This window comes from Schistocerca serialis, chromosome 9 (assembly GCF_023864345.2).
Source record: "Schistocerca serialis cubense isolate TAMUIC-IGC-003099 chromosome 9, iqSchSeri2.2, whole genome shotgun sequence".
Taxonomy (NCBI): Eukaryota; Metazoa; Arthropoda; class Insecta; order Orthoptera; family Acrididae; genus Schistocerca; species Schistocerca serialis.
The window spans coordinates 479,903,774-480,141,562 of record NC_064646.1 but is presented as its reverse complement, the minus strand read 5'-3'; the positions used below and the strand labels follow the sequence as shown (position 1 = coordinate 480,141,562).

General features: G+C 40.4%; 2 protein-coding genes across 4 annotated transcripts; one reads left to right on the top strand and one right to left on the bottom strand.

Moving 5' to 3' along the window:
• Nucleotides 1-31,273: 31,273 nt before the first annotated feature.
• Nucleotides 31,274-62,273, bottom strand: LOC126418958 (eukaryotic translation initiation factor 4E-like). Its single transcript, XM_050086002.1, has 5 exons — nt 62,161-62,273; nt 61,787-61,956; nt 61,526-61,703; nt 41,116-41,255; nt 31,274-32,001 (listed from the first exon to the last, which is right to left on the bottom strand). Exons 1-5 carry the CDS (start codon nt 62,188-62,190, stop codon nt 31,887-31,889), a joined length of 633 nt encoding a protein of 210 aa, XP_049941959.1. The 5' UTR covers nt 62,191-62,273; the 3' UTR covers nt 31,274-31,886.
• A 15,407-nt stretch (nt 62,274-77,680) lies between these two features.
• LOC126418440 (uncharacterized) lies at nt 77,681-215,421 on the top strand. 3 transcript variants are annotated; one of them, XM_050085199.1, is made up of 10 exons: nt 77,681-78,007; nt 78,148-78,414; nt 107,845-108,162; nt 140,625-140,866; nt 159,367-159,519; nt 171,408-171,518; nt 175,442-175,601; nt 175,769-175,831; nt 190,060-190,290; nt 215,103-215,421. In XM_050085199.1, exons 1-10 carry the CDS (start codon nt 77,924-77,926, stop codon nt 215,172-215,174), a joined length of 1,701 nt encoding a protein of 566 aa, XP_049941156.1. In that variant the 5' UTR covers nt 77,681-77,923; the 3' UTR covers nt 215,175-215,421. The 3 variants fall into 3 exon arrangements, with proteins under 3 accessions (XP_049941156.1, XP_049941158.1, XP_049941157.1); XM_050085201.1 differs by lacking the exon at nt 215,103-215,421 and adding an exon at nt 206,350-207,568; XM_050085200.1 differs by lacking the exon at nt 215,103-215,421 and adding an exon at nt 196,392-197,779.
• The last annotated feature ends 22,368 nt before the right edge of the window (nt 215,422-237,789 follow it).

Below are 237,789 nucleotides of genomic sequence, written 5' to 3'. Positions count from 1 at the left end.
GAACACAGTCCAGGATGGATATATTGATTCTGCGTAACTGACTTACACAACTATACGCTAACAGCAAAAGTAACAAGGAAAAATGTTAATTCATACAGGGATCTTTTTTGAACTTAAGAGAAATTTATTGTAGGAAAATAAAAAATACGTTAAAAAAATTTTATTTCGCGGAACAATGAAGCACTCTAGTAACTTGTAATTGGCAACACTGTATCTGTCAGTCTCTTGGGTAATTACATCATTGGGTGTTTTTTAAATGAGAGAAAGCTAACTCTGTGCATGGTGATTTTTTGCAGTGGCCACTGACAAGCAAGAGAGCAATGTGAATTTTTGCATGAAAGCGAGGAAAACCTTAATGGAAACATTTGAACTTTTAAAGGAATCTCATGTAATCCCAATTGAAAAAAAAGGACCACTGTAGACGAAATGGCAGAGAAATCGGACCATGTGGCAATAGCATCATAAAAACCACACCAGGACGTGATGTCAGAGAGACTAAGTGGGCCATTGATTCACTAAATGCAAGATATCAATGCTCACTCTGTATTCACCTAAGCCCCACATGCTAAGGATTGCTTGCTTTACAACACACATTATGGACCTAATTGACTACTCAAATTGCAGTGACAGCATATGTATGCCAATAAATATGCGGCACAGGGGGTTATAAATCGTCTAAGAATGTGCTTATAAGGGCTCACTATCTACCATTCAGTCTAACTAAAAATGGAAGACTGATTTTGCCAACAAGTTTTATTTATTTATTTTTTTTTTATTTCTAAAGCCACTCAGGTTGATCTTTTGAAACTTGATATTATAACTTTGTATGTTTTGGAACAAAAATTAAAACCAGAAAATTATCTTCTGTGAGCATATGGAATAACATTCAAAGAGACTGCTCTCACGTCTGTTGCTCATGACGTAATGCATAGAAGAGTGTTAAGCTCAAGGTGCAGCGTTCAAAGCTGTGCGTTTTCCCTTTTTTTCTATGTACAAATTTACTAGGAAGAAAAAGACGGCAATATTTCAATGTTTTCCCAAATTATGAAATTGAGTGAGAGAGAAATAAAATAGCTGCCCTTGCTGCATATCGACTTGTTTATCCAAATTATGAAACTAAGTGAGAGAGAAATGAAATAGCTGCCTTTGCTGCATATCAACTTCACTATAATTCCATAGCTGTCAACTATTATGGATTGTCGATAATTATTACGGATTTATCACATTCATTACATAGTTACAGAGAGGTACTGAAAAATTATGGAAATGGACATTATCGAATTCATGTTTTTAAAAAAATTGGAAAAGATACTGTTTGTTTTCTGCCAGTCATATGCTACTAAAATGCTTTATAGATTGTAATGTTTTCTTTGCAGTGTATGTAGTAAACACGTCTATGAATGATTTTGACATACAAGTCTAGAGTGACAGCCATCTAGCGGTGGAACTAAGAAAATTGGTAGACACATCATCCGCCCCCGGAAGTTGTAACCATCTGTGATTCTTTACATGTGTACTTGGCAATGGTAATGTGCGCATGCGTCCAGTACATAATTCCGTAAAAGAACAAAAATTATGTAATTAACAAAAAATTATGTAAAAACAATTAATAAATAGGAACCCTGAGCTCTCTTACATGTTTAATTTGAATGGGTGACTATAAAAAATCAGACAGTCCCTTTCGAATTTTATGTAGTAGTTCCAGTGATCTGGGTATTTCCGTCTAGTGTGCAGGCACAGAAACGCATCAGGACTGTACTGCGTGAATTGTGTATGAACTGTGTATAGACCGCTGATATTTTTGGTAATTGTTACAGTGTGTTCAGTGCTAATATTCATCCATTTAGAATTCAAAAACACTGTGTTTGCTGCTAAGGAAAGTTTTAGTTGTTTTTAAAAATTCAAGGAATTAGACTTCTTTTTCCTTCAGCAACTGTTAACAATGTCTTTAAGGAAAAGCATGACAAAAATGATAATGAACAATTAAACAGTGTGAAAAAATTTTGGAAATAGTATAGTAAAGAATGGCTAATCCAAATAAATCAGGCCAAAATGTGTTTTATGCAGTGTGTTCACGAAACGTTTCTATAAAGTATGTTGGTCTTGATGATTGCTGCTGTCGTCATGTTCTGCCTAAATAAAACACATGTAGACCTAACAGATCTGAAGACTTCATATTTATCATCATTATTTGGAATAAAACCTTATGGGGAAGACTGTCACCAATGCACAAATGGTTTTTAGTTCATTTATTGTTGAACATGACCTGCCATTTTGTGTGCAATCGTGCTTCACAGCTGTTCAAAAAATGTTTCCTGATTTTCAGATTGTTAAAAAATACAGTTGTGGAAGAACTAAAACAACTGCAGTTCTACAGTCTTTATCATCTAGAACACAGAATGATGTAGTAGAAAACTTAAAAGAATCACCTTTTCTCTCGCAGCTTATGATAGCACAGACATTAAAGATGTGAAACTATATCCAAATGTTGTTACATACTTTGATGTTAAACAGGGAAAGATGTGCACCACAATACTAACCTTGCTGGAATCAAGTTTAAATAATGGTGAAGGAATTTTTAATCTCTTGAGTGTGGACTGCTAAGAAAAGGAATTCCCTAGAAAAATTGCATTTCATTTGCATGTGTAATGCAAATAAAGTGGTAGGACATATAAAAGGAGTTGTTGCTTTTTTGAAGAAAGGTCAACCACACATAATAATTCAATCTTGTTCCTGCCACTTGCTTCATTTAGCTGCACAAAAGGTTGTAAAAACGTACAGTATTTTGACACTGAAGAATTAGTAATGGACATTTTCTACTTTCTCCTACAGAGTTCAAAAAGACAGTCTACTTAGTCAAAATATATATGGGACTAAAACCCATAAAATACCAAAGTATGTTTGTACAACTCCAATCAGTAGGAAGAATAATTGAGCAGTGGGAACCTCGTGTAAAGTTTTACAATGAGGAAGCTCCAAAAAATTTAAACAACTCTCTTTTATCTAGAGTGTGCCCTATTCTAAATGATCCAGTAACTAAGATATATCTTCTTTTCTTGCATAACACCATTTTGTTATTTAGCAGAGCAAATGTATTCCTTCCAAAAGAAGAGCCAGTAATTCACAGACTTTGTAGCATGCAAAAAAACTTATTTACACATTTGATTGTGAGATTTATCAATCCTTCTGCAGTACCTACTTCTGGTAGTCTGCTGGAATTGAATTTCAAAAAACTAAATATCACAGAGGGGATGAAGATACTGTCACTCGTGTAGGCACTAAAAGCTTCATTTGTCCGCTATAGTCGCTACTACTGGTGTTTAGCAACTTTATGGCATAGTTATCAATTATTTGTTCAAATTCAAGCAAGTTCCTTAAGAACTAGTTCACAAATTTTTATTCAGGGACTAGCACAGGCACACAAAGCGAACATAAACTCAAGACAAAATTGTTCATGTCGTAGTGGGATTCGAACCCACAACCCCTGAGGAAGCATCTCTGTCTTGGCCTATGTGGCTTCATTTACTTCCTCCCTAGACATTAGCATAAGAGTGGCAAGCAGAAATAAAATCACAGTCAGTCAGTTTCTGTGGCTCACTGGCAGTGTTAAGTTCGAGATAGTCATTGCTCTGATTGAAGAAGACAAGTTTTTGATTAAGAGATCCTGTCAGGGTGTATGGTGTGCCATCCACTACTGTAAAGAGATGGTGGAAGAATTATCTTGAAAGAGGCATTACCAACAGGTTTCCTGGTGCAGGCAAGAAGAGACTGGATGCACAGCAGGACGACACAGAGCTTGTTACTAAGAGCCAATTGCTTCCCTTCCTAGGTGTGAAGCAGTTGTGGTGAGGGAAGATGGACTGCACGCCTGAAGATCCACCATAAAACAGGGACTCGGTCAGGAAAATGTGTTATACCAGCTGGCATTCACAGACCTCCATCTGAAGGCGGCATGGGAAAACATAATTTTTCATGGGTGAGAAGGTGTTTCCCATGAGCAATAATGGTCCAAGAATGGCTTAATGGCCACAAGGGACAAGATATTGTGGAGAATGTGTAGCAATGACAAGAAATGGGCAGCTTTCAGTTTCCCACCCAAAACAGTAATAAACACTAATGTATAGTATTAATAACGCCTTCAAGATAGCTCTTCAGCACATTTAATGTGAGCAGGTATTAGTGTTCACCAGGTCTCTTTTAACTGAAAAACTTAGTTAAACAACTAATCCAAAACCAGAATGAGCAGTAACATGAAAATTAGCAACCTCTCAAGTGACATTGTCATGGACATACACGAAAAAGTCATTGGGAAATTGAAAACATGAAACAGAAACTTTCTTTGCTTAACCCCCACCTGATATAGAAATATGAGCAAAACACAAAAGTCATCAAACATAATTTTATTTTCCCACTTAAAAGACCCTAATAACAAAAATCAGCTCCCATAGCTAGTTATTTGCTATACCAGTCTCCACTTAACTCCGAACTAGAATACAGGAATGTCATCAAAACTGTGAGAAAAAAATCTCAAGACCAATATTCAAAGCAAGAAACATTCAACAGCCAAAGGAAATCAAGCACATCACTTCTCACAGAAATAATGTAGTCCATTCTCCTTTTAAGAAGCTGCCAACCGCTAGTGATTTTCACGATGTGCTGCCTTCGGTTAACAACACCACCTTCTATGTCTCTACTTTCCCCTTCTCTGCTTTCAACTACAAGACTGCCAACTAACAGTTGCTACTGGGAGCTGTTGCTGTAGTGTCTCGCACCTCTACACTCAATCAAAACACGCTTGGGCACAGAGACATAACACATATTTATTTTTCTGTCACCAAGTCATCATCCACTCACTCTCACTGACTGAAAATTGAGCAGAAGAACAAGAAAAAAAAAATGCTCTCAGTGCTCTAATATTTTGTCCAGATCCCCCATCAACCATAATACATCCTGGCACGGAATCAATGAAGCACTGGACGTAACTGCCAGAAGAGGCAACTTCTTTCCAGACTTCAAGTATGCAGTCCCAAAGGGTGTTAGTTATAACTGGTTGGTTTTGTGGCCATTTCTTTTGACAGTGTTCGTGCTACCTCCGCCCACATAGCAGCAGCTTGTGGTGGCCAATCCATAATGTTAACGTCCATGTTGGACAGCTGCTGCTGAATGAATGCTGACTTATGCACAGGCGAATGGTCTTCCTGTAGCATGAATTCTCCTCTACTATATACCATTCACACTGAAGGCAGCATCCCAGTCTTCAATATGTGGATGTGCTGCCTGCTGTTAAGGGTTCCCTCAATTCTATCAAGCATTCCTGCTCCTCTCACAGAAATCCAATCCCTGCAGGAAACCGATAGCAGACCACTTCTTGCAATCGCTACATATTCTTCGCAATGTCTTGTGCCTTGCGATTGGTGAACTATTCTTGAGCCATCATTGCTCGTGGAAAACACCTTCTCATCTATGAAAACTATGTTTTCTCATATTGCATTCAGATGAAGCCCTGCAAACACTTCACTGTGTTCCTGTTTTACAGCAGATCTTCGTGCATGCTGTCCAACTTCCCACACTCCTCAGTGAACTGTGTCACAGGAACTGGAGAGGTTGGTCTCTCGCCACAATTGCTTCATGGTTAGGAAGGGAAGCTGTCAGCTCTTACACACACACACACTCGTGTGTCCTCCTGCTGTGTGCCCAGTCTCTTCAGTACCTGAGCCAGGAATTATGCTGGTAGTGCCTCTTTCAATGTAATTCTTCCGCTATGTCTTTGCAGTGTTGGATGGCATGCCATACATTCTGCTGGCATATCTAACCGTAAACTTGCCTTTTTTGCAGCAACAACTCTGTATCGAACACAACTGACTGTCTGCAATGTTGTTTCTGCTTTCCACTCTTATGCTGATGTCTAGGGAGGAAGTAAACATGCTGCTATCAAAAGAAGCAGTAGTGGTGACAGACTTGCCACTTTCAGTGTTCCAATACACCTGCGTGGCTGCAGCCCATGGAGGCCACATAGGCCACTTTTTCAGAGATTGAAGGTTCAAATCCCACCATTGACATGGACAATTTTGTCTTGAGTTCATGTTCATCTATGCGTGTTTGTGTTGGACCCTGAATAAAAATTTTTGAACTAGTTGTTAAGGGACTTTTTAAAACACATGTGTCCAACATAATTTTCCTAAGCAAAAGGAAAAAGAATCAAGTGTACTGGAAATACCTACAGTAGACATATATGTAATGTATGTCAGGCTGCTGTTGTTGGTTTGTAGTGAATATCACGCGTTTATAGGATCCAGAGATCGAGTCTAGGAATAGACTTGACATTCTGAGGTTCCATCCATCACACAGATCGATATTCAACTGACAGTTCCCAATACACAGGCATCTTCAATACCCATAGTCATCCTTGTGAATTTGTGTGAATTATATTGTAAACCCTGTGAAGAAATTGGAGACTTTTTTGCCAATGAAAACTAAACTTGGTACTAACATGTAAGAGGAATCCATTCCTAATTATGATTTTCCTGGAATTAATGTGCAACATAGTCACAACAAGAGTACCTCCAGTGCAAGTGTGAGCTGGATCTTATCACTAGAAAAACTAGTGCAAGCAAAATTAATTTCACGAGATGATCAATCTTGTTCCTTGTTCCAAAGAAAGATGAAACCTGGCATCCCTGTGGAGATATAGAGCTTTAAATGTTGTTACAGTGCCAAACAGCTCTCCAACACCATATTTACAAGATTTCAACTGTCAACTCTCCAACAGAAAGATAACATCTAAAATTGACTTTATACAAGCTTATCAACACATTACTGTTGCGCCAGAAGATGTGCCTAAAACACCTGTTGTCACACCATTTGGAATTTTTGAATGTTGATGCCATTTAGTCTAAGCAATGCAACACAGAATTATAGCGATTTATTCATAGCATCTTGAATGATTTGCCTTTTGTGTATTACTATTTAGGTGATATTTTTATTGCTTCAGCATCAGATGAAGAACATATAACGCCTCTGCAACAGCTTCTTCAATGGCTAGATATATATCATCATAACATTAATGTGGAAAAATGTATTTTTCGAGAAAAAAGATGTATCATTCTTGGGTTAGCATATGGCACATCAAGGAATTTCACCATTAGATGAGAAAGTGAAAATAATCTGTGACTTCCGTCATCCTAAAACAGTAGTAAAAGAATGTTGTTCTTTAGGAAGGTAAATTTCTGAATATGTATGCTACCCCATACTGCACAAATCCAACAGCCTTTGTCATCTTGTGCAGATATAACAAGAGGGAGATTAGTCACCATTACATGGACTGGTGAAGTGGATAAATTATTCAGGAAGTTAACTAGCTCAGCTTGCTCATCCCTCAATAGATTTTTCCTGTAGTTTTGATAGCTGATGCTTCGGTCTATGCTATAGGTGCTTCTTTATACCAGCTGCTAGAAGGAATATCTGAACCATGTGCATTTTTCCCCAGATCTCTCAATAACACAATTATAGTACCTACAACCGTGAATTGTTGGTAGCATATTTGGCAGTAAAACATTTTCATTATCTTTTGGCAGGCATAGAATTCACAGTATTCATGGACTACAAGCCACTAACATTTGCCTTTAAACAGCACCCAGAGAAAGAAAAAACCCATGCAATTGCGGCATCTGTAATTTCTGTCGGTACATCACAGATTTCAGTATCTTCCCGGAGGATAGAACATTCCTGCTGATACATGTTAAAGAGTTGCTAACATCATGTTACCAGCCAGCATTTCAGATAAAGATATTGCAAAGACACACAATGCGAGGTCCCAGAACTGGCCAAAGTGAAGAATTCAGACTCTGGTTCCTTAGTGTTTGTAACAATACTGTTATCTGATGGATCAGAGAGCCTTTGTGACAATTGTAAAGGTAAACACAGGTCATATGTTCCTCCGTCTTGTTGACAAGTCTTCCATGCACTATGGGACTCGGTTCACCATGGCATCAAAGCTCAATAGACTTGTTTTGACAGCCTTCGTTTGGCCTTCACTGAAACAAGACATAAAGCTGTTGGTAAAAAAATGTTTGCTATAAACAAGGAAAAATTTCAAAATATATAACCAATGCTTGTGGAGCTTTCTGTTAAGTTGACGTTGCTTCTCGCATACACATACTGAAGTAGGGAACCATTACCTTGCTCTCAAGGATTCACGTCCTTCTTAACAATGATCGACAGGTTTACACATTGGCCAGAGGACACCTCTGCAGAAAATGTAGCAAGCATTTCATTATCAAGTACTGCCCGTTTTTGAATCCCAAAACTTGTCACCACCAACAGATGATGGCTGTCTTAAGTGTCAAGCGTTCACTCGCCTAACAAAGACCCTAGGTATACACCACATTAATACCACTGCTTATCATCCAGCATCGAAAGGCATCACAGTGTCAAGCCAGTATTAAGAGCATTACTTTCAAATGACTGGGTTGACACCAACAATTTTAATGGGACCCCATACTTACATAATTTTACAATGTAACACTGCCAGTGCAGAAATGACTTAGGGCAATATAACTAGGCTTCCAGTCAATTCCTTTGATCCTACAATACAGTGTGACATTCCAACATTAAGTTTCAACTTGAAGCAGCACACGGTGTCACTTAAACCAGTTAATGTTCGACATCATGCCACAACATCTGTCTTCATCTGCCTGAACTAGTGACCCTTTCACATGTATTTGTAAGAAACGATGTACGGAGAAACTCTCTAGAACCTACCTACGATGGACCATATCTAGTACATTCACGCTCTAAAAACACTTTGTTACTGAAACATCTCATTGTCCAGCGACAGACTCAAGCCAGTCTTCCTGCTGAAGAATATGGATTCCTGATGGCCCATGTAAGCTCCATGTAAACAACCAGTTCCAGTCACCCAAACTCCAGTGTGTCATCAGCCAACCCAATGATCTACATGTTCTGGATGTACAATGCCCTTCCCAAAAAAATACTTCACTTGTGAGGCAGTAATATGGAGCTGTAAGGGACATCATAAAATGTAAACTCTGTAATAAAACCTAAAGACACATTGGAGTAAGTAATCTTTTGTTTAGCTGTTTATTGTTTCCACTGCAACTGATATTAAAAGAAGATATACGTGTGCATTCATGGTAGCTTCTTTTGTGTGATGCAGAATAAATAATTTTCATTAGAACCCACAATGTCAGCAATAAGAGGGCTAAAGGTAGGGTCATAACTATTATAACCCACGAATACAATTTCCTCCCCCGTGCAAACATCATGGAACATGTACAGAGTGAAACAAAGCCAAGGACATAGCAAATATTTTGTCAAAAAAGTGTGTGTGTGTGGGGGGGGGTGTCCGATCTGTTTAAAGAGACGACATTTATTCTGAAAACACCTTTACTTATTTATTTTTTAATTTTATGTATATAATTTTCTCTTTTGAGGGCTTCATACAAACTGTATTTGGTCTATAAAATTAAGCAAGAAAAGCTTTTCTTAAAATAGTGTAAATATACTCTAAGAGTATGTAAGAAATACTTAAATGCACAGTTAAAACTCTCTTTATGTGGCAATGTGATACCTTTATTGCCAAACAAATTATAATTCTAATGTAATGTTTTGTCTCATTGGTATTAAAACACAGGACAGTCTCCTAATATAAGGTTCACTATTACTTCCCGGAATCCCATGAGCAGTGTGCTAACAGGTGTGGCTACCCTTGCATGTTGGATAAAATTTCAGTCATTTTAAACAGATCAATACCATTTGTGACATCTCATTGCAAAACCTCAGGGATTTTTCACATCCGTTTGAATATTTTGAACTTATAGGAGGTAAATTCATTTACATTGCGTATTCTAATTTTTATACTTAGTGTGACATATTTTAAACTTTAATCCTGCATATTAATCATATTTTGCTGCCTTTAGTGCATAATATTATACTATGTGCACAGCAGTGCATGTCCTCTATTTTGCTCAGTGAAATGTGGAATTTCCATAATGAATGATAAACCCCTTTTTTCGACAATGATTTCAGTGTTCTCAATAAGCGGAGATATAATCTTGTTTCTTTGTTGTGCTGTATTTTGGCAAACAACTAATCTTCCTTCACCCTCCAATGTTATTTTATACTTTTTTCCTTTCAGTCTCAATTTGAGCCAAGGAAGTGATCAGGAAACAATGAACGTCAATGATTATTACCGACAGGGTTGTTGGAATAAACAGATGTTCAACTGAGAAGCTAGAACAATTTTTGGTGTTGAAAATGCAAAGAATCTGGAATTGCATTTACACGTTCTCAAATTTCCTGAGTTATGTATTCTTGCGATGGAGAAAGATCATTTTCTGCAGATAAATGCATCAGCCTAAATGAGGAGAATTTGGATTATTATTTACGAGCAGAGAAATGCCCCTATCAAAGCACAAAAACAATGCAAATATGCTCCCTTAAAAAAAAAAAAAAACAACTGACTGAAAGAGGGGTACCAGCTGCCTCTTTCTACCTTCCTCAGCGTCTTTAAAATTTTACCAAACATTTTGGCATGCAAACATACACTATTTTTAACGTGCAACTCCCTCTCACTCCCACAAGCTCCTCTAACTGTAACTCGCCCACACTCACTAGTCCATCGCTCAACTATCGCTCACACCCATCCACTCTCACTACCTATCGTCACTCATTCATTCATTCATTCAGCCCAATACATTGTCAGCATCTCTCCGTGCCTCTCTCACTGCCACTGTCTCCCTCTTGCTTTCTCTTACTGCTGTCATCTCATTTATTCCTTCCCACTGCCACTGTCCCTTCTTACTGTCATTATCTCTCTCTTCCTCATTGTCATTTTCATGGACTCTCTCATTACAATTGTACCTCATCCATTACCAGTTTCTACGTCTCTCTATTCCGCTCCCACTGGCATTGCCTCGTTCACTCTTTTTCCAGCACTGTTATGTCACTGAGAACTATGTTCCACTCCACTGTGTGTGTGTGTGTGTGTGTGTGTGTGTGTGTGTGTGTGTGTGTGTGTGTGTGTGTCTTTTTCTCACACTGACATCATCTCCTTCGCTCTTTCTATACCACATACAACCACTGTCCACTGTCATCCAGTATTTATTACTTATCCATCTCTCTCCCCTTGCGACTGTCTCCTCTACTCTCAGAATAAAAAATGTGAATGTGTTCGAATACCAAACTTTTTGGAAGAATTTTAAAGGTGCTGAGGAAGGCAGAACGAGGCAGCTGGTGCCCCAACTTTTCAGTCAGAACATATTCGCCTTTTCTGTGCTCTGTAGGAAAATTTTTCAGCTGGTTTCCTTCTTTTCCCTGCTACAGCAGGGCATGTCGCTCATATGAAAAGAACTGTGTTGGTCGGCAAAATTTTGATAGTTTACTTACGTGAAATTGAAATAACAACTAATTTTACAACTCAGACCAGATTTTTTTATGTGCACAAAAATTTAATATGTGCTTCAATACTACAACATGACATTCCCAAAACCATCTTATGATAATAGACACACTTTACAGCATATTTCTTCATGCTATGTTACTTTATAAACAACATTTCACCCCACACCAGATTTTATGTATGCCTTTTATGTCTAAAAGTATGGTAACTTTGAATTCCTGTATCTTGGAAACCAATAAATATATCAACAAAATTGTCAAGCTTGCTTGAGGTCAGGATCTTCTGAATGTATCCTAAAAATTCCAGCCATTTGCTGTGCACAGCCACCTTCAAATCCAGCACTCACTTTTGCTATTAAAATGGTAAAAGCCCTTTTTTGTTGTTTTTTTTAAGAAACTGCACATGAACTAATGGTGCCTCCCTAAGCCCCTTAAGGCCCAATGTAGACCACATAAAATGCAAAAAGAATGCAATGTGCCCTAGTTGCCTAAGTAGGTGTAAGTGTGTAATATCCTTATTTTGTCCCCGTACTGTAAGATAGTGACACTAAGACAATCCTTCTGTTGGGTATGCAAATGGTCTGTAGTCCAACATTTCACCTCACACCAGATTTTATGTATGTCTTTTATGTCTACAAGTATGGTAACTTTGAATTCCTGTATCTTGGAAACTAATAAAGATATCTACAAAATTGTCAAACTTGCTTGAGGTCAGGATAGTTCCTGTGAATTATTATGGGTAGAGGTTATACTCAACAGCCATACCAAAATAATAATTGTCTCCTTCTACCGACTCCTGACTCAGGTGATATAATAGCTGAACAGCTCAAAGAAAACTTGAATCTCATTACAAATAAGCACCCCACTTATACAGTTATAATTGGTGGAGATTTCAATCTGCCCTCGATTTCAGGGCACCCTAGGAGGAGTGAATGGACGACGCACCCTTGCCCCCACCGTCCCTGCTCGCCGTCCATATGGACATGGACCCACCATTGCCATCGCCATCTCCATCTTCCCAGGACACGCCCTCAGGTCTGGACGTGTGCCCTGGCAGCAGTATTCTAGAGGATATTCCTGTTTCCTTGCAAGCCAGATGGCGGGGTACAGTCAGCAGTATGCCACCCTCCACAGTCACGGCTCCCGGCTCACTCTACTTCCAGCGCCCTGCCTCCCCTCCTGTTGTCATTTGCATGAGGATGCCGACAATGGTGTGGCATTTCAGGGAGGAACAATGTGCTGGCGGAAGCTGTCGGTTGGCAAAGATGAAGCACGAAGATCAATAGTATGCGCTGGATGAAGCGCACCTGTCATGAGAGAGGCCAGAGAGACACCGACAAACAACACACCGCCAATGCCCTCTTGACAGCATGTGTTTAGGCTGCCAATGCTGACTGGAGGGCCTCACTAACTGAAATTCTAGTTTGGTGTCTGTCAGTCCACTCACAGAGCAGGTGTAGTTAACGCAGGCTATGACAGTACATAGTGTGAGATTTGTGAGTATAGCAAATTACCAATATTGTCTGCAAGAGGACTATTACTGATGAGCTTGTACCATGAACACGGACTCTATTCAAGTTAAGTAGCAGCTTCATGTAAATAAAGAACCGTATTAATTCACATGTGCATTTGTGTTGTAGAAAGAGGGTACTGGTCACCCATAACAACATCCTCTCTCTTGTTTCCTACAGTACAAAACTATACACAATTAAACTCTACCACCTTCAGTGTCTCATTTCCTAATATAGCGTCCTCAATCACCTGATTTAATTTACGTACACGGCATTATCCTTGGTTCACTTTCGTTAATATCTTGTAACCTCTTTTGAAGACACTAGCCATTCCACTCCACTTATCTTGTCTCCTCTGAAAGAACTACAATGTCATCAGTGAACACAATTTTTTTTTTTTTTTCCGTGAAGTTAATTTTCCTTTCCAAATTTCTCCTTGGTTGCCTTTACTGGTTGCTCAGTGTACAGATTGAATAACATCAGGGGTACGCTACAACCCTGCCTCACTTCATTCTTAACTACTGCTTCTGTTTCATGTCCTAAATAAACTCTGAAATACAGAAGAAATGCCTGAAGATATGAAAAAGGCACCAATATACAGAGAAGGCCAAACGACCAATTACAGCAACTACAGAGGTATTCCCCTTCTTAGCACACTTAATACCAGTAAGATATTCTCCAGCTGGGTGCTGGAAAATTGTGGCGGATTTAAGATAAACTTTACTCAAGGTAGTTGACATTAAACAAAATATTTCCTATGACACAGTTGAGTGAAAAATACTTTGAATATGACACGAGCCTGTATATCCCATTCATCGACTTTAAAAAGGCATATGAAAATATAACCACACTGACCTCCACAAGATTATGAGTGAATCTGACATACTTCGAGAACTTGAATAGTTTGATACAAATATGTACCCATGCACTGTAGTGGTAGTGCTGTATGAAGCAGAGGTAACCAAGAATTTTGAAGTGAAATACAGACTGAGACAGGGTGATGCACTTCCATTCAATCCATTTCTTGAATGTGTCATCATAAAAGATGAATATACCACGGTGGTTCGATGTGGTACTGAGTGGCCTTCATAATTGATGAGCCTATGCAGTCAACATTTATCACAACAGTCACAGCATACACACAGTTGCTGATAAAAGGCCTACCTGCAGTTTTTCTTCTTTAGGACCAGCAGCATAACATATTCCTGATAACGACATGCTTATAAGTAAGCTTTATTCACGACAGACTGTTTCGTCTTTATCGCCATTTTCAAGTACCTTCAATTACAATTTTAGTGAGAATATGTATGATTGTGAATGTCATTTATATTAAAGTAGGTAGGTATGCTGTTCTCAGGTGTAGACTGATTTGACGTCCACATTATGTAGTTGGTGGACTGTCTTGTAACTGTCACTGTTTTAATAAGATGGTACGTGATATCAATATGTTGAAAGTGAAATGTTAATTACAATGTGACAGTAGTTTGACTGTTCCACTCTTATGATGATAGATGTTTACAAAGATTGTGCAGGTTACATCGAAAAGAAACAGTATATCAGGAACTCTATGTAGCACATCTAAAGTTAAGGAACAGTGTAACGCCTTTAACTTTTGATTATATTGCATGTTTTGTACATAGATATATACATGGAACACAAGGAGACATATTCAACATACCCATAACAGGAAATTCACAAAACTTCTCTAGACATCCCGCATCACATATGACAACCTACACACGAATATGAATATGATTTTTAGTTTTACCCACATTTAGAAAATTTCACAAATATAGAATTTACAGATAACACAACAAATCTCCTTACAAAAGGTCTGAAATAAAACATAGCCCCAACACTACAGGAAAATTCTGTAAAGCACTTTATAGCTACTGCTGAAGTTGCAATAGATTTTGCGAATCTCTCATACAGAAGACAAAATGAAATAACAGTCAATGTAACAAACATAGACAAGAAATTACGCAGCCAGAATGCATACAAATACCAACCCAAGACAGAACAGAAAATTTTGAATAACATAAACCATAAACTGCTATTGAGTAATGCTGTAGCATTAAAAGTTGATGAAGGGAATAATATGGTCATACTTAACAAAAACGACTATGTAGATGAGGTCATATCATTCTTTGAATATAACAATAACTTGCAACCCTAGCAACAGATTTGCAGCTAAAATAAAGAAAGCCACTAAAAATAGTAATACCATTTTCACTGAACATGGAAAAAAAACCATGCACGGTAATGAATTCAACTACACTAAAATTATGAGCCCGACCAAAGGCACATAAACTGACGGTTCCGATTCAGCCTGTGATTAAGTGTATAAATAGCCCATCATATTTGATAAGATAAAACTAAATACACTAATAACAAAACTTTATACTTTCAACAAAAAATACAGATCAAAAATTCAGGTAATCTGGCAAGATATACAGAAGACACAAATCCCACCTAATGGTAAATTTATTTCATTTGATGTCACTAATCTATAAAGCAATGTGCCAGTACAGAAAAGTATCCAAATAATAAAATTTAACTTGTTACAACATCAGAAAAATCCATAACTGGAACACCTGATATTATAACTCTTTAGAAAATAGCACTATCACAAAGTTATTTTGAATTTAACAACAAAATTTATACCCAAGCAGATGGAGTAGCCATGGGTAATAGTGTAGTACACACATTAGCCGATATTTTCATAAATTCTCTGGAAGGGAAATCCTTTAACTCAGATTGGCCTACTCTCGACCAAATTGTATACTATTTTAGGTATGTAGATGATAGCCTCATGTTGGTGGATGTCAGCCACACAGATATTGAAAATATCCATCAAAAACTCAACCAATTACATCCCAAAATGAAATCCACTGTGGAAATAGAGAAAGACAATACCATTAACTAATTAGACCTCACAATTAGCAAAAATAATAATCGCCACACATTTGATACGTATAGAAAGACTACCACTTCTGACAATATTATAAACGTCAATTACTGTAATTCGATGGTTCACAAACTAGCATTTTTCCACTCATGGATTAATAGATTAAGCAACATACCATTAGAAAAACCAGAAATTCAAAAAGAACTTGACACACTTCATTATATAGCCTATACAAATGATTTTGACCACAACAGAATCACAAAATTATACTACAAAAATAAAATACCAAAACAGAACACAACACAGTGAGATATGCCTACCTCAAGAAACGTCACTGACACAGAAAATAAGATACGTACTAGCAGTCTACCTTGGTAGAATGTCCAACAGATTTAATGCACTTTTTAAAGTCACAAATATTGAACTTGCCTTTTGAATCAATAACAATCTTTCCATAAAATTATGTTCCACCACTACTAGAACATCAAAATATGATAACCCAGGGATATATAAAATCACTTGTAACAGCTGTAATAGCTCTTACACTGGCCGAACAGGAAGAAATTTTAACACGAGGCATAAAGAACATATTACACAGAACAAGTATAATCAGTCGAGCTTCTTTCTACACTTGAAAAATCAAAATCACACTGCCGATACGATCAAAAATGCACTCCAGATTCTGCACAGAATATCAAAAAGTTTTGCAATGAACATTCTTGAAGAATTAGAAATCCGTATGTACACGAGAAATTATCAACATGAAATATTAAACAAACATACAGAATTTAGACAGAAGTACTACCTCATAAACTTTATTGAACTTTTAGAACACAATTAAAATTGATAAATTAGTAGCAACATATGCTACAACCAAAGACAATCGTAACAAATTTTAATTAGTAAAATAATGTCACTGTTCATTTGCACAATCTTTGTAAACATATATAGTCATAAGAGTGGAACTGTCCAACTACTGTCACATTGTAATTAACATTTCATTTTCAACATAATATACCATTTTATTAAAAGTGACAATTATAAGATAGTCCCCTAATGATGTAATATTGATGTCACGTCGATCTAGATGTGAGAACAATACACCTGCTTTAATATAAATGACATTCACATTTGTACATGTTCTCACTAAAATTGTAATTTCAGGTACCTGAAAATGGCAATCAAGCTGAAACAGTCTGCCATAAATCACTTATTATAAGTAGCTATTTGGTGATCATCTCTAATAACCATGTCATCATCAGACCTACTTGCACTTTTGGAAGTCATGACATCACAGCAACAATGGCAAATGTACCTGTAACATGATGGGTCATTGATTCATGGCACCAAATAAGAATCCCAGTATCTGAACAACACATTCCCTCAATGGAGGATTTGCTGTGGCGTACTAATTAAATGGCCTGCCAGGTCTCCTGAACTAACCCCTTAGAATTCTCTTTATAGGGCTGGTTAAAGGGGGATGTGTACACTATGAAGAACTTGTCAGTTGCATCACCAAAGCTGGATGAAAGCCCGCCGAAATGAAGTTCAATGTGCAACACAAACACACCCTGCAATGCATTGACAAGTGCAGTGAGGTGGGTGGAGGCTTTTTGAACACCTCTTGTAGGTCGGATCAGTCATCTGCCCCACCATAGGACCTACACAGCATTTCAGTAAGCAATATTCACACTTGTCTTTAAAATCATTCATGGATCCGCAACATTCGAAAATCGGACACATGTTCATGGGACCTTTTTGTTTATTTTCAATCGTAGAATCAACTCACAAATTATATGACATTCCTCCTGACACATCCTGTATATAAAACAATAATATACATCACAAAAGATAGTGCAGAATGTATTACAAATGCTAGTGTACACGCTCACAGCACACGGAGGAAAAATGATATATGAAGCATATGCCACTGGCTGTCAATGCTTGAAAAAGAACCTCACTATTCAGGTATCAAATTATTAGAAAGCGTGCCTAAAACCCTGCATGACAGAGTAGATGACACTAACTTTTCAAAGAACCTTAAAGACTAGTTGATGGAAAAGAAATTTTACAGTGTTGAACAGTACTTATCACATTATATTCGTATATATTGTTACTTCTAGTCAATGATGTTAGAACATAATAAAAGTGGTTAGGAAGTACATGACAATGAATGTTTTCCGTTTTTGACGTGTCCCATATTACATGTACTTTTGCTGTTCACCATGTAACCCTACACGATCAAATAAAATTCAATTCAGTTCAACACATCAATGTGCATTTAGTCTTAACTGCATAGGAAAGTAACTGATCTTTCCAAAAAACATTTCAACAGCATGAAAAATGATTCAGAATATCTTGAATTTTGGTTCCACCAAACTGGAGGTCACAAAAATAATGCAGTTAAAAACTAAATAACCAGAAATAATACAAAAAAACATTAAATAACCAGGAAATTGTCAAAATAAGCCATATTGAACTTTCAGTCATGCTACATATTGAAATTCCAGTGCATGACAATACCATAGCGTGCCACTAGAAGAGCCAAAACAAAATGGTGAAACCCACTAATAAAGCGGAGTACAATAGGGTAACACATTTGAAGGGAAATAATGCTGCAATAACACAGGCCCATGGTGGTGGATATACATTCAACAACATCTTTGCCTCTGCACATCCGCCTCGACTGACATCTCTGCCAAAACTCTGTGTCTTTGAATATGTCTGCTTTTTTGTGTGTGTGTGTGTGGGGGGGGGGGGGGGGGGCGCGCTTGCGCGCCCGCTCTTGTAGACCCGTCCTTTTTTCCCCCTAAGGTAACTCTTTCCGCTCCCGGGATTGGGATGACTCCTTACCCTCTCCCTACAACCCACATCCTTTCGTCTTTCCCTCTCCTTCCCTCTTTCCTGACAAAGCAACCATTGGTTGCAAAAGCTAGAATTTTGTGTGTATGTTTGTTTGTGTGTCTATCGACCTGCCAGCGCTTTCATTTGGTAAGTCACATCATCTTTGTTTTTTTATATATATATTACAAATGATTGAAGCGATTTCATAAATTCACTGTAGCTCCATTCATTGACATATGGTCACAACACACTACAGATATGTAGAAACACTCATAAACTTTTGTTCGGCTGAAGCCGCACTTCAGGTTTCTGCCGCCAGTGCGCTCGAGAGCGCAGTGAGACAAAATGGCGACAGGAGCCGAGAAAGCGTATGTCGTGCTTCAAATGCACTCAGATCAGTCAGTCATAACAGTTCAACGACACTTCAGGACGAAGTTCAACAAAGATCCACCAACTGCTAACTCCATTCGGCAATGGTATGCGCAGTTTAAAGCTTCTGGATGCCTCTGTAAGGGGAAATCAACGGGTCGGCCTGCAGTGAGCGAATAAACGGTTGAACGCGTGTGGGCAAGTTTCACGCGTAGACCGCGGAAGTCGACGAATAAAGCAAGCAGGGAGCTAAACGTACCACAGCCGACGGTTTGGAAAATCTTACGGAAAAGGCTAAAGCAGAAGCCTTGCCGTTTACAATTGCTATAAGCCCTGACACCCGATGACAAAGTCAAACGCTTTGAATTTTCAGTGCGGTTGCAACAGCTCATGGAAGAGGATGCGTTCAGTGCAAAACTTGTTTTCAGTAATGAAGCAACATTTTTTCTTAATGGTGAAGTGAACAGACACAATGTGCGAATCTGGGCGGTAGAGAATCGTCACGCATTCTTGCAGCAAATTCGCAATTCACCAAAAGTTAACGTGTTTTGTGCAATCTCACGGTTTAAAGTTTACGGCCCCTTTTTCTTCTGCCAAAAAAACGTTATAGGACACGTGTATCTGGACATGCTGGAAAATTGGCTCATGCCACAACTGGAGACCGACAGCGCCGACTTCATCTTTCAACATGATGGTGCTCCACCGCACTTCCATCATGATGTTCGGCATTTCTTAAACAGGAGATTGGAAAACCAATGGATCGGTCGTGGTGGAGATCATGATCAGCTCTCCCGACTTAACCCCATGTGATTTCTTTCTGTGGGGTTATGTGAAAGATTCAGTGTTTAAACCACCTCTACCAAGAAACGTGCCAGAACTGCGAGCTCGCATCAACGTCAACGATGCTTTCGAGCTCATTGATGGGGACATGCTGCGCCGAGAGTGGGAGGAACTTGATTATCGGCTTGATGTCTGCCGAATCACTAAAGGGGCACATACCAAACATTTGTGAATGCCTAAAAAAACTTTTTGAGTTTTAGTATATGTGTGCAAAGCATTGTGAAAATATCTCAAATAATAAAGTTATTGTAGAGCTGTGAAATCGCTTCAATCATTTGTAATAACCCTGTATATATATAAAACAAAGATAATGAGACTTACCAAACAAAAGCGCTGGCAGGTCGATAGACACACAAACAAACACAAACATACACACAAAATTCTAGCTTTTGCAACCAACGGTTGCTTCGTCAGGAAAGAGGAAAGGAGAGGGAAAGACGAAAGGATGTGGGTTTTAAGGGAGAGGGAAAGGAGTCATTCCAATCCCGGGAGCGGAAAGACTTACCTTATGGGGGAAAAAGGACGGGTATACACTCGCACACACACGCATATCCATCCGCACATACACAGAGACAAGCAGACATTTGCAAAGGCAAAGAGTTTGGGCAGAGATGTCAGTCGAGGCGGAAGTAAAGAGGCAAAGATGTTGTTGAAAGACAGGTGAGGTGTGAGCGGCGGCAACTTGAAATTAGCGGAGGTTGAGGCCTGGCGGATAATGAGAAGAGAGGATATACTGAAGGGCAAGTTCCCATCTCCGGAGTTCTGACAGGTTGGTGTTAGTGGGAAGTATCCAGATAACCCGGACGGTGTAACACTGTGCCAAGATGTGCTGGCCGTGCACCAAGGCATGTTTAGCCACAGGGTGATCCTCATTACCAACAAACACTGTCTGCCTGTGTCCATTCATGCGAATGGACAGTTTTTTGCTGGTCATTCCCAAATAGAAAGCTTCACAGTGTAGACAGGTCAGTTGGTAAATCACGTGGGTGCTTTCACACGTGGCTCTGCCTTTGATCATGTACACCTTCCGGGTTACAAGACTGGAGTAGGTGGTGGTGGGAGGGTGCATGGGACAGGTTTTACACCGGGGGCTGTTACAAGGGTAGGAGCCAGAGGGTAGGGAAGGTGGTTTGGGGATTTCATAAGGATGAACTAAGAGGTTACGAAGGTTAGGTGGACGGCGGAAAGACACTCTTGGTGGAGTGGGGAGGATTTCATGAAGGATGGATCTCATTTCAGGGCAGGATTTGAGGAAGTCGTATCCCTGCTGGAGAGCCACATTCAGAGTCTGATCCAGTACCGGAAAGTATCCTGTCACAAGTGGGTCACTTTTGTGGTTCTTCTGTGGGAGGTTCTGGGTTTGAGGGGATGAGGAAGTGGCTCTGGTTATTTGCTTCTGTACCAGGTCGGGAGGGTAGTTGCGGGATGCGAAAGCTGTTTTCAGGTTGTTGGTGTAATGGTTCAGGGATTCCGGACTGGAGCAGATTCGTTTGCCACGAAGACCTAGGCTGTAGGGAAGGGACCGTTTGATGTGGAATGGGTGGCAGCTGTCATAATGGAGGTACTGTTGCTTGTTGGTGGGTTTTATGTGGACGGACGTGTGAAGCTGGCCATTGGACAGATGGAAGTCAACGTCAAGGAAAGTGGCTTGGGATTTGGAGTAGGACCAGGTGAATCTGATGGAACCAAAGGAGTTGAGGTTGGAGAGGAAATTCTGGAGTTCTTCTTCACTGTGAGTCCAGATCATGAAGATGTCATCAATAAATCTGTACCAAACTTTGGGTTGGCAGGCCTGGATGACCAAGAAGGCTTCCTCTAAGCGACCCATGAATAGGGTGGCGTACGAGGGGGCCATCCTGGTACCCATGGCTGTTCCCTTTAATTGTTGGTATGTCTGGCCTTCAAAAGTGAAGAAGTTGTGGGTCAGGATGAAGCTGGCTAAGGTAATGAGGAAAGAGGTTTTAGGTAGGGTGGCAGGTGATCGGCGTGAAAGGAAGTGCTCCATCGCAGTGAGGCCCTGGACATGCGGAATATTTGTGTATAAAGAAGTGGCATCAATGGTTACAATGGTGTTGATCTACGTAGGCAGAAATACGTTCTGTGGGGGCTTGGTAACCAGCTACAATGGGACGGCCGGGATGATTGGGTTTGTGAATTTTAGGAAGAAGGTAGAAGGTAGGGGTGCGGGGTGTCGGAGGGGTCAGGAGGTTGATGGAGTCAGGTGAAAGGTTTTGTAGGGGGCCTAAGGTTCTGAGGATTCCTTGAAGCTCCTCCTGGACATCAGGAATGGGATTACCTTGGCAAACTTTGTATGTGGTGTTGTCTGAAAGCTGACGCAGTCCCTCAGCCACATACTTCCGACGATCAAGTACCACGGTCGTGGAACCCTTGCCCGCCGGAAGAATGACGATGGAACGGTCAGCCTTCAGATCACGGATAGCTTGGGCATCAGCAGTGGTGATGTTGGGAGTAGGATTAAGGTTTTTTAAGAAGGATTGAGAGGCAAGGCTGGAAGTCAGAAATTCCTGGAAGGTTTGGAGAGGGTGATTTTGAGGAAGAGGAGGTGGGTCCCGCTGTGACGGAGGACGGAACTGTTCCAGGCAGTTGGATAGTGTCTTGAGGAGTTGGATCATTAGGAGTACGAGTAGGATCATTTTTCTTCATGGCAAAGTGATATTTCCAGCAGAGAGTACGAGTGTAGGACAGTAAATCTTTGATGAGGGCTGTTTGGTTGAATCTGGGAGTGGGGCTGAAGGTGAGACCTTTGGATAGGACAGAGGTTTCGGATTGGGAGAGAGGTTTGGAGGAAAGGTTAACTACTGAATTAGGGTGTTGTGGTTCCAGATTGTGTTGATTGGAATTTTGAGGTTTTGGAGGGAGTGGAGCTGGAAGTGGGAGATTGAGTAAATGGGAGAGACTGGGTCTGTGTGCAATGAGAGGAGGTTGAGGTTTGCTGGAAAGGTTGTGAAGGGTGAGTGAGTTGCCTTTCCGGGGGTGGGAAACCAGGAGATTGGATAGTTTTTTAAGGTGGAGGGTGGCATGCTGTTCTAATTTGCAGTTGGCCTGTAGGAGGATGCTCTGAACAGCCGAAGTGGATGTGAGAGAGGAAAGATTGAGGACTTTTATTAAGGATAGGAGTTGACGGGTGCGTTCATTGGCTGAGTTGATGTGTAGGTGAAGGATTAGGTGGGTGAGGGCAATGGATTTTTCAGTTTGGAACTGGTATAGGGACTGATGGAAAGAACGGTTGCAGCCAGAGATGGGAACTTTAAGTGTGAGGCCTTTGGGGGTAATGCCAAATGTCAGACAAGCCTGGGAAAATAAAATATGGGAGTGTAATCTGGCTAGGGTGAAGGCATGTTTGCGGAGGGAATGTAAATAAAACTTAATGGGGTCGTTGTGGGGGTGTTGTGAGGGTGACATGGTATTAGAAGGTGGAAAGTGTAACACGAGGCTGAAATGAAAATGAAAATAAAAATATATGGGGAGAGATAAAGGTGAACTAGAAAGCAACTAGAGATCTGGTGTGAAAAAAGGCGAAAAAGTATTGGTTAAAGCTGGGCTATGTTGATCCTGTGGTGAACTTGAGTTAGTAGACGACGTGCATAAAGGTTAGGTGGTTGTGTTGCCGCCAAAACACGTTAAAGGGTGGAGAAACTCGGGAAAATTTCGAAAAAACTACGTGTAAATGTATTAAAAGGAGTGGTTTTGTGGTGGCAGATTATGAAAATGAGGTTAATAATTGTCTGACGAAGAAATAATGACGAACGCCTGGAATCCTTACCCAGTCTGTTACCCCCGGAAACCATCCTTGTAACCATTGATGCCACTTCTTTATACACAAATATTCCACACGTCCAGGGCCTCACTGCGATGGAGCACTTCCTTTCATTCTGATCACCTGCCACCCTACCTAAAACCTCTTTCCTCATTACCTTAGCCAGCTTCATCCTGACCCACAACTTCTTCACTTTTGAAGGCCAGACATACCAACAATTAGAGGGAACAGCCATGGGTACCAGGATGGCCCCCTCGTACGCCACCCTATTCATGGGTCGCTTAGAGGAAGCCTACTTGGTCACCCAGGCCTGCCAACCCAAAGTTTGGTACAGATTTATTGATGACATCTTCATGATCTGGACTCACAGTGAAGAAGAACTCCAGAATTTCCTCTCCAGCCTCAACTCCTTTGGTTCCATCAGATTCACCTGGTCCTACTCCAAATCCCAAGCCACTTTCCTTGACGTTGACCTCCATCTGTCCAATGGCCAGCTTCACACGTCCGTCCACATCAAACCCACCAACAAGCAACAGTACCTCCATTATGACAGCTGCCACCCATTCCATATCAAACGGTCCCTTCCCTACAACCTAGGTCTTCATGGCAAACGAATCTGCTCCAGTCCGGAATCCCTGAACCATTACACCAACAACCTGAAAACAGCTTTCGAATCCCGCAACTACCCTCCCGACCTGGTACAGAAGCAAATAACCAGAGCCACTTCCTCATCCCCTCAAACCCAGAACCTCCCACAGAAGAACCACAAAAGTGACCCACTTGTGACAGGATACTTTCCAGGACTGGATCAGACTCTGAATGTGGCTCTCCAGCAGGGATACGATTCCTCAAATCCTGCCCTGAAATGCGATCCATCCTTCATGAAATCCTCCCCACTCCACCAAGAGTGTCTTTCCGCCGTCCACCTAACCTTCGTAACCTCTTAGTTCATCCCTATGAAATCCCCAAACCACTTTCCCTACCCTCTGGCTCCTACCCTTGTAACTGCCCCCGGTGTAAAACCTGTCCCATGCACCCTCCCACCACCACCTGCTCCAGTCCTGTAACCCGGAAGGTGTACACGACCAAAGGCAGAGCCACGTGTGAAAGCACCCACGTGATTTACCAACTGACCTGCCTACACTGTGAAGCTTTCTATGTGGGAATGACCAGCAAAAAACTGTCCATTCGCATGAATGGACACAGGCAGACAGTGTTTGTTGGTAATGAGGATCACCCTGTGGCTAAACATGCCTTGGTGCACGGCCAGCACATCTTGGCACAGTGCTAGACCGTCCGGGTTATCTGGATACTTCCCACTAACACCAACCTGTCAGAACTCCGGAGATGGGAACTTGCCCTTCAGTATATCCTCTCTTCTCGTTATCCGCCAGACCTCAACCTCCGCTAATTTCAAGTTGCCGCCGCTCACACCTCACCTGTCTTTCAACAACATCTTTGCCTCTTTACTTCCGCCTCGACTGACATCTCTGCCCAAACTCTTTGCCTTTACAAATGTCTGCCTGTGTCTGTGCATATGCGAATGGATATGCGTGTGTGTGCGAGTGTGTACCTGTCCTTTTTTCCCCCTAAGTTAAGTCTTTCCGCTCCCGGGATTGGAATGACTCCTTACCCTCTCCCTTAAAACCCACATCCTTTCATCTTTCCCTCTCCTTCCCTCTTTCCTGATGAAGCAACAGTTTGTTGCGAAAGCTTGAATTTTGTGTGTATGTTTGTGTGTCTATCGACCTGCCAGCGCTTTTGTTCGGTAAGTCACCTCATCTTTGTTTTTATATATAATTTTTCGCACGTGGAAAATATATATATATATACAAGCAGACATATTAAAAGGGTATATATATATATATTATATATTCAGAAACCAAAGTAGATAGTCTTTATAGATTCCAATGCATTGAGTATAAAAATTTTAATTGCAGTCTCCTCGCTCAGGGTTACAAGTATGTTAGGACTTAACATTTCTCATATATTGCTACTATAATTGACACGATACATATATTAATTGAACTTCCATAGTTTATTCAGGCTGTTTCTTTGCCTTCTTGTGAGTGGTATCTGCAGCATCTATCTGAAATCAGCCGATATAGCTATAGTCCACTCTCCTGTGTCCCATTGTTCCATGGGAGAAATGTCGCGGTGGTACCACTTACCATGCTCATCACTGAATGCACCATAATTCTCTGAAAACACTTCAAGGTGGGAGTAAGGAAAGTGAATCTTCAGGGTCACATTGCAGCCAATGACCTTAAATGAATGAATGAGTTCGTCTACAAGGTCCTTGTAATTTTCAGCTCTCCTATTAACAGAAGGACAATGTTGTGATGTTGAAAACAATGCCACACATGCAGCTGATCAGTAGTTAGAGTGGATTCCAGGTGGTTCCCCTAACAACTGGCACATCTGTGGACCAATGAACATCCCATTTCAGATTAACTCTGTGCCGAGTTACGGAACGCATAAATATTGAAACGCTGCTTCATTCCTGGGTACAGCCCCAACAAAATCTGTCATGAGACCCTACTTAACGTGCAATGGTGGGAGAACAATTTTATTTGGATTCACTGATAGTTCTCGGCAATAGTTTTTGACCCAGGAACCAGAGCTGTTCGTGTGTGTAGTGGTTCTGTCTTGCACGACCATGTCACTCACACGGGTAGCAGCAGGGGTACTTCTGAGTAACCCCCTTGCAAACCTACCAGCATCACATTGACTTTGATATCTCCACATTCACCCATTTATACCTACTGTAATTAATACAGTTTACAGTGGAGTACAGCATGTGTGACAGGGATAGATGGCCCTTCATTACTACTGTGTAACGGTACCACCCTCAGTCTTTTTTTGAGCCTTCTATAAAACGTCACCATTTGTCTGGTTCATATGTATTGAACAGGTCTTCCAAAAAACTATGAATGTTACTACAGAATCTGTTGTCCCCTTTTGTACTGAAATGACACTCAAGTTTTTTGGCTTCACATTTTGGAAGATCTAAATCCCTAACAGATCACAGAATTCAACTGTGAGATTTTGTGTCATTCTCCAGATGATGATGATGATGATGTTGGTGTAAATGCAGTGTCAGTTTACCTGGCAGGTGATTCTTTTTCAACTGTATGGATCAGTTCAGCATCATTGCTATTGCTGCTTGATGGTGGTACATGTTGGGGAACAGCAACTGTCAATTCTTCACCATAAGCTACATTGACTCCTTTCCCTTTCAACAATTGTGTTGAAAAATCAAACTTATCTCAATTCTAATACTAAATTTTAAAAAAATAACAAAATTCCAAAACATTTTCTTTAGCATTGTTTGAATCTTTGTGCACCAACAGAACACATAAATTTCATTATTTTTAAATAAAAAATATTAAACAATGTTCTCTTGAGCTCTTATAAACTCAAAACAAAAATGAAATATTTGTTACGATAAAAAAAGGGAGGTACCACAGAAAACTAGCAATCTGATGCACAGTTTGCAGTTCACACCAAATAGCAGGCACACCAAACTCCATAGTGTAAAGCAGTGTTGCCAAAGTGTACTGGAAGTGTTGACCCCACTCATGACAGAGGAATCCCTGTCACAATGTAGGTCTCATAATGCCCCACAACTGTGATTGTGAAATGTAAAACACCCTGTTTACTTGTAACCCTCAGCTACGACAGGGTTGCCGCAAGTTTCCCCAAGTGAAATTCCCTCATATTTCCCTGATTTTCAGATGAGTTTTAGCATTTTTCCCCGAGAAATTTTGAGATATCAAGGGTATTTTGAGATATCAAGGGTAAGTCCAGACTTAAGTTGATGATCTGTCTTTGCAGCTACGGTACAAGAAACGATGGTGAAAATGAGGAAATGTCTAAAAATGCTTGCAAGCAGATGGCATTTCCTAATGTGAGCAAAAACCGTCAGTACTAACATCAACATTTTTTATAATGAACTGTTTTTAGATGGAGAAAGGAAGCGAAATGGTATGTGTCTTTCATTAAGACCACTGATGTTATTTTATTTCAACAAAACAGAAACACATTTGTTGACAAAAATACATGTTTCATTGTAGCTGCAAGACAGATTTAAAATACCTTCACTGATTTCAAAAATAGCCTCACAAAAAAGTAGCTCACTTAAAAGGAGTGTATAAGGTGAGGAAGAATTGTATAAACCAACACTGTAGGTGACCATTAATAAAATGTTGGTTCTATTATGTTCGTTATTGTCGGTTATTACTCACTGTGTTATATCTATTACTTTACACGTATTTTTGATTTTTCTTTTGAGAAATATATGAGAACATATAGTATAAATCACTAGTGACTGACACAATTTTCTTCTAATCATCCATACTCTCCAACATATAAACTAGTTTTGAAATGCCAAAATGTACTAGAACAAATAAAATGTCTATAAAATGCCACACTGTACAACATACTTGAGGTGAGAGAGTCACAATTCCTGAAACCCATTGCCCATGGCCTCTGGCCTGCTGAGGAGCACTGCCATCCAGGGTCCATGGATAAACCGTGAAATCTGCTGCATTACACCACACACAAACAGACCCAGCCTGCAGGCAGATTGGTGAGACTAGATCTGATGGGTAGGGCTGCATGTTAGTGGGAACCGAATGGATTCAGATTGGTAGGCCTGATCCATAAACATACCCACAGAAACTGCCTACGGTTTTGGCCCACTGTGGAAAGTCACTTGTGTGGCCAACTATTCTCGAGCCACAGGCAACATGTTGTTGAAATGAGACCACGGTGATCAATCCACGCAAGAGATAATTTGTTCAAATACTCTGAGAATCAATAATAATGAGGCTAGGTAGCTACTTACCATAAATGTGATTGCTGAGTTGCAGACAGGCACATAAAAAAGACGATCACACTCCCACAACTACATTTTCAGCCATAGCTTTTGTCATAAAATGAGAGCGCACACACGCACACACACGCGCGCGCACACACACACACACACACACACACACACACACACACACACACACACACACACACACACACACACACACACACACAGTCAGTCAGACAGACAACTCGTGCACACATGACTGCCGTCTCTGACCGCTACATCTACAGTCTTTGAGAATCAGATCCAAACAAACCACTCCTCATGCCGCTCTGCCTCTCGTCGGTAGCTGCTAGGCAAGCGGCAAGAAGTGTTGGCAGCACTGACTGCAGGTTGAGGGGAATGGTAGGAAGGAGAGAAGGAGCAGTAATGAGGGAGAAGGGAAGCGGAGCATGTACTCGGCTGCATCCAGCAAGAGATGATGTTCGACACCTCAGTAAACAAACCATTTCATCTACTGAGACAAAAACAAGATTTTTTCAGTGTTTTTTTCTCAAATCCTTTGATGTGTTTGAAATTCCCTGATTACCAGAATCTGTGGCAACCCTGCAGAACACAATGTTAATCTCAATATTTGTGTTGAGTGCATCTAAATCAATCAAGTACAGCTACTTTTGTTTCTGTAAAAACTATATAGTGACAACTGTGGACCAGTGTAATCTATGTTGAGTTGGTGGAATTGCACAGCAACAATATACCACCATATGACAGAGTATTTAGATGACACAGACACTTCCAGTGTGGTCAAACAAGTCCGTAAGAAGAAAAGTGAAGCATTAGCCAACCTCCTCATGACGAAACGGGAATCACAAGAAAAGTGGAGGCACCAGTATTCAAAGATCAGTATATAGCAATTGAGATGATAGTGGAAAGAGTGAAAATCAGTTTTCAGCATGTAGCACGGCATTCTGAATACGCAGACATTTTGCAGCTGTGTCGAGCCAATATAGACGACTTCTTCAGTATAAGTGGGAAATGCAGAGTGTTTCCTGGGACTGCCGTCATGTGACAGTGACAGATTATGCTGATAAGGAGCAATCTGTCACAGGAGTATTCGGTCAGGAAATGGTGACCCGTCAGAGGTTGACGACAATGACCACAAAGTGGCTGGGGTCACCACTTAACAAATGCCAATGGCTAAAACGGCAATGACCAATATGCAACCTAGCTAAAATGATGTCCTCGTGACAAGAGGGCCAAAATGAGGGTGGCCGAGCTGCTGAGAGAAGTTCAATTCCCCAGAGCTTGTTCCTGTAAAGTAAAAACCGGTGGTGGCGATGCCAAAGTGACGCCACTTGCTGACAGACAACAACAAGGAGATCATCCGAAGGGATGGAAGAGCAAGTGAACTGAGGTAGGAGGGCTGCAGACTTGGTAGCTGCGTCAGCAGCTTCACTTCACATCAGAACAAAGAGACCAGGAACCCACATGAACACCACATTGGCTCCTTCAACAGCAAGCAAATAGAAGCAAATGGACCCGCTGAACTGAGAGATGGATTGTGTACAACATACAAGACGCTCTGAAGGTCACAGAGAGAATCAAAGCATATGACACAATCAAAAAGCCTGTATTGCCGGATGTACTGGGTGGCCTGATAAGAGTGCGAGAGATCTACTGTAAATACTGAGCAGTGTTCTGGAATCAGACACCAAAAATGGTCGGTCTTAGGGCCATCAGTGTACAAGAAGGTGCTGTCACTCAGTTGTGAGCGAAGGTTGAGAAACTTACTGCGCAGATTGAACCCAAATTGTTTTCTTTGGAAGCAAATGAAGTACAAGAAGAACACAGGGTGCCGGACAAAGCCAAGGTGGTGAAGGGTTCACACCCATCAGGACCATGACAGGTAGCATGACGTGAAGCTGCTGAAGCAGGAGCCGAAAGCAAACTCCACGATGTAACAGAGAAGAGGGACATGCCTCATACTGGCAGTCAAGGGAGTCATCGAAATAGGAGACTTAGCATGTGCGACTAGGCATGACAGACAAACAGCATTTGTATCTGCTGAGGAGAACATCACACTGGTATGACCGGTAGTTTGACAAATTCGCACAGAGACTCTCAACCGGGCTATTGTAAAAGGCGGCAGTGGCCAAACAGATTCCACAATAATGGATTGTATTAAGATGGTGTAATGTGGACAGATGTGCAGAAAAACAAACAAAACACCCATAGTCTACTTTTAAACAGACAAAAGTTTGGAACAAATGGGGGCAGATGGTCTGACCCGCTCCCCAGGAAATACCGTTTAGAATGCGTAGGACACCGAGATACTGGAAAAAGCATGCAGTCACATAAGAGACATGTGGGAGGACCAAGAAAGTTTTCTATCAAGCATGAGCCCCAGAAATTTCGTAGCTTCGGTGAATAGAAGAGCAACAGGCCTAAGACAGCGGAAGGAACTGATGGCGTCGCCAGAAATTCAAACAAATGGTTTCATCAGTGGAAAAGCAAAAGCCATTGTTGATAATCCACAAGTATTGACAGAGTGCAAACTTTAACTAGGGAAGGAAATCTGTATGCCCATTTCAAATAAACCATTCCAGCTTTTCCCTTACGGAAATTAGTGAAACCACAGCAAACCCAATTTTGGATGGCTGAACAGCGATTTGATCCCTGGTCTTCCCAAATGAGTCCAGTGTGTCAATCACTGCACCATTTCATACAGTGGGAACGCAAGAAGCAGAGTATTTCAGGAAAAGGCAATTAGAGAGCAAAACTTCATGAAAAATGTAAAGTGAATTTATTATATTTATAAACATGTTAAAATCAAGCACACTGTTCACAGAGATTTCTTTATAACAAAGGATATTTCTTAACTACAAATAATCTCGTCCACAAACCTTTATATTTCATTTAAACTTCAAAGAAACAAAGTTTATTTTAATTAACACATGACACTCTACGTGGCACGATTAGAAATATATGTATTAAAATCACTTTTACATTTCACATATCTTGTTTTGTTGATAATTACAAATTTCATGTATAAATTTCAGCTTTGTAACTATGTACAATTTTTCCATAGAAAAATGAAAAATCCTTTACAACTGGGTTGAAAAATCAAATGTATCTCAATTCTAATTCGAAATTTAGGAAATGACAAAATTCCAAAACAGTTTCTTCAGCATTGATCGAATCTTCGTGAGCCACCAGAACACACAAATTTTGTTATTTTAAATAAATAAAATTAAACAATGTTCTCTTATAAACTCACCACAAAATCAAATATTAGCTAGAATAAACAAAAAAAAAACCTCAGGCTGCACATGTTCTATTTTCAGCTGTCACAGTCTTGTGTATTCTCACATTTTTGAAAAAACTAAATATGAGAAGATGTTATACAGAATATGTGATCTTTGTTGCTGATCCAGATTTTGCCATTGTATCTTTGTGACTCTGGTAGCTTATTGTAATATTTCGACCAATCTTCAGCCTCTCTTTGAGTTTATGCCTGCAAATAAAAAGTTTTTTTTTTTTTTTTAAGTTGTCTGCACACACAATGTAGCTGTCACCAAATGTATTCAAAGTCTTCAAATTTGGTTTTTGTGCATAAGGCAGACATCCAAGAACTGGAAATGTTAATAGTATGGAACAAATAACAGTTTTCCAAGCATGAATCTATGTTTAGCATGTTTCACAATAGTATATTAGATACAACTGTACACATTTAAGCACTGGACACCTCATTCAATCTATTTTCCCTCGAAGACACTCTATGTGGCACAATTAGAAATACCTAGGCTGCGACCTCCTGGACTTGTGTCACAGGGTTAAGAACTGTACAAGGTCCCCTAAATGGGTCAAGTGTGCATGACACATCAGCAGCTGCTAGTCAGGTAGCTGAGAGTGTGACTGAGACAGACGGGCAGAGAGAGAGAGAGAGAGAGAGAGAGAGAGAGGGAGGGAGAGGGGGGGGGAAGAGGGAGTGTGTATGTGTATGTATATGTGTGTGTGTGTGTGTGTGTGTGTGTGTGTGTGTGTGGGCGCGCGCATGGGGCACACTAGGGGTTTTTTTTTTTTTAAGATTACGCGACTATCCATCCAATCCAGATGACAGCTATAGGAAACCCAGAAGTATAAGTGTAAGACAGAAAGAAATGCATCCCACAATATCAAAATCCTTATGGTGAATTTCCGAAGCATTTGCAATGAAGTGACAAGAGTGTGAAGCGTTCCTGAAAAGTGGTGAAGCTGGCATAATATTAGGTACAGAAAGCTGCTTGAAACCTGAAATTGATATCAGTGAGATTTCTGGGGAAAATTTAAGTATATTTCAAAACGATGGGCAAATGGGAAATGGTAGTTGCATATTTGTCACAGTAGGTAAGAAAATCAAATCCACTGAGATAGAAATCAAAGCTGCATGAGAGATTGATTGAGCCAGACTCAGTTCAAGAATGGGTATAAAATGATAACTGGTGCCTTCTAACGCCCATACGATTCCTCTCCTGATGTAATTGAAAACTTTAGAGAAAACTTCAGTTCATTTTATGTAAGTTCCCTTGTCACACTGTAATCATCGGTGGAGACTGTTATCATCCAACAATCAATTGGGAAAATCATAGTTCCATTAGTGGTGGACACGATAAAACATCCTGTGAAGCATTACTGAATGTCTTCTCTGAAAAGCACCTAGATTGGATAGTTCGGAATTCCATTCATAATGGAATTATATTGGGCTAATGGCAACAAACAGATCTGACCTCTTTGAGGATGTTGAAACTGGTATCAGTGGCCGTGATGTGTGTATGGCAACAATGATTACCAAAAATGAAACCAGATAGAAAATCAGTAGTGTCATATCTCAATGAGGAACTTGAAACTTTCATCGCAAGGTAGCAGCATCTTGAGGAATTATGGCTCAAGTTTAAAAGAAGAAGTGACTATGCACTGGATACATATGTACCCAGTACAACAGTTCATAATGGGAGGGACCCTCCATGGTCTACAGTCACTGTAAAGAAACTTCTAAAGAGACTGAGATCACTGCGTAATAGATGTAAAACAAAGTATAGGGCTATAGATATACAGATGCTGAATGAAACCATTTGGTTGCTAAGAGAGCAATGTGCACAGACTGCAATGCCTACTGTAGAAGAATACTGTCAAATGCTCTTTCATAAAACACAAAGAAATTCTGGTCATATGTAAAAGCTGTTCATGGCACCAAAGTTAGTGTGCAGCCCCTAACAAATGAGACAGGAACTGAAACTGAGGCTAGCAAAGTAAAAGCTGAAACGCTTAACTACGAATTTAACTTCTTGCTTGCACATGTGTTTTAGACTTGTCAATACGCTGCTCTCAACATATGCACTGATACAATATCATGCCGAAAACCATAACATTGGCTTTATATGCATTGTAGGATGGCTGACTGGTACGCAGTGACTTCTTCCTGAAGGGCAGAGAACTCCCTGGATGAAAGCTGACACTTGTATGCACTTGCAGCACTTGTTTCAAATTCAGAAATCCCAAGCATGCACACATGTAAAGCATTCAGATCAGTTCAGAGAGGACAAAGATTCATGGGCACTATTGTCTATGGTCGCGCTTAATTCTATAAAACAGAACTAAAAAACTGATGTGAGATTTTCTTTGTTCCTCCCTCCCTCGGACTTCATCAGACTTTATTGAGATTTTGCCAGACCACCCCCTCCCACCCATTCCGAGCTCACGTAATTAATGGATGGGCCCCTTATGCACCTTTTTTTATAATCTTTCCAGTTATAATGCTCTGGAACAGTGTTCTAGGAAACAGCAACCTAATTAGTGTTATAATTATGTAGTAAACAGAGTTGTGGTCGCATGTAAGTTGTTACTTTTTATTTGTTGGTGACTGGTTTCAGCCTACTACAGAGATCATCATCAGACCTACATTTCTTGGTAGTAGTAGGAATCCCTGACATGGAGCAGGTCCAGCCACACCGGTACTGAGACCACTGCAGGGTCTGCTCCACGTCAGGGATTCTTACCACCACCAAGAAATGTAGTAGACCGAAACCAGTCACCAACAAATAAAAAGTAATAACTTACAGGCGACCACAACTCTGTTTACAACATAATTATTTTCTGTTATAGATGAACCATGAGTAGGGTTGCCAACTTTTTTATTTTTAGGGACAAACAGCTTATGTTATTTGAAGGAGGGATGAATAAAAGTATATTTCTAAAAATGAAGTATTTTCATAATTTATCTACTTAAATGGAATTTTTCTTACTTGTGGCATTAAATATGGGTTTTTGGTTGGTTTTAAAATGTCAATAATTGATGTCTTAATAATTTTGTTTTAAGCATCTATTGTCACTTGTCAGAAGTACTTTGTTACCAGAAATATTTCTTGTAATTCATTAATTTTCTTTGAAAATCTTTGATTAACTATTGTTCCACAATATGACTAATCTTTGCAGATACTGTCTATTACATTGATTTTACCCTTAAGGATCACTTTTTACCTGGTTATATAAAAAGCAAATGTTGGAATGAAAATAACAGTGACACAGGCGATACCAGAGTGCAGTCAACAATCATGATTTAACAAAGAAAAACGATTGAATGTTTCTGCTCAGAGCTTAAATGTTCCAGGCTGCATCGACTATTTGCATTTGGTTGGTCCAACGGACTGGTTTCACTCAAAAGAATAAATGAATAGTTCAACTGATTTATAAAGCTATGAATCTACTGTTTTCATATGACTGACTATTTGGCAGACTTCCATTTGAAGGCATGTTGCATAGCCAGGGCCCATTGTCGGATAGAAGCTCACTAGCTTTGACACAGAGGTTAGGGGTAGGGCTCATTTTGTAAGCTGCTGTTGCCAGTCTGATGTCTGCATGGTGTACTACATCCAACACCCTTTGGTATGACAGTCTTTCTGAACCATAAATGGTACACCCACAGCATAAGTAGGACCATATAAGTGCTATATAAAACTGTTTTAGGTTAAATCAGTGCAATTACAACACTGTTTTGGCTCATTAAAAATGTGACTCATATGATTCAAATGAACACATACCTTTTTATCTGTTGAAAACTTGAAACCATCTTTTGTGCCCAACCTCCTATACTCTGGAAGCATCAACTGTTAATAGACAAGCTGTCCATGCAAGACAGGAGGAGAAGCAGTAAAGAAAGAAAGAAAGAAGTCTATTAAATGTGCCAGTTTGCTGTTTACAAGACTGGAAAGGAAGTAACATTTAAAAGGCTCCCTTCATTTTCATCTACATACAAACTCCACAAGCCATCATACGGACATGGCAGAGGGTACCTTGTATCACTACTAGTCAAGACTTTTCCTGTTCCACTTGCATATGTCCTTTGAGCAACAACGATCTATTGCGTAACAACGATTGAGAGCATGACTTCTATATGGTAATGGAATGTTTCCTCAGCAAGACAAGATTTCAACAACATTGGCAAGCTTTTACAAAAACGCCAGAGATATGAAGCTGGCTGAATGTTGTACTTCCACATCGTATCATATGACTTTCCAATATCAAAGAACACCCCTACAGGCTGTTGTGTATAAAGGGAAACTTCCCGTAGAACTGCCCCTAGAACTGTCAGGTTGTCCAGGTCAAAACAATACTTCTTAAACTCAAATAGAAAGCAGCTATTGGATTTCTTGCTCTCTAACAACCATGCTAGAAGGCAATATACCAACTGTAAAACATGATCTTTCACGACCAGAGATATCACAATTAATAAAACATTCCAGGCCATTATGCTGCAGTTGGATGGATTTCACATTATAAATTCACATCCTAGCTCATTACTGATTTCAGGAAAATTCCATTTATGCATACCCTTGGACAGTGATGTGACGTTATACGCTTTGAATACTCAAGCACAACTCACTGTAATTGGCTCCCATCATCCATTGTTGCTATCAACCCGTGAGGGAAGACTAGTACACACTTTCTTCAGCATTGAATCCAATTGCCATTCAATTTCATGCCCTCCTCCTTCCTTTCAAGAGCTTCTAGTCTCTTCTTGTATAAACTATTTATTGTCCATGTTTCACTTCCATACATGGCTACACTCCATATAAATACTTTCAGAAAGAACTTCCTGACACTTAAATCTATACCCGACATTAACAAATTTCTCTTCTTCATAAATGATATTCTTGCCATTGACAGTCTGCATTTTATATTCTCTCTACTTTGACCATCATTAGTTATTTTGCTGCCCAAATAACAATAGCAAATAGCATCTACTACTATAAGTGTCTCATTTCCTAATCTAATTCCCTCAGCATCACCTGATTTAATTTGACTACATTCCATTATCCTCATTTTGCTTTTGTTGATTTTCATCTTATGTCCTCCTTTCAGGATACTGTCCATTCCGTTCAACTGCTCTTCCACGTCCTTTGCTCTGTGTGCCAAAATTGCAACGTCATCAGCAAATCTCAAAGTTTTTATTTCTTCTCCCTGGACGTGAACTCCTACTCCAAATTTTTCTTTTGTTTCCTTTACTGCTTGCTCAATATACAGATTGAATAACATCGAGAATAGCCTACAACCCTGTCTCACTCCCTTCTCAACCACTGCTTCCCTTTCGTGCCCCTTGACTCTTGTTAACTGCCCTCTGGTTTATGTACAAATTGTAAGTTGCCTTTTCCTCCCTGTATTTTACCCCTGCCACCTTTAGAATTCGAAAGAAAGTATTTCAGTCAATATCGTCTTCATGCAACATGATATCTCTCATCTCATCTTCATCTCCATCCTCTTCCGTTTCAATAATACTGCGCACAAGTACATCGCCCTTGTATAGACCCTCTATATAATCCTTCCATCTTTCTGCTTCCCTTCTTTGTTCAGGACTGGTTTTCCATCTGATCTTTTGATATTCATACAGGTGGTTCTCTTTCCTCCAAAGGACTCTTATTTTCCTGTAGGCGGCATCTATCTTATGCATCGCAATGTATGCTTCTACATCCTTACACTTGTCCTCTAGCCATTCCTGCTTAGCCATTTTGCATTTCTTGCCAATCTCATTTTTCAGGTTATGTATTCCCTTTCGCCTGCTTCATTCATTGCGTTCTTATATTATCTCCTTTCATTGATTAAATTCAAATCTCTTGTGTTACCCACGGATTTCTACTAGCCTTTGTCTTTTTGCCTACTTGGTCCTCTGCTGCCTTCACTATTTCATCTCTCAAAGTTAACCATTCTTCTTCTATATTCCTTTCTCCTGGTCTTGTATATCGTTCCCTAATACTTTCCCTGAAACCCTCTACAACCTCTGGTTCTTTCAGTTTATCCAGGTCCCATCTCCTTAAAATCCTGCCTTTTGCAGTTTCTTCAGTTTTAATCTGCAGTTCGTAACCAATAAATTGTGGTCGGAGTACACATCTGCCCCTGGAAATTTATTACAATCTAAAATCTGTTTCCTAAATCTCCGTCTAACCACTATGTAATCAATCTGAAACCTTCCAGTGTCTCCAGGTCTCTTCCACGTATACAACCTTCTTTCATGATTCTTAAACCAAGTGTTAGCTATGATTAAGTTATGCTCTGTGCAAAATTCTATCAGGCAGATTCCTCTTTCATTCCTTCCCCCCCCCCCAGGCCATATTCACCTACTATTTTTCCTTCTCTTCCTTTTTGTACCATCAAACTTTAGCCATGTTTCCATTTTTTTTACTCATTATTAAACCTGCTCCTGCATTAGCCCTATTTGATTTTGTATTTATATCCCTGTATTCACCGGATGTCCTGGTCCTCCTACCACAGAACTTCATTAACTCCCACTACATCTAACTTTAACCTATCCAATTCCCTTTTTAAATTTTTTAGCTTACCTGCCCAATTAAGGGATCTGACATTCCATGCACCGATCTGTAGAATGCCAGTTTTATTTCTCCTGACGACGACATCCTCCTGATTAGTCCCCGTCCAAAGATCCGAATGGGGGGATTATTTTACCTCCGGAATATTTTACCCAAGAGAATGACATCATCATTTAACAATACGGTAGAGCTGCATGCCCTTGGGAAAAATTACAGATGTAGTTTCCCCTTGCTTTCAGCCATTCGCGGTACCAGCATGGCAAGGCAGTTTTGGTTGATGTTTCAAGACCATATAAGTCAATCATCCAGACTGTTGTCCCTATAACAGATACCCCTTGGTTGTGGTTTACTTACGGTATGATTGGCTATATCGCTGAATCGCTGGGGTACTCAAGCCTCCCCACCATAAGCAAGGTGGAGAAGGATTTTTTTTTGGGGGAGGGGGGGGGGGGGGTGTGTAAATGGTATCTGGCCACAAATCCAAAGATGCACTGTTCAATTCTCAATTGATCCTACAATTTCTTTGTCATTTTGTCATTTATCACTCCTTTCATCTCAATAAATGATTTCTGTACATGAAAAATGTCAGGCTGCTCTGGGGTTTGGAGTCTACTTCGAAAAGACTGTAATATTGTCAAATAAAAAAGATTTGAGACCATGGTTGTTATGTAATACGATCTGCTGATAGTGTACAGCAGCAAACAACCGCCAATTGGTTTTGGTTTATTTTATGAAAAGTATCATTACCAGTTTCAAATTGGTATAATTCATCTCAGACACCTTGCATGCTTTTGTCAAAATGCATCTCACAATATTTTCACTTTGCAACTGAGTGTGTGCTGATCTGCCAGGAAGTTTCACATGTTATGTTGGGTTACAAGAGAGTTGCCCAAGAATAAACAATAATTCCCTGTGACAAAACTGTAATAACAAAGGATGCGCAAAAACTTGTGTTAGAATTTGAAGTTACATGAAATATCTGCTGGGAAGATTTGTTTTCACATATTTTCTCCAATGAATCATATTCCTGTAGTCATGTATATATGATTCAGTGGAAAAAGAACTATAAAAAACGTTTGTGCCAGGTGGATATTTCACCTGTAAACAAACGTGTTTTGATGAAATATGCATGCTGTCTTAAGATGAATTTTATCAATACAGAAGTGGTGGTGATACTTTTTCAATACGGTAAACCAGAATTAATTTGTGGACAGCTGCTGCTGTAAGCCACCACCAATTTGTATCTTCTATAACTGGTTGGATAAGTGAGCTGAAACGCCAGAAATGGCAACGAGCATGCTACCATCAATAGGACCATTCCTCAAAACACAATGTTGCAGTGAAGCCAACCTTCAGGTTGAGGGAAGGCTTAACATAACCTCACCTATTTTCCTTTGTATCTGAAATCTAAGTATCTGATTACATCATATTAATATACAATGGCAACCAAAATTCCTTTTGAAAACAAAAGATGACCAAATAATATCAGATTTAATGAAACAATCATAATATGCAATCACAACCTACAACTGAAGTCAATGATATGACAGTGTCCACATCAAAGTATTTCCCAATTTCAGTCTGTTCATTCAACTTCGAAGTAGAATTATGCACAAAACATAATAAGCAGCATGCAGACTGAATGGGACACAGCATTCACCTCTCAATTTTCAATTACAACTAGCACGCAGCTTCATACCTTCACAAAGTTCACTCACTACTAACTCCTACGATATACAGAGTGATTCACAAAGATATGCAAATATTTTAATTTGTTATTCTGCAAGTAAAACTAAAGAAAAAAGTTCATATAAACATATGTTTCGTTACAGAGTTACGGCTAACAAAAGACTTTGCCTGAAATGTAGCAACTTCGCTAATATTTGAAGCCACTGCAAAACTGTATGAGGTTAAAGTAAAGCACGATTTACATTTATTTTGTTGTTATCGGTCTGGTGACTCTAATAAAACATGTCCCAGACGTTTATCTGCAGTAGTTTTCCTGAACATCGAGAGAAGCAAAGAAGTAATTTCGTAAAATTTTTAATTTCTTAAGTACTTGGCCCAATTTGTTTTCTAAATTCCAGACAATTGTACAAAATTTTCAACAGAAGATGTAGAGAATTTAATTTTGGAAAAATGATGGTATTAACATTAACTGTAACTGTATGAATGTGTCAGATAATCTGCTTTTATTAGTACCACAGTACACATGAATTCATGTTAAACCTGAAGAAACAAAGCTCAGTGTTAAGGAGGTTGTACAGTGAACATACAATTTCACAATACATTTACAATAAATGTTCAAAAATGTCTCAACAGAATTCTATGTATTTAGCTGCATGTGTATGAACAGATTTCGTTGCTCGTTTCAGTTTCACAGGGTTGTACTTAATTTCATCTATTGCAGTCATAATGCGAGCAAGTAATCCCTCACGTGTATTGACTTTGACCTCATAAACTATGTCTTTCATCCATCCCCATACACAAAAATCCATGGAAATCGTGCTTTACTTTAGCCTCGTACAGCTTTGCGATGGCTTCATATCAGTGAAGTTGCTAAATTTCAGGCAAAATCTTTTATTAGCAGTAACTCTGTAACCAAACATTTGCAGACATGTTTTTATTAACTTTTTTCGTTAGTTTTACTGGCAGAAAAACATATTAAAATACTTGCATATCTTCGTGAATCATGCTGAATAATGATATACATTAAAAATTTCTGAGATTTAAAAAGTATGTTTAAGGAATCAAAATTTTGATAAACCTACCCTATTTTCATAATACTTTGTTCGTTTGAAGCATCAGATGTCCAAAGGCCAATCTTGTCTCCTTTTGCCCTTATATTGACAACAGCTCCACAGACCTGACTGCTGTATTCATCAAATGCTTCACCAATCAGACACAGTAACTATAAACAAAAATACAAAAATGTATGTCTTCTTAAAACTGAATTAGTATATTAATAAGAAGCATACAAAATCTAAAAAGCATTAAACTTCCATATGGCACATATATAAGCTACAACACCCTATGGGTTAATTACTGTTCAATATTATTTAAAAATCTTTTGTACATACATCTCAGTTCCATGTAATAACAATACACATTTTAGGCTTCAATTAGAAAGCTAGGACTATAATAATAAGTATGGAAATAAATCCACAGAAACTTCAGCCAATTTAAGTAATGCATGCCCCCCCCCCCCCACCCCTCCCACACACACACACACACCTGTTGTGTTTGTTCATGAGAGATTTCTTTACTTTTCTGTTTTTCAACTTGCAATACATCCTCCACATATAGAGGGAGCTAGAGGACAAAAAATTACCCCCAAATTTCAGGTATGTATTTTACTCTTCATTGATACAAAAACGTCCAGTGTTTAAATTAAAATTCCTGCTTGTCTTCAAAACGGTCATATATTTGATGCCGGAAGCTTGCCAACATTGTCTCCCTTCTGCTACACCATTCAAATCCAGAACACCGTCTAGTCTGTGATGCGTCACTACAGTCTGCAGTCCCAGTTAACTTGAACTGAAAGTGGTTTGTGTTATCACTAACAGTACAATAGTTTTGTTAGTAGGTGGTTTCATAATGGAAAAAAATAAAAGGCTATAAATTGAAAGTAATAGCATATGCAGAATAACATTGAAACGGAGCTGCTGAGCATCATTTCGGCCCTCCACCAACAGGGGGAAAAAAAAATAATAATAATTAAAAAAAAATAATTCGCCATAGGTAGGCTAATAAAGAAGAATGAGGAAGACTAAATATGCAAATAGAGAACAGAATGTAAAATGGCCAAACTAGAAGATATTGTATTGAAATTGTTCAAGGACACCATTACAATGGCACTGGAATTTTAAAAAGAGTTCACATGGCTCCGAGCACTATGGGACTTAACATCTGAGGTCAAGAACTGCTTAAACTTAACTAACCCAAGGACATCACACACATCCATGCCCAAGGCAGGATTCGAACCTGCGACTGTAGTGGTCACGCAGTTCCAGGCCGAAGCGCCTAGAACTGCTCGGCCACACCGGCTGGCACTGGAATTCAACAATAATTCAAATACGCACTTGTAAGCTAGCACTATAGTGGAACTTAACAGACTTTAAGGGTGGAGCTGGTTGGTACTACTTATTTATGAAGTGTCATGAACATATCATGCGAACCACAGCCAAAAAAATCTCAGAAAATGCTACAAGAGTATGAAGAAAAAATACTATCTTTCCACTGCTTTATTATTCAACATCGAAAGAAAACCAGTGTGGAACTAAGCTAAATTGCGAATATGGGCAAAACTACTTTGACATTTGATGGGCTGAGTAACAGAACTGTTGCCATGAAAGGTTCCACAACTAACTATATAAACAAGTGGACAAGGAAAAAAAATACACTACACTGTTGTCCTATAATGTTACACGGATGATACAAAACTTAATCCAATCCTCATTTTCATGTGCAAAACAATGATAAAACCTTCTGCAATACTGTCAGGTGTTGTCGTTCACGTACATGACGAAGAATGGATGAATGAGGCTGGTGCGAAATTATGGATTAACAGAGTGTGTGAGACAAGGAAAGGTGCTTTACTGAAGAAGAGTTCTCTTCTTGTGCTAGATCAGTTTAGCAGTCATTTCAAAAAATCTGTGAAAGAGAAATTGTGACAAGGAAACACAGAGCCTGCTGTTATTCCAACTTCTTCATGTCTCAATAATTACACCATTTAATGTGTATACAAGAGAGGAATGGAACAAATGGATGATGGATGAAACCCAACACAAATTCACACCGAAAAGAGCTTTAAGGTGACCTACAATCAAACAAGTGTGTCTGTGGATAAAAGAGTCACGGTCTAGAGTGAGAGAAGACATTATTTTTAAACCTTTCAAGAAGTGCTGACAGCAAACTTCGCAAAGCAATAAACACACTGTGAGACTGTTGTTCGTATGCCCAATTGTTCCTCATTACGAATTTCTGTGCACAACGTGCTGTTTTACTCAGTGATGAGTTACCCCAGAATATAACGACATAAGAAATCAGTAAACGAAAATAGGAAAACAACTAAATTTTTAGACTTTTTCATCTTCAAAATGCGATATTTATATTGCAACAGCTTAGACTTTTAAAAAAATTAATGTGTGACTTCCAGTTCATGTTCTTATCAATACAAACACCTAAGAAAAGCAAACAATGAAAAATCCATGTTGGAATATCAACAATTATGGAAACCATAGCTCATTACTCACCATGCAGATGACATGTTGAGTATAGACAGGCACAATGAAAAAACTGTTACACATTAAGCTTTCGGCCAAAACCTTCATCAGGCAAAATACACACACACACACACACACACACACACACACACGTGCACCTGCCTGCCACCTTTGGCTGTTCAGGCTGGATAAACAAACCTGTTGGACAGCCTTTGTCACCCACATGGTAATCTCCTAACGTCAACCTTTTTATAGGCCATCTAGAGGAAACCTTCCTAGCCTCCCCAAATCTCTTGTCTGGTTCAGGTTCATTGATACCAATGTCAAGATCTGGACTCAGAGTTAGACTTACACGCTTCCACAACATCACCTACTTCTCTCCCATCCACTTCTACTACACCTAATCCAATGTAGCAACTTCCTGGACGCTGCCAACATGAGTGGGCTTCTGAACAATCTGTTCTACTTCATTACTCACAATAGCAGATAGAAGCGTGAAGCGCAGAAGCACATAACAGAAAACAGCATTCAAACCAGCTATCAAGCATTAGTTCTTTATCTGACAAGCGCGCACGCACAAGCACAAATGTGCATGCATACTCTCACACATGTGGCCACAACAAGAATGATGGCTACAGAACCATATGTTTGGGTGTCTATGTGGTTGTGTGTATGAATGTGTATAATTCTGACGAAATAAATTTCGGGTGAACAACCTGGTATGAGTGTGCATAGGACACAATATTTCGGCAATCGACCATGTTGCCATCATCAGGTGTGCTGATGTACTGACCGGCGGTGGGCCGGCGCCATTTATACAGGACAATCCCCCCTCCATCTCCTCCGTCAGGTGCTTCCTACGAGTCGGTGCAGTCCGCGCGGTACAGGTACAGCGACTGTTCTCCCGCCGCCTGGGTGCTGCGTTTCTATCAGAAAAATAGCTAGTGCTAGAAACCTATTGTGAATGCTGTTTTCTGTTACGTGTTTCTGTGCTCCACGTGTCAATCTGCTATAGGTGAGTGACTGCCTTTTCCTTGTTTTACATACTGCTCCTTTCAGAAATTTCCATTACTGCTCTAGGTAATGCTCAGAGAAGAGACATCATAATGTTTTGCAGCTAATACTTTCATGCCCACCACTTAAAACAATAGTGAACTTAGATTTTCTCTCAACTTTTTCATTACATCAGGAGGCGAGTCTGGTGGTTGATGGAAGAATCCAATTATAAGCAATCTTGCATACAGTTTCAATGTCAAGGGATTTGAGTTTATCTAATGTGACAAATAAACCACATCTACTTCCCACTAGCCTATCCTTTTAATATACACATACAAGGGGAACTAGCCATAGGTCACTCTCTGGTACAGTGAACACTTGGCAGAGTGAAAGAAGGGTGACAAAGACATTCCTGTTACAGCTAGGTGCCAGCACTCAATATCTTCCAAGAAAATAGCAGTCAAAGTCTTGATGAGTCTTCTTCAATTCAATCACGTGGAATAAAACCAAATGAGTTAGCAAGGCTCTGGCTAATAGCACAGTTTTGAAATTTTGTGCCACAAGTTCAAATTCAATCTTATGTTGTTGTTTTTGCTGTTTTCCCTGCACCCCCAACACCCATTTCATTTGTTGTCACAAAAGTTATGTGACATCAAGATTTTTTGTAGCTCCATGAAAGATAATTAGAAGGCCATACAGTCCAGAATAGGTATGCCTATCATGCAAAATTGCCGTGAGCACTGAGGCAATAATCCCACCGACGCACCAAGCTGAAGATACCCATTTGGCAGAACACTGTGTCCTGCTGCATGAAGAAGTCTGTAACTGTCTGCTGCACATCCTGATCCGATAGGAACTTTCAAGCCTTCAAGCTCTGTTTTAAGGGACCAAAGGCATGATAATTGCATGGGGAGAAATCAGGACTATAGGGCAGGAGCCCAAGTGTCTCCCACACGAGTTGGCTTAACTTCTGCATAATAACATTACAATGTAGGGACATACATTATCATGAAGCAGTAGCACCCCTTATCACACCATGCCACAATGGTGCTTTCGACAGACATTTTGTCGAATTCACATTCTTCAATGAATGTCTATCAGTGTTTGCCCTTCAGCAGCTACAAAAAGAAAAAGAGGAAGTAGGTCCTGTTTCGATGTATGTGGTAAAAATGTCGCCACAGTTCACGCTTCCGCATTTACCACAAACACAGTGGAAAGACAGAATGCCATACTAATCTCTCTCAGTGCTTATATGCCTGCAGCGCAATTGTGCAATGTTGCATGGAACACTGCAGTAATGCCTTGAAACAAACTTTTTGATTGGCCCTTATACAATGAATTATAGACAAAATAAAAGCATTTCACATCCTATTAAAAACTGGATTTTATCATCACAACTGACATAATGTGTTCACGCATATCCAAGAAATTAGTGGCAAATTCAGTCTTTTGATTCCAGCAAGATGTAAACCAATTAATGGAAGGGCATCAGGATGTGTACACATCACGCACAAAATCTGGAAAACTTACAAAGGAAACAAGTTGTTAGTTTTTGGAGAAATTTTTGCAATGCTGCATTAAAACGGAGCCATTTCTGTACATTAGTGGCTCTTAGGATGAGCAAAGCAATCCTTCCCTACACAATGGGCTGTTTGTTGGTGAAATCCATCACATTATGTAAATCCGACAGGTAAAGAATTACATCATTCACCAGTCGCTCCAGCTTTTGACAAAATGCTTCAATACACATGTTTTGCCACAAAAGTATTGTCTGATTGCAAGATAATTAACTATGTCAATGAGGTTGTTTTCCTAATGACTAGAAAATATGACTGGGGCATATGTGGCACGGTAGTCTAAATTTTCATGCTTCGAAGTTTCTATGAATGCATCAGTGCTCTTGAAGTGTAACAGTAAATACCAACGCAGAAACTGAAAAACTAGAAATTGTGTGTGTTTAATTTTCAGTTATGTTAATTAGGTAATGTTATATAAGATTTGTGACGATAAAGGGTGTATACATGAATCCAAAAAACAATTCCTGGATTTCACGGTTAAAAATACTCTCTTTCCTGAGTGAAAATACGTAACACCCCAGGTCAAAGTAATTTTTTTTTCTTTATTAAGAGTCAACACATTTTCCCTTGGAGCTGTAGAACTTATACTTCTCTATCCTTTGAATGGTAAAGGTTTTATACACTGGCGGAGAACTTCCCGGCTCTTCAGGAAAAAAAATCCAGTGAAAAGCAACGCATTTTGGAAAAATATTTGATGTGCGGCAATATCACCAATGCGTATTTTCATAGTACAAATGTCTAAATATGAGCTTCACGAAATACGCCATGACATCTGAAGCATTGACAACGAGGTTGTGATGCACTTTTGTCAACCAACCCTAGTTCATATTGTGTGATTTCACTAGTCAATGACAGCAGATATTCAGAGCACAGGACACATGATGTAATCAGCCAACAAGAACATCAATGTTAAGCACAAACACACAAATAGAAGTTAAATGGTTTAAATTAATGTATATAAAGTACAGCTATAAGAAGAGCTAAGTTTTCACTTATAATACTTGTTGTCAAAAATTTTTTGCTCTTTTTTTCTCAGTGTATGGTTAGGCAGAATCCTGAGAGCATGCTTAAATTGCAGTGGGAGAATATTTCTGACAGGCACGATTATAAATTTCACTGCTATGCATCTAACATTTCGTAGGTTACATGGCCGACTACATGTTCTATCAAGCACTTCAATTTTTCCAAAGAAAAGCCAATTACATGTGAAATTGCTCAAGAACTCGCCTAGCACTTTCTTTTAAAGATAATTATAGATTTTGCCACTGACACTGCATAATCTGTAATCTATGGAACGATTAAAATAAATATGAAAAACTAACCTTGAAGTTTGGTCTTCTTTAGCATACTTTACACTTTAAAATATAACAAACACAAACATACGAGTAAACTTTTAAATAATGGCACAAATGGCTGGTCTTCTAGGCCTGAAATTTTCCTAACTGGCTGGTCCTCAAAGCGTTCAATTTTGAATCAGAGTCAAACACAACTTGATTTAAGAAATTCATTGCACATTCTCACACTAACGCAATTCATCTTGTGCAAAGGAAATTTACTTTGAAAGTAAAGCTTCTCAAACCACCATTTGAAATATTTTTCCGTAACCTGTTAAAAATATAAACAATTGTGATGTCACATGCATCTAAAGCTGTTTATTGTTACTAAATACTGTTAGTGGTGTTACTAAACACTGTTAGTAAATTGTCATAGTGTCTATAGCAAGATCCCCGAATAACTCTCCGAAAGAAACAGTAGTAATGCCAATACTGTATTAGGTACCGAATGCTGGTTGAAACCAGACATAAATAGCCGTGAAATTTTGAACTCAGATTGGACAATGTTTAGGATGGCTAGGAGGTGTGTTCATTGCAGTTAAAAGCTGTTTAAACACAGTTGAGATCGATACTGGGTCGGACTGTGAAATAGTCTCGAAAAAGCTGTCAATCAGACAAGAAGTGACCATGGTATTAGGATGTTTTTATAGACCACCACCATCCACAACAAATGTCGCAGAACATTTCAGGGAAAGTCTTGAGTACATAGGAAATAAATATTCAAATTATCCATTAGTTATAGGTAGAGACTTTAATCTGACATCCATTGACTGTGAAAATTACATTTTTATCACAGGGGGTAGAAGCAAAGACTCATGTGAAGTTATTCTAGGAGCACTCTCAACATACAACCTTGAGCAATTCGTTAGAAAAGCAGCTCGAGATGGTTACATATTAGATATCTTAGTGACTGACAGACCTGATCTTTTTAAGGAAGTTGATCTAGAAGAAGGTATTAGCGGCCATAATGTCGCTATAACTGCTATGTCAGTGGAAGTTGGGAAAAAAAGCGAAGAGTTTTCTTGTTTGGGAAAGCAAATAAAAGTGTCATTAATGAATATCTTCTCATAGTCAGCTCCAAGCATTCACCACGGGACGCAAAGATACTGAGCATCTTTGGTTGGAATTTAAAAGTACTGTCCACCACGTGCTAGAGAAATATGTGCCTAGCAAAAATATAGGGGAGGGAAAGGATACACCTTGGTTCAACAAACATATTAGGACGTTGCTGAGAAGGCAGAGAATTTTGCAGTCCTTTTAAACATAGTCACTTCCCCACTGACAAACAGAAATTATGTGAAATGAAAGCAGCTGTCAAAAGGTCAATGAGAGATTCTTTTAATGAATTAAAAAGCAATATTTTATCTCCAGATTCTAAAAATAACCCCAAAAACTTTTGGTCGTATGTAAAAATCTATTAATGCTACAAATAATGCAATACCTTCGCTTGCTGACAGTATGGATAATGTAACGGATGATGATCAACAGAAGGCCGAAATTCTAAACCTAGCTTCCAAAAACTCGTTTATGGTAGGGGACTGCAGCACCATTGCCCCTTTAAATTATCGAACAAACGCAAGGATTCCTGACACAGTGTTTAGTGTATCTGGGATAGTAAAACAGTTAAGGTCCTTAGAAGCCAGGATAGCATCTGGCCCCGTAAGATTTTATGTTGACTGCACTACAAATATAGCAACATTCTTATCCACCATCTATCACAGATCATTGGAACACCAGAAAGTTCCATGGGACTGGCAGAAGGCCCAGGTCATAGCAGTCTATAAAAAGGGTAGAAAATCGGATGCACAAAATTACCGGCCAATTTCACGGACATCAATTTGTTGTAGAATCATGGAACATATTTTGTGTTCAGACATAATGACCTTTCTAAACTATGAGAACCTCATCTGCAGAAACCAGCACTGTTTTAGGAAACAGCGGTCATGCGAGGCACAGTTGGCCCTCTTTGTGCACGGTATACAACAGGTTCTAGATACTGGCTCCCAGGTTGATACCATATTCCTCGACTTTCGAAAGGCGTTCAACTCAGTTCCGCACTGTTGCACACTTACCTTCTATCTGATGACATATGAGGTGGGATATAAAGTTTTCTAGCAGGCAGAGAGCAGTATGTCATCCTGAATGGGGAGACTTCAACAGAAACAAGCGTAACATCAGGTGTACTCCAGAGCAGCGTAATACATCTGCTGCTTTTTACGATTTACATAAACAACCCGGTTGACGGTATTGACTGCAGTATTAGACTTTTTGCCGATGATGCTGTGGTCTACAAGAAAGTAGTATCACATGAAAGTTGTAAACAAATTAATGAAGATTTGCAGAAAATAAATGTGTGGTGTAATGACTGGCAGTTATCTCTCAATATTAGTACGTGTAACCTACAGCATGTAACAAAGCGAAAATCCCCATTAATGTACGAGTACAATGCCCAGTCTTTGGAAGCGGTAACATCCGTCAAGTATCTGGGTGTGACTTCGAAATGATCTCAAATGGAATGATCAGATTACAAAAGTAACAGGTAAGGCGAACTCTAGATTGTGGTTTATTGGTACAATCCTAAAACAATGCAGTCCTTCAACAAAGGACATTGCTTACAATACTTTAGTTTGTCCAGTTTTAAGAGTATCGTTCGTCTGTATGGGACCCTTATCAGTTGGGTCTGATTCAAGAGACTATGAAGGCCCAATGAAGAGCGGCAAGATTCACGACTAGGACGTTTAGCCATCGCAAGAGCGTTACAAATCTCGTAGATAGTTTGAAGTGGAACACACTTGCAGATAGACAACGTGCTAAACGGAAGGGGCTGCTCACTAAACTCCAAAATCCGATCTTCGCTGAGGATGTAGAGCATATATTATTACCACAACTTTCAAATGGAGGGGGGGGGGGGGGGGGGGCGAAAATAGTTTGGTGCGAATAGTGCCCTCCACCACACACTGCTTGGAGGCTAGTATATATGTAGATGTAGAGTCTTTGTCCTAAAGCCTGTCACACATTTTGCTATTGACAGACGCTTGTGCGTGTGCGCTATGTTTTTTTGTTGTAAATGGCACATTTTCCTTGCAACTAAAGTTTTATTTTGGTGTCATTCTCTCACTTATGTTTTATTGGTGCAGTTATATTCTACAGTAACAGGCTAAAGTAAAATTCTAATACATTCCAGGGTTTTTCCCAGACGAAAAAATTCTCAGGTTTTTCCCTGTTGTCCCGAAGCATAAACATCATGTTATACAATCACTTTTAATAAGATGTGAAATTCTTTTTTGTTTTGGGTATGCGGTTCTTTCGGAGATGTCTGAAAGGACACCATATATATAAAATTAAGGCAATGACAGCCAACAGTCCCTTCAATGCAGATGCACACCAAGCTTGAACTCTTACAGGATTTGGTGAGATGCCATGAGCCAAGGCACTACACAAGCAGTGTGCGGCATAAGTTGAGAATTTGGGTGTGACAGGAGGCATGTTAGGGTATCCATGCAGTTGCAGTGGCCACTGCGTCTGGATGGTACATCTGTTTAGTAAGCAGGAGACACAGGTTTGAATCCCAGTCCAGTACAAATTTTCAACTTTCCCCACAGACTGTATGTACAATACCTTTGTGTCTTGCTTATTTCTTTCACCAATAACTCCACTGTATTTCACAGTGTCACAAAAATTTTGATGTCACATACTTCTGTGACAATAAAAGACAAGAAAAAACCAACATACGAATGGATTTGAACGGGGTGCAAAATATCAAAACTGTGCTCTTAGCCATTACACTACACCACAAGTGGACTGATGAAGTGGTGCTGAAACTTTGACAGACACTGTCTCAGCAATTATCGAGTGATGACATCTACACCTATATTCCTGGCCGCCTTTCAACCTACCAAGTTTCGACTGTGTCAGAGAGCGGCCTACGATGGGGTCCCCTTGCTAGATTTGCCCCAGTCTCACTGCTTTCAATTTCAGGCCTTAACCAACTTTCCATACCTAGCGTAATGTGAGCCCCACTGTTTTTGAGAAGCACTTCAAACTCTGCCACTCTGATGCAAAAGCTTCGATAGGATTTTAATACGTTCAATTATGGGTGGCATTTTTTTTTTATCTCATCTTGCCACTTCCAGGTCCCATACAGCTATTATTTTCCCCTACAGAAATGGAATGGCCTTCTCAATGTTAACATATAAATTCCCACAATTACATAAGGTTTTCGGACGAACATAATACATCAACTTCCTTTTGATGTTCTAGGTCGTGTAAACTGACAAAGTCATCCATAACCCCTCCATCCTCTATTGTAAGCTTAATTAAGAAGTGCCTTTTGTGTGTAACACTTCATTTACCTGAACCTCTTTCAATGCAGATATTAACCCATAAAAGGCATATCTCTCATACCTGTAATCACAGGTATTCTACCACTGGTAATGGTGTCCCCCTTACATTTTTAGCTATCAGTTTAACTAATATATTTTTCCGCCTTCCTGTAATGGACAGGCCACGTGTTGTGTACGCAATCTCCAAATAGCAGCAACTTAAGGGGTCCACATGTAGAATACTTCTCTGAACTATTCTTGAGTGCTGCTCAAATGTTTTGAATCCCCACCAGATCAGGTGAAAGGAAGGTGTCGAAGCAACTCAGAGGTATCGTGCTCAATTTGTCATTGGTAGTTTTGAACAACACACAAGTATTACGGAAATGATTTGGGAATTCAAATGGAAATCCCTGGAGGAGATAGATGCTCATTTTGCAAAATATTACAGAGAAACTGACATTTGTGGCAGACTGCAGAACAATGCTACTGCCATCAGCACACATCCTGCACAAGTACCGTGAAGGCAAGATAAAAGAAATCAGGGCTCAGATGATGATGATGATGATGATGATTGGATTGTGGGGCACTCAACTGCGCGGTTATCAGCGCCCATACAAATTCCCAACCTTTTCTCAGTCCAATCTTGCCACGTGCATGAATGAAGAAGAAATGATGACAACACAAACACCCAGTCATCTCGAGGCAGGTGAAAATCGCGAACCCCGTGCTCGGGAAGCGAGATCGAGACCGCGAGACCACGAGCTGCGGACAAATCAGGACTCATACAGAAGCATGTAGACAGTCATTTTTTGCCTTGTTCCATTTGAGAGTGCAACAGGAAAGCATCAGTTGGCGGGCTGAACAGCCCCCCAACAGAAAAGTAGTTCATCTGAAGTTAGTAACAACTGTCAGATATCTGGCTGAATTAAGGGCATTGCCTTCTCATAGAAAGGAGTCCCTTATATCCACAGTTATTGCAGTAATGAACAGACTCTCCGTAGGACTCACATAAAACAAAATGTGAATGAGTCACTCTTTCCCCGTCTCTCTCAAGAAGTTTTAAACAGACACACCATGTGCCACAGCACAGGAAGTGGGCTGCAGCTGCACCACGAGCAGGGCGCACAGTGCAGTGGGGAGGTCAGTCGACAGGCTGGCCCATCAGCTCCCTGTCCCTGATCCAGCAGTCTGCACTCAACTGCCCAGCCCGGCGGACTGGCCCACAGCCTGTACAGGCCAGGCCGCGAAGCACAGGCAGGGCGAGTTGAAACTAGCACTGTGCACGACACTAATCCCAGGGCTCATTTGTCGTGAGAGAACTCTCCTGTACAACCAACCCCCTGCCAACTCAATTACATGGAAAGACATTTACAGAAGAAGTCTGGAGTTTCATAGCAGTAAAAGTGAGAAGGCTGAAAACGTAATGGACATCAGTTGGAGAAACATTAATAACACAAGACGAGAGAAAAAAATCTGATGTGTAAGCAGCTGGGGCCAGGCGAGAGTACTGTGGGTTTCACAAGCTACGGGGGCAGTCACTCCTACAGCTGTACCACCCCTACCCCTGATCAACTACAGACAAAGGTTGAACACAGGAACAACATCCACTATTCATCAGAATGCTACCACAAAAAGAGAAAAAAATGGTGCAGCAGAAGAAAGGGGCTAACTCCATCTAACAGCAACAAAAACAGATTAAAAGAGGGATCATCATCAAGGGAGATGGAAATGTAAAGTGTAGAGCATACCTTAGAGACAATGGTGGGAGACACCAGAACCAGGACCAAAATCACCCAGCTCCCGCCACATTAGTAGTTTAAAACATCAAGAATAAAAACCTCATACAGAAACAGGGAATCAGTTCAAATGTACGTGAGACGTCTGCCTATACTGGACGCAAAAAATCTGGAAGAACGTGCTTAGCACAGAGGTAGGACAGGCCACTTCACCATGATGTGATACAAGGCTCCAAGGCTGCCAGGCAGCAGAAGACGGCTGAGCCAAACACAGAAACAGGAAAGTAACTGATTTCGTGATTTTTACGAGTTCCTAACGAGGAGTGAATAGTGTAATTTCATCTGTGTGCTTTGATAATTTAGTTTCTTGAGTTTCTGCTTATTAATTTAATATCTAACTGCCACAGTTATTGTATTTTTGTCTGCATTGGAAAGTAAACCGATTTTATGCCATATAACAAGTTCCTAATCAGGGGCAAATCATTTAGTTTCACCTGAGTGCTTCGGTAGTTAAGGTTTTTGAATCTCTGTGTATTAATCTAATTTATTAGACGTAGTTCCTGCATTTTCGTCAGCGTCTACAATAGAGTTCCTCAGCATGTGCCGATAGCCCATTATATGGGTAGTTTAGTTTTCAAGGTCTTTAGTAAGGATAGGGATTCTGCTTGTCGTGTGTGGATGCGAGCAGAGTTGGTGACACTTCACTCTCAGCTCCAGGTTGTGATGGCTTCGGTTACACAGCTTGAGGCTGCAGTGGATGGGCACCACTGTTATGGGTCAGCTGTGGGGATCCAACGGACATTTAGCATGTCCGAGTCTTCCAATCGGTCGTCACCAGTGTCCTGCCATGTTACTGCTCGCACTGAGGTTGAACCTTCACCTATGGTAGAGTGGGAGGTCACCCCGGGGAATAGCAGACGGCGAAAGACTTCCCAGGGAACCGCACATAAAGGCTCCCCGGTTAGTCTGACATAGATGTCCCAGGTGCTGTCTTTGGCTGACACTGTTGCTCAGCAAGATGCCGTCGCCTGTCCTCTTTCAGAGGAAACCTCTCAGCCTGCAAGAGCCAGGCAATCACAGAGGGTGAGATTATTGACAGCGGGGAGCTCCAATGTTAGGCCATTATGGGACCCCTTAGGGACATGGCTGCCAGGAAGGGGAAGAAAGCCAATGGGGGTAGGGAGTCATTCCAGTCATGGAACGGGTTCTTCTGGATGCCATGAAGAGAACAGTGTGCAGCCAACTGCAGGCGATGGCTCACATCGGTACCAATGATATGTGTCTCTTTGGATCGGAAGAAATTCTCTCTGGTTTCAAGTGGCTAACAGAAGTAGTAAAGTATGTCAGTCTTGCTTGTGAGATAAAAGCAGAGCTGACCATTTGCAGTATAGTCTACAGGAGCGATTGTGGACCTCTGGTACAGAGCCAAGTGGAGGGTCTCAGTCAGAACCTCTGACAGTTCTACGACCATGTAGGCTGCAGATTCCTCAACTTGCACCATAGGATGTTTGGGTTTCAGGTTCCGCTGAATAGGTCAGGAGTCTCCTACATGCAGCAGGCAGCAACATGGGTAGCAGGGGCTGTAGGGTTTGGGCTGAGCAGCTTTTTAGATTAGAGGGTCTTGGGAAAACACAAAAAGGGCTTCAGTCACAAAGCGTTCAGGCTGAACACAGAAAGAACAAAGATATTGTTCTTTCAGCTTATCACAAACGCATCTCCTTCATATCTGACCTTGCTGTAATTTCTTAACTTTTAATCTGCAGTACATAACCAATAAATTATGGTTTGAATCGAAACCTGTTCCTGGAAATATTTTGCAGTTTAAACTCTGGTTTCTAAATTTGTCCTTTCATTACATATATCCAAACCCTTCCTGTATCTGCAGGTTTCTTCTACTCATGTAACCAGGACAGGTCGACCAAATTCGAGAGCAGAAACTTCATACAATCATTGAATTAATACCACCATTTTATTTAACGGTGTGCTTCTGGGTGAAAAAGACGCTGTCAGTCATCAAAATATTGTTCTTAAATGGAAACAAACCCATAGCATTTTGTACTTGCAACACATGAGAATTTCAAATGAAAAAATTAACATACTGTTTTCCCTGAAAAAATCTAATATCTGTACAGTCCATGAAAAAACCTCCCATTTAGTTATGTATTGTAAATGGTGAGCAGCATTCACAAGTATGGAGCATTACACAATTAACTGTAATGGGAAAGGTACAAACACTTATGATGTTACCATGAATAGCCACTAAAATATAATTCAGATTGCTTTAATAGCACTCTTGAGTGAAGCTGACAGACAGTTTCTTGCCACCAAGCGAAAGCTTTTTCATAATGGAAAAAAACCTCTTATACGGTATTTTTTTTAATCATAGCCTGGTCTATACTTGCTCCTGCAGGCTCAAGTTATCAACAGCAGAACGTTTTCTCTCTGAAGTGTACTGCAACAGACTAAGATGCCATTTAAATTTTACAAGCATACAAGACAGTAATTTCGCATTCAGTTCTGTTCCCACACAGCTAATGAGAGCAATGTGTAGACTCAATCTGTGTCATCTTCAAAATGCCACAATATGTAATTTACAAACCGTTGCTTGCGAAGAGCTACACAACATATAAGCTTCAAAATTAATCGAGACAAAACTCTAGGACAGTAATTACAAAGCCAAACCGAAGTATTTCGACAGTCAATGCCATGTCTGTTGTCAAAATGGCCAATTCTCACTTTGTCCTGAAATCCTCAAATGCTCCCCCCACCCCACATGTCATGATACCAAACATGTACTGACTGAACTTAGTTTTTCGGTGGAATACTTGGTATTGCCACTTTCAATTCTGCATCATAATACGTACTAAGGTACTGCAGGTGTTACGGCAGCTCCCGTTATGTGTTCAACTCAAAGAGTTACATTTTGTTACCAGTATCTTTGTTGCTGCATTGATTATTGCTTTTTAATATATACAACTTCATATTAACAATGGTTAATTGTGGTTTCAGAGTGTATAGTATCTGGCATTACAGAAGTGACTGATTCCACCAGTCTGCTTTGACCATGATGTCATCAATATGGCAGAAACAGTTACTTCTAGTGTGTACAAAATGACGACAATAAAATCACTACCAACACACGCCAATAAAGGCGAACAAAAATAAAAATGACACAATGTCTCAATTCAAAAGGCATAGTCCATATCAATTCAGGCAGGACAGGAAAAAAATCTTACCTTCATAGTCTCGGATGTTAAAATGAAGGACTAAGTAAGGGACACACATTTTTTTCTCTCTCTCAAAAAAAAAAAAAAAAAAAAAAAAAAATTCTGCCCAGAGATACAGCCCTCCAAAGATGACACTGTGCATACCATTTTGAAGGTGTGAATTTTAGAAAAAAATTTAAAATGCTTATCTCTGGAATAGTTCTAGATATTCTGTTGGTTTTTTTTTATTTGAAAGATAATTGCTTTACGATTAGAAAGAAATCCTTCATTTGGACTTATCTGGCGAAGTTCTTTTACTATAACATTCCGAACTTTTCTATAATTTATAGAAAAAATTCCGGAATGAGATTTTCACTCTGCAGCAGAGTGTGCGCTGATATGAAACTTCCTGGCAGATTAAAACTGTGTGCCCGACCGAGACTAGAACTCGGGACCTTTGCCTTTCGCGGGCAAGTGCTCTACCGTCTGAGCTACCGAAGCACAACTCACGCCCGGTACTCACAGCTTTACTTCTGCTAGTATCTCGTTTCCTACCTTCCAAACTTTACAGAAGCTCTCCTGCGAACCTTTTTAGAGAAAAAATTGTTTTTTCAAAAATGCTAATGCATAAAATTTTAATTTTTTTTCTGTTGATTAGTACCACATAGTTCTACGTTCCACTTTTACTTTGAACAGGTTTTGTAAAGAATTGAAATTTTTGCCACATATGAAACCTGTTTTATTACCACATTATCACACAACAGGCCCATAAAAATCAAAACCTAACATAATTTTAGTTCTAAAACATGAGTAAGAGACTTATTTTCCAAGCATTTTAAATGGTTTCAAAATGTATGATTTGTCCAAAGACGTGAAGGTTTCAGTTTATATGTAACTTCTGTGCACTCTGTTTTGTACTGAAATTAGCCAGGCAATGAACTAAAAATTTGTTCCACTGCTTCAGTATCTTCCTTTGATATAGAGTGATGCCTTCCTGTTGAACCAATTGGAATTGGAGCACTTGCAATCTTCAAAACATTGTGCACAGAAAGTGAGCACTGATGGCATAGCTGCTGTCCTTCAGCTGAAAACCTATATCCAACAGCTGGTCCATGTGGTAGCATAAAGTTTAGTACAATTTCGTTAAACTCATAACTGGTGTCTATCCACCAGTCACAGTCATAAGCACACACCACAAACATCCCCCATTTCAGGTTGTGAATCTGATTATCATCCTGCTGTTTCTCAGGTGTTGGCCAAACAAACGAAATTTCTTCTTTCTTGCTCTTTAAAGTGCATGCAATATGAGTTTGTCCATCACTTTTGAGTCCAAAATGTGTCTTCAGAATTCCTTTCACAGGAGTAGTTTGTTTGGACCTTTCTATTTTCAGGTCACAGAATTCTTCAATTTCCTCTTTGGACAAAAGAATGAGAGCTGTGGATGTGTAAGATTTCATGATTCTCGTAAAATCGGACAGTTCCACATATGTGTGTGCCTGATACGAGCCGCCAGGACTGTCATCAATGTCACGTTGTTGCCGCAAACATAACATCTAACATATTCAGCGATAAGATCAAACATCTGCAGAAACTGTAGATAGACATCATATCATGACACATCTCAGACCATAATGACACACTAATGAACTTCATCCATGCCCAACAAAAAAATCAGACACACACACACACACACACACACACACACACACACACACACACACACACACACACACACACACATTCCACGCGGGAAAAATATATTTAAAAACAAAGATGATGTGACTTACCATACGAAAGCACTGGCAGGTCGATAGAAACACAATTTTTTTTTTTTTTTAATATAAAAAAAATTGTTTCTATCGACCTGCCAGTGCTTTCGTATGGTAAGTCACATAATCTTTCTTTTATATATATATATATATGTCAATTAATATTCACTCAATCGCTAAGAATATCTCTTTACTATTTCTCAGTTTGAAGAATAATAGTTTAAATGCTTTGTTTTGAAGAATGAAAGAAATATCTGAAACTGGTAGTTACGTCACTGGTTGCCAACTGATGGATTGTTATTTCCAGCCTTATCATTGCAGTTTTCTAAGGCCTTATGAAATTTATGTACAAAATGTTGCTGTCACATTGTATTTTTGTCTATCTATGCTGTTTACATATGGTGCTGTTTTACCTGTAGTTACCTTGTAGTTCTTTTTCTGTCACCTTTCATTGCAGTAAACACAGCACAAATTGCTAAACAAAGAAATGGATGCATAGCAAACTTCTTGGAACAGTGGTGTGATGTGTGCACACAAGAACACACATGCCTAAATATGTTCTTCCAACTAATTTTTGCAAGTGTGCTTTTGTTCCTGTGTATCAGTGGCTGCACAAGAGAAAAGGGGCATTGTGTGCACATACCTTAACGAAGAGATCTCTTCATTAACGTATGTTCTCAAACTACCAGTAACGTTGGGCACCCACACAAAGGCATTTTTTAATTCATGTGCACACGTTAAAAATGTACTGTTTGTATTAGTTCATGTGTGAAGTGATATTGGCAGGCAAATATCCATAATAGGACATCATGGACTATAGACGATAACTAGGTAGCACAGATGCAGACACACACCCACACAAAATTGTGAGTAGGACAAAAAAACGTTAAAACCTTGAATGACTTGTGTACTTGGAGGTATATTTTGACGTAACAGTAGAAAACTAAAGCAGAAAACTGTAACGGCAAGACATGTTTAAAAGTATCTCGTATCTGTTATATACATTTAGTAAGAAACAAAGAGAGACAACACTTGTGGCTATCTAATAATCTTAAGTACTAGCAAGATAGTATTAATGAAGTTAGTGAATAAGGGATGAAAGAAGTTATATAAACTATGTAGTAATCAATATATTTTGCATGGCATTTCCAAAATTGAAGTGGTACTATGGAAACAGAATATTGATGCCAAAGAAGCTGTTTTTATTTAATGTAGGTTTCTTTTTATGAATGGGACCTACGATTCACTTGTGGCAACTGTATATTATGCTGAATTTAAATAACTAGTGACTTTGAGAAGGAAAAACTGTGGCTCTGTTTGTGTGCAAATTTGTGTATAAGTTATAAATCCTGATAGTTTTTAGTATTCTAAGTATTTTGGAGTAGTGTATCAGCAAAATGGAGCATGTTGTTCTTTGCTTTAATATATATGATCAATTTTAGTCGGTTGTTGCAGCTAAGTGGAAATACAGTAATTTAGTCAGAAGTGGAGGAGTGGCCGAGGGGATTGGCCCTTAGTGGAGAGATGTGTATTTGGATGTTTTGTCACATATCTGTTGTAGACGTTTAGTAAGAAGCAAAATAGGACCCAACACATATGGCTGTCTAATAAATGCTCTCCATCACCCACCATTAGGTGGATTGTAAAGTAAGGTGTAGATGTATATGTTAAGAGGCCAACTGTGAGTGGTTACTGTTGAATGCTACCATGCTGGGTCAACGGAATGGTGCGAGTCCACCTGTCTGCTTTGACTCGTGATGTAATGGTATTGTGGTGTGTAAAATCACTATGGTGTGCAGTTTTGAGTTGGTTCGGTTTGTAGATGTCTTGTTGTTGTATTTGATGGTGCCCTATGGTGGTAGATGTGGATGTGCTTAGTTTAACGTGTGGTATTTAGTTCATTTGACTTTTGGCGTGCTAATGTGGTTTTGAATTTAGGTGGTTGGTGTGGTAGTGTGGGCTGTGGAAATGTTTTCAGTGATATATTGGCCATTTTTATATGTATGTGGTGTGTTTGTTAGGTCTGATAAGTTTGTTGTGCAGTAAGAAGTCGAATGTTTTAAATTGATTTTTTGTTGGGCATGGATGAAGTTCATATATATATATACACTTCACTTCAATTTCTAGTAGTTTGTTGAGGATTTCCACCTACTTTTTCTTTTCTTTAGTTCAGATGTCAGGTTCCTCAACTGCTGTGCTATTAGGTCACCATAAAATGAATATTCACCCACAATATTCACATGCACTTCTCAAACTTTCATGCTACTACTTCTCTGTTTCCCTCCTTCAAAACTAAACTTATTCTTTGCAGTGACAAGACAGGAGACCTTTTATCTAATATGGTTCAAATTGCTCTGAGTACTATGGGACTTAACATCTGAGAACTACTTAAACCTAACTTAAGGACATGACACACATCCATGCCCGAGGCAGGATTCGAACCCGCAATCATAGCAGCAGCGCGGTTCCAGACTGAATCACCTAGAACCACTCGGCCACAGCGGCCGGCAGTTATCTAATAATTGATGCTCAGAGCATCTTACCTGAAATGTGTAATCAATAACGCATAGGGTGGACAGTCTTTCACAGATGTATTTTTAAGCAGCTTTTCCACATGCATTGCAGTGCTGTTTGAAATTTAAGCTCATGCGCAAAGTTACATAGAAATGTGGAATCATGTGAATGCACCTTCACAAATACATTTTAAAGGAGCTTCAGAGCACGCCCGTTCCATTTTAACGCAGTAAAAAGTTATTGGGAGAACTTTCCACTCTCAAACAAATTACAAGCATTGGTCCAGTACACTGAATGGACCACTCAGCACAGTCAAAGAAATGGAAACCCATTTACAATACAATATGGACCCCAAAAACAGTTATAACATACATCAATGGATCTCTAATCCACACGTACAATAGGACAGTCTACAACTGTTTTTCCATATTAAGCAGTTTTCACATATGGTTCATAACACTATAGTTAAACATACCTCTTGAAATTTATCAGTTTTACTTACTATTTCCAGCCAGAAGTTATCTAGATCACTAGCTCTCTGTTTCTTCTCCAAGTTAATCAACCAACGCCCACCCCTTTTATTCACTTCATCTTCCCACATTGGTCGAATACCCTTCTTGAATAACGAGTAATCGCAGCCTTGTCGTAGTTCACTTGCTGCTTTAATATGATTGTATAAACTGTAGATGGAAAATTTGATGATTGTAACATCGTGTTCGCACTGATGAATAACACAATTGCTTATTCTGATGAGTGATAATACCTCCAGAAGTCCTCCGCTGTCTGAAAGCTTGTTACTTCTTTCTGATTTTCCTCCCAGCTCTTCTGTTTGTCGTTATCTAAATACCACAGAGTCCATGTGTTTTGCAACGGGTGTTTAATAGAGAGTTCTGGTGATACATCATTAACACCATCTTCTTTCTTGTCCGTATCCTAATAAAAAAAAAAGGGGGGGAACGTTATTCAACACAAGTGTTCCATTTTCACAACCCAGGTTGAACAGCCGGCCACATGCTACATGCCCGTACTGCATAACAAGCTTGTATACAAAACATTTGTATTAAAATATTGCTGCACAATAACAAACAGAAGTGACCATCACCACCCACAACGGAAACTACATGCATTTCACCTTACCTCCATACCATCGACTTTATTCTCAGCCATGTCACAAGAGACGAACCACCATTATTTGACCGAATTGTCACAGAGCCATCTAGTGGTCAAATCGACACTTACTTTCCATGAAGCCATCTCAAAACTCATCACTGGTCAACAACTACATATGGGATACTCGAGTTACTTTCTCAATCACTAAACTACACCTCTAAATGGCAGAAGTCATGATAAAATTCTATATTCAAGCTGTTAAACGGGTATCCTATGTCATGAAAAGTAAAATTATTCACCATAGTATTAATGACTCTCTACAACATGGACAATAGAAGGAAGATTAGGGTTTAACATCTCGTAAATAAAACATGGTTATTGCTTCTACGACTCAATATTCAAATTAAAATTAAAATCTGTCAACATCACCTACTACGCAAAATGTTCCAACGCTACAGCGATTTTCTCGCATTTCTCTGTTCATTTTTGTATCATTAATTGTTCATATAAAGGTGCGGCCACACGGTGGCTCTTTCTTCGTGCTCAATGGCAGAAGCAAGGGAAGCAAAGGACATGAACAAAAATTTGTGGAAAAAAACCATGTACCCATGGGCGTTCGCGTATCCACACGTTGCCTCATTGCGCAAATAGTCTGCTATGGATCTCCTTCTTTACTTGGGAGCTAGTGTTGTGTTTACTGTGATAAAAAGGCTACGGAAAAAGAAAAGGTGACTGTAGGTAAAGAAGTAACCTAAATAAAAAAGGTTCAAGAAATACAAAGTTACGACAGCGTTTTGCCAGCATATTTCATACGGAGGCCACAGTGAAATTTCAGATTTTCTGCTTGCGAAACTGGAGCGACAAGGCTAGCAATAACATTTCGTTAGTTAGTAACTGGCAGCTTATATACCAGACTGAACCATTTATTTTGCATTTCAAAACAAAATATTTCTGTTACTGAATCTGAGAAATACTTAAGGGAGTTTGTCAGTCGTTATGTGAAGGTTAATTAACTTTTCGGGCTCTCTACTAGAAAGGAAACCTGCAAAGTGATTTTTGTATAGTTTGGGATAGAGACCGCTTGTATGTTATGTTCGCTCTTTGGAATATTTGATTACTCCTTGTTTGTTACTACCCACAGTTGTAATTGATTTTTGACTGATAAATATAAGTCATTAAGAGTAATAGTGTGATTACTTAATCGCTACATAAAGCATCATGCATGAGAGCCAACAACTGATCAATTCGCAAACAAAATAAGAAGCACCAGCGGAAGGAACTGCACGAAGTAACACAGTATTACATATCGTCTGACGACATGAAGTGAAAACAAATGGAATTACTCATTTATTCACAAATGTTAGTATAAAAAGACAAGATCAATCATCAACGCAGATATTTCTGCAGATCATGATGACAATATAACTCGCTTATTTGGTTAGTTCTAGGGTATGCTGACAAGTATCTTCCTTCATGAGGAATGCTGATTGTTTTGTGAGGATTAGTGTAAAGTAATTCTCATTTATTGTTATTTCGTGGAAGGAGAGAAGACTTTGAGCTTTCATAAAGCACACAGTCTTGTATATTGATATTCTTGTATCTGGCCAAACTTCTTATCATAATAAGTTTTTCTGTGAATGCCGTAGCTATTGTGAGCATTAAACGTGATCGTTGTGAGTTGTTTAGTGAATTTCGATGCCATTTGTTGCGAGTTGTCATCGCAGATAGTAGTGGTAAGTGGTGAATTCTGCGTAAGTAAGCAAGAGAGATAATCTTGAGGATATATGGTTTAGCAAGAGATATAATCTGGAGGATATATGGTTTCTTCGAGCAGAGAGCAAGCTGCAACTGTCGCTTTGAATCGTCAACAATGCAATCCCCGGCGGGGCCACGACATGGGCAAACCGCGATCGTTCGTGGATCGGACAGATAAAACTTTGGATTGATCTAACTCTTTATTTCGAAAATCAAATTATGGTGACAGCTGAAGTCAAGCATAAATAAATGGAACTCTCTATGACAAAAAAATGAATCATATTATGGCTTGACATTTGTCATGGAGGAACCACCAATATCGACTGTACGCTTCCACTATATTGGTTGTGGTTCCTGCAATGCCTCCCACTCCCCCCCCCCCTTCCCACTTGTAGAGCAAAGATCTAGGCACATATGGGTACTTGTATTTTTTTACCCAGCCTGCCCTACAGCACTTCTCTAAGAACGGTGCCTTCCCAGTCATGATCATCCACTTAGTGTGCTCCTTCCTGGGGCTGTCACCTCTTGTGTTTTTTATTGTCAGGCCAGTGCCAGAAACAGAAAAACCAAAAGGAGGCAGAGCTAAAAATTACTTGAGCTATCTTTACTTTTACCATAATAAAAAATAATCAAGTCACATGCAAAGTTTAAGAAAGTTTTATTTAAACTGATTATACACATATACAAGACAATGCCATCTTATGATATGAGGGAGAGTTCCAATGATGACGTCATGCGGCAATTTATGTATGTGGAACTTTTACTGTCGATTCCATTCCTTTCTAGTGCATTCGATAGAGGGCCTATACAGTAACAATAGGAACCTTCTCGAAAGTCACTGTTACCAGAGATATATGCATCAATAGTTTCCCATACCTAATTAGTATTATGAGTTAGGTATAGGAAACTATTGTTATGTTATTAGTAAAAATATTGTTATGAGTCTTGTAACAATGTTTTTACTGAGAAACTACTATGAATTACCGGTACTATTATTAATACTTCACAATCAACTGGTCACTCTCACTCTTGACCAATCTTTACACTTGCACTTGCTACAACTAGGACTTATTACTTATTAACTCTTCAGTCTTAATATTTCTGCTTCTGAATGTAAACTAGCTTCCTATTTGGCGAATAGTCAGTACTTATAACGCCACATATCAAAGTCTCTCTGTACAAGAAAATAATAGAATATTCGCGACTTTTCTCGAACAAATGCCAGACAGACTAACGTATCGAGATCACTAGAATGGCCACGACTTTTCTCGTAGGTATGTGTTAGCTATCTAAGTGCCAGGCAGAAACATAAAAAATATGATGACATAGATGCGCGTGCTACATAGGGAAGTATACCTACTCGATTCAGTCGAGTCGACTGACTAAAGAAACAGACGATTAGCGTGCGGGCTGACTGGTGGGAGCGGCACAGGTGGCAACGCAGGTGGCGCCACAAGGCCAGGGCACATGCCCAGCGCGCCCCCCATATGTAAAAAACAAAGGCTGCTATTGCCTGTATACATGTTGATGTGATGCTGCTCCCAATGCTTGCTGGCTGGCGTCTACTATTATTAATAGGGGTGCCTGTGGTACCAGGTGAGCTATTAACATCACTTTTCGTAAGTTTGCCTTTACATGTCAAACTGCCCTGTCTGTGTCCATATTTCACAGTAATGGGCAATTTCAAAGATTTCTGTTAATGTGGCTTGTACCTCCACTGCTTTTAGCAGATATTGTCGACAAAAACTGAGTGCACCCAGGGATCTTTAAAGCTGCTGGTGAGCCACTGGTCAGGTCATCTCGTCCATTATCGCTATCTTATTCCCGAGTGGGTGTATTCCGTCTGACACTTCATAACCCAAAAATGTCACCTGCTGTCTCTGCAGTGTGCATTTTGCATCATGTGCTATTATGCCATACTTCTTGATACATTCAAACACAGCAGACAATTACCCCTCATGAAATTTTTCTGACACCGTTAACATCAATATGCCGTCAATATAGGCAAAACATCCTTTCAGCCCTCGTAAGTGCATCATTTATAATTCGTTGCCACATTTGCAGTGCATTTTTCAATCCAAAAAACATTTGGACACACTCAGATAAACCATATGGCGTTGTAATTGATGCCTTAGATATAGCTCTTCCACTACCAGTATCTGGTGATAAGCTATTTTACAGTCAGTGATGCTGAAGCTATTCGCCCTGCTAACTCCTTAGTGAAGGCGCGAATGTTAGGTACTTGGTAATAGTCAGGTATGGTACTTGCATTCAACCCATCATAATCTCCAAATGACCTCCATGAGCCAGATGTACATATGACATTTGCCATCAGTGATTCCTCGAATATTGCTTTTGGTGCTATGAACCAATCAGATATTAACATGAGAGGTCATAGATAGACTGATTGGGAGGGGTGTAGACGTGATGCACAGTCTTGTGAATCACTGCAGGCACACTTATCACCTTGTTAGACTTTACGGCATGTGGCACTGCTCCATATTTATGTTTGTTGTTCAGGTAAGTTTCAATCTCATGATTTCTTTTAATCTGTGCGCCATTTGATGTCTATTACGATTTTCATGACACAAACAACATCTGCACCTAATATTGTTTCTGAAACCTCTGAAGGAATGAAAGTTCAGCAGCTGCTATGCTCGAATGCTAACTCCATCTCTGTCACATCCTATGAGTAACTTTAGCTTATTTATTTTCTCCAATTAATCGCAATAATGTAATCTTATTGACGTCCTGATAGTCTGTGAAAGCTAGTGCACTGACATACGATCCAGAATGCACTACGTAAGAGCAGTTTGATTAAACGACTCTGACATGCAACCTTCTGGAATGGACACGAAAATGTTTAACTTTACTCATCCTTCAGTAGTCCATGTTTCCCCACTTCTCTGTTCTATGAACTTTCCTCGAATGTCGCGGCCTCCTGCACTTACTGCTGGTCGATGCTGCCATTTAGGTACATATATGGCTTCTAACACCTCATATCTCTAGCCGCAAAACGCGGATGGTGCCAACACATACATCAATGTTAACATCCACAGTTAGCTTCGACTCTCTTTCTACTCATATAATTCTCACTGTGCACACTCTTCTAATCTTGCAACAACTGTGATACCTGCTGTAAACACAGCTCGCGCCATTATGTTACTTGCTGAGCAAGCTCTTTGAATTGTTTAGCGACACCTGTTTGTTCAGCTTTCTGTATTCCTGCCACCACCTGTGATGTGTCTTCCTCTTTAATTATTGCCATGCACATTGCATGTAAACTGTCCAAGGGCACATGTCCTCTGTCGCACAGTTTACAACTCCTGCTTTTACCATGTCTCACAACTGAGCCAGCCAAATGTGCTTCGTGTCGCATCTGGTGTACCCATCCCTCGAAGACATCTACAATATCCTGATGGCGACCTATCTCTTATTTGTTCTTCCTTGTGCACTAGTCGTATGTGTTGACTTAATGGTTTACACATTCTGCTGATTAAGACTTTTTTTAACATTGTGTAAGGTCACTGTGCTGCAGGTTGTAGTATCATGTCCTCTCCCTTGGCTGCTGCTCTGGCATAAAGTGTACTCATTGTCCTTGCGAAATTCGTGTGCTCGTCGATGATCTCTTCTGGACAAAAGTGAGTTCAATCATTATGAAGCAGAGTTCTGGTTTTCTGGTCTGCTTGTTTTTCATCTACTGGTGAGTGTGCACTTGTTGTTGGAATAGTCTGCACCTCTAATATCAATTTACGTTCCTCAACTTACTTTGTACCTTGTCTTCACAGTCTGCTATTTGCATCTCCTCGATCTTCTGTTAAGCATCTGGACTCAATTATCTCGATTACCTGTGCATACCATTTCTTGTTTACCATAAGTTTTCAGGATAAGCACTTCAGCTAATGCGAGTATTATACGAACTACAGGTAAAACTTCAGGTTGATCTAACTCTTTATTTTGCAAATCAAGTTTCAAAAATAGCTGAAGTCAAGTGCAAACAAATGGAAGTTTCTCCAGCAAGTAAATAAGGAATAAACATTTATGACTTGACATTTGTCATAGGGAAACCAACAATGTCCACTGTACATTTCCACTACGTCATTGGTGGTTCCTACACACTCACAAAAACTTGCTTCGACCGGGTAACTCTCCAGATGAAATGTTCTCCCTTTTTCTAATGGTGAAGTTTGAATTGTTGACAGAAACTGATGCAGCATAATTAATTAGTATATACTGACTTATAATTCTTTTGATAACTGGAGTTGTGGTGGTAGATTTTGTGGCACATAATCTGACGTATTTTGAAAAAATATCGTAGCAATATGACATGTCTGTATTTATTCTGGATGATAGCAAAGACAAAAATATAACATCACCTTTCTACAACCAATATTGCTGATAGTTACGAGTTTTGCTTTTGCGCTTTTCAGCACACAATGGTTCATTTATGTTGTGAAAGTATATGATATTTTTGTTACCTGAGATATGGATAAGATTTGCATTTGAATAAGCAAGTATTATTGAATAATTAGTGAAAGGAAATTTGTAGTTTCAGAACAGTGCACTTTATTCTATAAATTATGAAAATTAATGCAGTACTGGCAGTATGTTCAGTAATATAAATGCAGTGAATTTGAGACAGGAGGTGACAAGGTTACTGGTGGCAATGTAAATACATTTTGACTTAGTTTTCAATGAAGAAACTTGAATATCAAATCGCATTCTATAATACAGTATCCTTCTGTGCATATTCAGAAAACATAATTCAAAAATTAGGTGTAGGATAGCTTTAATAATTCGTCATCTCTGACTAATTTGCGACACACGAGTGAAAATATAAGCTTTAAATGAACCTTCATGGCTCAGTATTCAGCACATCACACAAGAACGTCGAATATATGTGTGTGTGTGTGTGTGTGTGTGTGTGTGTGTGTGTGTGTGTGTGTGTGTGTGTGTGACAGAGAGAGAGAGAGAGAGAGAGAGAGAGAGAGAGTTTATATTATTGGCGAATAATCCCAGAAATGGAAGACATTAAGCAAATAACTCGATCAATTTTCCTTTCAGTTCTTGTTGTTCTTCCAATGAGCTTTCCTTCTTTCCAAAAAGGCTTGTGTACAGTCATCCGACTACTTTGGTCTGTAGTGTTTTTCTTTTGGTTGCTGTGATATAACTTCCCATTTATCTGGTTTGCGTCTGAAGGTGTCTCTTTCTAGAATGTCAGCTGTTCTTACGTTTGCATTATTTAGGTCCTTTCGAATTTCATCTAGCCAAGGTGTGAAATTCTTAAGTGAAGTTACATAATCTATTACGCTCTTCTTCAATCGTTTTTCTGATAGTCGTTTGAGATGCCAAAGAATTTCATTCACCTTTTCCTAATATCAGTTTCGATGTTTGAAAACTTTTCTGTTGTTTTAACTGATTGTAGCCTATAACCATTTTGGGAATGTCAACCTTCTAGAATTTTCCTGGTGACCTTCCTCACTTGTTTTTTGATGTCTTCAAGTTGTTTTCTGTTAAGGGTTAGTGTTTCACTTGTGTAGAGGATTGTTGGGTTCATGGCGATATTGTAGTGTCGAATTAATTTTTGTCCCTCTTGACATTGATTTTTTTGTTTTAGGGGTTTTGCATTAACACTGATCCTTTTTAATGTTTTGGAGGTAATGTTACTGTGAGATTTTTTTCAGTACCTGTCGGTTCAATGAATTCTCCAGGGTATTTAAAGCATGAGACCCTCTTAATTTTACCATACTTTGTTTTCAGGCTTTCAATTTCTGCTTTTGAACAAAATGATTGAGTTTTCTCAAATGAAATTTGTAAACTTACTTTCTCTGCACATTCTTTGAGTATTTACAGCTGTTTTACTGCAGTCTGCTCATCCTCTGTTAGTATCGACAGGTCGTCCGCAAATGTAAGATATGGTATGTAGAGGTTATTTTGGCAACCGATAACACCCAGTCAGATTGGCCTCCAAACCCGTACTTCGTTTCTAAATGTGTTTGTTGACCCTGTGTTACTTCTATGCAAAAACCATTTCCTACATCTGTGCTTTCTCTTCTTTTTATTGTATATTGACTCCATTTTAATGTCACTGTCTGAATCACAACTCCATTGGCTGTCCAAACAATGTCAAGAGAATTTTGACAGAAGTGTATGGAAACAGCAGCACATGATACCACTGCCATATCAGCCATCATAATACTTGCCATGGTATCACTTTAGTCGGATGTGGAAATCTGTATTTAAGCTGGTTCACATATGCAACTGTCCATACATGCATTTAGTTACTACAGCTAGTGGCATATGACAGATGCTCCATAGTTCCATTCATGAACGCCCAATTTTCAGTAGCAAGACTCAAGTGACCATCACATTCGTGATGCCAGAGAAAGTTCAACTAGGTTGTATGTTGTGATGATGCTAGTTTTCCACGACTACTCTCTGGTCCCTGGTGGCCATATTTAGAAACATCAAGATTACGTTGGGATTATTGTAATAACAGTAATATTCTATGTGCGTGTGTGTGTACAAGTTCATACATAAAATTTACAAACAAAAAAAATCCCATACTCTCGAAAGAGTTTGTGATGAATATACAGGGTGATTAAAGCTTAACTTTCAAAACCCTGTAGAAATAACTCCACTCGTCAGAATGACGTCAAATTGCGACGGAATATTATCGGAGAAGGGGGAAAACGTATGGCAGAAGAAAAAAAATAGTGTGAAAATTGATCAATTGATAGCGCTGTATGTGTAAGAATACATAAATGAAAATACCTGTCATGCACACGACCCATTGAAGTTGATATAAAGACGCTGGGTACATGGCTTTTCTTCCTTTCGCGTCTGCAAAGTTCGCCATGACTGTCTCAATCCAGGATCGCGTTCTGTTTGGAAACCTGTATTGCAAGAGTGGTGAATTTGCACACGTCGCTCTGCATAAGTGTCGGATACTGAAGGGTTTCAAAAAAGGCATTGGTCTGATGACTGCTGTGGGTCTGGAGAAAATTCTTTTGGTTCTTTTGGTGTGCAACCTGGTAGAGGGGAGAAACGAATTGATTCTATGTCAGTGGAAGCTGTGGCCACAGCAATGCAGGAGGAGACGAGTGGTGGTGTGCAAATGTGTAGTGCATGGAGAATTGCCCGAACACTGGACGTACCCATGAGCACAGTGCATCCTTCCTCACTATGCATTCAAAATTACGCATGTGCACAAGTTGCTTCCTGTTGACCTGCCAGCAAGAGAGAACTTTGCTTTAGAATTAATTGCTCGCACGAAAGTGGACAAAGATTGGCTGTGAAAGATGTTTTGGACAGGCGAATCCCACTTCCCTCTGACATGATACGTCAATACACAAAATTGTTGAGTATGGGCAACGGAAAATCCACACGCAAATCAACCAGTACCACTGTGTGGTGCGGGTTTACGCCATTATTTATAGGCCATATTTTTTCGAAGAAACAGGTGCTTCCAGTCCTGTTAAATGTACCATCACTGGTAAGCCCTATGAGTATCTTTTGTGCAACCACGTCATTCCAGCTCTCCAATAGCGTGGATATGTCGTTGGGATCATTATTTATGCAAGATGGCACACCTCTGCATATTGTAATCCCAGTCAAGCAGTTCCTGAAGCGCCATTTCGGAAATGCTAGAATTATCAGCCTCCATTTCTCTGCAGCCTGGCCATCCCGATCACCTGATCTTAATCCATGTGACATGTGGATGCAGGGCTATCTGAAACATGTTGTGTTCACTGTTCCGATTGCAAATTTACCTGCATTGAAGGCACACATTCTGCAGCACATTCTGAACACACACTTCGATCGGTTGTGGAACATGCTGTTTCTCGATTTAAACTTGTTGCAGAAAACGGTGCATAGCATATTGAACACGTTTTGATCAATCACACAGAAATTAATAATCCGATTTGATTCTGATTGATGCTTTTTATGCGGGTTTTGGCCTCAGGGCAATTAAAAACCGACGTGATTGATGCTTTTTATGCGGTTTTTGCCTCAGGATAGTTAAAAACCGATTCCTCCCATTCGATGTGATATGACCTTGCCATCGTGCCTATGTAACTAATTGTATCACATCTGTACACCTATGCACACTGGGTAGTACAGTTTTATAACATCAAACATACAGCTTAGGCATTGTTGTATGATTCATTTCTCATTTGTATTCAACCACTTTTAAATTATGATGCTTACAGCGCCATCTATTGCTACACTTTGTAACTATTTATTTTTCTTCTGCCATACGTTTTCCCCCATCTCCGATAATATTCTTTTGCAATTTGACGTCTTTCTGACCAGTGGTGTTATTTCTACAGTGCTTTGAAAGTTTAACTTTAATTATAATCAATCTGTACTTAATATAGAATTAAGAATGTGAGCCATATACACATTATGTTTCTAAAGACCAAGCATTGTAGAAATTGTGAACTGAATGTATGAAATAGCCCGAAAGCGTGATGTGGCAGCTGTGAAACTGAAAATTAGAAGTAATCGAAACGCCTACATTAACGAATACAATAAAAGCCGTGTTTGTGTGAAAACGCTGTCCTCATACGCAACTATTCATGTGGGAGCCAAATCTGGCTATATGGTGGGCGATCTAACTCTTGCCATCGAAAATGCTGTGGGAGCATCTTGATTATACCAGTGGTGTGTGGTCGAGACTTGTCATGAAGAAGAAAGCACATGACAGTTACGTAATATGGGCTGTATAAAATCAGGCGAGATCTCTAAGCTGAACTACACACTTGGTGGGAGACATTGTTTCCCATGCATCTACACGGTGTTACAAAAAGGTACGGCCAAACTTTCAGGAAATATTCCACACACACAAATAAAGAAAAGATGTTATGTGGACATGTGTCTGGAAACGCTTAATTTCCATGTTAGGGCTCATTTTAGTTTCGTCAGTATGTACTGTACTTCCTCGATTCACCGCCAGTTGGCCCAATTGAAGGAGGGTAATGTTGACTTTGGTGCTTGTGTTGACATGCGACTCATTGCTCTACAGTACTAGCATCAAGCACATCAGTACGTAGCATCAACAGGTTAGTGTTCATCACGAACGTGGTTTTGCAATCAGTGCAATGCTTACAAATGCGGAGTTGGCAGATGCCCATTTGATGTATGGATTAACACGGGACAATAGCCGTGGCGCGGTACGTTTGTATCGAGACAGATTTCCAGAACGAAGGTGTCCCGACAGGAAGACGCTCGAACCAATTGATCGGCGTCTTAGGGAGCACGGAACATTCCAGCCTATGACTCGCGACTGGGGAAGACCTAGAACGACGAGGACACCTGCAATGGGCGAGGCAAATCTTCGTGCAGTTGACGATAACCCTAATGTCAGCGTCAGAGAAGTTGCTGCTGTGCAAGGTAACGTTGACCACGTCACTATATGGAGAGTGCTACGGGAGAACCAGTTGTTTCTGTACCATGTACAGCGTGTGCAGGCACTATCAGCAGCTGATTGGCCTCCACGGGTACACTTCCGCGAATGGTTCATCCAACAATGTGTCAATCCTCACTTCAGTGCAAATGTTCTCTTTACGGATGAGGCTTCATTCCAATGTGATCAAATTGTAAATTTTCACAATCAACATGTGTGGGCTGACGAGAATCCGCACGCAATTGTGCAATCACGTCATCAACACAGATTTTCTGTGAACGTTTGGGCAGGCATTGTTGGTGATGTCTTGATTGGGCCCCACGTTCTTCCACCTACGCTTAATGGAGCACGTTATCATGATTTCATACGAGATACTCAACCTGTGATGCTAGAACATGTGCCTTTACAAGTACGACACAACATGTGGTTCATGTACGATGGAGCTCCTGCACATTTCAGTCGCACTGTTCGTACAGTTCTCAACAATAGATTCGGTGACCGATGGGTTGGTAGAGGTGGACCAATTCCACGGCCTCCACGCTCTCCTGATCTCAACCCTCTTGACTTTTATTTATGGGGGCATTAGAAAGCTCTTGTCTACGCAACCCCGGTACCAAATGTAGAGACTCTTCGTGCTCGTATTGTGGACGGCTGTGATACAATACGGCATTCTCCAGGGCTGCATCAGCACATTAGGGATTCCATACGACGGAGGGTGGATGCATGTATCCTCGCTAACGGAGGACATTTTGAACATTTCCTGTAACAACGTGTTTGAAGTCACGCTGGTAGGTTCTGTTACTGTGTGTTTCCATTCCATGATTAATGTGATTTGAAGAGAAGTAATAAAATGAGCTCTAACATGGAAAGTAAGCGTTTCCAGACACATGTCCACATAACATATTTTCTTTCTTTGTGTGTGAGGAATGTTTCCTGAAAGTTTGGCCATACCTTTTTGTAACACCCTGTGTATACGCTCACTGTGAACAGACAAGTGTGATGTGACATGGTAGACAGCCCTGCTAGGAAACTGTGTAAGACATCTGCTCAAAGATTCACGATTTTCACTGTAGTTTTAATTTCACGACCGATTAGACATTGAAAAAATAGCTCCCATCTTTCTTTTATAAATGTGTTTGTTGACCTTATTTTATTGCTGCACAAAATCTAATTTTGAGCCCAACATTTGGGTTTCTTTTTCCTTGTATTTAACTCTTGTCGTCGTTCTAATGCCAAAACGTGCTCTGTAACATTAATACTCTTTCAGTGGGCGCCATAATGGAAACAATAATAACTGCCTAGAATTTTTGGCATCCTATGTGAACGATAGTTCATGGTGCCACAGCAGTATGCCACTAGTTGTGGCGTCACTTTAGCTGTATGTCTCAATCTGTCTTTTCTCAGCGTATTGTGCCAGAAAAACCTGCTCTCTGTTACAATAGAAATTAGAAAGTATATTTGACAAAATTTTAAGAATTCTAAAATTACCCATCTATTGCTAAAAATAACAAAGTAAATTCATTAAGCCCGGTTTCCACAGGCATGATGTCTGATGGATATTCGCCATCGATTGCAGTGTATCTGGTTCTATTACTAAAGAAGTCTTCGAGTCACTCACACATTTGATGGGTCTTTCCCGTCCTTAATTCATTTACTCAAGACATATTCCTCCAGAACACAATTTGCAATCATTTTAAATTTTGGTTATAATTCCTCTATGTCTGCAGGCCTGTGTGGCCGAGCTGTTCTAGGCGCTTCAGTCTAGAACCGCGCGGCCACTACGATCGCAGGTTCGAATCCTGCCTTGGGCATGAATGTGTGTGATGTCCTTAGGTTAGCTAGGTATAAGTAGTTCTAAGTTCTAGGGGACTGATGACTTCAGATGTTAAGTCCCATAATGCTCAGAGCCATTTGAACCATTTGAACCTCTATGTCTATAATATTGGAACTATGGTAAATGATGTCCATGCATCGTCTACAAACGATGCTAATAAATGTTTATGTGATCTTTCTAGCATCAATACTCTCCTAGCTTTCTAGCTGGATGTACTAACCTTAGTAGCCACTGCTGTGATGATGACATCATGATCACTGGCACAGTCGATAATGTCAAGCCTGTTTGGTCTAAAATATTTCCACAGTGTGTGCGTTATCGAACTAACTAACCAAGACATTTTTTCGGATAATGAATTCAGAACTACTTCACAAGACTAACTGTGTGTACCACCTGCAATGAACCCACTGACTATACTCGATCAGTTAAAGTCACCTGCAACTAATATTCGCATGGTCAGGGTATATCCACGTTACTGAGCGTAGACTTTCTTTGATTGCTTCTACAGCTGTTGCAGAGTAATTGGGAGGGTGGTAAAGACGTCAGATGGTTACCTTGAGTTCACTTACACCGGTTCCTTGCATTCAGACAATTTCACATCCAGACTAAATTTCGGCCTCAATAGAACCAATATTTCCATTGACTGCAATGTACACTCCCCATCCCATGGCAGTTCACCTGTCTCTCTGATATACATTCCATGCCTCATTAAATATTTTAGTGCTTTCTATTTTGAGTTTCATTCAGCTCCCAGCTCTGAGCATAATTTGAGCGCTCAATTTTTCTGGTTGCGTGTAAATTCAGGAACACTGTTGCGAATGCTTCTGAAATTTACAATTAAAATTTTGTCAGTTGAAGGGTCTTTATTTTGTATCCAGTCTGATTTTCCTCCCTGTGTATCGTTTTGCGAACATTCATCAAAGAACCTCAGTGCTCTTCGGTATCCTTATGATTTGGAGGGAGCCAACCAAACACACATATAACTGTTGTTTCGGTGTAGTACTTGCTATTCACAAAGATCAATCAAGAAAGAAGATAATTCTGCTTTCTACTCATGGTGGTCTAAGATATTTTATTCGAGATGTAGACTTACCAAAAACCAAAGCTGAGATTTCAGGTTATATGCTGAAACAGCGGAATGTTATAGACCCACACACTTAGTGTCAATGTACAGGACACAGGATAATGATTTCATTCAGAACTTTAAAAATTAGAATAACCTAAGTGCATGAAATGATGTGAATGGCGTGATGAAAGCTTTGAATGTGATGCAGGGACCAGAGAACTGAATGCTACTCATAGGCGCATCAAAGCTTAGTTTAAAAGCTGTGTCGCTACATAGTGAGAATTTTGTGCCTTCAATTCCTGTGTGGCATGCTATCACATGAAGGAAATATATAACAACATTAAATTATTTCTGGGAGCAATTAAGAGCAAATACCACACAACTGGCAGATCATTGGAGACCTCAAGGTGATGGTTCAAATGGCTCTGAGCACTATGGGACTTAACATCTATGGTCATCAGTCCCCTAGAACTTAGAACTACTTAAACCTAACTAACCTAAGGACATCACACAACACCCAGCCATCACGAGGCAGAGAAAATCCCTGACCCCGCCGGGAATCGAACCCGGGAACCCGGGCGTGGGAAGCGAGAACGCTACCGCACGACCACGAGATGCGGGCACCTCAAGGTGATTGCAATACTGTTGTGCATGGAGCTGGGATACAAAAAATTCTGCTGATTCCTATATGAGAAGGCAGTCGGTATAAATGTGAACACTACAGAAGAAAACACTAGTCTCCAAGGGAAGCACTATGAATCAGATGTATGAATGTCCAGTATGGTCCACTGGTAGATGGAAATAGAATTAGCCTGCAGCCTTTAAATATCAGACTCGGCCTCATGAACAACTTTTCAAAGGGAGTGAACAAGGATTGAGACGCTTTCAAGTACCTGAAAGACAAATTTCATCGGCCGAGTGAGGAGAAATTGATCGTAGGAATCTCCATTAGTACTGAAATTCCTAAAATTCTTCTGGAACACAATGTTGTGTTAGTCATCCAGAAAAATGAGAAACAATCTTGGAAAAACTTGATCTGTGTAATTTGGGACATCCATGTAATTCTTTTTTCTTCAAAGACAGCTGTAAAGTGATAAAAAGCTGCTTATTGTAACAAAATGTCTATTAGTTGTTAGGTTGACTGGTCATCATACTTTGAAACTTTTTTGTGGACACACAAAAAATAACTACTGTTGTTTGAAAAGTATGTATCTCTGTTTGTGTTTACCATTTGAATAATTTTGTGCTCATCCATTCACAAGGATACAATTTTGTGTTGAATTAAGCATTGTACAGTGACTGGTCCTTCTTAATGTTACTGTGATTTATCTCGGTTTTTATTATTGACAATTATCATAATTTTAGTCGTTTTATTATTATGGTTCTTTACTTTTGTGATGAGGGCGACAGCAGGACCGACGACGCTTGCAACCTTAGTTGATTGTTGTACCCACTGTGTGAACAAGTAGGATCATGTTTAGCGGCGTACCATGACTTACGTCGTATATACAATATGTGTGGTGACCGAATTTAACTATCAGCTGTTATCGTTTTTTTCCCTTATAGCAGTTTTAACGCACCAGTTGCTGTTTAATCGCAAGAATTTCATCTACCCAGCGACTTTACAGTTCTAATAAACAGCGTCTTCAAATGTCAATACACTCTTGAGTCAGTCAGTAGTAATGGAAAGCAGTCTGGTAACTCTGTGTTGTGTTTCGTTTTACGCATGGCGCTCTCGTATTCTCATGAAAACTCTGCCTATTGGTATCCCGAACCTGGCAGCCTTAATTACACAGTTATGAAACGGAAGGTAATATTACGAGATATAGAATTCTTCCTGGAGGTTTTAATGTTAAATAGTATGGAATGTAATCAGTTGATGTTTGGGTCTTTGTTTGAGGTTAATGTATGTTTATGTTGTTGTCAGTATGTTGTTTATCTCGTCAACAGATAGAAGAGAATGGAGAAAGTGAAGGACCACCTCCGAAAATTCCTGGGAACTACTCTTTACCACTGCCTTATGGATGGCAGCCGCCGAGAGTGCAAGTTAATATGAGAGGTGGTGGTATGAGAATGGCGAGAGCTGGACCGTGGAGAGGCGGAGCGGTACCGAGAGGAATGCCAGCATATAACCCACGAGGGTATTTCAGAGGCAATGGAAGGGGGGGTCGAGTAGCACCACCAAGATACTATGAGGTTCTGCAACAGCCATATCCGGTAAGTCCGATGTATCATACATGTTTTACATCATCACATAACCGACGTAAATGAAGTGAGGCTGGACAGAGTGTTATTTGTGTAAGATTTGTTAACGTGTAAGCATGACAGGGCTAACAATAAGTTAACATCTATCCTGCTAGTCTGCCAAGTACTTCTATAGCCTACAGATTTTGTTTTGAAATACAAACAACAGTTTCACCTGCTCTATGTGGTTTAAACAGAAATAAACAAACTTTATAAGTAGTTGAACCACATTAATTCACTAGATCAAATGCTAATTCATGTGAATTTAGTGTTCGTTTATTTGACATTTTATCATACTGACCATGCAGAAAGACACAACAAACTGTGTAATTGCATATTTCATACTGATCAATTGTGACATTTCAAAGTTCCATTTCCTTCACTCTTTTTTGTTTGTTTGTTTGTTTCAAAGTGCGATAAATACCGAAGAGAGTAATATAAATATTAGCTCTGGAATATGTGTTATAATTGAATTAGAGAAGTCTTATTGCTCAAACTGTACTGTTTATGTTAACATCTTGGTTTTACGTATTTACTGTGCTTATGCCATCTGTCTTTCTGAGTTGCTCTTTGAGTTAAAATTGCAAATAACTTTCTAAATGATCACTATACCTTGTATAGTTTTTGTCTCGATTTCTTTTGATGGAAGTAATGCTTGTTGTTGTTAAATTGCTTGTGTTTTTGTGTAGGTTTAATCTGTGCTAAAAAAGAATTAATTATTATACACATTTCTACCATAAAGTTTATTTACTTACTTTTTTGCCAGTTCTTTCATGGTACACTGAATAATACACATTATATATAGCTGTATTTGGAAATAAAAAACAAAATACGCTGTAACAAACAGTTTCCACATACTTAATTTAATGTTTACAGTATGGTAAGACAAAACAAACACATTGCAAGTCTATTTACAGGTTTTAAAAACACGTAATCATCGAAATATATCTTTACAGCATGTGTAACAATAGTAATTATCAGAAACAGTTTACATATTTACAGAACATTTTTACATTTGACAAAATTTAGAACTTTTAGTTTACACAGATACCTGTGCTAACGGTCATGTTTATGGGCTAAGAAATTCTGATTCAGAAACACAGAAGAAAAGTCTGCAAAATATACTAGTTTTCTTTATTCTTTTTCTGTATTGACTGCTTCTGGCGGTAAGAATCCTTCTGTACATGCAAGGAAAAACCCATATATGGCGTGTAGATATAATATTGAATGGTAAGAAAGGGAGAAATGTAGTTCTACTCCAGTTCTCATACATAAAATCGTGGTGTCTTGTGTACAGCAATTAGAATTACACATCTGTAGACCACACAATATTCTAATATGTCTTTGGATATGGATTGTACTGATGGGATTACCAGTATTGTAACAGAATTAGAGATAGGAATATACCACCTTTGCTTACAAGTTTGTGCAGCTTACCCAAGAGGTTGTCACTTGCTGGGATAAGTGCAGTGGTGAGGTACTGAATTTAACTGCAGTTTTAAAAATCCCAGAGCTGGTTAAAAGTGTGAATGGAACAGCTAAGATGTTAACTTTATTGTCCAATTTATTCATATATTTATTTGCCATTTGACAGTTTAGTAATTTCTGGAGTAGATAAAACAGAAGGAAGAGCAGGAACATTCGTATGTAAACACTTATACTGAAGGTAGTACTCCTGCTAGTACTGTGTAGATATTCTTAGTATACTTCAGAAGAAATTGGCATTAAAATGACACATCATTTTCATATAAACTTCAACAACATTTCTGTGAATTTCATTTCCTTTATTGACCTCTTTAATGTGATAGAAATGGATTACAAAGACAAATTCCAGTTCTGTGTGCATGGGTTCTTTTTACATGTTCTATACAGTGGGTTGTGCATTTGCAAATATTTTAGCCTTTGTAGGAAAAACTGGGTCTGGCATTCACATAAACTATTTGTTACTTTCACAGTTACCAGCTGTAACAATGAAACAAAAGAACAGTACAATGCAGCTTGTGTGTTATCTGTGAATTGTGTTTCACTGTGAGAGCACAAAAACTACTCTGCAGTATTTGGCTTCTCAGGTGTGTCTCTTGCCTGATCAGTAGTAAAACTTTTAAACGCCTCGTGCAAATGCCACATTAATGCTAGTTATAGGAAACAGATCTAGTGACAGGAAGTAGGTTGTGATCATCAGCAGATATTAGTATATGTATAGGGCAGGTTGTGTAAGTATACATAAATTTTTGAATCCATATATACAGTGTGCCTAAACAACAATTCCATTTATACCAAAATACTATTCCATGAGTTAGCAGGCACTGGATGCAGACCCTGCTAGGTCTTAAACACGTGTAACCACGTGTGGTAGGGCTGTTATGTACCCATCCGAGTGAGCCTACTGACAACACAGGGATCACACAACTGATACGTGAGCTGTTACTGCCCCTTGTATGCCAAAGAGTGATTGCTTGTCTCCTTGGGGCATTGGAACTCCCGGTAACAGCCACCATGCCAGGCGGCCCATGTTGTGGCTGGGTGGCACCCATGAAGAGCCCCTGATCGGAATCGGTAGTATCAGGATGGATGCTTGGCGCATGAAGCGTATCAAACTGCAAAAATCTGGCCATTCTCCAATGGCCGTCTCTTCAAATGGTGAAGGATCATTGAATGCTGCTTCATATGACCTGGCAGCCTTCCCTTCCATGGCTATACTAAGGGAGGAGGGCCAGGCTCGCCGTTTTGGGATGAAACACTTTCCCCGCTTCCTTGTCTGTACTGGGATGGATGGCGACACATACACTACCACAAAGCCATTGTGGTATATAGAGGACAAGTTTGGTGAAGTGGAATCTCTTCGTAACATGTGATTGGTCTCCCTGTTGATCAAAGCTTCTTCTGCCACCCAATCTGCAGCTCTTTGTGCGTGTGATCTTATTGGCAATGTCCCAGTGTCTATGACTCCTCACCAATCTGAATATGGTCCAAGGAGTGATTTTTCATAGAGACCTCATCCTGCAAAATGATGAGAGGAACTCCGCACTAATCTGGAGCAACACAGTGTTCATTTTGTTTGACGTGTACAGAAGGACGGCAAAGACAACTGCACCTGTACCAGCACCTTCATTCTGGCTTTCGAGGGGGATATCCTCCCAGAGAAGGTTAAGGTAATGTGCTACAGATGTGACATGAAGCCATATGTCCCACCAACAGTGAGGTGCTTTTGGTGCTTGTGTTTTGGACAAATGTCCTCCCACTGTATGGTGGATCCTGTGTGTGGTGACTGTGGACACCCACTCCATGAGCGAAGTCCCTGCGCCCTGCCGTCTGTGTGAGTCAGTTGTCATGACCGCCACTTCCCTCACTCACCGCATTGTTCAGCTTACAAGAGAGAAAAGAAGATCCAAGAGTACAAGTCCCTGGATTGCATGTCTTACGCTGAGGCTTGCCAAAAATATGAGAGACTCCATCCAGTGTCACTGTCTTCAACTTTTGCCTCTGTAACATCCTTCCCCCCTCCCCCCCCTTCCCCCCTCCCCCAGAGGTGCCATTTCCCCCCTTGCAACCTGAGTCTAACATCTTATTTATGGATGTCACTCCATTCTTGTTGGTGACAACCACTGACTGAGTGACATGATCTCCTCTCAGCTTCTTTATGCGTAATCTAGATTCTCGCCACAGAATCACCCAGTGGAATTGTAATGGATACTGCCGACGCCTACTGGAAATACAATGTCTTGTCTCCTCCTATTCTGTATTCTGTCCTGCTCTTCAAGAAACGCACTTCAGTGATGACCACTCTCCAACATTTCATGGTTATCGGGCATTCTGTCAGGAACGTGCTGCTCCCAGGGTAGCGTCCAGTGGGGTCTGCACTTTGGTTCACTCCGATGTCATTAGTGACTGAATCCCCCTACGTACCAACCTAGAAGCAATAGTTGGAATCATTAGTGGTTAGGAACTTCAGTGCCCACCACCCACTGTGGGGGAGTGCCACTTCAGTGGGTAAGAGTCTCCTAACTAACCAACTTATTACAGATCTCGATTTGTCTTTCCTTAATGATGGTTCCCCTACCCACTTCAGTGGTGCTCATGGCACTTTTACTGCTGTCAATCTCAGGATCTGCTCCTGTGCTCTTGTAGCTTCCCTACATTGATCACCCCATGGTGATGTCTGTGGCAGTGAGCACTTTCCAATGATTATATTCTTCCCTTGCTGCCACCAGGTAGACACCTCTGTGACAGATCACATTGATGTGGTCGTGCAAGGTGCCTTTGCCATTCCTCTTCATGCCACCGACACTGCTATCACCCTATCCACAAGTCCCTCTCATCATTGACCAGCACCATGGTGGACTAAGGACGTAGCAGTGGCTATCCAGGAGCATCCTCAGGCGCTTCAACGATGTAAACGACACCCTCCACAGACCGGCCTCCTTGCTTTTAAGCGTCTCTGTGTGCTGAGGCTCGTTACCTTATTAAGCAGAGCAAAAATAATGCTGGAAGTGCCATGTGTCCTCCCTTGGGGACTTCCCGGGACAACTGGGAGACCCGGAATTTTTCCATCCAAAAGAAAACCAGGAAAAACCCTGGAATTTTTTCAAATTCTGGGAATTTTTCATTGTTTAAGTTTTCAGTTAAATTTGTGTAATTTTGATTGGTAAGAACTGATACTCTAACAAAAGATATTACAGTATCCCACTACTGCAGAATAATATTGCAGCAATAAAACATGAACGAGAGAAAAAAACGAAAATAAAACTTGGATTGCAAATGAAATGCGCCACATACAACAACAACAAAACACAGTGCTCATACAAGTGTATGCCAACAGCAAAATGTGTCAAAGGCTCTAGGAAGACTATGCAATGTTTCATAACAACAAATTGCCATCGATGAGCATGACATCACATCTGTTTACATTAGATTCGTTTGATCAGTTACGAGCAGGCTTATGCCCATGCACAGTTGAGTCGCGTATGAGTTGTACCTTCTCTCACCTTTGGCTATAGAAATGTGGCCATTGGCTGAGTAAGCGCTAGCGGCAAGCAACCAGATACTACCCGGAAAAATTTTATTGGCGACCAATTTGCCCCTGATTTGCACATGCGCAGCGGGCCCGGATCTTGTTGGGCAGGGGGGGGGGGGAATTCGTTTCATATTCTTGAGGAAAATAACATTGGTTCACAAAGCACCTAGCATCCAGTGCATGTTGGTCTATCGATTGTTCATATGATTTTAAATGCATCCCTGTTGGTTTTTGAATATTTTTTAACACATTCTAAATTGATTTCTGAATAAATCTCAGCTGATTTTTGAATGCATGCATAGTGCACTTGATGTCTCTGCCAGGGGAATCCTCGTTGCATTTGGAAATAAACTTTCCTGCAGACAAAAGGGGACAAGGCTGTTCGAACTGAGCGGAATAAAGCCGAGCGGATGAATGCCAATTGCTGTTTGTCTATGTGGCTGACTGGGTTTGTGAATGATCAGCGTTGTTATAATTACTTTAAAAAAATGCACTCTTGGGGTATCCTCTTATGTCTTGTTTCTTTTATGATTTACTGCAAGATCTTTTAATATTTTACACGTACGAACATACGGGCTTCCTACGTCATCTTAGCTGCGCAAGTGCGGTGACGCCTGCTATCTGACAGTCTTTGGCAACCGATGAAACAAACCTGTTGCTAACAGGTCGCGGGAAAATATTTGGAATGGCGATTTGAAAAGCGTTTGCTTTCAAAGCAAATTTCCTTTTACGCAAGATAAACTATGTGCCAGAATGTACGATGAATTTCCTAATGTCAGAGTGTTTGACTCTCATTTAAAAATCAACTCTTTGATGACGAGCCATTTGGAAGAATTTTGAGCCCAGAAGATTAGACATTAATGTTGTTATTAAATATTTACTGACACATTTGCTTTATATGTCTTAAGGGTAACACGCGCATAAAAGATCAACATTATATGTGAAAGCTTAGCTTCTTTTGCAGCTTATTAATCTTAGAGACCAATATTATATGTGAAAGCTTTGCTTTTCTTGTAGCAACACTATTAATTTAAACCATTAACATTTGCTGTTTGTGCGTTCACCTTACTTGACAATGATGTTGCTATTGGCTGACTACAACATGTGTCCTATGCTCTGAATACCCGCTGTCATCAGCTGGCAGGATCATGTGTCATGAGCTATGACTGGCTTACAAAATCGCATCACAATCTCAATTTCAATGCTTCGGACAGTAACATGCGCTTTCTGGTGGAATTCAAATTTATACTTTCGTAATACGAAAACATGGAGCATACATGTTGCTGCACATTGGAGATCTTTCCAAAACGTGTTTTTTTTCCCCCTGAGTTTCGTTTTCTAAAGTGCCGGGAAATTCTACGCTCGTGTATAAAAAGGTAACCATTCAAAGGATTGATACTTTTACAGTTCCGAGGGAATGTGTGTCACTTAACTCACCTGGGAGAAAGTGTATTTTTAACTGGGAAAAACCCGGGAATTTTTTTTCCTTTTCCGCGTATACACCTTGTCTAAGCTTCGTAGCCTTCCTGGCTGCCAGCAACAGTCAGCTGTCCAGGGTCTTAACCTCCATGGTGCTCTGTGTACTGATCCACTGGTCCTTACAGAACACCTCACGGCACACTTTGCGACGGCATTGGTGTCCTCCTCCTATCCTGCTACCTTTCTCTGGCAGATACACCAAGTTGAACAGACCCCCTCTGTTTCAACCCACACCACGCTGAGCCCTATAATTAATTCTTCACTGAATGGGAATTCTTGCAGGCTCTTACCTCTTCACAAGACACGGCCCCAGGTCCGGATTACATCCACAACCAGGTTATCCAACACTTGAATGTTCCCCAGAGGCAACATCTCTACAGGGTCTTCAACAGCCTTTAGTTCATGGGTGCTATCACAATGACGAGACAGTATAGTTATCCCTGTCCTTAAGCCCGGGAAGAACCCAATGTCTCTAGACAGCTACCGCCCGATTAGCCTGATGAATGTTCTTTGTGAACTGCTCGAGAGGATGGTTCACTTCAGATTATGTTGGATACTCGAATCTAGGGGCCTTTTGTCCCCATATCAGTGTGGCTTCCGGGCAGGACAATCTCCTCCAACTGACCATTTACCTAGATGGGAAACAGCAATCCGACAAGCTTTTACTGACTGCCGGCACCTTGTCGTGCTTTCCTTTGACCTACGTAAGGCATACATGCCTCCATGACTCGGACTTTCACAGCCCCCTTCCAATTTTTATTCACGTATTTGTATCCCACTATTTCTTCCAGGTTCGAGTTGGCACTTCACTCAGCACTCCTCAGATCCAGGAGAATGGTATCCCACAGGGTTCTGTTCTAATTGTCACATTCTTTCTCATAGCCATCAGTGGGCTTGTAACCTCTGTTGCACCTGTGGTTACTCGTCAGTATGCCGACAATTTTTGCATCTGGTGCAGCTCCCACTCTGTAACATCTGCTGAGCACCGACACCAACATGCCATCTGATGGGCCTTTGCCTGAGCCACTGCCCATGGCTTCCAGTTTTCTCCCTCCAAAACGTGGGTTATGCATTTTTGTCATTGACCCACAGTACACTCCGATCCATAGCTTTATTTAGGCAACCAGCTCGTAGATGTTGGGGTCTTATTTATGATAAAAAGCTGACATGGCTGCTCCATGTTCGCCACCTAAAGAGTACATGCATGTGGAAGCTTAATGCTCTCCACCTCCTGGCCCACACATTGTGGGGTGCAGACTGTACCACTCTTCTCCATCTTTACCATGCTCTGGTCTTGTCCAGATGAGTTTGTGGTAGTCAGATTTATTGTTCATTGGCTCCTTCCTCTCTTCAACTACTTGACCCTGTTCTCCATTGTGTGATGCGTCTGGCTGTTGGTGCCTTTCACATTAGATCTGTTGACAGTCTCCTCGCAGAAGCAGGGATTCCACCTCTACAAATACGATGGAGCCGATTCCTGCTTTCCTACGCATTTGCCATTCGCCATTTCCCTGACCATCTCAGGTACCCTACCCCCTGCGGGTTCGGGGGCTATAATAGGCCTGAGGTATTCCTGCCTGTCTTATGAGGCGACTAAAAGGAGTCGATCACGTTTCGGCCTTTATGTGATGGTCCCCTGTAGGGTTTGACCTCCATTTTTCAAAATTTTCCCGAAGAGTGAGCCAATTGGGGAAGGGCGCCTTACATTGTGTCCATCATGCGCTGAGACCTATCGCATCCTTCATTGATGTGGATCTCCACTTCTGCTCATTCTCCAAATATTGGGCGAGGTCACCCTCCTGGGTGCGTATTTTTCCATCAACTGTGCAGTATCGTTTTCTACGCTGACGATGATGATGGACTTGTTTGCTTGGTTGCACCTGATATCCAGCACGGTAGCCAGTCTGTTGTATGGCCATCCTGCCAGGTAGCCTTTGCTGCGGCTGGGTGGCGCCGATGGGGAGCGCTCCTGTTTGGACTGGGCGGCGTCAGGGTGGATGACATGCAATGAAGCGTAGTACTTCATCTCTTGCTGGTGGTCTAACACCAGCAGTCTCTAAGTGTTCACGGGCTCAATTCAATGCACAGAAGTAAAACCCCAAATCGTTCCCCTCCCTGGCCACACTGTGGGAGAAACCTCGGGCTAAGGATGGCAGTGGCTCTTATTTGCCCCGGTACCTTTTATGTTTGAGAGCTGATTGGGAATATTTCATGACAATGAAGCCTCAGCTTTTTGTTGATCATTTAGAGGACAAGTTTGTGGAGGTGGAGAGCTTGTCCAAAATGAGACCTGGGTCACTCTTGATCAAAACAGCATCCTCTGCCCAGTGACGGGTGTTACTAGCTTGTGACAAGCTGGAGGATGTTCCTGTAACCATCACGCCCCATAAGAGCTAAAATATGGTTCAGGGTATCATCTTTCACAGAGACTTTCTTTTGCAGTCTGACGACAAGCTGCACACCAATTTAGAGCGGCGAGGTGTGCATTTCGTTCGGCGTGTCCACCGGGGTCAGAGGGATAATCAGGTTGCCACTGGTGCCTTCATCTTGGCCTTTGAGGGTGATACATTACCTGAAAAGGTCAAAGTGATGGTCTACTGCTGTGATGTAAAGCTGTATATCCCTTCCCCAAAATCGGTGCTTTAAATGCTGGAAGTTTGGCCATATGTCTTCCCGTGGTACTTCCAGCGTCGCATGTCGAGATTGTGGATGCCCATCACATCCCAATATTCAATGTGCCCTGCCTTCCATATGTGTCAACTGTGGAGAGCACCATTCGCCTTGCTCGCCGGACTGCAGGATTCTCCAGAAAGAGAGGAAATCATGGAGTACAAGATCCTGGACCGACCAACGTACACTGAAGCTAAGAGGAAATTGGAACGCCTACATCCTCTATGTATGACATTGTCTTACGCTGCCGCTACAACAGTTCTAGCTCCATCAGCTCTGCCAACCCCAGTCACCTCTCAGAGCCAGAAGACCTCACCTGCCCCCTTGATGTTGGGGGTACTTCCCTCCCTGTTGCTCCTGCACCACCTACTTCTGGAGCAACCCCTCCCCCCCCCTCCAAACCATCGGGTATATCAGTCCCCACTTCTGCGCCGGAGAAGTGTAAGTCTTCTTTGACTCCTCTCTCTAGGAAGGGGTCCCTCGGGTCACTCCCTTCCCAGCTTTCTGCTTGTGGGAAAGATGACACACGTCAGTGGCTGAAGAGCCCAAAAGCAGCAGGTCGTAGGACTTCACATTCATCCTCAGTCCTGGAGACTGAATCAGTGAAGTCCTTCCAGCCAGGGAAACCCAAGGAGCAGCAATAGAAATCCAAAAAGACGATCCCCAAGCCCAAGGGAATTGTGGTGGCACCCACGCCACCACTACCTACAAGCTCTGCATCTGTGGATGAGGTGGAGAGTCTGGCATCAGCTGAGGACCTAGATCTCACCGGACCCTCAGACACAATGGCTATAGACTACTCAGGCAATAAGTCGGTCCCCCCAGGGGGTCCACAACTCTTTTGTGAATACATGCGTAGCGAGCACGGGACCCCGAGCTAATGTGGCCCTCCTTCATTTCCGGGCTGCATACCTTCCTTTTCCGCATCCTTCCATATCCCCCATCTTCGCCCCCCCCCCCCCCCCCCCCTCACCTCTGGCTCTTTCCTTTCCTTTCTTCCCCTCTGGGAGTATGGTTTGTGCCTACGTCTGGAGATGGACGCTCGTAAATGTAACGCATTCTTCACCTTCATCATTCCTTTGTCCTTCTCTTTTCCTTCCCTCTTCTCTTTACCCTTTTCTCCGCTGCGGTGTTTGAGACCTCTCTTCTTTCCTTTCCCTTTCTTTGTTTTTCCCTTTCTCTTTCTTCCTCCCTGTGCGTGTCTGAAGGCCGACCCACGCATTTTCGTGCGGAGCCAGTGACGGGGTAACGCGTAATTCCCCGCCCCGGGTAGACAGGTAGGACATGTACGTACCCCCTGGTAACGGCCAGGCCCAGGGAGGGGTGATTACCCGAGCTGATACCTTCCAAAATTGCCGATTGGTCCCTCCGTCCGTTTGTCGGGAGGTGTGACCTGAGGTGTGAACAATCACCTAAGGCGGGAGTGCCCTCAGAGAGGGCCCCCACAAGGGAGGAGCGCGCCATCGGAGACACCGGTAATCATGGGGAATTCTTCCGCAATGGTTTCCTCACCTTCCACTATGTCTGCTCACAAGCGTAAGTTCACTGAGTCTCACCACCGACAGTTCTTCCATCGTTGCCACAGTTCCTTGTTGTTTCTCGGTCTGATGAAGGTCACGACTTCTCCACGGTCAACCCTTTCATTATTCAGAAAGGTGTCGACGCAATTGCCCGTCCTGTAAAGTCTTGTTCCAGATTACGGAATGGCACCTTGTTGTTAGAAACAGTCAGTGCCCTCCATGCACAAAAATTGCTGCGTACTACACTTCTCCACACCTTCCCTGTCCGGGTGGAACCGCACTGTACTTTAAATTCCTCACGTGGAGTCATTTATACATGCTCCCTCGATGGATCGTCTGACGACGAAATTCAGCACTACCTGTCTGACCAGGGCATAACGGCTCTTCATAGAGTTATGAAAAGGGTTGACACGAACATCATTCCAACCCGCACTGTCTTCTTGACATTTGACAAAGTTCAACTCCCATCCAAAATCAGAGCAGGCTATGAGATAATTTCCGTTCGCCCTTATGTCCCAAACCCTACATGTTGCTATCGGTGTCAGCGGTTCAATCACACCAGCCAGTCCTGTTCCAATCCGGCCAAATGTGTTACGTCTGGCAAGGATGCCCATGAGGGTGCTTGTCCACCTCCATCCCCTCGCTGCATCAACTGTATGGGTGACCACGCTGCTTCCTCTCGAGATTGCCCCATTTTTAAAGACGAAGAGCTCATCCAGGAAATCAGAGTGAAGGAATAGGTGTCGACCTTTGCTGCTCAAAAATTATTCGCCAGTCGACAGCCCACCACCGTGCCTCAGACAGGAAAATACAGCACTGTCCTTGCTTCTCCTCGGCCAACAAAGGAGGCGGCCACGCAGACTTGTGACTTCACCTTTAGTGCCACAGTTGTCAGATCGGCCAGCGCAAAGATCGCCCGTTCAACCTCACCACTTTCGCCTGCCCACTCTACGGCTCACCCTTCATCGGGTTCTGCTAAATCTCGAGCCCAAAAGTCAGACACCAAGACTTCGGAAAAAGAGCATACTCGTGAAGATTTCTTACGTACCCCAACTTCGCAACCATCGGTTCCTCCTTCATCTAAACATCATACTTCCAAGAAGGCTAATAAGAAACCCAGTTCATCTCCTTCTCCGCCAAGGCGTGTCTCATCTACAGCACCACCTGGCGGAAATCGCCCTCGGCCGTCTTCTGTGTCGCCGAGGCGCACTGCTGGTGTGCGATCAACCGGCCGATCGCTGGTGGCAGGAGCTGCTCCTGAACAACCTATGGATCAGGATCTTCTGCCTTCGGCTGAATGCCATTCCATGCCATCGGTCGCAAGCTCTGAGCAGTCGTTGAGTTGATGGCAATCTTGGTCACATTCCTCCATTTTCTGTTCACCCTATGTCCATTATCCACTGGAATATCCGCGGCATTCGAGCCAATCGGGATGAATTGTCGGTTTTCTTACGATCCTATTCGCCAGTCATCTTCTGTCTTCAGGAAACAAAGCTGCGTCCCCATGACTGCTTTGTTCTCCCCCATTTTCAGTCCGTCCGATTTGATCTCCCCTCTGTTGAAGGCACTCCAGCCCATGGAGGACTCATGATTCTTCTCCATGATACTCTCCATTATCACCTAATCCACTTAAACACTTCCTTCCAAGCTGTCGCTGTCCGTCTTTCCCTTTCTCTTTGTACTGTATACATTCCATCGTCCACACCAATGGCACGAGCTGATCTCCTTCATCTTCTTGGTCAGCTTCCACCCCCCTATTTGCTGGTTGGGGACTTCAATGCCCACCACCCGCTTTGGGGATCTCCACATCCTTGTCCACGTGGCTCACTATTGCTAGACGTCTTCCACCAAGCGGATCTAGTTTGCCTCAACACTGGGGTCCCTACATTTTTGTCTGCTTCCACGACAAATTTCTCTCATTTGGACCTTTCGGTCGGTACTGTTCCGCTAGCTCGGCGCTTCGAATTGTTCACCCTTGATGATACACACTCGAGTGATCACTTTTCATTTGTCCTTAGACTGCAGCCTCAACTGCCCTATATGCGCCCGTGATGCTGGAAGTTTGCCCAAGCCGATTGGACACTTTTTTCGTCTCTAGAGACATTCGATGACCGTCACTTTCCTAGCGTCGACGATGAGGTCACACATATTACCGACGTTATTCTTACAGCTGTGGAACATTCAATACCACGCACCTCTGAATTGCCCCGGCGCCCCCCCAGTTCCATGGTGGAATGAGGCATGCCGTGACGCAATACGTGAGCGGCGACGTGCTCTTCGCGTTTTCCGCCACCATCCTACTTTGGCCAACTGTATCCGCTATAAGCAGTTCTGTGCGCGATGCCGTCGCATCATCCGCGATAGCAAGAAGGCAAGCTGGAAATTCTTTATTAGCTCATTTAACACCTTCACTCCCTCCTCGGAAGTTTGGAGTCGGATTCGACGGTTATCAGGCGCGCCTGGTTTCTCCCCAGTCTTTGGGCTCACTGTCGCGTGTGCTACGTTAGTGGACCCCGTCGCAATTTCTAACTCCTTGGGTTAACACTTTGCTGAGATTTCGAGCTCTTCAAATTACCCGCCGGCGTTTCTCCCGAAGAAACATGCAGCGGAAGTGCAACCTCTTGCTTTCTTCTCTCAAAATCGCAAAAGCTATAATACTGTTTTCTCCATGCGGGAACTCCAACATGCACTCTATTCTTCTCGCTCCTCCGCCCCAGGACCGGATGGTATCCACATCCAAATGTTGCTGCATTTATCAACCCATAGTCTGCGTTACCTCCTTCACATTTATAATCGAATTTGGACCGACAGTACTTTTCCCAGACGATGGCGGGAAGCTATCGTCATTCCTGTTCCAAAACCTGGAAAGGACAAACATCTCCCCTCTAGCTATCACCCCATTTCTCTCACAAGTAGTGTATGTAAGGTTTTGGAGCGTATGGTGAATTGCCGTTTAGCTTGGTGGCTGGAGTCCCGCAGTCTTTTAACACCTGCCCAATGCGGTTTCCGAAAGCATCGTTCTGCAGTTGACCGTCTTGTTTCTCTCTCCACTTATATCATGAACAATTTTCTCCGGAAACGCCAAACAGTAGCAATATTTTCTGATCTAGAGAGAGCATACGATACCTGTTGGAGGACAGGCATCCTCCGCACACTGTTCTCTTGGGGCTTTCGAGGTCGGCTGCCCCTTTTTCTTCGCGAATTTATGGCAGAGCGCACATTTAGAGTGCGGGTGAACACTACTCTCTCGCATACCTTCTCCCAAGAAAACGGGGTACCCAAGGGCTCCGTGCTAAGTGTTGCACTGTTTGCTATTGCCATTAATCCAATTATGGATTGTCTCCTTCCTGATGTCTCGGGCTCCCTCTTTGTGGACGATTTTGCGATCTACTACAGCTCTCAACGGACCAGCCTTCTTGAACGACGTCTTCAAGGATGTCTCGATCGCCTCTACTCTTGGAGCACCGAAACTGGCTTCCGTTTTTCTCCCAGTAAGACAGTTTGTGTTAATTTTTGGCGACGTAAGGAGTTTCTTCCACCTTCCTTACATCTAGGACCTGTCAACCTACCATTTTCGGACGTCGCTAAATTCTTAGGTCTTATGTTTGACAGAAAACTGTGCTGGTCCTCCCACGTTTCCTATCTTTCGGCTCGCTGTCTGCGATCCCTCAGTACCCTCCGTGTCCTGAATGGTACCTCCTGGGGAGCGGACCGAGTGGTCCTTCTCCGCCTCTATCACGCCTTAGTGTGCTCGAAATTGGACTATGGGAGCATAGTTTACTCCTCTGCTTGGCCGTCTATTCTTCATCGTCTCGACTCTATCCACCACCGTGGATTACGTTTAGGGTCTGGAGCTTTTTACTCCAGCCCTGTGGAAAGCCTTTATGCTGAGACTGCTGAACCTCCGCTGTCCAATCGGCGAGCAGTCCTTCTGAGTCGTTATGCTAGCCATCTGTCTTCCATGCCTGCTAATCCAGCGCATGACATTTTTTTCGATGCCTCCTTTGATGTAGGGTATGCAGGCCGCCCCTCCTCCCTACTACCACCGGAAGTCCGCTTCCGCCAACTGCTCCATTCTCTTTCCTTCCGCTTTCCTAAAACCTTCTTGACAACTTGGGGTACAGCACCGCCTTGGCTCCGTCCCCAGATCTGCCTGCTCCGTGAGCTTTGTCAATTTCCCAAGGATGGTACCCCTTCACTTGTTTATCGTCGGGCATTTGCTGCTCTATGTGCACAAATGAAGGAAGCCACATTTATTTACACTGATGGCTCGAAAACAGTGCCCATTTTGTTGGCGACACCCCAAATCAATTTCGGCTTCCCGACGAGTGTTCGGTTTATACTGCGGAGCTTTACGCTGTTCTCCAGGCTGTCCACTACATCCGCCGCCATCAGCGGATACAGTATGTTATCTGCTCAGATTCTGTCAGCTCTCTCCTCAGTCTCCAAGCACTTTACCCTGTGCACCCTATGGTCCACCGGATTCAGGACTGTCTGCACTTGCTCCACCTGGGGGCCGTCTCGGTGGCGTTCCTCTGGCTCCCGGGACACGTTGGTATCTGTGGAAATGAGGCCGCCGATATTGCGGCCAAGGCTGCAGTCTCTCTTCTTCGGCCAGCTATTCAGTCGATTCCCTTCGCCGATCTATGGAGCGTTTTATGTCGTCATGTTGTTTTTTTATGGCACGCGCATTGGTCGACACTTCCCCATAATAAATTGCGGGACGTGAAAGCTCTTCCCTGTGCTTGGACCTCTTCCTCCTGAACGCGTCGTCGGGAGGAGGTAATTTTAACTAGACTCCGGATAGGGCACTGTGTTTTTAGCCATCGAGATCTTTTAAGCGGCGATCCTCCCCACTCGGTCCCCACTGCTCTCAGCTGTGGACGGTAAGACACCTTTTAATTGAGTGCCCCTATTTTACTCCGTTACGCGCCTGTCTACAGCTGTCGCCTGATATATCGTCAATTTTAGCAGATGACACGCGCTCGGCCGATCGCGTTCTCAAGTTTATTAGTGCCAGTGAAATGACATCAGTCATTTGAAGCTTGTTTTTGGGGACAACCAACCCCTTTCTGTATTGGATTTTTAAGCCTTCCTTCTGCTTTTAGTTTCTCCAATTTTTTGAGTTTCGTTCCCATTGCTGCTGGTTTTCATTTTCAGTTTTTACTGTTTCCTAAGTCACGGACCGGACGCTAATGACCATAGCAGTTTTGTGCCCTAAAACCAAAACAAAACAAATAAATCAGTGGCAGCAGGTGACTCTGAGGTGTAAACAGCCCCATTGAATGTTCTGTGCCTTCCCAATCTCATGACGATGTCATCCTCCAGTACAGGATGTAGGCATTCCAGTGGAATTGAGGCAGTTTTTTCCACTGCCTGGCTGAGATACGGCAACTGTTAAGCTTTACACCTGCTTTCTGCATTGCCCTCCAGGAAACCTGGTTCCTGGCAATGCGAACACCTGCCCTCCGCAGCTATAAGGGATATTACAGGAACATTAGCTACTATAATCGAGTGTCAGGTGGAGTTTGCGTTGATGTCCTGAACTCAGTCTGTAGTGAAACTGTGCCCCTTCAAACCCCTCGTGAAGCTGTGGCTGTCAGAATAAGGATGATGCAGGAAATAACTGTCTGCAATGTATATCTTCCTCCAGATGGTGCAGTACCCCTGAATATATTAGCTGCACTGATTGATCAACTCCTTAAACTTTTCCTACTTTTGGGAGATTTTAATGCCCTTAACCCCTTGTGGGGTGGCACTGTGCTTACTGGCCGAGGCAGAGATGTCGAAACTTCACTGTCTCAGTTTGACCTCTGCCTACTTTATACAGAGGCTGCCACACATTTCAATGTGGCTCATGGTAGTTACTCGGTCATTGATTTATCAATTTGCAGCCCAGGACTTCTCCCATCTATCCACTGGAGAACACATGATGACCTGTGTGGTAGTGACCACTCCCCCATCTTCCTGTCACTGCCCCAGTGTCAGGCCCACAGATGCCTGCCCAGATGGGCTTTAAACAAGGCGGACTGGGAAACTTTCATCTCTGCAGTCATCATTGAATCTCCCCCGCATGGGAACATTGATGTGATGGTTGAACAGGTGACTACAACATTCCTTTCTGTGGCAGAAAACGCGATCCCTCGCTCTTTAGGTTGCCCTCGGGAAAAGGCAGTTCCTTGGTGGCCACCGGAACTGGCTGAAGCAATTAAGGAGCGTTGGCGACCTACACAGCGGCATAAGCGGCACCCTTCCCTGGAGCACCTCATAGTCCTTAAATGGCTCTGTGCCCGTGTTCGTCAACTTATCAAACGACGGAAGCAGGAATGTTGGGAGAGATACAGGGTGTCCAAAAAGTCTTTCCCTGATTACATAAATTGATAACTCGGGCTAGAAGTAAGATACAAACATGAAACTAGTGTCTAATTGTTTACAAACTATCAAAGTTTTTTCACACATCAGTAAACTTCCATATGAGCGCCCTTGGTAGCACATAGCACATCTAGGCGATATTCAATTTCCGTCCACACATTAGCCAACATCACTGGAGGGATCGATTCAACGAGTGTGGTTATCCGTTGCTGCAGGGTTTCAAGATCGGTAGACCTCGTGCTTGACATAACCCCATAAAAAGAAGTCTAATGGGGTTATGTCAGGAGAGCGTGGAGGCCAAACCGTTGGCCCATCACGACCAATCCACCACCCAGGAAAGGTCATATTGAGCTAGGCACGGACGTCCAAACCCCAATGAGGCGGTGCACCGTCTTGCTGAAACAAGACATCGGGGTGATACTGAAGCAGCTGAGGAACAGCATACAGTTGCAACATGTCCAGATACACTGCACATGTGATGGTAGCTTCAGAGAAGAATAATGGCTCGATAATTCGATCGTACAATAGCGCGCACCAAACATTCACCTTTGGACTGCCTCTGGTGCACCCCATGAACTCGCCAGGGGTTGTGAACCCCCAAATGCGCACATTATGGCGATTCAATACTCCACTGACAAAAAAGGTCGCTTCGTCGGAAAAGGCAATTCGTCTGAGATAACCATCTTCGTCCTCAATACGTGATAGCATTTCAACCGCAAAGTCATATCGACGTGTAACTGTTATTGGGCAACAAGGCCTGAATGATTTGCACTTTGTATGCACGAAACAATAAACGTTTGTGTAAAATGTCATGGAGAGAGCTTTTTGGCAGCTGTAATTCACGTGAGGCCCTGCGCACCGATTTCTTCGGACTTCGCAGAAAAGACTGCCTTACAGCTTCCACCCTGTCTGCTGAGGTTCTTGGTCGACCAGACCTCGGAAGGTCTGCAACCGATCCTGTGATCTTGAACTTCTCATACCAGGCTTTAATGCTCTTGACATCAGGTGGATTCCTTCCAAATGTTGTCTGGAAGTGTCTTTGCACTGTGGTTGGTGATCGTGTCTCATGGTACCACAGGACACACTGTGCCTTCTCCTGATTGGTTAACATGACTTCTTGGGCACTGCACCTCGTCCACTACTTATGTACACTGAACCTAAAACAGAAAAAAAAACTTTGATAGTTGTAAACAATTGGACCCAAGTTTCATATTTGTATCTTACTTCTAGCCTGAGTTATCAATTTATGTAATCAGGGAAAGACTTTTCGGACACCCTGTACATCTTGACCATTGGGTGCCATACGTCACCTTCCCAAGTCAGGGCAAGGATCAAACATGTTTTTGGGTACCAGACCCCAACAGGTGTTCTTGGTGTTAACATAAATGGCATGTTATCTACTGATGCAGTCGAGATTGCCAAGCACTTTGCTGAGTACTATGCTCGAGTCTATGTGTCAGAGAATTACCTCCCAGCCTCTCGCCCTCTCAAACAGTGGCTGGAAGGGAAAGTCCTCTCGATCACTATATGCCGCAGTGAGTCCTATAATGCCCCATTTACAGAGTGGGAGCTCCTCACTGCCCTTACACATTGCCCCGACACAGCTGCTGGACCAGATCAGATCCACAATCAGATGATTAAACATCTCTCATATGACTACAAGCGACATATCCTCATCATCTTCAACTGGATCTGTTGTGATGGTGTCTTTCTGTCGCAATGGCCAGGAGAGCACCATCATTCTGGTGCTCAAACCTGGCACAAACCCGCTTAATGTGGATAGCTATTGGCCCATCAGCCTCACCAACGTTGTTTGTAAGCTGCTGGAAAGTATGGTGTGTTGGGGATTGGGGTAGGTCCTGGAGTCACATGGCCTACTGGCTCCATGTCAGGGCAGCTTCCGCCACGATCACCATCTTTTTTGATCTACGAAAAGCTTGTGACACGACCTGGCGACACATCATATCCTTACCACATTATACAAGTGGGGTCTCCGAGGCCGCTCCTGATTTTTATCCAAAATTCCCTCTCGCATCATACTTTCCGTGTCCAAGTTGGTGCCTCCCATAGATCCCCCCATATCCAGGAGAATGGGGTCCCACAGGGCTCTGTATTGAGTGTATCTCTGTTTTTAGTGGCCATTAATTGTCTAGCAGCAGCTGGAGGGCCGTCTGTCTCACCTTCTCTGTATGCAGATGACTTCTGCATTTCATACCGCTCCATCAGTACTGGTGTTGCTGAGCGGCGCCTACATGGAGCCATCCACAAGGCGCAGTCATAGGCTCTAGCCCATGGTTTCCGGTTTTTGGCCACAAAGTCATGTATTATGCACTTTCGTCGGCATTATACTGTTCGCCCGGAACCAGAATCTTACCTTGACGACGATCCACTCACTCTAGCGGAGACATATCGATTCTTAGGACTGGTTTTCGATGCCTAATTGACTTGGCTTCTTCACCTTCGTCAACTTAAGTGGAAGTGCTGGCAGCACCTTAATGCCCTCCGCTACCTGAGTAGCACCAACTGGGGTGCAGATCACTCTACACTGCTGCAGTTCTACAGAGCCCTTGTTTAATCCTGCATTGACTATGGGAGTCTGGTTTATGGTTCGGCGTTTACTCGACCCAGTGCACCACTGTGGCGTTCACTTAGCGACAGGAGCTTTTAGGACGAGTCCGGTGACCAGCGTGCTGGTGGAGGCCGGAGTCCCTCCATTTGCAGGTTAGGCATGCACAGCTGCTGGCTAGTTACATTACTCACATTTGTAGTTGTCCTGTGCATCTGAATTACCGTCTCCCGCATTGGCAGCCGAAGTCAGGGCTTCCAATTGCAGTTCGTGTCCAATTCCTTCTTTCCGAACTGGAGTCCTTGCCTATACTTGAGGTCCATTCACGTACACCTCCATGGTGTACACCTAGGCCGTGGCTTCGGGTGGACCTTTCACATGCCCCTAAGGAGTCAGTTAACCCCGCAGCTCACCGCTGCCACTTCCTCTCGATTCTTGACATGTACTGAGGCTGTGAAGTGGTTTACACTAATTACACGATGGCTGATGATCATGTTGGCTTCACATATGTCCATGGGGACATATTGTACAGCATTCCTTGTCAGATGGCTGCAGAGTTTTCACTGCCAAGCTGGTTGCTATATCTCATGCTCTTGAGCACATCCGTTCATGCCTTGGGGAGTCTGTGTACTGACTCCTTGGGGAGCCTACAAGCTATCGACCAGTACTACTCTCGTCATCCTTTGGTAGCAACCATCCAGAAGTCCATCTATGCCCTGGACTGGTCCACTCATTCAGTGATGTTTGTCTGGACCCCAGGTCATGTCGGACTCCCAGGCAGCGAACTTGCTGACAGGCTGGCCAAACAGACTACGTGGAAACCGCTTATGGAGATTGGCTTCTCTGCAACTGACCTGCGTTCAGCACTACGCTACAATGTTTTGCGGCTTTGGGAGATGGAGTGGCATAACCTCAGTACGCACAACAAACTGTGTGACTACGAATGTGTGGAAGACTTCCACGCGGCACACTTGCAGGGACTCTGTGGCCCTCTGTCAGCTCCGCATTGGCCATACTTGGGTGACACATGGCTACCTCCTGCACCATGATGACCCACCTCAGTGTTGTTGCGGCCCTCGGCTGACAGTGGCCCATATCTTGGTGAGCTATCCTTCTTCGGCTGCTCTGTGACAGCCTCTTCAGTTACCAGATTCATTGCCATTAATTTTAGCTGACAATGCCTCATCGGATAATTTAGCTTTGCGTTTTATACGTGACGATGGGTTTTATCATTCTATATAATTTTCGCGCATCTCCTTTGTCCCTTTGTGTTCTCCACTCTGATGCTTTCAGGCTGGATGTTTTAATTTGTCGCAGAGTGGCTGGCTTTTCCTTTTTATTCTTGTGGTCAGCCAAACATGGTCATCTGCTCTCTTGTTTTTATCTCTTATACCTGTTTCTTGCTTCTCTCTGTGGTTTCCTTTTCCTGTTTTGTCCATAGTAGTGTTGATTGTCCTTCTGTTGTTCTTCCATTCTCTTGTCATTGTGCTGTACATCTCCTTTCTTTTCTTCTTTCCATTGTGTAATTATTTTACCAGAAACAAGGGACCGATGACCTCGCAGTTTGGTCCCTTCCCCTCCCCTCCTTAAACAAACAAACCAACCAACCAACCAACCAACCAACCAACCAACCATGTACCCTGTCCTCTTTGCAAATGAGGGGTGTCTCCCTCCTGACAAATGCCCATGGTTGCTGATTGGCATGCAAACTTCCCTCTGTCGGGATCTCCATCTCCACTTACTCCCTCTGCCACCCCTATGGTTTTCCGGTGTCTTGTACATGCCATCTTTGCAAAGTTCCAGGGTGCCGCCATCTTTTAGGCTGATGATTCTAAGACAGTCCTGTTGGCTTAGAACACCATTTGTTGCTGGGAATGTCTAGTGTGCTCACAGCAGAGCTTCTAGCCATTCACAGAGCCCTCCATTTTGTTTTTCAGGTCTCTCTCCATAGTGTTTTAGTTTGTTCCAACTCAAAAGGCAGCCTGCAGGCTATCAAGCGATGCTACTCTCGTCACCCTTCAGTCTCTGCTATCCATGACTCTGCCCTTGGCCTTGTCACCTGCTCAGTTGTCTCTGGGTCGCAAGTCATGTGAGCATCCAAGGGAATGAACTGCTGACTGTTTGGCTAGAGAAGCAGATACTTAGTCCCCATTCCCTTTCATGATTCCAACTGTGGATAAGCAGATCTACTCCAAATCTGTCTTTGCCCAAAAGTGAAATGACATCTGCTGCGCTACTGCTCATAGCAATAAACTCAGTCTACTGAAGTTGGGCACTCTTCCTTCCGTTCCTCTCTGAAGTGGTCCACAGTTTTATGCCATCTACTCATTGGTCATACCAGGCTCACTCATTGTTTCATGTTGCGGAACGAACCTGTTGGTTGGGGAGCCAGACTGACAGTATCCCACATATTGGTGGAATGTCTCCTTCTTTTGGCTGTTCATGCTAAGTATAGTCTTCGAGATTCCTTAATTTTAATATTAACGGACGATTTACGGATGGTTAAGGCTTTGCTTTACCTCTGGAGCAGGGGTAGGGTGGTTGTGGTTGGGACCTCTTTTCATGTCTTTTCGGTGTGGGACCCCATGACCCCCCCCCCCCCCCCCCCCCCCCCCATGGAAAGACTGACTTTTTTTTCCAGATTTAGATTTGGTCTCACTTTTTATGCCTTTTACTGTGTGCGTTTTAATTTCATTATTTTATAATTTGACTCCTCTGACTGGATACGTCCACTTTCAATGGACCCCTTTCTTCTGTGAGTAACTTCAGAATCACAGGTTTGATGACCTCGCCGTTTGGTCGCATAAACCCTCTCAATCAATCAATCACATTTACTGATGCATTCAGTCAGTGACTTTTCCCTCAGTGACTTTTCCCTCAGTGACTTATTCAACATTTTGTAGACTACACATATTTTTCAAGACAGTCGCATACCTCCTTAGTGACTTTGTCACAACTGTGTGAAATCTTACATGCCATCACCCATTATTTGTTTCTGATGCTTACTCTTTGGTCATATGTCATCCAGCTGTATGACAGACCCAAAATTCAGTAACTGTGGATCATCAGTCCACGAAGGTAGTCTTTGTGAACAACCACCTTTGTGTGTCAGTAGCACAGAACCCCATCCTCCACGTTCACTGTACAGAAACTGAGGTACAACAATGCGTTACAACTGATGATAAGATTGCAAGGCGAATACACCACTGAAAGCAGAGTGACAGCACAGCAGAACTTAACAGGGCTGCTCTAATCACTAATTTTTCAGTGAGAGAACTGTGACACTCCAGCAGGGTAAGGTCAGTGCTATGGCATTGCTAGGCAGTTCTGCCTAGTGGTCTTGGTTGAGATCCATGTTTTCCCCTGTGCATTTGAAGTCACCAGACTGGGACACCAGATCTCCCCCTCCTGCACCTTGAAATAGTCACTTATCACTTCTGGCCGGATGCATCCAGGCAGGTGTTTTGTGAGTTGAACTAGTGGTATGGTTGGTGTCCCATCTCAGAAGCTGTGGTTGCAGAAGCTGTGTGGAGATCTTAGCCACTATGCCTGTGTCCACAGAAATCACCACTGATGTTCTGGAGTCCCAAGTTACACCTGTGTGGCTATGAAACTGGCACAGGTTGGCTTTCAGTGGCAGGGTGACCTTTAGGAGGCACTGCAGTCAGGAGGCAAGGATGGAGTCGGTCAGTGTGACGGCATTCCAAACCCCTAGAAGTGTGATGACTACAGGTGGCAACCACTGTAGCTGGTGTCCATGTGTATTTCACCCCATACGAGTGTGTCTGTGTTGCTGTGCTGGGAAGATATTGCCGGGTATGCCATGTCCAAGGCTGTGGTGCAATTAGACTGAGCTTAGTTTGTGGTTGCCTCCTGTGGAGGAGCTCTGCCAGGCTGCAGTTGTGGATGGGAGCAGTCATTATGTGCTCAGGAACATCGTGATCACTGCTGGGGTAGTGGTGATTCCCACATCTTTTAACATTTGCTGCTTAAATGCCTGTATCATCACTCTGCTTCTACATTGGAGGATGGGTGAAATAGTGGACTACAAAGGTTCTCGATACCATTTGAGGCACAAAATTGTTAGAAATCTCTCACCGTGAATTGGGGGCTTCTTGCCCAACACATTGGATCAAGGAAGCCCTTTAGTGGTGAGGATCTTGACAAATGCGTTAATGGTGTCGTATTTAATGGTGGATGCCATGCTGGAGTAGGTGTCCACGGCTGTGAGCCACATAAGAGTCCAGAAAGGGGCCCACAAAGTTGAAATGAATGTGATCTCATGGGCGAAGGGGGTCTGGGACAGATGAAAGATTAGATTTAACTTAAATGGTCTGATGCTGGGCGCAAGTGGAATAGCTGTGCACCACAGCTTCCATTTCTGTGTTTGACCTTGGCAAGTCAGCAGATTGTTGCACTAGGGCTTTCATCAGTGACACTCCCCTGTGCCCCTGACGGATTGGGTACAAAACTTGGGACTGTAGTGTGGTAGGGGTGACGGCAAGCTGAGTATCTGTCTCAGTGTCAATCGGATCATTGTCATTGGTGACTGACAGACAGCTGGAGAGGCAAACTCTGGCCCAGAGCTCCAGATTGGTGTTCTTCGAAAATTGTGTGGGCTACCTGGGGAGCACATAGTACACAACTCACTATTAGATTGGGAAACAGCACTTATCTACAGTGATTTGTGAAGCTGTAGTGGGGAACCTGTCCAATACTTGTCTGCATCTTGTGTCAGCGTGAAAACATGAGATATTGTGCTGGTCAAAGACTGGGTCTGGTCCCACAGGTAAGTGAGAAAGAGTGTCTGCATTGATGTGTTGCACTGTGGGCTTTGATTGAATGGTATAATTGTAGGAGCTGAGGAAGATCTCCCAACATGTGAGCCATTGTGCTGTCCATTCTGGAAGACGGGAGTGCGGCCCAAACATCACCACCAGCAGTTTGTGGTCTGTAATTAATGTGGATGTAGTCCGGAAAATATAAATGTGGAACTTCTTAATACCAAAGACAAATGTTAAAGTTTCCTATTCTATCTACGAGTAGTTATTTTGAGTGGATGTTAGCATCTCTGATGTGTAGGCAATCTGTTACTCAGTACCGTTGTCATTTATGCGTCAACACTACACCTATCATATGGAGAGGTGTCCATTGCCACGATCAGTGGATGCAAAAGTGAAAGGTGGTGTAAGGCAGGGTGCCGAGTGCAGCATATACTTCAGCTGCGTGGAGTGTGCTTACAGGCAGCCCTGTTGTGAAAATTTTTCTTCTGTACATGGTTTTGCAGATGCACTATATGGGCTCCGTGGGGGAGAAACTTAGAACAATAGTTCATCTTCCCCATAAAGTTTCACAGCTCCTGTAAGTTTAGAGGGTGGGGTAGAGAGTTGATAGCTATGATGTTGCGGCCAATGGACTGGCTCCCTTCTTTGTTGTGCAGGAACACAATTATTCCAATTGCTCCTGAAAATGTGGCATTTGTCTAAGTGGCACTCAGTGCTGAATCACACAATGTCGTAAATAAGATGCAAAGGTTTCGCAGGTGGTCTTGATATGTAGCACTGCTACAGTTAATTCACTGAGATAGTTTGTGCAAGTGGGTATGGACATGGTTAAATACTCTGGTTATATCTGAAAGATTGCTGGAGCCGAAGAGACCCCAAAAGGCAAACAGTTGTACTTACATAAGCCAAAGCGATTATATATAAAACACCATGTTTTGCGACTCCTCGCCCATCGGAATCTGCAAATATGCATCAGTAAGGTCTGTCTCAGAAAAATATTCTCCTCTGACAGCCTGTGTGAGGAGCTCTTCTAAACATTGTTGACTTGCAGCCTCCGCAGAGCTTGAGGTAACCATTGGATTGCCAAAACACCTCCATCGGTGTGGCCCAAGTTGTTCTAACTGTCTGTTCAGTCTCCTTAGCCTCATGAAATCTATAGAGTTCCAGGTTAACAGTCATCTGTAAGGAGACTGGAATTGGTCATACTCAACAGAAACAGACCGCTGTGCATGAACACAGAGAGACATGAGCCTAGAAATCTGTAACACATTCCAGACCAGGTTCGAAAATGAGCACGGAAGCAGCACAAAGGTCATTGAGTTCCTGGAAGGGAGCTGTGTCAGAGACAACATGAACCTCATCATTGTTGGAGAATCCAAATGGTGGGGAGGCATCCAGATCAAAAATGTTTCCAGCTCAGTGATTGTTGATAACAAACATTCCAGACCAGGTTCGAAAATGGGCACGGAAGCAGCACAAAGGTCATTGAGTTCCTGGAAGGGGGCTGTGTCAGAGACAACATGAACCTCATCATTGCTGGAGAATCCAAACGGTGGGGAGGCATCCAGATCAAAAATGTTTCCAGCTCAGTGATTGTTGATAACAAACATTCCAGACCAGGTTCGAAAATGGGCACGGAAGCAGCACAAAGGTCATTGAGTTCCTGGAAGGGAGCTGTGTCAGAGACAACATGAACCTCATCATTGCTGGAGAATCCAAATGGTGGGGAGGCATCCAGATCAAAAATGTTTCCAGCTCAGTGATTGTTGATAACAAACAGTGTTATCAGTAGTGAGGCCAAGTATTGTGCTTACCAACTACTGACCACTGGAAAACTTTCGTGTATGAGTTGTGGCATAAATATTATCAATGTCTGATTAAATATTTGTGCACCTTTTTTGAGGAAGTACTCGATTATCGATAACTGCATTCGTTTGCAATAAGTCTGAGGTTGCTATAAATATTGTCTGCCAGGTTGTTAATGTTGAGCATGAACAGCAAGGGTTTCTACACACTTCCCTGGAACATGCTGAAAGTTACTACTAGATCTGTAATGGCTCCATCCACAACATTCTGTGTAGTCAAAGCAAGAAATCCTCAAGCCAGTCCCAAATTTTGCTTGATACTCCCTCTGATCATACCTTCATCAATAAGCGTTGCTATGATACTCGGACATACACATTTCAAAATCAAGAAATATTGCATCTTCCTGAATGCCTTGATCCTTGGCTTTCAGGATGTCATATAGGAAAAAAAGCATGTGTTGGGTTTAACACAATAAAAGGATGACATTTTGTTTGATGTATGTCATTAAGTTTCAACTCTGAACATGTTATGAGATTCTGCAACAAATGGATGGTAGGTTTTTGATCACTTCTGCTACCCTTTTTCGTAGTCAGAACTTACCTGTGGTTTTCTCCAATTACCGACCACAGTTTTCTTCAACATGAAGATGCAGAAGAGGGGGCAGTGTTTGGTCACTGGGGATGTTGAAACTTAGTCCGTTTTCATGGCAACGTGAGTGAATGAGCTCAAATATTATGAAAAGGATAGATTGATACTCACTGTATGGCGGAGATGTTGGGTCACAGATAAGCACAACAAAAAGACTATAAAACAAGTAAGCTTTCAGCCAAAAAGGCATTCATCCGAATTAGACAACACACACAAATGACCACAGCTGAGACCAGACCTCAGCAACCAGAGACTGTGGTCGTGTGTGTGTGTGTGTGTGTGTGTGTGTGCGTGTGCGTGTGCGTGTGCGTGTGAGTGTGAGTGTGAGTGTGAGTGTGAGTGTGCGTGTGCGTGTGCGTGTGCGTGTGCGTGTGCGTGTGCGTGTGCGTGTGCGTGTGCGTGTGCGTGTGCGTGTGCGTGTGCGTGTGCGTGTGCGTGTGCGTGTGCGTGTGCGTGTGCGTGTGCGTGTGCGTGTGCGTGTGCGGGTGCGCGTGCGCGTGCGGGTGCGCGTGCGCGTGCGCGTGCGGGTGCGCGTGCGCGTGCGCGTGCGCGTGCGCGTGCGCGTGTGCGTGAGCGTGTGCGTGTGCGTGTGGGCGTGTGGGCGCGTCCGTGTCTGTGTCCGTGTCCGCGTGTGTTTTTTTTTATCTAATTCAGATGAATGCCTTATTGGCTGAAAGCTTAATTGTTTGACTGTCTTTTGTTGTGCCTGTCTGTGACTTAGAAACTATACTATATGGTGACTACCAATCTATGCTTTTCGTAATGTTGTCATTACTCCCCAGAATGTCACAGAGCCACCTCAAGTGTGCACTATGCCTCCCACACACTGCTGGCAGTCACTGCACTAAGTACATATTCATCGTATGTTAAATGAGCACTGCAGTAATATAATAGGACGAGCCAGGGGAGAGGTCGGCTATGGCAATAGCCTCAGCTGCTCTGCGATTATATCCCCAAGATATGCTTGTGAAGCAAATCATACATCATCGATACGGAACTGTTCACGGCTTTTGGGAGCTCTGGGTCAGATTGAGGTGCAGTTGCACATAAACTCCTCTAACTTTTTGATTAGTGATAATTGTCACATGCACCAACCAGAGAAGCAGCTCTGAAGTACTGGACACTTCTTTCCATCTACAAGCCCAGATTTTTGTGTTCTCGCTGTTTAGGCAGAGAGTCCTATGTGTCTATTTGTGTGTAGGAGTGGCCCCAAATTGGAGGAAAGTGAGCAGGAATTTACGACATCTGTTTGTTAGCTGTGGTGTACCTCTTTCTGGTCACTCTGACATGCCTTCTACAGTAGTTGGTAGGACCCTCAGAATGGTGCCCAAATATCATCCACCAAGTATTTTTCATTTTATACTATGGCAAAAGCTGCTGACTTTTCCTGTACTTCAGCTAATGGTGAAATAATGGCAAATGAGATTTGCAGTTTTCTGTGTCTGCTACTCTGAATTACTAGGGATGCTTGATCCAAACAGTTAGTTATCAGTGATTTGCTTCTTTTCATTTACCCCAGCAGTATTTATGCTTATTACCTTTTAAAGATAGCAATGTCTTACACAAAGTCTTTATTAACAGCTTTTAATCTTGTGTATTTTTTGTTTGAATATATTCATTAATGTAAGTGAGCATGATATGGAGTCAGTTGGATTTTAACAAAGAGTTTAATCAGTTTGTGCCTTGGGTTCCTAATGTTTTAACCACATATGTCTTACCAGTGTAAGAAATGTTGCTAATAACTGTGGTTTTGAATACCAAAATTTAAAAAGATTCTATCAGTTTTTTATGCTTCTATCCACTGTCTTCCTGTTTTGCAAACTGTGCTCTGTACCAAATAATTTTACGGTCAACTGTGAAAAAAAAACTTACACAAAAGAAAAAAGTGAATGATACACTCCAGTATGCATCCAGTTTGGAATTTTTTAATAAAGTGCTATGTTTTCTTCTGAGAAAAGTTCTATATTTTCTAGGAACATGCACTGTTGTATGTGACTATGAGACTGCCTGGGTGAGCTCTTTCACAGCCTACTAATTGTTTTGGACAAGTGGATGCCTCGTTGTATATTCAGGATTAGTGACAAATGATTATATTAATTTCTTTGGTTGTTGAATTGGCAGATACCTCCATATTTGATTTTGCCTTCAATTTGTGGAATGGGGTGACACTTTAAGAAGAAACGTTTCTGTCTAATTGTTTTAAGTGAACTATTTGTAGGTAATATTGGAAAGCTACAGATAAGCTTACACTCGAGAGATTAAATGTAAATATTTCGTTGGAGTGTTGTGATGTTTAAGTTCCTGTTTAACTTAGCAAACAGTTCTGAAATAATTCAATTTTCGAATATAAAGTAAAATGTGATTTTACCTGCATCCTCCTCCCTCTCTCTTTGAACAGTTGAAAATGTGCTGGTAAAAAATATCACACACTTTTTTTTTTAGTGACACCAATCTCTTACCTCTCACTGCTTGCATACCATAGTCTTTTTATCTAATTGTTCTCTTAAAGAAGCCCATCTGCAGTAATTTTGTTTATATTAACAGAGGGACTACCAGAAGCCCAGTTGGTTGCCTCACTACCAGCAGCATGAGCCTCTGTCGCCGCAGCAGCCGCCGCCTCTTCCTCCGCCGCCGCTACCACCGCCTCCACAAGCCCAGCAACATCAGGCGCATCCCCCACAGCACCAACACCAACACCAACATCAACACCAGCACCATCACCCTCACCCTCATCCTCATGCCCTCTCTTCTTCGGGGACCGGTGACACTTCACAGATAGATCCGAACCAGGTGGAGGATCCCAATGCAGGAAACAATATCGTTGTGGTTCGGAAGGCTGTGACTGCACCTGTCTCTGTTGTTGTACGTATACATTCTTATAATCTTGTTTTTATATATACAATTCTAATAGATTTAACAAAAATATGGCAAAGTAAATTGCTATTCATGACAGAGAGGAGGCGCTGAGTGGCGAATGGCAGACAGGCGTATTTATAAGTGTGTGTGTGTGTGTGTGTGTGTGTGTGTGTGTGTGTGTAAGTTGATCATGTATGAATATTTATATGTTTCCATAAATCTGAAGAACTTTGTCAGATAGCTCAGTCAGTTTTTAAAGATACCTGTCTGCTGCTGAAAACTTGCTCTATATAGTGAATCACGCTCTATCCTAATTTGTATTGTTGTTATTCAGTGTCAGATTTTTACACTATTTAATATATTTAATGTTCTTTCGATTTCTCTGATATCTTTTGAGCACATTCTGAAAAAAGTCTTTAAAAATATCTCAGTTATATATTACTGGAAACATGGCAACATGTTTGTCATTTTCAGGCCAATGCTACAGTCACTGTTCTTTAGAAATAGTGTTTCCTGTGGATTTACATTGCAATGGAGAAAAAGTAGTGTTACACTATTAATAATATTAACAGTAATAATAGTAACCTTAGACTTTTTACAGATGATGTAGTTATATGTAATCAAGTACTGTCTGTAAGAAGCTGTATGAATATTCAGTCAGATCTTGATAATATTTCAAAGTGGTGCAAAGATTGGCAATTTGCTTTAAATGGTCAGAAGTGTAAAATTGTGAAGTTCACAGAATGAAAAAAATGTACTGTCCTAGGACTAACTCGTGCAAATACCTGTGTGTAGCACTCTGTAGGGATATGAAATTGAATGATCACATAGCTTAAACCACAGGTAAAGCAGGTTGTAGACTTAGTTTTATTGGTAGAATACTGCAGAAATGCAATCAGTATACAAAGGAGATAGCTTACAAAGCAATTGTGCAAACGGTCCTAGAGTATTGCTCAAGTGTATGGAATCCGTACCAAACAGCACTGACTGGCGATATTGAATGTATACAGAGAAGGGCAGCACAAATGGTGACAGGTTTGTTTGACCTGTGGGAGAGTGTCACACAGATGCTGAATAAACTGAACTGGTGGACTCTTGAAGATGGACATAAACTATCCCGAGAAAGCCTATTTATAAGGTTTGTAGAGTGGGCTTTAAATGATGACTCAAGGAATGTACTTCAGACCCTACGTATGACTTGCATAGGGATTATGAGTACAAGATTAGATTAATTGCAGCTCTCATAAAGATATGTGAAAAACTGTTCTACCCACAATCCATATGTGACAAATCCTAATAACTTGTACAGTTGGACATATTGTCTGCCATGCACTTCACGGTGGTTTGCAGTTTGTAGATATAGATAAATAAGTCTCTGCAACGTGATATTGCCCAGACTATTACAGGAATAGCAGAAAAGACCTTTAGAAATTCTGACAATCCCTTTGAATATAGATTTGTTGTGGCCACTGTGACACACTAGTTTACTTCAAGTGCTGCCACTGGCCAGCTGCCACAGAGACTAGGTCAGAGTTGTTCACTTAAGGTGGCCAATATTCTTCATCTTGTCACTGTGTCCAGTCTGATAAAGCTGAGTCAGCACCTCACACCAGTCAGCTCAGTAGAATGGAAAGAGGCTAGAATTTCTCATTACAGACCCTGGGTGATAGGATTTTACAGTAAGAATTATTAAACTGTTTGATCAGAGGCCTCATTTGGGTGAGAAAGCAATTTTCATATTTTCGCAAGCTGACTTGCTAAGCCTTTTACTTAAATGGATATCTTATTGCAGATAATGACAATATTAAAGAAACGTGGAAGTCTTACTGTGTGACGATATTATGAAAAGGAAAGTTGCTACTCACCGTATTGTGGAGATGCTGAGTTGCCGATAGGCACAATGAAAAGACTGCCACAAATAAGCTTTCACCCTCTAAGCCCTTTGTCAAAAATAGATGACGCGTGCGTGCGTGTGTGCGCACACACACACACACACACACACACACACACACACACACACACACACACACACTGGTGTAGAATACAGGATTTGTCCAAAAATTTTCAGGAAAACTTTTGGAAAAATAGATTTATTTGAAGTATTGCTCAAAATTCTTCGAAGTACAGCCCTCGAGCATTGTACTGCCAGTAGCTTTTCTGCAGCCCAAAGGCACTTTTAGGTGGATTCCAGGAGATCCTTAAAGGCACACATGCAAGTTTCTTTGGCGGCACAGGTGGTGTCCTTTGGGAAAGTATTTCACTTTTGGAAACAGGAAATAATCTGCTGTTGCCAAGTCAGGACTGTAAGAGGGTAGGGGAATTGCCACAATGCGGTGAATAATGTTTATAAAATAACTGGGTAAATGATCCGCACCATGGGAGTTGCTGGAAAACAGTGGACCTATAGACTTTTGCAAGATATGAAAAGAAGAAAAGGCATAAGCTGACAAAATAGGCATTGTGATCACTAGAGACCGGATTATATGCACCATAAAAACCTTAAAATATACATGAAAAATGCGTAATGCGTGTGCATGTCAGTTACTAGGAAGAGTGCTGGTCATGTGAAAAATCGATACATTTAGAATGCTGATATCATTTTCTGAATACTTTATGGTAGAGGTTAGGAAGGGGGCCTTTCTGGGATCATTTTCTAAAAATTTGCAAAATGGGGTCACATACTGTGTTTCAAGAATTGTTCCTTCTTGGCTATTGTTGTCGGTAACAAGTGGATGCAATGCGAGTGAGTCACACCGAAACAGTTGATATGTACAGGACCAACTTCGAGATGTATCGCATGCCGAGATGCATGCTCAAAAACCCCATAATATATTATTTAAAAAACAGCATACAATCATGAATTTTTTGATCAGCATTAACTTTTAATTAATACTATTGGACCAAAGCCCCATTTACAATTTATTTTACATTTTTCTATTGCTATAAACATAAACGACCAAGTACTGTTCCAAATGTTCGGTAGTAAGATTGTGTCTTCGTTCACTCAAAACATTTTTATAAGCAGAAGAGGACTGTTCTACATCAACTGACGTACCTGGGCAGTGTTTGAATTTGGGTGCTATGTTGGCACTTATTGTTTCTGGTAAAAGTTCACCCATCCCATTATTAAACTATCAATTTGGCACAAGGGTTCAAAGCCTGGATTATTGTTTAAAATGTTTTCAGACTTTTCTTTCAGTTTTCTTGGGAATACCTCCGGCCATGAGTTTGCTAGAATAATTTTATTCATTAACTCAATAAATTCATTCAACACCAAACCTTGAGTTTCAAGCTCTTTAATACATGCAGGTATATGGGAAAAACGAGAGATAATCACAGCAATGTCTTTTTTACCGGAATCATTAAAAGCTTCCTTGCACTGGCAAAATGACAAAGCCTCTGCACTATCGCAGTTTTTTACTACCCCTCTAATGGCCTCAAAATGTTCTATGTAAAACAACACAGCTTTGACCCACGTAGTTACCACTGGTTTGTGAGGTAAAGGCACATTTGGTAGTTTTTCTTCGTAGGTCTTGATGCAAGCAGGAGCCTTTAGAAACACTTTTTTCGTGGATGAAATCGGTTTATTTACATTCACAAATGTGGAACATACTTCTTGTTATAACATCAAGTTGAACAAATATATTTCTAGGACGACACAATACATGTAAGTCACGGATCAAGTAAACAAAGGAAGACGTGTGTACACTGTAACAGTCAAATCAGCACTGAGTCCAAGTCTAGCGGCCGCTGGCTGGCTGGCCACTTAGGTGGCACGGCTGCTGCATGGCTGGCAGACTACGCCGCATGTAAAGGACGCGCGTAACTGCGCGGCGGCGCTTTGAAAGATCGGCGAGTCACAACACTTTTCCCCCCTTTGAATTTTTTGCACTGGTCTTGATGGAGGTGGCCAGTATATTGCTAACGTCCATAGGTGTTGTCTGACTGGCCGTAAAGTCTCGAGGAGGAGGCTTCCCGTACGGACGGAAGTGTCCCCGATGACAACGAGTCGAGATGACAGGAGACGTGGGGGTCGAATCTGCTGGGGCCCCGCGCACCAATGTGCCCGTTGCGGCAAGTCCGGTTCTTATAACAGGAGACATGGGCGATGGTTTGGTGTCCGTAGGAGGAGGAGGCGAGTAGAGTTGCTCCGACAGATGATGGTCATCTGGTTCCTGCATGGGCACATCTCCTGGTGTCGTCAGTTCTTGTGCTGGCACCGATATGATGATGAGAGGACTGTGTTGTGAATAATGAAAGATTCCAAGATCCCTAGCGGCAGGTAATGCCGAAGGTGGTATAGCAGCATCCGGAACAGGTGTTGCCGGCACACAAGGCCGAAGCTGGTCCGAATGATGCACTGCAAAACCCGTGTCTGTCTGGATTTCGAACAGGCGTCGGCCACGGTGTTTTAAGATGTGACCAGGACTCCATTTTGGCCGCCTGCCATATCCTCCCCGTACCCATACAAGGTCGCTGGCGGTGAACCGACCAAGCGAAGACACCCGCGGCCGTGAGGTGGAAGGCTGTCGGCCATGTAAGAGCTCAGCCGGGCTGGTCGTCCATGGGGGTGAAACGGTAAGAAGCCAGAAATTGGAGAAGCGCATCATCGGCAGCAGAAGAAGTCAGGACTTTCCTCATCTGAGCCTTAAATGTGCGGACCAGTCGTTCAGCCTCACCGTTTGACTGTGGATGCAACGGAGGGGCCGTGACGTGTGACGCCATGACGGGCACAAAAATCCGCAAAATTGGAAGAGGCAAATTGCGGACCATTATCAGTAACAAGAGTAGAGGGAAGGACTTCCAAAGAGAAAATGCGAGCTAGAGCATTGGTTGTTGCCACGGTGGTAGGCGACGTGCAACAGACAATGAAAGGAGAGTTAGAGTAGGCGTCAATAACGAGAAGCCAATAAGTAACTAAAAAAGGTCCCGCAAAGTCAGTATGAATATGCTCCCAGAGCTTCTCAGGCGAAGGCCACGGTGACGAAGATGAATTCGGGGCGGTGGCCTGTGATGCACAAGGGCCGCAGGCAGCGACCATGTGTGCGATTTCAGAGTTGATGCCGGGCCAGTACACATGACGGCGCGCCAGAGATTTTGTGCGAGAGACAGTCGATGCTGGGCCAGTACACATGATGGCGCAAAAGAGGTTTTGTGCGAGAGAGACCCCAGTGCCCTTGGTGAAGGAGGCGCAAGACCGAAGCCCGCAAAGACGCAGGTACCACAACACGTGGCGAAGCATTGTCGATGGAAAGGAGGATAACACCATCCCTAGCCGTGAGGCGGTAACGCAAAGTGTAGTAGTTTCGCAACGGATCAGAAGTCTTAGCAGACGGATGATCTGGCCAAACCTTCTGAATACAGCTTAAAACCCTGGAGAGGGTAGGATCAGAACCCGTAGCATTTGCCAGCCGGTCCCCGGTGATGGGGAACCTGTCCACAACCCGCTGCTCGGCAACATCCAGGTGGAAACACAAAAGTTCATCCCTATCGAGTGCCAGATCAGGACCCATGCGAAGGCGAGACAGCGCATCAGCATTCACATGTTGAGCTGTCGGCCAGAAATGAATCTCATAATTGAACCGATACAAGTAAAGAGCCCAAAGCTGGAGGCGGTGTGCAGCCTTGTCAGGAAGTGACATTGATGGATGAAATAAGGAAACAAGTGGTTTGTGATCCGTAACAAGATGAAATTTGGATCCTTAGAGAAAAACACCAAACTTATGAAGAGCATAAATAATGGCCAAAGCTTCTTTTCCAATTTGAGCGTTTTGGAGGCATGAGCAATGGGTTGTTCAGAACCGTCAGAAAAACGGTGCGCAAGAACTGCACTGACCCCGTATTGAGAGGTGTCCGTGGTAAGAACAAGATGTTGGCCAGGTCGATAAGCAGCCAGGCACAGGGCCTGTTTCAGCATAGTCTTCAATTTCTGGAAAGCCGCATCGCATGACGCGGACCAGTGAAAAGGCACATTTTTATGCAACAGGCGATGCGACGGCTGAGCCACCGAAGCAGCAGACTGTAAAAACCTGTGATAGTGTGCTATTTTCCCCAAGAAGGCCTGCAGTTCCTTAACAGATGTGGGGCGAGGAACGGCATCGATCGCAGCGACAGTTTGCTGAAGCGGACGAATACCATCCCGAGAGAGTTGAAATCCCAAGTACGTGATACATGCCTGAAAAAATTTTGATTTCTGAAGATTACACTTAAGACCGGCAGTCTGTAAGACATGAAAAAGTGTGTGGAGATTATGAAGATGTTCTTCAGTGGTGGAGCCAGTGACAACAATGTTGTCCATGTAATTTATACACCCAGGAACAGGGAGCAATAATTGTTCCAAGAATCGCTGAAAGAGAGCGGAGGCGCTGGCAACCCCGAATGGCAATCGTTGCTATTGATAGAGGCCGAAAGGCACGTTAAGGACCAGAAACTGCCGGGAAGCAGCGTCGAGAGGAAGTTGATGATAAGCTTCTGACAGGCCTAGTTTAGAAAAATACTGGCCTCCAGCAAGTTTAGTGAACAATTCTTCAGGTCAGGGCATAGGGTAAGTGTCAATGAGGCATTGAGCATTTACAGTGGCTTTGAAATCGCCATAGAGACGAATATCACCATTGGGCTTAGCAACGACAACAACAGGAGAGGACCACTCACTGGAAGTGACAGGAAGCAAGACCCTGAAGCAGTGAGACGATCCAGCTCCCGTTTGACCTGATCACGAAGGGGCACAGGAATGGGCCGAGCCCGAAAAAACTTAGGCCGAGCAGTTGGTTTGAGCGTGATATGAACTTCAAAGTCGTTTGCACGGCCTAACCCAGGAGAAAAAGGGGACGAAAATGTCCTCGCCAAGGAATCCAGTTTAGCATAAGGAATAGCATCAGGGACGATATTGACAGAGTTATCTATGGAGAATCCAAAAACGCGAAAGGCGTCGAAACCAAAAAGATTCTCCATGTTACTATGGTCGACCACAGATATGGAAACAGTGCGAACGACGGATTTGTAAGATACCTCAGCATTAAATTGTCCCAAGAGAGAAATCTTCTGTTTATTGTACATCCGTAATTGCCTAGTGACAGGTGATAGGATTGGAGAACCCAACTGAAGATATGTCTGAGAATTGATGATAGTGGCAGCAGAACCAGTATCCACCTGCATACGAACATCCCAACCAAGGATTTGGACAGTGAGAAATAACTTCCCTGAAAGGGAAGAAGTACCGTTGACAGACAACACAGAAGCATAATCAGCATCACATTCATGAACGTCAGGTATGCGGCCAGATTTGCAAATGGATGACACATGACCCTTCTTTTTGCATTTGTAACACATGGCCCCACGTTGGGGACAATCCTCTCGGTAATGTTTTGTAAAACACCGCAGACATGAAGGAAGTTGCCGTGGGTTTTGCTGCAGTTGTTTAGAGGTTTGTTTATGGTTAGGCTGAGGCTGCGCTTGGGAGCGTACTGTGGCCATGTTGGCCGGCGGGCACACGCCGCACGCTTCGTCAACAGCGCACAGAGGTTGTACTTCCCCGACGTAACCCCATGCCTCTATTTGCGCTCCAGCAGTGTGAGAAATTTCAAAAGACTGAGCGATGGATAGGACTTCATCTAGAGTTGGATTTGCCAACTGAAGGGCACGTTGCCTAACTTCAATGTCGGGCGCTGATCGGATAATAGCATCCCGTACCATGGAATTGGTGTATTCTTTGTGAACATCAGATACAAATTGACACTTTCGACTGAGGTCACGAAGTTCAGCAGCCCAAGCGCGATAGGATTGATTCGGTTGTTTTTGACAACGATAAAAGGCAACACGAAAGGCTATCACATGCGTATGCTTTTGAAAATATACGAACAGAAGTGGGCACATTTCAGCAAACGACAAAGACGCAGGATCTTTCAAAGGAGCCAACTGCAACAACAACCGATACATTTGAGGTGAAATCCATGAAAGGAACAGAGACTTACATGTTTGGTCGTCCGTGACATGAAATGCCAAGAAGTGCTGTCGAAGACGTTTTTCGTAATCAGACCATTCTTCCGTCGTAAGGAGGAAAAGGAGGTAGAGACAACGACGAGAGACGCCCTACATTGGATGCCGCGACGAAATCACAAATCGCAGATGTGAGAAGCGTTTGCTGTTCAATGAGACCTTGCAATAGCTGCTCTAAACTAACCATGGAAACCTGTGGGTCAACGATGAAAAAGAAAAATTCACTACCTCATTACCAATTGTTATAACGTCAAGTTGAACAAATATATTTCTAGGACGACACAATACATGTATGTCACAGATCAAGTAAACAAAGTAAGATGTGTGTACACTTTAACAGTCAAATCAGCACTGAGTCCAAGTCTAGTGGCCGCTGGCTGCCTGGCCGCTTAGGTGGCACGGCTGTTGCATGGCTGGCAGACAGCGCCACATGTAGAGGATGCGCGTAACTGCGCGGCGGCACTTTGAAATATCGGCAAGTCACAACACTTCTGCAGCAAGGCAATGTACTCCATGAGCGAAGCATGTCACATGAATCAAATTGGGATAAAATACTCGGAGGGCTTCTCTTGCTTTGATCATATAGGGAGCAGCATCTGAAATAAACACAAGCACCCTTTCATCTGCAGAAGATTCTGGAAATATTTTTCTAGTGCCCACATTCACCAATCTGGCAATTGTAGAATGGTTTACTTTCTCGAGTTCTTTGCAGGCCACTAAATAGGAAGAAGAAGGTTCTTCTTTTAAAGTACAAATAGTTAACTTTGCAATGTAATGGCCATAGCTGACATCCAGATAATGCTGTCCTTGAGTTCATTGCGTATTTCTTCACAACATTTATGTAAATTGTTAGTGTGTAATTTTTACGCAATGTTAATTCATCTGGTATATTTTGATTTAAGCAATATTTGTGCAGGAAGCCTTTGAGGATAGGGTTTGTACATTTGTGAAGAGGCATATTGCTTGCAATGAATGCTTCACAAAGATCTATGGTAAACCGACTTTTTTGGTTACCTTTGGACAAAATCCTGCTACTGCAACTTGCTGTTGTCAGAAATTGTCATTGCCTTTTCTTCTGCATTCCTGCGATTTGAAGGCTTGTCTTGACATGCCGGTCTATTTGAAACTATTTTTTCAAGAAACATTTTTCTCACAAACTCGACAATGTAAAACAATTCCTTCCTTTGTAAATGTTCCAGTATATTCTGCTATCCACGAAACGACATTTCTTTTTTCGGACGGCATGTTGCACAACATGTTACACACTACATGTTGTAAACACATTAAGATGTGTACAAGTAAATAAAAAGCTAAACTGAAACAATGGACATGCGATTAAAAGCTCACGTGGTTTAATTGTTGCCGACACATATGTATGACAGCAGAGGGGATTAACTGGCGACACAGGCACAGGAGCATTGACTCTCTGCCTGTTCCTGTTACTCTTCTGTAATGATTTCACTAGGCAGTGGCTTCTCGGTTAGCAATTGCACGCAGTTCTAGGTCGTGGTCAATCTATGAGACATCAAAACTAGATCGAGCTAGAGACCGCCCATCTAAATTTTTAAAATATTGTAAACATAGAGCGAAAATATGCATCATCACTAGCTTTTAGTTAAAATATGCAATAACTGGTGAAAAGGAGCTAAATACGCAAATGCATATAATCCGGTCTCTAGTAATCAAAGTTTTAAAGAAAGGTGAAAGAAAGAAATATTGTAACTATAATGGTATCATTTTAATGTCTCAAGTGGGTAAACGTTATGAAAGAATTGTAGAGCATAAGTGAAGATGCCCCATTGAAGAAAATCTTTTGGTGGAACAGCATTGAACCAGAAAGGGAAGATCAACAACAATTTAATTTTTGCAGTTTAATTAATGGAAAAATACTGCGAGCACACCTGAGACCTGTGACTAGCCTTTTTGTATATAAAGGAAGTGTTTGGTGCTGTGAACAGGGAAAAGGTGTGGGAAACACAAAGAAAATTAGAGTGCAAGGTGACATGGTGCACAAGATGAAGAATTTGTATGGAGATACCCACAGTACAGTCAAAACACACTTATAAATGACTGAAAACTACATCATACAATGTGGGTTGAGGCAAGGTGGAGTCCTGTCTCTTCTTCTTTTTATTACCTTAATGAACAAGATCCAATGAAAGTACACCAAATTATTGGTGGTGGAAGAAATGAATGCTATGTTATTTGCTGATGCTGTACGTCTGTGGGCCGATTCTAAAGAAGACCTTCAAGATCAAATAAACACCTGAGCAGAAGCTGGTCTCATCTTCAGCCGGGAGGAAAGTGAGGCACTGGTCATGAAAATGTATGAGTAACCAATGGGACATGTTGAAATGGTGGGAAAATAGCTACTAATGACGGATTATTTTGGATATCTTGGCAGTGTTGTGTCGGGTACTGCTCCTATAGATGAAGAAATCTCTCACAGAATTAAAGCAGGTAGTAACTTCTATCATATCATTAAAGACCGAATATGGAACAAGACTGTATCACTGAAATGTAAAAGTGTCATCTGGGAAACCTATTACACGCCCATTTTGACATATGTGGTTGTGAAACACGGACTTGAGAAGTAAAGACATTGGCGTAATTCAGGCAGCTGTGATGAGGTGTGTTCTTAGCGTGATTGGAAACATGTGGAGGAAATCTGAAAACAGGCTTAAGTTGTAAGACTAAAAGACAAAATAACATGTGCGACATGTGGTTGCTCACAGGCTACAAAGACTAACGTACAGTCTGAAGCTCAGAGATGAAAAGTAAGAGGGCGACCAAGACGTGTGTATAAAGATAAATCTGACTTCAAGTAGAGGAGACATTTCAGAGATGGCATCAAAGAGGAGAATAATTTAAATGACGGTACTTGGTTGAGAAGCCTCAATTGCCAAGCTGTTGAATAAGATGGAACAATGTGGGATATGATGATGAATCATTAAACTGTGACAACTTACTGAAGAACTATAACTGTTTATTATAAAATAATGTGAATTTCTACCATTCTGAACTCTGTGTTATCTAAATAATACTTTGTACCATATTTAATTTACCTGAGTATAAGACGACCCCCCCCCTCCAACCCGCCCCTTTTTAAGAGGCTCCTTGAAAAAAAAATTATTTTTAATATATTCTGACTGTTTGCCATTTATTGATTATCTAGATTTTGATAGTGGTAGGATAAATAAAATAAACAAAAAATTGTTTACATTAATTTTCTGACCATATTTTTCTCTGCTTTATAACTGTTTCTTCCTCCCTCATGCATGTCATCAGTTTATATCTGTTCTTTTACTAAGAAGGGGTGACATGAAAAGAGGGCCAGATGATTTTGTGAAAGGTGTAGTGGTTGGACTTGAAAAATAGTTATTGCATAGAGTTTAGCTCAAATGGGAGAATCATTTATAAAGAAGCATCTTACTTATGCAACAGCGTAAGTTTGTGGGACTGGATAGAAGACCTGTAATCTTATCGTGAAAATATTGGAAGTTGTGCCATTGCCTGTTTAACAAAAGGATGCCATGACTATGTTAGTTGAAACTGAAATAATGACAAAATAATTTGAAGGTATTGGACTTTGAAATCCCTGAACTAAGTGTTCGAGAAGACAAGGTTCTTGGATATCCTGGCCATGCAATATGCACTAACAGCATTGACAATTTCTGCTGGCCAGACGCATCTCTTTGTTATCGGCATATTGTGACAGTCCGATAGACAATTTAAAACTATGATAAGAAAGATGGATTAATGCTAACTAAATTATTTGAACAACTGATTGCATTAAGTTAAATATATTTTATGATGTGTACTTAAATGTTGCACATTACAAAATGGTTGTCGCACCTGTAATAGAAAAGGCATCTAGTTGTAACTAGAGGTAAAACAGAAGTGTGTCTCCTTCATAGCAACGTGGGAGATGTAAAAAAAAAATCATAGATTTATTTAAACAAAAATCTGTAGTCTATGGCATCACAATTTTTAATCATCATCATCATATCACCCTGATAGCACAGCTTTGGAGGTTTTCGTTACGGTGAGACTTGAGAACACAGATTTTTTCCAAATATGTAGTGGATTTCACTTCTATATTGATGTGAGAATGTTACCACGTCTCTTACTTCCAAACATATCTCTTGCCCTCTGCTCTCTCAGTAGCTGTGTAGAAAACCACCTGACACACTCCCATTCAATTGCGTCATATATCATGTCGATTCTGAGTACAAATGGATCCAGGTAAACCACAGTTTAAATATGGTAACCATAGCCGAAGTACGCAGTGTAAATTCACTTGGGTGGCAGCAAGAAGTAATTTGCTGCCTACTCGCAACTCCCCTCCCTGCACTCATTATACTTCTCACGTAAGCTCGTGTTACTGTTTCCCCTTAAAGCCTTCCATAGTTCTGTGCTTGAGCAACAGTGAAACACAGATGGGTATATCTTCTAGGGTGCAGGTCATATTTAACAACAGCAACTAATACATAAATAAAAGGTTACAATCATGATTCAATCCCATTCTCAAACTTCTGCTCGTCCTGCGATCTAGTACTGTCTGTTGGTGCAATCTCCACAGTGGGTCTTTCTGTTATAATTTGTTCTTGTGAGAGCAATTACAGTCAGTTTAATGTGATTGGTTTGATTTTTAAACATGTAAATCTGAGTTAATTTTTTTTCTTGTGCCATCTGGATGTCAGAATCCTGTTCTAAAGCTGATTAAAAGCTGATAACATTTCTCCTGATATTCTAATACCTGAAAAGCTACCAAATTGTCATTTGCGACACAGTTCGTAAATCATTGGTTTTTCATACCCAGATGAAATACTGACTTGGGTTCAGAATTGTGTAACTGTTTTTGAAGGACAAAATTTTTGCCTTTGAACATTACCTCTACTTCAGAAGCCGCATAAATGTATGCATATGGTACTCATACATGTATGACAACTTCTATTGCAAACCTATTCAAATGCAGCAAAGTGGGTGAGTTTATAGAATTTAATGCTGTTTCCTCATGTATTTCACAAAGTTGTCAATCTTTTAAACAGTAGTGCATACTTTGCGGTTTCTGTATCCATCCGTTGCACAAGCACTGCGAGGCAGACGTCACAAGCTTGATAGAACGAGGTTGTTACTGTATAGAGCGCTTCTGCGTATCAGTAAATCTCGAGCCTATTCAAACAAAAGTATTTTTTGCTAAGCTCTACCCTCCAGAACTCTTCAAAATAAATTTGTACAAAACACAGCTGCCAAAGCTTCATCTATAAATGCAAGGTGACCCCTACATTAATCTGTTAAAATACTGTAAAAATGTTTACCTCAGCAGAAATAGTTTAATCTGTGAATATAAGATGACCTTGTATTTTTTGAATGACAAATTTGGGGAAAAACCTCATCTTATAATCGGGTAAATACCATAGTATAAATTATTAAAGAAATATTTCTTAACAGACTTTGAAGTGATTGAATTTTAGTTATCTTTTTATTCTATTTATTGTACGCTTTATTCCTTTATCGAAAGTTGTGTCTTTTATTTGTGTACTCTTGGTAAATATAAGTTTAATGCGACTCTTGTTCCATGATCATGAATGCTGTTGTTTGTGTGGTAATTGCTGATGTTTTTCTTGTTGTGGTAGGTGAACCCACGCTATCCAGTCAGAACCCCAGCTGTTTAAACAAGTCTCTATAGGAAACTCAGTTGCTATTTTTAGTTAATATTCCAATGGGCCTTTTCTTTGGTTTGAAGACTTTGTTCATGATTAGTGTATGATGTTGTTCTGGACTTCAGTTGAAAGGATGGTTTGAAGTTTCTCCCCACATTAATTAAGCTTCTTTATTTCTGCATAACTATCACAACCTAAGTACATCAGATCTACTTACTGTATTCAAGCCGTGGTCTCTGCAGTATTTATTCCCTACGCACTTTCTTAATTGCCAGTGTGACAATTCTTTGCTGCTTCACATGTGTCCTATCACCTGAACACTTCTTTTGGTCAAGCTGTGCCATGAATTTCTGTTTTTCCAATTTGATTCAGTACCGCTTCATATTATTCAATCTACTCATCTAATCTTCAGTATATTTCTACAGCACCTCATTTCAAAAGCTTCTATCTTCTTCTTATCTCAGTTACCTGTCGTCCATGTGTCACATCCACACAATGTGACACTACAAACAAATACATTCAGAGAAGACTTCCTACCACTTAAATTTATATTAGTTGTTAATGAATTCCTTTTTATCAGTTGAAAATCAAACAATGGAAAATCCAGGATGGAATGTAACAATGTTATGAAAAGGAAAGTTGCTACTCACCATATAGCGGAGATGATTAGTCGCAGATAGGCACTAAAAAAAGACTGTCAAACAAGTGAGCTTCCGGTCAACAAGGCCTTCACAGACAGACAGAGAGAGAGAGAGAGAGAGAGAGAGAGAGAGAGAGAGAGAGAGATAGTCACACAAACACAATGTGGTTTCAGTTGCCTGAGACTGCAGACGTGTGTGTTGCGTTTGCATTTGCGTGTGTGTGTGTTCTATTTTTGACGAGAGCCTTACTGGTCAAAAGCTTTATTTGTGACAATCTTTTTGTTGTGTCTGTCTGCGACTCAGCATCTTCTTTATCAGTTGAAGACATAAAGTCTGATGATGAGTCAGTGATCATATTTTGTCATTTTATTTTACAAGTCTATGTTGATCACACAAACTTTTACACTTCAATATTACCGGGTTCGGTTACTGCCGTTGCTAGCATGCATTTTATATCTGTCCTACTTCGGCCATCATGAATTATTTTGCTGCCCATATAACAAAACGCCTCTACTACTTTCAGTGTTTCATTTCCTAAACTAATTCGCTCCACATTGTCTGATTGACTTTTACATTCCATTACCTTTGTTTTACTTTTATTAATGTTCATCTTGTAATCTCTTTTCACACTATACGTTTCGTTCATCTATTCTCCCAAGTCCTTAGATGCATCTCACAAAATTAAAATTTTATTGGCAAACTGCAAAGTGTGTATTTCTTTTTCCTGAACTTTAATTCCCTTTCCAAATTTCTCCTTTGTTTTCTTCACATCTTATTCAATACACAGATTGAGTAGCATTGGCAACAGGTTACAACCTTATCTCAGTACCTTTTCAACTATGGCTTCTGTTTCCTGTTCTTTGAACGTTACAATTGTGGCCTTGTTTTTATACAAGTTATAATAATCCTACAATCTCTGTATTTTACTCCTGCTACGTTAAAAATTTCAAAGAATGTAGTTAGTTCACATTCTCAAAAGCCTTCAATAAATCTACAGCTGCATATGAACATAGATATGCATTTCTACCACATATCTTCTAACATAAGTTGTTGGGTCGATATTGCATATGTTTCTCCAGAACCCAAACTGACCTTCCTTGAGGTTGGCTTCTACCACTTTTTTCCATTCTTTTGTAATATTATTTGTGTCAGTATTTTGCAACCACAACATATTAAATCGACTGTCCAAAAACATTCACACCTGTCAGCACCTGCCTTCTTTGAAATTGGGTTTATTACATTGTTCCCGAAGTCTGAAGTTATTTTGTGTCTCTCACATATCTTGCATACCAGATGAATAATTTTGTCATGGTTTGATCTTCTTAGGATCCAATAAATTTGAGGGAATGTTATCTACCCAAGGAGCCTTGTTTCCACTGAAGTGTTTCAGTGCACTGACAAATTCGTCTCACAGTATAGTATCTCCCATCTCATCTTCACATATTTTTGCTTCTCTTTCTATAGTACTCTCCTCGTGTTTGTTCCTGTCTTCTACATCTACATCTACATTTATACTCCGCAAGCCACCCAACGGTGTGTGGCAGAGGGCACTTTACGTGCCACTGTCATTACCTCCCTTTCCTGTTACAGTCGCGTATGGTTCGCGGGAAGAACGACTGTCTGAAAGCCTCCGTGCGTGCTCTAATCTCTGTAATTTTACATTCGTGATCTCCTCGGGAGGTATAAGTAGCGGGAAGCAATATATTCGATACCTCATCCAGAAACGCACCCTCTCGAAACCTGGCGAGCAAGCTACACCGCGATGCAGAGCGCCTCTCTTGCAGAGTCTGCCACTTGAGTTTGTTAAACATCTCTGTAACGCTATCACGGTTACCAAATAACCCTGTGATGAAATGCGCCGCCCTTCTTTGGATCTTCTCTATCTCCTCCGTCAACCCGATCTGGTACGGATCCCACACTGATGAGCAATACTCAAGTATAGGTCGAACGAGTGTTTTGTAAGCCACCTCCTTTGTTGATGGACTACATTTTCTAAGGACTCTCCCAATGAATCTCAACCTGGTACCCGCCTTACCAACAATTAATTTTATATGATCATTCCACTTCAAATCGTTCCACATGCATACTCCCAGATATTTTACAGAAGTAACTGCTACCAGTGTTTGTTCCGCTATCATATAATCATACAATAAAGGATCCTTCTTTCTATGTATTCGCAATACATTTGTCTATGTTAAGGGTCAGTTGCCACTCCCTGCACCAAGTGCCTATCCGCTGCAGATCTTCCTGCATTTCGCTACAATTTTCTAATGCTGCAACTTCTCTCTATACTACAGCATCATCCGCGAAAAGCCGCATGGAACTTCCGACACTATCTACTAGGTCATTTATATATATTGTGAAAAGCAGTGGTCCCATAACACTCCCCTGTGGCACGCCAGAGGTTACTTTAACGTCTGTAGACGTCTCTCCATTGATAACAACATGCTGTGTTCTGTTTGCTAAAAACTCTTCAATCCAGCCACATAGCTGGTCTGATATTCCGTAGGCTCTTACTTTGTTTATCAGGCGACAGTGCGGAACTGTATCGAACGCCTTCCGGAAGTCAAGAAAAATAGCATCTACCTGGGAGCCTGTATCTAATATTTTCTGGGTCTCATGAACAAATAAAGCGAGTTGGGTCTCACACGATCGCTGTTTCCGGAATCCATGTTGATTCCTACATAGTAGATTCTGGGTTTCCAAAAACGACATGATACTCGAGCAAAAAACATGTTCTAAAATTCTACAACAGATCGACGTCAGAGATATAGGTCTATAGTTTTGCGCATCTGCTCGAAGACCCTTCTTGAAGACTGGGACTACCTGTGCTCTTTTCCAATCATTTGGAACCTTCCGTTCCTCTATAGACTTGCGGTACACGGCTGTTAGAAGGGGGGCAAGTTCTTTCCCATACTCTGTGTAGAATCAAATTGGTATCCCGTCAGGTCCAGTGGACTTTCCTGTTGAATGATTCCAGTTGCTTTTCTATTCCTTGGACACTTATTTCGATGTCAGCCATTTTTTCGTTTGTGCGAGGATTTAGAGAAGGAACTGCAGTGCGGTCTTCCTCTGTGAAACAGCTCTGGAAAAAGGTGTTTAGTATTTCAGCTTTACGCGTGTCATCCTCTGTTTCAATGCCATCATCATCCCGGAGTGTCTGGATGCTGTTTCGAGCCACTTACTGATTTAACGTAAGACCAGAACTTTCTGTCAAGTCGGTACATAGAATTTTACTTTCGAATTCACTGAACGCTTCACGCATAGCCCTCCTTACGCTAACTTTGACATCGTTTAGCTTCTGTTTGTCTGAGAGGTTTTGGCTGTGTTTAAACTTGGAGTGAAGCTCTCTTTGCTTTCGCAGTAGTTTTCTAACTTTGTTGTTGTACCACGGTGGGTTTTTCCCGTCCCTCACAGTTTTACTCGGCACGTACCTGTCTAAAACGCATTTTACGATTGCCTTGAACTTTTTCCATAAACACTCAACATTGTCAGTGTCGGAACAGAAATTTTCGTTTTGATCTGTGAGGTAGTCTGAAATTTGCCTTCTATTACTCTTGCTAAACAGATAAACCTTCCTCCCTTTTTTATATTCCTATTAACTTCCATATTCAGGGATGTTGCAACGGCCTTATGATCACTGATTCCCTGTTCTGCACATACAGAGTCAAAAAGTTCGGGTCTGTTTGTTATCAGTAGGTCCAAGATGTTATCTCCACGAGTTGGTTCTCTGTTTAATTGCTCGAGGTAATTTTCGGATAGTGCACTCAGTATAATGTCACTCGATTCCGTGTCCCTACCACCCGTCCTAAACATCTGAGTGTCCCAGTCTATATCTGGTAAATTGAAATCTCCACCTAGGACTATAACATGCTGAGAAAATTTATGTGGAATGTATTCCAAATTTTCTCTCAGTTGTTCTGCCACTAATGCTGCTGAGTCGGGAGGTCGGTAAAAGGAGCCAAATATTAACCTAGCTCGGTTGTTGAGTGTAACCTCCACCCATAATAATTCACAGGAACTATCCACTTCTACTTCACTACAGGATAAACTACTACTAACAGCGATGAACACTCCACCACCGGTTGCATGCAATCTATCCTTTCTAAACACCGTCTGTACCTTTGTAAAAATTTCGGCAGAATTTATCTCTGGCTTCAGCCAGCTTTCTGTACCTATAACAATTTCAGCTTCGGTGCTTTCTATCAGCACTTGAAATTCAGGTACTTTACCAACGCAGCTTCGACAGTTTACAATTACAATACCGGTTGCTGCTTGGTCCCCGCATGTTCTGACTTTGCCCCGCACCCGTTGAGGCTGTTGCCCTTTCTGTACTTGCCCAAGGCCATTTAACCTAAAAAACTGCCCAGCCCACACCACACAACCTCTGCTACCCTTGTAGCCGCTTGTTGCGTGTAGTGGACTCCTGACCTATCCAGCGGAACCCGAAACCCCACCACCCTATGGCGCAAGTCGAGGAATCTGCAGCCCACACGGTCACAGAACCATCTCAGCCTCTGATTCAGACCCTCCACTCAACTCTGTACCAAAGGTCCGCAGTCAGTCCTGTCGACGATGCTGCAGATGATGAGCTCTGCTTTCATCCCGCTAGCGAGACTGGCAGTCTTCACCAAATCAGATAGCCGCCGGAAGCCAGAGAGGATTTCCTCCGATCCATAGCGACACACATCATTGGTGCCGACATGAGCGACCACCTGCAGATGGGTGCACCCTGTACCCTTCATGGCATCCGGAAGGACCCTTTCCACATCTGGAATGACTCGCCCCGGTATGCACACGGAGTGCACATTGGTTTTCTTCCCTTCTCTTGCTGCCGTATCCCTAAGGGGCCCCATTACGTGCCTGACGTTGGAGCTCCCAACTACCAGTAAGCCCACTCTCTGCGACCGCCCAGATCTTGCAGACTGAGGGGCAACCTCTGGAACAGGACAAGCAGCCATGTCAGGCCGAAGATCAGTATCAGCCTGAGACAGAGCCTGAAACCGGTTTGTCAGACAAACTGGAGAGGCCTTCCATTCAGCCCTCCGGAATGTCTTTCGCCCCCTGCCACCCCTTGAGACGACCTCCCACTCTACCACAGGTGAGGGATCAGCCTCAATGCGGGCAGTATCTCGGGTAACCACAGTCGTAGTCCGATCGGGGGATGTGTGGGACGAGCTGGCTGTCCCCGACAAACCCCAATCTGGACCCCCACAGTGATCCCCATTGGCAACAGCCTCAAGCTGTGTAAGCGAAGCCAACACTGCCTGAAGCTGGGAGCGAAGGGATGCCAACTCAGCCTGCATCCGAACACAGCAGTTGCAGTCCCTATCCATGCTAAAAACTGTTGTGCAAAGAACGTCTGAACTAATCTACAGAGAGTGCAAACAAATCGACACAAAATTTAAACGGTTATTAAAATACAAGATTGCCTAGTAAATGCAGTAATGCTGCTACTTGCGCACTGCTGACACACTGCTCGGCGGCGGAAGGAGACTACGCGATTTTCCACTATTCAGGTACTAAAACGCGATGCTACAACTCTCAAATACTATAATATGCCCGAAATTTATGAATTAAACAATGCAAGTACCAAAAACACGCAAAGAAATTAAGAGTTAAACTATGTAACAAATGAGTGAGCTAGGAGTATATGACTTGCTGCTGCAGCTGCTTATCCAACGGCGGCAGGGAGCTCTTACAGAGCTTTTCCTCATATCTTCCAGCTTTTCCTTCTTTGCTTAGTACTGGTCCTCCATATGAGATCTTGATTTGCATACAATTGCTTCTCTTTTCTCCAAAGGTCTCTTTAATTTCAGTACACAGCATCTATTTTTCCTCTAGTTATGCAATCTTCTGCAGCCCACCATTTGTCCTCTAGCCATTCCTGCTGAGCCATTTTGCACTTTTGACAAATCTCATTTTTATGCGTTTTTATTCCTTTGTACCTGCTTCATTTATTATATTTTTATATATTTTCCTCTTGTCAATTAAATTCAATGTTTCATGAGTATCCAAGTAATTCTACTATGCCTTGTCTTTTTTTACCTATGTGATCCTTTGTAAACCTTACCTATTTCATCTCTGTTACCTATTCATTTTCTGTTGTATTCCTTTTTCGTTTCAGTCTAACATTGCCTATTGTTCTCTCTGAAAGCCTCGGGAAGCTCTGGTTCCTTCTATTTATCCAGGTACCATCTCCTTAATTTTCTACCTTTCTAAAATTGCTTTAGTTTTAGTCTGCAGTTCATAACCAATAAATTATTATCAGAGCCTATTGCTACCTTTGAAATTACTTTAAAGTTTAAAATCTGGTTTCAAAATCACCATGTTGTACCATTGTATGACGGTTGGCACTTAAATGGTGGAAACTTATTTATTCACAACCGATACAAACGAGTTACATGTTCGCACCTGTTACTGTCCTTCAAAGTAGTTACCAGCAATGCAGAAGGCTTAGTATACCATTAGCAGAGCCTATTCTGTTGATGCTGAGAATGTCTGGAACAGGTCTGAAGTGAATGCAAATAAGTGGTTCCTTCATCTTTGGAATCAAACCAAAGTCACAAGGACTTAAGTCGAGGGAGTATAGTGGATGGTACAGTAATTCCCACTCCCATCGACAGTACAGAACAGCCACAGCTTGCGCTGTATGTGCCCACGCTTTGTCGTGCAAAATGATGGGTGGGTTGCGCAGAAAGTGTTGCCGCTTCTTTCGCAAAGCTGGTCTCAGGTGATGCTCTAAAAACAAACAATAACACTGTGCATTGATGGTCTGTCGTGGAGAAACATAACGCGTTAGGATAACACCATCACAGTCGTACACGAGAATCACCATCACTTTCACCATACTGGGGTTCTGATGCACTTTCGACTTTCGCGTCGACCCATAATGACACCGAGCGAGGTGGCGCAGTGGTAGCACACTGGACTCGCATTCGGGAGGACGACGGTTCAATCCCGTCTCCGGCCATCCTGATTTAGGTTTTCCGTGATTTCCCTAAATCACTTCAGGCAAATGCTGGGATCGTTCCTTTGAAAGGGCACGGCCGATTTCCTTCTCCATCCTTCCCTCACCCGAGCTTGCGCTCCGTCTCTACTGACCTCGCTGTCGACGGGACGTTAAACACTAATCTCCTCCTCCTCCTCCTCCCTCCATAATGACACCATTCGTTGGATTGGTGTTTCAGTTTTGGCTCGTACGATGTGGCCCATGTCTCATTCAGTGTTACGATACAGCATAAGAAAGACTCTCCTTCACACTCATAGCGCTCCAAGTTCGTCTAAGCAGTGTCTTAACGCATCCATTTCCGCATTTCCATCGAGTCATGTGGAACCCATCGTGATGCAGTTTTTTGCATGCCCAGGCGTTCCTTCAGGATGCGAAGCGCAGTCATATGCACTAATGCAGTTTTGTGGGCGAGTTCACAAATCGTATGGTGTCGATCACTGTCCACTAACGCGGCAACAGCAAGCACATCTTCTTCAGAGACGCTAGGACGACCTGCCCGATGCATGTCTGCCACAGTTTGCAGACCTTCGTTGAAGGCTTTTACCCAACGTTCTACAGTTGTGTACGGCACTGCCAATTCTCTGCATGCCTCTTGAAGGCCTTGATGACACTGACGTGCTGTACAACATCTGCCACATTCAGTCTTGATCCAACTCCATTGTTCCTGTTTCGAAAACATATTGACATTGTTATGTTAGACCGCTCGCTCACAAGTGACTGTGTTTCCCTCGACTGTGCGCACGCTGGTGACGTGGGACAGGCGAGTCCATTTGCTCAGGGGTAAGGTAGGTATGTCAAAAACGTGTGCTATCAGCGACAATAGTAGATTCCATTGCATAGTGTCTCCACAGCAGTGTTTCCACTATTTAAGTTTCAACCTACGTATAATCAATCCGAAACCTTCCAGTGTCCCAGGTCTTGCCCACCTATACAGTCTTCTTTCATGATTTTTAAAACAAGTGTTGGCCATGATTATGTTATCATCACTTTGAATAAAACACTCTACCTTTCGATAGCGGCCTCCACCATTGTCATCAGGAATTAAAATCACTGATTGCCAGGCTGACACGGTGTTCCACAACTATATAAGTAGAATACTGGTGCCAGCCTTAGCAGTCAATGATTGTAACTTCAAATGTGATGTTGGTGCAGACAGTTATTGTCAAGTGTTTTACTTGAAGTGACATGGCTTGTAAACTGAAGAGATTTTATTGGATTTGCATCATAGATGATTTATGTTATGAGGACATTAGGCTGTTATCTGATACCTATTTCTGTGTCCAATGTTTCATCACCCAGTGCTGGAGATTTCCTCTGTGGCAATAAAGACTCAAGATAGTAGCTTCAAATTCAAAAATTCTTAGCATGCTATACTATTTTATATGCATCAATGCCACACTCGGGTCATGATGCTGTGAGACTGCTTCCTAACATCACTGTGTCATGTTGACATGGGCTGTCGATCATGTAGTGTGGAAGAGTTAGCCCTACTTGCTTTATTTAGCACTGAGGCTCACAACTAGTCTAATTTAAACTGTTCTTTTTTTGTGTTAAGTTGTTTTTATGATTCTGAATTTCTGTTTCCCCTTTGGATAGTGTAGCATAGTAATAATTAGTGTTTGGATCGATATGCACTTAAAACTCCTGAAATATGCGCCAAAACTCCTCGAAATATGCAGTTAAAATATGCTCTTACTTCCACTATATGCCTTTAAACATGCAGCTAAAATTCTTTAATTATGCCTTCTCTTAGATCAATTCTTTAAAATATGCATCTTACTTGGGAAAATTAATGAGTAACCATGAAATATTTTCAATAATGGCTATAATTCAATGAATAAAATGAAGTATAATATAGGTGCTTACATGATATGTTTGGAAAATTATAAAAATTAGAGTTTGTTTGACCTACCTACATTTTTTCCGTATTCTCTACATGAAAATTTTTCCTGTGGTCAGGTAATAACATTTTCAATCTTGAAAATGATCGTTCAACATCACATGACACTACAGGTAAAAATTTAAGAGCAGCAACGTCAGACGACGTGAAATCATCTAGATTCTCAGAGCGTTTCTCTCCTTCCAGTAACTGGGCGAACTTCTGAATCGTAGGCCAACCAAGATTTCTATGAAGAACTGCATCCAGTTTTCTTCTGAGCCTCTCACCGATCCGACCTGGCCAACTCTTGCTCTGTGTTCTGAGTCCTACGATGAGAGCCACTGCCTTCGTATCTTCCTTGTTATGAGTCTCAGGTTTCTCAATTAGGTCTGGAAGGCCACCCAAGTGCACTCGGATGAAAGATAGGCTGTGTAACATGCTGGAATTCTTCAGGGTGTCCGTAGCTTTTGTTATGGCTAAATTTTCGCCATCTTCAAAGCCCTTTAGGACCTGGAACAAGAAAGTAGTAATCTAGTGAATGTCGATTTCAACTGAAAACTGCTGTACCGAGAAATGAGCGTAATATTGGAATTCTATGTTGTGTTCATTTTCTTTGCTTATTCAACTTCTCCAGAACTACATACTCATCCATACCTCTTCAACTTTTCTGTGGTTGTCTGCATAATAGTTTACAGCTGAAATTCACATTCCCCACCTCGTCAAGACTGGTTCAGGTGGCAGTGGGCAGTCAGAGTGAGCAGTCTTGAAAGCTCTCACTCGACTTGATGCCTTGATGAAAACCACCTTTGCTGAAAATATAAGGCTGTTGACCTCTGGCAGTGCAGCTCTGACCTCTTCAGCGACTCGATGGATGCCATGAGCGAGACACGTGAAATGAATAATTTTAGGGTAAAACATCCGACTAGACTTTGCGGCCTTCACCATATATGCGGCACTATCTGTCACAATGGCCAAAACCTTGTTCTCCCCACGTTTCTGATCTTCACTTCTCCATAGCACGCCTGAAAGAAAATCAAAGGATTTTACAATTTTTTTTTATTATTTTACTATTGGCTTGGGACATGATGTGAAAAACTAATTATTGGCTCAGGATATGATGTGAAAAACTGCACCCTTATATTACGTATAATTTATTTTACACTATTCAATATTGGCAAAACGTACACACTGCTTCCTGCACTGTCCGTGCAATCTTGGCGTGTGTCATTCGTTCCACTTCTTCACGCAGTATGAGGTGTCTTCATCCAGCCTCATTGGCAGAGTGTTTTCCAATTATGGCGTGCACCATATACTGACTGCAAGAATCAGTGGTTTCGTCAATGGCTAGCCAGACTGGAGAATCACAAATGCCTTTCCTAATATTCTCCAATGTCTGTAATAGAGAAACTAAATTTAAAAAATACACATAAACATGGGGACAGTATGTAGGAGATACATACACGAAAACAAACTATATCCATTTTAGCACCTACCTATATTTTGACTATTTTCTTATGTATATACATTGACCAAAATAATAGTCGTTTAATTTGCACAAAAAAATTATATTCTTTAAAAATAAATTTACTTTCTTTTCTGCCGTGATGAACATTTCGAGACAGACTGTCTCCTCCTCAAGTCCTTTCTTCATTTGTCTTTCGCTTTTCACTCACTTTAAATTTAGTTTTCTTTACATTCAAGTAAAAATGTTCATTTTACAAAAATAAACATTCGAACATAATTTAAATTTATTTATTTATTTTTTAATTAAACTACTATTTTTTTGGCCCATGTATATACCAAATTATATCCATTGACTTTCACATACCTACGTTAAAAAAAAATTACTGAAAAACCTCACATTTTCATACAGTGGGCCCGCATAGTTCTTTCTGAGCATTGACTCTTGAGGAATATCTTTTCCTGTGTATTTTTTTCAAGAAGGCCCTTAATCTTTCATTCTTCAGTTTGTTCAAGGGGATGTTTGCTTTTATTAAAACCTCACAAAGATCTTCATTGAACTCATTTTTGTCGTCCATATGCTTCGAAAATTAGGAGATCAGTGGTTGCTGTGAAGTTTTTAAACTTGTCTTGGTTACATTGTTCTGGTGCTGAGTTGTCTTTTTATGCTGATCCAGTTGAAATTTTTTCTCAACCCTGGCCTAAAGTGTTGGAGAAGTGAATAAATATCAGTAAGTACGTACAGTTGTACAAAAATGTAAGAGAACAGTGTGTACCCGCGAGATGGTCACTCAAAACAGTGAATTAAGACTACAAATAAGTTTCTAAAAATTGGAAGTTTGATCCCCTCATAACATTTAACATTTTTTTTCTGATTTGCAAGAATGCTGAAGGTAATTCCTAAAGGTTTTTTTTGTTCCCTCCCATTCCTCCATAGAAAACATGCACGCAAATTTACAAATGAACTTAATAATTATTTTAATTTCTTGGGAATATTATTGGAAAAGGGGGGGAAAAAGATAAACGTACCTCTTTTTCACATAGTTGGTAGAATATTATTTTTCCGTTTGTTATGTATGCACAATCGCTTTCGATCCATTTCCATAAATTATTGGTTTTTGGCCTGGGCATATTAATAATTTGAAGAAGGTAGAAAAGAGTCGATGTGAATAGCACAGAAACACACGCAAGAATGATTCACATTCCGAAATGCCAACAGTAACTAGTGGAGCATAGTTGGCGCATTGCAGAGATCAGGTGAGCGATGTGAACACACATTAACTGCAGACAACAAATACCGTAGCACGATTCTCCTCCGATAATCCATCTTGCAACAAAGAACCATCACAAGTCTTTAGCATCCTTATCCGAGAGACTACCTAAATGGCAAAATAAGATAATTTCCCACCATAAGCTACCCGCATTTACCTGAAATGATTTTATTCTGATGGCTCGTCATGTATTATCTCATTTTGGAAATTTATTGGCCTAGTATTCTGAAAGGTTCTTGGGTTGTCAGGGAACAAAATGAACCACAATATTACCTCTAAATGTAAAAACATGCATCTCTACAACCATTTCGTCTGAATATGACAGTAATATGCTCAAATGCCAAAAATATGCAAATATGTGGCATTTTAAATTTGAAATTAAAGTAGCCTACTACCTCCAAAATATCATAATTCATGAAGAAACAACACAAGGTACCGTAAAAAAATGATATGCAAAATATGCAAAATCTGAACTCTAGTAATGATTACACATTACTCATTGAGAAAACTGTAGTATTGGACTTAAAACCATCATTTGCTACGTGGAACTCTACAAGACGTGCAGGAATAGAGTTTGGTTGTGAAGGGAGTACAGTAAACTCATCCTGGTGCTATTCGAACCATCACATACATTGTGAGCTGTGTGTCGCATTGTCCTGTTGATACATGCTATTGTGTTGAGGAGGAAAAACGAACTGCATGTAGGACAGATGCATAATTGTGTTCATCTGCTGTGCCATCCAGAATGATGACATCATGCAAGTAATGCTATGAAAACATTCCCCAGAACATAATGCTCCTTCATCTGGCCCTGTCACTCCTGATGATTGTTGCAGGTTGCTTGCTTTCAGACTTTCACACTGTACACGACAGAGCCATCTGTCTGATGGAGCAGAAACTTGATTCACCTGAAAAGGTCACCTCTTGTGTCCAGTTGTGGTATTGATTTGAAAATTCCAAACTTAGTTGCCAACGAACAGCAGTCAGCATGGATGTGTGAACCAGACTGCAGAGGCTCATATGCAGCAATGTTTGCTGGACAGTCATTGAGGAGACACTGTTGGTAGCCTCTTGGCTCATTGGGCAGTCAGTTGCTCGACAGTTGCACATCTGTTCACCCATACACATCTCTGCAGCTGTTGTTGACCCCTTTCATCTATGCACCACAGTTGCTTCGGTGTCTGTTTTGGATACCACCATTTCTCCGTGTGCAGTATACTTAACTGCAGCGACACGTGAACAGTTTGCAAACTTAGCTATTTTGGAAATGCTTCGACCCTTGACCTGAAAGCCAATGATGGTGCTCTTTTGAATGCCAGATAAATTGCTCCGTTTGTGTATTATGACGACTGCACTGTGTTCTACATCCCTCCAACATGCTTTATATACTCTCCACCACTAGTGCTACCTCGAGTGACATGCGAGTGATGATTGCACATTGATGTTGAACCATGGCGGTGGTCACATTAATATGACTGGACCGTGTATAAGCCAAATAGTAACACACAAAAGCAACTCCTCCTGTTGTGTCTACAGCTGTGGTACTTCAGTTTACAATTCAGTGTACAGTTCTATCATCAGTATCACATACTTCTACTGTCTGTTATTGTGACTTCAGGTTGAAAAAAAAGTGGGGTCTCACTTTCAGATTCACATTTGAAAAAGTTATAAATATGGTCCATAATTCCCTTATGTGCTTATGAGATTCTTCATTTTCACCCATTCATCCGATATAGATATTTAAAGATGCACTAGCATACTTACAGACACACATTGACAGCTCTGCTGCTGTATCAAAATATCACGGACCCTTCAGCTGCAATTAGTAATTTAGTTGCTCTACAAATGAGACTGTCATGAAGCATGGAAGCACAGTCTGAAAGAGAGCAAGTGTCACTGTTTAGCAGTAACTAGGTGCTTGGAAAGAGAACAAATGTTATTGCCTGTCAGCTGTTAATGGGGACGATTGAAAACTACACTGCCTTTCGGCTTGATGTGTGCTATGAAAGCAGTGAACAAGACAAAAGAAAGATAATTGTCCACAATTCCATGCATATACTCTGTAGAAGCTTCATTATTAAATGTTTTAAGATTTCATGGCATGCCACAAGTAATTCCTAACATGCTATAAGGTATTTAAGTTCGTTATCAAAACGGCTACCCCTCTTCTTATTTTACAGTCATATGCATTGTTTGAAGTACTTGTTTTAATAGTTTGAATCACTTACTGCTTGCTTGTTGGGGCCAAACTTGTTAATTTACTGACTTACTTCCTTCATCTTTTTTCAGTAAGCAATATTTTTTTAATTATCTGCATTATGGAAAGTTAGTTGTATTACAGGTATTTATGTCTTGGAAGCTACACCTCAGTGTTTGTCGTACATCAGTAGTCAGGTGTCACTGAGTGTAATTGTGATTTGTGCTATACAGGGTGATTCAGGGGAATAGTATATCTTTATGCAACACAGCACTAAACTGATGCAGTTATATACAATATGATCAAAACTATCCAGACACTCCCAAAAACATATGTTTTTCATATTAGGTGCATTGTGATGCCACCTACTGCCAGGTACTCAATATCAGCAACCTTATTAGTCATTAGACATCATGAGAGAGCAGAATGGGGGCACTCCGTGGAACTCACAGACTTCGAACCTGGTCAGGTGATTGGGTGTCACTTGTGTCATACGTCTGTATGCGAGATTTCCGCACTGCTAAACATCACACTGTTTCCAATGTGATAGCGAAGTGGAAACATGAAGGGACACGTACAGCACAAAAGCGTACAGGCCAACCTCATCTGTTGACTGACAGACACCGCCGACAGTTGAAGAGGGTCGTAATGTGTAACAGGCAGACATCTATCCAGACCATGTGGACCTATTGATGGAGTTCAGGAACTCACGCCAAGACCTCCGTTTACTCTCCTGAACGATTTTCCTCGCCCGCGCCCGTGCTATCCGGAAAGTTGTCAGATGCACAGCAGTGGGGCACCGACGGAATCTCCTCAAAGCCGCCCGTCTGTCTCTGATGGCGGTACGACAGTCGTCATTCCACCAAGGGACAGGCTGCCTCACAGGTGTTCCCTTTGACTTTGGTATGGATACATCAGCGGCATGGTGCATCACCGCCGTAATGTGATCCACCCAATCCTGGACGCCTTCACACCGTTCAAAAACAGCCAACTGCCGGTAGAGCGTCCAGTTTCCCTTCCGGAACAACCATTTCGGCGGCTGTGCGACACGATCCATTTCAACTGGCAGATGGAGCCAGATAGGGTAATGGTCGCTGCCATGAAGGTCGTCGTCGACGACCCACTGAGCAATGTCCGCAAGCACAGGCGAACAAATAGAGAGGTCTATGGCAGAAGACGAACCTGAAGCGGTGCTAAAATGCGTGGCCTGACCTGTGTTCAGCAGTATGACGTCGGAAGTCCTGAGCAACTGCTCAATCATCTGGCCTCTGGGGCAGGTTTTGTTGGAACCCCATAATGCATTATGAGCATTAAAGTCTCCTAAAATGAGAAAGGGACGGGGTAGCTGATCAATGAGCCGTGCGAGGGCTTCACTGTCAATGAGCTCAGCGGGTGGTAAATACAAGGAGCACACTGTAACATGAACCTGGGCCAGGATCCGAGCTGCAACCGCTTGTAGCGTCGTGGTTAAGGTCACAGGTGAGGAGTGGAATGTGTCCTTAATGAACACTGCCACCCCACCCTGAGCCCTATTACCAGTCAGGTCGTCTTGCCTGTACATGCGATATCCCGTAAGCACAGGCGTGTCAGTCTCTTTAAAATGTGTCTCTTGCAAAGAGATGCAAATGGGGTTTGCCTGTACTAACAGCCGCAATTCTGCAAGGCGAGGTCTGACGCCATTCAGATTCCACTGAAGTATGGGAGCCATATCAGCGTTTCGGTTTAGATTTCCCCCTGTCTTTGCGCCGCGCTGGTGAGGCACTTGTAGAGCGAGTGGCAGCAGAGGGGCTGCCAGGTTCTGGGGAAGAGGTATCAAAATCCATGACGATGTCGAATTAATCCATGACGAATTAAAAGCAGACGTCTGCTTGTGTCTGTATGTGTGGATGGATATGTGCGTGAGTGCGAGTGTATACCTGTCCTTTTTTCCCCCTAAGGTAAGTCTTTCCGCTCCCGGGATTGGAATGACTCCTTACCCTCTCCCTTAAAACCCTTCCCCTCTCCTTCCCTCTTTCCTGATGAGGCAACAGTTTGTTGCGAAAGCTTGAATTTTGTGTGTATGTTTGTGTTTGTTTGTGTGTCTATCGACCTGCCAGCGCTTTTGTTCGGTAAGTCACCTCATCTTTGTTTTTATATATAATTTTTCCCATGTGGAATGTTTCCTTCCATTATATATATATATATATATATATATATGTGTGTGTGTGTGTGTGGGTGGGTGGGTTTTTTTTTTTTTATTTTATTTTTACTGATGACAGCTGTGACTGAAAGCTTTGTGTAAGTGTCTTAATTGTGCCTGTCTGTAACTTGATGTGTCTTCTTTAGTGTAAGTAGCAATCTATCTTTTCCTACATTGTTAGTGATATGAAAAGGATAGATTGCTATTCACGATACAGTGAAGATGTTGAGTTGCAGATAAGCGCAACAAAAAGACTGTCAAACAAGTGAGCTTCTGGTCAACAAGGCCTTCATTGGACTTAGACAAAGTACACACACACACACACACACACACACACACACACACACACACACACACACAAAAAAGCGCAACTCATACACACATGACCACAGTCTCTGCCTGCCTTTTTGGCTAAAAGCTTAGTTTGGCAGTCTTTTGTTGTGCCATCTGCAACTCAATTTTCCGCTGTATGGTGAGTAGCATTCAAACTGAACATTACAGAATATTTAACAACAATAATGTAATATTCGTTGTTTGCTTTGATGATGGCTACTGTGCAGTGCCATTATCAGCCATACAATTTATCGTGTATCCTAAAATTATTTGTCACTCGGTAAGTATAAATATTTATGAAGGAATGAATGGTTTAATTGTAAATATATTTATGATTGCAGTTGGCAGTTTTTATACGATGTGTTGCACTCTGTTAATTGATTTGATGCACTTTCATTTACTGGTCTCCCTAGCTTCATTTCGTGTTATTAATGTGAGTGCTATGTCCGTCGTTAGACCACCGTATATGCTACTTAGGGTCCAAGTACCTGCAGTCCAGCATGGCTGACATGTGGCCACCTTTAAATGCCCCACTGCCAAAACCCAGTCATCATTTGCGCTAATCTCTCATTGTCCATAGGTCCTTTCAGAACCTAATCAGCGTAAACCATTTCCAAAATTCTAGCTTTCTGTTCACATTTACTCAGACTCAAAACCCGCTTAACTATTTGCTATGTTCCACTACATCCCAAGACTTGTTAAGCTACAGTCTTCAATTATAATCGCGTTCTCAACCGCTCAAGAAACATTAACTACTTTTTATGTTCAGTTCCACCAAGTGTTTCTCCAAAGACTCGTAAGGTACAAACTATAGTATCAGTGTGCAGAATGAAAACTTATCTCTGTAACAAATTATAATTGGATATCTGTTGTACAGAATAATTTATTCAAAATAGTCCATTCTGCAATCTCCCAAAATATCATTCCCCCTGAAACACTGTGGGCTATACCAGGCACCATCTGTATCTCACCTAAAACCAACATTCACAATTCTCCGGTTACATTTTAGACATGCAGTTTTAGACTGAAAATGTGTGAAACTGATTTTTCTCAGCCAGTGACAAGGGATGGTTGATAGTGACTGTAGATGAAGTCAGTTTTTGCCACTGCGCCTTTAGAATGTGTTTGAGCAACATTTTGCCATCAAATTTTATAGTCAACTGAACAAAGATGCTGTTTGCATGATTCGTAAGGCTCACAAGGATGATACCATTTATGCAATGTACATATATTTCTTTTGGTGAATTGAGTCAAAATACTAATTGGTCAAAACCTGTATTTTGACAAAATGTCAACAGACAAAATCTGACCAACAGGGTTGATCTGTTCTTTTTATGTGCCACAAATTTAGAGGTATTCCTTTTTGTTGAGAACTTTCAGTGCATTTTGTGTGAGAGAGGGAGTGGTTTCTAAAATTTATTTTTCTAATCTGATGTAAAGTTGTATTTTCAGGTGTTTCAGTCTTTTTGATGTTGAATAACTTGTTTTGCCCTTCAACACCTCTTGAGGAAGCTTCATAGCTACTGTTTGTATAAAAATTATTCTCATTCATATTTGCAAAATTGTAAGTTGTGTCAGTTAATTATGTATGTAATTATGGAGTTAATATTTTCTCTTTATCTTGAATTGCGTCCTACAAATTCATGTGCACAATACAATAATGTGCAGTATCATTCTCTGGTATCATTTTGCACTAGAATGTGAAATATAAACTCAAAAATTTACTTGAGCAAGTAAGATAATGTATGATAAATTATAGCACTTTGTGTGTAAGAAAAGCATTTTTTATTTAAGAATATAATTGTATTTTACAAATAAAATTGTATAAAAACAGGAGGAGACCTTCACCAAACCTAAGTCAAATAAGAGACGACCAATGTCGCAGAGCTATCCATCACGTCCTTGGAACAAGGAAGATGCAGAAAGAGCTTTAGCAGTTGAATCTTCACACATGAAAGGTCTCCGAAATCAGTCTCTGATCATTCGGTTCCCAGACCCAGAGCTTACAAAGGATATGGTCAAAGCATTCCATCCAGGAATTGAGAATGTCCATTTCCAAGTTCCAAGTGGTCCAAGGTACGGTATATGTGAAATTTGGGCAGTTAGATGGCTGTTGGATGAAATGATATTTACTCTTATTATTACTGTGCTTGTAGACTGATGTACAAGGAGTGATCAAAAAGTAACAGAAATTTTTGTTGTTCTTAAAGAATCTTTATTTATTCATCACCACCAACTTTGTTCCCTTCAAAGTAATCCCCCTCAGATATAATACACTTATTCCAGAACTTTCTCCAACCTTAGGAGGTCTTCCGGAACTGACTTTTCGTTATGGTGTTCAGCTCTATCAGCGGTTCTATTTTTATCTCATTAATGTTGACAAAATGATGTCCTTTCATGGTTCTCTTCAGCGTCAGGAATAGAAAGAAGTCGCAGGGGGCCATGTTTGGCAAATTTGGAGGCTGAGGCAAAATAACTGGTTTGGTTTTTCCTGAAAATCACAAACAAGCATTGACGTGCAAGTGGGAACATTATCGTGATGCAGTTTCCACGAATGATTTTGCCACAATTCTGATTGTTCTCTTTGAATTGCTTCACACAAACAATACATGACTTTCAGGTAGTATTCCTTGTTGACTCTATGACCATGAGGCATGAACTCTTGATGCACTGTCCCATTGTAATCAAAGAAAACATTGAGAAGAACATTCACTTCTCGTAGAACTTGTCAAATTTTTTTGGTCTTGTCTCTTTAGGTAGTTTCCATTGGGACACTGGGCCTCAGTTTCGATGTTATATCCATAGAACTATGTTTCATCACCTGTTATAACTGTCTTTAGAAGTTCTGGATGATTGTCAACTTAATTCAGTAATTCCTGAGTGATGTCTATGCAACTTGGTTGTTGGTGGAATTCAGCAATTTCAGAACAAACTTTGCTGCTACAAGTTTCGTGCCAAAAACATCAAAAAAAAAAAAATTGCTCAGTGTGAACCAAAGGGTATGCTGACATCAGCAACCTCTCTGATGTTGATTTGGCAATTCTCCAGAACAATTTTCTTTACATCTTCCATATTGTTGACAGTAACTGATGTGCTAGGGCATTCAGGGTGGTCATCACCTGCATCTTCTTGACCCTCTTTGAAATTTTGTAAACTCTTATCTTTCTCGTAGTAGATTCGTCAAAAGCCACAGTCAACAATTCGAATGAGGTGCTGCACTTTGTTCCATTTTCCAAGTAAAATTTAGTTCAAATTCTGTAATCCATCCCTTTTGAAAGTGAACATTTGCAATCGCTTGAAAACGTATAGCCTTTTTAACTGTCAGCAATAAACAGCTGAAAATACAAACATACGTCAGAAACACATGTACCAACAAGATTTAAAGAATATTGACAATTGGATTTATAAAGCTTACAAAATTAAAAAATTCCGTACTTTTTGATCACACCTCGTATGTACTCATTGTTACCTAATGTGTACTATTTGGACAGCTGCCATATCTGTCTCTTGAAGTCGTGACCTCAACAGGTATTGTCATAGTAATCTAATCTACTGCATAGCTGCTTGAAAATAACAATCTGTGAAGCAGTCCCTGCATGCAGTGCTAACCATCTGCAACTAGTTGGGGTTACAATAATTTCACGGGTATGCTAACACATTGTTTGGATGTTGTGATCCACAGAACTGTTGGGACCACAAGGTTGCATTATTGAGATGAAGTGCAAACTAATATACAAATATACAAATGTGCCACACATGAGGCCCATCAGATATCTTTTAAAAAGTGTAATGTTTATGAAAAATTATACAAGTGTGCCACACATATTCTGAGGCCCATCAGATATCTTTTAAAAAGTGTAATGTTTTTGAAACATAACAACCTTGGTAATGAGTGTTATTGTTCTGTGACATTATCCCTTAACTTACATCACATTTGCTAACCTAGCTTTGTTATAAATGTTGCAGTTTATGGCTGAATGTTATGGCAATATTGCAAACTATTGACAAGGTACTGTAGACCTAGGTGTTCGTTAGCCAACTATTGCTATGGGTGGATATAGTATAGAAATGTAGCTGTGTCATTGGCCTCCATTGTGTGTAAATTTTGTTTATGTAGTGCAATAAAGGTTGGAAGTAATTGTTTGTGGTTGAAAGCTTTGCCCATGCGTTCAGAAGTAGCCCCTTTAAATGAAGAAGTGATTAAAATATTGACTTGAGGTAAAAATGTTGAATACACACATTGGCCTGAAACCACAGGAATTTATCTTGTGGATTATCTCTTTTCAATCTTTGTAAACCATAACACACTAGTTTTACTCTAAAGGAATTACAGTTTCCTTGAGACATATGAGTCTCAGCTTTATCTTTGATAATGATAGCTTAACAAATGTATTAAAATTTGAACCGTGGCCGGACCTCGAACCCGGGTCTCCTGTTTACTAGGCAGATGAGGTAACCATTACACCACTGTAGCAGTATGGGTAACACAGCTGCAAGGACTACCTCAGTCCAGTGTTCTACCTAACAAATATCAGTTCACACCTTCAGCCCATTTTCCCCTTCTTAAATCATCAGGATTTCTGAGGCTGTCTGGTCGAAGAAGGGGAAAACGGGCTGAACGCATGAATTGAAATTTGTGTTAAAGAGGGCACTGGACTAGGGTAGCCCATGCAGCTATTTCACTCATACCGCTACAGTGGTGTAATGGTCAGCATAGCTACCTAGTAAGCAGGAGACATGGGTTCAAGGTCTAGCCGTGGTAGAAATTTTAATTCATTTTTCAGCTTCTATCACTATCGAACACTATTTTTGTTTTCTAAATTCTGATCCATGGATGTTAGGTCATTGATGTGCTACAAGTTCAGCAGAAGAAACATTACTTTCAGTGGTACTCAAGAATAGAATTACAAAGAATCCGTTGATTTTCATTCCTAACAACTCTCAAAAGCACGTATTTTCGTGTAAAATGAGCTCTTTCACAATACATCTGATTACCTTAACAACAGGAACAACAAAAACAACTTTGTAGGAGTACTGTAAGTCACACTTATAAACTATAACTGATCCTGACCTTATAATTTTACCTGCAGACAAAGGCTCCACCACTGTTGTTTGTTCAAAACAGGATTACCTGGCGGAAAGACTCGGTCAGTTGTCAGATAATTCCTCCTACAAACCCTGCCACAGTGATCCCATTCCAGTAACCCAGCAGGATCTTGAGTCACTACTCAAATCCTTAGGCCCATTCCAGAACCTCTACCCAGAGTCCATCTCTCTACTCACCCCTACCACTTCCCGCACTCCTACCTTCTACATGCTTCCTAAAGTCCACAAACCTAATCACCCAGGACACCCCATTGTGGCCGGTTACTGTGCCCCACTGAGAGAATCTTTGCTCTCGTTGACCAACACCTTCAACCTATTACCTGGAACATACCCTCCTATATAAAAGATACCAACCACTTCCTCCACCTGCTCTCCACAGTTCCCGTCCCTTTACCACACGGTGCCCTGCTTGTCACTATTGATGCCACCTCCCTGTACACTAACATTGCTAATGCCCGTGGCTTTACCACTATTGAACACTACCTTTCCCAACACCCGACAGATTCGAAACCAACAACCTCCTTCCTAGTCGCCATGACAACTACATCCTCACCCACAATTACTTCTCCTTTGAAGGCATTACTTACGAACAAATCCGGGTACGGATGTGGGCACCCGCATGGCACTATCCTATTCCAACCTATTCATGGGCCATCTAGATGTTGCCCTCCACCTGAAAGATGGCTACATCAGTACCTCCGTCCGTATCAAACCTACTAACCACCAGCAATACCTCCACTTCGACAGCTGCCACCCATTCCATACCAAGAAGTCCCTTCCGTACAGCTAGCCACCCATGGTCATCGCCTCTGCAGTGACGAGCAGTCCCACTCGAAATATACTGAGGGTCTCACTGAAGCCTTCACTGAGTGTAATTAGCTTCCCAACCTCTTACAAAAACAAATCTCCGGTGCCTTATCTTTTCAGTCTCCCACCACCTCCCAAAGTCGTACCATCTGGCCACAAAGGAGCATTCCCCTCGTAATTCAGTACCATGCAGGGCTGGAGCAACTGAATTACATTCTCCACCAGGGTTTCGATTACCTCTCGTTGTGCCCTGAAATGAGAAATGTCCTGCCCACTATCCTTCCCACCTCTGCTACAGTGGTATTCCACCAGCCACCAAACCTACACAATATACTCAAGCATTCTCACACAACTCCTGCTCCCAATCCCTTACCTCATGGCTCATACCCCTGTAATAGACCTAGATACAAGAACTGTCCCATATATCCTCCCACACCATCACCTACTCCAATCCGGTCACAAACATCACCTATTCCATCAAAGGCCGGGCTACCTGTGAAACCAGTCATGTGTTCTACAAGCTAGGCTGCAACCACTGTGCTGCATTCTATGTAGACATGATAACCAACAAGCTGTCTGTCCGCATGAATGGCCACTGACAAACTATGGCCAAGAAATAAGTGGACCACCCTGTTGTTGAACAAGCTGCCAAACATAATATCCTTCATACCAATGACTACTTCACAGCCTGTGCCTAATGGATCCTTCCCACCAACACCAGCTTTTCTGAATTGCGCAGGTGGGAACTTTCACTGCAATATATCCTATGTTCCTGTAACCCTCTTGGCCTCAACCTTCAATAGTCACTGTCCTCAACCATCCAGCCCCTTCCCTGTTCCCATTCCAGCACTACATAGCCGTCATTTCAACACCACAGTTTTTTTATTTCTCTCCTTTTCCACTACCCCCCCCCCCCCCCCCCCCGCCCTCTCCCACTTCTCCCCTGCAGCACTTCACTGTCTGCCACCCCCACCATGCTGTCCCTCCCCCTCCCCACCCCAGCCTCCTCCTTACCCTCACCCACTCGCCACTCCCATTGTGCAATGGTGCTGCTGCTTGCAGTGTAGTTTCAGTTGCCTGAGGCTGCAGTCGTGTGTGTGAGTTGCATTTGCGTGTGTGTGTGTGTTGTGTGTGTGTGTGTGTGGGCGCGCGCGCGCACGCGCGCACGCGCGCGCAAGTATGTGCATGTACTGTTGACGAAGGCCAGTTGTCGACAGCTTCAATTGTGAGAGTCTTTTTGTTGTGCCTATCTGCAATTCAGCATCTCTGCTATATGCTGAGTAGCAACTTTCCTTCTCATAATATTGTATTGACCGAGGTGACACAGTGGTTAGCACATTGAATGCATTCGGGAGGATAATGGTTCAAATCTGTGTCCAGCCATCCTGATTTAGGTTTCCGTGATTACCCTAAATCACTCCAGGCAAATGCCAGGATGGTTCCTGTGAAATGGCATGGCCGACTTCCTTCTCCATCCTTCCCTAATCCACTGGGACCAATGACCTCCCTGTTTGGTGCTCTTCTCCAGACCAACCAACCAACCACAAATATTAAGTATTTTCTTTTGGACCTGTAAAAAGAAGGAGAATTTTCTGTAGATGCCAGTGGAGTAAAAGAGAGTGTTAATGAAAATTGCGCTTTTTTTTTCTAGTTCTTACTTTTATTGAAATTGAATTCTTGCATAGAAAAGGTAAGGAAACCATGGTTTACCTATGTTGCAACTGAGCAAACATTATTCCTTGCAGAATGTGATAGGCATTCTTACAGGTTTGGGATCTCATTCAGTTTTAGTGATTTATATTTTTTGGCACCCCTAGTATCGATCACTCGATGATCGACGATGAGCCTGATACGCTCTTAATAGCAAGTTGTTTATTGCACAGACAAATTACTGTGTTTTATTCATAACTAGTAGATTTGAATAAGTCTGTGACTGATATTTCGTACCAGATTTAAGATTTACTTGTGACTGAAACACATACCTCTGTTTTCTACAATATGCTTGTACCAGATAAGTAATCTGGATTCTCTCAATACTTTCTCTTTTGCTTCCAAACTCTGCAGAAGGTCTCTTGCATAACTTGGTGTACTTATACTTATGTTGCAACTAAGCCATTCTCTGCTTTGTCTTTTCTTCTAAGTCTAGTAATGTGTACAGAAGAGTATCTCTGTAGTTTGGAAAGTAGGACAGAAATATTGATTGATTAAAACTATGAAGCATGTCTTGACAATTTAAATGAAAGAAACCAAGGGTATTTTAAGTATTTTGATGTACACTCCTGGAAATTGAAATAAGAACACCGTGAATTCATTGTCCCAGGAAGGGGAAACTTTATTGACACATTCCTGGGGTCAGATACATCACATGATCACACTGACAGAACCACAGGCACATAGACACAGGCAACAGAGCATGCACAATGTCGGCACTAGTACAGTGTATATCCACCTTTCGCAGCAATGCAGGCTGCTATTCTCCCATGGAGACGATCGTAGAGATGCTGGATGTAGTCCTGTGGAACGGCTTGCCATGCCATTTCCACCTGGCGCCTCAGTTGGACCAGCGTTCGTGCTGGACGTGCAGACCGCGTGAGACGACACTTCATCCAGTCCCAAACATGCTCAATGGGGGACAGATCCGGAGATCTTGCTGGCCAGGGTAGTTGACGTACACCTTCTAGAGCACGTTGGGTGGCACGGGATACATGCGGACGTGCATTGTCCTGTTGAAACAGCAAGTTCCCTTGCCGGTCTAGGAATGGTAGAACGATGGGTTCGATGACGGTTTGGATGTACCGTGCACTATTCAGTGTCCCCTCGACGATCACCAGTGGTGTACAGCCAGTGTAGGAGACCGCTCCCCACACCATGATGCCGGGTGTTGGCCCTGTGTGCCTCGGTCGTATGCAGTCCTGATTGTGGCGCTCACCTGCACGGAGCCAAACACGCATACGACCATCATTGGCACCAAGGCAGAAGTGACTCTCATCGATGAAGACGACACGTCTCCATTCGTCCCTCCATTCAAGCCTGTCGCGACACCACTGGAGGCGGGCTGCACGATGTTGGGGCGTGAGCGGAAGACGGCCTAACGGTGTGCGGGACCGTAGCCCAGCTTCATGGAGACGGTTGCGAATGGTCCTCGCCGATACCCCAGGAGCAACAGTGTCCCTAATTTGATGGGAAGTGGCGCTGCGGTCCCCTACGGCACTGCGTAGGATCCTACGGTCTTGGTGTGCATCCGTGCGTCGCTGCGGTCCGGTCCCAGGTCGACGGGCATGTGCACCTTCCGCCGACCACTGACGACAACATCGATGTACTGTGGAGACCTCACGCCCCACGTGTTGAGCAATTCGGCGGTACGTCCACCCGGCCTCCCGCATGCCCACTATACGCCCTCGCTCAAAGTCCGTCAACTGCACATACGGGTCACGTCCACGCTGTCGCGGCATGCTACCAGTGTTAAAGACTGCGATGGAGCTCCGTATGCCACGGCAAACTGGCTGACACTGACGGCGGCGGTGCACAAATGCTGCGCAGCTAGCGCCATTCGACGGCCAACACCGCGGTTCCTGGTGTGTCCGCTGTGCCGTGCGTGTGATCATTGCTTGTACAGCCCTCTCGCAGTGTCCGGAGCAAGTATGGTGGGTCTGACACACCGGTGTCAATGTGTTCTTTTTTCCATTTCCAGGAGTGTATTTTCTTGTTGAGAACTTAGTTGTAATTTGCCAGACAGAGTGAGTAATTCTGAGCAGCTTCCACCTTCAGGTGAGCGTATCAAGAATGTGTGGTAAAAAATATTGTTAATCTTTGCACTGTTGAATAACAGGACTGACATGTAGTCCTAGCTACTAAATGAAATTGAGCTATGTCTAGTAGACTGGTCGCTCAGACCATTTGCTCTGTATGCTAGACATCTGGCAATGCAATGTATGTATTTCTCAGAGTAATACTTGCTCATTTGTCTGTTTATTTAAAAAATTCAGTAACATGAAACAGAAGAAAGAAGGAAGTTTACCATCAGTGATAAGGTTATTAGAAATGCAGCCACAGTTCAGCTTGGAGCAAGATGAAGAAAGAAACTGGTTGTCTCTTTTTCAAAGAAATCTTTCCAGCATTCACTGTAAGTGTTTTAGGGAAACAACAGAGCACATTTGGATAACTGGACGGTAGTGTGAATACCACTGCTCCAAAATGCAAGTCAGGTGTCTTTACTGCTGTGCCACCTTGTTCTGTAGTAACAAATGGAAGATTATGCTCTTCATAAATGAAGCTTACATCTGTTTGGAGAACAGCAGTGACACAGCATGCCCTCTCCGAAAAGATTGGAGAGCTCTGTTGGCATCTGATCCTAAACCTGACAGAAGCTGTACAGAGGTGCCATTCTGTAAGCCAACCACCAAAAATTTTTTTGTGCCCATCTGCAACTCAATGTGTCATCTTTATCTCTCTGTATGTCCATCTTTTCAGAGATGGTTGCGGGACTCGGCTGTTTGCTATGGGATGTCAAATCAAACAGCTTTCACCCATCTAATCTCCTAACTTATTTTATTTGGCTACCAGTTTTGGCAATTTACTGCGGCATCTCCAGGGCTCTGTCTGACATGTAGGAGATTCCACCTCTTTTCTGGTGAAAATAACGGCCAGCATTCAAATATTGGTATCTGTAGATTTCTGCTTGCCCTAGTGATCGCTTCAACCATCAACTGTGTTGGCAGTTGATGGTTGAAGTGATCACTATAGCAAGCAGAAATCTGGCCCGTATTTTGACCAGAATGGAGGTAGAATCTTGCTACACGTTGGTCAGGGGCCTGAAATGGCATAGTAAATCACCAAAACTGGTAGCCAAATAAAATAAGTTAGGAGATTAGATGGCTGAAAGCTGTTTGATTTGACATCCTGTCATCTTTATGGTGAGTAGCAATCTCTCCTTCTTATAATATATATGGTTAGATTTAACTGAGTGCCATAAATGGAACCAACTGATTATTTATAAGTTAGTTTCCACCTAATGTTTTTCCCTCCAGCCATCCAGTTGTACTTCCAGCGGTGAAGAGCAAATCAGAGAGTGGCCAGAGGTTAGAGGAGGTGGTCTTTTGGCTGGAATAGACTTTAGGCAGTAAGGAGATCCAGTTAACTAATGTGTAAATTGGAGTTTTCAACTGATATGCTCCTTCTAGTTTGAGGTGCAGTCATAGGAATTGACAAGAAAATAGATAAGGTGGTCATTTGACAAAGTATGGTGGACAGACATTGATATTGTAAATCCAAGTATACTTTACATGCAACTCAGAGAAGCAAGTATACCAGAGTTTATAGAGATTCAAACAATGGAAAGCCCAGGATGGAATAACAACTATATGGAATTGCTACTCACCACGTAGAGGAAGCATTGACATGCAGACAGGCACAATGGAAAAGAATATTTGGAAGTATTTGAGCTTTCGAACAAAGTCCTACTTTAGATGAAGAGAAGTCAAACACGTTCACAACCATATAGGACTGCCTAAACAAGTGGCCGTGTGTGTGTTTGTGTGTGTGAGCTGCGTCTTTGTGAATCTGTGTGTTTCCTACTTCCGAAGTAAGTAGCTGAAATATTTGTAGCGTTTTTATTTGTTGTGGCTGTCACCAACTCAACATATCTTTTGTAGAGATTCATGAATTCTGCAAGCAAAACTGCTTTATACAAAAATACTTTTACACACACACACACACACACACACACACACACACACACACACAAAGGTTAATTTCTGTGTCTTATAAAAATTAACAATCATGATAGCAAATTGTTTACTTTACATGATTAAAAGACAGGATACATTTTGTACGCTGGAGCTTAGAGTGGCACTTGTAACAGTCATATCCCTCTTCGTATACTTCTGTCTGGCTACTTCAACAAGGGGTGTACTGTTTATATGGACAGATATTACAGTTGACTAGATGTTTTTTACTTTCTATGGGAGAGTAAGACCAAGGCTGTGGGAAAGTGCATGCCTGCCTAATCAGAGAGGACTTCATAGATAAGGGGTAGTCAATAAAAGGCTAAAGAAAAGTGAGTACATATGTATGAAGAAGAATCACTTGTTGTCTGAAGTGGAGGTACATCTGTCTGCCAGTTCTTTACAAGATGACTCAAGAACACAGGTTTGCAGCAAAGCAGGGATCAATACGAAAATTAAATATGATGCTGTTGTAGACCAAATCTCAACATAACATGCTGGCAAATGGAATGGTGGAAGAAACTGTTTTTAATCTTTTTATAATGGCAGCTGTGAACGTTTTAATTTCTTATCAAAGAATAAGAAATAATTAGGGTAGAGGCCACCATTGGCAAATGTCCTACTGCCATTATGGATGATGTTTGCAAGGCGAGGGGACATACATGAACTGCTACTTGATCAAAATGAGTACAACAGCAGCCATCCATGAACGAATCTCTTTCACAGGAAGATAACACATCTCATGAGGGTACAGAAAAACAAAGTGGCCCAGTGGAATGTCTTTAAGAAGAAAAAACAATGTGTTGGTGCCCTTATCATAGAGATCAACTTGCATGCCAGAGTATTTCAAATTGTACCAAACAAGGGTAACTGTTGTTAAACATGATAATAAGAATCTGTGCAGATGTTTTTCAGTAAAAATGTATTGAAATATAAATAAAGTTGATATGCCTAATTTTGTAGTAAACGTGTTTTATTTTGTAACTGTATTAAAGAAGAACCTATATACTTCCATTGTATGTTTCCATATTTGTACATATGGATGAGAGTATAGAATGGTAGGTACTGATAGATATGGCAGATATGTCTGTGATTCTGTGAGGTACATACTGCAAAGAGCTTTGCACTCAGTGTTAACTGCCATTGGAGTGTACAAAGTATGCACAGCAATAAGCAGATAACATTTCGATGTAAAAGCGAGCTTCCTTTAATTTATGCTCTTTAATGAAACATAGTCATTTGTTTAAAATGTTTGGAATGCAAACTCATTTTAAGATGGGCGGAACAAAGAAAATGTTCTATCATGGTATAAAATGAATTGGAGAATGGTCTTTTTAGAGAGTGTATGGAGGAAACACTGAGTAAAGTGATTATGCTTCCAAAGTGATTGTGTAGTTTACTGTTGTATGACTGTTATAAAAACTGAACAAGCTTTACAGTGGTCTATGTCAGGTTACAGGCTAGGCATTTGCAAGTGTTGTAGTGTGTGTAATATATACCAGTTACCCACTGAAATAAATATAACTGTGGTTTGCTAACCAAGTGAATGTTAATGACATGACACATATGATAGGCTAACAACAGTATTATGAAAAGGACAGATTGCTACTCAGCACTCCCACAGGCCTTGAGTTGCAAAGAGGCACAATGAAAAGGCTGCTAAACATTAAGCTTGCGGACAAAAAAGTCCTTCCAGCAGTCTTTTCATAAGGCCTTCCTGGGACTCAGTGCCTGCTCTATGTAATGAGTAACAAACTGCTGTATTCATATTGTTCTTATTTTATTCTGGACTTTCCATTTTGTGAAATGTTTGTAACTTTTGTACTTAATTTGAATTGGTTCAAAACATATTGTGTGGATGGTTAAGACCCATTCCTCTCTGTCCTCAGTATACAACAACAGCAGCAACATTGTATAAACAAGACATTACCATTGGCTATTTCAGCTTATAATTAGCGCTGCAGCATACTTGTCACTTCATTGCTGGACAGTAAAAACAATATATGGACATCCATATCATAGACCATCTCCCTTACAGTAGAATTCGTGAGCTGCTGTCTGATACGCAATTCCTGTAACCTTAATCCCTGAAGAGTAAACTGGGTACAATAACAGCTGTATGAGATGCACGAAGTTGAGAACTATGTCTTGGACTGAGGAGTTATGGTACATGTTGGTACACACACACAGCAGGTATAAATGTTTAGAAAACAAGACAATAGGTCTTTTCTACCAAAACAGGTCTATCTGTTGGTGTAAGTATCAGCAGGTGTGGGCTGAAGTTGGACATTTGCTATCATCTGCCACAGACAATTGTTACATGGAGCTGCTTTCAGATCATGTGCGTCTGGCTTGTTTACCCAATGTGAAGGAAATATACATGTTCAACAATATACTATACTGCCCTACTGCTTTTGCATGATGTCATTGTGTTTCAGCAGACACACCTCTTAATTGAGGGTACTTGCCAGGATCTCAAGTTCACTTGCCACCCCCATTGCACTGGCCTGCATGCTCACTACAGGTGTGCTCATGTCACAGACTCTATTCCTATCAATCTCTGTGAGTGTATCTGTGGCTATCGAGGGATTGTGATTTGATTCAGTTTACATTGTTCTACAAATCCTGCAGCACCATGAACACTGGGGCACACATATTGAAAGGATATGAGGTGGTACTGCTTAAATTGTACTGAGAAAGGTGGCAGTGTTTAACATACTGTATTACATTCAAAATGAGTGAACCTCAAATTTCCTTCCAGTTATCCGGAGTTACATTTTTCATTGTTTTCCTAAATCGTGAGGTGAATGCTGGGGTGGTTTGTATGAAAAAGCCACAAACAGTTCCTGCTCCACCCTTATCTAGTCAAAGCTTCTGCTCTATTTCTAATGACTTGAGTTGTCTCCAGTGTGAAATCTATTTTCATTAATGTAGTTCACAAATACTCTTTTTTAATATTGCATTACAAATACCAGATCAGTAAATCTGGTAAAAAAAATTGTGCATACTTTTTTTGAAATTTATGTCTACATAGTTGCTATTGTGACTATAATGCTTGACTCAGCAGTATCCCAATTTTTTTCATTCTGTAAGAGACACCTGTTTTCACAAACCTTATAAAAATATTCATCTGCGGAAGTAATCAGTTCCTCATTTAATCAGAAAATTTGTCTTCTGAAATAGGACAGACTAATGAAAATGAGGCAAAAGCAGTTTGAATCCCAGCTGATGCTTTTAGACAGTGTGGATTACTGCTGTGATGGTCTGGGTCTAAGAGAGTTGTCTTTTGGCTATTTTTCTGTGTGCTGTTGCTGTGATGGCTGAAGTTTTTGTCTAAGAGCATTATTTTTTGGCTGTTTCTTCTATCTACTCATGTTTCATACAGTCCAGCATTGAAGTACAATAGAAGCCAGTTGTAGGTCATCTTTTGTATATTGGGATTACTCTATGGAAGCCGCAAAAAGGTATGTCTATCATCTTTTTCAACAAACAAAATAGTCTTTCCCTTATTTGATGAATTATAGTGAGCGCTCATCCTCAGTCTTGTTGTTGTTTGTGCTCAGAAATGTGATTATGTACAAAATTTCATAAACGGTCATGAATCTTTCCAAAAAGTCTTGTGGATTATGCCTAAACATTATGTAATTCTGCACTTAATGTTGTTTATTATTATTATTGTTATTATTATTATTATTATTATTATTATTAATGAACAAGCCATTTCAAAAGATGAGAGTTCATTTTGAGATCCTGCTTAATTCAGTTGACTGTTATGACTGTTAAGTTGCACCAGAAGATGACCCCACAGGGTTTGAAACACTTTTATGGGTTAATTGGAGACTAATTTGTGACCAAAGGCAAATTTTATTTAGTACAAAATTTATAGGACATAGTCAAGGCATAACAAATTTGACCATGGATGAGATGAAATTGTTAAATTTTGCTTTGAAGTATTCTGCCACAGCTCTCTTTGGTCCCAAGCTAACAGTTGTGACACACAGTGTAAACAGACTTTTTTCTCCCAGTGCTGTGAAGAATTGTACTGTACGTACTGAGATACAATATCAAACTATTTCACATCTATCAACTTTGTTGTCTTTCATTATCATATTGTGAGCTTTTTTAAAAATTAATTTCTGTATAATGACATCACCTACCAGGCACAAGTGCTTTTCAGGTACTGTGGTGCCCAAACAGTGTATAAAACTACTTTAAATCAAAGTTAATTTACACTGAATCTAATGTTTACTAATCTTTTATGCTAGAAATCACACTAACTACATCATCTTGCTGCCTGCCAACGTCTGAATGTTGTTTCCATTTGAAACTTTCAGCAGAGCATTTCAAGAATCAAGCTGCACTGCAGCACTTTAACAAAATGTCCTACTCTTTCACAGAAATATACCACTTATCACTCTCACATTTGTTGAATCTGACATAAAGCAAAAATCGTATGAAGGCTGAGTGATGAACTATTCTCGTGTGATCATCCAAGTGGTGGCGTTGTCTTGTCACAACAGTTCGATGAGTTTTGTACCCATCGTCCTCAAGTGGGGTCACCTCGGTTGAGGATGATGGGTATGAAACTCATCGAAACATTGCGTCAAGACGACACCACCACTCGGCTGATCACCTGGGAAGAGTTCATCACTGGAATACACTGAGAAGGCCTGCAACTGCATTGTATGAAGGCTTGTTGAAAAGTAATTATTCATTCTGTTCTCAATATCAATTGAGATATTACATGTCATGTGTATTACTCAGTCGTCGACTTTCTCCCGCTTCGCTAATGCAAGTTGCAAATATCTGCTCAGAATTGTAGCACGTATCATGGTGGTGTGTGACGTAACTATGTCAGTGCATGAGGAACAACATGCTGTAACCGAGTTTCTAACTGACCACACATGGAGCATCCTCTCCTTCAGCGTGACAATACCAGACCACACAACAGTGCTGCGACACCTGCAACAGTCTGATGCTTTGGGTTCACTGTCATCAGTCATCCTCCATACAGTCCCAACTTGGTCCCATCCAATTTTCATCTGATTCCAAAACTTAAAGAACACCTCCGAGGACTTCACTTTGATAATGATGAAGCAGTGTAAGCTGAGGTGATTCCCAACAAAGTCAGTCTTCAGTTACAATATCAACAAACTTGTTGAGAGAAATGTGTTCACCAGTGTGACTCTGTTGAGACATAAATATGTAGACATGAAGAATAAAGATGTGGAATGTTAATAAAGGTATTTTATTTTTATTTAAAAAAAAGAAAAGCTTTAGGAGTTGTCACAAAGAAAATTTGGAGTCATTACTTTTTAGCACAACCATGTAATTATTCGATGATTCATTGTTTTGGACATCCACAAGCAGTTAAATTGGAGACGCCTACCTAGTGGTGTATAGTATCACCTATCAGTCTGATGACTGTAGCAATATAACATGGTATGAATTCTGCAAACACTCTAAGTGTTGGGAGCCAACCTGACACTTGACTTCTTAAATCTTGTGGAAATTGCTTGAAGTTAGTTCAAAGATGAGTTCACCTTTGTACATGAATAACTGGCCTTAATTAAACTCAAATTAATCATTCGACATTTTTACAGGCCATCTAATTCTGCCATAACAGTTGTGAAGAGAAATTCAAAGAAAGTCTAAACACAGTGGCACAAAAGTATCTACTGGGGATAGACAAGAAAATCTATGGATTAATCACAAGTGGTATGAACAGACAGTCTCGTAAAGTAGTTTTGAACACATTTTCCAAAAATTGTCTGGAGCAGCTAGTTTGTCAATCCAAACCCAATGGAAATATCCTAGACATTGTAGCTAAAACAGGCCTGGCCCTATTTACAGTGTCTATACAGAGACAGGGATTAATGATCATGATATGGCGAAGATGGTTATTAAAGTTAATGAATGCATCAAGAAGGCTAGGAGAGTTTTTATGCAGGTGATAAGCACATAAGCATTTGTTAGCATCCTGTTTAGACAGTAAATTTAAATCATTTAGCACCAGTAAGATGTACATAGAGAAATTATGGGTCAAAATTTAAACTGATTGCAAATCATTCTGGGAAGAAGTATGTGTCAAGTAAGTGGATTAAGGACGAGAAAGATCCAAAATTCAGTAAATGCTGAGGAAGCAAAGGCTTTTGCACTCTCAGTTCAAAAGAGAATGCAGAAATATCAATAGGCAAAAGTCAGTAGAAATTCGTGTGCCTGTAAAAAGAAACATGCACAAAGCATACAACAATTTCCACCACAATACCTCAGAAAAAGATCTTTCCAAGAACTCTAGAAAATTCTGATCCTATGTAAAGTCACTAAGTGTGTCAAAGGCTTTTGTCCAGTCACTTGTCAACCAGTTTGATGTGGCAGTAGATGACAGTAAAAGGACAGCTGAAGCTTTTAAGTTCACGTTTAAAAATGATTTGTGCAGGAGGATCATACAAACATATTATTATTTGACTGTCTTACAGCCTCCCATAAGGAGGACGTAGAAGTAGGCATCCCTGGCATTGAGAAGCAATAGAAAGAATTGAAAATAAGTCACCAGGTCTGGTTGGAATGCCAGTTTAGTTTTACAGAGTGTAGTCTATGACATTGGCCTCTTACTTATCTTGCATTTATCATGAATCTCACCCAGTGGAAAGTCCCAAGCAACAGGAAAAAGGCATAGGTGACTACTGTATATAACAAAGGTAAAAGAACAGAGCTGCAAAATTACAGACCAATATCCTTAACGTGGGTTTGGTGCAGTATTCTTGAGCGTAGTCAGAGTTTGAATATTATAATTTTCCTAGAGACAGAAGGCCTCTGTTTACAAATCAGCATGTATTTAGAAAGCATAGCTCATACGAAACTCACCTTGCCTTTTTCCCACACATCGTCCTGCAAACAATGAATGAAAGGCAATAGGCACATTACATATTACTAGATTTCTAGAAAGTATTGTGACGCTTTTGACTGAAGAATGTTAACAGACATTTGAACATACCAAATGGTTTCCCAGATATATGAGTGGCTTGAAGACTTCTTAAGTTATAGAACCCAGTGATAGAACCCTGGATGGTGAGTGTTCATCAAAGACAAGGGTATCATCATGAATGCCTCAGGGAAATGTGATACGACAGCTCTTGCTCTCTTTATATATAAATGATCTTATAGGTAGCATGATCAGCAGTCTCCAATTTTTAACTGATGGCACTGTAGTTCATTGGAAAGTGTCTTTGTGTAATGACTGTAGGACGACTCATGTTGATTTAGACAAAATTTCTATTTGGTGTGATGAATGGCAGGTTGCTCTGAATGTAGAAAAATATAATTTCATGCAAATAAGTAGGAAAGGTATTCCTGCATGTTCAGATATAGTACTAGTGATGTGCTGCTTGACACAGTCACCTCAATTAAATATCTAAGCGTAAGACTGCAAAGTGATATGACAGAATGAGTATGCAAGGTTGGTACTGGTGAAGGTGAATAGGAGAATTCTAGGAAATTGTAGTTAATCTGTACAGGTTAACTGCGTGTAGAACACTGGCTCGACCCATTCTCAAGTGTGCAGGTTTCCGCAAGGTCGAATTAAAGGAAGGCATTGATGCAATTTCGTAGGTATGTTGCTAGATTTGTTACCTGTAGGTTCAGTTGGCGTGCAAGTATTACGGAGATGCTTCAAGAACTCAAATGGTAATCCCCAAAGGAAAGGCAACATTTTTTTGGAAAGCATTATTGAAAAAAATTAGAAAATTACATTTTTGACTGACTACAGAAAATTTCTACAGCCACTAATGTATATTTCATGCAAATACCATGAGGCAAGATAAGAGAAATTAGGGCTCGTACAGGAGCATATGGACATTCGTTTTCCCCTCGCTCCATATACGAATGGAACAGAAAAGGGAATGACTAGTAGTGGATACTCTCCGCCATGCACTTTATTGTGACTTGTGGAGTATGTATAAAGACGTAAATGGTGTTCCTGATGAGTTCAATAGAAATATGATCTGGTAGGCTGTGGGCACACACAACCATCATCTGCATGGAACTTGTGACACAATTCAGGAGAGGTGACATGGTGCACTGCCCTGCTAAAGATAGAGGACAGGTCACCTGCGGGGTGCTGCATGGGAACAGACAGCCAGGTCAGAGGTTCCTGTCTCATTCACTGGGGAGAGATGTAGATGAATGTACAATGGACTCCATTTTCTCGTGTATAAATATCCCCCACATGAGATTGCATCCATCATGTGCCTCAGTGGTGTTCATCTGACAAGTGGGATGTGTCAGTTGTGTGTCTGTGTGTATTTTCTTTACACACTCGCACCCTACAGTAAGCAAGTACACTAATTATATGGTCCTGGTATCATTTTCCCACTTGTTTGGCATTATTCTGTCTGTGTTAATCTCTGTGCTCTGTGGTATTTGGTGCACAGAACTAAGTATGTGTGGTGGAGCTGCAGCACCCCATTGCAAGACAGTGGTTCTAAATGCTCACTTATTTTGTCCAGTTCTGAACTGCTGAGTTATGTGTTGGATTGTGAGCTGTCTATATACTGGAATACTCAAGATTTATTTAGTTACATTTACTATGAGTGTATTGCTACATGTCTGTACTTTCTCAACAAGAAAGACAAAAAAGGATTACTTGATTTTGCATGAAAACAGCTCAAGCTGCAACAGCCATGTTTTGTGAATAGTCAGTTAAGAAGTTCTAGTTCCAATACCAATTTTAGTTATAGAGTATAAGTACAGTGATGTGCGATCCCCCACTTCACATGCTTCCACCTCCCATAGGTGCACAACCTTCCCTCTCCTCCATGTCTCCTTGTTCCTGTAATGTGTAGTTGCGTGCATATGATATAGTATGTGAAAACTTAAGAAGAAATTCCTGAAGCTTTTTTGAGATGTATCATCACTGTCTGTTTACTTGTGTTTATGTAGGTACTGCTTTGTTCAATTATCTGAATCAACAAATGCAGACAAAACCATGAAGGAATTAGAGAAGATTAAATTTGGATCAGGAACTTTAAAAGTGGAGAAAAAGTTTTCGAAAGATGAAGAGGAGCTGTCACCTGAGGCTATTGATCCTTATACGTAAGTGTTTTATTTTTTATGTATTATGTATTTATATTACATCATTACTTATACGTAAGTGTTTTATTTTTTTTTTATGTATTATGTATTTATATTACATCATTAATATTGCTGCCCTCTGTAATTTTAACTAGCAAGGCATAGTAAATGAAATGACAGCTTGATAAAGACAAAAATCTACATGTAAAGTGGGAGACGACAGATACAAACTAGCAATAGCTGATAGAGACAATAGCTTTGAAAGCAAGTATCCGTATATCCAGCGATAGGAGATCAAAATTAGCAACTACATTTATTCTAAGTGATTTAACTGCTTCAATTTTAAATAGGTACAGCTTCTCAAATCTCACACTTTCTCTTTCTGCGGGCAGGTAAAGAAACTCTGATTTTTAAAGTAAGTCTGTCTGCCATCTTTCATTCTCTTTTATTACTATAAGCAAAGCTAGTGGAATTTTGTTCAATCTATATTTCTTTTTATTGTTGTATATTATAAATGAAGGAATAGATATTTCTGGGGTATATGAGCATTGGCACTCATTAATTAATTAATTGCTGGGGTCACTGTGAAGTTACTATATCGTATTCATCACCATTGCTAACACTGTGCAAAGTGCTTGAAGATAGGAGGAAGGGCAGCATGGATCATAATTTTTTTATCTGTTTATTGCAGATTGATTTCAGCTACAATATAGCTGTCTTTAGTGCAATTATATCCAAATCACGAAGACTCGTCATAACTGTTGTGACTTGCCGATATTTCAAAGTGCCGCCGCGCAGTTACGCGTGTCCTCTACATGCGGCGCTGTCTGCCAGCCATGCAGCAGCCGTGCCACCTAAGCGGCCAGCCAGCCAGCGGCCGATAGACTCGGACTCAGTTCGGATTTGACTGTTAAAGTATACACACGTCTTACTTTGTTTACTTGATCTGTGACTTACATGTATTGTGTCGCCCTTGAAATATATTTGTTCAACGTGACGTTATAACAATTGGTGATGAGGTAGTGAATTTTTCTTTTTCATCGTTGACCCACAGGTCCCATGGCTACTTTAAAGCAACTATTGCAAGGTCTCATCGAACAGCAAACGCTTCTCACAAATGCGATTCGTGATTTCGCCGCGGCATCCAATGCGGGGCATCTCTCGTCGTTGTCTCTCCCTCCGTTTCCTCCTTATGACGAGACGAAAAACGTCTTTGACAGCACTTCTTGGCATTTCGTGTCGCGGACGAACAAACATGTAAGTCTCTGTTCCTTTCATGGATTTCACTTCAAATGTATCGGTTGTTGTTGCAATTGGCTCCTTTGAAAGATCCTGCATCTTTGTCCTATGCTGAAATGTGCTCACTTCTGTCCGTATATTTTCAAAAGCATACGCATGTGGTAGCCTCTCATGTTGCCTTTTATCGTTGTCAAAAACGACCGAATCAATCCTATTGCGCTTGGGCTGCTGAACTTCATGGCCTCAGTCGAAAGTGTCAATTTGTTACTGACGTTCACAAAGTATCCTATGGCGATTCCATGGTACGCGATGCTATTATCTGGTCGGCGCCCGACAAAGAAGTTAGGCAACGTGCCCTTCAGTTGGCAAATCTGACTCTAGATGAAGTCCTATCCATCGCTCAGTCTTTTGAAATTTCTCGCTCCACTGTAGCGCAAATAGAGGCAGGGAGTGATGTCGGGGACGTACAACTCTGTGCGCTGTTGACGAAGCGTGCGGTGTGTCCCCACCGGCCGACGTGGCCGCAATATGCTCCCAAGTGTAGCCTCGGCCTAACTGTAAACAAACCTCTAAGAAACTGCAGTAAACCCCACGGCAACTTCCTTCATGTCCGCAGTGTTTTACGAAACATTAACGAGACGATTGTCCCCAACGTTGGGCCATGTGTCACAAATGCAAAAAGAAGGGTCATGTGTCATCTGTTTGCAAATCCGACTGCATACCTGATGTTCATGCACATGGCGCGGATTCTGCTTCTGTGTTGTCTGTCAATTGTACTTCTTCCCTTTCAGGGAAGCTATTCCTCATTGTCCAAATCCTTGGTAGGGATGTTCGCATGCAGGTGGATACTGGTTCTGCTGCCACTATCTCAGACGTATCTTCATTTGAGTTCTCCAATTCAGTCACCTGTCACTAGGCAATTACGGACTTACAATAAACAGAAGATTTCTCTCTTGGGACAATTTGCTGCTGAGGTATCTTACAAATCTGTCGTTCGCACTGTTCCCATATTTGTGGTCGACCATAGTAATGCCGAGAATCTTTTTGGTATCGATGCCTTTCACGTTTTTGGATTCTCCATAGATGTCTCTGTCAATATTGTCTCTAATGCTATTCCTTATGCTAAATTGGATTCCTTGGCGAGGACATTTTCGTCCCTTTCTTCTCCTGGGTTAGGCCGTGCAAACGACTTTGAAGCTCGTATCACGCTCAAACCCACTGCTCGGCCTAAGTTTTTTCGGGCTCTGCCCATTCCTGTGGCCCTTCGTGATCGGGTCACACGGGAGCTGGATCGTCTCACTGCTTCAGGGTCTTGCTGCCTGTCACTTACAGTGAGTGGTCCTCTCCTGTCATTGTCGTTGCTAAGCCCAATGGTGATATTCGTCTCTGTGGCGATTTCAAAGCCACTGTAAATGCTCAATGTCTCATCGACACTTACCTTATGCCTTGACCTGAAGAATTGTTCACTAAACTTGCTGGAAGCCAGTATTATTCTAAACTTGACCTCTCAGAAGCTTATCATCAACTTCTTCTCGAAGCTGTTTCCTGGCAGTTTCTGGTCCTTAACACGCCTTTCGGCCTCTATCAATACCAACAATTGCCATTCGTGGTTGCCAGCGCCCCTGCTCTCTTTCAGCGATTCTTGGATCGATTATTGCTCACTATCCCTGGGTGTATAAATTACCAGGACGACATTGTTGTCACTGGCTCCACCACTGACGAACATCTTCAAAATCTCCGCACACTTTTTCATATCTTACAGACTGCCGGTCTTAAGTGTAATCTACAGAAATCAAAATTTTTTCAGGCATTTATCGCGTACTTGGGGTTTCAACTCTCTCGGGATGGTATTCGTCCGCTTCAGCAAACTGTCACTGCGATCGATGCCCTTCTTCTCCCTACATCTCTTAAGGAACTGCAGGCCTTCTTGGGGAAAATAGCATACTATCACAAGTTTTTACCATCTGCTGCTTCGTTGGCTCAGCCATTACATCGCCTGTTGCATAAAAACATGCCTTTTCACTGGTCCGCGTCATGCAGTGCGGCTTTCCAGAAATTGAAGACTATGCTGAAACAGGCCCCGTGCCTGCCTACTTATTGACCTGGCCAACATCTTGTTCTTGCCACAGACGCCTCTCAATACGGGGTCGGTGCAGTCCTTGGGCACCATTTTTCTGACAGTTCTGAACAACCCATTGCTTATGCCTCCAAAACGCTCACGGATGCCCAACAAAAGTATTCTCAAATTGAAAAAGAAGCTTTGACCATTATTTATGCTCTTCATAAGTTTGGTGTTTTTCTCTATGGATCCAAATTTCATCTTGTTACGGATCACAAACCACTTGTTTCCTTGTTTCATCCATCAGCGTCACTTCCTGACAAGGCAGCACACTGCCTCCAGCTTTGGGCTCTTTACTTGTCTTGTTTCAATTATGAGATTCATTTCCGGCCAACGGCTCAACATGTGAATGCTGATGCACTGTCGCACCTTCGCATGGGTCCTGATCTGGCACTCGATAGGGACGAACTTTTGTGTTTCCACCTGGATGTTGCCGTGCAGCGGGTTGTGGATGGTTTCCCCATCACCGGGGAGCGGCTGGCGGCTGCTATGGGTTCTGATCCTACCCTCTCCCGGGTTTTACGCTGTATTCAGAAGGGTTGGTCAGATTGTCCATCCACTACGACTTCTGATCTGTTGCGGAACTACTACACTTTGCATTACCGCCTCACGGCTAGGGATGGTGTTATCCTCATTTCCACCCACAATGCTTCGTCGCGTGTTGTGGTACCTGCGTCTTTGCCGGCTTCGGTCTTGCGCCTCCTTCACCAAGGGCACTGGGGTGTCTCTCACACAAAATCTCTTTCGCGCCGTCATGTGTACTGGCCCGGCATCGACTCTGAAATCGCACACATGGTCGCTGCCTGCAGCCCTTGTGCGTCACAGGCCGCTGACCCGAAGTCATCTTTGTCACCGTGGCCTTCATCTGAGAAGCCCTGGGAGCGTATTCATGCTGACTTTGCGGGACCGCCCTGGGAGCGTATTCATGCTGACTTTGCGGGACCTTTTTTAGGTACTTATTGGCTCCTCGTAATTGACACCTACTCTAACTTTCCTTTCATTGTCCTTTGCATGTCGCCTACTACCATGGCAACCACAAATGCTATAGCTCGCATTTCCTCTTTGGAAGGGCTTCCCTCTACTTTTGTTACTGATAATGGTCCGCAATTTGCCTCTTCCGATTTTGCGGATTTTTGTGCCCCTCACGGCGTCATGCACGTCACGGCCCCTCTGTTCCATCCACAGTCAAACGGTGAGGCTGAACGTCTGGTCCGCACATTTAAGTCTCAGATGAGGAAGCTCCTGACTTCTTCTTCTGCTGATGATGCGCTTCTCCAATTTCTGGCTTCTTACCGTTTCACCCCATTGGCGACCACAGCCCGGCTGAGCTCCTTCATGATCGACAGCCCTGCACGCTACTTCAGCTTCTGTGGCCTTCCACCTCACGGCCGCGGGTGGCGTCGCTTGGCTGGTTCACCGCCGGTGACCTTGTATGGGTATGGGGATATGGCAGGCTGCCAAAATGGAGTCCTGGCCGCATCTTACGACACCGTGGCTGACACCTGTATGAAATCCTGATGGACAAGGGTGTTGCAGTGCGTCATTCGGACCAGCTTCGGCCTCGTGTGCCGGCAACGCCTGATCCAGATGCCGCTACACCACCTTCGGCTCTACCTGATGCTCAGGTTCCTGGAATCTCTCATAACTTCACAGATAACAGTTTAACTGCTACACAGTAGCTGAAATTGATCTGCAATAAACAGATTAAAAATTTATAACAGGTGTTGCCCTTCCACCTATCATGGATCTCATTAATACAGTCATGGAGTACACTGTTGCGAATGGAAATAAACCTGACTGTACAATGTTTCATCATTTTTCTATATTTACATTACTAAGTTACTTCATATGGTCATGTGGATATCAGCTGCTTTACTGTCCAGGCAAAAAAAAAAAAAAAAAAAAAAAAAAAAAAAAAAAAAAAAAAAAAACCGTTTTTAGAGTTGCTGTTTTTGAAGATATGAGTGACATTGAAAGTTATTGAAAAATTGGGCATTGTCTCTGTTGTGTTGCATTATTTTTTCCCCTCAGAATGATTCCTATTTTAGGAAGGTCATTCAATATCTGAGTTTTCAGCACAAAATTTTTAACAATGTGGTTCCCCCATTGCCTTTAGCTAGTAACACTAATAAAGCATGTTAGAATAAATGTTGGATATAGAGCAAAAGGTGAGTGACAGATGCACTCAGTATTAAATTATGTTAGAGGCTGTTCTCATATGATGAACCTGAAGCCAATTATTTTCCTTTTTCATTTTGTTGTTGTTGTTGTTGTTGTTGTTGTGGTCTTCAGTTCAAAGACTGGTTTGATGCAGCTCTCCATGCCACTCTATCCTGTGCAAACTTCTTCATCTCCCAGTACCTACTGCAACCTACATCCTTCTGAATCTGCTTAGTGTATTCATTTCTTGGTCTCTCTCTACGATTTTATCCTCCACGCTGCCCTCCAATACTAAATTGGTGATCCCTTGATGCCTCAACACATGTACTACCAACCGATCCCTTCTTCTAGTCAAGTTGTGCCACAAATTTCTCTTCTCCCTAATTCTATTCAATACCTCCTCATTAGTTGTGTGATCTATCCATCTAATCTTCAACACTCTTCTGTAGCACCACATTTCGAAAGCTTCTATTCTCTTCTTGTCCAAACTATTTATCGTCCATGTTTCTCTTCCATGCATGGCTTCACTCCATACAAATACTTTCAGAAACGACATCCTGACACTTAAATCTATACTCGATGTTAACAAATCTCTCTTCTTCAGGAGCTCTTTTCTTGCCATAGTCAGTCTACATTTTATATCCTCTCTACTTCAACAGTCATCAGTTATTTTGCTCCCCAATCTAATCTAATTCCCTCAGCATCATCTGATTTAATTTGACTACATTCCATTATCCTCATTTTTCTTTTGTTGATGTTCATCCTATATCCTCCTTTTAGGACATTATCCATTCCGTTCAACTGCTCTTCCAGGTCCTTTGCTGTCTCTGACAGAATTACAATGTCATCGGCGAACCTCATCATTTTTATTTTTTCTCTGTGGATTTTAATACCTCCTCCAAATTTTTCTTTTGTTTCCTTTACTGCTTGCTCAATATACAGGCTGAATAACATCGGGGATAGGCTACAACCCTGTCTCACTGGACTTGCATTCGGGAGGATGATGGTTCAATCTCGCGTCCAGCCATCCTGATTTAGGTTTTCCGTGATTTCCCTAAATTGCTCTAGGCAAATGCCGGGATGGTTCCTTTGAAAGAGCTCGGCCGATTTCCTTTCCCATCCTTCCCTAATCCGATGAGACCGATGACCTCATTGTTTGGTCGCTTCCCCCCAAACAACCCAACCCAACCTGTCTCACTCCCTTCCCAACCACTGCTTCCCTTTCATGCCCTTTGACTCTTATAACTGACATCTGGTTTCTGTACAAATTGTAAATAACCTTTCGCTACCTGTATTTTACCCCTGCCACCTTCAGAGTTTGAAAGAAAGTATTCCAGTCAATATTGTCAAAAGCTTTGTCTAAGTCTACAAATGCTAGAAACGTAGGTTTGCCTTTCCTTAGTCTGTCTCTTAAGATAAGTCATAGGGTCAGTATTGCCTCACATATTCCAATATTTCTATGGAGTCCAAACTGATCTTCCCCAAGGTTGGCTTCTACCAGTTTTTCCATTTGTCTGTAAAGAATTCAGTATTTTGCAGCCGTGACTTATCAAACTGATAGTTCGGTAGTTTTCACACCTGAAAACACCTGCTTTCTTTGGGATTGGAGTTATTATGTTCTTCTTGAAGTCTGAGGGTATTTCACCTGCCTCATACATGTTGCTCAAGAGATGGTAAAGTTTTGTCAGGGCCAGCTCTCCCAAGGCTGTCAGTAGTTCTAATGGAATTTTGTCTACTCCCGGGGCCTTCTTTCAACCTAGGTCTTTCAATGCTCTGTCAAACTCTTCACGCAGTATCATATCTCCCATTTCATCTTCATCTACATCCTCTTCCATTCCCATAATATTGTCCTCAAGTACATCGCCCTTGTATAGACCCTCTATATACTCCTTCCACCTTTCTGCTTTCCCTTCTTTGCTTAGAACTGGGTTTCCATTTGAGCTCTTGATATTTATACAAGTGGTTCTCTTTTCTCCAAAGGTCTCTTTAATTTTCCTGTAGGCAGTATCTATCTTACCCCTAGTGAGATAAGCCTCTACATTCTTACATTTGTCCTCTAGCCACCCCTGCTTAGCCATTTTGCACTTCCTGTCGATCTCATTTTTGAGATGTTTGTATTCCTTTTTGTCTGCTTCATTTACCGCATTTTTATATTTTCTCCTTTCATCAATTAAATTCAATATATCTTCTGTTAGCCAAGGATATCTACTAGCCCTCATCTTTTCACCTACTTGATCGTGTGCAGCCTTCAATGTTTCATCCCTCAAAGCTACCCATTCTTCTTCTACTGTATTTCTTTCCCCCATTTCTGTCAGTCTTTCCATTATGCTCTCCCTGAAACTCTGTACAACCTCTGGTTCTGTCAATTTATCCAGGCCCATCTCCTTAAATTCTCACCTTTTTGTAGTTTCTTCAATTTTAATCTACAGTTCATAACCAATAGATAGTGGTCAGAGTCCACATCTGCCCCTGGAAATATCTTACAATTTAAAACCTGGTTCCTAATTCTCTGTGTTACCATTATATAATCTATCTGAAACCATTCATGTTATGATTTGTAATATCACTCATAGCATCACCAGCAGTTTGAAGATGTGCATTGTGAGAAAGCTGTTAACTACACCCGCTTACAGTAATAGCTGACCACATACAGCATAAAAAATCTTAGCCAGTTTAACCACACCAATTAAATAGCCACAAATACACACCAGAAACCAACATTGCATTGAGACTTGAAAACCCAAAACAGATTTTACATGCCAGTTTGCTAGTACCTTGTCAGAATCCAAAAACGCAGAAATTTATAGTTAAACAGTATTATTGGCAGGGATTATTTTATCAGTGTGCAGATGAAGGGGTTGGAAGACATCATCCAATATTGCTTAGTTAAGTTACTTGTTAACCCAGAGCAAGGGTCATAGCAAGTTAGGACAAACAGTGGAATGCTAAAAAAGCACAAGATTTAATGTAAAAAGGACAAGATTTGAAAACCTAAGTAACTAGAGTTGTGAGAGAGTTCATTTGATTTTTTAATGACTTTTGAACAGCAGATTGCAAATAGAAGCCGAGGAACAGAAAAAAACACCAATACTGGCCTAGCAATAGCCAAGGAAGTAAGCAAAATGAGGTGTTGCAAAATATGAGAGAAGAATGAAAAATGAAACATAATTAAATGGAAAGTGTTCACAGTGATTGCAGGAGCAGGGAGTGGAAGACAGGGGTTATAAAATGGCATGATTTATCAGTGTAAGTTGGGGCCAGTCACACGGTGGGAACTGAGTGCATATTGCAGAAAAAGCACCTACTATGTTGTTACAAGAGTATGGCATTACGAAGGAGAGTCAAATGTACACACAAGGCAAATGAGGCACTGAAATTGTGTTGTAAAGTGTGATCTACAACATCCTTATGTGGCACCAGAGTAGACACCCTGTGCCCATTCGGTCACTGTCAGCTGATGTTACTTTCCTCAACAGTGACACTACCTCGGGTGGAGTTTTTCAGACGTTTATAGGGTTAGAGTACGAAGTAGTTCGAGAGCACATAGTACAAGTCCTGTGTGCCATGCTTTATGGAAGTAGTTTAGGTAAGAGCAAAGGGTGTGACTTGTGTGTTGAGAATGTCAGGGAGATCATTGTACAGGATGAGCTTCTTGGTTGACGCGATTTGAGGAATTCGATCAAAGTGAAGACAACAGTGACACTGACTATGAATGTAAATAGTGAAACAGTGTCCAAACAAACTTGCCACAAATGTCATAGCTGCAGGATAGGGAACGTGTTTCATGTCGAAGGATTTGTGATTCGCCCTTGCAACTTGATTTCCATAATCTTCAGTTTGAAAACTGCACTACAATTCTTTGAATGAACTATAATGTGTCATGTAATCAAACCCAGCTAGAAATATATAACGCCCTCAGATCACGCATCTCATTGTTGCTTGACAGACTTGATCTTTGTTTTGCTGAATTGTTACTGCTACTTTCTTTATGCCCGCTGAAATAAGTATGTACATAGGCTGGATCATATCAATGCCCCATACTGTTTTTGCACTCTGCACACTTCTTTGGTATCACTGTAATCCACACTTCCATGATTCATTGTGAGACCAAATCTCCAGAGATGACTATTCAGAAATTTTCCTGTACCTCCTATGAGTCACTAATGTTTCATATTTTTATAACACACTTACAAAGTACTACTTATACAACTTGTAGGATGTGACCTAATACGCTCCCTTAACCCTCAAGTGGATGCACCGTTTTCCATAACAGGAGTAGGCACATGGCGTACTTTGTACACATTTAAAGAATAGTGGTCTCTATGTTACCGAGGTAAAAATTTATGAGCAAAATCAAAGTTTAATCTTAGTTTAATTGAACAATGATAAAATAAACTTACATAATATGAGCTAAAGCACTGTTTAGTTAAATAATAATGAAATACATTTAATTATACCACTCTGTTGCCATGGACAGATGTTATCACACAGTAATCACCTGGTTGAAGCATTAAACAGCGCATTTGCGTCAGATCACAGCCAACTGCAGACAATTGCCTAATTCTGATATTGTGCTGCTTGCTTGTAATCTGGGGAATTTTCACACACATATCGTAAAGTTTTTTTCACTTAGCTTGCTGTTATTCTATATTATTGCTGCTCACTTGGACATATGATAACACTATTTATCACAGCGTTAGCTGAAGCATCAATGAAGGAGTAGGTCTTGGCTCACAATTGTGAAACAACAATAGAATGGCACAAAACAATTTTATTTGTGCTTGGCACACTTTATACATAGATACACGTGCCCCAGGGTTAAAATCGTATGTACTTAATTCTTGTAGTAATTGCTGTACTCATACTATCAGCACATGTTATAGGACTGTTACCACATTATGTGCTTATTTGAGTCTCTCACAATGTAATTATCAACAGTTTCCTCCAAGATTGCTGGCTGCAACAATAACAGCACATGCTTCCATTGCCCACTAATAGATGGTGGTAAGATCTAACAGTTTAAGTGCTGCTGTCAGTAGTTCTGACATGTGCTGCAGTTCGGAATTAGTCAGCAGTGAGATTGAGGTTAATGTCGCGGAAGGTGGCATGAAATTTATAAAAGGTCCACAAGGCACTTACTAGCAATTTACATTCAGATTTAGTATGAACTACAGCAGTAAAATTTGTTGGAGTGCAGATAGAGAATATGTTATTAATTTATGAGAATCAGGAAAACTATGAAATATATCTAGATCTCTTAATTCCAGGAAAAACCTATCCAGTTGACTGATGTAACAGTAGTGCAGATGGCAGCTGTAGTGGTTCTTATGACTATACCCCAGTTTATGTATATCCATCGCTCAAAAATGAAATAGTTATTTCTGAGTACAAAATTGTGTAAGGGATGGGGAAGAACATCATAGGTTTTCTCTGAAGTATGGGTTTCAGCTGAGAAAATTTGTTTAAGGGAGGTGATGACTAACAAGGAGTGGGATGAGAGGTTAGGGCAGACTAGGATTTCAGAATGCTTGGGAAATGGTTATTTTTTTTAAAAAAAAGAATAGATGTTTTGGATAGAAGGCTGGAGATCATTTGAAGCAATAAACTGCAGCGCATCTGAAATGGCTAAGTTTGTATATCTTGTGTAGAAGTTAGCAAATTCACATAAAAAGTAGTGTGTGTTTCCGTGTGTCATCCTTTTATAGGTTAGAAGTTTTAGTGACTTTTGCAAATCCATTACCACATGGGTAATTTGGTTCTCATGGTAAGTGCTGAGCAGAAACTGGTGGAGACTCTTTTTCCACCAACTGGCCAGTTTAGTTGTATAGTAGTGAACGCCTTGCCTACTTGAGGATAATGATGGAAATGTTAACTTTTGCCTTGCCTACTTGAGGATAATGATGGAAATGTTAACTTTTATGGAACGAAGAGTCTGCAATTCTGTAATGGGTAAGTTTGGACCATATTGCAGTCATGAGAGGTAATATAGTGAAGCCATAATAAGTGTAAGCAATTCCTGGAATCCACTGTTTCAGTGTGCTATCTTCTTTGCCTGTCATCCATGTCAGTAACCATTTTTGTAATAGATATATGTTATATTTTAGAAAGGAAGATCCCCATATTGCTTCTCACCATTGTTAGGACTGTAAGGACAGTATTACATACATCCTACAAATTTTATTCAACACTGCTTCCAAAGGTGCTGAATTGACTGGCTTCTAGTGATGTCAAAGAAACGACAATCTCGCAGCTGAAACAATAAAATTTCTCAATAACACTGAAACTGACATTGTGCGTCAGATATTATGCTTGCCACAACAAAAATTACATGTATGTTTGTCAGCAGATTCATAGAAGTTCAGTTAGAAGTGTGATATATTTTGTGTTGCAGGTTATATATTGGAAACTTACCTACAAAAGTTAATATAGCTAGTGTCAAGGAGAAATTCCCAACAGCTTCAAGGATAGACATTGGCTTTGCACAGAGGATGAAGTTCACGCGGTATGTATCTTGGTTGGAGAGTAATCATCAGATGTAGAGGTAACTCCAGGTGTGCCCCAGGGAAGTGTGTTTGAACTGTTACTGTTCATGTTGTATATAAATGACATTGCAGGCAATATTAATGATAACTTCAGACTTTTTGCAGATGATACAGTTATCTACAATGAAGTACTATCTGAAAGAAGCTGCATAAATATTCAGTCAGATCTTTGTATGATTTCAAAGTGGTGCAAAGATTGGCATCTTGCTTCAAATGTTTAGAAATGTAAAATAGTGCCCTTCACAAAAAGGAAAAAAAGAAAGTAGTATCCTATGACTATAATATCAGTGTGTCACAGTTGGAATCGGCCAAACTGGGTGTCACACTGTTGTAGGGATATAAAACAGAATGATCACATAGATGCGGTTATGCGTAAAGTGGGTAGTAGACTTTGGCTTATTGGTAGAATACTGGGGAAGTGCAATCAGTCTTCAAAGAAAATTGCTTACAAGTCACTCATGCAACCCATCCAAGAATATTGCTCAGTTGTGTGGGGCTTGTACCAAATAGGACTAACAGGTGATATTAAATGTATATGGAGAGGGCAGCATGGTTTGTGACAGGTTTGTTTGATCTGTGGGAGGGTGTCAGAGAGATAAGGAACTGAACTGGAAGACTGTTGAAGATGACTCTAGGAATATATTATAATTCATTACATATAATTATATAATTCACTACATATCACTCACACAGGAATCATGAGAATAGGATTAGAATAATTACTGTATAGTTAATTGTTTTCTCTCAAATACCCCATTAGATCATAGTATTTAATTTATAATCATTAAAGAAGAAATTTATGCAGAGTGAAATTACCCTCTTTTCCTCACATCTGTCCTTTCTCAGCAGAATACATAATTGGGTACCTAACGCAGACTATATTGCCTGCAAAATAAAATAAATTGTATACTGTAAATCTTTCTTTAGTATTTAGCCAGTTGTATACCACTACAAAAGTTGACGAGTTTATTGTTAATGTGGTGATTGCAAAACTTTTGAACGTTTGTTGGCTACATTCGAAAGAAGTTACGTGTTCAGTAGCTTCATACAAAGTCAAATGTTGACTGTAGTAATTAGTGTTCAAAGAAAAATTTTAAAGCATTTTATAGTTATTTATGAGGCATATTAAAAAAGTAAGGTGACTTTTCAAATTGCGCGGGCAGTGTATGTTCAATTATCGAATTTTTTTTATGTTGGTACAAGTCTTGAACATATGTTCACAGTTTCAAGTGCACAGCATATTTCATTTGTTTTTGACATATGGAAAGATTAGATGTGTTTTAGTGTGCTCGGTGATTTTCGATTATTATAAAAATGAGCAAATAATTTGCATCAAATTTTGTAAGAAAAATGGAATCAAGTGCTCTAAAACACTTGAAATGTTGACAGTTGCATATGGTGAGTGTGCTCTAAGTAAAAAAAAAAAAAGTTTACAAATGGTACAAGCTCTTCCAAGATGGTCGAGAAGATGCCAATGATGAAACTCGCTCTGGGCACCCCAGCACATCAACAACAGATAATAACGTCGAAGCTGTGAAAAAAATTGTTTTGGAAAATTGTCGAATTACCATAAGAGAAGTTGCTGAGGATGTTGGCATATCGGAATGGAAAAACAATTCATGACTTTTGCATCACGACAATGCACTTGCTCATTCGCCATTGCCTGTGAGAGACTTTTTGACCAAAAACAACACGACAATCATGCCTCATCCACCATATTCACTGGATTTGGCCACCTGCGACTTTTTCCTGTTCACAAAACTGAAGAGACCTATGAAAGGACAAAGATTTTTAGTGATTAAGGAAATAAAAACTGTGTTGCTGGAAGTACTCAAGACTGTACCAAAAAGTGCTTAGAGGCTTGGAAGAAGTGTTGGCACAAGTGTATTGTATCTTAGGGGGATTACTTTGAAGGAGACAACATGAATATTGATGACTAAATAAATATTTTTTCCTAAAAATAAAAAGTCACCTTACTTTTTGAACACACCTCATACATGGAGTACTGATATAATCTCCATCATACACTTCACAGTAACTGGATTGTATAGATTACAGTCACATTGTTACAAAGAAAGGGTTGTTTAGATTATGCATCACCACTGAAGTCTTCCCTCAACCCCCATAAAAAATAAAATAAACTGTAAATGTTATCTCATGTGCATACACGTCAAGATAATGACTAATCAGCAGTATTGAAAAAAGATCACTACACACATAACTAATGGCAGGAGTAAAGGTAACCAATCGACATATAGCAAAGGTATCAAATATTTGAGAAGTCCGTAAAAACAACTTAAAGTGAAACTTCCTGACAGATTGGAACTGTATTCCGGACCGAGAATTGAACCTGGGGCCTCTACCTTTTGCAGGCAAGTGCTCTACTAACTGAGCTATCCAAAATTCAGAATGTCACTAAGTTTTCAGACGGTGTCTTTCCTTAGAGCTACTTAAAAGGAACATTCACATATACAGGGTGTTTCCTAATTCCTATTATGGACTTCTAGGGATTGTAGAGGGGACTTAGTAGGTAAAGCTTTGATAAGGAACCCTCGCCCAGAAATGTACCATTTGTTTATAAAATAAATTTAAAGGTGAGATCACTTTCAAATCTGTTGCTTCATGGTATGCACACAGACTGAGAAGAGGACCATCGCGTCACCTGACGTAACGTACCATGTGCTTACAATCAATGTGTCAGCATTCTGCTCCTTTGTCAGTCCATCATTGAGCAGCAAGGATGACTGAGACAGTATGAGATGATGGAATGCATATGTGAAGAGTACAAAGAGGTGCTGATAGTTTACAATGAAGCTGGGTATATTGGTAGGGCTGTACAGCAGAAGTATGTTTTCTGAGTCACTGCAGTGCATCATATACCACATTTGTTCAACTACAACACCAGCTGGGTGAAACTGGTACGTTCGCAACTGGGAGAATCGACTGTGGTGCTCCACGGATCTGCTGCACTCTTGGCATTGAAGCAACATCCTCCGTCACATTGAAGACAACGATGACGAGTACTAGAAACATTTCCTGTGCCATGGACATGCCCTGTGCAAGCATCTGGTGTCTTATGCATGACTGGCATTCCAATTCCGATCTAACAGAATGTGCAACCATTAACTCTGGCATATTCTCCACTGTGACACGTCAATTTCAGGACACAGTTTCTACATAACCGACTTTTCACAGTACATTCTTTTATGGATCAAGCTCACTTCACCAGGGAGGCCGTTTTGAATTGCCAAAACAGCCACATTTGGGACGACAAGAATTGTAATGCCAGAGATTCACATGGTTATCAGCAAGGGATTAGTATCAGTGTATGGGCCGGTATCATTGACGGTCGTCTTATTCGCCCCTACAGTCTTCCGTACCATATGACAGATCCTAGATACTTGATATTCCAGCAAGAGGTACTGGTAGAGTTTGTGGAAGAGCTCTGGCAATGATTTGTTAATGTGAAAAATGCCGAATTGCACAATGGCTCAGAAACCGCATTAAACTGTAGGCCCGATTAGAACTGGCTGGTGAGTGAGTTTAAAGGTAAGAATATGGCAGTGGTATACCACCCTCAATAGAACCAAGTATAGTAAAGTAATAGAGTTTTCAAACCAACATTTAGGTCAGGGACAGCTTCCACTTTATGATTTGTATAGAGATTGTAAATCTTATTTCCATCTTTATTCAGGTAAAATCTGTCTGAAATTTAGTGGGATTGGGGTGAAGCGTGCTTAGTCTCATATTAAGAAAACAAAATATGTTCATCAGCATATTACTGTTTGGTGTATTTCTTCAATGTGATACTTTTCTTCTATGTGTAATTTCAGAGAATTTGTAGCTTTAGCAGCTTTTCTGATCAATATGTTTGTGTGTTCAGGTATGCATTTATTAGGTACAACACAGTTGACGAGGCCATAGAAGCCTACAAAAGCACACACAATCTTGTTCTCGATTCGAGAAGCATCATTGTCAGGTTTAGGAGACAACGAGGACCCGTAGGTCTACCAGGTGAAAGTCGGCCACCGAAACCTCCAAAGGTGAGATACCATTGTTTGGTTTACAGTGAATAGGGGCTTCTATATTTTGCTATGTATAGTGTGGTGTGCTTTGCCTTAAATGTTGCCTTATTTGTGTACATCGTACGGAAGGAGAGAGTGTGTAGCTACTGGTAGCATTCTAAAATACATTCACTTATTTGTCCTAGGCTCAAAAGGAAGCAGCAAAAACACAAAAGGGGAAGAAGGAGAAACCTGTTAAACCTAAAGAAGTGAGTACAACAGATAAAATGTAGTTTTTTGAAACATTTAATATGTTTTCCAGCATCTTATTTGTACAGGTTTCTAATTTTCTTTAATAGTGCACTTTGTACTTCCTGCAATTGGTCTCTAAATAGAATGGTCCTGCACTTGCCCCCTTCTTCCTTCTCAGCCTCAGTTTAAATTGTTTCGGGCATTTTTTGTCTCCTAATTATGAGACCTCTTTTTTTGCCTTGTAGATTTAACCTTTATTCAACACCTGAACCCCTGTTGTACAGTGTTTTTGAGTTCATCTGTTATTACTCTTTATTGATAATTTCTTGCCACAGGTAATGTATCATGCTATCTACTTCATTATTGGAACTGATGCACCAAACACACTGGAAATCTTCTATACATTGTGTGTATGAATTAGTGTTTCAAACTGGCACAGTTGAAAGCACAACCACTATGAGTATAAGCAAAAATGTGTGAATAAACTTGGCTCTGCATATAAACTGTTAGTGACATAATTTTTAATTCGCTGTTACCAGCGCCCACTGATTTCATTTTGTTAAAACTCATCTTAGCTGGGAAGATAGACTTGCTTAACCAAAGTTATACGAATTTTGGTAGAAGTATAGTTGCTTTTAATAAACAAGTAGTATGAGAGCTAGTTGTAAAGTTTTAATTACCACTTAAGAATAATAATTTTAACATAACTAACCCTTTGACTGCTACAAATGTGCTCCCTACATTGGCTTTGTCGTTGCCATATCACTCACTAATGCTGCTGCCTGTTCCGAGAGACGATGTTATGGTCATTATGAAATATGTAACCCCCAATTTTAAAGAATTATTCAGTGGAAAAATTAAGATTTTTGCGCGTCTTACAACCTGATACCTTCTCTCAACAAAAGGCTAAATTTCTTTTCGTTGTTTGTCGTAGTTACTGTGCTAGGTCAAATAAAGTAAACCATTGCATGAAATTTTAAAGAATTTCTGCAGGTAAAAATGCATTGCATGAACTCTGTGTGTGCTTGATTTTAGCTTGTATATTAATGTGTGTGAAATGTAAATACACATAAAAACAATATACACATAATACTTTACATTTTATTTATTTACATCTAAGTTAATGTATTACATTATACTATGTCACATGGCGTTCTTTAAAACCTGTTAAATACATCTGACAGTGGAAAATCCAGGAGGCAGTGTAGTTTCAGTTGCCTGAGACTGCAGTTGTGCGCGCGCGCGCGACTCAGCATCTCCGCTATATGATGAGTAGCAACTTTCCTTCAAATATTGTTAAATACATCTGAGGTGATTTTGAACGATTGGGACAATAGGTCATAGTTTTCTACATTTTCTTTGCTCCTCGGCATTTGGTATTTTGTATCTTCTTCTTATAACATAGGTTGCACATCCTTTGCATAGGCTTCCCCTGCTGATTCTTACAAATCGCTAAACTATAGGACAGTTCCCTTGTTTTATGTGTATTACTGTCATGCATAGCATCTCAGCAGACAACAGTTTGGTAATGAGGTGTTCATGAATTTTTTTTATTTCTATTTATGTATTTGTGGCCCCCTCATACACGAAGTGTCCATTTACACTACTGGCCATTAAAATTGCTACACCAAGAAGAGGTGCAGCTGATAAACAGCTATACATAGGACAAATATATTATACTAGAACTGACATGTGATTACATTTTCACGCAATTTGGGTGCATAGATCCTGAGGAATCAGTATCCAGAACAACCACCTTTATCCGTAATAACGGCCTTGATACGCCTGGGCATTGAGTCAAACAGAGCTTGGATGGTGTGTACAGGTACAGCTGCCCATGCAGCTTCAACACGATACCACAGTCCATCAAGGGTAGTGACTGGCGTATTGTGACGAGCCAGTTGCTCAGCCACCATTGACCAGACATTTTCAGTTGGTGAGAGATCTGAAGAATGTGCTGGCCAGGGCAGCAGTCGAACATTTTCTGTATCCAGAAAGGCCCGTACAGGACCTGCAACATACGGTAGTGCATTGTCCTGCTGAAATGTAGGATTTCGCAGGGATCGAATGAAGGGTAGAGTTACAGATCGTAACACGTCTGAAATGTAACGTCCACTGTTCAAAGTGCCATCAATATGAACAAGAGGTGACCAGGACGTGTAACCAATGGCACCCCATACTATCACGCCGGGTGATACGCCAGTATGGCGATGCCAAATACACGCTTCCAATGTGTGTTCACCATGTTGTTGCCAAACATGGATGTGACCATCATGATGCTGTAAACAGAACCTGGATTCATCCAAAAAATGACATTTTGCCATTCGTGCACCCAGGTTTGTCGTTGAGTACACCATTGCAGGTGCTCCTGTCTGTGATGCAGCGTCAAGGGTAACCGCAGCCATGGTCTCCGAGCTGATAGTCCATGCTGCTGAAAACCTCGTCGAACTGTTCGTGCAGATGGTTATTGTCTTGCAAACGTTCTAATCTGTTGACTCAGGGATCGAGACATGGCTGTACGATCCATTACAGCCATGCGGATAAGATGCCTGTCATCTCGACTGCTAGTTATACGAGGCCGTTGGGACCCAGGACGGCGTTTCGTATTACCCTCCTGAAACCACCGATTACATATTCTGCTAACAGTCATTGGATCTCGACCAACGCGATCAGCAATGTCGCGATACGATAAACCGCAATAGCGATAGGCTACAATCCGACTTTTATCAAAGTTGGAAACGTGATGGTACCCATTTCTCCTCATTACACGAGGCATCACAACAACGTTTCACCAGGCAACACCGGTCAGCTGTTGTTTGTGTATGTGTGAATGCTCTGAAAAGCTAATCATTTGCATATCACAGCATCTTCTTCCTGTCGGTTAAATTTCGCGTCTGTAGCACGTCATCTTTGTGGTGTAACAATTTTAATGGCCAGTAGTGTAGTATACGAGTTCCGAAAAGCAAATGTAGTGCTAATTTCCACCACTTAATGTCCTTCTGTATCATTGTGGGATATGACACCATCTGGTCACTTCTGCTGATGCCAGTTTTGCCAATATTATAAGCTAGAATCGCCAAAGTTTTTTGTTTTGGAGGATGACCATGATGCATAAAATTCAAGCTTGATATCATAATAGACACATGTTTGTCGATTGCATCGTAACATTGCAAACATCCCTTCATTTTCATCACACACTGCTGTCATCTTCACTTGCTATCATTTCACCTCTGTTCAGTGGGTACGACATTACAAAACGTGGCGTAAATTTTTTGTTATACTGTACAGTACTAGTGACATGTGTTTTGAATTTTAGACATTCAATTGCTACTTCATAGCTTGTGTAAAAGTTCTTGACAAACAGAGTTCGTCCTTCATTTAGCAATTTAGCTGCAATTTCAATACAGACATTTTCGTCTATGCCAATTTGCTTTCTTCTGCTGGTATCTCATCCAGAATATACTTTTGCTGATGATGTATACCATTCAGTGGAACACAATTTGAAAATTTTTATACTATACTTGTATGTGATTTTGTTGGTGTGTATTGTCGCCCCTCCAAGGAACCTCCTAAACATACTCACGTGGTGAAAAGACTTTTTGATAGTTGTCTGTCAGTATGTTTAGGAGGAGTAAAACTTTTCCAAGTCTGCTACTCTCATCTGTCTTTTTGTTGTTTGTGAAATGCGATTTCACTAACAGTAATTCAAGACGATTTCTGTGCAGAAATGGAAAGTTGTAAATAAGGTTTGTTGACCAACATCTAACAAGTAATGTCTGTACTAGACCCACCCAAATCATGAGCCCAATGAAATTTGTAATTTCTTCATATGTGGTGGGTTTCCATTTATTCAGTCAACCATGTTCAGTCATTTCGTGTTGATGCAGTTTTTGCCCTGCATATCGGTTAGTCTCTGTGAATAAAGACCTCATCCCTTTGTTGTCTAAGAATAACAAAAGTGCTTCACATGCGTTATTATCAGAAAGCAAATCCATCACAAGCCTACATTTTCCAATGAACGGAAATGGGTGTTTCTTGTTAGCGAATTTATTCGACTGGATATTGTGCAATGAATCATCAACAGAGCTCAATTCCTCTTCTTCGTCTGCAGCGAGCTCTTCCAATATATGATCAAGATCTTCACTCACATATGATTCCTCCGTATCGGGATCTGAACTCAATGGACTTTTATTTATCACTTCTTGTCTAAAATGCACGACTTCATCATTACTACTGTTCTCACTGTCAGTTATTCTTTCACATCGTCCAAGGAATATTTTGAGGATACAGAAGTCACTAACATGAGTCTCAAACACAGTACACTTTTTGACTCTATGACAGATCTAGGATAGCTGCAGTGAGATCACAGGCGGTCCTTTTGCTGAAGTGCTTGTCACTTTCCCATTTTTGGAACTAAAAACTTCATTCTTTGTAATGAATTGAAGGCTCTGTGGCATTAGATCACTGGCAACGCACGGACATACTCGAGTGACAATGTCGTCATTTCCTCTCATCGTTCCGTTTAGATTCTGCAATCTGACAGTCGGATTTGGGACTCAGGTGAAACTCAACCAAATTGCACTGAGCGACAAATGTGTCAAAACCGAGAGCTGGATATCACCTCACTTTGTTCTCGAGTTGTCGGTTTTATATTGGGTGGATGGTTGTGCACAATGTGCACATTTCCACCCCTGTGCATCATGAATAGTATGGTCAGAACAATTGTCACATTTCATAATCGGTTCAAGATATCAAAACGAGGTTTATTGCAAATGATAGCACACAAAGAGTCACATATGTCATACAATAATACTCAAAACTTTTATATTCACTGAGATACGGAAGTAACGTGCCCATATCGGTGGGAGTCAGCGGAACAGGATGTGTAAGCACAGGGGCTGCACTTAAACACGTCCTCAATACCTGCACCTGGGGAGTAGCAGAATGTGACGAGTTAACTCATCTACAGCAGTCAGAGGTTTAATTTCTGTTTGTTTGCTGATACGTGCCTGCAGTCGTGGTACACACTCCCCTCCACCAATGAATTGTAGGAGGCCACCAGAAAGGCCAAAACAAAGATGCATAGCAATTAATATAGTGCGGTATTGGACAGTAATTTATTTCCAGCAGCAGCAGAAATGTTGCAGCCTTGTCAGGCTGACTCCAATGGGTAGAGAAGTTGTTTTTTTTGGCCTGACCCAGGGGCAGCATTTCTGATGCTGCTGGAAACGAATTGCTGCCCAATACCCCACTTTACCAATTGGCTACATATCTTTGTTTTGGCTCATCTGGTGCCCACCTACAGTACTTCAGCGGTGGGGATTTCAGTGTGTAGCACACTGGCAGGAGTGCCTGCAAATATGCAAAAATTTATTACATATTGTATTTTTTCGAGATGATACTTATAACTTTATGACTATCCCTCCTATTGTGACATGTTATGATTACTGTATAAGTTCAAAGTGTTGGCCTTGCAGTTCTGTACTCATCCCCATATTGAGGTTTGAATTTCTTCAAATAACTGTGGATGATTTCTAAACTGTCATCAAGAATTCTCTGCTCCAGTTCTTCAATTGTGTTTGTAGGGGTGCTGTACACACAACATTTAACATGGTCCAGACGTAAAAGTCCATAGTTTTCACAGCAAATAATCTTGCAAACCGTCACAACAGATCTGCTCTGACTTGTGCATTATTGACACACTATGTACGAATTGCCAGGTGAGGAATCTTTCGCATTGAAAGTGTTATTGAGAGTACTAGTTGACCATTTTATTGTTCCATCAGGGTATATACATTCCAGCACATCTGGGAAATAAGGGAATTTTGTCATTTGGGAAAAAACAGGGAAAACCCAGAATTTTTTTTAGAATTCTGGAATTCTTGATTTTTTTAGTCTTCAATTAAATCTTTATACTTTTGACTGGTATGAACTGATAAACAGCAAAATGTGTCAAAGGGTTTAGGATGAATACTATGGAATACTTCACAACAATAAACCGCTGAGAATGAGCATGATGTCACAACTGTTTACATTAAGTTCATTTGAGCAGTTGCCAGCAGGCTCACATGCTTGCACGGTTGAGTTGCGTATGAGCAGTACCTATTGTCACTTTTGGCTACTAGTGTGTAGCTGGTAGCTGTATCAGCAGTAGTAACAAGCAGCCAGATGCTACCCGGAAAAATTATTCTGGCGCACCCAAGCTGCCAGATTCGCGTATGCACAGAGTAGGCATGTGCAATGGACGAAACGAACAACAACTCGATACTGAATGAACTTGGAGCCGTCGGCAGTGGAACTGTGAGTGGCTACGTAAACAAGGATGATTTCGGCCAACAGAGACTGAGACAGACAGGAACAGGACTGAGGCTGGAACAAGACTGGCCGACGTGCCGTTGCGGGAACGAGACCGACTGTTTCCCATTCTTAGGAACTAAAAGTAGAAAGCCGCGACCGAAGTGAACTATGAAAAACTGTTCCTTAAAACTCATTCCTTGCTCATTCCGTTCATCTTGGTGAACCGTTCCTTTGGACCCATTCGGTTGCGAGCGACCCACCTCTAGTCCTAGGTTCTCGCCACCCACCTGGCCTTAATTTATGTTGATTTCTTCTGTCCCAGCTTTTCTTCTCTGTAATTACTCTTTCTTCACTCTATTTTAGTTTTCTACATCTTTTATCGTCCTACTCATCTGTTTTTCACTGCTCCCCTCCTACCTCTGTACGTACAGTGCACTTAGCTTTTCACTCGTATGAACTATTGCATGATGTTTAAGCAGTAATCAATGTCTTGCATATTACCCTGTCTTCCACCTGTAAGCTGTTAGGTTTCCAAATCTCGTCCAATGCAGTCCCCAACAATCAGTCTTTCCTTTTCATCCCATGCAGCAAGTCTCCCCTGACACACGGTTCTGGGTGACTTTCCCGAAATCTACTCCTTTTCTAAACGTCTCCAGTCCTTTTCCTTCACTCCTCTTCCTTCCCCATCAGCCCTTCTGCCTGAAACAGGAGCAACCGGCTCCAAAAGCTTGCCTAATTACAACTGTCTTTTGTGTGTGTGTGTTCTGCCACCACTTGGTGAGTAGATTTTTTTATCCATCCAATTAAATTATTATGTCAAAAATTGATTGTTTTCCTTGCATATTGTCATTGTAGCTACCCATGCACAGTAACACCTATTTTATGGTGCTCTGCTGAAATGAATCTATTTCTAACAGGTTGTGGGAAAATATTATGAATGGTGGTTTGAAAAGCGTTACTTCAAAAGCAAATTTCCTTTTACACAAGATGATATGTTACGTGTGAAATGTCAGGGTGTATACATGGACAAGGAAAAAAATCCCAGATTTTTCCCTGATGTCCCGGTTAAAAATACACTTTTATCCAGGTGAAAATACACTTTTTCCGTGTTAGGTGACAGAATACTTTCTCTCAGAACCATAAAATTTAGAAACCCTTTGAATGGTTAAGGTTTTATACACCGGCATAGAACTTCCTGGCACTTCAGAGAAAGAACACTCCCCTCCTCCCAATAAAAAAAAGACCTATTTTGGAAAGATGTTTCATGTGCAGCAGCATGTACACTGCATATTTTTGTATCACGAAAGTATATATTTGAATTCCACCAAACGCAGCACCTTAGTTTCCAAAGCATTGAAATTGAGACTGTGATGCGCTTTAGTAAGCCAGTCATAGCCGATGTCACATGATCTCGCCAGCCGATGATAGTAGATCTTCAGAGTAAATGACACGTGACGTAATCAGCCAATAGTAACCAACATCACTGCTATTCAGTAGTGCGAACACATAAATATGAAAAGTTATTGGTTTGAATTAATACACATGTTGTAGCTACAAGAAAAGCTTTCACATATAATATTGGTCTTTTTTGCACATGTTATACTTTAATATACATCACACAAATGTACCAATAAATTTGAAATAATACACAAACGTCTAGGCACAAATTTTGCTAAGTGGTTGGCCGTCACAGTGTTAAGCTTTAAATGAGAATCCAACGCTCCGTGATTTAAGAAATTCAAAGCACATTTGCACATGTAACATAATTCATCTTATGTAAAATGAAATACATTTTGAAAGTAACACTTTTTAACCACCATCCACAGTATTTTTCCGCTACCTGTTAGAATTTGTTTCAGCAGTTCTAAGAGAGCGCCAGAAAATGGTGTTATGGCACGTGCACAGCTACGATGACATAGGAAGCCCACATGTTTGTACCTATATAGCATTAAGAGATGTCCTAAAGGACAAAGACTATGCAATACTTTGTAACAACAAAGTAATTTCATTGAGCATGATGTCATAACTGTTTTTAGGTTTGTTCAAGCAGTTGCCAGTGGGCTCAAGTGGGCAGACCTGAAGTTGCGTAAGGCAGTGCCTTCTCCTATTTTGAAGTGTGGCTGTTAGTTGTATAAGTACTAGCTTCAAACAGCCATATGCTACGTGAAAACAAATGAAACCCAAACACATTTCTGTGGCTGGGAGCTATTAAGTGAATTAAAATACATTCACATAATTTAATTATGGAAGACAAAAATATGTACTAGTTTCAGTTTTCTGATTTTATTTTATTTCCATGTTATTGGGAATCAAGCATTAATCACTTTGCAGGACAGTGAAGTTATTCTTGTTGGCTTGCTAAAGAAATTTGCCTTTTATTAATCTTCACCGCAGAGGCAGTCTAATTAATCATTGTCTAGTTTCAACTGTTTGTCGAATTTCAGGTGCACATTTTCATCTTGTGGCATAATGCCATAATAAAGAATCAAACAGGATATAATACAATATTGATATTCCAAGAAAATTGGTTTCCAGAAAACACCTCTGAAAAACTTTACAGAATTTTACATATCTACTCCCTATGAAAACAATGTTTTTTGATGACAGGACATGTTTCAACACTAGTCTGGTGTCTCCTCTAACTTTGATGTTAATTTGTTTTGTTTATGTCTTTACGGAACACAGTTCTTCAGTAAATTGTAGACTGGCAGCACACTGTGTTTTATCATTGAAACTCCACACAAGGCATTATATTTACTCCTGGAGTAGAATAGAAACTACCAATTATACAGTTTCTTGACTTCACAAATAAATGTGTTCATTGTTTATACGGTTCAGAAAAGTCATAAAAAGGTTATTGTTCTTAGTTCTTTTGCACACAAACAAGCAAGAAATTTGTGTGTGTGTGTGTGTGTGTGTGTGTGTGTGTGTGTGTGTGTGTGTGTGTGTTTTTCCCCTTATTGCAATATTGTGTGGATGTAAACCTGTTTGGAAATGCTAAAACAACATAGCAGAGTATGAGTAAAAAAAATCCATGCTAAAGCCACCATTTTGCAACGTATCAGGGTACTTTGAGTTGTAAAGTCTAGTTTTGAAATTAATGTTGTGCCAAGGACTGCTTTCTTATTTTGCATTCCTTATTTGGCTAGAATGATGTACAATACCTCCGTATGTCCCCTTCGAACAATATGCTGCAATGCTGCAAATGGTCACACAATGCCCCAATAGACATGAAAATTCCAAAGAGAAATGTGACGAAAGGTGTACGAGCAGAGCAATCACTGAGCACGGACTTCCTGCGTCATCATTGCTGCAAATGTGCAGTAATGCCTGTTTTTTGAAGGTCTCTCTCACAGATGAACCTATTTCTAACTGTTCATTGGAAAATATTGCGACTGGCAGTTTGAGAAGCATTACTTTCAAAGTAAATTTCCTTTTACGCAAGATGAATTGTATTATGTGTGAGAATGTGCGATGAATTTCTTAAATCACAGAGCTCTTGACTCTCATTCATAATCTAACTCTTTGAGGACGAGTCAGTTAGAAAATTTTGGGTCCGGAAACCAGACATTTATGTCATTATTTAAAATTTTTCTGGCACATTTGTGTTTGATACATCTTAAAGGGTTGTTGTTGTTGCTGTTGTTGTTGTTGTGGTCTTCAGTCCAGAGACTGGTTTGACGCAGCACTCCATGGTACTATCCTGTGCAAGGTTCTTCATCTCTCAGTACCTACTGCAACCTACATCCTTCTGAATCTTCTATTCAATACCTCCTCATTAGTTATGTGATCTACCCATCTAATCTTCAGCATTCTTCTGTAGCACCTCATTTTGAAAGCTTCTTAAAGGGTAAGCTTTCAGATATAGTATTGGTCTTTATATGCATGTCTTACAGGGTAACACATGTAAATAAAGACCAATATTATATCTGAAAGCTTAGCTTTTCTTTTAGCTGTATTATATACATATCAATTTAAACCATGCACTTTTCCTATTTGTGCATTCAACCTATTGAACAGTGATGTTGCTATTAGGTGATTACATCACGTGGTCTATCCTCTGAATATTTGCTGTCATTGATTGGCGAGATCACATGATTGGCTGATGAAAGTGCATCGCAATCTCAGTTTCAACATTTTGGAAACTATTGTGCTGTTTTTTGTGGAATTTGTATTTATACTTTCATAATATGAAAATATGCAGCGTACATGTTAACTGTGCATTGACAATATTTTCAAAATGCAATTATTATTATAAATATAATTTTCCTGGGTTTTATTCCCTGAAGTACAGCGTGGTTCTTCGCCAGTCAATAAAATCTTTACCATTCAAAGGATTGATGGGAAAGTATATAGTCACTTAATATGAAGAAAGTATATTCTAACGAAGGAAAATGTGTGTTTTCACCCAGGAAAAAGTGTATTTTTAACTGGAAAACCTGGTATTTGAGATTGCTTAAATAATGCTGTTGCTTTGGTGGCTCTCTAGAGCGCACCAAGAGGCCGACCCACATGGCTCTGGTAAGCCAGCTTGTGAACAAAATGTGTCATCAGTGAAGATACATTACTCCTCCCTTCTAGGGGGTGACAAAACCACATACATAGATACAAACATTTAAAATAAAAAAAATAAAAAAAAATAGACAGAAAAATGCACCAGTACGATGGGAGGGGGGGGGGGGGGGGGGGGTTGGAGGAAACTGATTGCACAAAGCACTGAGATTACGAGTCATGGAACACACCAGTGACGGTGATGACTTCCAAAAACAGCAACTGCTGTAGCATGTGGCAGGCAGGTGAAGGTGAGTAGGGGCGGAAGTGATGGGGAGGCAGGTTGGCGCACCGTCTCCCCACTTGTGAGAGGCCATGGGGCAGGACCGGGGAAAGGTCTCCATAGTGATGTCCTCGTCGAGGTCTGCGGTCAGCACCAGAGGTGTCAGTGGGGGTGTCAGAGATAACAACTTCACAAGCTCCAGTTATGGAGGTGGTGGCAGTGGCGGCTGCAGCTTCAGGTGCAGCGGGGGCTGCACCAACGACAGCAGTTTAGGAATGGTGCGGAGGCAGAAACCCCAGATGCAGTCTGCCAGGCAGCAACCCCCTCTGTGGTGTTATGAAGCCAATAACACCAATGAACATGGCTTCAGATGCAGCAGGTGAAGAAGCGTCTGTGGTTGCTGTCCCTGTAGCAGCTCTGTTGGGTTCTTGTCTCTACCGGAGTGAAATTCTACGAGCTCAAAAAAGGTCTAAAGCAGCTCAAGGCACGTGCCAGGCACATACTTCCTCATCTGAGTTTTAAATGTCCAAACCACGTATTTGGCCTCACCATTAGATTGAGGAGGAAATGGGGGAGCTCTGAGATTGTGAACACCCCTAGCCTTACAGAAAGTCGCAAATTCTTGAGAAACAGACTGGGCCCATTGTCGGTAACCATGGCATATGGCAGTCCCTCAGTTGCAAAAATCTTAGACAGGGCCAAAATAGTGGTCGCAGTGGATGTGGATACATAGGGAAACTTGGAATAGGCGTCCACTACCGATTTAGGAAGGACCTAACAAAATTGACATGTAGATGCTCCAATGGATGCTGCGGTGTTGTCCAGGGGGAAAAAGTTGTCTGCGGCTCACCTGTTCCTGAATACAGTGAGTGCAAGCGGTGATAATCCATGGAATCTGTGGGCCAACTACAGAGTCGTTCAATGCAACAGGTGTCTGTCACTCCTGGATAGAGAGAGAGAGAGAGAGAGAGAGAGAGAGAGAGAGAGAGAGAGAGAGAGAGGGAGGGGGGGGGGGGGGACTCTTTCACGGTAGTGTGGGCCAGAAAACTAGTAGCACAATCTATCCTGTGGGAAAACGGAGACGAAAGTCAGAGCTGAGGGACTCCTGTTGCTGATACAGAACTTGATCTGACACTAAATTTATGTCGTTGACAATGGAGAAACCGAAAGCATTAAACATATCTAACTTGAAAAAGTCTGCAGTATGAGAATGATCCGCAACAAGAAAGGTGAGAGGGCAAACAGCAGATTTGTAAGAGGAAGGAGCAGAAAACTGATCTAAGATTGGAATCTTCCATGAAACCGGTGTGAGGGGAGGGGAACCCAAGTCCACGTACTTTTGTGCATTTACTAAAGTCACTCTAACTCCTGTGCCCACTTGTGCTTTTAGCAGTTTATTTAACACACCCAAGTCAATAAACAATTTGTTTGGGAAAACAGTCATTGTAGAGATAAAATTCCTGTCCATTGGTACTACTGTGTCCAGCGAATTTGAAGAGGAGCTACACGCCGATGCAGTGTGGCCTTTCTTTCGACACTTGTTGCAAAGCGCCCAATTCTTAGGGCACGCAGCACACTTGTGTCAGATGAAGTAGTGCAAGCAAGATGGAAGGTGGCACGCGGCCACTGCAGTGGCGCAGTCTGTTGCTACTGTGCCTGTAACCGATGCTGCCCCATGCGGCACTGAGTCGAAGGTTGTACTGGTGCAACGGCTTCCCCATTTCCCCGTCATCCAGAACAGTTGCAGCATCTCTAACAGTGGTTGACTGAACAATTTCTGATACCTCCCCCCATGTGCAGCAATCTGATTGCCTGCAGCCTGTGACACTTCAAAGGAGTGTGCTGTATTGAGCACATCCGTAAGCATCAGACTCTCACATTGAAGTGCTTTTTTGCAGACTTCCCTACCCGGGACCAGACAAACAATAAGTTCGTGCACCTTGTGATCAGCATAGGATTCGTGATGGGTACTAGTGACAAATTTACGACAATGGCTCAACCGGTGTAATTTTGTAGCCCAGGCTTTGTAAGATTGGTTTGGGCATTTCTGACCAGCGGTAAAATTCTACAAGCGTCACAGTGATGTACACTCTGTCACAGTAATAGGTTGAGAGAAGCTTGCACATTTCATCAGATAATAAGCTGGCCTGTTCTTGCAAAGGCACCACTTGGCACAACAATTGATACATGCACACGAAAGCCAGGAAAGAAAGAAAGCCCTACTCAGGTTTGCATCACCCACAAGAGAAACTTGGAAATGTTAGAGTAACCGTGTCTTTTAGGAGTCCCAACTTTCAGCTGATTCACCATATTCTGTAAAGGGTGACAGCTGCACTGACAGGACAGTAACCTGCTGTGAATACGCGCAGATGCCACTTTCCTGAGAGTGGTGGCGAGATTTTGTTGTTGTTAGCGAAAGCTTGCCACTGGTCAATGAGATGTTGCAGTATTTCTTCCATGGAGATGTTCGACAGGTGATTTAGCATTGATGCTAATACACAGAGAAAATGTAACCCTCACTTGTCGCAAAGTTTGTTATAGCAGGAACAAACACGATGCATGGAACATAGCAAGAACAAACACGATGCATGGAACATAGTACTTTACATTGCAACACATAAGACATAGGTTGTGCATAGCACTGAACACATTGAGTGGACAACAGTAATACAGTATAAAGAATAGGTTGAGCACTCATTTGCAGTCACTTAAATAATGCTATTTCGTTGGTGGATCACCAGAGCATGCCAGGGGACTGACCCAGGTGACCTCTATAAGCGGGTCTGTGACAGTGTATGGGCGTGCGCTCTCTACAATCGTGCAGCACATCGTGAGTGAAGGTACATCACTTACCTCTCAGAATTATTTGCTGCTTTGATCTTTTTACTTTTCGTTAAGACTGTGATCTTCTACTTCTACTGTCAGTTCTGTAGGTACCAAAGTGTATAGCTTATTAAAATTTGTGTTTAGAGTTTAAATCCATTGCAGCATATTGAAATTATTGTTGGTTCAAATTATTTTAGTTCCATCGTTATAATTTCTTCATATTCCATCGTTATAATTTCTTCATATTATGTTGATGGTATACAAGGGTATTAAATGAAAAAGTACTCTGCAATCAAAGAAAGAATTAGTCAACTGTAAAGTGCTACTATGTATTTGCATTTGTTTCAGGAGGAGGAGGAAGTCGAGGAGGAAGAAGAAGACGATGATGAGGACGATGATGATGATGATGAGGATGAAGATGATGATGATGATGATGATGATGAAGATGAGGATGATGAGGAAGAAGATGATGACGACGATGATGAAGATGAGGAACCAGACGATCAGGATGCAGCTGACGACGATCCTGATGAGGAAGATGAAGAAGACGATGAGGAGGAGGAGGAGGATGACGAGGATGTAAGTGTGAAGAGATGAGAAAATATCAATTGTACACTCACTAGACTAATAAAGTATTCTTCTTTGCCAGAGTGGCACTGTCTACAGCTAGGATATGTTGTCAGCATTACTGATTTCTGTGCCTTATTAGTTTTATTCTAGAGGTAGACAATTCTGAGACAGCTTTTTAAATCTAGTATTCTTACAAAATTTATAATATTATTTAGTACGTATGGAAATATTAACATTCACATAAACCGGCACATACTCAGTTCTAAGATCACAGTCAGTTTGGTGTTCACTGGGGCTTTTATGATGTGGGGGGAAGGTTCCATTTATAAACGCTTCTCCATAATGAGGGATCTTGTTTTGACAACGGAAGAAAGTGACTGTGGCTGACTGACTGACTGACTGACAGACAGAGCATTGGGCTCTATCCCCTTGTGTCATTTGTAAAACTCCCTAAACAAAAACTAAATGGAGTTTATTGAACTTCTTATGATATTGCCCTTCTGATATTCAATTTTGTTCTATTTAATTCACATTTTGTGTCAATTTCATGTGTATGTTGTTTTATCCAGTTGCATTTACTTTCAGCCGTTCTGAAGATCATGATGAGTAATATTAAGTCCTGTGGTTTGTATTTCATTATGTCACATGCTGTCAGTAGTGTTTAATTTTTGATGTCTTTTTTTTTTTCTTCCCACCATTAACTGTACCGTAGTCTTCCCCTCAGCACAGTAAATATTATGTTATGCTATTTTTTCTTTAATTGCTTATCTCAACCACTGGTCAATTTTCAGAGCTGTAGAGCAGTTGATGTTCTTTTTGTTTGAAATATCAAATTCTGAACCAGACATTCTTCACTGTGAGCACAAATTGCCAGTTCACCTAATTTTCCCAACTATGTATGTTCTTCAGTATATCTTGAATTTCACAAGGAGATGTGTTGTTGCATTTATAACATGTTTCACAAATTGTGTTTAGTCAGAAAGGCATTATTGTTTTCAAAGCAATGCATTGTTGAAATTTCTATAAAATATGAGCAAAAATCACTTTTTCAAGCTACATAAACAGTCAGCGAGTTACCAAGGTGTTTGAGATATATGTTCAAAGCAGTAATATGTTACTTTATACACTCTTCTCAGAATGTACATTCTCAGAATATAGCATTAAACCTCTCCATGATTCACTGTGCTTCTTTGTAGTGTCCTCGAACAGAGTTTAATAAGCATTTCCACAACACTCAAACGCTCACTAAAAGAACTTGTGACAAAGTTTGCCGCTGCTCTTTCAATCGTCTCTGTCTCCTGTATTAATAGTGTTTTGTGAGGGTTCCAAACTGACAAGCAGTATTCAGGAATCAATCAGTTGAAGGTTTTGTTAATTTGTCACATTAAAATTCGTGCAGATGCCATTATTAGATAAACTGCCTTGTCATATAACTAGTTTTATGTGAATGCTGCATTTAACTTTGTTTCAAGCACATAACACTAGGTATTATATGATAGTTAAACTTTACAGTGATTAATCACCAATTGCATAATTGAACAGTGGGTCTTTACACACGTTTATGCACAGTGCATTACTTGTCTTAGTTTTTGGGTCAACTACCAGCTGCTGCACCAAGTGGTGACACCTTGCTCTTCTTCCTACATTTTCTTACAATTTTCCAGCATTAAGACTTCATTATATACAACACCAGCTGAAAAGAGCTTTATGGTATTTCCAATGTTATCCGCTATGTTGTTTATATACGTCATGAACAGTAAGGGTTATACAACAGCACTTCACTGGGATATGCCCAAAGTCACTTTGATATTCAGATCATTTCTTCAGAAGAATGGAACTTTGCAGTCATAAAGGGAAAAAAAAATCCTTTCTCTAGTCATGCCCTTCATTTATTTTTTCTTTGATACTGTTGCGCCCATCAGTCCAAAGACTGATGTGATACAATTGTCCTTACTAGCCTGTCCTGATCAAATATCTTCACCTCTACATAACTACCATAGCCTACATCCATTTGAACATAGGTTTAATGTTCTAGCCTTGATCACCCCCCCCCCCCCCACACACACACACACACACACACTCTCTCTCTCTCTCTCTCTCTCTCTCTCTCTCTCTCTTCCCAAATTGACAATTCCTTGATGCCTCAGGTTATTTGCAAGTGACAGATCCCTTCTTTTAGCCAGGCTTTGCCTTTTGTAGGACATCTTCAACTGAGAGACGTGATTAATAGAATGACATCCACTTCAGTTGTAATAATGATTTATTCAATCTTCGACCAGTTTCAAGATGTGAAAATCCCATCTTCAAGTGATTGGTGTATTTGTGGGAGAGGACCAAACAGCGAGGTCATCAGTCCCATTGGATTAGGGAAGGATGGGAAAGAAGTCGGCCATGTCCTTTCAAGGGAATCATCCTGGCATTTGTGTGAAGCAATTTAAGGAAATCACAGAGAGCCTAAATCGGGATGGCCTGATGTGAGTTTGAACCGTCGTCCTCCCGAATGCGAGTCTGTAGTGTTAACCACTGCGCCACCTCGCTCGGTTGTCTTGAAGTGTATAAAAACTGTAACACACAGTTGGAGAGGAGGGAGGAAATATAACATAACATGTCTGTGCAAACCAGGGGAGCAGACTAATGAAGCAAGAGGGTCAGGGGGCGCCGAATGTCGCAGGCACGAACAGTGTGCAAGGAGGTAATCTGAAGACTTTATTAATGAAGGTATGGTAAATCAGGACTGACTGGTCCAAGAGCTTACAATACTTTATTTAAGTGAATAATAAAATATAAACAAGCCATGAGTGGGTGCCAAGCTAGATAACTCTCAGGCATGTAAACAGAGTGATGTTTTAGGCAACAAGGTAACGGTATGTGGGCAAAATGAGTGAACAGAGGATAAGAAACAGTAAAAAAATGGTGATATAAAAAAGAATGGTAAAATAAACTATGCCAATTAAACCATCATCATATTTGTAGGATAAATTACGGGATCAAGTTACGTCAAATGAAATATACAAAAAACTATCATAAAACTCTGAAATGTTAGTGGAACTATGAAAGCAGTGAAATAACAAAATAACATGGTTTGGCTGAATACCCTGCATCATACAAAACGTTACTGATATGGAAAGATGATTAAGGGGTGAAATAAATAAACAAATGGAAGTTCAGAAAAATAGACTTGAACATGTGACATATTATTTAAGAAACTTATAGTTATTTAACAGTACCATATGTAGTGGTTTGCTAATTTAGTGTGCATAGTGGATTTTGGTTCAAGTTGCACAAAATTTCAATTTCTTCAAATAAATTAAGGATTGATCTGTTGGCTATAGGTGGAGTATACTTAAGTTGTTGTTGTTATTGTTGTTGTCTTTAGTCCTGAGACTGGTTTGGTGCAGCCCTCCATGCTACTCTATCTTGTGCAAGCTTCTTCATCTCCCAGTATGTACTGCAGCCTGTTTTTTTGTATTATGGGTAGAATGCTTGTATGGTTTTAGGTGAATAGTTAACACAGATAGTGAATTACTTACATCCAGGTGTTCTTTGAACCGAATGATGAATGCACCAATTATGGCATTTTACTCAGTATGTTTATTTATTTATTTTTTAATTACTTTTTAGCACTGTTACTGTATCACTTTTAGCTCATTGTGTCCTGTTTAGCCTATGTACCATTTCGTTGTTGCCAAAAAATAAATGTCAAATTTTTTTTACATATCTGAGAATTACCTAGCGTGGCAGCATACCGCAGATTGTGTGTGTTTTATTATTCATTTAAATTAAGTATCGTAAGCACTTGGACCAGTCAGTCCCAATTTTCCGTATCTTCGTTGATAAGGACTTAAGTTTATTTCCTTGCATACTGTTTGCAGCTGCAGCTACCCCCAGACCTCTGATGTAATGCTTCATGCTGTCCTTGTTGGCATTCATAGCATGCAAGTGCTTGATAGTGGACAGTGTGAGAACACTGTTTGGTTTTGACTTCTTTTTCCTTCGTTGTACCCGTCCAGATATTACTTTTTAGGTCCATTTGATTATTAGGCCCTCTCCTCTTTCATCTAGATCCATCTGAGATGTAAGGATTTGGTGTCTTTGTACTGACTGGCCTTACCAAATGTCATGTGTGACCAAATAAAATAAGTGAGTCACTTTGTTTCATTAGCCCATTCTGGTTTTTACAGATGTGTTACGTTATATTGCCTCCCTCATCTCCCACTGTGTTTTACGGTTTTTTATGCAGCTGTAGATGTGTCTTTAACATCCAGAAATCAGTCATGGATTAACAAATCATTATTACAACTGAAGTGTATGTCATTCTATTAATCACAATTTCCTCATTAGTTGTTCGATCTACCCATCTAATCTTCACCATTCTTTCGTATCAACACATCAGATGTTTTTGATATCTACATTGACTGAACTGTTTATCATCCACATTTCACTCCGTACAAAGCCACACTCAATACAGATACGTTCAGAAATGACTTTTCTTTATTATGGTGCACAGAATGTACATTGAAAGGTCAGTGCATTCAACCATTTATACGCTTCCACCTTTCTCCGAGAGGTAGTGGCATGATTTTGTCTATTTGCATTTTCAGTATATTATTATTTTCTGAATATTGCTTCCTAAAAGTAAAATTTAGATAATGTTACAAAGTTTTGTGTGAATTTTCATTGCTCAGCTCTTTGTTTGACTTGACCTCATTCTGTACCTTTTTGGTTGCACATGGATAATTCAGCAGCTTCAGGTGAGCAACTTATGTTTGTTTATGATGATATTTTGTTCATGTTCAGACATCTGCTGTAAATACAAAAAAATGTGAACCAAATAGTGAGGTATTTGCATGGTGTTTTTATGATGTTTAGGTTACACTGTGTGACCATAAGTCTCCAGACACCCACTAATGCTCATTCTGAAGGTGCCATCCACACAGCTTAATTTTGCTACTATTGTAGTGTATACTTTTTACGGAAAAATTTCTGCTAAATACTTAATTTGTTTCCACCTTTCTAAAAGTGTAGTGCCAAATTTTTGGGTGAATTGATTTGGCATGAAGCAATTGTTTTTTATCATTGATATTTGATAGGGTTCACGTCAGTAATTTGTGTTGACTAGTCTAGTAAACCCACATTATCTTCTTTGATGTATGATACGTCGGTCTTGGATGTGTGGAAGTATTATCGTGCCAATACAGGAAGTTCAGATTGAAAGTGTTCCTACATGATGATAGAATGGCATTGTCCAAAATGTTTTATATGCACCTGTATTAATTTTGCTATTATCAAAATGCATTGCACGAGACAACCATGCTAATCAGCACCAGACCATTACACAAACTCTACTGAATTTCATAATTGCTGCAACAATTTGAGATAAATACCATTAACTGAATTACTTGTCAGTGCTTGGCATAAAATGTCAATAACAACATAAGAGAAACACTTATTTCATGGTAAATACCATTTGCTGGGAATCCACAAGGTTCACTCTTGACTGTCTTAGTACCAGTTGTGACTCATCACTCTTAAAAACATTCTTCCATTGCACCTCAGACAGTGATTTCGTTGTTTGCCCTATCCGACAGACATCGGTTATTTATTATTGAGAGGAACAGCAGCAGCAGTGCAATATTTTTCTACTTAATAGTTCATTTTATCGATAACTTCTGTACCTAAGCTGCAGCAGAAGTCCTTTATAATAGCAGGCAGGGATGTTCGATGATCGGTGTTCGGTTCATACTATATTCTTCAGAGTTTACATATCAGTAAATTTGCAAGCTCTTCCATTGTGGTGACTGGATTTACTGCCTCCCAGATCTTTCCATAATAACGGCACAATTGGGGTCATGTAAGTACTGCGACATCACTGTGATGTAGTACTTGATCTTGAGCCACTAAAATCAGACCTCACTCAAAGTAACTCAGTTATATCCATTGACCTTTTCTAATCTGTGATGCTGATATATCATGTTTACATTTGTATGCCCTTAGATAGATAACATGATGTCATACATAACGTGTTCAGTGGGGTTTCTAGAGACTTTTGGCCACATATTGTATGTCAGCAAAACATGTCAATGTTGACTTGTGGTTATATTATTTTACAGGAAAGGAGAATACTGAACAGAATATTCAACAATTTCCCCTGAAAATGGAGGGTTGCCAAGTACATAAACAAGATAACACATATGATGTTATGTTTTTTTTGAAACTAAAATGAAAACTTGCCTTATAAATTGAATCTTGATAATGTTCAAGATGGTGTCAAAAATGTAATGAACAAAATGTTCTGCATCCATTGCTGATGTGGAGCCATCTACATCGGCAAAGAAGAAATATTTTTCTATGTTTAACTACTCTTTTCACAGAAAGAATCTGAAAACTGTGATCAATTCTAACATTAAGAATAAAACTTCTGCAACATATTTTCAAATATTTTGCTGATAAATGCAGGAATTGTGAATAATTGACTATTGAGAGCCTATGTTGAAGGCTGCATAATGAACAAGGCCATCATACCATGTGAAGTAGGAACTGCAAGATGTGTCTAAAATATTCAGTGAATGGACAGCTGTATGAACATGAAAGTGTGCCAAAGATGGATAGACATGCCTAGAAGTGTTACCAAATGTCAACACACTAAGGTGAACCAGACTGATCTGGTGACTGAAAATTCAGATCATATTGTGATGGAACGTCCCATAAATGCAAAGTTTTGTCACAAATTGTGAAAAATAGCAACTGAGCTGTCAGATTTAGAGGCAAGTGTACAGAACAGAAACCGTAAAAAGGAAATGTTTCTACAATTGATTGACACGCATTTAGGGCACCCTGTTGAGATTGGCTGCCAATAGGCCTGACACACGACATTGAGCGAATTCGATAGTCACCTTTGTTCGAGGAAATTTTTAAATTATAATTCAACAATATTTAGGAAAGCGGAATGTCTGTTCATGTTTGGTGGAGTGCAAGTTGTTTGATTACAGAAGGAAACTGCTAGATATTTCATTGACACATTTGACCAACTTCCATCTTTTCTGTAAACATCATTTGTGATGGTGTAGCAAAGGCATCCACCGTGGTCACATTGTGCCTGTTACTGCATTACAGGTTGACAAAACATGTAAAGGTGTGTGAGATAAATACTGGCAATTTCCAGCCAAAACTATGTTGTGGCCAGTAAAGATTACTTTGAGAATGAGTAAAGATATTTTGCTTATACCTTATAATTTATGATTTTGTAATACCATTCACCAAACTTTTTGGCCTCACGTTGCAATTCAAGTTAACAGCAAGCTGAGCAAGGGCATGTTATTTTTCTAAAACTTCCCATTCAAGTGGATCTGCCAGATGTGAGAGATAATTCATGGCATATAATCTTAGTTCATCAGGATGATGCATAATTTTAAGAACAACACCAGGTGGACACCATGGTGAATTTTCAAGGCAGCTAGCATCAGAAGGAGATAGAACTGCAAAAGATGGTGCTTAAATACAAGACAATAAACTGTTTACACAGTTGTAGATAATTTTAAAGAATAAAAATAGTTAGCAGAAAGTGCTTTGTGTAAAAATAAATATACATTTTTTTTTTTCATGCACACTGGATTCTTCCAGTTCTATGTGTAAAATGTTCTGTATTATGCAACATTGGACCAAAATTAATATAACGCTGAAGACATATTCCCAAATGACACAAAAGTAATCTGATTTGTGGGAATCTTCACAAAGTTACCAATTTCTTAGCTATTGACATGCATTTCTTTTGGCTTATCCGGAAATTAGAAAGATGTCATGTAATAAATACAATTTTTTAGGATAAAAGAACAATACTTGAGTGCCATGTCAGTTTTTACAATCACATGAAGTTGACAAAAAAGTGAAATGAGCTGATTGGTTTACTGCCATGAACATTTTAGAGAGAAAAAGGACAAAATTATTATTTAATAATTACATACTTTTCAAAATACTGTGACATTGTTTACAGCATCTTGCTGCCAAACTTACCAAGTATTAGGTAAAAATGTCTATGTTATTGGGGGAAAAAAATGAATTTTCATTGATGCAATGCCTCAGTGACCTCACTTAAGTGAGGCTGTACTCCACATTCCCAGTATGTTTTCTGTCCCTGTGTTTCACCTGTATAAGAACTGTGACCACAGATATATTACTCAGCAAAATTAACTCTGATTCCAGCATAAAAGGCTCTTGACTTGTCCCAGTTGAAATTAAAGCATATTGTCACCTGGAAAGTGGTAGCAGGAAATGTCTTTGCAGACAGACATGACAAATTACAGTGAACATCGTTAAGTTTGTTGATAATAAGAAGTAGAAAGGAACGAGGCAATGCCCTTTCAAGGTTTTAAAATTTCGCAGGATAGTAGTGAGAGAGACATGTAAATAGGAGGGAAATTGTTTATATACCCCAAAGAAAAAGAAACAAAATACTTACAGTAAGTATTCCATTGGTAATGGTGTGCTTGCAGGCAGCAGTTTCTGTGATATTGTGAGCAACATTATCAAATGCTAAATTTTCTTTAAGATCATAACTTTTGTTAGACAGCAGTGAAACTCAGTTGTGTCAGAACAACTGACAAGAAATATCCTTTCTATAGGATTTGGTTTTTATGGCTGCCAACATTAACAAGTGAAGCGTTTATGTCTAAAGGACAAGATATATTGTGAATGGGTATGCTGGATCAAAATATTCGGGAAAAAAAGAAGCGTAATTAAGGAGGATTGGTTTATTCAGATGGTATGTGTATTCTCAAATTATGTGCAGTGAATAAATGCTGGCAAAGTGACACCATGTGAGACATACTGGTAAACAAAAGTTCCAGGCAGTGTTTATTGCTGCTAGACTTTTTAAGGTTCTGCTGCACACTACTGTAATAATAGAGGGGCATGTGCTGTTGATAGCTTCATCCCCTTTTAGGGACATAAACAAGACACTGACACTGTTCTGGTCATGACCACAGTTGATTTTGGTAGATTTATTCTATGTTTGTGATTAAATTATTTTGCTCGTGAGTTTCTGTGCCAGTTAGCACACTCGCTCTCATAAAAGTGACTAGCTTCATTCTTTTTTTCTCCCTGCATTCTTTTTCCTTATCATCATCATCACCATCCTTCATCCCTTATTTGGCACTGATACACATTTTATTATATTCATAGTGTGAATTTCATCATAAAATAATTGTTTGATTTCTCCTATTGAGCTCCACTCTTGCACAATGGTTGTTCATCTTCTTTTCGTCCAGTGCTCATGTTGGTAGTTCCAAATTTCCTGTTCAGCTGACCATATTTATTTTACTACAGTTGTTTTCTTCGTATACTGCAAATCAGATAGAATATATGCAAAATTTGATTTAGAATATATTTATTTTATTTTAGGAAAATTACTTTTTATTATGTAATGTTTGATTGAATTAGCTTAGGAAATTAAATATCAGTAAACACAGACAGCTGATAACAAATGGAAGTAAATATAGTGATAAGTTTCTTTTAATAGATATTCTCTGATTTCCTAGATTTGCCTGCTAACTGAAATTGGTGAAAATATAAATAATGTTGTTCAGTTTTTGTTATGACTTGGAATTTTTTCCAGTTTTTCTTAACATTTAGATCAAATGGTATTTTTGGCCATTTAACACACAGCATAAAATATCCAAATAGTTCAAGTAATCAAGTAACAGCAGAAGTACTTGTAATAGATGTATTTAATGTGTTAGATTTACAAATTTCTAAAGAATAAAATTAATTGAGTTGAAGCATAATTTCTGAAAATTTCTGTGCTTTATTTTCAGTATGCATCAATGCTAGCTTGCAGAGATGACAGTCAACAGAAAATTACATTATGGATTATATTGATTACCTAAGTATTAATTGTTTAAACTTGCATTTTGTGTTTCAGCTGGCAAGGTATTGCCTAAGATGTAGAGCTGCACATTTTTACTTATGTGGAGTTTATATTTATATTTTTTGCTTAAAGTTCTGGATAAAATATACGTGGATGTTGGAGAAAATATCTGAGGAAATCTTGTAGGAAATTAAAAATAGCACCCGACACATTTAAGGCACCCTTAAAGAAACTGTAATTGAACATTATCAATGGATGTACAAAATCACATAACATGCACCTATTTGGAGTAGGGTTAGAAATGTGGGAGATTTTGGAAAAAATTTCAGTTTGTGTGGAAAGAACACATGTCAGTGTACTTATTAAAAGTTACATCATATTCTTCCAGTACTATGGAAATTTCTATAAAAAGTTATTTTCAGATATAGAATTTTAAAACATATTGAAAAGTGGTGCAAAATAACATCAAGATAATGGCATATAAGTGAAGTAGTTGTAAATTTCATATTTTCGTCGTCCCATTTATGAACCACAGAGAAGACGTATACAGACTTCCAGAAAATAATATAAATTGTGTAATTGCTGGCTTAATTCCACTTAAATAAATCGTGATGAACCTGACAAAACAAACATATCATACGTTTAAGATGTCACTGCTCTATCACAGAATATTTGTCGGAGACATACCTAATGTTGTCATCTTGGAAGAGTTTTCTTGCACAAGCAACTGCCAAGTATAGAAGAAAGAAACATGTTGAAAAGGGGTGCAAAATAACATCAAGATAATGGCATATAAGTAAAGTAGTTGTAAATTTCATATTTTCGTCGTCTCATTTATGAACCACAGAGAAGATGTATGCAGACTACCAGAAAATAATATATATTGTGTAATTGCTGGCTTAGTTCCATTTAAATAAATCGTGGTGAACCTGACAATACAAATGTATCATACTTTTAAGATGTTACTGCCCTATCACAGAATATTTGTCGGAGACATACCTAATGTTGTCATCTTGGATGAGTTTTCTTGCACAAGCAACTGCCAAGTATAGAAGAAAGAAATATTGTGTTTGAAAACTTTATGGAAACAAGGAGACAGGCATACAAATTAAGAACTTATTTTTGTCAACAAAATGTAAAAAAAGGACTCGAGTAATGTGCACATTCAGGGGAGAAAAGTGCAGTTTTATAGTCACCAATAATCCATCTAACTCTATCATCTGAAAGAGAAAATAAGTGCTTCACTAAGAGAACAGTCACATTGAAAGAATGCTACAGAAAACTTTTTTAATCATTTTCATTCATCATGTTGCAAGAAGACACCAGTGCTGCGTTTTCTACCCTTTTTTGTCTTTCTCTGAATAACAGCGCATTTTGTGAAGTATATGGTATATTTATATTATAAAAAATAATCAAGTTTGTTGTGAAGAATGATAGTGTGGTATTAAAATACAGCCCAGTAAAGGATCAATGGCATTCTGATACATCAGGATTTATCCATGACGGTGTTAAACAGAAGAGTGACTTCCTAGATCTGGTGATCAATAAATTTATGACATGTAAGTGTAAATGCATCGTATTGCCATTTGCATGAAGAAAAGATGGTGAGTGAATTGGAATTAAGAAGGTAAAAAGAAAGTGGGATAGTATGACTTACGTTATAACAGAACATTGAGAAAACTACATATGGAAATAGTTACAACTAGTGTTTAAATGCAGTGGCAAGTGTGTTAAAAGGTGTCAGGGAATATAAGATTGCGAATCTCATTGTAGATGCCAGCTGCATTGTACCCAAGGAACTGAGTGTAATATCATTGGGAGAGGTGTGTATACAATGGATTCTGAAAAATCGTAAGTGTTAATATGTTATCTAAGATAAAATGTGCATAATTTTATACTCTGTATGGAACACTTTTGTTTCTTCTGGAGAACAGATATAACATCAAATGAAGTTACTTGCATCAAGATAGCACAGGGCCAAGATGAACAAACATGTGTCTGTTTTCATTTCAGATTAAGGAACATTTATAGTCAGAGTACGAGTATTCATATTGTGTATGACAGTTTCAACTGATGAGAATAAAAATTAGTTTCGCAATAATTATTGTTGTTAAATGGGCTCTGGAGAGCTCAGTATTTTCAACAAAAGTGACAGAGTAAAAGTGTGTTGTTTCTTGAAAAATATGTACACTCGTATGCCATTCTCAGCGTAGAGATTAGATCAGAGTATTTTTTGTCTGTATACACTGAAAATGACTTAGAGGTTTCAGGTATATCTCATAACAGGACAAATTAAAAACTTTTAAACTTCAGTGAATGTGCAAGTATAATGAAAGTATGCAGAAGTGAATGAAGATAATAGAAGACTCTGACAAGAACATTGAAGAATGAACAAGAAAATATTGCTTAATTCAACAGTGGACTAGTTACGAGAGACATAATGACTAATTGTGAACCAGAAAAGGATAGTGGAGTCACCGCACACCAGTCAATAACTTCCGCTGGACAGTGTCTCAGGAGTATAATCTGGAAGGTACTGGAGCTTGAATTGCTTAATGCTACTGCAAGTCTGACAAGATTTTATTGAAGAAACTAGTGAAGTCTGTTGGCATAAAAAGATGTGAAAAACAAGAGGGCTTTCATGCAGTGAGTAAGAATAGCATTCCTGAAGTGTCTACTAGAAAAAAAGGCGCCAAATATACTTCGCTCTATTCAGAATTTTTCAATTTTTAATGCTGAGAGTTAATGTGAAACTTACATCGGAAATCAAAGTGTAACATAAGTGATTCAAATGTTATTGTAAGTAGAATACACTTACTATATAAACGTTGAAATTCAAGATGAAAGTGGAACAAATCTGTCTTTACATCAAACCCTGACTCTGCATTCTGAAAGTGATTAACAGGCCTCACTACCATCAGAAAAGCTCAAATCTTGTGTTCAGTTTAAGCATAAACTATTTATTCTTGTTAAGATATTCGTCCAAGTGAAGAAAGAGATGTATGTGTTCATAAAACAAAAATATTGGAAGTATTATTCTAAATAATACAGAGTGGTGATTGTTGATTTGAAAAGAAAGTAGGGAAAATTAACAATTATATCTTACAACCAGTGATGGGTTTCTGTATTTAGGGCAATGAAGTAAATAACTGAAAATAAAATATTGTAAATTAAATGTAACGTCATAGAACTAGTGATGAGTTTCTCTACGTAGGACACTGAAGGAAGTAACTGGATGAGCAGAAAAAAGAAATAAACAGAAAAGTGGCCATGAACACTTTCATGTTTCCTGTGTGTCTGAAATGGAAAGTTTGCAATCAGTGTTGCTGTTGATGATCAGATAGGGACTTCTAATGTTAAAACCATTCAGAAAGTAAGAGTTGCCAGTGGGCAATTGAAAGATGCATATTGCGAAGTATTGCAGGAAAACAAGCCGTTGGATTCGGGAACAAACTGCAGTGGAAGACATAATTATAACACTAATAAAATCAAACAGGCATGAGTGGAACATTTTGTCAAGCAAATTGATGATAGACGAACTATCAAAATCATTCCGTAGATTTCAAGAAATAAGAAAGGATAGGGGCTTTAGCCAAACAGAAGATGACCTTACGACATTGTAAAACAAGCAGGAGCGAGTTGGATGCATACGGCTGTGAACTGTAATGCAGGGAGAAGTATGGATGAGGCCTCTGCTCACTTGTGGGTGTCAAACAGTTGAGAGTGAATGAGTGTTTTTGTGATGAGGAGGCATGTTAGTTGGAGCTACTGCAAGAAAGGTTGAGTCTCGGAGATTCTATACTGTACTGTACATGAAAGTGACAGTCTTACTCTGTAGTTAATGTCTTACTATGTTGTGGACAATCAAAATTAGAAAACCTGAAATAAGTTACATGAGACTTAAATGACAAAATATGAATACACTTTATTGTGTATAAAATAAAGAAGGGGCACCAATTCACAGTATTAGCATGTTTGCTAGATGGAGTGATGCACAGATAAATCACTTGTTCATAAGAAAGAGAGAGATATTTTGAATAAAAGGAAGGAAGTTGTTACTTCTTGTTGCATCATTGCGTCACTGCAAGTCAAGTGTTGTGTGTATGTGTGTGTGTGTGTGTGTGTGTGTGTGTGTGTGTGTGTGTAGGGAATAACTGTTGATGTCAGAACATTGTGGTTGGTTATAAACTGAACCTTCGGAACATCAAAAACGATATGAAATACTTGTTGTTAATGTGAGACAGAAAATTGTTTACAAAATACTTGTCTGCTTTTGATTTGAAGATAAAGAAATGGAAAATATGACAGGTTTTAAAATAAATGGTGAATCTCAGCAAGACAGTAAATATTATCAAATGTAGAAAAGTATTTGCAAGTAACTGAAAGTAAAAAAGAGTGAAAATAGCTGTTTTACCAGAGAAAGATAATTGTAAAATCTGTTGTGTTGTGAAAACTCTTCATTAGTTTCAAAAAGTTTTTAGTCTTTTGTCATGTCTAACACAACCTAAGTAAGTAAGAAAATCTTTGTAGTCACAAAATTTGCGTAGATGATGTTTGGTAATGGTGGGATTGCTGATGATCAGTAGAGTGTGAAAGAAAAGAAAAAAAGATATTTCAAGTTCTGAATTTTGAAGTTCTTTATGCAAAATTTAACAATGGAAACTCCAGGTTTGAATATCAACAATATAAGGAAAAGATAGATTGCTACTCACTGTAAATATGACACATTGTATTGCAGACAAGCACAACGAAAAGACACTTACACATTAGCGTTTGACCATTTGTCAGAAAAGCAAAAACACACACATTCATTCACACAAACAAACAAATCTCACGCACACGTGACTGTCATCTCTGGCAGCTCGAACACACGATTACTTCTGGTCGATCTGCTAGAGATGGCGATCATGTTTGTGGGTTATGTTTGCTTATGTGAATGAATGTATGTGTGTGTGTTTTATTTTCTGATGAAGACTTTGCTGAAAGTTAATGTGTAAGTGTCTTATTGTTGTACTTGTCTGCAACTTGACATGTCATCTTTATGATGAGTAGCAATCTGTTTTCCTTATATTATTTATACAGAGTGAAATTTAATTTGGCTGATGGGTATGGGAAAACAGGACAATATAGTAGAAAAGTTACTCAAAGACAGCCTATACAGTTATGAGATAGACTGACTGGCCAGTTTGTACCTTCAGTAGGCAAAATTGTTTGTTTAAAAGTCAAAGAATCAGATAAATATTCACAGATGTATAACAAGAAGAAATCAAACAATAAATAAAATTCATGGGCTGGTTAGAGAAAAGAGCTGAAAGAGAAAGTATAAGAAGAAAAGAAAAAGGGAGAGGAAATAGACAACTCACAGTTTTTAAGTTTTTAGGGATATTTTAGGCAGCACACGGAGTGAATACCACAATCTTAATCAAATTACAGATATTGGAGAAGGAGAGTTAACACCTGCAAGATCTAGAAAAGCTGAGGGTAGACTAAAATTTACATACCATTGAAAAACAAACAACAACTGAGATGTTTTATATGAGAAGGAATGAAATATTTAAACTGAACAATGAGATAGAGAGCATATTGGTAGTGTGTGTGAACTGTATATGACATTTCTCATCAGGTGAAGGACAGAAACATCATCTATGTTGCTCTTTTGTGTAAGTGAGCATATAGGTAAGAAAAAATTGCAAGGAAAGAAACTATCATAAAATATTTTACGTGTATGTTGAATATAGTTTCTTCAAATAAAATTGATTCAGATGTTGCAGGTGCGCATATAGAATTTTTTTTATTGCATAGATTGAAGTACTTTTCTAGATAGCATCTGCTGCATAGTGTTTCAACAGAAAGGAGCAGCTTAATTACAGCTGATGGTTTCTGTGATGCAGTGTTGTGTTTTAATAGTCTTCAGCTGTTATCAGTATTAATTTATTTGCCTTGTTTAAATTCCAAGCGAGTTCCATTGTAGTGCAACTTGAAATTGGAGGCCATCTTGTTGTTCTTATTTGGCTATATTTAAAAAAGACAGAAGTGAAATCAGTTTTTTTACAGGATGCATAATGTTTGCTGGTAAATTAGCACTCACAGGTCAGAGACTAAATTAGGTTTTATGTCAACTTCTTTCTGGCAGAAGAGCACCTATTTAACAAATTCCATTTGTTTTTGCAGTAATTGATACTGATACTTTTCTTATTCTTTGTAAGGACTCAGATTCCAGTTCTGGAGCATAACCATCTCGGCTACAGACAAGAGGGAGGAACGGAGTAAGAACAAACCACCTTGATACACATTTAAATTGGTGTGACTTGGAGCTTTAATATGAGTGAACAGAAGTGAGTCTTTTTTGCAAAGTGGTCAATGAACAACAAACATGGAATGCATCTGTCTTTTCATCAGTGTGTGCAGAATTATAGTTGCTTGTGTTTCATGTATAGACAGTGCCTCAGGAAGCTAAACTTGGTGCTATCTGCTCTTCATAAGTGACAAGAACTGCATTGGTGTGTGTGTGTGTGTGTGTGTGTGTGTGTGTGTGTGTGTGTGTGTGCGCGCGCGTGCGGAACTCTCACTACAATGAAGATCCTTTATTTTACTGCCTTGCATCTTGATAACAAAGAAGCAGAATGTTTTGCTTTTACATGTCATGCTTCCCGAGAAAATACTTCCGTCTTGCTATAGAGACATCTACCATCTGAACGTAATAGTCGAAGGGTCTTGTCTTTCACATTTTTCTTTTTGTGTATGACTACAAACCACTAAATATCAAACAGAAATGATAAAAATGTACATAGAAAATTATATTGCAGTGGTGATTCTTCAAATATTTGCTATCTGTTAAAAGTTCATAATGTTGGAAGGACAATACATACTTTACATAGAAAAGATAAATTCATTTTTAGAAAATTTATAGTATTAAATGAATGAATGATGTTGATCGTACTTTAATTTTGGAGTGCTGGCATGCCTCTCCCTACTGACAGATATCAAATTTAATGTTGGGACAAAGAGTAAATACTTTAAAAATATGGTGAGTTCAAAAAGTATTTAATGTGACATCCTTTGTCGTCATTGTTCCATATTGTTTACCAGAAATTGTAGTTGTCAGATAATTGTAAATGAAGATCTTTAAGTGTATAAACATTTAATTTATTCATAGGTTTCAAATTTTTTACTGAAACATACTGACTGTTTCGTTACAACAAAGAAGCAATAGAGAATGGAAGGAAAGATAGACACAAACAGTTCAACAGAGGAGAAAACAGTAATATGGTGAAGTGATCACCTAGGAGTTATCGCATTAATATGCGTGGAAGAGTATATAACATAAGAGGAAAAGAAATGCTGTGTAGCTAATCAAGTTATTCAGTGATGAAACTTTTTTGTCAAAAGAAAGCAAGATGATTTTTAAGGGTGGATTTGTGAGATATAAAGGATTTGGTATATGTTAAAGAAGTAAATACAAAACATATTTTTAGCATAAATCAATGGTTCTGTTTGCTGATTTACCACCTATGATATTCTGTTTTGTTTGTTTTGAGCAATTCCACCTTAAAACAGCGTGGTATCTTGAAGTTTTGTTGTTCAGAGCCCTCTGTGCTGGGTTTCTCAGTTAACTAGTAAATGAAGTGAATGGTAAGTACTTCTACTAACATTTACTAAAAAAATTCTGAATATTTATGTATCATTATGAGGTAGAATTGCTGATCATCACTTATCTTCAGACGCTATCCTAGCTTTCCGATCTAATAGTTTCTTCATCGGGAAGGATGGTCAGTCCCTTTCATGCCGGGGTCCGAGTGGCCTGCAGCTCCTTGTTAGCCTTTCTCAACCTATCCCTCTTTCCTGCCAATGAAGGAACTGTTATTTCTGAAAGCTAGGACAGTGTATGTGCTTTTATATGTCTCATAATTTTAGTCTTCTCCATTGAATTTTTCTTTTGATATGAAGAATTAGTCATTTCCAGCTGTCCTGTTTTACTGATTTCACATTGTTTGTCTCTTATCCCAAATTATTATTAAATATTTTATTCTCCTGTTAAACAATTATCCTATCCTCAAAAAAGTATGGTAAATTCTATTTGGTAATTATTGTGAGTTTTGATGTAATAAACATACATTGCGGGGTCAGATGTCATGGGATGCAACATTAATGCAACTACAAACTAAACTTACACTAACCAGGTTTGCCTTCATGTGGAATGAATATGAAATAGGGAAAATTTAACACACGTTTGTCTTTTGATAGATAATGCTGTATGGGAAAATTAATTGAGATCTGAGCTACCTAATTTCTTCTTCTTCTTCTTCTTCTTCTTCTTCTTCTTCTGCTTTTACAGCCACATTGGACTAATTCAGTTATTAATTTTCTGGTCTCGTCTTCAATAAGCTTCTTTCCAAATCACCCAGTACCTTTTCATTCATTCTAATCTTTTTTGTCATTCCTGATTTGTTAATACCATTTTTATTGTCTGTCGTGTGATTTCTGGTTTGAGTCTTATTTTTGTGAGTTTCAGTTGCTTTAAATTTTTTGTTTTGTTTTGCAAATTGCCCGGGGTTAATTCTAGCTCATTAATATCCTCCCCAATATTCTTTATGCATCCTGCTTCTTGCTTGATGTTCCAAAATTTCTGTATAATTTTTCTTGGTAATCTGTTTTCTGGTGACAAAGAAAAAGAGATACTTTTCTTCCACATAGTATTTGCAATGGGTTCCAGTTCGCTGTACACTACTTCATTTGGCACTAACCACCATTATCCGTTGTTTTGATATTTCTTATTTATGCATGTTCTCTCTACTGTTAGGATTCTATCGATTCTCTTTTTTTGAATGACTTTGAAGAGAATTTCACTTTTGTGTGTTATCTCTGGATGAGCCACTGTCTTGTAATGTCTTAATTTAGTTTTTATTATATGAAGACCATGTAAATTTTTTATCATTGTATTAGTTCTTTCTTGCCATACAGGTTTCTTGTTCGAGTTGTATGTTTTAATTTCTCCTAGATACTTAAATTGTTTCACTACTTTTACTTGCCTGTTGTTTACTGTTATGTGGTTGATTACTAGTGGATCTGTGCCATTATCTCAGTCTCTTCTAATGATATCTGCAGTTATCTTTTTTTGTGCTATATTTTGTAGGCTTGTTATTTGATTTCTGGTTTCTTTCTTTCTAATTAACAAGAAACACTAAATCATTTGTGAATCCCTAGCCATTTAGGTTTATTACATCTTTCTTGGTTCCAGTTCTTATGTTTTTAGAATTTTCCATGTACTATTTCCTCACCATGAACTCTAGAGCACAGTTGAAAAGTAATGCCCTGTTTTAGTTGTAAATATCTCTGATATTTCTGTTCTGAACTTTTGTACCTCCATCATTGAAGATTGTGGATCATCAGACTTTTTGAAGTTGCAACTGTTAGGACTTGTTTTTGTCTTGTTTTGTAGTAATCCATTACTAAGTTCAAAGTAATTATCTGTTCTGTGCAGCTTTTGAAGTGTCTAAATCCTCCGTGGTATTCTCATAGTTCCAGTTCAAGTTGGGCTTTACAATGATTGTATAGAATTCTTGACATAACTTAATATGTGATATCCAATAGGGAAATTCCTCAGTAGTTGTATGGATTTGATTTGCCTCCATTTTTGTGTAATGGATAGATTATAGCTGTTGTCCAATGTTATGGTAGTTCTTCATTGTTCCAGATTTTCGCTCTGCATTGATGCAACGACATCTTCACTGGTTTTCCTGCACATTTCCAAAGTTCTGCACAAGTTTGATCTTCTCAACTTGTTTTATAGTCTTCAAGCTCTTTTAAAGTTTCGTAGACTTCATGGATTGCTGGTGTTTTAATAGAGGTACCTGTGTTTATTTGCAGTAGTTCTGGGGTCTTTGTAATTTGTCAAATGTGTCTACTGAAATTTGTGTATTTTTTTTTCTATTGCTAGGGGCCACCTTGCTATTTTTATCGTTTAACATTAATGTTGGAGGGTCATGTCTTCGTAATTGTTTGCTGAATAATTTGTAGTAATTTTTCGCATTTGTTTTCTCGCTATTTGCTACTGCCATTAGAAGTATCTATATCTCTTTGGTATTGGTGTTCAAATCTTCTTCTTTTTTTGCGTTATGTTTTTATCTTTCTTTGTTTTGTGGGTTCCAAGTGTGATTCTTCTGTTTTATGATTGTGATATATTGAGCAGGCTTGGTGTCTATCAACCACTGTTTCACTACACGCATTATTCCACCATTGGATTTTTTCATGGATTTATTAGTGCTACTTGTTCAGCTATTTGTTTCAATTGAGGAACTATATTCTCTAGATCTTCTGTAATTTTTATATTCCTTGTTTGTTCTTCCTATTCCTTCTTATTAATCAGTTTATGAACTTCGTGGTTTCTCTTTTTTGGTGGATTTTTGTATTTGACAATGAGATGATTTTAGTTCTGTTTTTCTCATGTAATGATGTGATGCAGTGTCTCTCCCTCTCTGAACTTTCACATTGTAGGTTTCCCCCTGGCAATTTTTGCCCATACAGACATGACCCAGTTGCCATTCTTTTTTTCAACCTGAATGTTTCCAAGTTTTGAGCTTATTTAGTCTTTTCTTCAAATATGTTGAATTTCAGATCATATCATGCTTTCTGATGAATGCCACCAGTCTCATGCCATTTTTCTTTGTTCTTCTTTCTACTGGCCATTTCATTTTTGTGTGTCTAATATCTGCTTGTGGTGGGGCAAGTGTACAGTGGGGTGAGTAGAGGAATTGGGGGGTGGGTGGCTAGCAGCGTGGAGGGATATACCCTGTTTGGTGGCTAGGAATGCAGGAGGTAGGGATGGCAGATATATCTGCATCATTGGCTCCTACATTGTGCGTGCTAAAATGTTTCTTGCGGTGAAGTATCTTTTGAATAAATTGATGCCCCTTCCAAACCTTTAAATTGGGCACATAGTGTCTCTTTATATTTTGTTGTTCTTTTCCTGTTTGCTAATATAAAATGGACTGCTTTTTAATCCGCTTTAGATATTTTAATTCTTTAAACACTTGTAATATAATTCCTTGCGGTTCTGTGGTATTATTTAGTATAGTGTCCTGATTGTTGCAACCTAATGTAGATGATTAAAATGTAAGTTAAAGAATAGTAGAAAACAACGTTTTGTTGCTCTTAATCCTGTTAGTGGAGCATTACTCCTAGTTCTCCATTCATATTTCAAGTGACAATGACAATATAGTCTGAGAAACGTAAAAGGCTCTTGTATTTTGTACCAATGAGCTGCAGGTTTGAAGTATTCGCTAAGTACAGCTGTTTGAGCAAACAGATGAAGACCTATTTCATTTCAGTAAGCTGTGGAATATGATCATAACTGTTAAGAAGAGGTAGTTTATGTGTTTTTACCCAGAAAGGCCATTGTGCACCTGATTTCAACAGTTTTGAATGCTTGGTATTGGGCTTCTTATAGATAGCATTCATTGTTCAAATATTTTTCGCTGGTGTTCATTTGAATTACTAGACTATTAGGGAACAAATTGATATAAAAGAAGTGTAACAGAATGAAAGTGTTTCGAAGGAAAGACATATCTGTGAAAAGAAAAAAAAAATTTTGTTTGTAAATAAATTGTTTAACTCCAGCAGTTTTGTGAATAAGTCTGTCTGTGTAGCAGAAAACATTTGGAAGAGCCCTGATTTATGTGAAATATTTTGAAGACGTTGTAAGAGGGCGTGCCAAGAAGAAACAAGCAACATGTGATGCCGAAACATTAAATGCCGAATGAGTAAAACAGTTTTGACAAAAAGAAGAAGAAAATCATAAAAATAAGAACACTTACTACTTGCGATTGCAACCTGTGATAGACGTAATGAGTAAAACAGTCAAACTTCAAGAATTATTATAGATGTTTAGGAAAATTATTTTGTTCAGTGCATTGTGACCAGTTGGCATGTGCTAGAATAAATATTTTATGCATACATCATGAGATACGATTAAGCTTACAGAATAACCTGAAAAATCAGTGCAGGCGCAAACTATGAGCAATGTGTTGCATGAGGAAAATGTTGTTAATATTTGATGTGAAAAGAAGGGAAGTAAATAGTAAACTAAAAACATTTTTTTGCTATAACGGGTACATTGCACTTATTTCTCAAGTAAGGTGCTACATTTTAGTAGTGACTACACATACTTTTGTCAGTATAATTTGCTAGTTTATTAAACTGTCAAGGCTGTAACTAATTAGCACAAAAGATGGAAAATATTGACAAACAAAGTTTTTGACAGTAAATACAACTTTCATAACCAAGTAGAACAGATGATGATGACAATGTCGTTGCTTTCAGGTTATAGATTGTTGTACAGCTCAGAATCAACCATTTCTTCCCAAATTTGTCAGCTTGTATTTAAACAGTATGGGAACTTGTCAGTGATATTAAATTGTGCGAGGTTATGAGGATGTTAACTTGAATTACAACTCAGACAAGCAAATGGTAGACAAAATTACTTTGACAACCCAGATTGCAACATATACACCATAGTGCATCACTATGCATGATGCTGCTAGAGATAATATGCTGTTGCCTTCCTCGAGCCTTTGGACTGACCTACTCAGTCAGCTATAGTCTGACGTAGAGTTGAATGTCGACTCAAAACCATGGCAAAACTTAACAAAGTTTTGTACAACTTCCGAACTGTTTTTAATCTGTTTTCTTTTTTCCTCCTCCTCTTGCTCCACTTAATATCAGAACTAAACTGCATTACTATGCTTCCAACAGAACACTTGTCTTCTGTATCAAGTCATTGGCTGTGTTAGTTATGGATTATAAAGGGATGACCAATGTAGAAGTTTCGTAGGTAGTTGTATGTGAGATTGTGAGGATGCCATAAATATGGCAAAGATATTTAATTTTGTTGCCTTTCACATCTAATATTTAGTAGTAATTATTTTTACAGTTACTCCTTAGATGTACCAGCTACTCATTTACTGGAAATATCTGTCTGTCTCTAAACTTCTTTTGTAGATTTTTTTTTAGCAAAACTTATAGGAGTCATCTTTTAATTGCATCATATTTAAAACTAGTGTGTCTCATCCTGTAGCTGAGTGGTCAGCACAGACTGCCATACAGAGGTCCAAGGTTCACTTCCAAGTACTGCTAGGGATTTTTCCTCTGTGGAAAAATGGAAAGAGATCCACACTCAGTCTTTTGATGGCCAATGAAGAGCTACTTGAATGAGAAGTAGTGGCTCTGAGGCCTCCAAAGCTGACGGCATCTGGAAGTGCCGTTTGCTGGCCCCACACACTTCTGTACTGCCTCCGAGCGACACCATCGGCTGAGAGTGATACGACAGTCGATAGCTTCTGAATGACCCACAAGGCAGGAGCTTTGCTTTGCAAGTGTCTTACTGTGCTGCGAACTATAGCTGACCGACTTAATACCTTTTTCCACTGAATGTTTTACTTTGACAGTTTCATTACTTGGATGTCCTATCTGCAGTATTAATGTAGATAGTAAGGTTTATAAGGCAAATGATATGGCTTCATACATTTATACTATATATAAGGCACTTTTCGTACTGAAATGTCAAACTAAAATAGTGCTCACTGATATTTACTTGTGGCAGTTGTAGGCGGAAAGATAACTTCCTCATAATTTCACTGCAAGATTCTATTAATGTCTCATTTTCTGTGTGATTGTAAATGTTACATCACTGAAACTATACCTGTTTGTAAGAAGAAAAAGGAAATATTGCAAAATTATATTTAGTGCGTAGCGAGCAGCAATTTTGTGTGATACGTGGGATATAACAAGCACATTTAAATTACAAATGATGCTCAGAAATTGACGTTACTATCTGTTGCTGTTGTGAGTAAATTCACTCAAGGAAACTGAAGAGTTGATGAAATTAAAATATTAATCATGAATTAGTGATCCAAGGTCAGTCGAATGTCAGTTCATTCATAAATGGGAACTGTTATGTAATTCGTTAGAGGGACATAGCTTATAGTTTATTTTATAATTTTAGACACAAGTAACTGAAAACATAATATGTACTAATCTGTGCAGATCGAATCATCCAGCAGTTCAAATCAAAATGTGGAATTTGCCTCATACAAGTGATATCCAGCAGTAAGGTCAATGGTGTTGATAACTATGGGTGTTTTTACCCAACAAGCATCCAGTAAAAATGAGTTGCAGAGACTCTACAACTAATCCTCTATAAGCAGCTGAAGAATAGTATCATTTGTGAAGACACCAATGGCAGAGTTACACTTATTTCAACAAAAACTTTACTTTAGCAAAAAGCGCAGTGGCCAGAAATTGATACCAGCTACGAATTAAGAGAGATTATATATGCAGCATATTGTGTTGGTAGCATGTTTACATCCAAAACAAGCAATACAGTTTAAGCACCACTATGAAATGTAATATGTATTGAAAATGCAATACCACAGTTAATGAGGTCAGTGACTGAATGAAATTTCATGTTGTACATTCTCACTATATGTTTAGGATGCATCAAATGTGTGCAAACTCCATGAAAATATGATAGGAAAACCTCAAAATATTTCTTGAAGAAGTGCTATCTTCATAAACCTTTGAGTGATTTGTGAACTCATAATAGTAATAAAAGATAATTGTGAGAGTTTCTGTGGGGGGAGGAGAATAGTACAGGGCAAATATGCAATCACTTTATGATACAGTGGTAAATTTGTGTTAAAAATATCATGTATTTTATAATATCAATACTTTCCTAAGCCTAAGACAAAAAGATAAAAACTATTCTTAGTTCTTATATATGCCCAGCTGTGTTGTTTTGTGCAATTCATTACATGACAGTGAATGATTCATGAGCTTCCTACTGTCCATGTCACATTTGTAAATTATGCACATGTTGGGACAATAGAAGAAAATAAGATTGTATTCTGATTATTATAATTGCATGTGTCATAGCAAATATGTCTCGAATGCATTTCTATTTCAGCTCTCGGGAAGCCTGTTGCAACAGATCGACTCTCAGATTGGAGATATTGATGCGTCCACATTTAAATTGTAAACTATTGGTGTGTAACCGAAATTCTCTTTCTGTAACGCACTATTTTAACAGACAGTAATGCAATATGTACTGATTATGCATTGCTTCAGAACTCTGAAGCCAACTAAAGATGACAAACAGTTGAAAAATATACAATGGCTCATACAGATTTGCAATTGAAAGTGAGTGGCATATTTTGTTCTGACATGGAAATAATCACACTGAAAAATCTCAGATAAAATTAAGTTATTTTCACTTTATTCCACTATCAAGTCTGTTGGTATGAAATTTATCTTGTTTATAGATTAGTCTAAGTTTGTCATACTTTGTGTAAAGCTTAGACCAATACTATTCACAATGAAAGGAAATTTTTGAACACAAGTATGTTGATTTTGCATTCAAGGGTCAATGCAAAACTGAGGTACTTTTACAGTATTAGTGTGTGTGTGTGTGTGTGTGTGTGTGTGTGTGTGTGTGTGTGTGTGGGCGCATGCACATGCGTGCGTGCACCCACTTTTGTGTATTCACAGGTGGTTACTCTTGCCTGTATTGTGAAGCCAGTCAAAGTATATGATGGAAGTAGGAGAACGTGTATCAAAATAAAGCACATTGTCTTTATGCATTAACTGCACAATGTGAACTAGGTAGGTCATTTGATTAATAGCATTAACCAAAAACATTTCCATATTCTGACAAAATTATTAACAATACAGAAACTTGAGGTAATGGATGTTCAGAAACAAAATTTGTTTTTTTGTGTTTGAAATGAAATTTCATACAGGATCTTGAGCTGTTGTAACAAAGCCAACTTAGAATTAGTCACTGTTTGTTTGCATAATCCAATTTCAAAATATGTTATTGGTGAACTGCTATGGTTTTGTGTTTCTCTGCTGTTGAATAATGTTTAACAGAAGTAACACATAGTAACTGATTGTGGAAGGCTTCTAATTTAATGATTGCACTTATTTTTCAATTTATGATAGGAAGATTAAGTAGATTTTAAACACCCCTGTCCACCCTTGTAGCTTTTTGTGTTGACTGTTCAGCTATTAATAAAGTAATACCACATGTTCTATACCTGTTTAGTATGAAGGGTATACCAGGAATCTTTGCTCTTCTCTAAAATGCCATTTAATACTGATTTTCAATATATATTTAACCTTTTTTTATGCTGTGTGTTTCTATTGTTTCTGATTGTGCATGGTATTTTAATTCACAGTCATAACTGAAGCCACTTGTTTGATGATTTATCTAGGTTTCATTGATCAATTGATCACATCAGGCATGATGCATCCTGGATGTGCAAGCTAATGATAGCAAGCATCACCTGTGGCATTTAAATAAAATATCAAAATTTTCAAAGCATGTTCAGTGACCACTTAAAGACACATATGCATCCTTAGGAACAACTTACATATCTAACTTTGAGAACAGTTATTTCTACAAAATTCCTTCGGTAGCACCTCAACTCTTGAACTAAGTATTAATGGAATCTTTAATATGGCTTTTAAAACTCTAGATTGGAGTACAAGCAGCATAATGACTATAGGTTACTACTTGTTATATACGAGTAGAAAGGTATTTTGTGGTGAATAGGTGCACAAACTAGGGCTTGAGTGTAGCAGTTCGGATTGAGCTGCTTCTTCTTGTCAGCCATCTGTCTGCATCCAGAGTCAACCTCATGTTCAAATGTGAAAATGTTTTCAAAGTGTTAGTGTAGTGTGTATCTGACACAGGATGTGGGCACCAGCCTTGGCATTTACCCAGTGGGATGTGGGAAACCACCAAAAACCTGCAACAGGCTGGCTGACTCATGAGCCCTCTTCCTTAATTTGCAAGGTTGATTGAATCTGAGGCAAACTTGCCTCCCAGAATCCCAGAAGTGGCATGATAATGCGCTCAGCTCTACAGGTGGGTGGTTCAAAACCGAACTGAGAAGGCATTAAGGTGTGCAAACCCATCCACCACTTCCTGTCAGTACTATACAGCAAGTTTTATGTTAACTCATCAAGTTTCATCTGTCCAGATGTTGGTTCACTTTTTTTGAATACCAAAAAGTCACAGAACCAGATCTGGGGAATAAATTTGATGAGGCAACATTCAAAAGATCTTCCAGTACTGCTATCAGGGCACTACATCAAATGAGCAAATTTTCATGTTTATTCAACTCTCCAGTCTTTGAGTCTTGAGGGCAGACTTATATGAGCCATTTGGCAGTCATAATTTGCTAGTCATAAAATGGAAATGGCTGGCGTACCATACTGTTTTTAGACAAAGAAATATGTAAATGGTGTTGATTCCCATAATTTGACCTCTTCATTTTTTATCTGTGGATTACCACACCTGTTATGCGATAAACAACACATGAGTGTCACCCAGTTTGTTGGCATAACATAAATTGGTACACTTTAGCTGTTACTCTTTTTTCCTGTTTGTGAATAGTTGTCAAACCTATATGAGAGTAAGTTTTCTACAGTATGCAAAGGTTCATGTAGCATTTATCTTTGCTGCTATTAATCTAATGTTGATAGACTGTGGAGCTCTACATGCCTTGTTACCCTGTTGTACAGTAGTATTAGTGCAGGAAGTATCTGTTAAATGTACTTACAGCATAGTGACTGAGTTCTCCTAGTGACTGAGTTCTCCTGAGTGGATGATTTCGTGGCACTGTAAGTCCTGCATGTTTCATTGTGCACTATAAGACAGCTAAAGTTTCATACATGCTTCTCATGTGAAGAGGGACAGAAGTACTGTTTTTCTCTCCTCAAAAGATATAATTGTGCAAACCTCATTTGTGGAAACAGTTCATTCATTATTCTTCTTCAACTGAATATCCAATGTTTTCAGCTCTGTGTTCCCTTTGTACCTTTGAAGAAACCAAGAAAGTATACTGTAGTTTGGTTTAGAGCAAAATAAAAGAATTTGATCATGTCATTTTTTCTGTAATGTGAGAAAGCCAGTACCATAGTTTTGCTGTTTTATCTGATTCTGATATACCTTACTGTTTCCAGACTCAGAGACACCTCTTTCTGTATTCTTGTTATTACTTGTAGTCATGTTCTTACAAGACAGAACTGTTCTATCATAAGACTAAAATGTACATAGCAGAAAAAAATTTTTAAATTCTTGTCAGGTACCCTTCTAAAATATATTTCATCATAGTGCAGGTTTACGAAATTAATAACTAGTGCAAAATACCTTCCCATGATCTTGGAAAATATCAGTAATTGTTTAGGATGTAATAGACATGAATTTTTTGATTATTGTAGTTTTTATTCGTATTGTATTTGGAGGCAAGGGTCTGATTTTTGCCTGTATTATTCAGTATTAAATCGAATTTCACTTTGAGCAATGTTGTCTCCAGTGTAATGAAGACTAACGGGATTATAACACTTTGTTAGGGAACACATTACTGTTTCCCAATAGAATCAGCAACTAGGCAATAGAGCCCATCAAATAAATTCTACAGTCAAGCAAGCACTAAATTATACTATAAAATACAATCAAGTTAACATTTGCAACTTATATCTCCCAAAGTACACTGACTAACTGCAGACTTACCTAAATTTTTTGTTCGACATCCTCTTCTGGGACCCTGAGGCAACAATTTATCTGCAAAAAGAATTGATTGGTCTTTTTGCCTGAAGTTCTGCCCTCTTTACTCTTAGAGATTATTCTTGTTTCTTGGTTTTTGCACCTTGTCAAATAGTCATTGGTCTTTGATGTAAAACATTTCTATTGTGGATGTCTTCTGGTGTGCTTCTTGCAAATTTTGGGTTATTTTTTTTATTTCCTAAATCCATGTAATAGTCTGCATTCACATTTTGGAAACATCTGTATGTGATAATTACTGCTCATATTGGGAAGTATTTGACAAACTACATTTGCAAAATAGTTGCTAGATTTTGTTTGGTAGTGAAATTCTTGGAAAGTAATATCTTTGGAATCATAGCAACAGTAATGCTGATTTTTATGTATTTTGTTCTTGATACATTTGTTATGTATATTAGCTTAATATTTTTCTCTCTGTAGTTCTTGCTCTGTATGCTATCATCACTCTCCTGATAGAAAAATCTAGCGACATTGTCCATCTAGGTTTTAATCTGTGTAATACTCATTGTTGCTGTTAATGCTTAACATTGGTATTTTCTAAAGAATGTCATTATTTTTTTAACATTTTAAAAATATTAACTACTATTCTAGACATTGAACAATCAGTATGGAATATGATGTACATTTAGTTCTTTTTAAGATGACATTTTCTATTTTACAAGCAGTAAATTTCCAAATCACGTCACCACTTTCTAAGCTTAAAGTGATTGAATTTGCATTTGTCTATCTGAAATACAAGTTTTAAATATTGATGTTCAGTATCACTGGAGACAGAAAGTACATGAATTATTAACTTGTTATAGACAGATTAAAATCACTCTTCTGGGCTGAGAGCTTAAGGTAATCTGAATTTATATAATTAAGAACTGGCAAATAGGGATGAAACATATTAATATTCCAGATGAGATTACATGTAAATTTAAACAGCTTCCATGGTCTTCCACATGAGACATGAAAAATCTGGGAAGTTTGCTTTGCAGCTTTTGAGACTAACTCAGTTTCATATCACTTCAGCATTTTCTCTAATTTAGCGAATAATTACGTCTTTGGCTCATAATCCAGATATTATTATTCCTCATCTGTCACTGATATACATGTATTTTTGCCTTTGTTATTTGCTTAGGGCAGCCACTGGTGTTAAAGGATTAAACATAGTTGAAGACTGAAAGTGGGAAACTCTGAATGTGTTAAAAATAAATATTTAGGAAAATGGGAAAAACTTTATGGAAGGTATATTACAAACAATTTGTATTTAATGAAATATAATTCTGATATTAGACATCACTGTTAACATTTCACCCAAACACATTTTAAAAAGGAACATTTGATAATGAGCACAGATTCCCATTAAATTTAATGTTTCAGTAAGGCTGAATGTGTTCTGCTATTTAGCCAACCTGAATGTCCACTTAACTTCTTACACTCTGACAGCATGTACACAAAGATTCATTAAATGCTCTGTATTTCACATTGAGAAACAGGATCATAGCATGTAGGCCCTTCTTTTCCTCTCCATTTAATTTGCTTGACAGTGGAAATCGTGGCACTTTTCCTAAGGACAGCATATCATCGAAGTTCTGTCCCTTTTTGAAAACAGGGATCTCAGTCCAGTTTGTTTCATCAAAATGAGTTTTTGTTAGAAACTTCTCTTTCTTGTCTGAAACTATCTTTTAGCTAGCTGGAGTTAACAATATGTATTAGTTAAGATAACCAGAGCCAAGAAACACCTTCAGCCATGCCTATCACCATAACAGGGACTGTTTTGCTAAAGCTGTGGCCACCATAGTTTCCAGTTCTTCAGGCACCATGCATTTAACATTCTTTTGCTTTTCTCTGTAATACCAAAATATTGATTGGAAAGCACGTAACTATGACCAGACACTACAAACTTGATTTCAGCGCTTTAAAGATACCTTCTGAAACAAGCATTGTTAAAGCCATCAACATTCGATTTTTGTTCTGTCTGACGTAGTTATCACACTGCAAAATTAGTTTCTTTGTGTGTGTGAATCCTGAATACATGATCTTTAATACCCAGGATGCCACTTCATTACCTGCTTGACCAGTTAGGCCCTTGCGGCACATGGACATAAACATGAACAATTTGCCTGAAGAGCTTGTATTCCCAAGTTTAATGTGTGAGCTGTCATGAGTAAAACATTCGCTGTGTGTCAGCATAAGTGTAACCATAACTTTTTGCAAATCTGTGGACACAGTGCACTACTCGTATAAGGGCATCTGTGAATTTCTAAAGTTGATTTTTATCAGGTGCTGAGCTCTCTCGGCATTTACTTGATGAGTTGGCAGTGCAGACTTCACAGATTCTTCAGTGGTAATGTAGCCTGCATACTCAACTTAGTACATATTTCACATGTGTCACTTTTCAGTTTGCCAAAAGACACATTGGTGAAGAATTTCGTGAAGATGATATATTAATATTTGTACATCACTGAAAATCCATGTTTTTTTCTTTAAAAGAAGCATAAATATGGTTTGTCTGGGCTGAAATATTCTTTACTTGACTTCCTTCTGCCATAGTGACTTTCTTCTCTGGGAAAACTATTAATGTGTGCTTTGATTTGATTCATGCCTGCATTGTTGAACTTTATTTTATGAACGTGAGAACTTACAGTTGTGCTCTACAAACCTTGTAGGTTGTGTCTCCCTTTCCCTTTTCTTATGAGGATTCTGTAGCCATCGGGAAGAAATTCCAAAAATATCTGAGAACATTTTATTACATACTCATGTGAGTCTCTTAGAACCGTTAGACACTGTGTAATTCATGCTGGCTTTCTCCTGCTCTCACAGGGCTGATTGTATGTAACATGATGTCTTCCGACAACAGGAGTTACTTGGGTGCACCCAATTGTTGCTGTTGCTCTTCAGAGAGTTGGTAGAACTACACAATCAGAAGATTTCTATTTTTATATCGTAATGATTTGCAGGAATATCTGCAGTTACACACCTGAAAACAAACCTGTGCAGTGACAATGGGAGTATTAAAACACACCGCAATACCTATGATTCTAACTTACATCTCATGTTGATGGCTCGTTAGGAGTAATAGCTGTCCCTTTGTTCATTGAATGGGAGCTGCCATGAATTCTTAGCTCTGAGTTTCTTTTTGAGTTAGCAACCTTTCCTTTCCATTATAAGAATAAATAGTATCAAAACAAATACACAATATTCAGATTACTACAGTGGTAGAAGTTCACACCAGACACAGCTGCCTTTAGACGCATGGCACATTCAGTGCTCATCGTGTTGCTGCTGATGGAATGTCTGTTCTCTTACATGAGTTGGATATATTGGGAAGTGAAAGGAAAGCTTTGTGGTAGTTCCAGCCTTTTCCACATTATGTTAGCACATAAAACAGTTTCCATGAAAAATCAGACATTGCACAATTTTGGCACTTTTAGCATTTCACATTTATAATCATGGAATTTTCATCAGTATTATTTTGTGTTTAAAGATAAGATAATAGAATATCAAGCTGCAATACTTATTGCAGTAACCAGTGACATAAAATGCCATGCTTCAGTACTATAGCTGTGTATTGCTCAGTTTGTGTCTCCTTGGTTTCATCAATAAATGAATTTAGGAAAATATATTTGTCCATACAAGAAAATGTTTTAGTAATACAGTTTTGTGTATCTCTCATTTCGTACACAGTTTTCTGGGTGTTCACCAATACATGTTCTTATCAGGCCAAGCACAAAAGCAGTTTCTATGAAGTTGGATTATGCTGTTTATATATATTTTCGAGGCAGTTAGTTTTCTGTGAATTGTATCTGAGGTCAACACTAGCTGTTACAGTCACTTAATCTGTAACAATATTATGAAAATTATATGGTTATTCGGTTACATGTGATCATTGTATTGTTGGACAGTTTATTATTTTGTGCTTCATATGTTCTTCACTGTTCCATGTTCTTAATCTAGTATGACGGCCACGATTGTCAAATCATAAGAATTTTCCCTTAGTAAAGGTAAAGGATTTTTAAGCACCACTCCAAGTATGTCAAAGCTATGAAGCCAGCATTCTTGCAGATAGCACAATGAAATAATTCATTGGCTGTTGCACTGATGAAGCCAAGTGATTGTATTGTATGACAATGGTACAATAATGTTATCATAATGCTCACTTTTGTTTTCTCGTAGTAAAGTTTGTCAATTTTGTTCTTTTATGAGAAATGAAGTGTTAAGCAAACACTTGTGTGTCTGCTGTCTGAAAATTCGTTGGAAATATATGTATGTAAAATACAATGTAAATAAAATATTTTAAATTTTATAATTCAAGTGAGTATTTTTTTTCAGCAGCAATCCCTGCTCTTTTTTCTTGTAGATGATAATTATTCTACAAAATACGAAGGTTAGGTGGACGGCGGAAAGACACTCTTGGTGGAGCGGGGAGGATTTCATGAAGGATGGATCTCATCTCTTCGTAACCTGTTAGTTCATCCCTATGAAATCCCCAAACCACCTTCCCTACCCTCTGGCTCCTATCCTTGTAACCGCCCCCGCTGTAAAACCTGTCCCATGCACCCTCCCACCACCACCTACTCCAGTCCTGTAACCCGGAAGGTGTACACGATCAAAGGCAGAGCTACATGTGAAAGCACTCACGTGATTTACCAACTGACCTGCCTACACTGTGATGCATTCTATGTGGGAATGACCAGCAACAAACTGTCCATTCACATGAATGGACACAGGCAGACAGTGTTTGTTGGTAATGAGGATCACCCTGTGGCTAAACATGCTTTGGTGCACGGCCAGCACATCTTGGCAGTGTTACACTGTCCGGGTTATCTGGATACTTCCCACCAACACCAACCTATCCGAACTCCGGAGATGGGAACTTGCTCTTCAATATATCCTCTCTTCCCGTTATCCACCAGGCCTCAATCTCCGCTAATTTCAAGTTGCCGCCACTCATACCTCACCTGTCATTCAACAGCATCTTTGCCTCTGCACTTCCGCCTCGACTGACATCTGTGCCCAAACTCTTTGTCTTTAAATATGTCTGCTTGTGTCTGTATATGTGTGGATGGATATGAGTGTGTGTGTGCGAGTGTATACCCGTCCTTTTTTCCCCCTAAGGTAAGTCTTTCCGGTCCCGGGATTGGAATGACTCCTTACCCTCTCCCTTAAAACCCACATCCTTTCGTCTTTCCCTCTCCTTCCCTCTTTCCTGATGAGGCAACAGTTTGTTGCGAAAGCTTGAATTTTGTGTGTATGTTTGTGTTTGTATATATATATATATATATATGAAAGTGCTGGCAGGTATATATATATATATATATATATGAAAGTGCTGGCAGGTGTGTGTCTATATATATATATATATATATATATATATATATATATATATATATATATATATATATATATATATATATATAGAGGGAAACATTCCACGTAGGAAATATATATCTAAAAACAAAGATGATGTGACTTACCAAATGAAAGTGCTGGCAGGTCGACAGACACACAAACAAACACAAACATACACACAAAATTCAAGCTTTCGCAACAAACTGTTGCCTCATCAGGAAAGAGGGAAGGAGAGGGAAAGACGAAAGGATGTATACATATATATATATAAAAACAAAGATGAGGTGACTTACCGAACGAAAGCGCTGGCAGGTCGATAGACACACAAACAAACACAAACACACACACAAAATTCAAGCTTTCGCAACAAACTGTCGCCTCATCAGGAAAGAGGGAAGGAGAGGGTAAGACGAAAGGAAGTGGGTTTTAAGGAAGAGGTTAAGGAGTCATTCCAATCCCGGGAGCGGAAAGACTTACCTTAGGGGGAAAAAAGGACAGGTATACACTCGCACACACACACACATATCCATCCACACATACAGACACAAGCAGACATATTTAAAGACCACACATTTGTTTGTGTGTCTATCGACCTGCCAGCGCTTTCGTTCGGTAAGTCACCATATAATTTTTCCCACGTGGAATGTTTCCCACTATTATATATATATATATATATATATATATATATATATATATATATATATATATATATATATATATATGGGGGAAAAAAAACACACACACACACACACACACCCTATCTCTTCCTGGCTTCTACATCCACATGTTTACACAGCAATTCACAGTTAAGTGCCTGGTAGAGGGTTCATCGAACCACCTTTAAGCTACTTCTGTACATTGCACCCTTGAACAATGCATAGGAAAAACAAGTACTCGAATCTTTCTGTGTGAGCTCTGATTTCTCCTATTTTATTATGACGACCGTTTCTCCATATGTAGATAGGTACCAACAAAATGTTTTCACACTCTGAGGAGAAAGTTAGTGACTGAAATGTGATAAGCAATGAAAAACACCTGTGTTTTAATGACTGCCACCCAAATTTATGTATCATATCCGTGGTACTCTCTCCCCTTTTTCATGATAGTACAAAATGAACAGCTGTTCTTTGAAGTCTTTTTGATGTTCACCTGATGTGGATACCACACTGCAGAGCTGTACTCCAGAAGAGGACGAACAAATGTAGTGTAAACAGTCTCTGTATTAAACTGTTAAGTTTTCTAAGTGTTCTGCCAATAAATCACAGTCTTTGGTTTGCTTTCCCCACAGCATTATCTATTTGATTGTTCCAGTTAAAGTTATTCGTAATTGTAATCCCTAAGTATTTAATTGAGTTTACGGTCTTTAGTTTTGTGTCATTTATTGCATATATGAAATTTAGCAGATTCTTTTTAATGCTCATGTGGATGGTTTCACGCTTTTCATGATTTAGACTTTAGATAACTGCTTTTTGCAGCATACAGATATCTTCTCTAAATCATTTTTCAATTCGTTTTGATCATCTGATAACATTTCATGATGGCAAATGACAGCATCATCTACAAACAATCTAAGAGGACTGCTTAGATTGTCTCCTAAATTGTTTATGTAGATCAGGAACAACAGAGGGCCTATAACAGTTCCTTGGGGAATGTCAGATATTACTTCTGTTTCCTTAGAGGATACTTTGTTGAGCAGTAAATCTTAAATTGACTGTAAGTTAGCAGGGAGTTAGCCCTGAAGGCAAACATTAATCCTGCTGGTGTTTCTTTATGTGATGGGTGCTTTGACATGTTAAAAGCATACTTTAACCATTCCGGAGTCTTGTCCCAATATGTGTGATTCAAATGATAATACGCAATCAATGCAGTCTCCACACTGCTGATCTCTCTTCCACAAACAATGGATTTGGGTAACACAGTGTGGTGGTTGAACCCCTAATCCAAAACAAAATTTGTTGAAAACTCCGTAGGTAAATCCATGGCATTATTGGAAACAAAATTCAGGAAGGAACAAAGGTACTGAAAACTCTCTTTGAGCAGAATATCACACATTGTGTGGTTGTCACTCTAATGGGAAACAACCAAGAGGACCTCGAAAAGGCAGCCACAAAGAAAAGTGTGTAATTATTTCCTGCCCAGGACCTAGTAAACAGACTCAGAATAAATATAAAATTTTTCCAGAGGTCATTCTAACAGTTTCGAGGCCAGCATGCCTTGCTTTGTATCCTAATTTGGTTTACTAATGAAACATGTCTTGCATGCCTGCACAATTGCCCTATATCTTCTTCTGTTCCTTTATATATCAGTTTGCCACTGATTATGCCAAGTTTCATAGATGCCCAAATGTCCTTCCACTGGTGATGTGATGTCATAGGTACTACTTGCATGGGCACCACAATTCTGGGCTAATTGCTACACCTTGTATTATATGGTATAAAATTTCTCTTCATTTACAGGTAGACTATTTTCCCACATTCTACTCTCTGTCTAATCGCCCTTAAGGACTTGTCCTCTTCTTGATACTTGGCGATGCCTTTGAACAGCATTGGGAAATTCTCGAATACAGGATTCACACTATCTTCTTACTTGTCTGACCTCAAACTAAAGGGCCAAAATTTCCATGGCCCACCTGGTAATCTGGCCTGTGGGCCTTAGGTGTGCCAACACCCAACTAACTGCCTCACTGTCCATCTCTGAAAGGTTTTATGCTGTAGATAGAGCCTGAATTTCTCCTGGATGAACAGAACTGCCAACATATCTAGTTCGTAAACAGAGTACATCTTCACCAGTACTAATAGCTCTCTAGAGGCAAATGATACTGGGTTTCTGTTGTGACTTTCGAAGTGCCACCGCGTAGTTACGTGCGTCCTCTACATGCGGTGCTGTCTGCCAGTCATGCAGCAGCAGTGCCACCTAAGCGGCCAGCCAACCAGCGGCTGATAGACTCGGACTCAGTTATGATTTGACTGTTAAAGTGGGCACACGTCTGACTCTGATTACTTGATCTGTGACTTTCATGTATTGCGTCGTCCTTGAGATATATTTGTTCAACTTAAAGTTATAACAATTGGCGACGAGGTAGTGAATTTTTCTTTTTCATCGTTGACTCACATGTTTCCATGGCTACTTTAGATAAACTATTGCAAGGTCGCATAGAACAGCGAACGCTTCTCACAAATGCGATTCGTGATTTTGTTGCAGCATCAAATGCGGGACGTCTCTCATTGTTGTCTCTACCTCCTTTTCCTCCTTACGACGAGGCGGCGGAAGACTTGTCTGATTATGAAAAACGTCTTCGACAGCACTTCTTGGCATTTCATGTCACGGATGACCAAACATGTAAGTCTCTGTTCCTTTCATGGATTTCACCTCAAATGTATTGATTGTTGTCGCAATTGGCTCCTTTGAAAGATCCTGCATCTTTGTCCTTTGCTGAAATGTGCTCACTTCTGTCCATCTATTTTCAAAAGCATACGCATGTGGTAGCCTCTCATGTTGCCTTTTATCGTTGTCAAAAGCAACCGAATCAATCCTATTGCGCTTGGGCTACTGACCTTCACAGCCTCAGTCAAAAGTGTCAATTTGTTACTGAAGTTCACAAAGAATCTTACGCTGATTCCATGGTACGGGATGCTATTATCCGGTCGGCGCCCGACAAAGAAGTTAGGCAACGTGCCCTTCAGTTGGCAAATCCGACTCTAGATGAAGTCCTATCCCTATCCATCGTTCATTCTTTTGAAATTTCTCGCGCCGCTGGAGTGCAAATAGAGGCATGGGGTGATGTCGGGGAAATACAACCTCTGTGCAATGTTCACGAAGCGTGTGCCGTGTCCCTGCCGGCCGACGTGGCTGCAGTACACTCCCAAGGGCAGCCTCAGCCTAACTGTAAACAAACCTCTAAGAAACTGCAGCAAAACCCACGGCAACTTCCTTCATGTCCGCGGTGTTTTACGAAACATTCATGAGAATATTGTCCACAACGAGTGTCACAAATGCAAAAAAAAGGTTCATGTTTCATCTGTTTGCAAATCCAACCGCATACATGATGTTCATGAACATGACACTGATTTTGATTCTGTGTTGTCTATCAATTGTACTTCTTCCCTTTCAGGGAAGTTATTCCTCACGGTACAAATACTTGGTTGAGATGTTCGCATGCAGGTGGATACTTGTCCTGCTGCCACTCTCATCAATTCTCAGACGTATCTTCAGTTGGGTTCACCAATCCTGTCACCTGTCACTAAGCAATTACGGACTCACATTAAACAGAAGATTTCTCTCTTGGGACAATTTGATGATGAGGCATCTTACAAATCTGTCGTTCACACTGTTCCCATATTTGTGGTCGACCATAGTAACGTGGAGAATCTTTTTGGTTTTGATGCCTTTCGTGTTTTTGGGTTTTCCATAGATGACTCTTGTCAATATCGTCTCTGATGCTATTCCTTATGCTCAATTGGATTCCTTGTCAACGGCATTTTCGTCCCTTTTTCCTCCTTGGTTAGGCCGTGCAAACAACTTTCAAGCTCATATCACGCTCAAACCCACTGCTCGGCCTAAGTTTTTTCGGGCTTGGCCCATTCCTGTGGCCCTTCGTGATCAGGTCAAATGGGAGCTGGATCCTCTCACTGCTTCAGGGTTCTTGGTTCCCGTCACTTCCAGTGAGTGGTCCTCTCCTGTCGTTGTCGTTGCTAAGCCAAATGGTGGTATTCGTCTCTGTGGCGATTTCAAAGCCACTGTAAATGTTCAATGCCTTATCGACACTTACCCTATGCCTCGACCTGAAGAATTGTGTACTAAACTTGCTGGAGTCCAGTATTTTTCTAAACTTGACCTGTCAGAAGCTTATCATCAACTTCCTCTCAACGCTGCTTCCCGGCAGTTTCTGGTCCTTAACATGCCTTTCGGCCTCTATCAATACCAACTATTGCCATTCGGGGTTGCCAGCGCCCTGCTCTCTTTCAGCGATTCTGGGAACAATTATTGCTCACTGTCCCTGGGTGTATAAATTACCAGGACGACATTGTTGTCACTGGCTCCACCATTGAAGAACATCTTCAAAATCTCTGCACACTTTTTCATGTCTTACAGACTGCCGGTCTTAAGTGTAATCTTCAGAAATCAAAATTTTTTCTGGCATCCACCACATACTTGGGATTTCAACTCTCTTGGGATGGTATTCGTCCACTTCAGCAAACTGTCGCTGCGATCGATGCCGTTCCTCGCCCTACATCTGTTAAGGAACTGCAGGCCTTCTTGGGGAAAATAGCATACTATCACAGGTTTTTACAGTCTGCTGCTTCGGTGGCTCAGCTGTTGCATCGCCTATTGCATAAAAATGTGCCTTTTACTGGTCCGTGTCATGTGATGCGGCTTTCCAGAAATTGAAGACTATGCTGAAACAGGCCCCGTGCCTGGCTACTTATCGACCTGGCCAACATCTTGTTCTTACCACGGACGCCTCTCAATACGGGGTCAGTGCAGTTCTTGTGCACCGTTTTTCTGACGGTTCTGAACAACCCTTTGCTTATGCCTCCAAAACACTCAAGGATGCCCAACAAAAGTATTCTCAAATTGAAAAAGAAGCTTTGGCCATTATTTATGCTCTTCATAAGTTTGGTGTTTTTCTCTATTGATCCAAATTTCATCTTGTTACGGATCACAAACCGCTTCTTTCCTTGTTTCATCCGTCTACGTCACTTCCCGACAAGCCTGCACACCGCCTCCAGCGTTGGGCTCTTTACTTGTCTCGTTTCAATTATGAGATTCATTTCCGGCCAACGGCTCAACACGCAAATGCTGATGCACTGTCTTGTCTTCCCATGGGTCCTGATCAGGCACTCAGTAGGGATGAACTTTTGTGTTTCCATCTGGATGTTGCCGAGCAGTGGGTTGTGGACGGGTTCCCCACCACTGGGGACCGGCTGGCAGCTGCTACGGGTTCTGACCCTACCCTCTCCCAGATTTTACGCTGTATTCAGAAGTGTTGGCCAGATCGTCCGTCCGCTAAGACTTCTGATCCATTGCGGAACTACTACACTTTGCGTTACTGCCTCACGGCTATGTATGGTGTTATCCTCCTTTCCACCGAAAATGCTTCACTGCGTGTTGTGGTACCTGCGTCTTTGCGGGCTTCGGTCTTGCGCCTCCTTCACCAAGGGCACTGGGGTGTCTCTCGCACAAAATCTCTGGCGCGCCGTCATGTGTACTGGCCCGGCATCAACTCTGAAATTGCACACATGGTCGCTGCCTGCGGCCCTTGTGCATCACAGGCCGCCACCCCGAAGTCATCTTTGTCACCGTGGCCTTCGCCTGAGAAGCCCTGGGAGGGTATTCATGCTGTCTTCGCGGGACATTTTTTAGGTACTTATTGGCTTCTCGTTATTGATGCCTACTCTAACTTTCCTTTCATTGTCCGTTGCATGTAGCCTACCACTGCGGCAACCACCTATGCTCTAGCTCGCATTTTCTCCTTGTAAGGCCTTCCCTCTACTCTTGTTACTGATAATGGGCCGCAATTTGCCTCTTCCGATTTTGCGGATTTTTGTGACCATCACGGCTTCATGCATGTCACGGCCCGTCCGTGCCATTCTCAGTCAAACGGTGAGGCTGAACGTCTGGTCCGCACATTTAAGGCTCAGATGAGGAAACTCCTGACTTCTTCTGCTGCTGATGATGCGCTTCTCCAATTTCTGGTTTCTTACCGTTTCACCCCCATGGGCAACCACAACCCGGTTGAGCTCTTACATGGCCAACAGTCCCGCACGCTACTTCATCTTCTGCGGCCTTCCACCTCACGTCCGCGGGTGCCTTCGCTTGGCCGGTTCACCACCGACGACCTTGTATGGGTACGGGGATATGGCAAGCAGCCAAAATGGAGTCCTGGCCACATCATATGACACCGTGGACAACGCCTGTATGAAATCCAGACGGACACATGTGTTGCAGTGCATCATTCTGACCAGCTTTGGCCTTGTGTCCCGGCAACGCCCGTTCCGGATGCTACTATACCACCTTCGGCTCTACCTGACGCTCGGGATACTGGAATCTCTCATTACTCACAACACAGTCCTCTCATCATCATATCAGTGTCAGCACAAGAACTGACGCCACCAGGAGACGTGCCCATGCAGGAACTAGATGACCATCATCTGTCGGAGCAGCTCTACTCGTCTCCTTTTCCTACGGACGCTGTCACATCGCCCATGTCTCCTGTTATAACAACCGCACTTGCCGCAACGGGCACATTGGTGCATGGGCCCCCAGCAGATTCGACCCCCATGTCTCCTGTCATCTCGACCCGTTATCATCTCCGGACACTTCCATCCATACGGGAAGCCTCCTCCTCGAGACTTTACGGCCAGTCAAACAACACCTATGGACGTTAGCAATTTACAGGCCATCTCCATCAAGACCTGTGCAAAAACTTCAAAGGCGGAAAAAGTGTTGTGACTCGCCGATCTTTCAAAGTGCCGCCGTGCAGTTACACGCATCCTCTACATGCGGCGCTGTCTGCCAGCCATGCAGCAGCAGCTTCACCTAAGTGGCCAGCCAGCCAGTGGCCGCTAGACACGGACTCAGTTATGATTTGACTGTTAAAGTGTACACACGTCTGACTCTTTTTACTTGATCTGTGACTTTCATGTATTGTGTCGTCCTTGAAATTTATTTGTTCAACTTGAAGTTATAACACTTTCCCTCCTGTGGATATTCCTGAAGCAATACTGCCATTACTCCTGTGATCGAGACATCAATTTGCACCATGAACTCTCTATCGCAGTCTGATGCGGCCGGAGGAGGGGGCAGTCACTACTAAGGTCTCCTTTAATCCCTCATATGCAGCTTATTGGCCTCACCTCACCCAAATTTTTATCCCTTTTTCCATAATTCATTCAGCAGCCTTGGCAACCACATGAAATTTGGCACAAATTTTCTAAAAAGTTAACAATTCTGATGAACTTCACTATTTTGTTGGAATATCCTGGTGGGGGAATTCCCTAATAGTCTTAGTATGTTCTGGATCAACTCCCACTTGCTACAGCATCACATTATACTCCAGAAACAATATGTTAGGGAACCCAACATTTAAATTTTGGGTTTAACTGTCTGCTTTCCTTAGGTGTGTGAACACTTCTCTTGACTGTTACGTATGGTCCTGGCTATTCTTACTAAAAATAACCAAATCATTCAGGTGATGGTACATGAATTTGAACTTGATTATCCAAAAACAACATATCTAAGAACTGGTATAACACAACCACGCCAATTGCAACCCCAAATGCCATCTGGTTAAACTCAAATAAACTCCAATCTGTGGCAAATGCCACGAGGCACTTCAATTTCTTGTCTAAAGTAATTTGATAATGTGCCTGTTTTAAATCTAAATCGAACCAGTTATGCATATATACAACACTGGCAACAGTATGGACTGGAGGACCACCCACCTATTAAGTTCCCTATATTCCTATTTTCCAGATAGTAATTGGCACAGGAAACATTGGTGCTGAACACAGCAATTTGGACGGCTGGATAATTTCGTGCTCCAACATGTTTTCATCTAACCTTTTTAGCTCTTTCACGCGCATTATCAACAGATGATATGGCAGTCACCTCACAGTCACGATCATTTCAGTGCAGCATTTAACTAAATTAGTAAGCCCTAATCTGTCAAGTCAGCATGTCCTCAAATACACTGCAAAATTGCTGTACTTGTTCATTCTGACTTGGCAATAAATTATCTAGATGCACTGCATCACCTTCCTCTTCCCACTCTTGTACCACAGCTACCGGCGAGTCAAATGTGCATAGAAAATAGCCCCTCGACTACCCTTAGTTTAATTTTCCATACGAACTCACAAATTATCAGTTTAGCAACTATGTTCACGACATTCATATGGCATTTGAAATGACTGTCATCTTTGTTCAACTTTAGCCATCCAAACCACACTGCCTGCTGGATGCAAAACACTTGTCACTAACTACTGTCACTCAGCTACCAGTATCGAGCAGTCCATATATTGGCTCATTATTAATTTCGCAACAGCCGAATGCATCCTATGCCACTGATGTGTGAACCTAGCCTTAATCTCTCCAGTGGCAACGATAAAATTAACTCTTATAGCTGCGCTCTCAGGACACTGTCAGCTGTTACCACTTGACCCTTTCTTCTGTTCTGAGCAGTCTCTCCTAAAATGTCATTACAGCACTGCAGAAAGGCAACTGTCAGTCTCTGAAAATCATTCTTGCCATGCATTCCTTCCATCTACCATATTCACTCACTGTTCACGATCCGTCCCTTGGTCCACATTCCTAAATCCTAGCTTGCTTGAAAAAACTGTGAAACTGATTTAGACTCAGTAATGGCCTATACTGAATAGTATTTGTTTCACTACGTAGTCTGCCTGCTCTCCTGCCGTCAACTGCACCGACTCGCTCGTGATGTGCCAGAGCTGCTGAGACAATTCCTCCACAGTGTTCATAGGGGTCTGCCCGAGCACAGTTTCTAAGTTTACAAACTAATGCTGTGGGCACAGAGCACAATCACACTCTGCTACCAATTGTAGCATACTATTTGTGTGTAGTGAGATTTGGTCTGGGGGTTGTGTGGGCATCTGCTTATTATAGTAATGAACATTTATTACACATCAATACATTCTTCAACAAATTAGAAAATTAACAAGAGTGATCTTGGGTATCAAGCCCAGCAACAATTAGAGAGAAATTGAGCACCAAGCAAACGTAAAAAAAAATTAAAATTCTTTCCTGGATAATAGTAAGCCAATCTGATATTTAATACCACCACAGTTTATTTGCTCTCCACCCAGTGATTTGTCATTGCCTTCTCCTGTCCTCGCTCCTCTGCCCAGCAGCACTGGCAGTGATTCCCGAGCAGACGGTGAGCCTTTTGGTGGTGTGAGCCTTCTGGTGGTGCACACCATGTTATAGCCAACAAAGCTAGACACTGGCATGGGCAAGTCAGAAGTGTTGCTTCACAAGGCACACACCAGTACATAAATGTTTATTGAGTAAGTTCAGAACCATTATCAGACTGTTCACTGATACTGTTGCTAGCACTAACAATCATTTGATGATTTTAAGGAAGTATAGTACACAGTGTGCAAACTCGGAACACCAAACCATAGCTCCCATTAAGTATGGATAAATGAGAAATAACATGAAGAAAAAGAAACTGACAGTATCGGATTAAAATATTAGTACAGTCTGTCGCATTGTTTAACTTGATGTGAAACAGACGTCACTTGTAGGGAAGACTATTGAAAGATTTAATTCATTGGGAGGATTGTGCTAATATGCAATGCTCGTTTTAAATTAACCACATACTGGATGTTAGTAACACCAAATATATTGTACTGATCCTTACCAAGTGACCCTTACAGAAGACACTGAACAAAATCAGAAGCATACTGCTTGGATTGCAACAGGATTAGAATAGCCCACGTGAAAACATAGGGAGTTGCTCAGGCAACTTAAAAATATCAATTGCTGGGATGGGGGTCAACATTGTTCTTGTAAAATTGTGATGAGCTTATATAGCGAACTGTATTCAAGGTAAGCTATGCACCAGTTCCATTCCAAATATTGTGTAGGAATCATGTGAATAAAATAAGAGAGTCTCATATGGAGACCTTTTACTTGCTCTATACACAAATTCAGTTATTGAGTGGCTGCCTTTATACCCTACTATGTGCAGTTCAGTTGCTTCCAGGTAAACCATTGGCATCGTTTGTGAAGTTGAGAATTTAAAAATAAATAAAAATTGTTATCACTAAAACTCCTAAGTTCAGAAAGCCTTCTGGCATTGTTTCACATGTGAATGAAAGGCAGAAGCTTAAATTCAGATCAGAATATTTTAGAACCTTCAACTGTCTGCTGAATGCACATTATATTGAATAAAACAACAGCAAATGTTGGCTACAATGTTCTCGTCAAATAAGTTCATTTCTTCCAGTGGAATAACAAAAACTTGGAAATAGAAACAGAAAATGAGTCAAAATTGTGGAAATGACATCTTGACATGAATCTGCACATTATAAAGGTAAGAATTTGGGAATATAACATAAGAGAGAACCATAGCATGTACCCTTAACAAAGAAAATGATTAAAATACATGACATGACACTAATAAAACAACTTGCTCAATTGGAATGAATAATCCATATACTTGTATAGGGATAACAATTTTATATTTTCTACAATGTTCCTGCATCACAGAAGTAAATTATTATTTTCAAATAGACCACTGACAGCTCCTTCACCAACCCTTGTGTTGTTAATTCCAACCGAAAGACTGGCTTGATGCACATCTACATGCTAATCTATCCTGTGCAGACCTCCTCATCTCTGCATAACTCTCACAACTTTACAACCATCTGAACCTGCTTACTGTAGTCAAGATTTGGTCTCCCTTGCCAGTTTTCATCTCGCACACTACCCTCCATTACTAAACTGACTATTCCTGATGCCTCCAGATGTGTCTGATCAGCTCATCCATTCTTTTAGTGAAATTCCATAAAGCTAACTTCTCAATTCCATTCAGAACCTCCTGATTAGTGAATTTATCTATGCACCTAATCTTCAGCATTATTCTTTAGCACATTTCTTAAGCTGTCTTCTCTTCTTGTCTGACCATCTTTGCAACTACATTTCACTTCAGTACAAAGCTACACTCCAGACAAACACCTTCAGAGAAGACTTCTTAACACCTAAATTTACATTTAATGTTAAAATACTACTTAAAAAAATGGTTTTCTTGCTGTTACCTGTCTATTTCTGCTGTCACCAGTTATTTTGCTGGTCATATATTTATATACTGTCAATTTTGGTCATTGTCAGTTTTTTCTATGCAAATGATAGAATTCATCTACTGTTTTTAGTGTCTCTGTTCCTACTATAACTCTTCAGCATCACTAATTTAATTATCCTACATTCCATAACCCATGTTTTACCTCTGCTGATATTCATCTTACTGCCTAAAACAATGGAAAATCCAGTACGAAATAATAACAATATCATCTTTTAATCTCTTTTTCAAGAAATTATCCATTCTGTTCAGTTGATCTTCTAAGTCTTTTATTGTCTCTGACAGAACCACAGCATCATTGGTAAATATCAGTGTTCTAATGTCTTCTTCTGAACTTTGGTTTTTTTTTTTTTTCCAAATTTCTCTTTGGTTTCCATTACTACTTGCTCAATGTATAGTTAGAATGACACGGGGGATAGGCTACAACCCTGTCTTACTCACATCTCAACTGCGGCCTCCATTGCATCTGCTTTGGCTCTTATAACTGCCGTAGAAGTTGTAAATGACACTTGCTGCTTACTTTTTATCCCTTCTACCTCAGAATTCCAAAGAGTATATTTCTGTCAACATTGTCAAAACCTTTCTCTAAATCTACAAATGCTATACATGTAGAGTTGATTTTTTTTTTCCTTTTATGTCATAACGTAAGTTGTAAGATCAATATCACCTCAAGGGTTCTTGCATTTCTGTGAAATCCAAACTTATCTTCTCTGAGGTAAGCTTCTACAAGTTTTGCTGTTGTTTTGTTTTTGCAAACTTCAGTCTGAAGACTGGTTTGAAGCAGCTCTCCATGCTACTCTAGCCAGTGCAAGCTTCTTTATCTCCAAATAACTACTGCAACATGCATCCTTCTGAATCTGCTTACTGTATTCAGCACTTGGTCTCTCTCTACGATTATTACCCTCCACACTTCCCTCCAATACTAAATTGTTGAAGGGGACTGATGACCATAGATGTTAAGTTCCATAGTGCTCAGAGCCAACTAAATTGTTGATCTGTGGACATCTCAGAATGTGTCCTATCAACCAATCCCTTCTTCTAGTCAGGTTGTGCCACAAATTTCTTTTCTCTCCAGTTGTATACAGTACCTCCTCATTAGTTAAGTGGTCCACCTGTGTAATCTTCTGCATTTTTTTGTAGCCCCAAACTTCAAAAGCTTCTACTCTCTTCTTGCCTAAACTGTTTGTTGTCCATTTCCACTTCCATACGTGGCTACACTCCATACAAATACGTTCAGAAAATACTTCCTAAGACTTAAATCTATTATTAAATTTTAACAAATTTGTTCAGAAATGTTTTTCTTGCCATTGCAGTCTACATTTTATACGGCCTCTACTTCAGCCGTCATCAGTTATTTTTCTGCCAACTTATCTAAGTTTCTTGTTTCCTAATCTAATTCCCTCAGCATCACCTGGTTTAATTTTCACTACATTCCGTTTCCCTTGTTTTGCTTTTGTTGTATCCTTATCGCATTATGTTTTCCTACGTTTCTACAGAATCCTCCCCGAGATTGTCTTCTGCCAATTTTTCCATTCTTTGGCAAATAATTCGTGTTAATACTTTACAACAATGACTTATTAAATTGATAGTCCAGTAACGTTAATACCTGTCAGCACCTGCTCTGCTTGTAATTGGAATTATCACATTCTTTGTGAACTCTGAGGGTATTTTGCCTTGCACACCAGATGGAAGCATTTTGTCATGGCTGGCACTCCCAAGACCGTCAGTAGTTCTGATGGGATGTGTTCTACTCCCCAGTCCCTGTTTTGACTTAGGTCGTTCGGTATTCTGTCAAATCTTTCTCACAGTATTATATTCCCCATCTCATCTTCATCTATATCCTCTTTCATTTCTATAATATTGCCT

Bases quoted from the DNA above. Each gene is read 5' to 3' on its own strand.
- LOC126418958 (XM_050086002.1), bottom strand. From the start codon at position 62,190: ATGGCTGAGAATAAAGTCGATGGTATGGAG. The intron at 61,957-62,160 runs GTAAGGTGAAAT...TTTTTTTATTAG, and splicing joins ATAAAGTCGATGGTATGGAG to GATACGGACAAGAAAGAAGA. The intron at 32,002-41,115 runs GTAGGTTTATCA...TTTTATTTGCAG, and splicing joins CAAAGTATTATGAAAATAGG to GCATAAACTCAAAGAGAGGC.
- LOC126418440 (XM_050085199.1), top strand. From the start codon at position 77,924: ATGGCGCTCTCGTATTCTCATGAAAACTCTGCCTATTGGTATCCCGAA. The intron at 78,415-107,844 runs GTAAGTCCGATG...TTATATTAACAG, and splicing joins TTCTGCAACAGCCATATCCG to AGGGACTACCAGAAGCCCAG. The intron at 175,602-175,768 runs GTGAGATACCAT...TATTTGTCCTAG, and splicing joins GGCCACCGAAACCTCCAAAG to GCTCAAAAGGAAGCAGCAAA.